This window comes from Tetrahymena thermophila (genome assembly GCF_000189635.1).
Source record: "Tetrahymena thermophila SB210 genomic scaffold scf_8254650, whole genome shotgun sequence".
NCBI classification, from domain to species: domain Eukaryota; phylum Ciliophora; class Oligohymenophorea; order Hymenostomatida; family Tetrahymenidae; genus Tetrahymena; species Tetrahymena thermophila.
Window position 1 is genome coordinate 374,864 of NW_002476418.1, and position 276,269 is coordinate 651,132.

The 276,269-nt window shown below is 23.0% G+C and overlaps 65 protein-coding genes across 65 annotated transcripts; 36 read left to right on the plus strand and 29 right to left on the minus strand. All coding sequences in view use genetic code 6, as the record gives it.

The window, feature by feature from the left end:
* Positions 1–2,415: 2,415 nt before the first annotated feature.
* On the plus strand, positions 2,416–9,786 carry TTHERM_000077009 (transmembrane protein, putative; the record flags this gene model as incomplete). Its single annotated transcript, XM_012797560.1, has 12 exons — positions 2,416–2,494; positions 2,547–2,778; positions 2,832–3,047; positions 3,128–3,192; positions 3,520–4,059; positions 4,326–5,004; positions 5,208–5,572; positions 5,636–5,984; positions 6,038–6,327; positions 6,383–7,018; positions 7,303–7,745; positions 7,798–9,786. The coding sequence occupies exons 1-12, from the start codon at positions 2,449–2,451 to the stop codon at positions 9,784–9,786; spliced, it is 5,850 nt and encodes a 1,949-aa protein (XP_012653014.1). The 5' UTR covers positions 2,416–2,448.
* A 1,784-nt stretch (positions 9,787–11,570) lies between these two features.
* TTHERM_00077010 (transmembrane protein, putative) lies at positions 11,571–20,016 on the plus strand (the record flags this gene model as incomplete). The annotated part of the gene is made up of 12 exons (XM_001015642.3): positions 11,571–11,691; positions 11,746–11,968; positions 12,032–12,244; positions 12,311–12,375; positions 12,509–13,042; positions 13,586–14,264; positions 14,411–14,772; positions 15,226–15,574; positions 15,633–15,922; positions 16,304–16,939; positions 16,997–17,436; positions 17,497–20,016. The coding sequence occupies exons 1-12, from the start codon at positions 11,643–11,645 to the stop codon at positions 20,014–20,016; spliced, it is 6,360 nt and encodes a 2,119-aa protein (XP_001015642.3). The 5' UTR covers positions 11,571–11,642.
* A 602-nt stretch (positions 20,017–20,618) lies between these two features.
* On the plus strand, positions 20,619–22,458 carry TTHERM_000077019 (hypothetical protein; the record flags this gene model as incomplete). Its single annotated transcript, XM_012797561.1, has 11 exons — positions 20,619–21,000; positions 21,054–21,082; positions 21,145–21,296; positions 21,360–21,449; positions 21,504–21,593; positions 21,651–21,740; positions 21,794–21,883; positions 21,945–22,037; positions 22,096–22,185; positions 22,251–22,339; positions 22,454–22,458. 11 exons carry the CDS (start codon positions 20,619–20,621, stop codon positions 22,456–22,458), a joined length of 1,200 nt encoding a protein of 399 aa, XP_012653015.1.
* Positions 22,459–23,614: 1,156 nt separating this feature from the next.
* On the plus strand, positions 23,615–31,502 carry TTHERM_00077020 (hypothetical protein; the record flags this gene model as incomplete). The annotated part of the gene is made up of 12 exons (XM_001015643.3): positions 23,615–23,729; positions 23,894–24,134; positions 24,196–24,444; positions 24,529–24,596; positions 24,661–25,302; positions 25,621–26,317; positions 26,379–26,746; positions 26,799–27,141; positions 27,193–27,473; positions 27,921–28,598; positions 28,658–29,082; positions 29,142–31,502. The coding sequence occupies 12 exons, from the start codon at positions 23,615–23,617 to the stop codon at positions 31,500–31,502; spliced, it is 6,468 nt and encodes a 2,155-aa protein (XP_001015643.3).
* Positions 31,503–34,044: 2,542 nt separating this feature from the next.
* Positions 34,045–38,102, minus strand: TTHERM_00077050 (small GTP-binding domain protein). Its single transcript, XM_001015646.3, has 11 exons — positions 37,756–38,102; positions 37,636–37,705; positions 37,331–37,579; positions 36,866–37,116; positions 36,212–36,743; positions 36,015–36,124; positions 35,602–35,678; positions 35,394–35,551; positions 35,119–35,342; positions 34,893–35,056; positions 34,045–34,800 (listed from the first exon to the last, which is right to left on the minus strand). Exons 1-11 carry the CDS (start codon positions 38,061–38,063, stop codon positions 34,691–34,693), a joined length of 2,253 nt encoding a protein of 750 aa, XP_001015646.2. The 5' UTR covers positions 38,064–38,102; the 3' UTR covers positions 34,045–34,690.
* On the plus strand, positions 34,123–34,512 carry TTHERM_00077040 (hypothetical protein; the record flags this gene model as incomplete). The annotated part of the gene is made up of 1 exon (XM_001015645.1): positions 34,123–34,512. The coding sequence occupies one exon, from the start codon at positions 34,123–34,125 to the stop codon at positions 34,510–34,512; it is 390 nt and encodes a 129-aa protein (XP_001015645.1).
* A 460-nt stretch (positions 38,103–38,562) lies between the features above and the next one.
* Positions 38,563–40,145, minus strand: TTHERM_00077060 (hypothetical protein; the record flags this gene model as incomplete). Its single annotated transcript, XM_001015647.1, has 4 exons — positions 38,563–38,586; positions 38,642–38,742; positions 38,799–39,664; positions 39,979–40,145. 4 exons carry the CDS (start codon positions 40,143–40,145, stop codon positions 38,563–38,565), a joined length of 1,158 nt encoding a protein of 385 aa, XP_001015647.1.
* A 435-nt stretch (positions 40,146–40,580) lies between these two features.
* On the minus strand, positions 40,581–44,707 carry TTHERM_00077070 (cyclic nucleotide-binding domain protein; the record flags this gene model as incomplete). Its single annotated transcript, XM_001015648.2, has 7 exons — positions 40,581–41,017; positions 41,115–42,779; positions 42,828–42,996; positions 43,066–43,368; positions 43,588–43,944; positions 44,009–44,452; positions 44,519–44,707. The coding sequence occupies 7 exons, from the start codon at positions 44,705–44,707 to the stop codon at positions 40,581–40,583; spliced, it is 3,564 nt and encodes a 1,187-aa protein (XP_001015648.2).
* A 4,866-nt stretch (positions 44,708–49,573) lies between these two features.
* Positions 49,574–52,160, plus strand: TTHERM_00077080 (carrier protein; the record flags this gene model as incomplete). The annotated part of the gene is made up of 7 exons (XM_001015649.3): positions 49,574–49,658; positions 49,802–49,860; positions 49,919–50,180; positions 50,422–50,531; positions 50,649–50,766; positions 51,177–51,252; positions 51,818–52,160. The coding sequence occupies 7 exons, from the start codon at positions 49,574–49,576 to the stop codon at positions 52,158–52,160; spliced, it is 1,053 nt and encodes a 350-aa protein (XP_001015649.2).
* Positions 52,161–53,516: 1,356 nt separating this feature from the next.
* On the minus strand, positions 53,517–54,212 carry TTHERM_00077090 (poly polymerase and DNA-ligase Zn-finger region family protein; the record flags this gene model as incomplete). The annotated part of the gene is made up of 1 exon (XM_001015650.1): positions 53,517–54,212. One exon carries the CDS (start codon positions 54,210–54,212, stop codon positions 53,517–53,519), a length of 696 nt encoding a protein of 231 aa, XP_001015650.1.
* Positions 54,213–55,626: 1,414 nt separating this feature from the next.
* On the minus strand, positions 55,627–59,438 carry TTHERM_00077100 (kelch motif protein; the record flags this gene model as incomplete). Its single annotated transcript, XM_001015651.2, has 4 exons — positions 55,627–57,285; positions 58,308–59,106; positions 59,217–59,335; positions 59,403–59,438. The coding sequence occupies 4 exons, from the start codon at positions 59,436–59,438 to the stop codon at positions 55,627–55,629; spliced, it is 2,613 nt and encodes an 870-aa protein (XP_001015651.2).
* A 2,039-nt stretch (positions 59,439–61,477) lies between these two features.
* Positions 61,478–64,934, plus strand: TTHERM_00077110 (tetratricopeptide repeat protein; the record flags this gene model as incomplete). The annotated part of the gene is made up of 6 exons (XM_001015652.2): positions 61,478–62,374; positions 62,660–63,109; positions 63,163–63,537; positions 63,595–64,202; positions 64,374–64,706; positions 64,775–64,934. The coding sequence occupies 6 exons, from the start codon at positions 61,478–61,480 to the stop codon at positions 64,932–64,934; spliced, it is 2,823 nt and encodes a 940-aa protein (XP_001015652.2).
* A 2,254-nt stretch (positions 64,935–67,188) lies between these two features.
* Positions 67,189–68,331, plus strand: TTHERM_00077120 (pyrimidine 5'-nucleotidase; the record flags this gene model as incomplete). The annotated part of the gene is made up of 1 exon (XM_001015653.1): positions 67,189–68,331. One exon carries the CDS (start codon positions 67,189–67,191, stop codon positions 68,329–68,331), a length of 1,143 nt encoding a protein of 380 aa, XP_001015653.1.
* Positions 68,332–69,267: 936 nt separating this feature from the next.
* TTHERM_00077130 (DnaJ domain protein) lies at positions 69,268–70,404 on the minus strand (the record flags this gene model as incomplete). The annotated part of the gene is made up of 1 exon (XM_001015654.2): positions 69,268–70,404. Exon 1 carries the CDS (start codon positions 70,291–70,293, stop codon positions 69,268–69,270), a length of 1,026 nt encoding a protein of 341 aa, XP_001015654.1. The 5' UTR covers positions 70,294–70,404.
* A 1,674-nt stretch (positions 70,405–72,078) lies between these two features.
* Positions 72,079–74,306, plus strand: TTHERM_00077140 (hypothetical protein; the record flags this gene model as incomplete). The annotated part of the gene is made up of 9 exons (XM_001015655.3): positions 72,079–72,175; positions 72,230–72,411; positions 72,548–72,625; positions 72,833–73,362; positions 73,431–73,524; positions 73,627–73,701; positions 73,755–73,895; positions 74,063–74,124; positions 74,186–74,306. 9 exons carry the CDS (start codon positions 72,079–72,081, stop codon positions 74,304–74,306), a joined length of 1,380 nt encoding a protein of 459 aa, XP_001015655.2.
* Positions 74,307–76,130: 1,824 nt separating this feature from the next.
* Positions 76,131–80,388, plus strand: TTHERM_00077150 (hypothetical protein; the record flags this gene model as incomplete). Its single annotated transcript, XM_001015656.2, has 7 exons — positions 76,131–76,474; positions 76,629–78,984; positions 79,235–79,441; positions 79,557–79,733; positions 79,786–79,896; positions 79,955–80,242; positions 80,329–80,388. The coding sequence occupies exons 1-7, from the start codon at positions 76,230–76,232 to the stop codon at positions 80,386–80,388; spliced, it is 3,444 nt and encodes a 1,147-aa protein (XP_001015656.2). The 5' UTR covers positions 76,131–76,229.
* A 1,355-nt stretch (positions 80,389–81,743) lies between these two features.
* Positions 81,744–88,715, plus strand: TTHERM_00077160 (endo-1,4-beta-xylanase xylA, putative; the record flags this gene model as incomplete). The annotated part of the gene is made up of 2 exons (XM_001015657.2): positions 81,744–82,180; positions 82,385–88,715. The coding sequence occupies 2 exons, from the start codon at positions 81,744–81,746 to the stop codon at positions 88,713–88,715; spliced, it is 6,768 nt and encodes a 2,255-aa protein (XP_001015657.2).
* Positions 88,716–90,453: 1,738 nt separating this feature from the next.
* On the plus strand, positions 90,454–93,390 carry TTHERM_00077170 (Ulp1 protease family, carboxy-terminal domain protein; the record flags this gene model as incomplete). The annotated part of the gene is made up of 8 exons (XM_001015658.3): positions 90,454–90,464; positions 90,520–91,058; positions 91,160–91,523; positions 91,756–91,924; positions 92,149–92,456; positions 92,508–92,601; positions 92,900–93,001; positions 93,061–93,390. 8 exons carry the CDS (start codon positions 90,454–90,456, stop codon positions 93,388–93,390), a joined length of 1,917 nt encoding a protein of 638 aa, XP_001015658.3.
* Positions 93,391–95,596: 2,206 nt separating this feature from the next.
* On the plus strand, positions 95,597–99,643 carry TTHERM_00077200 (Serine/Threonine kinase domain protein; the record flags this gene model as incomplete). The annotated part of the gene is made up of 5 exons (XM_001015661.2): positions 95,597–96,334; positions 97,519–97,617; positions 97,704–97,924; positions 98,294–98,828; positions 99,188–99,643. 5 exons carry the CDS (start codon positions 95,597–95,599, stop codon positions 99,641–99,643), a joined length of 2,049 nt encoding a protein of 682 aa, XP_001015661.2.
* Positions 99,644–101,229: 1,586 nt separating this feature from the next.
* On the minus strand, positions 101,230–102,755 carry TTHERM_00077210 (alpha/beta hydrolase family protein; the record flags this gene model as incomplete). The annotated part of the gene is made up of 8 exons (XM_001015662.3): positions 101,230–101,331; positions 101,414–101,653; positions 101,720–101,891; positions 101,991–102,069; positions 102,126–102,193; positions 102,264–102,320; positions 102,448–102,511; positions 102,632–102,755. 8 exons carry the CDS (start codon positions 102,753–102,755, stop codon positions 101,230–101,232), a joined length of 906 nt encoding a protein of 301 aa, XP_001015662.2.
* Positions 102,756–103,711: 956 nt separating this feature from the next.
* Positions 103,712–105,532, minus strand: TTHERM_00077220 (ribosome biogenesis protein WDR12, putative; the record flags this gene model as incomplete). Its single annotated transcript, XM_001015663.2, has 7 exons — positions 103,712–103,779; positions 103,859–104,067; positions 104,121–104,395; positions 104,519–104,783; positions 104,845–105,227; positions 105,297–105,446; positions 105,530–105,532. The coding sequence occupies 7 exons, from the start codon at positions 105,530–105,532 to the stop codon at positions 103,712–103,714; spliced, it is 1,353 nt and encodes a 450-aa protein (XP_001015663.2).
* A 1,839-nt stretch (positions 105,533–107,371) lies between these two features.
* Positions 107,372–112,232, plus strand: TTHERM_00077230 (DNA-directed RNA polymerase II protein; the record flags this gene model as incomplete). The annotated part of the gene is made up of 8 exons (XM_001015664.3): positions 107,372–107,747; positions 108,071–108,450; positions 108,737–109,174; positions 109,367–110,127; positions 110,246–110,625; positions 110,716–111,087; positions 111,192–111,899; positions 111,967–112,232. 8 exons carry the CDS (start codon positions 107,372–107,374, stop codon positions 112,230–112,232), a joined length of 3,681 nt encoding a protein of 1,226 aa, XP_001015664.1.
* Positions 112,233–113,760: 1,528 nt separating this feature from the next.
* On the minus strand, positions 113,761–114,906 carry TTHERM_00077240 (polyubiquitin; the record flags this gene model as incomplete). The annotated part of the gene is made up of 1 exon (XM_001015665.3): positions 113,761–114,906. The coding sequence occupies one exon, from the start codon at positions 114,904–114,906 to the stop codon at positions 113,761–113,763; it is 1,146 nt and encodes a 381-aa protein (XP_001015665.1).
* Positions 114,907–118,554: 3,648 nt separating this feature from the next.
* On the minus strand, positions 118,555–118,914 carry TTHERM_000077259 (hypothetical protein; the record flags this gene model as incomplete). The annotated part of the gene is made up of 1 exon (XM_012797562.1): positions 118,555–118,914. One exon carries the CDS (start codon positions 118,912–118,914, stop codon positions 118,555–118,557), a length of 360 nt encoding a protein of 119 aa, XP_012653016.1.
* Positions 118,915–121,776: 2,862 nt separating this feature from the next.
* Positions 121,777–124,070, minus strand: TTHERM_00077260 (transmembrane protein, putative; the record flags this gene model as incomplete). Its single annotated transcript, XM_001015667.3, has 3 exons — positions 121,777–122,018; positions 122,468–122,723; positions 123,432–124,070. The coding sequence occupies 3 exons, from the start codon at positions 124,068–124,070 to the stop codon at positions 121,777–121,779; spliced, it is 1,137 nt and encodes a 378-aa protein (XP_001015667.1).
* Positions 124,071–126,504: 2,434 nt separating this feature from the next.
* Positions 126,505–127,467, minus strand: TTHERM_00077270 (hypothetical protein; the record flags this gene model as incomplete). The annotated part of the gene is made up of 1 exon (XM_001015668.1): positions 126,505–127,467. One exon carries the CDS (start codon positions 127,465–127,467, stop codon positions 126,505–126,507), a length of 963 nt encoding a protein of 320 aa, XP_001015668.1.
* A 1,674-nt stretch (positions 127,468–129,141) lies between these two features.
* On the minus strand, positions 129,142–131,178 carry TTHERM_00077280 (kinase domain protein, putative; the record flags this gene model as incomplete). The annotated part of the gene is made up of 11 exons (XM_001015669.2): positions 131,009–131,178; positions 130,868–130,960; positions 130,729–130,818; positions 130,568–130,669; positions 130,315–130,407; positions 130,039–130,122; positions 129,833–129,922; positions 129,652–129,774; positions 129,477–129,569; positions 129,328–129,420; positions 129,142–129,265 (listed from the first exon to the last, which is right to left on the minus strand). Exons 1-11 carry the CDS (start codon positions 131,089–131,091, stop codon positions 129,142–129,144), a joined length of 1,068 nt encoding a protein of 355 aa, XP_001015669.2. The 5' UTR covers positions 131,092–131,178.
* Positions 131,179–132,465: 1,287 nt separating this feature from the next.
* On the plus strand, positions 132,466–134,434 carry TTHERM_00077290 (tubulin-tyrosine ligase family protein; the record flags this gene model as incomplete). Its single annotated transcript, XM_001015670.1, has 4 exons — positions 132,466–132,658; positions 132,713–133,452; positions 133,570–133,836; positions 133,895–134,434. 4 exons carry the CDS (start codon positions 132,466–132,468, stop codon positions 134,432–134,434), a joined length of 1,740 nt encoding a protein of 579 aa, XP_001015670.1.
* A 1,152-nt stretch (positions 134,435–135,586) lies between these two features.
* On the minus strand, positions 135,587–136,813 carry TTHERM_00077300 (cell surface immobilization antigen; the record flags this gene model as incomplete). The annotated part of the gene is made up of 1 exon (XM_001015671.1): positions 135,587–136,813. One exon carries the CDS (start codon positions 136,811–136,813, stop codon positions 135,587–135,589), a length of 1,227 nt encoding a protein of 408 aa, XP_001015671.1.
* Positions 136,814–138,832: 2,019 nt separating this feature from the next.
* Positions 138,833–141,040, plus strand: TTHERM_00077320 (AMP-binding enzyme family protein; the record flags this gene model as incomplete). The annotated part of the gene is made up of 3 exons (XM_001015673.1): positions 138,833–140,517; positions 140,576–140,823; positions 140,877–141,040. 3 exons carry the CDS (start codon positions 138,833–138,835, stop codon positions 141,038–141,040), a joined length of 2,097 nt encoding a protein of 698 aa, XP_001015673.1.
* A 915-nt stretch (positions 141,041–141,955) lies between these two features.
* Positions 141,956–144,147, plus strand: TTHERM_00077330 (transmembrane protein, putative; the record flags this gene model as incomplete). The annotated part of the gene is made up of 3 exons (XM_001015674.2): positions 141,956–143,628; positions 143,682–143,929; positions 143,984–144,147. The coding sequence occupies 3 exons, from the start codon at positions 141,956–141,958 to the stop codon at positions 144,145–144,147; spliced, it is 2,085 nt and encodes a 694-aa protein (XP_001015674.2).
* Positions 144,148–145,812: 1,665 nt separating this feature from the next.
* Positions 145,813–147,606, minus strand: TTHERM_00077340 (kinase domain protein; the record flags this gene model as incomplete). Its single annotated transcript, XM_001015675.2, has 1 exon — positions 145,813–147,606. One exon carries the CDS (start codon positions 147,604–147,606, stop codon positions 145,813–145,815), a length of 1,794 nt encoding a protein of 597 aa, XP_001015675.2.
* Positions 147,607–148,612: 1,006 nt separating this feature from the next.
* Positions 148,613–150,655, minus strand: TTHERM_00077350 (MORN repeat protein; the record flags this gene model as incomplete). The annotated part of the gene is made up of 5 exons (XM_001015676.1): positions 148,613–148,646; positions 148,704–148,818; positions 148,882–149,334; positions 149,952–150,380; positions 150,547–150,655. The coding sequence occupies 5 exons, from the start codon at positions 150,653–150,655 to the stop codon at positions 148,613–148,615; spliced, it is 1,140 nt and encodes a 379-aa protein (XP_001015676.1).
* A 2,692-nt stretch (positions 150,656–153,347) lies between these two features.
* On the plus strand, positions 153,348–158,774 carry TTHERM_00077360 (hypothetical protein; the record flags this gene model as incomplete). The annotated part of the gene is made up of 1 exon (XM_001015677.1): positions 153,348–158,774. One exon carries the CDS (start codon positions 153,348–153,350, stop codon positions 158,772–158,774), a length of 5,427 nt encoding a protein of 1,808 aa, XP_001015677.1.
* A 982-nt stretch (positions 158,775–159,756) lies between these two features.
* Positions 159,757–160,180, plus strand: TTHERM_000077369 (transmembrane protein, putative; the record flags this gene model as incomplete). The annotated part of the gene is made up of 2 exons (XM_012797563.1): positions 159,757–160,022; positions 160,078–160,180. The coding sequence occupies 2 exons, from the start codon at positions 159,757–159,759 to the stop codon at positions 160,178–160,180; spliced, it is 369 nt and encodes a 122-aa protein (XP_012653017.1).
* A 1,089-nt stretch (positions 160,181–161,269) lies between these two features.
* On the plus strand, positions 161,270–165,725 carry TTHERM_00077370 (ubiquitin carboxyl-terminal hydrolase; the record flags this gene model as incomplete). Its single annotated transcript, XM_001015678.2, has 7 exons — positions 161,270–161,725; positions 161,910–162,854; positions 163,329–163,782; positions 163,834–163,946; positions 163,999–164,598; positions 164,672–164,742; positions 164,834–165,725. 7 exons carry the CDS (start codon positions 161,270–161,272, stop codon positions 165,723–165,725), a joined length of 3,531 nt encoding a protein of 1,176 aa, XP_001015678.2.
* A 710-nt stretch (positions 165,726–166,435) lies between these two features.
* On the minus strand, positions 166,436–170,682 carry TTHERM_00077380 (hypothetical protein; the record flags this gene model as incomplete). Its single annotated transcript, XM_001015679.2, has 2 exons — positions 167,313–170,682; positions 166,436–167,163 (listed from the first exon to the last, which is right to left on the minus strand). Exons 1-2 carry the CDS (start codon positions 170,443–170,445, stop codon positions 166,436–166,438), a joined length of 3,861 nt encoding a protein of 1,286 aa, XP_001015679.1. The 5' UTR covers positions 170,446–170,682.
* An 875-nt stretch (positions 170,683–171,557) lies between these two features.
* Positions 171,558–177,592, minus strand: TTHERM_00077390 (trehalose-6-phosphate synthase, putative; the record flags this gene model as incomplete). The annotated part of the gene is made up of 9 exons (XM_001015680.1): positions 171,558–171,686; positions 171,739–171,888; positions 171,974–172,442; positions 172,509–173,194; positions 173,251–173,887; positions 174,578–174,717; positions 174,777–176,644; positions 176,944–177,132; positions 177,406–177,592. 9 exons carry the CDS (start codon positions 177,590–177,592, stop codon positions 171,558–171,560), a joined length of 4,455 nt encoding a protein of 1,484 aa, XP_001015680.1.
* Positions 177,593–178,877: 1,285 nt separating this feature from the next.
* Positions 178,878–182,548, minus strand: TTHERM_00077400 (transmembrane protein, putative; the record flags this gene model as incomplete). Its single annotated transcript, XM_001015681.3, has 6 exons — positions 178,878–179,278; positions 179,393–179,622; positions 179,682–179,791; positions 179,847–180,542; positions 180,764–182,038; positions 182,186–182,548. The coding sequence occupies 6 exons, from the start codon at positions 182,546–182,548 to the stop codon at positions 178,878–178,880; spliced, it is 3,075 nt and encodes a 1,024-aa protein (XP_001015681.1).
* A 1,696-nt stretch (positions 182,549–184,244) lies between these two features.
* Positions 184,245–185,681, minus strand: TTHERM_00077410 (hypothetical protein). Its single transcript, XM_001015682.3, has 4 exons — positions 185,496–185,681; positions 185,219–185,328; positions 184,933–184,951; positions 184,245–184,801 (listed from the first exon to the last, which is right to left on the minus strand). Exons 1-4 carry the CDS (start codon positions 185,612–185,614, stop codon positions 184,795–184,797), a joined length of 255 nt encoding a protein of 84 aa, XP_001015682.2. The 5' UTR covers positions 185,615–185,681; the 3' UTR covers positions 184,245–184,794.
* Positions 185,682–187,850: 2,169 nt separating this feature from the next.
* TTHERM_00077420 (C-Myc-binding protein, putative) lies at positions 187,851–188,405 on the plus strand (the record flags this gene model as incomplete). The annotated part of the gene is made up of 4 exons (XM_001015683.2): positions 187,851–187,862; positions 187,921–188,042; positions 188,163–188,286; positions 188,376–188,405. 4 exons carry the CDS (start codon positions 187,851–187,853, stop codon positions 188,403–188,405), a joined length of 288 nt encoding a protein of 95 aa, XP_001015683.2.
* Positions 188,406–189,139: 734 nt separating this feature from the next.
* On the plus strand, positions 189,140–190,672 carry TTHERM_00077429 (zinc finger, C3HC4 type (RING finger) protein). Its single transcript, XM_001471291.2, has one exon. The coding sequence runs from the start codon at positions 189,419–189,421 to the stop codon at positions 189,986–189,988; it is 570 nt and encodes a 189-aa protein (XP_001471341.2). The 5' UTR covers positions 189,140–189,418; the 3' UTR covers positions 189,989–190,672.
* Positions 190,673–191,054: 382 nt separating this feature from the next.
* TTHERM_00077430 (EGF-like domain protein) lies at positions 191,055–197,561 on the minus strand (the record flags this gene model as incomplete). The annotated part of the gene is made up of 6 exons (XM_001015684.2): positions 191,055–192,571; positions 192,878–194,233; positions 194,300–194,750; positions 195,666–195,794; positions 195,850–196,892; positions 197,084–197,561. 6 exons carry the CDS (start codon positions 197,559–197,561, stop codon positions 191,055–191,057), a joined length of 4,974 nt encoding a protein of 1,657 aa, XP_001015684.2.
* Positions 197,562–199,784: 2,223 nt separating this feature from the next.
* Positions 199,785–201,955, minus strand: TTHERM_00077440 (tetratricopeptide repeat protein; the record flags this gene model as incomplete). Its single annotated transcript, XM_001015685.3, has 2 exons — positions 199,785–201,376; positions 201,442–201,955. 2 exons carry the CDS (start codon positions 201,953–201,955, stop codon positions 199,785–199,787), a joined length of 2,106 nt encoding a protein of 701 aa, XP_001015685.2.
* Positions 201,956–202,834: 879 nt separating this feature from the next.
* TTHERM_00077450 (glycoprotein) lies at positions 202,835–204,066 on the minus strand (the record flags this gene model as incomplete). Its single annotated transcript, XM_001015686.3, has 5 exons — positions 202,835–202,978; positions 203,044–203,157; positions 203,335–203,616; positions 203,739–203,821; positions 203,940–204,066. 5 exons carry the CDS (start codon positions 204,064–204,066, stop codon positions 202,835–202,837), a joined length of 750 nt encoding a protein of 249 aa, XP_001015686.1.
* Positions 204,067–205,516: 1,450 nt separating this feature from the next.
* On the plus strand, positions 205,517–207,541 carry TTHERM_00077460 (hypothetical protein; the record flags this gene model as incomplete). The annotated part of the gene is made up of 9 exons (XM_001015687.3): positions 205,517–205,598; positions 205,707–205,784; positions 205,917–206,200; positions 206,281–206,495; positions 206,565–206,712; positions 206,767–207,065; positions 207,122–207,299; positions 207,363–207,424; positions 207,490–207,541. 9 exons carry the CDS (start codon positions 205,517–205,519, stop codon positions 207,539–207,541), a joined length of 1,398 nt encoding a protein of 465 aa, XP_001015687.3.
* A 1,437-nt stretch (positions 207,542–208,978) lies between these two features.
* TTHERM_00077470 (cyclic nucleotide-binding domain protein) lies at positions 208,979–212,595 on the plus strand (the record flags this gene model as incomplete). The annotated part of the gene is made up of 7 exons (XM_001015688.3): positions 208,979–209,648; positions 209,886–210,513; positions 210,641–210,942; positions 211,275–211,509; positions 211,612–212,041; positions 212,095–212,279; positions 212,331–212,595. The coding sequence occupies 7 exons, from the start codon at positions 208,979–208,981 to the stop codon at positions 212,593–212,595; spliced, it is 2,715 nt and encodes a 904-aa protein (XP_001015688.3).
* Positions 212,596–213,819: 1,224 nt separating this feature from the next.
* TTHERM_000077478 (cyclic nucleotide-binding domain protein) lies at positions 213,820–217,452 on the plus strand (the record flags this gene model as incomplete). Its single annotated transcript, XM_012797564.1, has 6 exons — positions 213,820–214,396; positions 214,518–214,544; positions 214,634–215,261; positions 215,484–215,785; positions 216,124–216,893; positions 216,952–217,452. The coding sequence occupies 6 exons, from the start codon at positions 213,820–213,822 to the stop codon at positions 217,450–217,452; spliced, it is 2,805 nt and encodes a 934-aa protein (XP_012653018.1).
* Positions 217,453–218,357: 905 nt separating this feature from the next.
* TTHERM_000077479 (cyclic nucleotide-binding domain protein) lies at positions 218,358–221,907 on the plus strand (the record flags this gene model as incomplete). Its single annotated transcript, XM_012797565.1, has 4 exons — positions 218,358–219,931; positions 220,180–220,481; positions 220,535–221,268; positions 221,338–221,907. The coding sequence occupies 4 exons, from the start codon at positions 218,358–218,360 to the stop codon at positions 221,905–221,907; spliced, it is 3,180 nt and encodes a 1,059-aa protein (XP_012653019.1).
* Positions 221,908–222,440: 533 nt separating this feature from the next.
* On the plus strand, positions 222,441–226,536 carry TTHERM_00077480 (cyclic nucleotide-binding domain protein; the record flags this gene model as incomplete). Its single annotated transcript, XM_001015689.2, has 7 exons — positions 222,441–223,138; positions 223,201–223,209; positions 223,443–223,478; positions 223,703–223,981; positions 224,407–224,708; positions 224,767–225,533; positions 225,979–226,536. 7 exons carry the CDS (start codon positions 222,441–222,443, stop codon positions 226,534–226,536), a joined length of 2,649 nt encoding a protein of 882 aa, XP_001015689.2.
* A 205-nt stretch (positions 226,537–226,741) lies between these two features.
* On the plus strand, positions 226,742–230,278 carry TTHERM_00077500 (cyclic nucleotide-binding domain protein; the record flags this gene model as incomplete). The annotated part of the gene is made up of 6 exons (XM_001015691.2): positions 226,742–227,098; positions 227,154–227,531; positions 227,814–228,352; positions 228,594–228,895; positions 228,959–229,713; positions 229,760–230,278. Exons 1-6 carry the CDS (start codon positions 226,835–226,837, stop codon positions 230,276–230,278), a joined length of 2,757 nt encoding a protein of 918 aa, XP_001015691.2. The 5' UTR covers positions 226,742–226,834.
* Positions 230,279–230,898: 620 nt separating this feature from the next.
* Positions 230,899–234,346, plus strand: TTHERM_00077510 (cation channel family transporter; the record flags this gene model as incomplete). Its single annotated transcript, XM_001015692.2, has 6 exons — positions 230,899–231,571; positions 231,599–232,397; positions 232,454–232,755; positions 232,928–233,070; positions 233,146–233,682; positions 233,801–234,346. The coding sequence occupies 6 exons, from the start codon at positions 230,899–230,901 to the stop codon at positions 234,344–234,346; spliced, it is 3,000 nt and encodes a 999-aa protein (XP_001015692.2).
* Positions 234,347–236,543: 2,197 nt separating this feature from the next.
* On the plus strand, positions 236,544–238,876 carry TTHERM_00077520 (cyclic nucleotide-binding domain protein; the record flags this gene model as incomplete). The annotated part of the gene is made up of 4 exons (XM_001015693.2): positions 236,544–236,992; positions 237,241–237,539; positions 237,598–238,415; positions 238,472–238,876. 4 exons carry the CDS (start codon positions 236,544–236,546, stop codon positions 238,874–238,876), a joined length of 1,971 nt encoding a protein of 656 aa, XP_001015693.2.
* An 802-nt stretch (positions 238,877–239,678) lies between these two features.
* On the plus strand, positions 239,679–240,389 carry TTHERM_00077530 (glutathione S-transferase, amine-terminal domain protein; the record flags this gene model as incomplete). Its single annotated transcript, XM_001015694.1, has 1 exon — positions 239,679–240,389. The coding sequence occupies one exon, from the start codon at positions 239,679–239,681 to the stop codon at positions 240,387–240,389; it is 711 nt and encodes a 236-aa protein (XP_001015694.1).
* A 1,629-nt stretch (positions 240,390–242,018) lies between these two features.
* TTHERM_00077550 (glutathione S-transferase, amine-terminal domain protein) lies at positions 242,019–242,723 on the plus strand (the record flags this gene model as incomplete). Its single annotated transcript, XM_001015696.3, has 1 exon — positions 242,019–242,723. One exon carries the CDS (start codon positions 242,019–242,021, stop codon positions 242,721–242,723), a length of 705 nt encoding a protein of 234 aa, XP_001015696.1.
* Positions 242,724–243,313: 590 nt separating this feature from the next.
* On the plus strand, positions 243,314–244,018 carry TTHERM_00077560 (glutathione S-transferase, amine-terminal domain protein; the record flags this gene model as incomplete). The annotated part of the gene is made up of 1 exon (XM_001015697.2): positions 243,314–244,018. The coding sequence occupies one exon, from the start codon at positions 243,314–243,316 to the stop codon at positions 244,016–244,018; it is 705 nt and encodes a 234-aa protein (XP_001015697.2).
* A 1,138-nt stretch (positions 244,019–245,156) lies between these two features.
* TTHERM_00077570 (hypothetical protein) lies at positions 245,157–245,642 on the plus strand (the record flags this gene model as incomplete). Its single annotated transcript, XM_001015698.2, has 1 exon — positions 245,157–245,642. One exon carries the CDS (start codon positions 245,157–245,159, stop codon positions 245,640–245,642), a length of 486 nt encoding a protein of 161 aa, XP_001015698.2.
* A 186-nt stretch (positions 245,643–245,828) lies between these two features.
* TTHERM_00077579 (hypothetical protein) lies at positions 245,829–248,448 on the plus strand (the record flags this gene model as incomplete). Its single annotated transcript, XM_001471292.2, has 3 exons — positions 245,829–245,955; positions 246,005–246,961; positions 247,028–248,448. The coding sequence occupies 3 exons, from the start codon at positions 245,829–245,831 to the stop codon at positions 248,446–248,448; spliced, it is 2,505 nt and encodes an 834-aa protein (XP_001471342.2).
* A 1,333-nt stretch (positions 248,449–249,781) lies between these two features.
* On the minus strand, positions 249,782–250,324 carry TTHERM_00077590 (hypothetical protein; the record flags this gene model as incomplete). The annotated part of the gene is made up of 3 exons (XM_001015700.3): positions 249,782–249,921; positions 249,987–250,029; positions 250,097–250,324. The coding sequence occupies 3 exons, from the start codon at positions 250,322–250,324 to the stop codon at positions 249,782–249,784; spliced, it is 411 nt and encodes a 136-aa protein (XP_001015700.1).
* A 1,300-nt stretch (positions 250,325–251,624) lies between these two features.
* Positions 251,625–252,722, minus strand: TTHERM_00077599 (zinc-binding alcohol dehydrogenase family protein; the record flags this gene model as incomplete). The annotated part of the gene is made up of 1 exon (XM_001471293.2): positions 251,625–252,722. The coding sequence occupies one exon, from the start codon at positions 252,720–252,722 to the stop codon at positions 251,625–251,627; it is 1,098 nt and encodes a 365-aa protein (XP_001471343.1).
* Positions 252,723–254,174: 1,452 nt separating this feature from the next.
* TTHERM_00077600 (zinc-binding dehydrogenase family oxidoreductase) lies at positions 254,175–257,722 on the minus strand (the record flags this gene model as incomplete). The annotated part of the gene is made up of 7 exons (XM_001015701.3): positions 254,175–255,105; positions 255,161–255,628; positions 255,680–255,838; positions 255,906–256,215; positions 256,268–256,661; positions 256,873–257,585; positions 257,638–257,722. 7 exons carry the CDS (start codon positions 257,720–257,722, stop codon positions 254,175–254,177), a joined length of 3,060 nt encoding a protein of 1,019 aa, XP_001015701.3.
* A 2,629-nt stretch (positions 257,723–260,351) lies between these two features.
* On the minus strand, positions 260,352–263,337 carry TTHERM_00077610 (Serine/Threonine kinase domain protein; the record flags this gene model as incomplete). The annotated part of the gene is made up of 10 exons (XM_001015702.2): positions 260,352–260,945; positions 261,431–261,562; positions 261,615–261,737; positions 261,805–261,893; positions 261,995–262,081; positions 262,259–262,360; positions 262,415–262,545; positions 262,758–262,891; positions 263,043–263,098; positions 263,289–263,337. 10 exons carry the CDS (start codon positions 263,335–263,337, stop codon positions 260,352–260,354), a joined length of 1,497 nt encoding a protein of 498 aa, XP_001015702.2.
* A 1,637-nt stretch (positions 263,338–264,974) lies between these two features.
* On the minus strand, positions 264,975–267,049 carry TTHERM_00077620 (transmembrane protein, putative; the record flags this gene model as incomplete). Its single annotated transcript, XM_001015703.3, has 5 exons — positions 264,975–265,473; positions 265,523–265,642; positions 265,694–266,454; positions 266,722–266,761; positions 266,820–267,049. 5 exons carry the CDS (start codon positions 267,047–267,049, stop codon positions 264,975–264,977), a joined length of 1,650 nt encoding a protein of 549 aa, XP_001015703.1.
* A 650-nt stretch (positions 267,050–267,699) lies between these two features.
* On the minus strand, positions 267,700–269,415 carry TTHERM_00077630 (hypothetical protein; the record flags this gene model as incomplete). The annotated part of the gene is made up of 1 exon (XM_001015704.3): positions 267,700–269,415. The coding sequence occupies one exon, from the start codon at positions 269,413–269,415 to the stop codon at positions 267,700–267,702; it is 1,716 nt and encodes a 571-aa protein (XP_001015704.1).
* A 3,116-nt stretch (positions 269,416–272,531) lies between these two features.
* TTHERM_00077640 (kinase domain protein) lies at positions 272,532–274,663 on the plus strand (the record flags this gene model as incomplete). Its single annotated transcript, XM_001015705.2, has 4 exons — positions 272,532–272,592; positions 272,649–272,984; positions 273,253–273,605; positions 274,067–274,663. 4 exons carry the CDS (start codon positions 272,532–272,534, stop codon positions 274,661–274,663), a joined length of 1,347 nt encoding a protein of 448 aa, XP_001015705.2.
* Positions 274,664–276,269: the final 1,606 nt, after the last annotated feature.

Here is a 276,269-nt window from a genome sequence, read left to right on the forward strand (position 1 = left end):
TTGAAACATGTTAATTAATTTCAAAAGAATTAATTTTGAAATTGAAAAATATTTAAGCAAATTGCTATGTATGATCTTAAAAGTTGTTTGTCAATAAATTAAATTTTCAAAAATTTATCAAATACATCAAAAGTAAAAAATATATATTAATTGATTTTAATAATTATCTATTGATTAATTTAAAACCCATAAAAAATAAAATTACTATTAACTATTTAATTTAGAAAGTTTTCGCATAACGAAAGACTTTACTTACCTGGCTGGAGTTAGCTATCGATCATGAAGGGTAGCGGCTTAGGGTGGAGCAGGTCATTGCACAAAAGATGTCTGTAATACCTTATTGTTCCCCGTGCGGGGAACCGAAACAGCACAATTTCTGCTAGGGGAGACGTGCACTTAGTGCTGTCTCCGCTCACACACCCCTTAATTAATCAAACAAAAAAAACTCTTTTCTTCTTTTAGATTAAATCTTCTTTTCAAATTAAATAAAGTAGAATTAAAAAATATTTTTCAAAATTTAATAAGGCATTATAAAACCAACACAAAAAAATTAATTTATTCTAATTATAAAATATAATAAGCAATAAGAAAAAAAATAGCTTCAAAAATAAATAAATCAAACGAAAAAAAATCATAAGAAAAGTATTTATTTATGTCAAGGAAATATATTGTTCTTCTTCTTTTAATTCTAGACGTACTTTTTTTAATTACTAGTTATCTTACTTTTTATTTTTCTTTACTTCTATCATAATTTTTAATTAATTAATTAATTAATTTTTAAAATCTGAAATAATAATCAAATTAAAGCAAACCCATAAAATAATAAATCTTAATTAATTATATAAGCAAAAGGTCTTTGCCAAACGAAAGACTTTACTTACCTGGCTGGAGTTAGCTATCGATCATGAAGGGTAGCGGCTTAGGGTGGAGCAGGTCATTGCACAAAAGATGTCTGTAATACCTTATTGTTCCCCGTGCGGGGAACCGAAACAGCACAATTTCTGCTAGGGGAGACGTGCACTTAGTGCTGTCTCCGCTCACACACCCCTTAATTAATCAAACAAAAACCATCTCTTTTCTTATTAAATATTTAATTTTTAAAAATAATTATTTTAAATAAAACAAACAACAAAAAAAAAACAAAACAAAAAACAATATTTCAATAAAGACTTTAATTTTTCCATTCAATAAAATTTTAAAACAAGAATTAGTTTGTTTTTTAAAAAATAATCAGTATTTTTTCAATGTACATTTCTTTATACATTACTAACTAAATTTAGTAAATATATTAATTAAAATAGAATATTAAGAAATACATTTAATATATGAATATTATTATTTGTTTGAACTTAAATTATTATTTTTACTTCTAAACCTAATTTGCGTTTAAAAAATCTAAATCATAAACTAAAAAAGCAATTCAATAAATATTATTAGAGCTGAGATAAAAGATTTACTTCATTAAATAGCTAATTATTAATTGAAATTTAATTGTTAATTTGTAAATCTAATAAGTTTTTAAATATAATGAAAGTATTATGAAAAATAATAAAAAGAAATATTTAAAAGTTTATTTAATAAATAAAATATTTTATTTCCATAAATTAATTAAGATTTATTTTTAAATAATTAGAATTAATATATTCATTAAATAGCATTAACAATTAATAAATGAAGATGCTGCATTTTATTTTATTATTTTAATTAGTCACAAATATAAATTTTATTATAGATAATTACATAAATGTTTTTCCTTTTTATCAAGCAAATTATTCTTAGCCACCAATCAATTTTTTTTCTTCATTTAGAATTGCTTTGATTTTTTAGATTTTTTTGTTTAGATTTACTTTGTGATATGCCTTATTACTATAATCAATTAGTTTGTTTACTTTATTAATAAGATACGTGATATTTCTTTTTATTTTTTAAACATTTATATAAAAAAAGAAAAAAGACATAAGCTTTATAAATAAAATTTAAATTTATTTTATTTTATTATTAAAATTTTTTTCTTTTTTTTTTTCACCTGATTACTTTTTAAACTCACGCATTTTTTTAGTTGAAAAAATGTGTAAATTGATAGAAGAAAAATTTTATCTCAATTTATTATCAAAAATTTAATTAAATCTAACAAATTAATTGAATTTTATGTAAATTCCAAAAAATAAAGTTATCATGCAAAAAAGTCGATATATAAAATATATTGAATGGTATTCTGTAATCTAATGTTAATGTCATTTAATAAATTTGTCTTATTAAATATTGTTCACGAATCTAATTGTTTTGAAAAAATAATTAAATTCTGTATTGAAAATGAAAAATTTTTCATTTGGAATCGAGTAACTCCTCTGGCTGATTAATTTAAAGGCATGACATTAATTAAAAAAATAATAATTATTATTAAAACAAGATTTAACACAACAAAAATTTAAGTTTACAAAGCATACAATGTATTTTTTAGCTCTAATATTACTTCAAATAAAGTTTCTAACAGGCAAGACTAATAAATTATGAATTAACATAACTAAAACTTAATTTAAAAAAAGGTACTTGGCTCATAAGTCAAAAAAATTTAGCACCTGGGTTTGCGGGGACTGATGGGTGGAATATTGCAGGATATGATCCTTCTCTTTGTCCAAATGGTAGAAGCATCTGTGCAGGAACAATAATTTTAGGAGGCTATGGGTGCTTTGGTGTTGGAGCTACAGCTACTTAAACATTCTTAATTGCTCATCATTGGCAAGTTAAAGTTGATATAAAATTTTGGATGATCGATTCGTAAGCTTTTATTTAAAAAGCTTAAAGGTTAAGAGCATTTAAACATAATTTAGGTGGGATTGGGAATATCTCGTAGTTGATTTAGGAGATCTTCATACTTCGCAATAGAGGTAGTTATCATCAGGTACTTAAATATGTGGAGCTTCTTGGAATGATGAAATAAGAGATGTGAGCGTTACTAAATAGAATCACTATGAAAGAAATATTTAAGTAGTATTTAGCTCTACACTTGATTAAGATCCTACAGATGAAAGTTGGGGAATAACTGAGTAATATTTATTTATTAATTCATATTTCGTACTAAACATTATCCACGACAATTAATACTCACTTTTTACTATCAATTTAGTTTTACTATTTCTGTTGAGCCTTGCAATCCTACTTGTAATCGCTGTTAAGGGCAAGATGCTTTCTGTAATTATAATTTATTTTTAGAAAAAAGTGATTTATCAATTATTCTATCTATCAAATCATACGATTTGGGTTTATAAATGCAAAATTTCAAAAATTATAAGAAAAACTAATTAGTTAATTAATTAATTAATTAATTAATTAATATACTTGATCATATTTTATCTATTTGATAAAAGGAAATCCAAGGTTTATTAAAATCTTTCCAAAACCAAAAAATTAAAAATTTAATGTAAAAGTTTATACTTGTTTTAAAGAATGAGAAGTATGGTTCATTAATAAATTATTCACAAATTTAAGAAGATATTTAGAAAATATTTATTAAAATAGTATGTATTGATTGCTGGCCTAATGCTCAATTTATAGCATACCAGAATGGATTAGGATTTTGTTAATGCATAGATGGATTTTATACTGTTTCTAAAAATGTTCCGTGCTTAGATCCTATTTGTTCTCAATGCCTTCCTTGTAATGGTACTTGTGAAAGTTGCTCTGCTGGAGATTAATATTCTTGTATAAAATGTAAACCTAATTTATACAAATAATACTATGGGGCATATGAAGTAAATAATAATTTTAGTGATCCTAGATATTAGAAAACATTATGCTAAAGCGATTGTTTTGCTTAAAATTACTTCAAAGATACAGTATCTAGATAGTGTTTGAAATGTTTTTCTACATGTTAAACATGTAATGGCTAATTGGAATATGATTGTACTTCATGTATAAATGGCCTTTACTTGGATGGTGCTACCACTGGGCAATGTGTATCTAATTGTAGTACTTCATATTATAAAGATGATACAGATAAAAAGTGTAAAAAATGTGATTCTAACTGCCTACAATGTTTGGATAATTAACCAACCTTTTGTAAGTTTTTAGATTATTTAATTTAATTTTTAGCAAGATCATTAATAAAAACAATAATAAGATCAAATAAAAAACCTATGAAAGCAACATTTTTTAAATGTATAAAAATTTAAATAACAGTAACAAATTAAAATTTAAAATAAATCTTTAAAATTATTTATTTGTATTTTTTTATACTCTAAAAATTAATTGCTTATTCATACAATTAAATAGTTAAATTTAACTTTTAAAAACTAAAAAAATAAAAATCAATTATTGAAAATCAGGTTCTAAATGTGTAAATGGAAGTTTTTTGACAATAAATACTGGTAAGTGTGTGGCAGATTGTGGAATTGGTTAATGGGGAAGAAGTAATGATTGGTCTTGTTAACTTTGTGATAATACATGCTATACGTGTGTAAATAACGCTCAGAATTGCACTTCTTGTACTGGGATTTATTATTTTTACAATAATTAATGCATAATTACATGTCCAGGTGGGTATTACAAAGGTAGTAATAACACTTGCTAAAAATGTGATTAGTCTTGCAAAACTTGTGACAATGGTTCAAACATGGATTGTTTGAGCTGTTCTCCTTCTTATGGATATTTGAAGGATAGACAGTGTATTTCATGTCCACCTTAATTTTATGGTGATTCTTAAGACTAAACCTGTAAGCCTTGTAATTCCAGTTGTTACACTTGTGATGCCGGGAATAATACAGATTGTTTATCTTGTGTGACAAATTACTTAGAAGACAGGTAGTGTAAAGTTATGTGTAAAGATGGATATTGGGGAAACAGTGCAACTCACACATGTGATAAATGTGATAATAATTGTCTTACCTGCAGTCCATACGGTCCTGCTATAGACTGCTAAAGCTGCTCATCTCCTCTTTTCTTAAAAAATAAAAGATGTGTAAAATCTTGCGATCCCATAGGAGAATATGGTGATTAAAATACAAGGTATTTTTAATAGTTCTCAACTTTATTATTTATTAATTTCTTGATTTATTGATAATAATTCTATTAAATTTTAAAAGGATGATTAAAAATTTATTTTTTAAATGAAAAGAAATCATTATTTTATAAATCATTTTGTAAATAAATTTTCATCCTTTAATTTTCAATAAACTAATTTAATAATCTATAAATAAATAAATGTAAAGGTAATGTACTGCATGTGATACAACTTGCTATACTTGCATTTAAAAAACAAATACTGATTGTACTTCTTGTACAGGCTCACGATATTTTTATATTAATTAATGTTTGACCACTTGTCCTGGTCCTTCTCAATATGGTCTTAATAACAAATGTACTAACTCATGTCCTAGTAACATGTATGGAGATGATGGCACTAGATTATGCACGCTATGTAACCCAATTTGTCCCACTTGCTTTGGATCTTAGACAAGTCAATGCAAATCATGTGCTGTGCCTTATTATTTAGAGGGTAGCACATGCGGACTAACTTGTCCTTCGAATAAATATTAAAATAACAATAATAGAGAATGTAGTCCTTGTAATTCAGGTTAAAAAAATTATTATTATTTAGTATTTTTTATTAAACATATTTTAATCATTAATTTATTAGAGTGCTTAGAGTGTAACGGAGGAACAAACAGCGATTGTACTAAGTGTGATCCTGTTAAATATTTTGGATCTAATAAATGCTTTACTTCTTGTCCTCCTCCATATTTTAGTAGTACAACTACTATGGAATGTGTTCTAAAATGCCCAAAAGGTTACTGGGGAGACACAAATGATCCTTAAAGATTATGCTAACTGTGCCACCCTTAATGTGAAGAGTGCTTTGGTGGAACATTTGATAAATGCACTAAATGCAAGGTTAATTTTTATTTGTTCCAAACTACATGTGATAGTTGTCCTATCAACTATTTCCCTAATACATAGACAAGAACTTGTGATTAGTGTTTTACTACGTAAAATAAATTATTCTAATTTATTTTATTAATTAACTAATTAATTTTAATAGTTGCAAGAGTTGTGATGGCCCTTCATCATCGAATTGCTTAAGTTGTAATTCAGATAGATACTATTTGGCAAGTAAAAAAGAATGTTACGATATTTGTCCAAGCCCTTACTTTTCTCATTTTACAAAGCCAGACTGCCTACTTACTTGTCCTGCTGATTTTACAAATTATTTATTTGGTAATCCTATAACAAGAAAATGTGAAAATTGCAATGAAGCATGTATCTAGTGTACTGGCCCAAGCAATCTTGATTGTGTTAAATGTGCAGCAAAATATTATTATTATTAACAAAGTAAGTATTAAATTTTAAAGAGTTTTAAATAGCTAATTTATGTATAAAAATATAGATAATAGCTGTTTGTTAACTTGTCCTGATAATACATATGCGGATTCAATTAGCATGAAATGTTTATCTTGCGATAAAAGTTGTGCTACTTGTAATGGAGGTACCCAATTTAATTGTACTTCATGTTTGCTACCATCAGTTCTATACAGTAATTAATGCATTTAAAATTGTCCAAACCCACTTTATAAAGATGAAGATTTAAAGTAATGTGTAGTAGATTGCACTTCTAAATTTCCAAATAAATATGCAGATACTAAAAATATGATCTGCAAATATTGTCATAAGTACTGTAACAAATGCACAGGACCTTCAAATACATAATGTTAAAAGTGTAAAAGCTCATATTTTAAATACAATAATAGTTGTATTGAATAATGTTAGCCTGGAACATATCAAGAAACAAAAAAATAGAGTGAAAATGATGATGATTGTAAAAATTGTAGTAGTGATTGTCAAACATGTTATGGGCCTTCTAATTAAAATTGTTTAACATGTAATTCATCTTTATACTCTTTAAAGAAAAACGATATCCTATTTTGCTTATCAGATTGCCCTGACTTGTATGTTAAAAGCATATAAAATAAATCTTGTTAGGTATGCCCATCTTCAACGTATTTCTTTTAAGGATAGTGCAAACGTAATTATTTTTTTATATAATTAAATTATTTGGAAAATAATAAGCTGAAATTATTTGATTATGAAATAAAATTTACTGATTTTATAAAAAAATAAAAATATAATAAAATGAAAATAAATTAAAAAGATTTTTATTAATTTTTATCATAATAGTTATTTCTAAATTTGGAATTTTATAAAAAACTGTTTTAAATTTTGAGGATTTACATTCTATCATTTGTGTTAAATAAATAATCAAATTTATGATGAATTATATAATAAATTTTTTATAATTATAATATTTAGAGTGTCATTATACTTGTGAAACTTGCTCAGGTTCTTTTTAAAATTAGTGTTTAAGTTGTGCAGAAACAAGAGGGTAAAACTCTTAGAAAACTCCTTATTAGGGAGTATGTTCTTGCTAGTCTGGTTACATAGAAACATTTGAAAAACTATGCTAATAAACTCCATCTTAAGTCTAAGGTCTTACGGTTACAACTTATGTGTCTTCAGTAACTGGAACAGTAGGATCGTTTTTAATAGGAGTTATTGGTAGAAATATGTTTTTTATATATAATATTTTGGAAATAGCTTAATTCACTAGCTATTTTAGATATATCAATTTTAATTATCCTGTAAATCTGGGAAATATTTTTGATCATTTTTATATATCCCAAATATCAACAGTGTTTGACTTAAATTCTCAACCTACAGCAAGTGCAGGCTAAAACGATTAAAATAAATAAAGTGTATGATATTTTTATTTTATTTATTTTTAATTCAAACTTTATTTTATCAAAGGGGAATACTAGAATTCTTGAAAATACTAGTTTTGATGATTACAGCTTCTTATTTTAATTGAAAGGTAAAGTCTTTCCTTTGTGGAAGAGTTTCTTCTTTTTAATAATATTAAATATATTTTCTTGGGTATTTGTATTTGGATTAAACCTTCTTGCAACACATTGGAAAATAAAATACAATTAAAGTCACTTTTTAGAAAAATTAAGAACATGGACAAGCTATGGATTACCTATTTAAATGTTTTTAAGAACATAAATGGAAGCTACATTATATTTTGTTTTAGTATTTAAATATCCTGGTGAAGCTGGAGTTTTAGATTGGATATTTTCTGTATATTTCTTAGTCTTATTATTAGCTATTGTTTTTGTTATGATCAATTAAAATAGAAAATAAATTAACTTAGATGATTCTGGTGAGCCTGTCATTTATTACAAAAAAATTGTAAAAAGTAAAATAGCGAATGGTTAAATATTAAAGTAAGAAGATTCTCAAACGTATCCTCATCCTTTTAGAACTCTTTGGCAGTTTACCAAAAAAGATAAAATTTCAAGAAATTATTTCTTGTTTAACTTAATTTTTAAATTAGTATTAGTAGTATTAGTTGTAGAGCTTATTTAAAGTCCTGATAAATAAATATTATCATTTGCTATTATAAAAACAATATTCTTCATTTTAATTGTATCAATTAGACCTATGATTAGCATTTGGTATAATGCAGTTATTATTTTTAATGAATTTTTCTAAGCAATATGCTGTTATTTGATTTATATTTGCATTAAAATATAACCAAACAGCTAAAATTCTTTAGGATATTCAATTCTAGTAATATTGTTTTTATTATTCCTTGTAAACCTGATAGGGACATTAATTAGTCTAATTTTTATATTGAAATTGTTGATTGATTCAATTGTTAAGAAAAAATCTTCTACCACAACTACAACTTAAGTTTAAATCAAAAAATAGACAAGGGTAGAAGCCTTAAATAAAAGCTAAAAGTTAGATTTATTTGAGTATGAGACAAATAGAAAAGCAAAAAAAGAATCCTCAAGAATATTAGATAATTCTTCAACAGTTTAAATGCAAAAAGATAATAATTAGGATGATTTTGATCTATCAAGAGTTAACTAAAATGATTCGTTTTACTAGTATGATGTTGACAATCCTTTCTAGTTTTTATAAGTGTAACAATCTCAAATTTAATAAATAAGAAAGCATAAAAAAGCAAAAAAATTTGCAGATAATTCAGAGATTTAAAATAATAAAAAGTAAAATTAAGAAGATGAGTATTATCAAAGTTAACAAAATTCAAATGGTAGTATCTAGAAGCAAAATATAAAAGACAAAAACATAGATTAGCAAAATGATATTATAGATGTTACTAAATAAATTAAGGAGATAAATGAAAAAGAGAAAAAGTAGTCTAGTCCAGATAATAAAATTAAAGAGTTTACAGATGATTTTTAAATTATAAATGATTATTCACAAACAAACAAATAAAATCTAAGATAAAATTAAGATATTAAACACTAAACTGATTTTAAAGGCAATTAAATGCCTAATTCTGAAACACCAGCAACTTAGTTTATACCCAACACTCCTTCTCCTTTACCTTTTACTTATAAAATGTAAATAGAAGAGAGTAAATAATTCATTACTCCTACTCCAGACAGTTTTGCTATTTCAAATAATTGTTCTCCTTAACTATTAAATGAGTAATTAGGAGATTTAGAAATAAATAAGGAAACAAAAGATGGCCAGTAAAACTAAAAATAGATAAAATTAAATCCTAATATTTAGAAAAACTCATAACTATTAGTAAAATTTAATAAAGTTGAAGAGCAATAGGATTTTAATTAATAAGAATAAGAAATAAGTGATAAAACTTAATAAGAATAAACTAATTTAAATATTATTTCATTTTTAACCGAAATAACTGGATCTAAGAAAAAGAATAAAAAAGCAAATCAAAAATAAGTTTTAAAATTGTGAAATAAATAAAAATAATTATTGTAAATAAAATAAATTATTGACTCACTCATTTATTTTTGTGTATCTGTTAATTTAATTTTGTATTTAACATTTTTTCAATTTCAATTCTAAGTTTTAGTTTGTAAAATTGTATTAAAAATTCTTTATTTTATATTTTTCTAAAGTAAAAATTTTAAAATCTAAATTAATTGATAAAACCTAAATAAAATTAATGCCAAATTTTAAAAATAAAATTATTGATACTAAAATCTAGGTCAAAAAAAATGTGGGAGACCTTATATTGAGAAATTAGAGATAAATTATTTTTTATCAGAAGTTGTAAAGTATGAAAATTTTCTTTTAAATTTAAAAATAAATGTTTTGATACATTTTTAAAATATTTTGAAATTTTAGAACTATTTATGACAAACATCAATTAATACTAGTATCTTATTTTATTAAAGATTTCATACATAGAATGAGTAAAAATAATGTACTCTTTTAGTTTTAAGAAGTAATATAAATAAATATTTTTATTAATTTTTGAATACTTTATATTTAAAATAAAATGTAGCTAACTCTATTTCACCTTTTTTCTCAAAAATTTGCAAAGAAGAGAATAAAATATTAATTACACTTACACCAGATAGTTTTATCAATTCTTAAAATTGTTCTCCTTTACTATTAAATGATTGATAAGTAGATTAAAAAACAAAAGAAGAAAAGTAAAACTAAATGCAAATAAAATAAAATCTTAATACCTAGAAAAATTCCTAATTTTTAAATAAATTTAACAAAATTGAATAACAGTAAGATTTTAATTAATAACAAAAATAAGATGTAAATAATAAAGTTTAGTAAGTAAAAAATAATATAAATATTATTTCATTTTTAGCTAAAATAACTGGTTCTAAGCATACCAATAAAAAAGCAAATAAAAAATAAGTGTTATAATTTTTAATTAAATAAAATAATATTGAAATGCTTATTAAAATGACTGATTTATCTTTGTTTCACTTTCTACATTAATTTATTTAATATTTGTTATTTTACAAGTTTAGTTTTTTCTTAAATAAATTCAGAAATTAAGTTTTTTTTTAAATTATTTTTTTTTAATTAATTTTCAATAAAACTTTTTTTTAATTCAAAATCATTATCAATAATAAAATTCAACTTTAAAAAAATTTTTATTATATTAAATAAATTAAAATGTAAAATCTTATTATTAAATGAAAATTTTTAATAAACAAACAGTAGAGCAATATATTTTATTAATCTAGTTTGATTTGTCTAATTTAAATAAAATTTGGATTTTAATTTTTAAATTACCTTAATTAATTAATATAAAAATGAAATAATTTATAGATACGTTAGAAACTAAAATTACACTTTTTTACATTTAATGATTTGAGTAAATATAATAAATAATGCTATTTATTTTCTTAATATTTCTTTTACAAAAAATTATATATATTTTTTTAATAATTTTGAAGTATAATCCTTTTTGTGAATCATTTCACTTCTTTTTAAGGGGAAAAATGTATTTTTTCTATAAGGTTGTTGTTAAAAAATATTGAGGTGATTTTTGATTTGTTTTTATATTACTTTAATGATATTACACTAAAAATCAAAAGAAAATAATATAAATATTAATTTTAACCACTTTTGATTAAGAAAACTCTAATAATTAGTGGTATTTGATTTCTGAAAATATTAATACTACTGATTGATTGATAAATAAATGAAATTCCTAAAAAGTAAATAAACAAATTGATAATTAATTCAAGTAAAAAATAACAAATTAATTAAATAGAACAAAAAGAGGATTAATTAATTAGCTACAAATTGTAAAAAAAATAAAGCCAAAGAGATTTGAAATGAAATTTGTTTTTATAATTGTGATTTTTTTACTGAAAACTTTCAACTGTAAGATATATTGTTAGTTATTATTTTAATCATTTCATTATTAATTAAATTTAGGCCAGTATTGGTATTTGTTTGCTTAAAATTTGGGGAATGGTTTTTCTCAAACAGACGGTTGGTCAACAACAAATTCTTAATGCGATACTTCTTCGTGCAATAATTCAAATCTTTTAGGTGGTTCTAGTTGTTTTTAAGATCAAACAAAAGCTTTTAAAACTTTTAATAATCTACCCTAGCATTACTAAGTTAAAATTGATTTCACTTTATGGTTTCTTGGCCTGTAAATTGGTTTAATTTTTTATTATTCCTTCTCATAGATTAAATTTGTTTTTATAATTTTTAGTTATGATGGTGATTAAGTTACAGCAACAGTAGGAGGCACTTCTAAGTCTTACTAAGCATATTATGATTTTAATAACTATTATTTATGTGTTGATGGTTAAGACTAAACAAAGTAAGGATCAGTAGTCACTTCAGATTCTAATTTATCAATAAGCGTAACTTTTGAAGGGCAAATTAATTATTAATATTTCTCTTAAGGCTGGGGAGTAAGCGAGTAAATTAAATAGATACAAAAAAACTATTATTAATAAATCTTAATATTATAAAATATATAAATTAGCTTTAGTCTTTCTGTTTAGCTTTGTAATCCTACTTGCAATTAATGTAATGGAGTTGAAGCCTATTGTAAATTACTATTTTATTTGATCTATACAAATATCCTATAAAATAAATTAAAAAAATACCTTGAATTTAATTATGAAATTATTAATAATTACTATTTAGATAATAAATTATTATTACTATAATAATAAATTAGCTTGTATTTCTTGTTGGCCCAATTCTACTTTAGTCAATTATTAAGGTAATTCAGGATTTTGCCATTGTAACCCTGGTTATTATGCAGTAACTAAAGATATACCGTGTTTTAATCCTCCTTGTTTTTAGTGCAATTAATGTGATAGTTCATGTGCTACTTGTACAGCAGGAGATTAGTACTCGTGTGTAATCTGCGCTGCTAATAACTATAAGCAATATTATGGATCTGATTTAGTTAGTAATTCTGATCCAAGATACCAGAAATCTCTATGTTAACCTGCATGCTTTGCAGCAAATTATTACATAGACTAAGATAGTCAATCTTGTTTGAAGTGTGCAGATTCATGCTTAACTTGTAATGGATAGTTAGATTCTAATTGTTTAACTTGTCCTCCTAATTTTTATTTAGATGGATAAAGCTTTGGTTATTGCGTTTCAACTTGCAGTAGCTCATACTACAAAGATGACTCCACTATGAAATGCTTAAAATGTAACTCTAACTGCTTAGAATGCACTTAAAATCAACCTGATTTCTGTAAAAATTAAAAAAATATTATGGAATAAATAAATAATTAAATTAATCCCTTTATCAATCAATTTATTTGATTTGATTCTTAAATTAAGAGATGAAAATAATCAGTAAAAAATTAACATCAAATCATAAATTGAAAAATACTACAAGTATTATTTAAAACAACAATCAAATAAGCACAAATATTTCAAGTATAATACTTTAAATCATTAGAATTTTACCCCATTAATATTCAAAAAATCATTGTTTAGAAAAAAAAATTTAACCAATATGAGGGAGAAAAAGAAATTTCTGCAAAAATAGGAAAATTAATAAAAGATACCTTATATTTAATCCACTAAAAAAAAATTGTGATAATGCAATTTTTCTGAAATTATTTTAGAAGTTTAATTGGATTTTTATTTACTATTAATTTTAATTTATTATTGCACATAAACAAATTTGAATCAAATTTAATAGCTTTTATAAATCAATTAATTAAAATTGTTAGTTAGTTAGTTTCAAATCTTTTTTTAGGAATTTAGCTTATTATTTTGTTAAAAATAGGTTCTAAATGTACAAATGGTAATTATTTGACTATAGGTACTGGATTATGTGTGTCAGATTGTGGTTAAGGATAATGGGGCAGAAATACAGACTGGTCATGCTAGTATTGTAACTCTTCTTGCTATACTTGTTCTTAATCTGCAACAAATTGTACTTCTTGCACAGGAGTATTATATTTGTATAATAATTAATGCCTTAATGACTGTCCTGATGGTTATTATAAAGGGATTAATAATACTTGTTAGTAGTGTGATCCAAGTTGCAAGACTTGTGATAATGCAGGCAATACTAGTTGTTTAAGTTGTTCTCCATCTTACGGTTATCTTAAAAATGGAATGTGCATTTAATGTCCAATTTAATTTTATGGTGAAAATAATAATCAAACTTGCCAACCTTGTCATTCTAGTTGTTACTCTTGTGATGCAGGAACTTCATAAGATTGCTTATCGTGTTCAACTAATTTCTTATAAAATAGATAATGTATTCCTGTTTGTAGTGATGGATACTGGGGAAATAGCTCAACTCATACATGTGATTAATGTGATCCTAATTGTTTAACTTGTCAACCTCAAGGTCCAAGCACAAGCTGCTTAAGCTGTTCATCCCCACTTTTTTTAAAAAGTTTTACATGTATTTCTTCCTGCAATCCTATTGGAGAATATGGAGATACAAATACAAGGTAATCCAAATATAAGAAAATTATTATTATTTATTTTGCAAAAACATCAAAATTAATTAATTAATTACTGAAAATTCAGATACCAAATTTCCTTCAACAAATAACTATAAAAATTTATTTAAATATTTTTTAATTAATAACTTAAGAAAATGTACTCCATGTGATAATTCATGCTATACATGCAACTAATAAAATAATAACAACTGTCTTTCATGCACAGGTTTGCTTTAATTTTACTAAAATTAATGCTTAAATACCTGTTCACCTTCTTATTATGGGTATAATAATGTATGCCAAAAACAGTGTCCAAATAACATGTATCCTGATGACTCTACAAATTTATGTTAACCATGCAATCCAATATGTCCAACTTGTTTTGGATCGTAAACAAGCTAGTGCTACTCATGTTAAGATCCTTACTATTTAGATGTACACACTTGTGTTTTGTAATGTCCGTCTAATAAGTATAAGAATATTTAAAACTAAAAATGCGACTTATGCGATTTAAGTAAAAATTTAATTTATTTTTTGAAATTTGATTATAAAAATTAACTTTTAAAATGAATTTAATTTAATTAATTAAAATAATTTTGATTATTTAAATTTGCTAATCAATTCTTGCAGTAATAAAACTCATAAATTCTGAAAAATTTTAATTTTAAATTGGAAAATTAAAAAAAAATAATTAAAACTAATAATTTGAATTGATTTAATTATGAAAAAACTGTATTTTATTGAGCTTTTTACAAATAAAATGTCATTAAATTAAATAAAATATTTAAAAATTAAAAAATATAATTGTAAAAATAGCTTAAAAAACTATTAAATTTTTTTATTCAAATATTTGAGTAATGAGTGAAAAAAAGAATTAAAACAAGAAGAATTTATTTAAAGTAGTTTTTTTTTGTGATGATAAATCATAAGAATTATATAAAAAGTAATAAAATTGATTATTTTATAGGTTGCTTAACATGCGATGGTGGATCAAACTAAAATTGTACTTCTTGTAGTCCAACATTATATTTTGGGAATAATTAATGCTTTAGTTCATGTCTTACTCCTTACTTTAGCTCTACTGTTACTATGTAGTGTGTGCTACAATGCCCTGGAGGGTATTGGGGTGATGTCAATAGTCCTTAGAGATTGTGCTAACCTTGTAATCCCTAATGTGATCTTTGCTATGGCGGGACTTTTGCTTAATGTACTAGATGTTCTGCAAATTATTATTTGTTTTAAAACACTTGTGATAGTTGTCCTATTAATTATTTTCCAAATACAGATACCAGAAAGTGTGATAAATGTTTTCAAACGTATTCTTTAAATTTAATAATAATTTTAATATAATATCCTTTTTAAATAAATAAATAGGTGTTAAAGTTGTAATGGGCCATCTTCATCTAATTGCTTGAGCTGCAATACAGGGTATTTCTATTTGCCTGATACATAAACTTGCTATAGTGTATGTCCAATCCCTTATTTCTCTCATTTTACCTAGCCTAATTGCTTGGTATCTTGCCCAAATAACTACATTAAGCCTCTCTATGGTGATCCGAAAACTAGAGAATGCTTAATTTGTGATATCTCTTGTTAAAAATGCACAGGTCCATCAAACCTTAACTGCATTAATTGTGCATAAGGGTATTACAGTTATAGTTAAAGTAAAAAAATATTTCAAATTTAAATTATTTTCATAATAATATAATATACATTACTGATAAGAAAAGGGAGTGTAAAAAACAAAAAATTTTTAAAATGGCCATAATTTTCTTTTTTTTTAATTTTGTTTAAAAAATAAGCAGAAATATTTTAAATTGAAACAACCGTGCTGATTTTTATTTATTAAATTTTAACTAATTATCAGAGATTTCTTTCTACTAATATCAAGCTAAATAAGCTCAAGTTCAATTAAAAAAATATACCAATTATAACAATAATTAACAAGATTTAACAATATTTTGATATATATTTTATTTAAATCAAAATTAATATAAATTAATAAAAATTATTAATTAATTTTTCAATAAACTTCTTTTTATTAGATAAAAGTTGCGTTCTAACATGTCCTGATGGTACTTATGCAGATGCACAATCAATGTAATGTCTATCTTGTGACTCTTCTTGTGCTACATGCAACTAAGGATCTTCTGGAAGCTGCTTATCGTGTCTTTTACCTAGTGTTCTATATAATGGCTAATGCATTTAAAATTGTCCTAATTCTTTGTATAAAGATTTAGATTTAAAATAATGTGTTTAAGATTGTACTGCAAGATTTCCTAATAAATATCCTAATAAATCTGATATGACTTGCCAATATTGTAATCCTTATTGCTAATAATGCACAGGACCTCTTAGTACCTAATGCATAACTTGCAAAAATCCTTATTTAAAATTTAATACTTCATGCTTGAGTCAGTGCTAATAAGGAACTTACTTCAATAGCTAAAAAGTAAATAGCAATGACAATGACTGTAAATAGTGCAATCCTGCTTGCTTAGATTGCTATGGTCCTGAAAGCAATAATTGTGTTACTTGTAGTCCAACTCTGTATACTTTGACATAAAATGGATCCACTATATGTCTTTCTGATTGCCCAGATTTGTATATTAAAAACTAATAAAAAATGACATGTACTACCTGCCCTTAACTAACATATTTCAATTAAGGATAATGCTAGAGTATTTTTTATTAAAGCTTTACATTTTTTAAAAAATTTAAATATTTTTTAATCATAGAATGCCATTATTCTTGTTAATCTTGTTTTGGTTCTTTTTAAAATTAATGCTTAGCTTGCTAGAACACAAGAGGATCAGATTCTTCTAATAATCCTTTCTAGGGAATATGCTCTTGTTAATCAGGCTATATCGAAACATATTAAAGTGAGTGTGAATTAACACCTTAAAATGTTTCTGCTGCCACAAAGGCAACTTATGCATTTGCAATATCAGGAACAACAACTTCTATTTTAATTGGGATTTTAGGAAGAAATATGTTTTTTATTTATAATATTTTAGAAGCAGCTCAATTTACTAGCTTTTTAAAATATATTAACGTTAATTACCCTCTCAACCTTTAAAGTATTTTTGAGAAACTTTACATATCTTAAATTTCAAGCATAGTTGATTTGAATCCTCAATCTTCTTCTAGTACTAATTAAGCTTAAAGCAATAGCACAGTAATTTAATTTCATTCTTTTAAATTATTTATCATTTTTATAAATATTTATTTCAATTAGACCAAAAATAGGATGCTTGAGTGGAATTCCTATGAAAATAGTAATTTTATATTTGAAGTTTAAGGAAATAATTCTCCTTTGTGGTAGAGTTTCTTCTTTTTGATTCTATTGAATATCCTTTCATGGGTTTTTGTGTTAGGGTTGAATGTGCTTGTAATAAACTGGAAGATAAAATACAACTAAGTATTTCTGATTGAAAAATTAAGATGCTGGACAAGTTACGGATTACCTATTCAGACATTTTTGAGAACATCAATGGAGGCAATTTTGTTTATTGTTTTGTGTTTTAAACAAGCTTAATAATTATCAGCAGTAGACTGGATATTTTGTTTATATTTCTTACTTTTATTAGTTACAATTATTGTAGTAATGATCTATCAAAATATTTAACCTGTAAAGCTAGATTCAGAAAATTAATATGTAATATAGATACTCAAGCTGAAGAAAAACAAAGTTAATGATGAGCAAGCTTAAATTGAAAAAACTAATCAAACATACCCTCATCCTTTCAGAACTTTGTGGCAATTCACTAAGAATGATAAAATTTCTAGAAATTATTTTGTAATAAACTTAGTATCTAAAATATTTATTGTTGTTTTAACAGTTGAATTAGTATCAGATCCTTCTAAATAAATTTTATCAATAGCTATTATTAAGGCAATATATTTCCTGGTTGTTTTATTAATTCGACCAATGGTTAACTTCTTATTTAATTCTTTTATCATTTTTAATGAGCTATTGTTATCAGTAATATGCTTTTTAATTTTTAAGATCTCAGTTAGCTCGAATGAAGATTAAAATAACTATGGATTAGCAGTATTAATTCTGGTTTTAATCTTATTCTTATTGAATCTCTTAGGATCATTAATTAGCTTGATTTTTATACTGAAGAAACTTTTTTATTTATTTAAAAATAAAGAAAAAAATTAAAAACCCATTTAAATTTCTTAAGATGAATCGAGAGTTGATAATTTAAACAAATCCCAGCAAATCGATATGTTTAATTACGATTAGTAGTTAAGATAAAAAAAGGCATCCACAAATATAATAGACAATTCTTCAACAATATAGATACATAGAGACAATTAGGAAGATTTTGATTAGTCTAAAACTATCTAAAACTAAACAGTTTTTTAATATGATTATGAAAATCCATTTCAATTCTTAGAAATTTAATCTTCTGATAGATAAAACAACAAAAATATGAAAAAATCTAAAAAAAATGACTAGCATTAATAAAGTAGCCCTTAAATTAAGAAAAATTAAGAGGATCATATTGAAATAAATAAATTGGGAGATAATAAAATGAATGATTACGATGTACCTAATTAAGATAATACTGAAATAAACTATAGTGAAAATAATTAATAATAAATGTCTATCAAATAGTCGAGTTCAGATTATATTAAAAATAACTCTCATCCCAAATTGATGAAAGAAACTCTTAGCAATAAATAGCTACCAAATAATTATAAACAGTAAAGGTAGCAAAAACATTAAAAAGAATATCAACAATAAAACGAGCGTTTAAAATAATAATAATAAAAAGAGTAGCTTTAGTAATCAGATAAACTAAATTGTTAAATTTCCTAAAATTAATAAGAATTTAGAGAAGGAAGTAATTAGAATGCTGATGATTTATCAGACTATATTTATAAAGCAAATGTTTAATCTTAAACACCTGTGACTTAATTTATTTCATTTACTCCTATTTAGAATAATAATGTAATACAAAATAATGATCTTGAAAATCATTTTGAGTTAGAAAATACCTCAAATAAATAAAAATCTCCCCTTAATTTGTTCCCAATTTAAAAGCCAAAATAAGTTGAATAATTTTTTAAATTAGAAGATTTAGAAAACACAGACTTATCATAAATGAATAAATCTCCTTAGATAAAAAAAGTATCACAAAGATCAGCTGGTAACTTAGGGCATTTATAAGAAATAGATTAGTAATAAATAAAAAAATCTCCAATCACAAAAAATGCATAAAATATTCATACAAAATAGGAGTATTAATTAACTGATAATTTTGATAAAATAGAAGATTTTTAAGATACTGAATTATTATCTATAAATAGATCACCATTTATCTAAAAGATACCATCATAATTTTTGATTAAATAAGATAACTAAATGCTTGATAATTTTTAAAAATCACTATTTATTGAAGACAATCAATTTTAATAATTAAATAGAACTCCTTAAACAAAAAAAGCTTAATAATTGTAAATCAAATATGATAAAAAGCCTGATGAAGGTTATGAGGAAAAAATTGAAAATTTAAATATCAAAGAAGAAGAAATCTCTAAAAATTAATCATCTTTCATAAACAACTTGGCTAGTAAAAAATTAAAAAGAAAGAAAGTCAGAGAAGACATGAAAACATATAAAAAAGAAAATAAAGAGGAAGATGATAGCCAAAATAAGACTTCTTTTATTAATGATATATCCAAACAAAAATTATAAAAGAAAAAAACTATGCAATTAAAAATTAATGAAAATTATGAAAATTGAACTTAATTTAATATTTTTTAAATTAGCATTTGAAACAAGCAAAAAACTTGTTGAAAAAAGTAAATTTGTTTGTTTGAAAATATTATTTGTTTTTATTAAGTCAATTTATATATTAATTTTAAAAATACAAAATAAGAAAAATAAATATTTTTTAAATTTATAAACGTTTCCTAGTTAATTAAATGGTTTTAATAGTTTTTCTTTCTTTCCTTTCTTTTAATTATTTTTTAGAAATTTTACATTAATTTAATTTTTAAAATGAAACTTTTGAAACATTCTTAAATCTAATAAGCATAAATAAAATAAAAAGCATAAAAAAATATATTTTAAATTTTGGATTAGCATTAAAATAGGGATGGAATAAAATTTGTTTACTTTTAGAATATTAACAATTAAATTAAAATTATGTATTCAATTTATTTTTTATAATTCCAATTCACATAATTTATAATATTAATATTGAAGGAAATATTCATTTATTTTACTTAGAATTAAGAAGAATAAAAAACCAACCTAATAAATTAAATAAATTAAAGAATTAATTAATTAATTGTTTGATAAATAATAAATAATTTTTTTTAATAAATAATTTTCACTTTAAAATGATATAAGAATTAGAAAAATAAGAAGACACGATTTAAATGAAAGGATTTTAAAATAAATTTAATTTATAACCTGATAAATTTTATTAAAGAGTATAAGAGTTGCTTAAATAAAAATACAAAGATTTATCTGAACTTAAATTCATTTAAGTCAATGACTATGGAATATTCTTAGAGTATGACTCTTCTATTTTCAGAGTGAACTTATTTATTGACTCGATTACTTCTCCAATCGAAGAGCTAAAAAAGGAGCATTAAAGATTCTTACAAAGCCTAAAGCTAAATAATTTAGATTCTCTTTAGTCCTAATAGTATTTTCTTCCTCAGAATGCTTAATCTGATAATTTCGAATTTTATATTTTAGAAATGAAAGACAAATAAAGTAAATTATATTTTTTAAATTATTATATAAATTTTTTTTAAATTATTAATAAGGAATGGTTTTAAACAGGGTTGAAGGAATGGTAAAACTTTAAGTTTAGATATTTTTAATTAGCTAATTTATTTATTTACTTTTTTGAAAAAGGTTAAGTAAGATCAAAAATGGAAAATAGAGTATTCAGATTTATAAAATGTTTGGAAAAAAGAAAGCAAAGATGAGCTGAATATCATTTATTATGCTTTTAAATAAGCAAAGCAAGATTTTTTGCAAAAAGATAAACTTGAAATCAAGCTAAAGTATTTTAGTTATTTTTTTCATTATTTTTCTTTTAAAAATAGACAAAATAATTTAAAATTAAGGTATTCTTTACTGTCTATTGAGGGAGTAAACTTATTGTTTTATTGCATAACTAAGCTTAGTCCTTTTTCAAGTTTAACTCTGAGATTAAAGTATGAAAATTAAATTTGAAATAATAAATGAATTAATTTTTAATGAATAAAAAGTTAAATTAAATTTACAAATGAAATTTCTTTATGCTTTACTAAGTAAATGGGAGATTTAAATTTCTTAAGTAGACTACATTTAATTTTACAGTAATATAAATTTTATTTAAATTTTATATTTTATTTAATCAATTTGAATTTAAATAGTGATAATGATGTCAAAGATGAGTAGATGTGGCATATTGCATAATCTGCTCAAAAATTAACTCATTTAAGTAATTTAAAGATAGATACATGGTATAAAATGATAATATTATAAACATTCAACTAACTTTATTTTTTATGTAAAGGGGAAATTAAGTTAAGAGTAATGGTTTGTATTATGTTGTTAACTCAGCTGCATAAATAAAAAATTTAGAAAAGTTCAAGTTAAAAATTTAGTAATTATTTTTAATTTTGAAAAAATTTGAAATTAAAAAAGAAATTATTCTAAATAAAAAGCTGGAATTCAGAAATAGATGATTTTGGAACTCAATATTTAAAAGATGTTTTGCCGAATTTTATAAACCTAAAGTATCTTCTCCTAAATTTCTAGTAAAAATTAAAAAACTTTATAAAATTATTTAAAATAAAGTGTTTATTTTAATAAAAGTGATAACTAAATTACTGATGGAGGTTGCATTTTTTTAGCATAAGGATTAAAGAACATGCCTCATTTACACTATTTAATTCTATATCTAGTGTAAGTTACTTTTTAAAATAAAGCCATATATTACTTATTCATTTAATAATAATTGTTTGAATTAGAGACAATCAAATTACTTCAAGTGTTGCAGTTTAATATTTAAAGAACTCTATTTAAAAATCAAGAAGATTATGTTCATTCATTTTAAATTGTAAGAATTTCTTTTTTCAAATATAATTTTTAAATTATAAGTTTATTAAGCAAAATTATTTAATTTTTAAAATATTTATTTTAAAATTTACTCATTATTTTTTTATCTAAAAAGATTGATTATTAATGTAAAACTATTTCTAAGGAAGTAATTTAGATATAGAACAGAGAAAATCAAATAAAAAGATATTTCTTTAGTAAACAAACATATACTTCCAAATTAAAATTCGATTAATTAATTATCTAAAATATTTTTTTCATTTTAATTAGTATACACCTTCAAAGTTTCATTGAGGATTTTTTTCATCAAATTTTTTCAAACCAAAACAATTTTATATATAAAAAATAAAAATATTATTTAGAATGTAGTAGTTTGTTTTTTAGTAAAAATATATTATCCTAATTTAACTAAATTACTTTTTTATTGTAAATTTAATTTAAGAAATCGAAACAAAAAAAATATTATATTTTATTTACATTAAAATTGATAAATCTTTATGTTAAAATCTACTTGAAGATAAATTGAAAATATCCTAATTAATTAGTGTTTATCTGTATAGTATTTCTAGTTATATCAAACAATTAACAAATTTAAACTAAATATACTCATTTTACTTTATTAATTTTATATTAGAAAAAAAAAATATTATTTTAATAATAATTTCTAAAATGAATTTTCATAAAAAATACTGAAATTTCTCTCCATTTTTTATCATAATTTGATTTATTTTTGAATGAATACGAATTAAATAAATTAACTTTTTTTAATGCTGGTTTTTGGATAAAATATTTTTTTTGAAATAAAAAGATTTGAAATTAAGGATGATTAAATAAATACACAGCAAATTGATATTTAATAATGAAAGTAAGTTAAAAATATGTGTTCAAAAAAGAATAATAAATAATGGTGATTTTAACTAATAATTGGATATCTATCTTGCTTGTAAATTGAATTTGAATTTTTTTTGTAAATAAATAAAAAAAAAATTTTAGAATCATCATCATATATATGAAAAAAATGTAAGTAATTGATTAGTAAATTGAGCTTAAAAATTTAGTTCTAATAAAAAGATTTGAATTTAAGGATGATTAAATAAATACACAGCAAATTGATATTTAATAATGAAAGTAAGTTAAAAATATGTGGTAAAAAAAGAATAATAAATAATGGTGATTTTAACTAATAATTGGATATCTATCTTGTTTGTAAATTGAATTTGGAGTAAATAAAGCAAAAAAAAAAAATTTTAGAGTCATCATCATATAAATGAAAAAAATGTAAGTAATTGATTAGTAAATTGAGCTTAAAAATTTAGTTCTAGTTGAAGAAATATTTATTTCTTTATCTATATTATCAAGCAAATAATTGTAAATTGATATTAAATAAAAGCGTAATTTAATTACATTTTAATTAGAAAACTATTTATATTTGCTACAATGAGTCTTCTTAATTTTCATCAATTTTTATTATTTTGTAGCCTTTTTTTCATTGCAAAGCGTAAGCATTTTTTAAAAACTTGAATTTCATATCAATAGAGCATATTTTTTTCATTAGCTGCTTATTATGTTGGCTTTGAGGCATTTATGGGTGATGATTGGGATATAGAAGAAGCTAAATCATGGACAGTTACTAATACTTAATGTCCTAAAACAAAATATTCAGTCACCCGTTGCGGGAAAACATAAATTTTGGGAGGATACAATTGCTTGGCAGAAAACGCATAAATATCAAGGAGTTTTACTTTGCCTCACCACTGGTCTATATATATAAAAGTCACTTTCTGGCTGATTGATTCGTACTTAATTTTTACTAATTTCAAGACTAAAAATAATTAAACTTTAATCATAAAATTATAGATGGGACTCCGAGTATTTAATTATGAAACTTGGTAACATAGAGATCAAAGAATTAAGAGAACATTCTCCTTACGATGACAATTTATGCGGGGCAACAGGTAATTGGGCAGGTTTAAATAAATAAGCATATTTAGATAGAAAATATGATAAAACTCTAGAAAATAATCCTCATTATGAAAGAGCTGTCACTGCAGTTTTTACTTCAAATCTTGATGGTAAAGCAGATGATGAAAGTTTTGGGATTAATAAGTAAAAATTTCATCTTCAAATAATAAAATAAATTTAAATTCAAATTTTTTGTTTTACTTTTAATTGTTTTAATGTAAAAAATAGTTTTTAGCTATTAATTGATCCATGTAATCCTACTTGCAATTAATGTCTTTTGGGACCTGAATCATTTAGTAATTAATTAAATAAATTAAAAATTAATTAATTAAATGAATTAATGAATTTAAAATTAATTAGATTGCTTGAACTGCTGGGACAATGCTACATTCATCAAGTATAAAGAAGATTATATTTTATGCACATGCAGCCCTACAGAGTTTTATTATGCTAAGAAAGGATAAAAGTGCAAAAAAGATTGCCCTATTACAAGTTCTTAATAAGGATTTTGTAAATGCAATTAAGGATATTATACAGTATCTAAGAATGTTCCATGCAATGATCCAATTTGTACTGAATGCAAAAAATGCGATTCTACATGCAAAGATTGCTCTGGTTCAGGTCCCTATAACTGCATTACATGTGCGAATAATCTTTATAAGTAGACTTATGCTGCTCCAGATGTACCTTCAACTCATCCAAACTATGGAAAAACTATTTGTTAAGATAAATGCTTAGACGAAAGCTATTTTATAGATTAAGTTAGAAAAGAATGCATGAAATGTCATCCTTCTTGCAAAACTTGCGTTGGAGATCTATCTTAAGAGTGCTTATCATGCCCAGATGGCTTTTATCTTGATGGAAATGATATTGGAGGTGGAGTTTTTGTAGGTGGTTGTGTTTCTAAGTGCTCTTAAGGGTATTATAAGAATACTTTAAATAAAAAATGCATGAGATGCAATATTAACTGTATTGACTGTAAAGATGATCAACCAGATTATTGTAAAATATTCTACAAATATTAAATGCATTTCTTATTTAATTATTAAAAAATCAATAAAAAATATCTACTGTGTAACAAAAATAAAAAAGTTTTGATTAGGCTAGTTTAAAATCAATTTTATGATATTTTGCTTGACCTACTATTTTCTTTTGCATGCTATATTCATGAGAATAAATTCATTTAAAAAATAAATAAATAAATTCAAAAAACAAAATAAATAAACATTTTTAAATTAAAATGAAATTATAGTGGACAATTATTATTATTAAATATTTTTCTAAAAATAAGTTAATAATATTTGTTTCATTTTATGTTAGGTACCGAATGCAAAATAAAACTTTTATGGAAGGATGGAACATGCTATTAAAATTGCCCAGATGGGTATTGGAATGATACTCCTAACAAAATGTGTAGAAAATGTGATTAAAAATGCAATACTTGCTTAGGAAGTCCTACTTTTTGTACATCTTGTAATGGGGATTATTATTATTTAGAAAAATAAAATGACTGTTTAAAGGATAAATGTCCTGATGGAATGTTTAAATACAAAGACGCTTCCAAAGGGCTTAATTTTTGCCAGAAATGTCACATGAATTGCTTAACTTGTTTCGCTGGAGATATAGATAATTGTTTAAGTTGTGATCCTGCTGTTGGGTTTTTGAAAGGGAATGTTTGTGCTGCATGTAATTCAAATTAATATGGAGACACAAAAGATTAAACATGTAAGCCTTGTAACTTAAATTGTACAACTTGTGAAGGGCCTAATGACGATTAGTGCAGGAGTTGCTCTGGATCGTTATTTTTAAAAGATAAAAAATGTAATCCGACATGTCCAGATTAAACTTATCCAGATATTTCAACTCATGAATGCGCTCCTTGTGATAGTACTTGTTATAAATGTTCATCTGCTGGTCCAAATAGTTGCAAATCATGTCCTTCTGGTAGATTTTTGAAAGGAACTGTTTGTTAAACAACTTGCGATATAGTTGGAGAATATCCTGACACTACCAACAAGTTGATAAAATTATTTTAAATTTAAATCTTTTTACTTATTTTTAAATAAATTTTTTAACAGCGTTTGTGGTACTTGTAATTCAGAATGCTTAAAATGTAAGGATGGTACAAAATTAGGTTGCATAGAGTGTTCTTCAAGTAAATATTTACAGGTAAACTAGTGTGTTGACAGTTGTCTTTCTAATTTGTTTGGGTTAGAGGAAACAAAGTAATGCTTAGAAGAGTGCCCTTAAGGATATTATGGTGATTCAGTTAGCAAAAAATGTCTTAAATGTGAAGCATTTTGCCCTATTTGCAAAGCATCAGGTTTTAGTAATTGTGAGAAATGTGCTGGAGATTTATTCTTATAAGATAGTTAATGCCTAAAATAGTGCAAAGATGGTTTTTATGCAGATAAAACTGACAATATTTGCAAAAAATGTCACGATAGTAAAATTTTAAAAATATTTTTCAATTTATGAACTTTATCAAAAAATAAAAGACTGTCTAGAATGCTAAGCTGGTACTGAAAATGACTGCACAAAGTGTAAGAGTAAGCAGTTTTTAGGATAAAATACATGTTATACTAAATGTCCTAACAAATAATATGGAAATTAAGTTAATATGAACTGTGTTTAGGAATGTCCTCTTGGAACTTATGGAAATTAATATGAAAATTTATGTAGAGCTTGTCATAGTAACTGCTCTCAGTGTTATGGTTCTTCTTATTCTTAATGCTACAAGTGCAATTTAGGACACTACTTGCTTGATAGTACTTGTGATTTATGTCCATCTGGATATTACAAAAATGATCAATAAAGAACTTGTGATCCATGCTTTGATAAGTAAATAAGTAATTAAATTATTTAAATTTTATAATTTCTTTTGTTTTTAAGCTGTACTTAATGTGATGGAGGATCTCCCTCAGATTGCTTGAAATGTGCCTATGGCTATTACCATTTAAAAGAATAAAAAATGTGTGTATCAACATGTCCTGACCCTTACTACTCAGAAGAAAATAATCCTGATTGCATTCTTTCTTGTACTCAGTCTAATTAATATCCCAATAATATTACTAGAAAATGTGAAAATTGCAATATTGCTTGCAAAGAATGTTTTGGATCAGATGAGTCCAGCTGCAAGAAATGTTCAACAAACTACCTATTTTTAGAAAAAAGTAATTAATATTTTATTTTTTTTAATTTTTCAAAAATAAAAATTGTTTGGTTTAAAATTATAAAAAAAATTTAAAAAATATAAAAACAAACTTTATTTAAATAAATTATTTTTTCAAAACAATAATTTTTCTTTCATTAAAATGATTGATTTTTTGAATTAAATTGTATAAAAATTAAGAGTAAAATATGATTTAAAGATAATTTTTAGAGTAAAATTGAAGTTATTTTATTTAATTTAAAAAATTAAGCATTTAAATAAATATTTAATTTATAATAAAACCTAAAAAATTAAAGGAATTTTTTGCTTTAAATTTTATAAAAAAAAATTTTAAATATTTAAATTTATATTTATTATTAAACTTACATGAAAATTTAAAGAATTCTTTCAAAATTATTAAAATTAATTAATTATTTACTCAGGCTTATTCATTAAATTAAATACTTAGGAAATATGTGCACAAAAAAATGTCCTTATGGATATTATGAAAATTATATAACTTTTACCTGTGATCCTTGTGATAAAACGTGTTAAACTTGCTATGGTGGATCCCCAGATTAGTGTATTTCATGCAGAGAACCTAATTTCTTATTTTAAAATTATTGCACTGATACTTGTCCTCAAAATTTATATAAAGACCTTGAAATATTAAAATGTGTTGAAGATTGCACACAATACAAATCAAATAGATTTGCAAATTAATTAACAAGAAATTGCTAGTTTTGCCATTCATCATGCCAAAAATGTACAGGACCAACCAATAAGGAGTGCACTTAATGCACTTCTTCTCACCTTCTTCTTGGAACTAGTTGCTTAGATACTTGTCCATTAGGATATTACGCTGTCTATAAAGACCCAAATTTAAAGAATTCAGATTAAATTAAAGTAACTGATGATTGTTAAAAATGTCATTAAAATTGCGAGGACTGTTATGGACCGTCTGAGAGTGAGTGTAGAACATGCTCAAAAGGTCTTTATACTTATCATGCTCCCTCAATAGAAAATTAAGGAATTGAAAAGAAAACTTGTGTTGCCCAATGTCCAGACCAATATATAGTAAATCACTAAAATATGTCTTGCGAATTATGTCCACCTTACACTTTTTTCGAAAATGGAGTTTGCAAAAGTAAAATTTTATTTATTTATTTATTTTTGTTTATATTTCTTTAACTTTACATTTAAAAGATTGTCATTATTCTTGCATTAAGTGCAAAGGACAAACCTAATTTGATTGCATTAAATGCACTTCTGAAAGATCAATTTATAATGAAGGTGAACCTTTAAATGGATAGTGCAACTGCAAATAAGGTTATATGGAAACATTTTCTCATGAATGCTCATAGCTTCCTATTATAGCTACGTCTATGAGTAAGTCTATTTTTGTTTCTCTTTTGACTTCTTTATCTTGCTCTATCATTACTGGATTACTCAGCACCTCTGCATTTTCTTTCCATCAATTAATAGAAGCTTCATATTACACTGGTTATCTTAAATTTGCTAATGTTACTTATCCTTTAAACTTACATTATTTATTTGAGAGTGTTTCCACAGATTAAAGCAATCAAATCTTCGAAAATAAAAGTTAAACTTCCACATAAATAAAAGACAAAGTAATTTTAATATTTGATAAAAATTAAGAGTTTTTATTAATTTTTTACTTTTAATCTAGTCAAGAATTTTAATAAGTAAGACAGAGTTGTTGCAATCTTAAGAAGTTGGAGAAGCTCCTTAGGTGTGGAAAAAATTCATATTCACTTTAGTTATAAATATATCTTCTTGGTTTATTGTGCTCATACTCAATTTAGCAGTAATTCATATGAAAGTAAAGTATAATTAGCAAAATAAATTAGAAAAAGTAAGGGTACTACTGTAGTATACTCTTCCAATTTAAGCTTTTTTAAGGACATCACAAGAGGCATTTTAGTTTATCTTTCTCAGTGCCTATTTTAGTGCAACTTTGGATGTGTTTGGATGGCTAAATTTTGTATACATATTAATTACTATGCTTGTAGTATTTGGGATTATAATCAAATTATCTTTCCTATAACTTAATGAAAAAAAATCAGATACTTCAGATAAAGGAGCTGGAGAATATTTTATAAGGGTGAAAGTAAAAAAAAATAAAACTATAGATTATCCCCATCCTCTGAGAACGCTTTTATATTTTTTTAAAGACAATAAATTTGCTAGAAATTATTACACCTTAATGCTACTTTTCAAATTTTCAAATGTGTTTGTAATTGTTTTTACTAGCAATATTGTGATTTAAATGGTAATTATGATCATAACAAAATTACTTTTTGTTATTTACTTGATTATTTGCAAGCCATTTAAATAAAAAAATTATAATTACATCAATATTTTTAATGAAATCCTCTCTTGCTCTATTCCTTTAACTATTTTAATCATGGCTAAATCTGAAGAAAATGAAGCTAACTATAATGCTTTTGGCTGGTTAATATTTGTTGAAATGATCATTCTATTTTTGTTTAACTTTATATATGCAGTTTTTGAACTTGTAATGATGCTAAAGATTTATATAACCAAAAAACTTAAATTCTCAAAAAGATTTATAAAAATAAACTCAGAAAAATAATCAGATTCTGCTGATTAATCAGCTGATAACCAGTCTGTTTTGTTTGAAAAAAATGTTTTAAAAAATATTTAAAATGTCCCACTGAGGATAGAAGAAAAAAATGATTTTGATAAGTAAAACTCGCCTGTGAAATAACATACGAAGAATAATCACTTGAAAGTATTGCAAATTGGCTAAACAAATTAGAATCTACAGTCAAGTTGCTAATCAATAGAAGGTCCTTCAATCCAAGCTACAGGTACAAGAAAAAACATTGTTCATCCAGAATGTACAATAGAGATTGATAAATCCTAGTTAGAAAACTAAAATCAATCTTCAGTTTCTAAGTCATACAATTAATAAGAAGGCGATGAAGAAGATTTCAATCTAAATTCATCAAATGTCAAAGCATAGTCTATCCTTAAAGAAGATTATGAGTATGATGAAAACAGTGAAAACATGGGATTCCCACTTTCAATTTATGGTAAATAGCTGGAATAAAATCAAGCAAAATCACCTTTGAAAAGAAAAAAAAGAAATAAAAAAAAAGATGAATAAAAAGTATAATTTGCTTAGGAATAAGAAGACATAACAAACAAAAAGTCTTTGGAGAATCAGACTAATTCGGCAGAAGTTAGCTCTTAAAATAATACAGTAAAATCTAAGTAAGAGGAAGAAGATGAATAGAAGTAGCAGCATATATCTTAAGTTATAGAGAATGTTAATGATAAGTTATTAAAAAGCAACAATGGAAATATTCAACCAAAAAATATTACTGAAAGAACTTCACTTGATCTAATTAAGGTGATTGAGTAAGAATCTAATTCTTGGGGATTAAAGAAAAAACTATCAATAAAATAAAAGCTTTAAAAAATGTAATAAAATCCTTAAAAAGAAGTTATTGAGGATATTGATGAATCTAATGGAGAAAAAGTTATCACATAAGTTATTACTAAGTAAAAGAGTGATAGAAGTAGAACAAGTGATATAGTTTTAAATTCAAGTAAAAGGTAAAAGGAAGATAATTCTTTGAAAATAATAGAATTAAATTAGGACTAGAAATCTAATTAAGCTCAGCAATAATAACAAATTTTTGAAGAAAATGAGATCAAAATTAATTCATAAAAATAAATTTAAAACTAAAACAAAAATTAAAAAAATTAAAATATTAAAAACTCAAGTTTGAAAGATTCAAAATCTAGTAAATTAAATAATGACAGTAAAATATCAAATGAAAATAAAAAAGACAATATAGTTTTTAGAAATGAAGGATTATTTGGAGGCATAAGCGAGTTTAAAATAAAAAGGGTTGTTTAATCTTAAAGTACTAACACTAGTCCTTTGAAAAAAGTAGATTCTAGACTCAAAGAAGATAAAGAAGATGAATCTAAGTCAATACTAGATTTTATTAAACAGAAAGTTATCAAATAAAACTTGTTTAAAGAATCAAAATGAGTTTTCAATTTATATTCGCATGTTAATCTATCAAAAAAGTGGAGTTTACATTTTTTATAAAGTTTTTTTGTTGAAAATTGAAATTATTTATTTAGATCTTGATATTATAATATTTTTATTCTAAATATCAACATGAATTATGATTGTTTTTTTGCAAAACAAAACAGGCTAATCCAAAAATAAAATTTTATTTTTTTAATTTCTGAAAAAATTTATTAAATTTAAATAAATTAATATTACTTTAACCAAATAAAATAATTTTTTACCATAATTTTCTTCAAGTATGAATTCCATATGATCACTTAAATAATTAGCACATTTATCATATTATTTATTTCAAAATAGTTGGAACTCTCTTTTATTTTCAAAACGAACTAAAAAAAACATTTTTACATATCATTTTGGAAAAATAAAATGGTGTTTCTAACATTTTGAAAATCATTCATTATATACAATAAATTAATCAAATTTCTTTGGTATTTTTAAAAGTAGAGAAATTAATTAGATATTTTTGCTTATAAAAATTTTTATTTACCATATTTTTAAATAAAGACATACATACATACATACATACATACATACATACATACATACATACTTTGAACTATGAAAGAAAATTTGGTTTTAATTATTGAAGAACTACATACATTAGCTGGAATAAAATAGAAAAATCTACAAAATAAAAATAATTTTTAAAATTTAAGAACAACTTGAATTTTTTCAACGTGACGTGTGACTAATTAATTACTTTTCTCTATTTCTTACTATATTTTTAAGTACACATTTTAAATAGAATTATTAATATTAAATAATGAATTTTATTTACACTAACTTTTTTGTGATGTCTATCTCTCATTAAAAGCAAGTTTATAAATTCATTTTTATTTATTTGTTCTTTTTATCCACGAAAAATTAATTAAATTTCCAATAATTGCTCTTCAATATTTTTGAGAAAAAAAAATGATATAATTAATTAAAAATTAATATAAATTAGAAGAAGTAATTATTTATTTTTTTATCAATTAGCTTTAAATTTATTTTTGATAATATAAAAAGTTTTTAAACTCTTCTCTTTAATCTCATTAGGTTCTCGAAATTGATCTGAGGTATATTTAATTATAAATATTATTATTATTATTAATACTTTCTAAAGATTTTAACTTACAATTTATTATTATATTATTTTTCCAAAGAAATTATGTACTTGAGTTTTTTCTTTTTCTATCTTTCTTAATTTAACTTATTTGTTAATATTAAATTTTTCTTTTATTATTACTAACTAATTAATTTATCCTATTCTTCTTTCTAACAAATTAATTATATATTTTTTCTTCAATATTTAAAAAGAGAAAATGATATTGGTTATTAAAGTGTATCAGTCTTAAATTTTGCTTTAGCAAATTGCACTAATCTCTATAATTTGACAATTAGTATTGAGTATAAACATTTTTATTTGCTTTAATTATGATATTTTTAGTTATAAAATAGAATTAAAAACAATATAATTAACTCTTTTAATTTGTTTGTTTAATTCCTTTTTTGATTCTTGATTTTCTTTTTTATTTTACTTGTGTTTTATTTTTCAAACTTTTTTAATTTAACTCCTTTTTTAATTCAAATTTTGCTTTTATTATTATTAATTAATATGTTTCTTATTATATTTTTTCTTCATCTTTTCTTTCTAAATTACTAATTAATTTTTTTTATTTTCATCATAATTTAAAAAGTTAGAAATAAATTAGCACAATTTATGCATTAGGCTTGGATTCTGCTTTAGCAAATTGCACTAATCTCTCAAATTTGACTTTTCGTTTTCAGTAAATACATTTTATTTGTTTTGGAATGTGATATTTTTAGTCATAAAAATGAATTTAAATAATTTAACTATTTTAATTTGTTATAATCTTTTTTTATTTTATTTATTTTTCTCTAATTTTTTTTTATTAATTTTAAGTTAAAAATTTTATTCTATTTAATTTTTTTAATTTATAATAAAAGCGAAAACCAAATCAATTTAGAAGAATACTTTGAAATAGAGGAAAAAGTAAAGAGTAAATATCTTAAATTAAAAAAATTAGTAGCCTTAAAATTATAATTTGTTTGGCTGTGATAAACAAGTAGTAAAAAAAGGATGAATAAATATTAAGTATTTTAATAAATTATAATAATATATTTTATTATATATTATTTTTTAATAAGTTAATTTAACCTAAAATATCATGAAAAATTATTTTTAAACCTTTTCATTAATCAAAAGTAAGTATCGACTAACAGTCATTAAATTTAATATTATTTTATTTATTTAAAAATATTTAATAACTTTATTTATTATTTTTTTTAATTTAAAAATATTTTTCTATTAAATTTTTTAAAATTAAAATATTTTTTGATTATTATTTTTATCATAAAACAATTAAACTTACTTTTGATTTAATTTAATTGCTACTTTAATAATCAAAAAACATTTGCCTATATTGATAGAAAAATTTTTAGATTTTACTAATTAATTAATTAAAAATTAACAATTTTTTTGAGTTAATTTCTAAAACGATATAAATATCTTTTTAATAAAAACATAATCAAATTAAATATAAAAAACTCAAATATATATTTTATAAATATGTTAAAGTAAAGAGATTAAGAAAAAGTAGCCAAAATTAGAGAAAACTAAGTGTAGCTGATATCTTCTTTGCAAAAAGCAGAGCAAAGCGCTGAATTAATTTTTAGTAGACTGGTTAATCAGAATATTAAGCAAGCTGAGACTATAAAAAATATAAATTAAGATGTTGTATAAATAGAAAATCAAGTAGAAAAAATGAAAGCAAGGATAGAGAATATCACATCTAAAATATTGAATTTGGTAGAAATAAATGAACAAGTAAATAGGGAAGTGATGAATAGATAAGCTGCAGTAGTAATATAAAAATGTGCCATAGAAATTGAATAATATTAAAATAAAAAACAAAAAGATTTGGAAGATTTAAAATAGAATTTTAGTAAATTAGCATGATGATAAATAAAAATGATAGATTTTTCAAATACAAGCAAATAACAAACAAACTAACAAAAATAAATCCATTTACAAATAAAAACTAGCTTTTTAAAATTAAAAATGTTAAATAAATTGATTGAATACTTATTTGTATTTTTAAATAATTAATCTTTTATTTATTTATTAGTTTTATATTTCAATCCTCTCTTTTATTTTTTAAGAAATTTTAGTCTTCTTTTTCTTTCTATTCTCTCATTCTCTAAAAGTAAGATTCTGATCCTTTTAACCACTCTTTTGGAGGCATTCCTTTTATTTATTTCAACAAATTTATAAATTACTTAAATTCGCAAAATAAATGGATTATATATTTATTAATTTTCCATGATTTTTTTATTTACCTTTTTTATTATCGTTGGTTTCAACTTAAATGTTGAAAGTGTGGCAAAAACGTCTAAATGTTACATCGTCCAGTAAAACTTAGAATTTAACATTTCCATATGGATATTATTTAGTTTATTTATAATCATACATTTCATTTTCAAGTCTAGATATATTTGCATTGCTATATTAAGTAAAATATATATCTTAAATAAATTGTTAGTTAAGTAATCCAATTAAATTTACGCAAACAACCATTTATATCTCTCTTCATGAGTGTTGAGAGGATTAACTATTGTGTAGTATTTTTTATTCATCAAGTGGTTAACTTTCTATTCTAGGATTTAGGTAAGCTTCTTGATGTTTGTATTATATAAAGCAGAAACTGGTACAACTGGGAAATCGGATTTCAAAGCAGATTGGTAATCAACGTTTTCTTCTAAAAGATCCATCTTATTCCATACTTCAATCTAAAATTATAAAATAGCTTTAAAATTACAAATATTTTAAGTAGTAGTTACCATTTTGTTGGTGTAAAACTATTAATCAAATCCAAGCTATTTAAGAACTTTTAAAACAGTCTTCTTTTAGTCTTCAGTATGAGGATGAGAAATGTCTCTAACATGTAAAACTAAATCAGCATGTTCAACTTCCATCAAAGTAGATTGGAAAGAATCGACTAAAAATAATCAAAACACATTAATATTTTACAGTTAATTTTTAATTTACCTAATTCGTGAGGTAAATCTGTGATAAAACCAATAGTATCAAGTATAATTGCCTATTATCCAGAAATTAGTTTAAACCTATTTTATAATTGTTAATAAATAAATTAATGAGTTAATTCTTTTTTAAATTCGACAAAAATCTTAAAAATTTATAGAAAATTACTTATATGAAAATATTTTTTTGAAAACAAAATAATATTTTTATAAATGAATTGCAAAATAGAAACAAAATTAAAACTTTAATGAAGAAAAAAACAATAATTGAAATAAATATTTTTTAATTTTCAAAAAACTATTGCAAATTATATTAAAAAATTCAAATTTGTCTAAAGGAACAAAATAAAGAAAGATGATAAAAAGCTTTTATTTAAGAAAGTGAATCTGAAATTTAAAAGATTTATTATATTTCTTTACTTTCTGGAAGTAGTTGAAAGAGTTTAGAAAAGGTTGTCCTTGCTTTCTACAACATCTTTTTTAATTAAGGCATTCATCAATGCACTTTTACCTGCATTAGTGTACCCAATCTATATTCAGTGAATTAGTTAATATATAGTATTCAATTTCAAATAAATTATTTTAAATCAATTATTTTTTCATAAAAAAATATTTACAAGAGCAATTGTGGGTACATTGTTGTATTGCTTCTTTCTTTTTTCACGCAGGAAATTTTAATTCTCGAGCAAAGATATGAGTTCTTTTTTAAGTTTTGATAATTTGTCATTAACGAGACGTCTTTAAAGCTCGAGCTAAGTTTCACCTTCACCTTGAACTTTACCTTTAGCAGCTCTTGATTTAGCACTGACGACTTCTAAAGAAATTTCTTAAGCAGTCATTAAGTCGCCTTTAAAAATGTTATACATTGCATTAAAAGTGGTTCCTCCTTCTCTTTGAAGCTTTGTTTTCAAATAATTCAAAAAGCAAACTTCGATTTGGTGGCGAGCTATTTGAGTTTATGCTCTCTTTGCAAAGATCTAGAGAATCATTGTGAATCTATCGAATACTCTTATTTTTTTGCCACTGCTATTATCATAGTCCGAAGTTTAGATTGGTTCGTCACCTTCTGCCTCTGTGTCTGAGCTCATCATAGGATTCTTCTTAAAAAATACTTCGTCTTCTCTTCCGTTCACTATTCCAGTCCATAACCTTCACACGCCATTAAATAATAATCCATCATTTATATTTAAATATAAATTGAGTAAATATTAAGAAAATTAATAAAATGAATGAAAAAATTGTTTCAATGGATAATAAGAAAATTACATTACCTTTCCAAGTTTTTATGCTAAGTTGGGGTGAGTTCAGTATTAATAAATACACAGTCGATTGAGTTGTCTTTAATATATATTCCAATATCCATAAGCTTTCCTTTTGTGAAAAATGATTTTCCTATTATCTTTTTCATCTTAATCAATGAACTCTTTGCTATTGACTCTCTTAGAATTTTGTTTCTCCACTCATGAAACATATCACCATCATCTTCTGTATCTGACTGATCATCTACTATTATACCATTTTTCTTTTAAAAGTAAAAACATATTGAATTGCAAGTTCTATGACATTAAATAGTTAACAAATAAAACAACTAACAAACTAAATTTAATTATTTTTGTGTGAATATTCTGATATGATAAATAAGGTAGAGATAATCTCGTTATTAATCAAATAATAAAAGAGGTATGCTGCTTTAAATAAAATCTATCTTCTTTTAATAGTTTAAAATAATTTCTTACATAATAAGTTCCTTTGAAGTAATGAGTGTAAATATAATCCCCATCTTTTATATTTGTTTAATCAAAATACTACCATCCCTCATCTAATTTAGGACGGTTATCTTCTTTGGGGTTTTTTCTTTTTCTTTTATTTTTACTTTCATAATTTGCATCTTCGACATGTTCTATCTACTATTCTTCTTGTTCTTCCTCTTACAATTATATTACTTTTTTGTCATACTCTTCCTTCCAGTAAGGTCCTTTTTAAACCTAAACAATTAATTGTAATAATTAGGCATAGTTTTTTCAACAAATTAATCATATACATTCCAATCTAACGATTTAGCTAAACCCACAGCTTCTTCAGCTAAATATAATTCCATAAGAGGACCTTTGCTTTATATTATTAACAATTTTACTCTTATTTCATGTTAGTATTGTATTACTTAGGAAAAAAAATAGGATGGAGAACCATGCAATTAGTTTCATATCCAATTTATTTCTACTATTATTTATCTTAACTTAAATTTTGTTTCCTGAAGTCGAGCTACTCTTTTTCAGAATATCTGTAAACTTGCTTAAAAACGAACTATTATTTGAGGAATGTTGACCCTCTAAAGAGTAATGATTTAATCATTAGAATAAATGCAAACTTTATTTTGAAGATTATTAGTTGTATCTTTAATCCAATGTTAATATTAATATAGAAATTCTAAAATTTTCTTGAATTATTTATATCAATCAATTATTGCATATAAATTAACTTTTAAGCAAGCAAGTATTTGATTTATTCAACCTAATTTATTTCTATTTTTATCAAAATTTTGTTAAAAAAAAAACTAAATTCAAAATTTTCTTCAAATAAAAATGAATTTATAAACCAGCTTAAAACATTTCTTTTATCTTCAACATAAATTACATACAATATGTTAATCAATCATCTAACAATATTAAAAACATTTATTTGGTCAAAATCTAAAATAATATTAACAGTAAGACTTATTATATTTTTATAATCGATATTAATTTACAAAGCTTTATCAATTTTTTTTGCATGTTTTTTATTTAAACAAATATCTTTTGGTAAATTTAGTACATTTATATAAATAAAATACATATATTTATTGGCTTACAGCTAAGAAAACTTATTTGGTTTCTTTGTTATGTTATATTTTCGTTATTTATTAATTTTTTATCATTCTATTTTACTCAATATTTGTTTAAATCTCATTAATATTTTTTTTAATTTAAAATCATTCATCCTTTGGTAAATATTACTGTTATTTAAAAAAAAGATATTAATTTATTTAATTAATAAAATATTATAATTACATCTAGAGTATTGGGATCGTATCCTTCAGCAGCCATTTTTTATTTAACTGAAACAGCAGGAATTCCAACTTTAACCATTTTTATATATTTTTTCATGTTTTCTTTACATATTTAAATAAATAAATTAAAATTAAATATTATTATCTCAATTAATTACCATCTAATTCTTCTACAGGTTATGCTGTTTCTTAGCCTTATTCTGCTGCCTATGCATCGCTTTGAACTTATGCAGGAGCCATTGGGGGAGGTGGTATAGGAAGACCACCTGGGGCACTTATAGGAGGAGGTGGTAAAGACATATTAGGTGGTGGAGGAGGAGGTAATGATGAACCACCTGGAACTCCTGGAAGACCTAAACTCAAGGGTGGTGGAGGAGGTGCATTTGCATTTACAACAATACCAGGTAATGAAGGAGGTGGAGGAGGAGCATTATTGTTAACAAAAATACCTGGGGCAGTTGGAGCAGGAGGGATGTTCATTGGAGGTGGAGGAGGTATATTCATCATCGGTGGAGGAGGAAAATTTAAAGGAGGTGGTGGAGGAGCACCAGAATTAACTACAATATTAGGTAGTGAAGGAGCTGGGGGAGCATTTGAGCTAACAACTATCCCAGGTAAACCTGGGGGAGGTGGAGGAGCATTTGGATTTACCACTATACCAGGTAAACCTGGGGGTGGTGGAGGAGCACTTGAATTTACAAAAATTCCTGGAGCCAAAGGTGGTGCTGGAGGGGCATTACTGTTAACATATCCATTTTACTATTGTTATTATTACATATATTGCTGATCATACTACTATTATTATTACTACTGCTACTACTATTATTACATTCCTTACTATTAATCAGGTTGGTTAGAAGAGTTAAAATATACAGTCAATTCTGGTTTTGGAATATCAGGTAACACATTGTAGAATTCAGGATTTACTGAATCTAGCTTTTTTTCTAACAAAAGTAGTTTTTGATCTATACCTTCAAGCAACTTTTCAATTGATAGCTAATCATTTTCAAGGCGGAATCCAACTCTATTATTGTTAATAAATTATATATTTTATAATGTCATTTAATAATTTCAACTATCATCAAAATAATTTATCTCAGCTTTAGCAGTTAAATGCTGAGCTTATAAATTTGCCTAATAATGCTCCAGAAAACAAATATTTCTTATGTTAATTCAAGTTATTTACCATTTAATCTTGTTAAGACTTGTATTGATTATTTATTTGTATATGTTTGTATAAGTAAATTGAGTTTATATTTAGTATGTATTAAGAAGAATATGATTTTTTTTTTAAGAAAATGAAAATTAACTTTTATTAAATGAAAATGAGAGATTTACCTATTTATAAAATCTACTGTATTGATTATAAACTCATTAACAACTCCTAAAGAGCATCTGATTGGAATACATTCTAATTAGGATAGATCTATACCTTATTATTCTTACTATTATTAAGCACCGTTTTGGTTACCATCCATAGGTGGATTCGATGCATAATCGCTCATTTAATATAAATCAAGTTTATGATAAAATGTGTAGAAGTATTCGCTCTTATTGCTTTGTTTGTTTCGTCCTTTTTTCCTTAAGCTTTATTTTCAAAATGAACTTTTTGAAGTCCAACTATAATCAATATTTAGTAAATTACTATTAAATATATTAACTATATAAAAGAAAATAGAAATCAGAAAATTTAATTATAAAAAATAATAATTTAAGGATAAATCATTCATTTTAAGGCAAAAAGTATATCTTTCTCAAATCTTATAATCTCAAAAGAAATAAATATCATCAAAATGCATAATTGTATGAAAACATATAAACAAACAAACATACAAAGCTACCTAACCTAATCCTAATCTTATTTTTTGTTTGAAGATATCAAATATTTCCATATGAATAAAAGTTGATCAGGTATGAAAATATAAAAAAGAGTAATCTTTTCACTCAATAAATTTAGTTTGGAAATTTATTAAAATTCCTTGATTTTCAAGTTAAATTTATTTTATTTTTGATATTTTTTAATTAATTTAAAATAATTAATGAAAAAGATAATAATTTAAATAATTAACTAAATATAATTAATTGTATTATAATAAATTTGCATATTAAAAATATGTATAAAAGTTTATTATTTTTATACACTGTTTAAGCTAACCAAGAAGATAAGTAAGTATTTATTCATTTTAATTAGCTGGTTTTAATAAATTATTCAATAACACTTTCTTTTTAGTTTGTTTATAATTTTAACTCTAAAGATTGCTAGAGGTGTTATGGAGATATTTCTAAATCTAGCTTTCTTTTATTCCTAGGTCTTCCTTTCTTAGTTAAATTATAGCTTGCAAGCTTTTTCCTTGGTTTTCTACTAATTTTAATAGATCTTTTTTAATAAATATTAAGATTTTACTTAGACTTATAATTTTCCAATACTAAATTATAATTATTATGTGGTAGAAAACTTTAAAATAGCTTCATACTTTCGAATTAGGGAATCAGAAATAGTGTTTCAAATTTATCATCTTCTTATATATTTTCATCACAATTGCTTTATTCATTTAATGATTCTTTATTTAATTTTTACTAGTAGTTTTGATTTTCCTCATTTTTAGTTTAGCTCATTAAAGAATTTAATTTCGTTTGTAATTTATTACCCTTTTTTGTTTTATTTGATTATGAAAAATTAGAAAATTGCCTTGACATTAACATAGCCAAGCTTTGGAATTAATTATGAGTTTAATTTTAATTTCCAATAAAAGTTTATGATGGTTGCTGACCCTGGAAAACTCCATTTAAAGATTGTTACTATTGGTATTATAAACCTGGTTTATATTATTAAGAGCTACGTTTCGAGTATTATGAAAGTTCTTTTATTTAGCTATTAGAAATACTACTTGAACCTTAATGAGGATTCAACTCATTTAAAACTGAGAGTCTAGACTAATTTTTTTAATTTAAAGATGATGGTAAACTATTAATTGTTGTATTAATATTTTATTATCCCTAAATAACACTAAGAGAGTTTCTTTTTGGAGAAATTTATGGATTTTTAAGATTTAATAAATGGGGATTATTTGTCTAACTTTAAATAGCTTAATTCTGTTAATTTATTTGAGTTTGTTAATTATTTACATTTTTAAGGTGGAATTAAGGACTATTTTTATTTATTTAAACTTTTGGCAATTAGTTCATACTATTTTAGGGCTTACTTTTAATTAATTAATCTTCAAGGAGTGGAGATAAGCACATTGAGTATTATTAGTTTTATATATTTTAGTAAGAAAAAATTCTTTCTGTCTCTACTGTTCCCACATATCCAGTTTAAATTTGCTAATTTGAAGGAATCTAAAATTCAGAAGTCACTTTATGTATCGGTAAACTTTGTTACATGTTCTATTATTATTATTACATATATTGTGTTTTTTAAGAATCTTCGATATTCAAAGTTTGTGTTTATGTTTAAATGCTTAATTTTTTTTCATCACAAAATTCATGTTATTTTTTCTTGACAGTATTATTAGCATAGCTTTTTTGAATATCAGTTTTTGAATAAATTTGATCACCAACTACTTAATCTTACTGATTTATATTTGAATCTTTAATTTCTTGAAAATCTGTGCTATCAATTATAGAGTCTTCTTAATCGTTGAATAGTGAAGTTAAAGATTTGGATTTCAGTTAGCCAAAAGAAGATTTATTAGGCAGCATATTCTATTTATTTTTATTATATTAGTCGTCATATTTATCAAATTCACTGTTTTTGTTATAATTCTTAAAATCAGAGGAAAACGCAAAGTTCAAAATTTTATGTTATTTTTTTTTATTTTGCTATTTTTTAGAGGTTTTTGAACGATTAAATTTTGGCTACTGAGATTTTTTTTATTTGATTTATTCTTCTTATTGCGATTTATTGGAAATAAGTAACCCGTTTCTTCTTTTTATAGCATTTTACTAGCTACTTTAGTTTTCATCAAATAATCCAGAGTTTTCTATATCATCAATCATATCTTGCATTACAGTTTCTTCTTCCTCTTCATCAATAAGATATACTATATCATTTTAGCTTTCACTGAAAATTAATTGTGGTGAACAGGTTATAAAAACTTCATCGTCATCATATTCGAGTAGCTAGTAAAACTAGTTTTCTATTAAGTTAAATATAAAACCAAAATAAATTAAATAATAAAAAATACTCTATTAAATATCTTAGATTTATTCTTCTTCATCATAATTTTGGCTTTAGTAAGCATAGTCTTTTGGCAATCTGAGTCTAAAAAATCTGAGTTGATTGTGCATTTATTTAAAGTTTTTTAAATTTGATCTCTTTTTTTACTATCGGTCAAAGTCTTATCTTTTTTAAGGCTTCATAATATAACAATAAATAAATAAATAATTTAAAAATCAAAATAAATTGAAAAATTAATGAGTTACTATTTCACATATGTAACGTTTTAAAAGCAATTCTTTGTTTACTTCGTAATGCAGTAGTGGGCAATTTAATATACTATGAAATTTATTCTTGCAAGATTGACATTACTTTAACAATGCACATTCATTTTTAAAACGGATAGTGTGAACAAGCATACAATATTATTCATAATCTAATCTATAATTTTATAAGATGTTTTCAAACACTTCTTTTTATATATATGCAATTTGTGTAGTATTCTTTGAGATATACTCATATTTACATGGAGTATTACCAATAAAACTTTCATTATCGAAAGTGTCTCCCTAATTTAATAAGATTACTTGTAAATTAATTAGACTTAAAAAAAATTATCTACTGTGGTTTATCATAAAATAAATGCAGTGCATTTAAACTTTGTTAAATTTCAATTTATCGATATTTTTAGAATTAAAATTAAAAATTTGATATTTAAATGTTTTCTATTTTATGATAACCTACAGTAAGTAAGTAAGTAACAAAAATTTAATTTCAATGATTTTTACCTGTTTTAAAATTGAAACTATGATTTATTTTTATTGTTAGCTATAGGAGTTTTGTTTAAGTTTTATGACTTGTTAGATTTCTCCAGATATAATGAAATATAAATTTTTAGAGGGTTTTCCTTGATTTAGAATACAATCTCCTGGCCCGTAAACTGCTTCGCTAAATTAGGATTAAATTTCTTACCTAATTTTTTCTGAGAAGTAGTTAGTAAAAAGTGGTATTTAGTTGATGACCTTGGCAAAAAACTCGAAATATACTTCGTCTCTAACACTTTTACTCATATTTTAAATGAGTTATTTTCCTTTTTAAGGATTATCATTCTAATTTCTATGTGAATATTCTAAGAATCTAATAACCTATTTTTTAAAACATTGCTTAATTAATTAATTAATTTTTAATATGAAATATAAATTATTTTACTTTATTTTAACTTTATTTGGAAATATTTCTCACCTTCATGTAAGTGAGTACTAAATTCTTGTTAGCTTTAAGCTCTTGAGTATGTGCCTATTTTTCTTTTACAATATTCCCTATTGTATTTATAGCGAAAGCAAATATTCCACAGCTAAAACACGTTTAAAAAATAACATAAACCCTTTCGTATTTATTTATGGGAACAACATCTCCAAAACCCACAGTGATCATTGCAATAATTGCAAAATAAATTGAACTGATATAATTATCTATAAAAGGGGCTTGGTCTAATTGATTTTTAACTATCCAATTGTTGTCTTTGTCTGAATACAACCCAACAAAATGAAATCCACATCCACAAATATGAGCAACAAGTAAAATTTGATAAAGCAGCTGAAACAGTTAAAAATAAATTGGAAATTTTTGACTCAGCATGAAATTTTCATCAATCTTTTTGTATTTATTTTTTAATAATTAAAGAAAATAATATTTGTTAAAGATTATTTTGTATTTTACTTTTTCAAATATTTCTTACATTTAGAATATTCTGACTAGAAAAATCAAAGCATAATATGACTAGCTTTGATTGGCATAAAGAGCACCTGCAGTTATGATGTCGAAAAATAAATAATTTTGAAAATAATGCTTATAGGCAGAGAGTCTGTCGACAACTGCTATTCCTTCGCTATAATATCCTTTATTCATTTTAAAGAAGATCTCACAAATGAAATATATAGGAGGAATTTGTTCAAATATAAGTATAATATATTAATTGCTAATGTTGACATTAAAACAAACTTTTATTGGTAAGAAGAAAAACTGTCCTAAGATTAAAATAAAAGACTAAATCTCTAGACTAACCACTACAAAGTGAGATGGATCTATAACAGGTATTTGATTGAATTTTCTCCAAATACTTTTGATTGACCTTTTGAGTCTATCTTTAAATCTAATATTTTTATTTATTTTAGCAAATTTTACTCCAAAAGACTTGTCATTTATTAACCCAAAATGGTATTCTTGAAGTGTGAATATATTTCTAAAAGAAATAAGCTTATGTAAAAGGAATTTGAATTTAATTATGAAGTATAAGATATTTAGATAGTTTTTAGAATACGCTTTTTGACTAATAACATTTAACGTTTTGTCATTTTCTTCTGATTGCTCTTTGTAAATATTTTACTTTGTGGAAATTGATTCTTAAGATAATCTTTACATACCATAAAAAGGGTTATCCTTTACATCTTCTAATTGCTATTTTTCTGTTTGTACTTCTCCTTCTTCTGAAATTTGGCTACTTTCTTTTAATAAAATTATAATCTTATAAACCCTTCTTTAAGCTTTAAGATTTTTATGTAATTAATAGACTTAATTATTGAATATAGAAAACATTTTACAAATAGAAGACTATGGGGTTTCTATGTCATCGTAATATCTGAGATTTCTTTATTCTATCTTATCATAATTTATAATTTAATCAGCGTTTTATCTAGTACCGATGCCTAATTGTTTAAAAGTATTTCCTAATTCAAAGTTATCAGATTATTTTTACTAACAAAAAGAATAATTAAAGTGATCTTGAATTTTTTTAGTTTCCATTAAACTAGCTACGATAGCTTATTTCCTCTAATTTTAACCATTTATAAGAGCTCTGTCAGTAATATCTGCAACCATACTTTCAATATTTCGAAAAGCAGAACTGCAATCGCAGTTAATTTATTCATAATCATTATCCATTAAAGCTCTAGTAGCAAGTAAAGTTATATAAAAACTTTAAATGAAGCAATTTTAATACTGATTATCTACACTAAATCTATTCTAAAGTTACTACTTTTAAATGATATTTAAGTAGCTTAGTATTTTATAAATAAGCCTTATTTATTATAAAAATTATTTCTAAAATCAAAGCTCCTTTTTTATCTAAAAATATAGTAGAAGTTAGTTAGTTAAAAGCTGAATTCTTTTTCTTAAATAATTAATTAATTAATGCTTTTTTTTCCCTTTTACCTCAATTCATTTTATCATAAACTAATAATTTATAGAAATGGAGAGTAAAAATATTTGAATAAAAAATGGAAACATTTTAATTATTTTCTTATTTCTAAATTAAAAGTTTAAATATAAACTATTTGAGAAGAGAGCTTTTCATTTTAATATGAATATTTGAATTTAAAAAATGTTTGTGTCTAAAATTAAAATAATTAATTAATTAATTGATCAATTAATTCAGAAGCGATAAGCTACTTTTGCAATTTTTATTTTAAAAAGTTTACAGTTATTAATAATTAAAAGCAAATAAATGTATTAAATAATTTGTTAACTTTGAAATTTAAAATTTTTAGATGAAATATAGAAAGCTAAAAAAAATAAACAAATTTTTATTAAATTAAATATAAATAATTAAAATAGAAATAATATAATTTTTTATTTTTAAAAAGAATAAATAAATAAATAGTATCTGAATATTTTTATTTATCTTTAAATTTTGTTTGAATAAAAAATCTTTAATTTAAATTAATAATAGTAATTATAATTTTTGGAGTTATTTAAAAAAAAATAATTTTATCTATCGAACTATAGCAAATTTATTAGGATTATCAATTGTGTATGTCTTATGTATAATAATGTAAACCATTGTTAAAATAATTAGTAAAAAAATTCAAGGAATCTAGTGAAACTGATAAAATATTTTCTAATCTAAATAATAATAATGAAATTGGTATATAATCGTTGTTGCCGATTAGAAACCAAGAATACATAGATAGTATGGGGAAGTCAAATAATCATTAAGCAACAACTTTTTCTTAAAAAAAATAATTTTAACATTGATCTTATATTATCAAAATGAACTTTTTTTAAACATTTTAAATTTATGAGTAAATGAAAAAAAGTGAAGGTTTTGAATAATATATTAAATTTAACAACAATTTGTATTTAGAGATAAAGTTTTAAAACTAAATATTGAATAAAGAGCAAATAATAAATAAATATTTATTGAATTATGTTCAAATAATTATATCATAAATTCACTTTATATTTTTTTTATATTAGACTGTTTGTCTGAATAAAAAACATCTCAAATAAACTAATAATCATAATAATCAATCAATATTAGTATTTTTTAGAGGAAAGTGCAATAATCTTGAAAAATCATTTTTTAAAAAAAATAATTTTAGCTTTGAAATTAATTTTTCTAAATGAATTTATTTATTTTTAAACAGTTTACATAAATAAAAATAAATTAAAATATTAAATAAATAATTTATTAAATTGAATATTTAATATTTGTAGAAAATAAATATATTTTAGTGATAAAATTTAAAAAAATAAATATTGAATGAAAAGTAAGTAAAAAACAAACTAATAAATAAATTTTTATTTGATTTATATAAATAATTATTATTTTAGTAATAATAAGCTAATTTATAAAGGAGTGGAATCATTTTTAATTCTCAAAACTCTACATTTACTATTTGTTTTTATTTATCTTCAATTGTTTATTTCTATAAAAATATCTAAATTAAAACATGAAGTTTCTATTTTTATTGTTAATAAAAATATAGAAAAATAATTAGAAATAGGAAAGGATAATCACTTTACGGGCTTCAAATAAATAATAAGTGGAGATTTTGAAGAGTATAGAATTATGGACAATATTAATTTTTGGAGAAATTCTTAATAATCTCGAAACAACAATTTTTTCTTAACAAATTATTTTAACATAGATTTTATTTAATCTAAATGAAAAAAACGCATTTATTTTATTTGTAAAAAAGTAAGAGTGAGATATTATCTTTTTTTAAATATATGTTAATAATAAAATAATTGATCTTCTCTTTGTAATTGTTTTTTTAGTTATTAAAATGAAAAAGCTAATTATTTAATTAATGCTGGATTCAGATATATTAGGATTTAAATTATTGGTTATGTAATTTCTCAGATAAGATAATTTAATTTTTAAGGAAAGATATATTATTTAAATAGATAAGCAATTTGGTAGTTTATTTTGATTGATTAATTTTTTATTTAAGTACTACTTAAAAATATTTTATTTTAAATGGAAGATGCGTATTTAATTTAGTTAATTATATGTTTTATAGTTATGATCTATTAATAATTTTTGACTTGAGTCTTAATGATATAGCAAGTAATAGCAATTTATTACGATTCATTATATTTAAATAAGTAATTTCTTAAGAAATTTCTCTTTAAAATAAGAAAAAAGTTCTAAATTGCCACAGTTCACAATTTTTTATACTGATTCAAAAAACAATTTATTTATTTATTCATTAAAATAAAAAATACTCATCTTTTTTATGTGGGAAGGCAATCATTATTTTAGATCATATTATAATGTATTTTACAATTGCTCAAGGTGATTTTAATTTTATCCATATATTTATTTACAGAGTATCTTTACTATATTTTGGATAAAAGTACAAAGAAAAATTACAAAGGCTAATTGATATTTATTAACTTATGTGTTAAATATTCTATCTAATAAATTCTGTTGGCTTACAAGTCACATTAATTATCAATAAATGAATAAATAATTATTGTTTCATATTTGTTTTATATGGTTTAAAAAATTACAATCGAGTTATTCTCTTGATAAAATTAATATCTTCTAAGCGCTATTTAAACTCTACTTCTTTATTTTAAAATAGAATTTACTATTTTTTGTAATCAAAAATGTAAGTCAAAAGATAAAAACTTCTGCTGATTTTCCAAAGAAATCATTCTGGAAAGATACAGATTTATTTAAATAAACACAGACATTCGTAATCGTATTATGAATTGTCGACAGAAGTGATATACTAACAATTATTATGACTTTTTAAATCAGAGCGATAATACGTGACAAAATTTAAAATTGTACAAAAAAGAAATACCCTCGATGAAAAAAGTAATAGAGGATGAAATTTTACAATTTGCAAATAGCAATTGAACAGCATTAAAATTTATATAAAACAAGTAAATATTGATATTCTCCCTATTCAAACAAGAATGCCTTCAATTAATATACTTAATCTTAAGATAAATTTAAGAATAAATTAATTTGGGAGGAAGAAATTTAATTAGTGGTAGGGTAGAATACATTCATTCATTCTTTATTGATCAATTAATTGACTTTTTAATATTTTATCTCATTAAAAAAAAGGCAAACGATAAACATTAAAACAAGCTATTTAGCAAGCAAGCAATCAATCAATCAAACAAAAAATAAAGAAGAAAGAAACAAGCAAGCATTTAATATATAAATAAAATTAAGTCTGAGATAAAAAGATATAGATAGATATTGATAATATTTATATATTTGTTTCAATTAATTTCATTGTAAATGTACCAAGAAAACAAATAAGCAAATAATCAAACAAATTAACAGAGCAACTAAAGTAAAAAAGAAAAGTCAAGTTAATAGCATTAAAAATTATTAAAAATAAGAATAATTAAAAAACTATAATTTTAATAATACCATAAAATACCTTAAATTAACTAAATTTAATAATACAAACAAGCAAATAAATAAATAAACAAACAAATATACAAATAAATAAATAAATACTTAGCATGATTAGCGCTGCAGAAGATAAGGAGTTAACATTTGAGTGGGAAGTAAGAGAAAACGATATTCCTTACTCTAAGCATATGATAGGTTAGATATTCTACAATTAAAAATTGTGTTTTTAAGCAATAAACGTCTTGATGATTTCAAGCACTTATGTTTGATTGATTTCAAGAAATTTGTATGTATGTATTTCTGCTTGTTTTAATACTGTTTATTTAATATATATAAAGCTGGTTGCATAGCTGGTATGATCGAACATTCTACCATGTTTCCCTTCGATAATATCAAGGTAAAATCACAAATTAGAATTTAAATTCAACCTTTTATTGAATTATCTTTGACAACAGACCCATTCCCAAGTCACTAAGAATATGAACTTCTTTTAGATTGTACGTTAACTCCATTCTGAAGGAGGTATTCCTGCATTCTACAGAGGTATAGGTTTAGTAGCCTGTGGTTCTATGCCTGCACATGCTGCCTTCTTTTCAATTTATGAGTTAGCAAGAGTCAAGTTTGGAGTTAACGATGAAGAGCATCACCCTTACTTGTTTGCTTTGACAGGTGCATGTGCTTAATTCTTACACGATTTAATTATGACTCCCATTGATGGTAATTAAGTTCTTTTATTCAAATTAACATGATTGAAAATAGCAAATGGAAAATTAGGTTAAATATAAAATGCTATACTATAAAATAAATTACATTCAATTAAACCACTATAATTTTAAGAGTTAAGTTGAAAATTTGTCATAAAATTACAATCTCATAAAGGCCTATTTATTTATTACAGCTATTTTAAACTGCTCAACATAAACTAATTAAGTAATTCTGATTATATAAAAAAATGTAGTCATTAAGCAAAGAAAGTAAATTAGCAATTTGCCAGCCAATGATATCATCAGAAACATGATAAGAACTGAAGGATACACTTCACTCATTAGATCTTTCCCTGTTACTTATGTAAAAAATTCTCTACATAAAGAGTTTTAAAAATCATGAAATATTTTTTTAATAAGCTTTATTAGAGGCTATAAATCTACTTTCTAATCAAATTCAACTTTTTTTCTTAATATAAAGCTTATGAATCTTCCTCTATCAGCAATTTTAGTTGGTGCTAATGAAACACTTAAAGTAGCATTCTAAAAGAGTTACAATCATAATTTCTTGTCCTACTTCACCTGCGCTGGTGTAGCTGGTAATAAATTAGTCTATCAATTAATCATTTATTTATTTAGCTCCTATTGTATTGCTAGAAATCAAATTAATTTAACTAAGTTTATGATTTTTATAAAAATTTCTCTTCTTTTCACATACAAAAGTGACATAGCAAGTAAAAAAAATAGATATTTAAAATAGTCATTCTGCAGCAAATTTTACTGAATTCTAGCATTAAAAAATAATAGCCTCTTTAAAAATAAAGAAATAGAAAATTCTAAATTATTTATATTAATTGCTTTTTGTTTATTATTTAAATTTTGAATGAGCAAATTTGTTTGTTTAATAGTTTGAAGAGAAATGCAATACATTACATTATAAGTGCATATTTACATGCAAGTTCAATTTTATTTTAAATCTATTTAATTTTTTTGTATTTTTATTATTAAGGTGCTATAGCAGCAACTTTGACCACTCCATTTGATGTGATTAAGACAAAACTCCAAACACAAGACATTTACTAAAAGTAATTAATTATATATAAATATATTTTAGAAATGAGAGATTTGATAAAAATAAGGATAAAGTGTCAAAATGTTGAATAAAATTAATACATTTTGGTAATTTATAAAAATTGTTTATTTAAAAAATTGCTTATGGATTGATTAAAAGATAATAGATTTACTTACTAATAAAAACTAAGAATTGTGTCTAAAGAAAATTTAAGAAAAAAAAATATTGCATCATAACTAGTAAAAATTCGAAGATTATTGAGGAGTATTAAATTGTTAATTATTCTATCAAATCTTATCAATAAGCATAAAACACGCATACAAATATAATTAAATCTCATAATACAACAATTATAATCAAAAAAATTATTAGTTGATAGAATTTCACAAGAAATAAGCTCAAAAAATTAAAAACAAAATGACCATTTTAATTTTTATTAAAAAATTTTAACATTAAAAATGAACTCATTTTTACGAACTTATTAAAATAAAAATGATTTAAAATAAATTGTTAATTTGTTAAAGCTTAAAATTAGTAAGTTAAATTATTTTATTGAATTATTTTTTTTACTTAATTAGGTACTGCTCTGCTTGTGATATGACTAATGAAAATAAATAAGTAACTAATAAAAAGGGAAATAATATTAATAATCAATTTAAAAAGTAATAATAAGCTCAAGCTGCCTACAATTTTAGTAGCAAAGTTAACGGTTGTGAAATTAATGAATAAGTTGTATGTAGAAAGGCTAAATATGAAAGCTTCTTATAAACATTTAAGCTTATTTTGCAAGAAGAAGGTGTACGTGGATTATTTAGAGGATTTGGTTCTAGAATTATAATATTTTCACCATCCTCTGCTATCTCTTGGGCAAGTTATGAAACCATGAAAAGATATTTACTTAAAAAGATTCCTACTCATTGAGAGATAGTAGGTTATATTGACTTCCAATTTATTATCTTCTTACCAGCTAACTAATTTAAAATCTCTATCTTTCCATCTATTCATATATTTTTGATTAATTAATGCTTTTGGGCTATATACAGCTAGCTAGCTCTTTCACATTCTTTCTAAAAATCTAATCAAAAAATAAATAAATAAAATAATTCAACAAATAATAAAAGTAGAGCTTTTCAGAAATCAAAAATTCTTAACTATTCTTTATAAATAATAAATATAAATAATTTCCTTAAAGAAAACAAATAAAAAATAAATAAATCTTAATTAAATTATCCTTTATTTTTAAATAGCCATTTGTAAAATGTATATTTACTTAGTTCAATTAAATCATTTTCAAATTAATCAACAAATATTGCATTCCAAACAAAATCTTTATTTTAAAATAAATAAATAAATCCTTTATCACAAATAAATAAAAATGAAAAATATTCAAATAAAAAAAAATAGAAATCTCACTAAAAAAGTATATTTTTAACGTAAAAAATATTAACTTAATTTAAAATTAATTAGAATGATTTGAAAAATATTTAAAAAAGCTTAAATTTATTTTTAAATTTATAAAATAAAATTTTTACTATTCCAAACACTAAAAAAAAACATTCATTCATTTATTATTTTTTATGTAGTTTTTAAACTTTAAATTATTTAATATTTCCTTTGATTTTATTAAAATTCATTAAAATTATTTATTTATCTTTGTTTTGATATTAAGATATTAAATTAAACAATAATTGTTTCTTATCCTTATTTGATCTCTTAATGATTGTCTTATTAATGATATACAATATATAATTTAATATTTCCTTTGATTTTATTAAAATTCATTAAAATCATTTATTTATTTTTATTTTGATATGAAGATATTACATTAAACAATTATTGTTTCTTATCCTTATTTGATCTCATAATGACTGTTTTATTAACAATATACAATATATAAAATACTGAAAATTTTAAAGTAGTAAATTCTATATTTCCATCATAAAGTGATATACAAACTAAATAAATATATTTTATAATATTTAATTTTTGCTTATTTTCAAATACATTATTTTACATTCAAGCATTAAAGATTGATTTTCATATGATTAAATTATGTTGATTTTAGTTTGTTTTTGATCCATTAGATAGATAATGCTTTTTCTTTTAATTAATTAGGTTTTATTTAGAGTTAGAAAGAATTTACTTATTTCATAATAAAAGCTTTAATTTAATTAAGATATATATATATATACTATATAAACAAACTTTAAAATATAATTATGTTTTTAGTGTTTTGAATTTAATAAAATAGTTTATTTATCATATGATATTTTAGATTCAATCAACCCATTTGGTTCTTTCTACTTCATCTAAATCGAACCAGTTTTTACAATTAACCCAATCGGTATCATCAAGATATCCAGGGCAATAATATTAGCCATCAGCAAAGTAGAATCTGAGATTTTACCCACCACAAGAAGGACAATTAGGCTGAATGCCTAATACCTTAGAAAGTGCACATCTATAAACTAGTTATTCCTTAGCTCCACTTACTGAAGCATTATTTTTAGTTAACAATTCTTATAATTGTTTCACTGTTTTTTTCTCGAACAATTTCCTGTATGATTAGTATTCCTTCCATTGAGCCTTTGTTAATGTTTTTTGTTACTCAACTTTTTCTACTGGTCTGTGTTAACGGACAACAACTTTTGGGAGATGCTTTACTCTTTTATTTTTATCACCTTATTATATTTTGAGAGCATCTCTAATTTCCTTATGATATTTTTCATCTAGTTCATCTATGTCCTAAATGTCCCAAACTTTGAGATTTTTGAATTTTTCAGGCAGTGTTAAGCAACTTGGATGGTACCACTTTTTGTTAATATGAGTGTGTTCCTCATCAAAATAAACTGTATGGCCAATTCTCAAAGTTCCTTGATCAATAGTTTTTTAGCATCCTTTGCATTCTGATTTATTGCTCTTAGCTAATTCAGCACAATAGCACTCGTAATAAAAGGACTTAAAATCTGTCATGTTTATTTGTTTATTTATTTATTAATCTAATAGAAATAATTATGTTTTTTTTAATACACTTAATCTTAATTGTTTTTTTTAATAAAAAATATCTTTCTAAGTTAATTACCATCAGTTTTTGATACACAATTCGTATAGACAATATAATTAATTTGTCAGATAATAAAATCTGTTTTCTGTTTATATGGAGGAAGCCCATTCTGATAAATATTAATTTTTCTTTTTTCTTTAAAAAGCGCGGATACTTATTTGTTATACACTTATATATAATAAATACAAATAGTTGTTTGTTTTAAATAATTAATTTCGAGCTGGAATATTCAATATTAAAAAGTTCCTTCTAATAAAATTGAAAGCAAGCAAATTAATATCAAAAGGCAAGATAATCAAAGAGTTTTCATTAAATAAAGATATTTATTTAAAAAGATGTATTAAAAGATAAAGGAAATAAATAATATTGGGCTAAGTCTATAAATTTTAAAAAATATAAAGTTTAAATTATAGTTAATATAATTATGAAAATAATATTTAGCAATAGGATAAATAGGTTTGTTAACTTTAACTAAGCTGGAATATCTTACTCTATAAATACTCCAATTAAATGATTTGTATAATAGATCATTTTTAATAAATTTAGAGTTGTAATAATGTAAAGTCACTTGATCAAAAATAAATATATTTTCATCTAAAATTCAAGATTTAGTAATAATCTGTAAAAAACAACTAAAAAAATAAACAATTTATGTTGCTAAAATTATAGCAATTTTTAATTAAACTTACAATTTTATGATGGCAATTTTAAAGAAGGGAATCTTAATTAATAAAGATTTTATAAAACAAAGTTAAGATGAAATGAAAATAAATTAGAAAGCTTTAGTTTAAATTTTAATTTAGTGTCAAATATTGAATAATTTACTAAAGTAAATCAAAATAATTTGATATCGAAATAAATGAATAATAACATAATTTGTTACAGAAACCCTTCATTTGATTATTGGATTCTTAAGTTAATATTTTCTTCTATAAATTTTTTTATGAATTAAAAAAAAAAATAAAAATTATGCTATAATATGTGATAAAATTTCGTTATTTATTTTAGCATACATTTATATTATAAAAAATATAATATTTAATCAAAAAATATAAACAAATTAATTTATCAAAAATTTTTTAAAAATTTAATCAACTTATTCAAATAAACTAAAAAATATATAATTTATTAACCATTATTAATAAAAAAAAATGAAGGCATCGCGAATAATAAATTAATTAATTAATATAAATTAATTATAAGGTTAGCATATAATTAGCTAACAAAACATATTAAATTTTTCAATAATTTATTTATTTAAGATTTAATCTTTATACAGAAAGTAGCACCTTTATCTTAGTTAATTCAACTTTTATTTTTTTTTCAAGAGTGTATTTGATTTAACTGTGAAATTTGGTATTAATGTTTAAAATCAGATATTCCTAACTCTATTTTTTAGTTTGTTTTTCTGTCTCTTGGAGAAGTTAATTGTCCTTGATAATTATTCAACGCTTTTCTCAGATTGCATTCAAAAATATCATTAAAGGAAAGCTTATGTCTATCTCCACCTAAAATAATTAAAAAGTCATCAATCACAATTGCAGAGTGTCCATCTCTTGGCTGTGGTTTTATGTTTTTAATTCGAGAGTTTTCGATTTTCACTTGCTTGATTTATTAAAGCATTTAACTATTATTAAATTGTATAAATTTTTATTCTAAAAAGTTTTCAGCTCCTTTTGCTTTGCTTTCAGTCATTTGAATAGCCTTTCTCATGGCATCTGTTGTTGGGGACTTTATTCTTGGCAATTGATTCTAAGCACTGCCATCTATGAGCTTTGCCTGATGGTATTATTGTTTGCCATCGTTTTATTCTGTGTTGATGTATTTTTACGAGTTTTACTACGATTGAGACACAGGAGGATTTGCATGATCAGTAGTTGCTCTAATTTTTTTGGTTGTATTTTAATCAACAAATTCTCTCAAAAGTATTTTCTTTCTCAATTCTATTATTTATTAATATTTTTCTTATTTAGAAATTAGTGGATTCATTGACAATCTCTTGATTTTATCGAAAATTGCATTTAAAGATTCCTAAATTTATCCCTTATGCAAGAGCTAAGTTGACTGTGTTTTGAACCTTTTGGCAAAAGATTAAAAGTTTAGTTAATATTCTTATTCTTTACCAACAGCACCTAGCTATTAAATTGAATTATTTATCAGAGATGTATAATTACTCTTTTCATAGCTTTAATCTCTTTCTAGATGCTTTGGTGTTTCCTCTGACTAAACTTTATTGAAAAAAAATTTAGAATCTAATTTAAGTGCTAAAATATTATCGTTCACACTTTAAGAAACAGGAGTGTGACCTTAGCTAATACTTTTGCTAAAGTCATATATGCTATTTTCATTGAATTCAGAATTGTTACTGTATAAATATTGATGATTGAACATTTTTCTTATTTATTGTATTTTATAAAGTCTCTCAGAAGGCAATTAAGAAGGGCTTTTTTTGTATAATTATTTCGATTTCTAAGAATTTTATGAACATTCAAATAGCTCAATATTTTATCTGTTTGTGTTCTCCTCAAACACCTGTTGCTATCTACTGACAGACATACTGTGAGTATTTAATTGTTTTCTATTGAGATAGTGGCTAAATTCATTTTTATCTTCTTTTCTGTTAATTAAATGTTTTTCTGAATACTGCTTTCTTATTTTTGGAGTCTATTAATGGGAGTTCATAGATAAACCAAATTCACCTAAAATGCTAAAGTCTTCATTTAAAATTTGAGCTTTTGTTTTCGGAGTTTGCTTGTTTTATATCATCGTATTGTTGTGGCTGTCCTCAGAACTTAATTAATTCAAGAAATCTTCATGTGCAAAATCACTCCTATCGTATTTGGTCTCATATTCCAAACAAGACCATTCTTACTTTTCTGTAGAAAAGCAAAATAAATCATTTATTTCTCTAGTGATGCCTAATATCCCTCCAAATAAAATAATATTATTTTAATATTTGCACATACTATGACCACTTCTTGGCTATTTAATAAAATAAATTAATTTTTAATTTTAATTTTCTCAAAAACAAACAAACTGTTTAAATATTTTTAGTTTTAATTTCAACTCTATCTAGTAAATACTTTATGGTTTATGTTAATTTTTATTGTTTAAAAAAATATCAATATTTAAAATATTTCAAACTTATTTTTACTTCTTAATTTTCATTTAAATATATTTTAAAAACAAACTTAAACGCTATCTATGGATGAGTTCTTATTAATAAAAACTTTATTAATTATTATCCAATTAAAAAAAATTAAACCAATTACAAATATATTTCTAAAGAAGAAAGTTTAAAAATGTAGATTAAATTTTATGGGATTTAATTAAATTCAATCTCGATATTTTCTTACAGCTCCATCTTTAACTAAAATTAGCAAGATTTGAGTTAAATTAATTGAGATTTTCTGAATTTATAAGAGTTATAGATAAAATAATAACTAATGATATTTTTATTTCTTAATTTGTTATTAAATTTTAAATGAAATAACAATATTTAAGCTAGATAGGTAGGGTATTCATTAAATTTTGAAAAAAAAGCAACTTCTCCTGAAAATAAAAATAACTATTAAATTTTTTTACATAAATTGAAAAAAGATTTAATAATAATACCCTATCATTTATTTATGATAAACATAAAAATAATTATTTAATTTTATTCAAACAACTTTTTTTGCTAATAATTAAGTGAGTGAGTGAGAACTCACAGATTCTTTAAAACTGATTAAAAAATTTTTCATGATATTTAAAAATTTGATCCAAGCAAAAATCAATTTAAAAATTAGTTTTATAAATATGTTTTTTTTCAAAAAAATTTGTTTATTTTATGTGCTCTCAAATATCAGTTTAATTTATTTTTAAAAATCGATCTTTTTCAGTTTATTTATTATATCTTTGGAATTGAAAGAAAGTTCGAAATTAATTATTAAATTTTTATCTAATTTATTAACAATTTTTTCTAATATTATTTAAAAACAATTCAGTAAACAATATTATTTTACTTGAGGTTAATTTGGTGTGATTATTTCGCTCCATGCGTTATTTTATACACTAAAGCACCATAAATCTCCGAATCTTTAATTCAAATTTTATCCTCCAAAAATGTATAAGTTGCCATTGATAAAAGCAGAGCTATGAGAAGAGCGAGAACTAGGTACTTTACCTTATGAACTTTGAATTATTTTCCAGCTATTTTGGTAGATATCAAATTCATACAGCTTATTTAAGTGCCCTTTTTTATGCTCAAATCCTCCGAATATATACATCCTTCCTGTTTTTTCATCTATTGAGCTTGAATGTGACTCTAAATATGGAACTTAATTTATTTCATTTTTGTTAGCATTTTCAACAGTTGGATTCTTTCTTAACCACTTCTCTTCAATAAAATCAAACACACAAATCAAGTTACTGCTTTGCATAGCATTTTACTTTCCTCCATAAATAATTAAATTATCTTTAAACTAATTGGCTGTGTGTCTGCATAGAGGTCCTATTTTTAAAAAATTATTAATTTCTTTTCTAAAAGAACCTTGCTTATAATTTTGAGAGTAGAATTAAGCTTTAAACAAAAAAAGCTAAACTTCTAGAATCTAATATGAATACTCTTTAGAATTATCAAGGGTACTCTTGTTAAAATAATTGATTTTAATTTAAATTTCAAACTATTTAATACCAGGAGAAAGTTATGGATTTTAAGCATTTACTTTCATTGGAGTTCCTAATGTTTCTGAAGAATAATCGAAATATAAGAAATCATCTTTCACTCCAGTATGCAACTCGTATCCGCCATAAATGTAAATTCTAAATAATAAAAAGTAAGTAAAATATAAGCTCAATATAGACTTAGATAAGATAAACTTATTTTGTAAAATGAAACAATATCTTGCTTGCCATTTTGATAAATTACTTACTTATTATGATAATATGAAATGGAATGGTAACTTCTACTATTAAGAGAACCAGATGGAAGCCTTAATTAACTCCAATTATCAGTTTCACTTTACTTTAAGTGGTGCTAAGACAACTAACTCTTTTAATAATAAACAAGTAATTCCATTATAATGTTTGTAAATAGAAAATGTGTAGCTATCAATTACCATGTTTGCTAAACTATATTTGCTAAGTTGTTTCATCTCTTTATATTTGTTTGCTTGCTTAATATTCACTTGTTAACTAACAAATTAACTAATAAATTAATTTATTTATTTACTCGTTGTTATTTTTAAAGCCAATCAAAAATTTATAAATAAATAAATAAATGCTCTCACGAGATAATTAAATAATTTATGTTAAATTAATTTAAGTTAACTTAATTATTTTAAAAACAATCATTCAATCAATCAATAAATAATTATTTATCAATCAATAGTAATATATCTGCAGCTATTAAATTTTCTTTTGATCTCCTACTAATACATCATCTTTTTATGAATGATAACAACTTAAATTATAAAAATATTTATTTTTAGTTGAAAATTTGATAATTTTTTAAAAGCTATTGCATAGCATTTAACTTTTAATAATAAATAAAATAGTTTAAAAATCAAATTTCTCAAAATAATAATGTAAATAAAATGACTAAAACTTCTAATTTTTATTTAAAAAATCAAAGTTTTTATTTCAATTTGAGAATATTGAAATAATCATTTTGCAGGTATTAAAAGTAAAGCTATTAAATAAAATAAAGTTTTAATAACAATCTTAAGAATTCAAATAGATTTCATAATGTTAATGCAGTAATTTTTTCTTAAGGTAGTTAATTAAACTAACTAACTTAATAAATGAATCACTCATTTAGAAAATTTTTTTGCTCTAGAAATTTAATAATAATCTTACTTTGCATTCATATTGATTATTCTTATTTATATAAAAGCTAATCCTTTTATTAACATTTATTTATTAATAACCTATTAAACAGTCAGTTCATTTTAAATAAATAAATAATAGTTTCTTCTATTTTAAAAGGAATTTATTTAAATTATAGTTTGACCAATCAATAGTAAGAAAATATTTCTAAGTAAATTAAAAATTAATCCAATTTATTTTTCATTTTATTAATCTCTTTATTTAAAAATAATATAATTTCTCTGACTCTAATTAAATTACATAATTATACATATTATTTTTAATATTAATTATTTTTTTTTTTTTTTAATAAAAACACATTTAAATAAACAACAATGATGTTAAAGGATTTACAATATCTAGTTACAAAATAAATAAATAAAATTAAAAAAAGTAAAATTTACTTGTATTTTCTTTTAAACTAGTTAATTTATTTAATTTTCATACAGAAAGAAATAAAAATTTTTGATAACATTTTAATATTTTGTTGTTAAGAATAAAAAATATTTAAGTAAATATAAAAGATAATCTATGAAAACTGAAAAAAATTCTTAAATTAGTATAGCACAAATGGTCTATTAATTACATTTAAAATAATATAATCATCATAAAATAATAAATTTATAAAATAAAATGATAAAATATTAAATAAATAAGAAATTGATGAAAAATTGTGTAAATAAATAAATAAATAATAGAATTAAAATAGAATACTATAATTGAATTGGGAAGGGTAGCAATTTATTTTTAATTTGGATACTTGGTAAATATCTAGAAATTCTTATTTTGCTCAATATTATAAATAGAATAGTGGTAGAAGGTTAGGAAAGAAAGTTCAAAAATATTTTCTAATGATTAAATAAGAGCCAAATTTATTATTTTATACCATTTATATATCATTTGGAGGAATTTAGCTTGCTTTAAAAGTTTTAAGGATAGAGAAAAATTCTAGAAGAAAGAATTATTATAAAAAGATTAGTATTTTATCAGTATAAAATTAAATTAAAGATAAATTTAAATGAAAAATATTTGATTTGATTAATATTAATTCTTCCGAATTATTCATACATACATTCATATATAAGTAAATAAATACATAGTCAGATATATAGATAGATATATTAATTACTTTATAGTTTGTTAACGATATAAAAAAAAAACTTAGTATTTATTTTGGCAGAATTCAAAAAGATATATCGAATAATCTTATTAATTAAAATAACAAGAAATTTTTGTTACTTGTAAATTATTATCAAAACTTTAAGATAAATAGGTAGGTATAAAAATAGATATCAATCAATCAATATTAAATCACTTAGTATACAGAATGAGCACCTGCGTTGAATTTTTACAATATTTGAAATAGTATTTAGATCCTCTACTCATTAAGGAAGACATCAGCAAATTCGATAGAAGTATAATCTAAGTCGAGTTGAAGAAGTCCTTTGAAGACATTGATGAAAATGATTAGTCTCAGCTTCTTTTCAATTTACTATTGAAGAAATGCATTCAAATCAGTGATAATTTAGAGCTTAGCGTAGAGGAAGGCAAAAAATAACTTAGGGAACTCCTTGAAGTAGTTAAAGATTAGCAAAAGACAATCTTCTAAGTATTTTATACTCTTCTCACTCTCTTTTTAAAAGAAACTTGGACTGGTCCTTCATTTTTAACTACTGATTCTTTGAGAAAAATGAAATTAGAAAAGAAAACTCAAAACTAACTTTTTCAAAGCAAGAAATATCCTACTTATGATTTTAGCAGCGTTATTGCAAAGCATAATTTAGAAAAGTTTATTCCTGCTGACATCAACACCTACAATTATAAATTCATCAAAACAGCATACTTCTTGAATCGTTTTGATTCTTCAATTATATCCAGTCTCGAAGTCGATTCTGAAAACTGGCCTCGTCTTTTACCTTTATCTCATGTCTTCATTGTATTAGTAGAAATTATTTCCTACTTAAATGAGTTAGATAGCCAAAACCCTTTTTATGTTATTTATCTTGCTCGTGTAAAATTCATTCACTCTTAAATGCTCTTCCTCCCTACTGGTACTTTATATCCTTAAGTCGTTGAGAACTACTCTAAGTTTTTCAATTTGCTCAAGGAATTACAATTTAAGTTACCCCGTTAGACTTTGTCAAATTTATACGTTGAAAACTCTCATGCTCTTTTATTCTTTTACAAGTACAGCTCATCAAAGAAGTCTTTAGCTATTTCACAAGTAATAAATAACTTTAAATAAATTTTTGCATTTTTTTTTGTATTTACCAAATAACTCAAAAAATTTATTGAGAGAATTCTATTAAATTTAGTAGAAATTAGATTTTATATTTTTGGATCAATAATTTGATTGATTGATCTTTCTTTCCAAAAAACAAAAAATGAATAATAAAAATTAATCTGGTGATTATTTTTTAAAAAAATAGATTTTAATTCAAATTTAAAACAATTTTAATGAAATTAAAAAAGAATTTAGTATTTATTTATTTATTTTTTTTTTTAATAGGAATTACTTAAAATTGAATTCAACCTCACAGGTAGAATGGGTAAACGTACCAAATATTAAACTTTCAATACCTGCTAGTTAGTAGTCCAAGCTTTTGAAAAGGAAGAAGGTGAAGAAAGCAAGCCCGAAGTAGTTGATGAAGAAGAAATTAAAATTGATAAGGAAGAATTAAAGATTATTGAAGAAGAATAGAAAGATTCAGTAGACGCTAAGAAATTAATTAATGAAATGCAACTTAACATAGCCCCTTAAAATATTTAACTCGATGAAGAATGTGTTCTTTTGGAAAAGCCAGTGATAGATGATAATGATGATTTCAACAAGAGTGATATAGTCAAAAAAGATGAAAAATCAGAATTAAATATTTTTGAATAAGTGCTTGTTCTTGGTATTATGAAACACCACGAAATAGTTAATCCTCATGATGATTTATATCACGAATACATCTAGGTAAATAAATAAATAATTGTTTTAATTAATATTGATGCTTAATAAAAAAAAAGGCCTATTGCAATTTGCTTATTGACAAGAGTTTGAACTGGATGGTTTTTTCTTGCGGTTTGTTATACAGATCAATTAACGAATATATCAGATTTAAGAAGATGGAAAGAGCTCTCTTACAAATGCAAACTTTAGTTGATTAATATAATGATGCCTTACCCACTTGCTATGAAAGAATTAAGTATCTCTTCTCTTTGAATTATCCTCACTACTTCGACTTGCAAAAAACACTCGCCGAAAAATACATGAAAGTAGGTATTGTTATGTCTGGATGTCAAATTTTCGAAAGACTTGGCATGCATGAAGAATGTGTAGAGTGCTTATAATCAGCTGGCCACAATGATAGAGCTAAAAAACTTGCTGAATAACACTTAAATGCAACTATTTTATTTCAAGATATTTATTTATTTATTAATCATTTTCATTTTTATTAGAATCCCACTCCTAAGTTACTTTGTATATATGGTGAATTGACAAGAGATATCAAATACTTTAAGTAAGCTTGGAAACTTTCTGGTAAAAAGTTTGCTAGAGCTTAGAGGTCATTGGGTAGAGCTTACTTTTACTCAGGATTATTTGACAAATCAATTAAAGCATTCAAGAAGGCCGTCTCTATTAATAGATATAATACAGCTCCTTGGTTCACTATGGGTTGTGCTTACATCAAAATAAATGAATTATAAAATGCTGCTAATTGTTTCAGTACTGTAGTTTCCATCAATGAATCTGATGGTGAATCATGGGCAAATCTTTCATCTTGTTTGATGAAATTAGGTAAAAAGCAAGAGGCCTTAAGCACTCTAGAATAAGCAACCAAATTCTGTGAAAGAAACTGGCGTATATGGGAAAACTTGCTTTATATTTCTCTTTCAAACTAAAAGTTTTACAAATATTTCGAATGTATCGAAAAATTAGCTGCATTAAATCAAAAATCAGTCATAGATGAAGAAACTGTAGCCAAGGTAGTTTAAATCTTTAAATTCTAAATGTCAAAGTACCACACTTCCGACTATAAGTACTAGTTCTTTACTTACAGAAACAGGTAAATTAAAATTCAAACAATATTTTTTTTATCTAAATTTTTTCATTTTAATTATGCTTAATTTATTTTCAACACATATTCATATTTGCTTATCAAATATTTTATTTCATCTTAATCTATTTAAATCGTATTTTTAATCACAATTTTTAAAATATATTTATAAATTTATAGAATTGAAAGGCTATTTAATTTCTTGCAAAAAGAAATTGGTGAGAAGCACTATGTTTGGAAATACTGGGCTGAATTTAAGGAAATAGAAATAGATTTTGAAGAACTTCAAACCCTCTTTTTGATTGAAACAAGAAAGACTAGAAAATCTGAGAAGGAATAAGGAATAGTAAATAGCAAGCACGATAATTCATACTTTGGTGAAGATCCATCATGGGAAGAAAAAGAGTTATAAGAAGATTTCGAAATGAAAAAGATCTAGCTTTTAAATAAAATCGCTGATTTGAGAATGAAAACCTGCTAAGTGATATAAATTGCTGGCTGGTAGGTTGAAAAGTAAAATTTTTAATTAAAAAAAAATTAAGCAAGTATATTAATTTATTTATAATATAAAAAATTAATAGGAAATAATGCGAGCTTTTGTTTGAACACACATAATTACTAGTAGAAGCATATAAAAAAATAAATAACGAAGAAAAAAATAAAGAACTTGATATGTTCATCAAATCTATAAAAAACACAATAGAACAAACATTAGAAAAATAAGTGAAATTTAATAAATGAATGAATGATCAAATTTAACAAATAATTTAATAATAGCTTAAATTAAAAAAATATTATATAATGTATACAATTAATTAATTGGATTAGATGCATGTTGGTTGTTTATATTTTTTAATAATTGATAATATTCCTTTTATAATCTATATTTTAATTTACCTATTCATATGTTTTTACAATAATTAACCAAATTAAATATTTAAACATGCATATATCAGTTTTAAAACCATTATTTCATAAGAAAAGAAATTAATGAAAGTTCATTTTTGCAATAATGAGTAAATTTTAAAAAAATTGACTATAACAAAAGATTAAACTAGTTTACTTTTGGTTACTTGATATTTTAGTAAAAATGTAATAAGAAACAAAAAAAAATAAAATATAATAGAACCATTAATTTTTTGGAATAAAGAGTAAGTTAAAAAATTTATTTACACTCTTAATTATTCATTTGCTTCCTTCTATTAATTAGTAACAATTGTAATGATACTACAAAAATCATTTGAATTTATAAAAAAAGTTTATGCATTTGGATTTCAGAGCAAATAATTTTTAAAGTAAATTCCAATTATTTGCTTCATTCCATTAGTTTAGTAAAAATTGTTTAATTGCTAACAAAAACCAGTTGAGTTTTTTTAAAGAAATTTAGGTATTTGGTAGATAGAGTTTTCCATTCATATATTAAATTGAATTAATTATTAACAATTTTTAACAAAAATCGCTTGAATTTATAAAAGAAATTTAGGAATTTTGATTTTAGAGCAAATATTTTTTAAAGTTAATTGCATTAGTTTGCTTCATTCTATTAATTAGTAACAATTGTTTTAATGCTGAAAAAAAATATTTGAATTTATAAAAGAAATTTAGGTATGGAATGCAGAGCAAATATTTGAATTTATAAAAGATATTTAGGTATGGAATGCAGAGCAAATATTTTTTAAAGTTAATTCTATTCATTTGCTTAATTGAATTAATTTGTAACAATTATTTTTAAACCTAATATAACCAAATAAATTTATAAAAGAAATAAGTTATTCTCCTTATTCTTCGTTTATCATAAATTATAAGATTTAATATACATATTATTCCATTAATACTTTTAAGAAAGGATTAATTGATTAACTGACTGACTTTATATTAATTTAGCTAAATAAGGTATAAATTATTTTGAAAAATGTATCATTTTGTTTTATTTAAATCCTTTGAAATTAATAACTAAAAATAACTTTTTGAATTTTTACTATATCTAATAATATAAAATTCACTTTTTTTGAAAATATTTTATGAGTTTTTGAAAAATGATTTGGTTTTTCTAAGCAGTTAGTTACTTATTTCAAAATTATTAATAAACTTTTCATTTAAATAAATATCGTTGTCTGTTTATTTTGGGGCTAGATACAGGTCTAACGAAATTTATTATCTTTGCAGTAAAAAAGCTAGATATAAAAATGTTAGGTATCATTTACTATATTTATTTTATTTATATTGATTCTAATGTGAAATAATATATATATCTCTTGAACTGCTTCTAAAAAGCTAGGTTAGCTTAAAAAGATATCAAGAAATTTAAGATCATCAAATTAAATTATTCAAAATTGCTATTATATTATTTTAATCCTAGAATTACAAACAAATATTATCTTTTTTTGTTAAAAAAACTGTTTAATAGAGTAATTAATGATCATATATTTCTTCATTTTAAATCTTATTTCTTAAGAAAAAACAAAACAAATAAATAAATAAATCTATCTTGAAATGACATCTTAAAAAATAAACTAAATTTGGAATCAATTCAATAAATAAATATTGCTTAATGTTCTTTTTAAAATAGTAATTAGTTATATATAAGTAGAAACTTTAATAGATAGTACTATCATAAAATAGAAAAATAAATAAGTAAAGCTTCAAAAATATTTCTAGAAAAGTATTTTATGGTTGCACTATCTTTTTAGTAAAATTAAGAAAATGATGGCATTTGAAACTGAATCTGCATGCACTTTAGTCATTTATTAAAATTTATGAAGCTTAAGCAAAAATATAGAGTAGAAGGGGGTATTTATGAATGTACGTATGTATGTAATAGTTAATCTAGTGATTTATTTGATACAGAATATAACAGATTTGTTGGTTTTTTAGCTTGAAAATAAATACGAACAATCTTTTTTTTAAATATAATCAAAATTAATTAAATAAATTATTAAAGATATTAATCAATCAATATAGATTTAGTAGCTAAATTTAAAATTAATAAATATTAATGAATATCAGCAGTAATCACAAAGCCCTCTTAATGGGTCTCCTAGGAGGATCTATTGTTTCCCTTCTTATATGGTCTAAGTATAAAAAGTAATTAAAAGAAATGATGAGATTAAAGAAATACTATCTCCCATTCGAGCCAGTTAACCAACATAAGAAGAGAGTAGTAGAAGGATGTGGAGTTCTGAGTGATATGAAAGAGAAGGACCACGATTCCGAAAATGAAGGAATTTTCATTAGCGATAAAGAGCATTTAAAGAGAAAATTAGCTCACATGAGAAAGGAAGGTCTTCAAGAATTATAAATTCTTAGTGATTACGATCAAACAATTACTGCTTTTGGATGCCCCAATGAATAAGAAATTTCTACTTTTGGAGTAATTGCTAAGTCAAAGAGAGTAAGTTAAAAGTATTTGGATGACATGACTGCATTATATCAACATTACAGCCCTTATGAAAAGGATTCTACCATTGATAAGGAAACACTTGTGAAATATGTTACTGAATGGTATTCAAAAACAGCTGAATGCTTCAGAAACGAACATATGACAAAAGAATTATTATTGGAAGCTATCCATGACTCCGGTGTTGCTTTAAGATATAATTTTAAACAGTTTGTTAATGCTTTGCAACATATAAACTTACCCTTTTACGTTATCTCTGGAGGTGTTTCTCCAATCATCATGTCTTGCTTGGAAAGTGTTGTCTGTACTAAGAAATTCTCAAACTTTTTCTTGTTCTCTCAAGAAGGTTACTTCGATGAAAAGGGAGTTTTAGTTGACTTGTAAATGAATGTTAATACTTGTTCAAAGCACGAAAAAGTTAATAGTAAGGAATTCAACTTAAGAAAAAACACCTTGATTTTTGGAGATTTGCATCATGATATCTATATGAAAAATGAATTAGACGGTGAAAATGTTATCTCAATTCTATTCTTAAGAGATAAGATGAAAGACCAAATACCTAGCTTAAAAGAACACTGGGATATTATCCTTACTGGTAATGGTTCTTTTATCACCCATCAAGCTCTCATCAACTACATTGCAGGTGCTGAATACGAAAACTTAAAAATGGAAGGAGAAGCTAAAGAAATCTATACAAAAAGCAGCTAATACAGTGAACTTAGAGATATTTTAAGTAACTGATTAAAATAAATAAAAGAGATAAATAACTTCACAATTAATTACAAGAAATAAATAAATAAACTAGCTTTATAAAATATATTAAACAAATAAATAAATATATATAAATCAATAATTAATATTTTGTATTTTCTATAAAATAATAATTAATATTTTTCTTTCATTAAAATTAATTTATTTATTTCCTATATTCGATTCACTTCAGTTCAGTTCAGTTCATTTCCTAACCATAGTTTAAATACAATTAATTTATTATATAAAGTAAAATGCCATTTCAATTAAAAATAAGCGAAATTTAATGTTTTGATTTAATTAAGATAATTAAATAGAATTTTAAAATACTTTTCAAAATTGAACCTTAATTAATTAATGAGAATTTACAGTATTTATTTTATAATAAAATTAAACATTTTAATAATACTTTTTGTTATTTTACATTAAATATTTTAATATATAGAATATAAATTTATTATTTAGGAAATTCATTTTTTAAATACGATATTTTTTTGCAGAAAACAATTTTATTTCACTAAGTTACATTAAATATAGATATTTATGTAAACAACTGATATCTGATTGAAATAAATTTAATCAAGCAAGCAAGTAAATATTAGTTAATTAATTTAAAAAACATATTTTTTTTTTGAAAAATATATTTTTAATTTATTAAGAATAAAAATATATTTAATTTGATTTAGCTAAATTACAGAAAATAAAAAATATTTATGTTTTAAGTTGATAGCTAGAGAGAAATAAATTTAATTCGAATATTGGACATTATGTAATTAATTTAAAATATACATTTTATTGCTTTTTATATTTGAAAAAATATAAATTTAATTTAAATTTTAATTAATAATAATTATGATTGATTGATTTATTGATTTATTTATTGATTTCCTAAGTTTTGAAAAATGTTTTTATTTGAATTAGATAGGTTCAAGGTTTTTATTCTTGTTATTTTTATTGTTATGGTTGCTATTCTCCACTTATTTATTAATCTTAAATTTAATCTTTAAACTCGAATTTTAAACGGTTGTGGAAGTCTTGCAAATCTTGGTCTTCTTGCACTCTGAGGAAGAGTTATGACCCTTTATCGATTCTTTTATAAATTTCGTGTCTTCTTTCTAATGCTTATTGAACGATAGGAATACTAATTAAAATGATTGCAGCTAGTGCAATTTTTTCTAATTTCCTTGCTTTCTTTTCTTTTTTTTTCATAACGTAGTCAACAGCTGCATCAGTAGCAGCAGCCTTTTAATTCATAATATCAATATTTTCATTGAGAATATCTTAATATTTATGTTAATGCCCAAATCTAAAATTTATTTCATTTTCATTATTTTTTATAAAAGTAAATTCATGTCTAACTCTTTCATCCATTGACATTTGTCTTTCTACAACATCTTCATATGCAACAACTTCTTCAGGCTAGCGTTCAATTGGCTTTGAAAAGAATTTTTCATACTCTTTATTAAGATCAATTGTATCATCTATTTTCATTCCATCAAAAGAAAATCCTCTTTTTTACTCTTTTTTACCATCAGCTGTGTAATTTTCTTAATTGGCGTCATCTTAATTTTCAGAATTCTAAAACCCTTTGTCATATTTAGTTTGTTTTCCTTCCTTTTCAGCTAATTCTTCGTCATATTATCTTCTGCTTTAAGGTTTTTTTAATACTTGATAAGCTACTTTGATAAATTTAAATCTATCCACATCTGAACCTTTATACACATCAGGGTGATAAGTCTTAGCCAATCTTAAATAATTTTATTTAATTTCTCTTGCAGTTGCATCTTTGCGTACCTCTAGTAATTCATAATAAGACAACTTTTCTAAATGTGATGAATTGAGTTGTGCTTTATTATCACTTGTACTAAACCAATAAGATAAAACTGGCCTATTGCTTTTATAGAAAGTTGATTAAGGTGACTTAAAACCTAAATTAAAGATCTTTCTTATCATATCCTGTTTGATTAAATGCCACTTACTATATTTTTTCTGAGCTAATCCTTGATACAAATAACCAAAACTAAAAAGAAAAGTTTATTTTAATTAATTTTAAGTTAAATTTTTATCAAATACAATGTATTAGCACTATTAAAATTAATAAACAAAATTTGACAAGATTCTTGATATCTATTTGCGTAAAGATTTAGAGTTTCTAGAAAATTAGAATCCTACTTATTTACATAAACTTATAAAATAATCCAAATAACATTTTTCATACAATTTAACTCATTAAAGTTTGTTTGAATTTTTACAAAAATAAAAAAATAATATTTTAGTTTTATACAAACAAACAAACACGTACAAATAAAATAAAATTAACATGTGTTTTTAAATATTTAAATCAAACAGTTTTGCATTAATTTTTCTTTTGGAATTTATTAATTTAATTATAATTATATTAAAATATTAAATTAAAGTATTTTAGCTTATAAATATCTTTTATAGCTAATATTAAAAAAAAAGTATTACTTTTCACATTAAGTAAATATGATAATATCATTTTTTAAAATCAAATATTTAATAGCTTATATCATCAAAATTTAGAATTTTATAAATTCATTTCAAATAAATAGTTATGTTCAAGGCTAATCTCCTTAAATTAAAAATTAAATAAAGCTATTCCTAAAAAAAATAAAACTAATTTCCATTCAAATTATTTTTAATAAAATTTTTTTCTTTTTTCCTAAGTTTGAGTGTCACTATAATGAAATAAAATTTACAAAATTTTGAATTGATTTTATTTAAAAAAATAATTTTCAAAATAATAATCTATCTATCTGACTTAAATAAGTTCTTAATTAAAGTTTTTGATATTTAAAAGAAGATTTAATTTATTGTTTTAATGGAGTAAATAAAAATTTAAATGTATTTAAAATTAAAAGTAATGAAAATTATTTTGTCTGTCTTATTCCATTTAAATATTTCATAATAGAAACTTTATTAAATTGTTTTTAAAATAAATTTTATTTGATGAAATATTTAAAATTAGTTATTGAGGATATTGATTTTTAGAATTAATGAAAATAAACTTGTCTGTTGAAAATCAAATAAATGCCATTTTAGAATAAATTGACTCAATTAGAAAATCATTTAATTTATTGATTAAAATAAAAAACTTTTAATAAACAATAAATAGCTTGCTCTTACCAGTAATTTATTTCAAATTATCTTAAGTATGCTTTAATCTTTCTTTAATCTTTTATATTTATACATTCAGTAATTTGTATATTTAACGTAAAAGAAAAAGGTATTATACTGTCTTTTCATGATGTGGAAATATAATTAGTTAATATGTGTAATTCATAGACTGACTGAACAAATGCTTTAATTCTGCAGGAATTAACAAAATTACTGGTATTAATCAATAAACAAATTAAACAAAGAACTTTTTTATAATTTTGATGATATAGATTAATACACCTATACTAACTAACTAAATACTTATTTTTTCTTCTAAATTTGATAAAAAAATAGAAAAAATTCTGACAACTTAATTATCTTCATATAATCAAATAACTTTGATGTATGATCACTCTCCTTTTAAATTTATAGTAGATTGGTGAATTGAATAATTAATTTGTATTAAGGTGACCTTCACTAATTTGTATTTAATTAAGTGAAGCAAAAAAAAAAAATACTATTTTTTAAAAATATTAAAAATCATTAAATTTCAATAAGAAAAAAAGAAAAGCATTAATAAATAAATATATTATTTAGTTAGCTAGTCAGTATTAAAAGATGAAAAGCAAGGATTCAGATTCTGGTTCTTCATAGTTTGAGTAGATTGATTCAGTGAATATGAATGATATTCCAGACCCATTTAGAGATAGCATTGGTAAAATAAATTATTTTTAATTCAGATTAATATAAAATCATTTAATCAATTTAGCCTATCGTGCTTCAATGGCAGCAAGAATTGGAGATGTAAACGATATCAAGACTTTAAAGCAAAAAATTAAAATACTAAAAGCAGCTGTTCTCAAGGAAAGAGAAACCAAAATGTAAATGGAAAAGAAAATAGAATAATTGAGCGCAAGCTATGTGGATGCCTAAAAGCTGATAGAAAAAAAAGTGCTTTTTTAATTTTAGAAATTACATTAAATTTAGCTAGCTGTTTATAATATTCACTGATCTTTGATAGACTTTTACAGCACAAAAATTTTTAATGACAACCAGTTCATATTTATTTTAAAATAATTTTAAATAGGAGGAGACCATAATTTATTAGGAATAGCAACTCTAACAATTCCGTGAAAAGTTAGTACTACTAGGTCATGAATCTAATGTAATAAATCAATCAAAAAAACAAATAATTTCATTTTAATTTATCGTTTAATATAACATTGATTTATTTTATGATTTTGCAAGTGAAACATGCGAAGATCTCTTAAAATCAATAAATAAAAAAAGAATTTCATTACTATTTTCTTCATTTTTTATTAGTGCTAGCATAATAAATCTAAGGAATTTTGTAATTGATTTTATAAAATAGAAATATTTAGATCTCTACCACAAGACAAAGAATTAGATAATTCAACAAAATGATAGTACAGCAATTAAGCAAGTTGAAGATGGTGATTCGATCATTTCTAGCTTTAAGCAAATTATTGGATTTTCTAGTGGCTCTAGTAGCTAGGGAAGCTAAAATGCTATTGCTGAGATCTAAAGACTTCAAAAAGAAAATTTTATGTTAAAAGAGGAAATTGAAAAGCAAAAAGTTGCTCTAAATAATGCCGAATCAAAGGGGAAGTAAGATGCCATGGACATTAGTAAGAAGCAAATGCAAGAAGTTAATAAAAAAATAGAATAACTCAACAGTTAAATATAAGAATTGAAAGACAAAGTTGTAGATACAACCACATAGCTCTAAAATAAGACCTAAGAACTTTAAGAAAAGGACCAGCTCTTAACTTAGCTGAAACAGGAAACAAATTCTAAAAATTAAATTATAGAAAAAATGAAAAATGAACTTGAGTTCACAAATGATAAGTGCAAAAAGATGGATTCAAAAATAACAAATTAGTATATTTAATTCAATTTTATAAAGAATAAAATATTAATTTAATTTTTTTACACTTGCAATTAAATAGTCTGAGTGAAATAGAATAAAAGACAAATAAGATCACACAAATAGAAGCTTAATATGAACTAATTAAAGTGGATAAGGAAAGCTTATAGCAATAAGTATTTTCTTCATTAAAATTAAAATATTTAATTATACAAATATAAAAATAATTTTAAATTTTCAATGTTAATTTTTGTCTTAATATTTGTTTAATTAAATAGGTTGACTAGATGGATTCTAAAGTTATGCTATTCACTATGAGAAGAATTTAAGGTTTATATGAAGATCCCTGCTAAGTAATATTAAATAATAAAATTTTTATTAATTTTTTAATTCATTTTTTGCATAGATTATTTGCAGAAAGGATTTAGAAGGATAACATATCTTAGATTTTGATACAGTCAAGGAAAAATTCTCATTAAATGCTCTTGATATAAGAGATATATTATGTGAGTTTGAGCCTGAACCAATCCTCACTTTGCAATTAGGAGTAATAAAATGAAATATTCTATTAGAAAAAATAAATAAATTATGAACTTACTTTTTCTTGAAAAAAATATTCTAAAAAATTAACATAACTTAAAAAAAAATAAATTAAAAAATAATTCATTTTTAAACATTAATTAAAATTCTTCTTTATTTAAAAATATTAAATAGAAAAACCAAACTATAATATTCAAAGGTGGATCTGATTTAAGAATAATTGAAAAGAAGTTAAGGTAATTCATTCATTTTTAATTTATTTGGTTAATTTTTAAGACTGTTTATATTAATTATTAGAAATTTCTTAAATGGAGCTCCTGTCAAAAGAACTTTAACAAGATAATAAACAAACAAATAGTAATAAGGACAACAACAATAGGGATTATTAGATAATATGTTTTCATTCTTAAAGTAATGAAAAGCGAAAGTATAAAATAGTAACCATTATTAACAAATTAGTTAGTTAGTAAGATAGATAGATAAATAGATAAATACTAGATAGAAATATTAGTTTTTTGTGGATTTACTTTATTTTAAAAAGTTAATAAGCCAAAAAAATACATTCTAAACATAAATCAATCAATCTATTTATCAATCAATCAATCAGTCAATCAATAAATAAATAAATTAATCATGCATGAATTAATTCATTAAATATAAAATATTCTTAATTAATAAATCTTATAGCTAAATTATCTTATTCCACACTCTCTATTAATTCTATATAATTTTTAAGTAAATAAATCTTAATGTATTCATTATTCTTAATATTCAAATTTCATCTTACCAAAAATATTCCATTAGTTATATTCATTATAATTAATTAATTAATTAATTAACTAAATAAATAAATTGTTCATAAATAAAATTATAAACAACATTTTAGGATATAAAATATTAATTAAAATAAATTATTTCACAGTAAAATTTATTATGAATATCGAATTTATTTAGTTTTTAGAATAATTGTAAACTAATTAATTAATTATTAATTTGTTTTTATAATATTTCTAGTTTGATTTTAGAATAATTGTAAACTAATTAATTAATTATTAATTTGTTTTTATAATATTTCTAGTTTGATTTTAGAATAATTGTAAACTAATTAATTAATTATTAATTTGTTTTAGAATAATTTTAAATTAATATATTTATTTTTAGAATATTTGTAGTATTTAGAATAATAGTAAATTAATTATTAATTATTAATTAGTTATTAAATTAATAAATTAATTTTTTATAAAATTAGTAATTTTATTTGTTCTTAAATTAAACGATTAATCAAAGAAATAAAATAAATTTAATAATCATAATTAGATTTTAAATAATTTGCTTGATATTTTAAATAAATTAAATTTTACAAAAAATATAATAAAAATTAATTAACTTAATTTGAAAACCCTAAATTAATTTATATTTTAATTAAATAAAATCAATAAATTTGTATTCAAAATCACTAATAAAAATTGAAATAAATAAATAAATTATTTGTATTTGTTTAAATCATCATAGTTAATTTTAATTAAATATTTTTATTTTTAATCAATATTTTAATTTTTTACTAAATTATAAATTAAAATATATTTAAATCTTTGATTGAATTGTTTATATTAACGATTTTGCTTCATATAATTTATTGTTTCAATTAAATTTAAAAAAATTTGAATTTATCAATAGAACTAAATTAATTTTATAGAAGAAATAAATATGTTGAATATTCCCAAAATTTTATTTATTTGTGTGATTAATTTTTTTTTTAACAGAGTTTTATAAAAAAAGAGGATAGATAGGTAGTCGATGGACTATTAGTGATTTCAAAATTTAAAAAGGAATGTAATAGAGATTTTTTATTATATTTATTAATAATATGAAGAACAAAAAATAATTTATGAGTAATAAATTGGCTTTAGTAATTACTCTTAAAAATATATGAGTTGAAAAATCTTAATTATTAGATAATGAATGAATGAAGTACTATTTATTTCAACATACTTTTCATATATATGCAAGTGAATATCTACAGGAATTAGAACAAAGATTTGAGTGATTAAATGCATGAATAAATTCTTTTTTTTTGAAATTTTACTTGATCAATTTAGTATTTGGTTTAAAGATTCATATAATTTTCAAGTCAAAGAAAATATGTTAGTTTGTTTGTTTGTTTTTGATACACATAATATTTAATTGATTAATTAATTAACTAATTGCCTTCCTATAGCATAAAGTTTAAATTTCAACTTAAAAAAATAATTACTAATAATTTCATTTATTAATTTATAGATACAAAATAATTAGTGTGCCTCCGCTTTAAATAAATCATCCTAACTAACCATTTTTATTTATGATAAAGCTCAACAGGAAGGCTAGCCAAGGCCATGTTAAAACAATTTCTGCTAACAGTAAGGAAGATTATTTAAAGGAGCGCAATATCTTTTTTAAGGGAAATTGTCCTCAAATCTAAATTGACATATCTAACTCAAACAAGTTTTTATCTTAGCAATTCACAGTGCACTCAACAGCTTCGGCTTCAGTTTCTGGAAATACAACCACGATTGAGTAATCCAGTAATTCCTCACCTACGTCAAAGTACATTTATTCTTAATTATTACTTTCAAGCAGTCTTTACAGGCTTTTGATATCTATAAACAAATCCATAAAATTAATAATTAATCAGTTTACAATTTTAAACAAAATTTAAAATTTGTAATTTATTTAACTTATAAATGATTTTAACTTAAAGAAATGGGAAAAATTCTCACAAAACTCACAGATCAATTGAGATTACTTTAGTGGATGTGCCTTAGAGTTTGAAAGATAAGCAGTAGAGTAGCGGTTTGAACCAAATTTCAAACAGGCAAAGCGCTTCGATTTCTACTACTAGCCAGTAAAACAATACATAAACACCTAACTCCTTCTTAGAAATAAAGTCAATGCTTTCAAACACTTCTAAGATAAATTCGAATATAAATATGCCAAATTAAAATAAAGAGAATTGCATGCCATCTCCTAATTCTTGCGACAAAAATCAGCAATTTAATTCAATAATAGGAAACAATGCTCTAAACACATTAAGCTCTATTCAAGGAAGTTAATTAAATAATAACAATACAAGTATAAGTGCTAATTCTAATAGCAATTACTAAATAAATAACAATAACACGTCTGCAACAAATAATCAAAGTGGGAATAGTGTATTTAGTTTCAATGGAAATAGCAGTGCAGTGGGAACATTCTAAAATAATACTTCAAACAACAGCAATAATACTTCTAATTTTATTAATTTGGCAAGCACAACAACAAACAGCAGCAATCAGCACTTGAATATGCTGAAAGTAAATTGTTCTACTTCGCCTTCAAGTAGAGTTATAAGTACAAGCTTGCTGTAGGCTCCTTAGTCATATAATTCAAATAATACTTAAAAAGCATAAAAATAATCAAGTAATCAATTATCTAATTTTCAATACAAACAAAATTGCTCAGTAACTCAACAGTAAAAAACCTAGATTCTTTGCTATGATGATGAAAATCAACCTGATTGGTAGAATAGAATGCATGGATTTCAATAATAATAACAGCAGTAGCAACAATAACAGTTAAAAAATAGTATTTAGAATATAAATTCAACAAATAACTTTCAACAAAATTAACTCGGAGGAGCTTCAGGTGAAATCAAGTAAATTAAAAAAAAATAACTTGAGTCGTTTAAACCTACATCTAAAGAAAGAGCTATCACATCTCCAATAGGAAACTCAAAATTATTTCAAAATGTTAATAATTTAGGTATACAAAGCTTTAATTTACTACCATCAAATTCTGCATCGAATAACACCTCATTGATAGTAAACGTTGCATAACAAAGTAGCTAAATTAATAATAACATTAATACAAATTCAAATGTACTATTTACAGATTCAAAATCATAACAAAAGAGCAATAATCAATTATAGTCTCAAACTTAATCTCCTTTAGTTAATTAATAGCAGAAATAATCTCTCTTAAATTAAATTTAGCAATAAAATTAATAACAAAATAATTATCAATAAAATACAGTTTAAACTTAACCAAGTGAATCAAAATAAGGTCAAACTTAATTGAATTAGTTCATTCAAGGACATAAAAACATCTCATAATTAATATAATAGCAAATAGAAAATGATCTTAAAACAACTTAATAGTAAAAATAAAATCAATAATAATCTGTGTAAAAGAAAAAGGAATCTTCTTACATATATTCGCCTAACAAGGAAAAAACTCTGAAGACTGACAAATCATAAAAATCAATAACATTAGTTGTTGGAAAAGTAGACTCTAAAATAAGAGCAAGTGAAATTGAAGAATAAAAAGTCAACAAAAAAGGACAAGAGAATGCTGCAAGCACTCAATAAGAGGAATTATTTAGAATAAAGCAAGAAAATGAAAAGTTAATAAAAGAACTATAAATCTACAAAGTAGACCGTGAATTATATGATAAATAGAAAGAATACATGTCAAAAGAAAGAGAATTCTTTTAAAATGAAAAGGATCTCCTAAATAAGCAGATTGAGGAATTGTAAAACTAGCTAAAATCTAAAGAAAATAATGACTTTTCTTCTCAAAAAACAAAAGAGGCAGAATCTTAATTTTTGAAAGAAAGAATTTTCCAATACGAAAAGCGCAACAAAGACCTAGAAAATGAGTACAACATGAATTCTAAAATTTACAAAGAAACAATAACAAAGAATCAAGAAGTTTTTTAAAAATATGAGGAGCTCAAGAACGAATTAGACCAGCTTAATCAAAACTATAAAATTCAATCTACTTAACTCACCTCTAATTAAATAGAACTAGAAAGGTTAAGGTTAAAATCCATAACTATGGAGTAAGAAGAAGAAGACCTCAAGCAAAATTTAAAGAATATGAATGACAAGCTTCTTTAATCTCAACAAGAAGTTATAGAACTTAGAAAAAAAAATAAAGATCTATAAATTGAAATAGATTTATAAATACCTCAGACAACTACAATCTAAAAACTAGAATCTGAAGTAGAGTTATGGAAAATTAAGCACCAAACTCTTGAAAGAGTATTAAACGAAGAGCGTATGCGTTCTTCCTTTTCAGTAAGCTTTTTCTATTTCTAATAAAAATTACTAAAACTGTTTTGTTTCATTCCATCTAACAATATTATTTCTAATTAAAAAATGGCAAATAAGGGAAATATTTTTTTACCATTTTTGTTTAGATGATAAGTGGTATTTTAGTTTGAAAAATATTTAATAAAAAATAAGAATAAAAGAAGTCATAATTAATTAAACAAATTCTAAAATAAAATTTAATTAATTTTTAAGTACAAAATTTATTAATAAATAGTATCAAAATTCTGAACAGACAAGGTAAAGTGTAGCTGGTTTAGAAATTGGATATCTAAGGTAAAATTTGAGTGAAAAAGAGAAAACCATTATGGAACTCAGAATTGAAAATGAAAAAATAGTTTAATAAGTAAAAAACCTAGAAATAGAAATTTAATAGAAACAAAATATAATTGATTCTTAGGCTCAATAATTTTAGTAAAACATGGTAATAATCTTTTGATTTACTTCAAATATTTATAATTGTTTATTTATTTATTTATTTAGTTAATTATTTCATTTATTTATTTACTAATTTTAATTATTTGTATTTTTTAACTTAGGAGCACTAACAACACTTTGAATTTGAGCATTAGAAAAAGAAAATTTTGTAATTGTAAGAAGAGGCTGATTAGTAATTTAACTAATATATTTAGACAAGAAAGGAACTAGAAATGAAAAACAAAGAACTTGAATAACTTAAAAACCACTTGGCTCAGCAAAAGGAGTCTAGTGATCAAGTAAAAATTTTTCTTTATTTTTTTTAAATATTTTATAAATTTATTTGAATAGAATGAGTTGTAGTCTTATAAAAAATTGCTTGAAGACTGTAGAAATGAACTAGGTGATGTTTATTAATTAATGAATTCGAGAAAAAGAGATGCTGATTTAGCTCAGAAATAAGTATTGATTAACTTTGAATTAGTTTATTTATTTAATAATTTTTATCTAATTTTAACAGTTGGCTGAGTAAAAAGAGATAATGGATGAGCTTAAAAATAAAAGTAGAGCATAGGAAACTGAATTGCTTTGCTTAAGGGAAACATATGATAATGTTGTTAGGGAGCTTGAAAAAACAATAAAATAATATGAATAATATAAGAAAGTTTACGAAATGTAAAGTGTGGAATTGCACCATAAAAATAGAGAAATTCTTGAACTCCTGTAAGAAGTGGAAGTACTTAAAATAAAATATGAAGATCTACTTTAATAGTAGTAACCAGCTTCTGAAAACACAAAGCATTCAAGAGTAACTAACTAACTACTTCTTACATAATTTACTTTAAAAAACAAACTTTATATTCTTTTTATATGATTAATTTTTTATAAATTAAGGTAATTACAAAAATGACATTTTCTAGAGCTGAAGAAGAATTTAATGCAGATTTATTCTGAAATGGAAAGATAGATAGATAAATAAATAATAATTAGGAAAATAGATAAATAAAATGAAAGATAAAAATAATTATAAAATTAAGAACTTTAAATTACTAAATTTAATTTATATAAAATTACTATAATATATTCAATATTTACTAATATATTTCTTTGTAATAATTTCAAAGTCAGTATTTGTTAACTAGCTAACTAGCTAGAGATCAAGCTCCTAATAATTTTAAATTTAAATAAAATGCTTGCTTTTTTATAGTTGATTTTTATTAAAATGAAAAAAAATAAAATAAGAATTACTGAAAAAATAAATAAATGTATAAAGATTGAAATGAATTTACGATTAATATAAAGATTCATAAATATAATAAAAACAAATTTTTTATAGAAACTAAATATCTTTAATTAATTTGTTGTTTTAATTATTTAATTAAAATTTTTTATTAATTCTGTTCAACTATCTATCTCAACTGATTTAATAAACTAGACTATGTTTGGCCTATTAAGCTAATTTGCTTTATTTATGGATATTTGAGAAGAAATAAAAAATATAACTTGTTTGTTTGACATTCATTTAACAATGTTATAGACAAAAACTCCTAAAATACTAAGTAAATAAATAAGTGCTAACTATTTTTAGTCTATCTATTATTTTGATAATTATTATAAATGTATTAAAATAGAAAAAATTCCTGATAATGATTACTATTTTTATAATTATAAAGTTTTGTTTTTTGTGTTGAAATGAATAAATTGATCATTTTAAAGTAGAAATAAATGGCAAATAATGAAATTTAAAATAAAGTAAGCAAGTAAAATAATCATATATGTATATGAAATAGATATGAAAAATATAAAACATCTAAAATAATATTTTTGTCAATGTTTCTACTCTACTTTTATCTGTCAATAAATAACCTTAGTTTAATATCATAATACTAAATGGATATAATATATCAGATATTAGATAGCGATGATTTGAGTAATTATTATTATCATGATTTCAATCAATTACTACAATAAAATAGACGAGTTTGTTTGCCTATCTTATTTTGTCAAAGAAAGTTGGAAACAATTTATTTTGAGGTTTTTATGATTTTGAAGATTTAAACTAAAAATTAAAATATTGGTAAATTTGAAAAGTTAATTTATTATTAAATAATTTAAAATCTTCTATATAAACAAACAAGAAATCTATCTCGTACTAAAAGATCAAATTGTTATTGATTTATTGATTGATAGATTGTTTTTTTTATAGGTATCAGTTTTGGAAAAAGAGTTTGGAACAAGCAAACAGAAATTTCAAATAAAGATAAAGCGTTTCATAAACTTCTTAGGAATTAATTGAGATAGGGAAAGAAATGAGACCTTCAAGAACTCGTGAGGAGAGAGCGTAGAATAATTTATATTTAAATGAGTAAGATCTTGTTAAGGAACATCAAAAGTAAGCTGAGGAAAAGAGAAGGATGAAGTAGATGCAAGAACTGCAAGATAAGGAAGAAACACTAAACCATTATAAAAATAATATAGTAGGGAATGGCACCATTGACCCTGAAACATCGGAAATGTTAAAATAGCTTAAATAAGAAGAAGATTTTCTTAATAGATTAAAGGCATAATTAGAAAATTAGGATCCAGATCTATTTATAAAATTGAAAGATGAGCAAATTCAAAAACAAAGAAGAGAAAAAGTTGAATAATATCAAAAAATTTAGTCAGAAAACAATGACCCTAATGAATTTATGTTTGTAAGAGATCCTACATCTGGCCAATAGCTAAGTAAAGGAGAAATAGAAAGGTAAATTTTAAATTTAGATTTGCAATGAATTATTCATAAATAGATGGTTTTAAACTTACATTTTATTGGTGGTGGTTTGAGGCAGGAATTTTAGGTTCAAATTGGATAAGAATTTCATAGGATTTAATTGAAATGTTATAATATAATTAATAGAATTGAATTATTTTATCAAATTGATATTTATTAACTTAAAAATAAACTTAGGTAGAAGAGACTTCAACTTAGGGAGTAGGAGAGATAAAGGAGACTTCTGGGACAAGAAAATAGTGCTTATGATTAATAAAAAAGAGATTAACCACTCTCTCTTCCTTTCTAATTGGAATAGCAGATTAATGGAGCTACTGAAGAGGAAAGAAGATAAAAAAAACTGAATGATTTATTTGATGAACCTACTTAACCAAATATAAACAACTATGCTAACAACAACAATAATAATAACTTTTATGCTAACAATAATAATGTAAGCAGTAACGATGAAGATATCTTTAGATAAACTCAGTCTAATTTCCATCACTTAAATTAAAATGCTGCTTTACAAAATTAGAATTATGATGAATATGAAAATAAAAATAACGAAGTCTATCCCGCATAAAATAGTTAAAATTAAAGAAAGAATTTAATAGAATAATATGAAGAAACTGATATTTTTGGCAATAAGAAAATAAAAAAAGTAATTTAACCTGACTAATAAGTAAATAGACCTATTGAGAATGCATACTAAGGTGCAGATTTGGAAGGAGGTTATTAAAGTCCATAGCAAAATAACATTTATTCTTAAAACACCTAAAAGCTCTAGCAGAATTTTTCTAACAATCGTAGAAGAAGTTTTCATGAAAACTAGTAGGACGATGGTAAACTCCCTTCAATTCAAAGCAATAATAGAAAATCAATCGATCCTGCTAGCAAATAGAATCAGCAGAACTATGGAGGAAATAATAATATATTTGGTATTGGAGGTAACCAGATCGATTCTAAAAAAGAAAAAATGTTGAAGTATCGCTAAGAGTTAGATTAGTAAAAAGAAGTCAAAAATTAAATTGGGTTCTCAATCAAACCTTACAGTGCTCAGTAAGAAAAGAGAAATATTTCTAATTATTAGGGAAGTCCATCAAGTAAATTACCTCCACCTATTCCCAATAATAAAGATGGTTTTTTTGATAAATTTGGCTAGGATCCTCAATTTAAAAAGAATCTTTAAAATTGGGAATAGCAATAAAATAGAAACCTTTACAATGCGCCTGATTAATTTAAACCTTACTCTGCTTAGGCTTCTAGAGATACTAAGAATTTATAGAGCCGTCAATAAAATGATAACTTTTTTGATAAGTTTGGGTAAGATCAGCCTAGTAATAGGAATCAACTTCGCAGGCCACAAAGCTACTAAAATCTGGATGAATAGTAAAACATGAATAAAATGTCCAAACAAGAATATGCAGATTATATCATGAAAGATATTTCAGGAAAAAACAATACACAAAATAACAGAGGGATATCTAATTTGTACGATAACAATAATAACAATTCTTTTAGATAAGGTAACTTAAATAGATCATTAAATAACTTAGAAGATTAAAGAGCTTAAGATAACTACAATAACAGGTATGATAACTATAATGATGTTAGCCCATAATACAACAACGGTAACAACAATTAATAACAGCAGTAAGTTTAAAATAATAAAGCTGTTGGAGGAGGCTTTTTCTTGACAGATGAAGAGGAGTAGAAAAATAGATAGAGAGAGAAAAAAAGAGAACTTTAAAAAGAGTTGGAGGAGTAAATCAGACTCAAAAAGTAATAAAAGGAAGAAGAAAAAAGAAAACAAATTGAATATGACTAAAAGTTTGGATAGGGTTTTGAAAAGCAAAACAATGAAGTTTAAAGAGGAGCTAATTAATAATAATAATAATAATAATAATAGTAACATTAATAGTAACTTAGCTATTAGCCATCAGGAAAAAGCTTAGATTATGAATAATATAATAATAATAATAACTATGATTAGCAAGGCTTCGACTCTAATAATGGGAATTAGAAGGAATAAAATAGATATGATTAACCTTATCAATAAGCTTAATAGTAATAATAGCAGTAAGGAGCTAATTTTGCAAGGAATAAAGTGCTCTCGAATGAAAATATGGACAGAGAGGGTCAGTTAAAAGCTATGGAGGCTAAGAAAAGATATGCTGAAGAATTGAATCTCTAAAAATAAGAAGCTGAATTCAAAAAGTAGCAAGAAAAGAAAAGGAAATAGGAAGAAGACCTTTTAGAAGAGATGAAAATGCAAAAGTAGATCGAAGAAGAAAAAAGAAAGCACCAAGAAGAGGAGTTAAAAAAGAATAGATAGAAATAAGAAGTGGATGATTTCAATAAAAATAAAAAAGTAGAAATAGATGATAAAGCGAAAAATGAAAGAGTCAAAGCTGGGTATCCAGAGTAGACTCCAAACGAATAAATTGCAGGTAATAATCGCAAGCCTAATTATCATCATACTAAAAATACTAATAATCTCCCTGATGACTTTGATAATAGATTTACAGAATAAAATAAACACCTCACTAATGAGAGCACAAAAAGATTAGATATATTTGATAAGAACTTAAGCATATAGCAAAACAATGATATGGCTGCAGCTTAGAACTAGTTTAATTAGGCCAACGATTACAAAAATTTCAATAATTAGTTTAATTAAAATAATTTTTCTTAAAATGATATGAAATCACAACAATTTTAATAGAATTAATATGCTCCCATGCAAAACAATTAATTTTAGTAAAACAATCAATTCTAGTAAAATAACTAGTTCTAGCAAAATAGCTTCAATAACAATTTACAGTTTTCTTAGAATATGAACATGATGAATCCTATGATGCAGTTTTAAAATTAATATGATTATAATAACATGTATAATCCATATTAAATGATGATGTAGCAGCAGTAGCAATAATAATTCTAAAATATGATGCAAATGATGTAGATGGATCACTAGTATTTCAACTAGATGCCTATGGCTCCTCCTAATTTGTAATTCTATCTTTATAATAGAAATGAATTTGAGATTTAAAAGTAAATTATGGAAGAAAAGCTGCGTATCCACTAATTTGCACTGTAAGAATAAAATTTAATTGATGAATACAGATAGCGCCTAGTTAGGGCTAAAGAAGACAAGGACGAGTTCGAGAGGAAGATAAGTCGCATGAAATAAGAGCTTGAGAGCAAATTTGGTGAACATTTCAACATGTAACTGTTTTCACAAGTAATTTTAGATGATTCTTAGAGAAATAAGTAGGTTTCATTTGACTCTTTATAGTAGTCAGTTGCTAACTTTAGAAAGAATACAGAATATATTGACTAGTAAATATAAAAAAAGCAATCAGGTTCTAATTTCTATTTAAACAATTCTTAAAAACCTCCTCTTCCTTTTGACTCTGCTTCACATTAGTTTCCTAATTCTCATTTGAATTAACGAAAGAACACAAATACAGTTGGAATTAATGATTCTAACAATTCCTTGTACAATCAAATAAAGAAGTTAGAAGAACCCAACAATTTATTAATTCCTCCTGCATAGCCTTATTAAAGAATGAGTTAATTAGCTGGGAACCATTCTAATTTTGAAGGAACTCTGAAATGTGATACTAAATTGGAGGAAATAGTCGGATTTGATTTTGATCAGAGTTTCGTACGAGATAAATTGGAATTTGAATAATAGAATCAAGCAAGAAAAGAAATTCAAGATCAATAAAATAACAATAAAGTATTATCTGAGAGTGTCTAAGCTATGCAATAAGGATAAAATAAATAGTTTGAGAATAGCAATATGCTCAAAGTACCTGATTAATTTAAAAATAGCATTAACGATCCATAGATATAATAGTCTTTTATGCAAAAGACTTATTAGTCAGTCAACGCAAGTCTTGCTAATACTAATTTGAACAATAATGCTAATTTAATTAACGGTTAGCAGAGCTAATTCAGCTATCAAAAATCTAATTTTAATCAAAATAGCCAAAATTTAAATGAGAAGGGATCAGTGATAGAAGAGCTCCAAAACGAAGAAATGGATGATAGTTCTAAAAACCACGACAAGTCAGAGTCAAATAATAATTTCTAAATGCAAATATCGTAAAATAAGAATGCTTTGAAAAATGATTAAAACAAATTAAAGTTCCACAAATTAGAGAGATAAAATTTGATGAAAAATGCTAGTGATTTCTACAACGATGAAGAAGAATAAAATTTTTAGTTGAAAAGTAATTAAAAAAACCACGAAGAAGAAGATCAAGATTAATTTTACTCATCAGGATATGCATAGAGTGAAAGCAAAAGAATTGGAAATTCTCAAATTAATAATAACGAGTCACAATAACCATATTAGAGTTAGCTAATTAATTTAGAACTTAAAAAAACTGCTGATTACTACAAAGTGTTCTAAGAGCATTTTGCCTAAGAAGATGGCAAAGAGTCACGTTTTTCTAAATATAATCACACCAATCATGATGAGGATGAAGATGAAAATGAAGATGATGACGGATTTCAAAAATAAAAAAGAAAGAAGAGTGATAAAGAAGATTTCGATGAAATCGGAGAAGATGAAGATGGTTTTGAGCATGATGGGTATCAAGTTAATAAATATTACAATAAGGAACAGATAGTAGAAGAAGATATAGAGGGTACAGGCACAGGCAAAAACATTAATTTTGATGATAAGTTTCATTTTGATAGTGAACAAAAGAATAAATTTAAACTAGCAATTGCTGAAATAAACAGAAATAGCAACGAATTAGGAAATTTAGACAATACAAATAGGCAATCAAAAGAAAACACTATTAATCAAGGAGTTGCTATTAGTTAGAGCAAAGGAAACAACATCAACTCTAAAAAAGATGTGCAATTTAATTAAAACACTAAGCATAATTAAAGGGAAGTTTCTTATCAACAAATATAGCAGCATTTGGATGAATCAGTGAATGTTCCCAAAAAAGAAAAGAAGGAAGATGATGGGCTAGGATAAACTTAAATCAGTGAGATTCACTCCACTCTTAAAGAGACTGATATGGACAAGAAGATTCCTGCAAATGTAATGAAGTTGTTGAGACATCACACAGACATACTGAATAACTCTCAAACATTAAATGAAAACAATTAAATTAAAAACACAGCATAGAAGTAATAACATGATAATTAATAGTTACATGAGAAAAAAGAGTCCAGAACTCCTGCAGTGCCTAAAAATTCAAATATTTTGATTCAGCAAAACCTTGAAGTCAAGAAATCAGCTTAAGAAATAAACTGGGAAATGCAATAGTAACAGCTAATAGATTAAAAATCTTACAAGTTTTAAAGCTAGCATTGGAATTAAGATTTAGAAAATAAAAAGGCATCAGAAAATCAACAGCAATATGATGATGAAATTCCAGAAGTTATCGAATTTAATCACTAATAAGAAATAGAAATGAAAGATCCAGAGTTCAATATTCCAGAAAATTCCCTAGTTCTGCCAGAAGATGAAATTGATAGAGAAAAAATTGGATAATTCATTGAATCAAGCAGTGGCTAGAAAAATTAAACTAAATTATCTGACCCAGAAGATCAATAAACGATGCAAAGTGAAGAATTTGATAACAATGAAGATTTCTAGCGTCACATGTAATTGAACATGCTGAAAAACCTTAATAATTAGATGAAAGAACAGCATATCTAAAATATAAAAAACATGAAAATGAGACCATACAGTGCTAATATGCCACTTGTGCTCAACTCTGCAAGCAGATAAAATTTAAATCCTCATTCCAACAACAATAACAACGTTAATATTAATGTGAATAATTCAAATATAACAGCATATAGCACTAACAATAATTATAATTATAACTCCAATAACAACAATAATAACAATACATATAACTCTAATTACAACAGCATACAAGAAAAAAAGTCAAGTTAAGGGTTTAAAAAGCCTAAGACAATTGATGTGTTTGGCAAAATAACATCACCAAAGAATTAAATTCCTGCCTTAGAGTAGAGTTCCTCTAAAAATAAAATTACTAATACATATTTAGAAGAGTAACAACATCCTAATTAACCAGCAATATTTTAATACAAAAGTAACAACGTAAGCTACGAGCAAAGCTAATTCATAAATAACCTAAATAATAATAATAATCCACCTCACAAGCTAGTATCAATGACTAGAATGGATGATTAAACAGGAATTTACAATAATCTCATAAATCCTTCTTCAATTTTGTATGAAGAGCAATCGTACTAACTTGGAGGATAAAATAGCAGTTAGCCCTCATTTATTCGTCACGATATACAAAGCTAATACAATAGTAATAGCCATTTCAAAGACAATAATATTAATAACCATAATAAACCTGCCTCTTCAACTCAAAGCCTTCCTAAAAAATCCGAAATGATATTAAATAATCTAAACAACTTAATATCTAAACTAGAAAACTCCTAAGAACCTTAAATAGAAGAAAAACAAGAAAATAAAAATAATGCCTTTAGATCTAGTTTTAATAAAAAATGAGATATATATATTATATTATAATATCAACATTAAATCAACAAATCAATATTTTATATATTATGTGAACATCAACTAATTTAATTAACTAACTAACTAAGATTATTTGTGTATTATTTATATTTATTGAGTGATTTTCATGAATTTTAATTCATTTCTCAATCATTTCATTTCATTTTTATTAACCTTTAAGTTTATATTATTAAATCAAGTATTAGCTTTCTCCTTAACAAACTTTTCAAAAACTCTATCTATTTTTTCAAAAAGCTTGTTAACCAAAAATTAATTTTAATTTAGAATAATTAAAATATTGTTGAACATATTAATTGAAAATGTATAGAATAAATATTAATAGTTTTAGTAACATTGTTAGCTTTAAATAATTTTATTTTAAGCATTGAAAAATGTGGTTAAATAATGAAATGATTTAGAGAGAAAAGAATACATTAAACTACTTAATTAAATTATTTATTTATTTTTTATCGTTCAATTTTTTTTAAATATGAAAGAATTTCTATATTAAAAATATAGTTAAATAAAACAAATAAATATAATTAGCATTATTTTATTATCAAAAAATTGATTAGAATTACTATCATATTTTAATTTCTTTCAAGAATAAAGTTATTTCTAAATAGCTATTTAGTTTTTAATTTTTAATATTATCTGCAAAAAATACTCTACATCTTTTTTTTTCATTAAACTTTATTAGAAATTTAATAATCTTAATTGTAAAAAAATTTATTAGAAAACACACATTTGGATTCAAAATAAGTTAATGAAGAAAAAATTTAAATCATTGGGTTTATTTTATTGTATTCAGAAATTTTGCTTATTTTTAAAAATAATTTCAATGAAATTTTTAGGAATATAAAGAAAATTTTTGAAACTTTGATTTAAAAAAAGACATACAACAAAATAAAATATCTTATTATTTTTAAAATAATGAAAGTTTTTTAATTTAAAATAGTTTTGATTTTAATAAATTAATTTTTTTGAAAATTGTTTTTGTTTATTTGTTGTTAAAAATTATTTTCCTTATTTTATTTACATATGCTAAAAAAAATAAATTATTTATAAATTCAGATTAGATTTCAGTGAAGGTTAATAATTTTTGAAAATTAAGGTTTTTAGGCGCCCTAACATATATCTAATTTTAGAAAGCAATCAAAATAAAAATCATTCATTCTATTTAAGAGATGAGTTGGAAGAAATTCTAAATAAAGCTGCAAGCTCTTAGTAAAATAAAATAAATGCTTTTCGTGTTATTTATAATATGATTTTCAAATTGCATTTACTATATAGGTTAAAAAGAAATTGATTGATTGATTGATCAGAGGTAAAATTTTTGAAATAGCATTATATTGAAAGAAAGGAAGAACACTGAGATAATGTGGGAAATAATATAATAATTAATTTATATATTTATTTGATATTTGATTAGCTTGAATAAGTCTATTTTACAATTAATTTTTAAAAACAAGTAAGTGAATTTAAAATAATTATTTTTTGAAAAATATTTTAAATAATTAAAGAGTATTTATTTTTTAAGTGTTTGAAATAGCTAGAGAGGTGAAGTAATAAATAATTTTGCAGTAGAGACTAAAGTATTCATTATTTGAATCATCATCTTTATATAAATAAATAAATTAATAATTATTTAGGCTTTTTATTTGTTTCTTTGTTTGTTTATTAGCTTGTTTATTTGTTTGAGACCCTTCTTTCAATCAGAAATATCATCATGCATAAAGTGTAATACATTTTGATTTACTATTAAAAGTGCAAGAAAAACATATATAGATATCAGTAAATAAAATAGTACTTAGCAGGTTATCAAAAAGAGGAGTTTATCTTAGCTAATACAAATAGTTGAAGAAGAAATTTAGTTTCCAGATAACAACGTCACTGTAATGTCATCAATTCAAAAGCAGATTAAAAAGACTGAAAACTCATTTGTTCCTAGCTCAGGAAAAGACATTGGCTAGCTGCGTAAGCTAGTTTTAAATCACGAATATTATACAAGCATAGATGGCAATATCATTACTGAGAAATATATAAAATTAAAAAGGACTAGGAGAGCCATAAAAAAATAAAAATATCAGCAGCAATTTATGTTCTTGTAAACATAAGCTAATCCTTTCTCATAAACATAAACTGCCTATTTGCAACCTTAATACTTTAATTAACTTTAAATACAAAATATGTATTCTCCAGCTTTAGCGTAGAATTTATAGGGCACCAATTATGATTAACAATTATCTGCTTTTTAGTAAAATTAAATCATGCATCTATAAACTTTACCCTCCTTAGAATAAGCAAACAGCTAAATAATGAAGCAATAGTTGGGTAAATATTCAATTTATTATTTTTCTTTTCAAAATGCTTTAAGAAGCCTTAAATTTATCATTAAAACTCATTCAAATAAAATATTTTTTCAAAAATAAAAGGACAACAATTGCTTGTGCCACAATAAAGTCTTTAAATTCAATAATAACAATCTATGATTTAAATATAAAACCACTCCCAAAATGGAGAGTACTAAGGAATGGTTAACAATTACATGAAAATGGATAGAGTTTAACTAAGCGTTAAGAAAGATGTGTCTAAATTGGATGAAGAAAGTGAAAGCAACTTCTCTGACGATTACGAAGAAAGCAGCGAAAGTGATTAAATGGTTTATGAAAAATTTTCTTATACTTACAGTTATATGTAGAACGACAGAAAAAAAGACATAACAATAGAACACCACGATTTAAAAAAATTGGTGCCTAACCAATACCTCAATGACACAATAGTTAACTTTTTCTTGAAGTAAAAAAAGACTTTACTTAATAAAAAAAGAAAACAATATTTAATAAATAACATTTTTAACAATCTTGCATTTGTTTTAAAATAATAAAATATCTTTAATGAATCTTCTTATTTTTTGTCAATTTTGCTTTAGTACTAATAATAAAATTTGTTATGATTAATAAATTTTATGGAATAACTTACTTTGCTATTTTATAATAGCATTTTCAATTATTTATTTTAAATAAAATAGATTTTTTGAGGTTGAAATCCTAAGCTAGGAAATGAAAGAAAAGGTACTCATATTCAATACATACTTTATGTCTAAATTGGCGCCAAATGACCAAATAGAACAACTATCTTCAAGTAGCTTTGAAGTCATAAATGGCTTGTTTGAAAAAAATTACTAAGCTGTACGCAGAGTAAAAACTAAATAAATAAATACATTAAATTAAAATTATTTTTTACTTTTGTTTAAAATAAAAACGTTAAAAATATTGAAAAATGAATTCACATTTTAAAAGTATTTGCTTTTGAATAATTATTAATTTATTTGAACCAAATTAGCGCTTATTTTTGAATACAAAGTTTTTAATTTTTGCTTAATAATTATACGTTAAATAACGATCAATCTTTTAATTAAAAGTGGATTAAAGAAGATATCTTTGAAAAATAATTCCTAGTATTTCCTCTCAATTTACCTGAGCACTGGTCAGTCATCATAGTCTGCAACCACAAAAACTTATTCGACCAAGACGAAAAAAGCGAAGCTAGACAATAAAATAGCTCAGAAAATCCTACTACCATAGATGAAGACGATGAATAAGACTAAGACAAAGAAATAAAGGACGAAAACTCATCAAATAAACCAAAAAAAGAATATAACAAGCCATGTTTAGTTTACTTTGACAGCTTTGGACTACTTGATCCAAAGTACTCAAACATGATCAGATTGTAAAATTATTTTTTCTTCATATAAATTTATTTTTAACATCTCTTCCTAAGATATCTCAACAAGGAGTATGAAACGAAGAAAAAGAGTACCATATAAAAGAACATAGTTTATAACGAGAGAACATTACCTTCGCATTAACCTCTAGTAAATCTTTACAAAACAATCTAATTCATTTTATCATCTAAAAAGTTGTAAAAACAGTTTTTTCATAAAATCAAAAAATTCAAAATAAATTAAAAATTTTATTTTTTTAGTTTTTAATAGCTTTTTAAAAATGTTTTATTTCAATTAAGAATTTTAAGCTAATTTTTGATTGATTTTAGGCAATTTTTTTAATTGCTTTTGAAAAAAATAATTTAGAATTAACAAATAAGGTTTTTATTAAAATTTTTAATGAATATTGAATTGATTAATTAAAAGTTAATTAAATAATAAAAATTAGATTCCTAGATAAACAAACTACGTAGACTGTGGACTATACTTGTTAGAATATGTAGAGAATTTTTTGAACGACCCTTAATAGATCCTTAGTTTATTCAATAATGTATTAAAATTCACAAACTTAATTGTATTTTTAATTAAATATATAAATAATAAAATTAGACGGAATTTGATGAGTGGATCCATTTAAGATGGTTCCCTAGATGTAACATACATAAAAAAAGGAAGTTCATTAAAGAACTTTTGATAGATTTATCTAAGCTAAGTAAAGAAGAGGCAGCAAAGAATTATTAACAAAAGAGAGCTAATTTATTAGAGCTTAAAAAAGATAATGCTAGCTAATATGATGAAATAGATATGGAAGAATTTGAAGACCATATTGATGAGATAGCTGAGTATGAAGAAGACTATCCTAATACTTAGGAAGAAAAACATAGACAACTCTTAGATTTCTATATGAATCCCAATTTTAACAAATACGATGTGGTTTGAAATTGATTAGTAAAAATATTATTTATTCTATAAGTTAAAAAAAATTGCAAAATGTTAATTAAGTATTTAAAAACCTAATTTTAATGCTAGTAATCTAACTATCTGATTAAGATGGAACACTTCTAATTAAGCTAATTATTTTATTAATATTTAGATGCTATCTATATTAAACTTTTAAATGTACTTAGTTATTTTATTCGTACCTACCCATTTCTGTGTTACAGTTTTATTTATAAATATAATTCATTCATTCATTTTAGTAGAACTACTTTTTCTCGTAATATTTTGTCAATCAGTCTAGCTATTAATTTTAAATGTTAAATTCTCTAAAAATCCTATCCTATAGTCATAAAATTAAGTATTAATCATTCAATCCTTCAAAATGATTGCCATCTATATTTTATTTGGATTCTATGTTAATTTAAATGCAGAAAACTTGATTATTTAACACAAAAATGCCACTCTTTTATTTAATAAATTGCCTTATTTGTAAAATAAAAGATAGATTACTGAGAAATTTATTCAGTTAAAATTTTATTTTAATGTGAAAGCATGTTCATAAATTTTAATTAAAATGACTCTATCTAATTCAATATATTTGATCCATTAATATTAAATTAAATTTAGATAAATAAATAAATAACTTTTTCATATAATAATTAGTATAAGAAAAATGTAGATTTTTATCTATCCGAAGGGTATTTTTTATTAAAAATAAAACTCATCAATTTCTTATTGAAAAAGAAAAATAGTATTCTAGTTATTTTTTAGCTTTTATAAATTCAAATTATATTTAAGAATTATAAGTTACATTATTAGTTAATACTTTTTTTTTATTTAATTTACAAAAATTCTCAATCAACTCCATTTAATTTTTTAGATTGATTTTAAGCTGTTAACAAATAAAAAGAATTTAAGTATCTGTAATAAATTTAAACTATTAAAAAACAGGCATTTTATGAAATGTTTTTTTATTTCTGATATTTTAGAAGCTTTTATTAATATTATTTTTTAGTACCGAATTTCAGTTTAGGATAGGTTTTTTGTATTATAAAATGAAATTCAATTAAAAGAATAAAAAAATATTATTTAAAAAATATATTTGCCATTTTTAAGAAAAATAAAGGAGGATAAATATAGAAAATTTATTTAATAATATTAATCTTTTTAATAAATATATTTTAAGATCAAAAATTCATTTACTGGATATTTTTATTTTGCGAGCTTGCATTTAGAATTATTAGATTACAGCTTTTATTTTTGTATGAAGTTTGACTTTATTTTTTTTTTTGTATTATGTGAATGAAAGTATGCTTGCTTATGAAAAAGTTTCGAAATCTGCAATAAGATTTATTATTGATAAGAGCTATGGCAGGCGAGAGTAAATTATTTGTGATAGTTATAATTAATTAATTAAATTTCTAATTTACTGTTTATTTAATAAAGCGATCTTAACTATAAATTTAAGGCCCAAATTTCTTGTTCTATTTTTCTTATAGTTTTTATTTGATAAAAATACTGTGATAGCATTACCGCATTTATAAATATATGGCAAATTGTTTATTTTCAGGTTGAATTGATTTGGTTTATCTTGACTTATTTTATTTATTTATTTGTTTGTTTTTTGTTTCTTTCTTCTTCCTTTTTTGTTTGATATTATTTTTTGATTGACTTGTTTGTATTTGTTTGTTTGTTTTTTTGTTTGTTTGTTTGTTTGTTTGTTTGTTTGTTTGTTTGTTTGTTATGTTAGAAATAAATGAATGAGTGATGAATTTAACTTTGAGTGAATTATTAATAATTTAATAGTCTTTTAACTTTTTGGTTTTGTGGTTTTACAAACAAAAATAAGAAGAATAAAGAAATAGTAATATACATACTTTGCATAATCTATATAAACATATAGCTATAAACTGATAAATTAAGAAAAACTAGTTTTTAATTCATATAAAATATAGGATTAAGATCGATTAGATTTATTAAGGACTTAGCAATAATTCTTTAAAGAACTTAACTCTAATTTAGTAGGTGTGCGTGTAGTTTGTTAGCACTCAATAATATTCCAAATAATATCAGAATCCTTATCGATACTATCAAAAGAGAGAGCGAGAGAATTGTATATTTGTGAAAGAGAAAAATCGGAGGGAATCTGCTTAATTCAAATTCACATTAATTAATTAATTAACTTTATTGAATTAAAAAAATTTTTATGGCTGAAGACGAAAAGAGAAAATAATAAAGGAGTATAGTATAGTCATAATAGCATCACTCATAACAGTAAACAATGGCGTCTTCACAATAGCAACAACCAAGTCAGGGAATCAATACCTCCCAAAATTAGAATCAATAATAAAATTCGCAGTCTCAGGTTTCAAATAGAGTTGAGAATCCACAAGCATCTGATATAGGAAAGTGGTGGCCAGTTTTTGGCAGAAAAAATAGTGGATCTTCAAGCACATTTTGGTTAAAAAATCCCAAAAAGCTCACATTAGATGAGCTTGATATGGAGTAGGAAGAAAATGTTTTTAGAAGTAAGTTAAATCAGGACGATACAGGTACAGGGGACGAAGTTATTTAAAGTATAAACGATGGTCCTTTGAGTGTGACATTAAATCGTATCAGTAAAAAAACAAAGGTATCTAAAGAATACCTTTATTCCCTCAAGGGAAAATTTTTGGTTTACTACAAGAACAAAAATGACACTCATTTCAAAGGTTTCATTAAATTAGGTTAGGAAATTGTCATTGAAAAGAAGAATTTACAAGGTAAAAACGGTGATATTTATTACATTGAATTCCTCAAAGACGGCAACGTCCGTAAATTATACTCAAAAGAGTAAGATGTTGTCAATAGGCTTTTCTAAGCGATACGTGGCAAGTGTATTATTTAAAATTTCCGTGATAATTATAAAAAGCTAGAGCCATTGGGTTCCGGTTCTTTTGCAAGCGTAAAATTCATTTTCTTCATTTCTTTCAAAGCATATTTGTTGTTAATCCTATATTTTGCTATCTATCTATCTATCCTCAAAGCCAATCTTCCAAGTTCATAATTTCAAATGTGGCTATCAAAAATGAGCCTGAATAAATAATATAGTTAATAGCGATTATAGTTTAAGCTTAACAGTGAACTTTTATGGTAATAAAAATAATTTGCGTTTCTACTAAGTCTTCTATAAAAATACACTTTGAATACTACTTTCTATAGTTAAGTCCATTACATGCAAATAGGAGATTGATAATTAAAGACTATGTAAAAAAGTAATAACACTTATTCAAAATCTAATATAAAAACTCAATTTTCTATTGATTTCTATATTGAGATAAATTATGTAGATAATAGTACAGCTTAAGAGAAATATTTGAATAGTATTTTTAAATTATTTACTAGGACTTTTAAAAAACATATAAGGTCAAATAAATAAAATAACTAAAAATAGCTGGTATTAATCAGAAAGGTTCTATCTAAACAAAAACAAAAACAAAAAGAATGAATAAATAAATTATGTGAAAAGATTCATGTAATTTATTATGAATAGAGGAGAGAAAACATAATAATAGGACTGCTATAAGTTTGTATTAATATTTAGCTAGATAGATAAACATGATATTATATTAAGAAAGAAGTATTCAAATTATAAAAATCCAAGCTTGAAAGCAATGATTCGACATTCATGAGGAGGAAAATAAATTTACATAGTTAAATTTCTTAAATTACTAAAGTGAAACAAACAAACAAGCAAAGAAAGAATTTTTAATTAAAATTAAAAAACTTTTTTATCATAGAAAAAAATAAGAAAAAACACAGAATTTCACTTGTCTGTCTATATTATTTAGTTGTATAGAACAAATCATAAAAATTATTAAGAAGAACTTACACAATTAAATATAAGAAAATGAAATACGATTAATAAATGTTAAAATATTTATTTCCTCTCTTAATTTTTTGCTTTTCTTTATTAAAAGTGTTTGAGTTGTTACAAATGCAAGCAAAAATATGATATAGGAGAGAGAGAACTAACTTGGTTTTGAAGATTTGAGTGAAGGATAAATAGCAACTCTTTTAAAAAAATATGCGCTTATATTTCAAATATTTTTAGCTTATATAAAAAATATTTAATATTACTAAAAAAAGGTATTTAAGGTGCAGAGAATTTAAGATGGAAAAATATTTGCAGCTAAAGTTATTAAAAGAGCGAAGCTTGAAGAAAATAAATACAAAGATAAATTTGTGGTAAAAAATAATATATTTATAATAATTTCATTTATTACCCAGCACAATATTGATTAATTCTGATTTTTTTTTTTTTTGCTCAAAAGGCAATGTTGCTCAATGAGTACAGGGTTCTATCAGAGTCAAAACACAAAAATATTATTTAAATGGAAGAAATATATCAAGACCACGATCAGCTTGTTTACATCATGGAGTTTTTAGTGGGAGGTGAAGTTTATTCCAGGCTTCGTTAAGTAAAGAGATTCTCAGAAGAAGTAGCAGCTGAAATCTTAAAAAATCTGACTGAAGGTCTACTTCATATTCATAAGTAAATTTTAAATATATAATGATATCTATCAAATAAAATTAAACACCAATATTAATTAGCATTAATCAATCATATTGTTTTTTTAATTTTTATTGGCTAGTATTAAAATCAAAATGGATTAAAATTCATATAATCTATTAAATAAAGTTATACTCAAAAACAAATTACATTCTGATTAATCTATCTATGAATTTTAAGCAAATTTATACAAAAACAAAAAAGTAAGGTTTTAAAAATAAAGAATGCAACTTTTGTAATTAAATCAAAATTGAGAAATTAATAACAACAAAATATGATAAAATGAGATGCTTTAAAAAGAAAAAGAAAAAAGTTTAAAAATAATTAAATATTATTAAAACATTTTTTTAGTAAAAAAATAGTGCACAGAGATTTGAAATTAGAAAATATTTTATTTGTGAATAAAACTGATAACGATTGTAAACTTATAGATTTTGGATTTGCTGAAAAAATTAATTACGAAAAACTTGAAAGTAGGGCAGGTACGCCAGGATTTTTACCTCCTGAGCTGTTTAAATTAGGCCCATATACTGAAAAGGGAGACATATTTAGTTTAGGAGTTATACTATATTGTCTTGTTAGTGGTTGCTCTCCTTTTAAGGGTAAGACTTATAAAGATGTGCTTGAAAACAATAGGAGATGTGCTATTTCGTATGACTAACCAGTCTGGAATAAAATTTCAGATGAATGCAAGCACCTGATCCGCAGAATGGTTGAAGTTGATCCTAAAAAGAGATATGCTTGCAATGATATTTTAAAATCCAAATGGATGAATAAATATTTCCCTAATTCTCCATAACATAGTTAAAAATCTTTAACAACAAATAAAACTGGTAAAACAAATAGAAAAAAACACATGAGAGAATCAAGTCTGTCTAAAAACTCAGTAATAAAATTATTTCTTTACAAATAAAATAATTCAAGATTTTTTCAATAAAAAATGAATTTTGGAATGATTAACTTCTCTTTTTTTTTAATCGAAAGATTTTTGGAAAAACAACAAAAAAACTATAAAAAAAAATGCAATTATTTTAATTTAGAATTACATGAAATAGTTAATTAATTTATAATTCATAAATTAATCAATAACAAAAAAAATATATTTAATTATCTAATTAAAAACATCAATAAATTTTAATGAATAAGTCATCTAATTTGATAAAGAGATAGTTGCTTTTTTTATAAAGAGTTTTTTTGTGTTTCTTTTAAATTTTTTAAATAATTTATTATGATTAAACCAAATAGCTGCTTGATGACGATCTAAAAAAATCTATTGGAAGCAAAGCTTCAGGAGAAAGTGTAGAGTTCAATACAAGTACAATAATAAATATGCACAGCGATAATCCAAAGTCGTTTTATAGAAAAAGTATGCGTTCTCTCAAATCAATAAAATCTTTAAAAAGCCATTTCTCACATAAAACTGTCAAGTCTCATAGCTCTTATTCCTCAACTGATAGTCTGGATGCTCCTTCATCGAATTAAGATTTAAATAAAGCCCTCTGCGATAATTACAAAGGTAAAAACTTTGATAATAATGTTGCAAAATTTAAAGAAGATATAAATAACTTTTGTGATATCGACGAAGACGAGTCAAGCAATTTAAATTAAAAAATTTCAAATCTTTTTACGCCCAGTAAGAAATTCATCCATCCACTTACTCTAGCTGCCTCTAAGAAATCAAACTTTTAAAGCATTTAGTGATAATTAATTATCTTCAATTTGATAAGACTTAATTAGCAGCGGGTTAACAAACAAACATAACAAATGCAATCTATAAAAATATCTAAACTATCTTTTAACCAAAAAGAATGAGGATTTTAGCTATAAATCAATCAAAGTATCAACCAAATAATAAATAAATAATCTCCTTGTATATTAGTTCAAATAATAAACAAAGTAAATTTAAAAAAGAATAAATAAGTAAATAAATAAATAAATTATTGAGAGAGAGTAAAATTCTATTGCAATTAAACTTATAAAAATTAAATTATTATAGTAGAGATATACTTAAAAACAATTAACTAACTAACTAAATATTACCTATAAAGCTATGTAACTAACAAAAAAACAATAAAATATAAATAAAATAATAAATAAATCGATAAACTTGACAAGTTGAAGTCAATACTGAAAAAAAAATAGAAGTAATTAGTTATTTTAAATTTCGAATTAAAAATCAACACAAATATAAACAATCAAAGATAGATAAATTTTCTTAATTTTCTTATTTCTTACAATGTACTCATAAATCAAATAATAAATAAATAAGCAAATAATTATTATTTAACATAATAAATAAATAAATGAAAATAATCTTGGAAAACTTTGGCCCTGAAATTATGAAATTAGTTAGATAAATAGCTTACTAACCGTACTTTGTTTACTCGTATATTAAAAAATTAAATGGTTGTCTTAATTAACTAAGTTCATCTTTATAAATCTTATATGCCAAATTTGCCAAAAATGAATCCAAATAAAACGTAACATTTATTCATTTAATAACTCACTCACTCACTGGCTGACTAATAAACTAACTGACTGACTCATTCAATTATTAACAAAAGTGCACTTATTTATTTACTTACTTACTTTATCATCTCAAACTTCTTTTTCTCTGAGAATAAATAATAATACATAATTATAAAAATTACTCACTTAATTAGTTTTAGAAAGTAAAATAATAATTATTACGAATTTATCTTTAAGTATCCCTCTATCTTTATGCTTTAATTTCAAACTTTACTTAGTATAAAAATCCTCTTCTACATTTGTTTTACCTAACTAATTATATTCAATCAAGCAATTATCAAAAAATCCATCATTATATTTATATTACTTTATATAACTAAAATAAGTCAAAGTTTTTTTTATCAAAATTTAAATCAAAAATCAAATTAAAATAAACACATTTTAAGATTAAATTATTTATTGTCTTTAAATGAATATTTTAAATATGTAAAAGAATATCTAAATTAATTTTTAAAGTAGAATTTTTTAAATTCTATATTTTGAATTAAATTTAATCAATAAAAGATTTTCCAATTAAAATGCAGATATTGACTTTAAACTATCGTTCTGTGAATAAAATTTCATTTAATATATATTAAAAAGTAGATTCGTTAAATGCAATTACAAAAAATGAAATTTTGAAAATAAAAAAATCACTAAAATTAATTAATTAATCTTAATTTAACAATAGTTTTGTTTGATTTATGGAAATAAATTAATTTAATAAATATCAAATAAAAATAATATTTTTGCTTGCTTGTTTATTTAATTATTATTAATCACTATTGAAGACATTCTTTAATGAAATTTTAAACTGCATCAAAATAAGAAGTCTAATCTCTAGTCCAACTGTTATTATGATCACCGTCAGGGATTATGTGCTATTTTTATAAATTGATTCGTTTTAAAAAATTAATTCGATTCTAAAAGCTTTCAAAGTTATTTTATAGATTAAATTCTTACTAATTTCTTAAAAGAGACTCTGGTAGCAGCTTGGTAAAGTCTCTACATTTGAACTGGAGGAACCAATTCATCTAATTCAGACTTGATAAATAACATAGGTTATTTGATTTTTGGAATTCTATCTATACTGGGCCAGTAATTTCTTAATACCAAATTTTTCAAAAATTTGACCTTACTGAAAATAACATCAACCATGTCAGAAATAGATGTAAAAGTGTTTTCAACTATAACTCCAGCTAGCTAAATAATAAATAAATAAATTATTTATTTAAGTTAAAAAGAATATATGCTTATTATATATTTTACAGGGAATTTCAAAGTAGAAGCACTGTAAATGGAAACAGCACCTCCCAAAGATCTACCATGTAAAAAGATTTTGTTAGTGTCAATATCAGTTCTACTAAAGACATGAGTTAGTATAGCTTCTGCATCGATCATTAAACCATCTTCGCTGGGTTCACCTTCACTGTTGCTATATCTATATTATTTTTAAATTTTGTTAAATAGTTCATGTTATATTTTCATAAACAATATATTTAAATTAAAACACTCTTAACAAATAAAAAGGAATAATTACCCTCTATATGCAACCAAAACGACATTAACATTAGCTTGATTGTTGTATTCTTTCATATAGAAAATTCTAGTACCAATATCTATTATATAGTTTACCTTTTAAAAAACAAATTAAAATAATTTAATGATTAAATACTTCCTGCATTTTCGTGGAAGTAGACGACGGTGGCAACATTTTTAGAATTAGGTCTTTTTGCAATCCATCTATTAAAGTAAATAATTCATATAAAATGATTAAAATCCTATTATTAAAACTTTAATTTGATATATATACCCATGCAAATTAATGTTATCTTTAGTTTTGATGTTGATGTCTTCATAATCAAGTCCACTTTTATTCAAAAAAAATAAAATTTATTTATTTATTTTTAAATAAATGTTTATTTTGTTAATGGAGTTAATTAAAATAATTAAAAATTAAACATAAAAATAAGAATAAAAAGGAATAAATTGATTACATTTATTATGGATTTTACATTCCCAACTAGTTTTGATCTTAAGATTTAGGAAGACCTTGAATAACTTTGTTTATTTTTATTTTTAATGAGTTTTACTTAAATTTTCAAAAATGGTAGTTTGCAATTTAATTAGCCATGAAATGAAATCTAAATTAAACTGTATTTGTTTATTAATGCAAATTACCAGGAATATATAATAGCTTATTTTGGAATTTATAAAGAAGGAATGCTATGACTACTATGAAAGCTGCAAAAAAAAGCCCAAACTTGAATGTAAAATAAGTGATTCCACTAATATCTGAAGCCATCCTAATTTTAATTTTCTTTCTTTTAAAACTTTTTACTTTGAATTAAAATTTGTTTTTAAGATATTTTTGATTTCAATTAATCAAAAAAACACTGCTCGCTTCTAATTAAAATAGTTAATTAATTATTAAAGTCATAAATAGTCTCCTTTTTTTATTCTTTTTTGATTTATATATCAATGACTGATGTCTTCTGATATTATGGAGATACAAATAAAATAGTAATACAATAAATACTATTTCAAGTAATAAATCAAAAGCAAAATTTGATCTAAAAAATATATTTATTTAACTATTTATTAAATAATTGATTAATTTTAAACTAAAAAAAGTAGAGAATAATCTTTATTAAATTTTAGAATTTAAAGACAAAGATTTAATTAAAAGATTTTTTTACTTTCTCTCTTTCTGTCTTTTCTGATTTGTGAATATTATTTTATTCGTTTTACATTATTAGCAAATCCTTTTATTCATATTTTTTTTAACCTCTATCCTACTTTTAGTATTTATATTTTATCTTACATTGATTGTCTTACCCATTTTTTATTATATAATTAAAATATTTGAGTTTACTTTTAAAATTATTTATTTATTTGTTGTTCTTTTCAAAAAAATATTAATCATTTGTAAAAAATTAATTTAATTGATTGTGTTTATATCTATTTTATTGATTTATATGTTTATTGTATTAAATAGAAATTTTTAATATCAAAGCATAGTCATTTTACTTATTTTTGTTTAAAATTACTTTAAATTTAATTATCATTCTTATTTTATATTGATGATTTAGTGTGTTAAATAGTGAATTTGTGAGATAAATAGGTATGTAAATATGTATGAAGATTAATTAGTAGGATATTTTGCAAGAAAAGAATAAGTTAAGCAACTAAATATGAAGATTTATTTATAAATTTTTACACATTTTTAATAATTAATTAAATTTAGAATATAATAGATTTTCACTCTCCATTGAATAAGTGGGAAACAATTTCGTTGTCTGAACCTCCAGAAATGACACTTGCACTGCCTTTAATTTTAAAATAATTGTTTATATTATATTTTTTTATTTATAAAATGAAACTAAAATTAAAAATTAAATGATTTACTATTCCAAATACCACTTAAAACTTTATCGTGATGAGTTTTTAATGTAAATAGAGGGAATGTGGATCTCATATCCCAAATTTTAACAGTGTGATCATATGAAGTGGTCAAGAATATATTTGAATCTGTTTCTAAACCTTTAATGCTGCTGATCCAGCTTGTATGTGATTTGAATACTTTAGCAGGAGCTTTATCTCTCAAATCCCAAGACCTTTTTTAAAATTTAAAATTGAGTTTTTTCTATTTATAATTTAAATGAATTACTTAATTGTGTTATCTTCATGGCCTGAAAGTATAAAATCTTTAGTGGGGAACATAGCAGTAACAGCTGAATCCTTGCATGTGATATCATTTACTTCAGCTTACTTTGAGGTATCATATAATTTTATATGGTGATCATGAGAGCTACTCAATATTCTATCTGAATCTTTCCAATAAACATTGCTAACTCTATCGTGATGAATAGAAATTTTTGTAATTGGGTCTAATTATTTCTTGCTTAATTTAACTTTTTTTTTGCCAACACCTTCTCCACCAGCCTAAATTTTATTGAATAATTTATTTTTTCTTCATCAAAAAGCATTGAAAATAATTTTTAAAATTTCTTTTTTGAATGCTAACTTTTTATTGAGAAATATATAAAATAATCATAAAAAAATTACTGAAGGAGCTTCTTCCAAATACTTGTTAGTGAGAGAATAAACGAGAATATCACCTTTATAATTACCAGCACAAACGAGATTGTTTTATAAAATATTTAAATCTAAACATTATAATTAGGATTCAGATCCTATGCAATCAGCTATTTCAGTATAACCTATGTTAACTTTGCCTTTTTAAACTTCGTAGCTCAAATTACCAACTCTCATAGTTTCGTCTTCACATGCAGTAAATACTAAATATTCGTTTGCAGAGCCACTTAAATAGCTAAATATATTAAGTAGAAATATCACTTAACTAATAAGTTAAAATATAATTAAGTAATTACTTTTATTAAACACCAATGGCCTTGATGGATGCATCAGTTATTTAATGTCTATAAAGATGCTTTAAATTTTCAGAGTAGACTGAGATGCTTCCATTGTAGAGAGAAGCAATAACAGGTTAACACTTTGAAGGCTCAAAAGGCTTCAAAAGAGTGAGACAGCTAACCCAATCTTCTTCTTCGGCCTTTTTATCTTCTTTAGGAGGCTATAAACTGAAGGTATACCAAATTTCGATAGTTTTTTCGGTCATTAAATCATGCTTCAAAATGTGAGATCTCAAAGTACCTCTAAGGAACTCTGATTTAATCATGAATTCAAAACGCATATTTTAAAATTTTGTTGGTTCTTCATCATCGTGTTAAGCTTGAAGCAATTGAACAAGATTCTGTTTAAATAAAGATTGAAATATAAATTTAATGTTATGAGTTATAATTTCAAAATAAAAATGTGTTACTTCGTTCAAAGCCTTCTCATTAAGACTTGTTGGCAATTCAATAACATCTTCTTCTACTTTGTATTCAGCTGGTAAATGAGTCTTGAAAATACAAAAGATAACACTTTAAATGTTTTCGCTATTTTCAAGATTTTATTTATTTTCGATTTCCTATTTTTCAATACATCAAGAATGAATTAATGCTACGAAGATGTAAGCTATGTAATTTGATATGAATTAGAATAGGAATTTACCATTTCTACTTTTGCTAACTTTTTATAAAAAATTTATTTTATTGGTGCTTCTACTATATATACCTACTTTTAGCTCAGATTAATTTTAAGAATAATTAATTACTAATTTAATTGCTATCAATTCATAATATCTTTAATTAAAAGAATACATTCATTTATTTCTAAAAAAATAATATCAAAAGCAAAGTCATCAATTTTATTATTTTCATTTATCAAACTAACAAATAAATAATTCTCATTTATTTTTACAAATAAGCTTTAAGAAAGCAAGCACAAAAAGGTCTTTCATATAAATAAATAAATAGTTCATCTTAAAAAAAGCATATCTCTCTCATATTCAATACAAAAATCTTTTTAAATATTTTAAATAATTTATCTAATCTCAACTGTTTTAACAAATATTTATAAACAGAAAATATTCTTTTTTATTAAAAGCTTACTAAAATTTTAATAAATTAAATTAATATATTTCTGCAGTTAAAAAAAATAATTTTTATTTTCAAAAAATTGAATTTATTTTAATAATTTTAAAATAAAATAAACAAAAAATTTTACAAAAACATTCAAACTAATTTATTAATAATTAGTTAGATTATAGAGATTTTTAAAAATTAATTTTTTAAAAAAGTTATTTAATAATTTCTTTTTAATATTAAAAATGATTTATTTTGTTAATTTTCCAAATAAAAAATAAAAGTTGATTTGGATTTGTTAAAGAATTCTTTTATAAATAACAAAAAATAGCTAAAAAACAATTTAATAAATTTTTAAATTAAAATTAATTCAATTTCTAAAAAATAATAAAAAACGCTAAACAAATTTTACAAGATAAATTTTTATGTTTTTATAAAATGTATTTAAAAAAAAATTATTAAAATAATTTGAATGTAAAAACAATCCCTAATTTTATTAAATTATTTTTTACTTATTTAATTTTAGAATTGAATACTTAAAATGATTGTTGAATCATAAAAAATCAAAATAAAATGACTAAAAAATATAACATAAAAAATATTTTCAAGAATTTTATTCAGTGGATAACAAACTAACTAATTAACTAACTAACTCAATAGTTTTTCAAATATCAATAAAACTTTTTTAATTTAATTAAAATTTAACTCAAAATATAAATATTGTATTTGAAATTGTTAATGAGAATAATTTCATTTTGTATAAATTTTGAAGCATTTCTTCATTTTTTACTGCATTTGATAAAAGTTATTGTAAAATTTTTTATATGTTTTTTAAATATTTAATTTAGAAATATTTTTGCTTTATACTCTTTAAATAAATGACTATTAATGAAGTATAATTGCGGGAATTTATTTTTATTTAACTTTTTAAATTTTCTTGCAAGGATAGATAGGTAGCTAGCTAGCTAGTTAGTTTTTAGCTGAAAGAACTATTAAATAAAAGACTAAGTTAGATAGATACCTTAAAGAAGGAACTATTATTATGAAGGCGAATAAGTTATTAGATTTGATTCTTGAAGATAATATAAAAGATAAATATTTTATCTGTCTATCAATAAATATAAATAAATGAATATCTTAATTGTACAGTGTAAAATAGCAAGAAAATTTATTTAAAAATAAAGTAATTTCACTTAATTAGGATTGAAGCTATTTATTTTGTAGTAAGAAATTATTAATTTATTAATCAAAAAATAGAATCTTTGATATATTTTGAAAATAAATATAAAAAGAGACACTCCTAATTTATACAACATAGCAGCTTAAAAATAGGGTTGACAGAGGTCTTAGAATAAATAACTTAATAAAAAAAGCTTAGAAAACAAATTTAAGAAACTAAAAAGCAATATAATTAAAACATCTTACTGAAATGGACGAGGAAGAATCATTTTTCGAAGGTGAAAACAGCGCACCTGTTTATGATGATGAATTAAATGAAAATATAGATTAAGATGACTGTTGGAAAATTATTGATGAATATTTCAAGGATAATGGTCTCTGTTCTCATTAAATTAAATCTTACAATCACTTTATTGAATCTCTTCCTTTAATCATGGAAGACTTTAAGATTGAAGTGAGACCTACTGAAAATTATATGAATTCTAATAAAAAGGAATAGCAAATTAGGAGCTAAACTTCATACACTTTAACATTTGACAGGCCTCGTAAACCTTTGCCTCCTTAAAAGTTCCATATGGAAAGAACTTTTGGATGGGGAAGAAGAGGATAGGATGCTTAATCTTCAAGTAAAAATAATTTTATATTCTATGAAATACCTATTTAATCACTCTCTCTAGCTAAAATTGATTGAATTATTACTATTTTAATTTTTACACCATCAAAACGTTGCTTACTAATGAAATAAGACAATAAATTGCAGATAGATTCGAATTTTAATTTACTTAAAAATATTTCTACTTGATGTTAACTTCAAACAAAATATTTTTAAAATGCAAAATGAGTTTATTTGTTTGCTGGAGAGAAAGAGATTGACAGATTATGTTTAAAATGAATGATTTTAAAAATAAAGAATGAAAGTGAAATAAGTTTGTTTTGTATTAAAAAATAGGCCATGCACAAAAGATCTATCCTATGATGGCTCGTATCAGTGATTTGGATTATTTTGTAGAAATTAAAATTCCAGTTTAGTTAGTCAGAACCATCAAACATCCTGATGGCACAGAACAAAAAGAGTTAATCACAAGCAGAGACAAAAACCAAAATTTAATCACACTTTTCAAATTACCCGTCATGGTTCAATCCATGTATTGCAGTCTTGCAGGAGAAAATCTTGAAGGTAGAATCAAACACGGTGAATGTTAATTTGATTAAGGTGGTTATTTCATTATCAAAGGTTCAGAAAAAGTCATCATTGCTCAAGAACGTATGGCCTTCAACTTCGTTTATGTCTTCCAACAAAAAGATCCAAAAATGCCTTGGATAGCAGAAGTAAGATATCATATTCATTTTAAAACAAATCATATAACAGAATGAAATTTCAATAAGAAATATTCGTTTAATCACTTTGAAACTAAATTATAAGCAAAAAATATAATTTAAATCTATTAAAAAAAAATATTTTTTAGAGTTAAAAATATGAATTAATTTAACAAATGAAAGTAAGTAACTTAAAGGATAATCAATAGATAAAGATAAATAGACGCATTAATATTTGATTTTTATTCAAATTTATTTAAACTAAATAAATAATTTGGTTATTTTAAAATGAAAACAGATCAGATCAATCAGAGACAAAACTAATGCTGTTTAATCTAAATTTGCTTTAAAATTAAAACTTAGAGACGGAGAATATCAACTTTATGCAAGATGCAAACTTATTAATGAAGATATCCCTATTTTCGTTTTACTTAAAGCTCTTGGTTGTGTTGAAAGTGATAAGGAAATGATGGAACGTATATTTTATAATTTAAAGGATCCTAAAAATGAATAAATGATGGAAATGCTTCGTTCCTCCCTCTTGCTCGCTCAACATTGTAACAATAAAAGAGAAGCCCTTATTTTCATCGGTTACAGAATTAATGCAACCACAAATTATAGAGGATCTCAAGAAGCCATGCAATCAGCAGAAGATACTCTTAAGCTTTACTTACTCCCTCATATTGGTACCCAAGAATCTGATAATGATAAAAAGCTTTTCTTCATTGGATATATGGTATTATTTATTTATTAATCTATAGTTAATACATTGTTATTTATTACACAGATGTTGATCTGTTTGAAATAAATTATTTATTTATTACACAGAAGTTTTTCTGTTTGTAATTTTTAAAAATATTTTGCTTAAAAATTTCATTTTTTGCTCTTAAATCAAAGCTAAGTTTAATATTTTAAATTAAAAAAAAAGATTTAAAAATTGTTAAATGCTGCTCTTGGCAAGACTCAAGAAGATGATAGAGATCACTATGGTAAAAAGAGATTGGATATGGCTGGTGCACTTATCAGTTAGTTATTCAAGGAAAGACTTAGAATATTCCAAAAGAATGCAAAGAAGAATTTGCAATAAAAAATAAATGACATATCTAGAGATGCTCAAAAATCTCTTAATGTTATTGTAGATATTTTCGATCATAAGTTGATTTCAGATCATATTAGATTGGCTCTAGCCACTGGTAATTGGGGTTAGACAGCAGACGGAGAAGTAGTCAAAACTGGTGTTGCTTAGGTATTAAAAAGAGATACTTCATTATTCGCAACTATGTCTCACATGAGAAGAGTTAATGCTCCTATGAAATCAGCTGCTAAGCTTGCCAGACCTCGTTAATTGCACAATACTCACTACGGTTTAATTTGCCCTGCTGAAACTCCTGAAGGTTAGAAAATTGGTATGGTTAAAAACTTGTCTCTATTGGCTTAAGTTTCCCTAGGTCTAAGTTCTTAGGATAACTTAAAGATTCAAGAATAGTTAGAAGAACAAATTAACTAATTTGATATTCTTAATCTTAAGCTTGAAAAGATTCCTTACTAAACAAAAGTGTTCTTCAATGGTAATTGGATTGGTTTTACCGAAACACCTGAATAAATTATTGATGTCTTTAAGGAAATTAGAAGATTGCAAAAAATCGATGGTTTTTCTATTGTCAGAGATATTATTAACAAAGAAATCAGGTAGATTAATTAATTATTTATGTGCATTTTATCAACATTAATTGCTAGATCATACAAAAACATACATAAATGTCTTTTTTATTTTTTATTTAACGTAATCATTTTTTTTAATTGATAGAATTTACACTGATCAAGGTAGAGGTATGAGACCAGTTTTTACTGTGTAAGAAATCTGTGAAGGAAAAAATAGACTCAAGATTACAAAATCTAAATTATATGCTATCCTCCAGTAATTTGAAGGCAAGGCATTTTAAAAATTAATTGATGAAGGTTTTATTGAACTTTTGGACGTCGAAGAAGAAGAAGGTGCTTTAATTGCTGTAGATATAAATGATTTTTACCACACTGATGATCCAAGAAGAACTAATCTTCCTTTCACTCATTGCGAAATTCACCCTGCTATGATTCTTGGTGTCTGTGCTTCCGTTATTCCTTTTGGACATCACAACTAAGGTCCAAGAAATACTCTTTAATCTGCTATGGGTAAACAGGCTATGGGTAAATTTTTCTATTTGCTAAATACTATTTATTTTATATTAAAATTGATTGATTGATTAATTGATTTAAAATTGCTATAAATTAATTTAGGTTTAAATTCAACTAATTTCCATATGAGACTTGACACTCTTTGCCATATTTTGTACTATCCTCAAATTGCACTTGCTTCAAGTAAATCTCTCTAATACATTACTGCTAAAGATATTCCTATTGGAAGTAATGCAGTTGTAGCTATTGCTTGCTTTACTGGTTACAACCAAGAAGATAGTATTATCATTAATTAGAGTGCCATAGATAGAGGTCTCTTTAGATCTATCCTCTACAGAACTTACAAAACAACAGAAAAGAAAGAACATATGGGTCTTAATCCTGTCATTGAACATATTAGATTCCCCGATGAAAAGAAAACTATCATCCCTGCAAGTTATTCGTTCCTTAAATTGGACTATGATGGAATCATACGTACTTCATTTTATATTTAGAAATTTCAAAATTGAAAGAATTCACTTTACTTAAAACAAGATTTTAAATTTTAAATCAATTAAATTATTTTTGTTAAAATAAAGCACCTGGAACTTAAGTAACTGGTGAAGATGTCTTGATTGGTAAAGTTGTTGAATTACCAAAGACTGAAGGATCTGACAAATAATATAAGGATGTTTCTTTGGGATGCAGAAGATCTGAAATTGGTTATGTTGACACTGTTATTCTCTCAGAAGATAAGGATGGTATGTATATTGTAAAGGTCAAGCTTCGTTCTAATAGAATTCCATAAATTGGTGATAAATTTGCTTCCCGTCATGGTTAAAAAGGTACATGCGGTATGACTATTAGAGGTGAAGATTTGCCATACAACATTGAAGGTATCATTGCTGAATTGGTTATTAATCCACATTGTATTCCCTCTCGTATGACTATTGGTCATATGATTGAAGGTCTTAATTCAAAGCTATCTTCTTTAAAGGGTATTTGGGGTGATGCTACTCCATTCTCTGGCATTAAATTACAAGATATTGCCTCCGAACTTCACACTTATGGATATCAAAGATATGGTAATGAAGTCTTGTACAATCCTTACACAGGTATGAGACTCTCTACTTAAATTTATTATGGTCCTACTTTCTATCAACGTCTTAGACATTTAGTCGATGATAAAATGTATTCTCGTTCTAGAGGTCCAGTTGTAGCAATTGTCAGACAACCTACTCACGGTCGTTCCAGAGGTGGTGGTTTACGTTTTGGTGAAATGGAAAGAGATTGTATCATTGCTCACGGTAAATTTATCTCATAATTCTATTTAAATCTTGTTTTTATTAAATGATATTATTTAAAATTTACTAGGTACCAGTAATTTCTTAAAAGAAAGAACATTTGGCGTTTCTGATCAGTTCAGAACCCATGTTTGCTCAAGATGTGGTTTGTTTGCTAAAGCAGATGTTACAAATCACAAGTATGACTGTACTGGCTGCTCTTAAGGTGATAAGAAGCACTACAAAATCGTCCAAGTGTATCTCCCATATGCAGCTAAGCAACTTATTCAAGAACTTATGGCTATGCATATTGTTCCAAGAATTAAAGTTGATGTCACTAGTAAAAAGTATGTTTGATAAATCTAATCATTTAAAAATATCATTTTTATGGTCTTAGTCCATCTATCCATAATAAATTGATATAAAAAAATTGCTAATAAATATTTTTTAAATTAAGCTTTGTCTGTGTTTCGTATATTAAAATTTAAATTTCTTGGTTTTAGTTGATTTTAGAGTTAATTAAATTTATTTATTTATTTATTAATTAATTGAATTTATTTTGTTTTTGAAAATATTAATTCAAAAATGTTTTTTTTAGAATTGTAATTTTTATGAAACTAAATAATAAAAAGAAAATATATATTTATAAAAAAATTTAAACTACACTAAAGATTTTTAAACTTTAAACTAAAAAGAAAAAATATTACATTAATGTGTTATTAGCTGTTAGTTTATTATAATTAATTAATATTGAAAAGCAGGAAGATTTCAATTATTTTATTTTTAGGTTGTTTAATTGAATTTTATTTTTAAAATGAAAAATTAGTTAAAAATCTATTTTTAAAAAGCAAACTTTAATGATAAAAAAGTTTAATAAAGTTTTAGCAATAATAGTAAAATTCATAGTTTTAATTTCTTAATTTTTAAAAATTTAATATTTAAAAGAAAAAAAAATAATATTCAGCATATTTATTTACTGCTAATTAAAGACTATTAATTATTATTTAGCTTTATTTAGTAATCAGAAGATTTAAAATTAATTCGCTTAGGTTATTTAATTAAATTTGATTTTTACATGAATAACTTGATTAAAAAAATATTTGCTTTATTAGGAAAATAAATTATAAAAAAATTTTTGAAATGATCCTATTTCCTCTAATAATAAATGCATTTATTTTTTTTAAATATTAAATTTAAATTAAAAATGATACTATAAAAATTAATTTAAAGCTGGTTAAAGATAATTTTATTTGATGATGATGATAATATTTAAGATTATTTTTTAAGTTGTTTTATTTGCAAAATAAGATAGTTAGAAAAAATTCATATAGATTTTCCAATTAATAGAGGCAGACCTACTAAATGCAAATAAATTTTTAATTTGAATTAACTTAAAATATGAAAATTAATTCAATCAAACATTTTTTTAAACAAACGGTAATTTATAAATAAAACCATTCTCACTTAAAATTTCTATTTTCATCACTTTTAAAATAGAAAAAATAATTTCTTTTTTTCTGACTAAAAAACAAATAATTATCAGAATTTTATATTTACATATTTCATCAAATAGGTTATGATGATGAATTTCAAAAAAAATTCATAAACAAATTTTTGATGAAATTTTAATGAATATTAATCAATCATTTCTTAGATCACATTTAAGAAAAGAAAAAATTTTATTTGTTTGATTGAAAATTAGTTAATTTTTATTTTTTTCTTTAATTAATTTGAAAGGAAGGAAATTTATTTAATTGAATTTAGAGATGTTAAATTCAAAACAACAAGTATTTATGTATATATATAGAGAGTAACAAATCAATTTTATTCATTTTTAAGTGATGTTTTATTTTAATGTTTGTTTTAAATGCGATTTTCATTCAATTCAGAAACCACCTCTTAATCTGAGGACTAAGTGGAGGGTAGATTCCTTTTGGATGTTGTAGTCAGAAAGGGTTCTGCCGTCTTCTAATTGCTTACCAGCGAAGATAAGTCTTTATTGATCAGGGGGGATACCTTCCTTGTCTTGGATCTTAGCCTTGACGTTTTCAATAGTGTCAGAGGCTTCAACGTCAAGAGTGATGGTCTTACCAGTCAAGGTCTTGACGAAAATTTGCATACCACCTCTTAATCTTAAAACCAAGTGGAGGGTTGATTCCTTTTGAATGTTGTAGTCAGAAAGGGTTCTGCCGTCTTCTAATTGCTTACCAGCGAAGATAAGTCTTTATTGATCAGGGGGGATACCTTCCTTGTCTTGGATCTTAGCCTTGACGTTTTCAATGGTGTCAGAAGCTTCGACATCAAGAGTGATGGTCTTGCCAGTTAAGGTCTTGACGAAGATTTACATACCACCTCTCAATCTAAGGACTAAGTGGAGAGTAGATTCCTTTTGGATGTTGTAGTCAGAAAGGGTTCTGCCGTCTTCTAATTGCTTACCAGCGAAGATAAGTCTTTATTGATCAGGGGGGATACCTTCCTTGTCTTAGATCTTAGCCTTGACATTTTCAATGGTGTCGGAGGCTTCAACATCAAGAGTGATGGTCTTGCCAGTTAAGGTCTTGACGAAGATTTACATACCACCTCTTAATCTGAGGACTAAGTGGAGGGTAGATTCCTTTTGGATGTTGTAGTCAGAAAGGGTTCTGCCGTCTTCTAATTGCTTACCAGCGAAGATAAGTCTTTATTGATCAGGGGGGATACCTTCCTTGTCTTGGATCTTAGCCTTGACGTTTTCAATAGTGTCAGAGGCTTCAACGTCAAGAGTGATGGTCTTACCAGTCAAGGTCTTGACGAAAATTTGCATACCACCTCTTAATCTTAAAACCAAGTGGAGGGTTGATTCCTTTTGAATGTTGTAGTCAGAAAGGGTTCTGCCGTCTTCTAATTGCTTACCAGCGAAGATAAGTCTTTATTGATCAGGAGGGATACCTTCCTTGTCTTGAATCTTAGCCTTGACGTTTTCAATAGTGTCGGAGGCTTCAACGTCTAAAGTAATGGTTTTACCAGTAAGGGTCTTAACGAAGATTTGCATTTTTAGTTTTTTGCTTTTTTTTGGAGGTTTTTGTTTAATAAGAATTTAATTCTTTTTGAATTGTTTTCTTTTTTTTTTGAAGGTAGCAAACGCAATTTTATAGGAAAGAAAGAGAGTCGATCTGTTCAAGTCTGAATGGTTTTCTCTATGAAAAAAGCTTTTATCTTTTTTTTAATTAATTAATTTGAATGAAAAGAGTTTTATTGAATGAAATAGATAAGAAAAAAACTGATTTAATTGATAGCTTCTAGAAGAGTTTATTCTAATGCATCAAAATTCTTTTTTATAAAATAAATAACAAATAATTTCTCGAATGAATGAATGAATAAATTAATTAATTTATGTATGAATGAATGAATAAATGCGAGACACTTTTTTAAACAAATTTGTTAATTAGACAAGCGATCAAATAAACAAAAAAAAAATTTTTATTCTATTTCAATTGAAAGTCTTTTCAGAGATTTCTGAGCAGAAACTTCATAAATATATTTAAATCATAAGTTAGTTTAATCATTTGCAAAAATTGATAATTTATTAGGTTGACAAATACTCTATCTTTTGTAGGCAAGTCAATATATTAGTAAGTAGTTTACTAAAATTTCTTCTAATAAATTAACTAACTAACATCAGATAAGCTTCTTATAAAAATTGCTTGTTTTCAAATGAATAAAAAATTCTTTCAAAATCTTGATCGATAATTGTTATCATATACTAACAACTCAATCAATCAATCAATCAATATTCTTTTATTTAATTTTTTGTATATAGCTTGTAATTGAAAATTATTAATTCCTTCACTAATTTAAATAAATTTATTTGGCGTAATTCTTAATTCCTGTTTAATATTTATTTAGCTTTAAGGACTACTAGCTTCTTTCTATTATTCATTCATAATTGATGAGGTCATTAAAATCACTATTTCATTTCGAGTGATCTTCAAGACAAACTACATCATAAAATTACAATTTTTCATTCCAAAAACACACGTTAAAAAAAAGTATGTATTTTTTTATAAAATTGTTTTAAAAATACAATTAGCTATCAAAGTTATAAAATTGAAATACTCCACTTAGAGATTTATTTAAGAACTTTAATAGTCAAGTTTTAGAAAGCATCCAGGCAGATTATTGATAATCAGCGCATTTTTTTATTTTGGCAATCACCATATTTTAAACAAAAATTTGTATGATAAATAATGAAGTTTCTGCTGTTTAGTATAAAAGTATTTTATTTCAAATAAATAAGTATTTAGTAAATTCAAAGCGTAAAATGGTACAAAAAATTATTTTATTGCGAATCTATTAACAAAAAAAAAGCTTTTACAACAGTAGGATCATTTAGTTTATTATTAAATTTGCATCATATATTAACTTAGTTAGTTTCTCAATAAATAATCAAAACCTTTATCTTCAAATGCAGTTTTTGTTGAACTGTCAGTATTATTTTTTATTTGAATATTTAAGACAAACAAATAATGAAAACAAAATAAACAATATCACCAATATAATAGATAAAACAAATGAGTAAAATAAAATGTCTTTTAAATTTTAAATAAATATGAAAATGTTAAATGCTCTTTATGGATAGAAGCGTTAAAAATAATAGAAAAATATATTTTTGATGATAATTGGTACATTAATTAATAAAGGAAAATTTAAAATCGATTTACTAGAAACAAACCACTTAAACAAACAATCTTAATCTATTTGATAAATTTGAATAAAAAATAAATAGATCTATCACAATTACGGAATTGCATTGTTTCTTACTATTTCTTTTTTAAGAGGTAGGAAGATAGAGTAAATATAAAATTTTCTGATTTTACTGATTTGTTTTAATTATAGAATATCAATTTATTTTAATTGTGAAATGTCTTTACTTTTTTATTCGATTGTTTTCCATTTTTAAATTGGGCAATTTTTTAAATTTATTGGAGAAGATTAGCAAATCAGCGTTTGATTTAAATATTCCGAAAAAAGTATCTGATAAGAAATTTAAATATTCTCACAAATCAGACAAATAAGCTATTAAAGTTTGATTGCTTTGTCTTACAAATTTTTAGGAAAAACTATAAAAAAAGTTTTTAAAAATATTATGAAAGTTATAATCGAATTTAGCAAAAGGATTAAAGTACCAGTTAATATTTTTAATATCAAATAATAATGAATAGTTGTAGTCATTAAATTCAAAAGAATTTCGCATTTTTAGCAAACTAACATTTGTTTTCTGATGATGATGGAATTTATTTTTAATAAATGTAATTAATTGTTGTAGTTATCAAAATAAAACTATTTCTATTGAGATTTTAGACTAAAAATGTTCATAGAAAGGCAAAAAATGTTGTTTTTTTAAGAAAAATTATCATTTTATACATTTCATAAAAAGGTTTTCCAAGTTTAATATTTAAAAACCACCTAATATAAAATATTATAAATAAGATTTAGCATTAAATTTTTCAAAAAAAAGTATGGATTTGCAGAATAAGATATTTATGAAAACTCTTTTTATTAACAAAATGCTAATTTTAAAAAATATTGACACTTAAAAACCTTAGAAATCAAATGAGGAATACTTTCATTATATTTTCTTATTATCATACAATAGATTATATTAAAAGAAATATATTTTAGACTAATAAAAGGAAAATAATAAATTATAAGTGGTAAAATTTAAATAATATGTTTTTATTTTAACACAAAACAAAGAATTTTATTATTTCTGCTATTTAAAAACCTTAGAAATAAAACTATGAATATGTTTTACTCATAATAAAAGGATAATCATAGTAAAAGTAATATTTAAGTTTATAAAAAAAAAACAAAGAAAGAAAGAAATTATTTATGTTTTATAAGTAAAATTGAAATAGAATATTTTAATAATGCATATTTATTTTTTAATAATTTTTGAAGATAAAAATTAAAATCATTAACAATAAAATGTCTAGGATGAAAAAATTACTTTGATAGTTTTTGATAAATTTATTTTTTAAAATTCTTAGTAGATTGAATAGTAAATAAGAATAGTTTGGCAAATAAATAAACAATTTAATAGAAATTTAAATTAATAAATTATAATGCTTATTTAAAATTTGAAAGAGAGAAATATTAAATATTCTTATTTCAAAGGAGCACAAAGACTAAAAATATAATTTATCACTTTTTAAAAATAATATAAATTTCATTTTAAAATATGGTATGAAATCATTTTCTAAATTGATTATTTAAAATAAACAAATAAATAAATAATTTATTTAGATTTTTTTAGATTAAAAAAATATTCAATACAAATAAAAAAATAATTGTTTTAATTCTAAAATATAAATATTATTTACTTAAATGAATCGAATAAGAGCAAATTAGATATTGAGTGAGTATATTTTATATTGTTTCTTGTTAAATGAATTAAACTTTGTAAAATTAAAAATAATTAATTTATTTTTATTTTGGACTTAGAAATTTGTAAGTTTAAAGTTAATAGTTTTTCTAATCATTCAGCTAATTAGAAGATCATGATGAGAAGAGTGTGGCTTATATATAATTTCTGGTTAAATTAGTTTGTTATAAACTATATTTTGTAAGAGTTAAGCTTATTTTCTTAATATTAAATCAAAAGAGAAATACTTATAATATGTATAATGTCTTTAACGAGTCAAGCAACCATATTTGAAAAAGGTTAAATAATTTGCCTCAAAAAAAATATTGGGATCTAAGTTTTAAGCTACTTATTTTTCCTATGGATTACTTTATGTAATTACGAGACACTGAAGAGAAGGTAGATCTAAAAACAATTATTTTAGAAATTATGTTTACATTGTCTAAACATGTATGGTTAAGGAATACAATTTAGTTAATTTTTTAACTATTTTACTAACAAGATCGTTGCTTAAATATCCTTTGTCTTTGTCACATTTTAAAGTTAGGCTTTCTATGTGACTAGCATTATGTAATTTTAGACTTTCAAATAGTTTTAATTCTACTTTATTATTAGCATAGCCATCAAATTAAACATGAATAGATTTTAAATTTGTAAATTTTTGAAGTTGTTCTTCCTAAAATGTGTTTTGATTAGGATAATATAATTCAATTTTAGATTTCTAGGTGTTTAATAACATCATTTAATTTATTAAAACAAAAAAATTTTAATTTTGCTCATAAAAACTAACTTATGTATTCTCATCACTCCATATATTATTTATATCACATTCACTCTTGCAAGTTCCTTCTCCTTCTTTACAAATTGTTAAATATTGTAAATTTTTTAATTCAAAAAGAGCTTCAGTTAGAATGCTATAATGCTCAAAGCTAAAGTTATCATTAAACTCTAATTATAAAGAAATAATTTTGTTATTTATGTTTTTAAATATTTAAACTAAGCCTTAGCAAGTCATAGATGGATTTTTGTTGTTTCTCTAATTTAGTATCACTAAATATAGGGAACGTAAATTAATCAGAGATTTTATATGCTTAGCAAAGTAACTATAATCTTCTTCGCTCATATTGCTATTTGGAAAATTTAAATTTAGCTTCTCTAATTGAGAAAATTCATCAAAAAGGGAAAAAAATTTCTTTCCTGTATTTTAGCTAGACACTACTCCTTATAAATAGAGTTCTCTTAGATTGGTAAATCTCTTCATTGATTAAATAAAATTATCAATATACTATGCATTTATTTTTTAAGAATCTATATAAACCAAGCTTTGCAAGTTGCTTGCTATAGTTGAAAGCTATTAAATGCATTTTATGGTATTATTTGTACTCAATTAATTACTACTTATGTTCAAACAAAGCTTTTTTAGTTAATTCATTTTTGAAATACTTTAAAATAGTATCTAAAAAAACTTGTAATCTAAACCTAAATTATTAAAGTCAATAGAGAGACCTTCGATCACATTTAAATTTGTTAATTTTTTAGATATATTTATAAGGATTTCCTTTTATTTGAAACTCTTCTCATCATATTACAATTAAATGTTTAGCGATTTAAAATTTAGCTTTAATTCACTTTATCTTTAAATACTAAAAAGAGCATTATTTAGAACTTACAAACAATTTATTTCCATTTCTCCATAACCAGTTTTTAATTAAAAGGAAATTAAATCTATATTTTCTAATTATTTTAATATTTAAATCATGTACTTTAGGGACAAATCTAATGGTTAGGAGTCTTCTCCACAAATAAAAAACTCAAAGAAAGTGAATTATTTCAAGGTAGTTTTATGTCTTGGAATTATTGTATTAAGCAAAAATAAAAATACTTCATTCACTTATTTATTTGATTAATTGTAATTTATATTGAATTATATCTCATTAATTTCATTTATTTAGTTAAAAATTAACACAAATTTATCAAAATCCTAAACAGGCCCATTTTCAAGACATATACTCAATGTTTTTATATTCTCTATATTCTTTTTTTCAGCCTCATACTAAAAAAATGAATATTTATTACTATAATCAATGCGATAATCTGTTTCTTTAATTGTGAAAATATTTATCATTTGTTAATCATAAGAAATTTTAGTTATATTTAATTACTTCTACTTTTTGATTTCTTAAAAATTTAGATTTTTTTGTTTTTATCTTGATAAGTAAAAAAATATCGACTAACAAAAATTTAATTAAATAAAAATCAAACTTAATATCTAAATAGCCTCCATTAATTCATCTTACCTTTTTAAACAAAAAAATTTCAATTAAAACTAAAACTATCTTTTATCTTGCAGATCCTACTATTTAGTAAGATAATTTACTTTTTTTATTATTATTAAATATCCTTAAATTTTTTAATCCTAGTCTGCTTAATTTAATTTTTATCTAATAAATTTTAAATAAAGCATAAAGAATTTAATTTTAATGTTATTGAAAATTATTGATATAAATTTTCAAACTTTATAAAATAAAATGATAAATAAAATAATATTTAGCACCTATTAGATAAGCTAATGAATATAGTAATTAAAGAGATTCAATATTATATTTTAGATAAAATAACATTTATTAAAATTAATTCTTTAGTTTGGAATTAGCTATCAAATTTATTCAAAAAATACAGTATTCTTGCTGTTTGTTTTTACAAATTACTAATTCTAAGCTATAATGATAATTATTTGTATTTATTATCTCATTTCGTCTAAATTTTTTTTATCAAGGAGGTATGTTTTTTATCTAAATGTTTTAAATATTTTTTTTGCTAATTAGTTTTTTATAAAGAGTAAGTTTATTTTTCTTTGTAAATTCCAAATAGTTTTTATTTTAGCCTATATTTAGCTGCTAAAATTAAAAATTTTTTCCAAGTGAACATGCTATAAATACTCTTTCTAACTTTAAAAATCTTGCAATTGTTATTTTCGCAAATTTTTTCAACTTTCATACTCCATAGATTAAAATAAATTGTTCATATTAGTGATGCAATTAAATTATAATTTATTCTTAAAATAAATTCATAAAATATTTATTTTTTTCGGACTAAATTGACTACAACTAACTAATTTAATTGAACTAGAATTATTTAAAATTAGAAAATAAAACAACAATGCTACAAAGAAATAACTTATATTAAAATTAATATATAAACAGTTTTTATAAAGAAGTATTTATTTAGTTGTATTTAACTCGATCTATAAATAGAAAGAAAATAAGTAAGTTAAGTTTGATTAGAAAAATACAATTATAAATTAATTTTTGTATCTATCTTTCTATGTTTTTATCTTTAAAATTAAATAAAAACAATTTAAGAATTTCAATAATTTTATGTTAAAATATTATTTTTTTTAGTTTATTTATTATAAATATAATATATTAGTGTTTTGTTTTTGCAATTAAAGTTCAAATATCAAGAGTTATTTAGTAGTCATTTAGGTAAGTAAATTTATCATTTTTTAAGTAGTGATTTAGTAGGATTGTGCATTGACCTAAATGCCTTTCTAACTGACTTCATTTTATCTATTTATTCTTTCTTTGTTTCTTACTTTTCTAAGAATTAGGATTAATTAAAATTTGAAGTAGTTTCAGAGGGTGTTGCGGCATGTTGATAATTCGTCCTCATATATTACATATTATTTTTGTTATTTGAGTCATTAGATCTTTGTTAATCACTAATTGATATCACATCATCTATTTATAATAATTAAAGTTATATTTACAAATTATTAATATAAAATTTTCTAAATAAATATTTTAAGTAAGCTAAAAATATTAAAATTGTTTGCTTTTTATTGTTTGAAATTTTATTTAAAATGACCTTTATCTTAAAAAATTATATTTCTAGTTTGATCTATTGTTTTAAGATAATTAATTAAATAGCTTCTTTTAGTTTTTATGTAACATATTTTACATTATTTGAAATTTAATATAAATAAATTGTATGTATTTAACTAATATTTATTCTAGATAATTTTAAAATGAAATCAAAATTGTTGAATAAAATTTCATCTTTTTTAATTAATTTTCCTCATTCATTTTAAATTAAATTAATGTAATAAATTAATTTTTTAAAAGCCTATTTATTTGCATACTTAAAAGTCAAGGAATAATAACTAATTTTAATTAATTTATTTATTTACGTGCACGCCAATCGAAGTCGTTATTACTTGCACCAATGATACTCACACTATTTACTGATTCATAAAACAACAAGCCATTTTCACTCAGGATTTCTTTGATCTTTATTTTCCTTAATCTTATTGAAGCAAAAAACGAGAATATCATAAAAAACAATAAGATTATATTAACTGAAAGGAAAGCAGCTCTCATTTTATCGAATTCTTATTGTACTTATTTAAAACATCCATTCTAGTTAGTAGGAATCCCTTTTGAAGTCTATTTATTTAATACATATTTTAATAAATAGAATAAATATGCTAATAAAAATTAAAAATAAGAAAGTAATTATTTATTTATAAATAGAATCATCATTAATTCATTCATTCATTACTTAATTAATAAATAATATTCTCATTAATATAGAATTTAATTGAATCATCTAAATTTGTATTTATGATTGCGAATTATTTATTTTAGATGTTAAAAATTTGTCTTTTTAACAAAAATATTGTTCCAAAATAAACTTCATCTATCTTATTTTAACTTATTATTTTTATTTATTTTTTACTTACTTTTCTAAATGAATAAGTTCAAAAAATAATTATCATTTTTGTTGTTTTTTCTAAAAATAAAGATGCTAAAAATGTGTATTAGGAATTATTAAAGGTATTCATAAGTAGATATTAAATATGTTTTTTCTATGAATTTATTTCTTTTAAATACATTTCCATAACAAAATTCATAGCTTATGTAGTATTTTTGGTCTATTAATTTTATTGTTTGCTTTCTACTTGAATGGCAAGCTACTTTGATTAAATCTTTTATAAATTAATTCCTTTTATGCTTTACAACAAAGCCTTATTTCTAATCTTAATAATTCGAAAGAATGATTATTAATCATGGAAATATTAAAGTAACAATAAGTCTATTTATGTAGTATTAATCTACAAATGCTTAAATTTATTGAAAATATATTATTTATACTCCAGCAAATGTGAAGGCAGGATTATTATTACAAAATCCAGCACAAGAATAAGTCCTTTCCATCTGTTTAAGCTTTTCGAAGGTACTTGTTTCTAACTTACCCTCTTCAGGCCTACAGAGTGAAATATCTTCAGCCCCAGTTACAGTAGAGTAGTTCATAGAATACAAAACAGATTTAGGATAGTATTATAAATCACTTTAACTAATTTTACACTAACAAGAATGACAAAAATTATTATACGCTTATAATCCTTCATCATAAACTTCCTTTCCCCAAAGATTGTATAATCTGCTTACTTTGCAGGTAGACTAATTAGAACTCGAAGTAAACTAGTGAATCGTAATTCCACCCATTAGTGTAACTATTAAATACAATAAGGCTCCAAATAGCAATGCTCTTATCGAGCTTTATGAGCCATCGTAGTTTTTATTAAAGCCAAGTGTGTATGAAACTCTAGTTAGAATTATTATGCAAAATAATCCTGCAAGAATCATAAAAATAAAACTGAACATTATAAGTTGAGGTAGCTATCCACCCCAACTATCACCTCCTTATATTAAGTATAATATTGCAATAATTAAAGGAACTATATTAGAAAATAGAGCCATAAACAACAATGCTTGCAATTAAGTTTTCATTTTTAAAGCAATTGTCTTAAAAAGCTATTAATACCTAAAAATTAGACTTCTTTTTATTTTTTTGTAATTAAATAGCTAAACAGCAATTAAACAGACTTATTTTTCTCAGAATTACCCAAATGATAATCAATTTGAAAACTTTTTTCTATTAAAGATGCTTATAGGAAATAATTTGATTCTAATCAAAAATCTTTGAAAAAAAAAGTAAATTATGCTATATCCATCATAAATACATATTTACTATTAGTACTAACTATCAAATATAATGCAAATTTTAATCAATGTTATGTATATATGTATGTGACTGGCTGGATATAAATAAACTAATTCTCAAATAAAAACATTCATTTCAAGTAGAAATTAATCAAGTATTTAATGTTAAGTAATATTTTTCTTTTATTTATCAATTAGTTAGTTTTATTGGCATCTATTTACTTATTTATCTATCTATTTAAAATTGTTATTCCTATTTGCTTAACTTTGAAATCAATCTTTACTGTAAAAAAAGTAATTTATTTACTTATTTATTTTTTCATATTTTTAGAATACTATTTTTAGCAATTAAAAATCAAATTTTATAGTTTCATAATATTTTACAAATATTTATTTTTATAAACTATAATTCATACAATTATTAATAGTTTAAATAATTAATATTTATTTAATTACATGCAATTAAATATAATTTTTCTAATTAATCTGTATTAATAAATATCTTGTTTACTTCAACTACTTCAAAAACATATTTTTTCTAAAAGTTTTTTTTACATGTTTAAAAAAACAATTTATATTATTAAATTAAATTTATTCATAATTATAATAAAATAGTTTGCAATGCTTATTTTTTATAAACTATATTAAAAAGAATTTTAATAAAGATATTAAGTAAATAAATCTTATTTACTTAATCTGGATTTTTGAATAATAAGTTTTTTTTTGACTTAACGGTCATTTATATCATAATTTTGCAAAAAAAAGTTTTTAGATCTTACTTTAAAGGATTTAAATAGATGAAAATATACCAACTTAGATTTTAAAATTGTAACTTATTTTTATTATGTAGTGAAAAAATAATATTTTTGTTAAATTTATTTAAAATATTGTTAAAAAATTAAATTAAATAAGAAATAAAAAAATAAAGGATAATAATGAATTATTTTTAATGATCAACTTACTATTTTATTTAAAATAATTGATATGCTTCATGTTCATATTTTAAAAAATAATTTCTTAAAGAAGGTGAATGCTAATTTGAGAGTATGTGTAGCTTTTAATATTTAAAGAATAAAATATATTTCTCAATTTTGCCTTATAATTTGGGTAATTTTATGTATGTTTAAAGATTATTTTTTCATAAATATATTTTTAAATAAATTTATTATAAAAACTTATTTATGGACAATTATCTTTAAAAAACTTAAAATTTAATGGACAGAAAATAAAATAATAATTATGATTTAATGTTTTTATACATACTAATTCTAAAAATCAGCTAAGAAATATGCTTTTTTCAATAATATTTGAGTAAAATAAATTTTAATAACTTAAAAATTTTTAAATGCTGTTTGAATGTAAAATAATTATCGTTTTTTAGTTGCACAATTGTTTTATGATCATTTTGCTGCAATAAAACTAATGCATCTGAAAGTATTTCAAATATATATTCCATCTTTAATTTTATTCTAGAATAGATTGCAAATTTAAAGAAATTAGATCACAAAGATTTTTTTGAATTTAATTTAAAGTAATTAATTTTTTAAAATGAGGTGGATTTTAATCTAAATGAATGTAAGAAACCTTTTAATCTATAATCTAATTAATATATCTATATAATAAAAATCTAAAATTTGATTTTTAGATATTAAAGTGATTGATGTATTTTGATTTGTTTAATAATTAACTGAATAGAATTAAATAAATATATGCCATATAAAAAATGAATAATAATAAAAAATATTAAGTATATTATAAAGGTTTAATTGTAAACTCTTGAAAGTATGATAATAACTATAGAGAGTACTATAAAATACACTACTGAGCTAAATATTGGTTCTTTTTCAAATAATATTTGTTCTGCATAGTTATAAATACGAACAAACTAAAACGATTTAATTACAAAAATAGGAAATTAATTAATATAGATAAATTATTTAGAACATAAAAATTATTTAAATTAATAAAACCTAAATTTGTAATTCAGGTTATAATTTAAGTGAAATAATTGATATATCAATAGCCAACGCATAATTAATTAATTTATTTATTTATTGATTTACTTATTTGAAGGAGTTAGTTTTTTATTAGTATGACATTAAGTTTCAAATACACATATTAAGATACTAAATTTAATATTATTATACATAATGAGAGTACTATAGATTAATAGAAAGATAGATAGATAGATCTATATGTTTTTATAAATAAATAACAAATATCAAAAGTCGAAAGAGACATCAGCTCCTTCACCTTTAAGTACGTTTTTCATTTTTTAGGTAAAATATAAAAGAGTTTCTAAGAGGACAAAAGCATTTATATTGCCACCTCCTTAGTTAATATTAATGTCTACTTCTCTGAAGGTACCAATACTATCAGCTTTATATTTGGCATTTCCGATTTCGACACCATCACCATTGACTATTGTGAATTCTGCTCTATTAGTGCAGCATTTATAAGCAAGTAAATAAAGAACAGGACAGCAACAGCAGCAAAGAAAACTAAATTAACGATTTTAGAAAATAGCAACTCTGTTACCATTTTACTCTGCAGCAACTTAGAAGGAGCCACAGCTTCCTCTGTTTAAAGCTACTGTTCCAAACATATCTCTTTGTCCAGTTTACAAGTTATATATTTAGGCAGATGTGTTTTTAACTTGAATAACACCAAAAGGATCATGGAAATCTACAACTTCGATAGTAGCTTCCCCTTTGGAGTTAGCAAATCCGTAAGCGAAAGGAGCTGATTTCTCTCTGCCATAAATACCAAATTTGTGACCTCCTTCTGGGCGGAAATTAGGTTCCATATATCTTACAGTAAAGTTATTACTACTTTTGACAGCATTTAAGAGAGCATCAATTTAAGGGAAAGGAGGAGATCCTGGAGTATGCATTTAGCCTTGATTAGGTAGCATCATTTGATTTGCAACGGGTAATGGTTGAGCAATTTAAAGGACAGGCTAAACAGGCTATGCAATCATAACTTAAGGTTAGACCATAACCTATGGTTGCATCATCATTTAAGGCTATTGCTGATAAACAGGTTGCTACTGGTAAACTGGTTGTTATTATTATTGGTACATTTATTGTTAAGGTGGATACATTGGTTGGCCTTGCATAGGCTGCATTTATACAACTTAGGGTTGTTAATAGTATCCTGGTTGTTATTGTTATTATACGTACATTTAACCTATATTGTTTATTTGAATTATATGTAGTTTATCTTTTTATTAAATAAGAGATGCGCTTTATTAATTTGTTATTTTAATAATTTTTTGTTCATAAAAAATTTATTTGCGCAACATATAAACTCCTCCTCTAATTATATTTATGAATTACATTAAACAAAGCAAGAGAGGTGGAGCCTTTTTGCTTTGTTAATTTTTGGCATGAGCATAATTTACATAGATTACTTTTTAATTTAATATGAGGGAATTATTGATCATAAGTAGTTAATCATTGTTTATTTTTTCAAGGCATTTAATTATTTTTTTAAATTCGAGAAAACAAATTTAGCAAGTAAATTTAGATAGGTATGTAGGTAGGTAGTTAATACAAATCTCATCGAATTAAATGTAAAAACAAGTGCAAAAATGTAAAAAATACCAATCTCATTATTCTACTCAAAATCTGCTATAAAATAATGTTAAGGATATTATTTTATCCCAAAACATTATCATGCTTATGATTTTATTCTTTTTCATTCAAAGATGCTTCTTAAAATTGTAAAAAATACAAATCTATTAAGAAAACAACCACTTATTTAGCAATAGAATAAATATATTTATATTAAAATCTCGATACTCAGAAGTAAATAATAAAACCTTTTTATAGTATTTTATTTACTTTAAGTATTTTATAAATAAATAGCAAGTTAATTAGGGTAAATTAATTAATATTATAAACTAGATCATACTTTTTAACTAAAAAATAATACCAAAGTATATTTAATGGATGGATATCAAGCAAAATGCTTCAATTATTTAATCAAGAAATAAATACATTATTTATTTATATTTATCAAAAAAAAAACAATTAATTCACATTAAACAAATTGCAATAATTGAGATAAAGCTCTTTCCTTTGTCCTTCCTTAATTCTTTCCATCCTTTTTTTCTTTTTTCTTTCCTTTTTTATAGATTCAAAATAAATCTATCAATTGAATTTCAAAATTTTCTTTTTAAAAAATTTAATGAATTAAAGTCCACAATTTTATTGAAACAAAAATAATTAATAATTAATTAATTAATTATTTAATACATTTTTGAAATTCGAGTAAGAATAAAAAATATGTGAAATTAAATTTGTTTGTTTTTATTCATTCATTTATTCATTTTTCTGTATAATTATTTTTTAAACGCCCAATATAAATTTTAAATACTGAGTTTTTATTATTGAATTTATGACTTATTTCTTAAAGAAAATTTTTTTCTGGCTTAGAATTTTTTATTAATAATAAATACTTCATTAATTTTAAAATAATTGTTAAAAATAGAAAAAAAGATATTTTAAATTTTTACAAATAATTCAAGTAATACACCAATAGCAAACTATATATAAATAAACAAAAAAATGATTAGCAAAAAAAATAAGTTATTTTATTTAAATAATCCATAGAATTAATTATTGCAATTAGAGTTATTTAAAGACAAAAAATATTTTTTTTAAATAAAAAAAAAATGTTTAGAAATGTTTTCATATATTGATATTTTTAAATATTTTTTTATAAAGAGCTAAACAATTTAAAATAAAAAATGAAAATACTAATAATTATTTACATTAAAAATAATAATTAGTTTAAATTTTATAGAATAAAAAATAAGTGGCAGTTTTATTTGTTATATTTATACCATATATATTCACTAAAGAGTTGTCTAAACTTACTAATATTATATGTGACTAAGATATTATTTATAATTTACTAATCTTAAGCCATGCAATAGCTAGTTTTTTACTTTTTTGTTACTGTAGCTAGCATGAAATCTATATAAATTAAAAAAATTAATTTATTATTTCATATAAAATCAGATTATCAATTAATTAACTTATCAATAAAAATATTTAATTTAATCAAGCGAGAACATCTGCTTATTCCTCTGATTAAGTCTCTCATTCCTTACTATCCTGCATTCAAAAAACTAAATATAAAAAATTATTAATTTTATTATTTTTAAAATATTAAATAAAAGCTAACTCAAAAATAACCAAAGTCAAAGATTTTAGTTTAGTCTGTTCTGATAAGATCACTCCTAACAATTATGAATCTTCTTAATTCACTTTATAGCCTCTTTTAAAGCAAATAAACAATATAAAAATAAATAAAAAATCAAGGAGTTTAATAAAAGAAGTAAAATTAAATTTTAATATACTATGGTATTTCTAGTTCTAAATTTGTTATTAGAGGCAATTTGCTTAATAATTCACATATAGGCTTAACACCATTAATATTTACTCCTTTTTTTTACTATTTGTTATCTATATGCATAGAAGTTCTACAAATTTTATTTGAAGTTTGTTTATTTAATAGTTTTATTTGTTAAATATAAATACTGAAGACTTAGCTATAATTTTTATAATCCTTGCATAGACTAAAGCTGACTAAAAAAATTTTAGATTCCTTTCAGAGAAACAGATGATGATCTTATATTAAAAAAGTACTTAACAAATAGATTTATTAAAAATTTATTTAAATATCATTAGTTAACTCATAATAAGCATTGATTACTTAAACAATTTTCTAATAAAAATAAAATTACTTTGTCATAAACTGCAAATAATTTACTTATTTAAGTTCTTTGATCCCTTCAACTACAAATTAAAGTCCTCCATTTCCAAATGAACTTTTTTATAATAAATTTAAAATAATATATAAATAAATAAATACACAATGGCTAGTTATTCTACAAAAAAATTTGTAAGAATTTTGCTAAAATAAAAATATTTGATTAAAATAATTTAATAATTTTAAAAGGGATCTGTAAAGAGTGATCTTTATTTTATATTTATAAATTTATTAATTATTTATTTATTACTCATAATATCTGATCTTCAGAGTTTGTAGATTCCCCTATTTTTTTAGAAAGTCTCTTATATATTTTCCACTCAACTCAGTGTGATTATAACCACTTAAATTACACAAAAAAGATAAATAAATAAATAATTAATTTATTTTTTCATGCAAAAAACTTATTTATTCTATCTTATTATCATTTTATTTATTTTTCCTTTCTTTGAACTTTTACTTCTACTTAGTATATAAAAAAATATATATATATATTATTTTACCCATTGTCTTCTTATATTTCTAATTCAAATTAAAGCAGACTTTTAGTAGTATTTAATTGCTAAAAAAACTCCTTTACTGCTTAATCGTCCAGTCCTATTTCCCTTGTTTTATTAAAAATAATAAATAATCTTACTCTGTTTTTATATTTATTTTATTTTACGATGCGAATATCAATTACAACTCTTAAAATTCGTAAACGCTTAATGCTTTTCCAAGAATTTAAAATCCTTATATTCCTAGTTTATTATATCTATAGAAGTAACTAAATAAAAATATAAACTGAATATATAGATAAATACTCTCTTATTTCCAGACTCAACTTTTTTAAATTTTGAACGTTTTTTAAAGCTTCAGATATTCCAAAACATCCTTCAACTCCTAAATTAGAATTTCTAAAAATGTATATATAAATATAAACTTTATCTAACAAGAAATTATACGCTGGTATAAAAATTGATAAAGCTTAAGATGCTGGTTTACAATTTTTTTAAATAGTCTTTTTCCAATGATCTAATTTATTCATGATTAGTTAGTTAACAAAATTTCTTTTTTAAAAGTAAAAATTTATTTATCTTTTAATAATTAAGATAGAACATTAAAATAAATTCGTAAGGAGACTCTTTAATCAAATCTATTTTTATGTGAAGGAAAACCAACTAATTCTTAAATTCAATATAAATTAATTCTTTTTAGATATCTCACTTACACATAGATATATCTTTTTATTTAGATTTATATGTAATAGGTTTTGTTATATCATCATAAAAGATATGTTAAAAATAGTCTAATTGAACTAAAAGCTGCTACTATAATTGAAATTTACTTTATTTTTACATAGTTTAATTAATTTTATTATCTTCATTAAATTCATAACTCTTCTAATATAAAAAGGAATAGATTATGGCTTTAATTCTAAGTATTTGCATTTATATATTTTTTAATCAAAAAAATTTGTTTTCTATATTAAAAACTTATTTGGCGTTCCTTAAAAATCTAATTTTTTGAATTCAATTATTACTGTTTAAAGCTTTAAAATAATAATTAAAAGATTATATTCTTATTTTAAATTAATTTCATTTAATAATAAATATTATTAAATTACAAAATAAATTTTATTTTGTTAATATTTTATTTGTTTTATTGTTTGTTTGCAGATAATTTAATTATCTGCCAAATAATTAAAATTTTAGATAATTATTACTTTAAATATCTCACTTTAAAAAACGTTTAAATAAAATAAAAAAATTAAATTAAATTAGTTATTTAAAAAACAATGTGAAAAATAGCTATTAACCCAGTTTTCATCTTTTATTGTATTCAAAAATTAAATAAAATATTCAAAAAATTAAAACTTATTTACAGAGCAAAATGTTATTGAATTAGAAGCGTTGGTTTCATATAAATAACAGAACAGATCTTTATCCAGATTAATAAACTAAAAAAATTCAATAATCAATCTATTTTATTTACTTGGATACTAAATCTTTAAGTTAGTATATGAGAATTTTTTTCAAAATCTTTTTTAGTAATAAAAAATAAATAAATAATGATTTAAACAACATTTTTTATGAACATAAAAATATCTTTAAAATTATTTATAATTGAATTAAAATTTAATAAATATTTAAAACAAGAACTAACTTGATAAAACTTTTATTAATACTTACTTTTTTAAAGTAACATTTCCATTTTTTATATTTCATTTAAGAGTATAGAAAAGTGTTTATTTGTTCTACTTTTATTATATAGAAAAATAGTTATTAATATTTTATTAGTTTATTATAATTTAAAAGCTTTGCAATTTATTATTGAAATTTATAGTTAATTTATTCATCTCTACTTCAAATAATTTAAGTAACAATAAATCTAATCATAGATAAATAAATAAGTCAATAAAATGGACTTATCTGTTTAACCCTGGGCAACAAATAAGAAAGATTAATTTCCTGAATTTAATGGATTTGGCTCTGATGACTCTGTTGATTACTCTGAATAAAATAAATAGCCATTAAAAAACTACAATTTATTAAATAAAGACATTGATGAAGATAGTAAAGATGACTATGATGATGAAGATCTAAAATCTTTAGGTAAAATAATTAATGAAAAATTTTATTAAAATATCAGAATATTTAATAAAATAGGGCAGAATACTGAATAAAGTGTTTCTTAAGCATCATCAAGTTCGTCTTAAAATTAGAGAAAGAAAAAGAAAATAGTTATAAAAGTTAATACTTCAAAAAGCAGATCTGAATTAAAGTTATTGAGAATTTTAATTGATAAGAATGGATGGAAGGAAACATTTGGATATGAAGGTAAAATATTATGGTCTGGACTATCAATGAATGGAGAATAACTAGCTTATGATGAAATATGCGTTAACAGATATCCTTAAATGGAGGAACTGGCTCACAAAAAGACAACTGGATATTTTTTGAATTTATTTAGAGAATACTTTCCAGAGCACTTTGATTTCTTTCCTAAGACTTTTCTCATACCTGAATAAATGGATGAGTTAAAATAAGAGTACAAGAAAAACTCTAAAAAATTATGTATAGCGAAACCAAGTTCTGGTTGCTAAGGTGATGGCATTAAATTAATTGAAGGAATAAAAGATTTACCTATCTCTTCATATACACCTCATGCCAATTAATTAGTTGTTTAAGAATATATTAATAATCCCATGCTAATTTAAGGCAAAAAGTTTGATCTAAGGTTGTATGTACTTATCAGTTCTCTTGATCCTCTTATTGTTTATTTACATGATGAAGGTCTCGCTAGGTTCTGTACTGAGCCCTATGAGAAACCATCAAAAACAAATATAAATAACTCGTATATGCACTTAACAAATTACTCATTGAATAAAAATAATCCAAATTTCAAGGTATCAATTCATCAATCAATTTTTTGAATTTGATAAATAAACATTAGAAATATAACTTTTAATGCATTTTATCAATCTTCAGTCTGATTTAATTTATTTATTTATTGTTAAAAAAAGCTACCAACTGAAGAAGATTTATATTAAGATAATGATGCCTCTAAAAGAACTATGTAGGTGACCTGGGAACAAATAGTGAAAGCTGGCTATGATAAAGAAGAGATCTTAGGAAATATTGAAGATTTGATATGTAAATTCTTAGCTAGTATGCACCCATACTTGCTTTATAATTATTAATGTGTCTTTAATAAGAAGTAAGCTAAAAGATTTCATGTGTTAGGATTTGATATACTTCTTGATGATAAAGGAAAACCATGGTTTTTAGAAGTAAAATGTTAAATATTTTTAACTAAATAATTACAAATTTATATTATAATTAATTTAGGTAAACGCTAATCCCAGTTTTAATATTGAGCATGAAGTATATCAGCCTGATGGTAAAAAGAAAGTAGAGTAAAGTCCTTTGGACAAGTATGTAAAGTGCAGAGTGGTTGAAGATGCCATTTTTATTGTTAACAAAAAGATAGAAAAATAATTAGAAATAGGAAGAGATAATCACTTCAGGGGTTTCAAATAAATAATAAGTGGAGATTTTGAAGAGTATAAAATTATGGATATGTTCTCTGATATTCTTAAAATATATGGCAAATTAAGCGGATTTAAATTTAATTCTGCTCTTACCTCCTCTAAATTTTCAAAATTAGCTGCATACTAAGGAATGTAAAATGATAAAGTTATCAAAAACGATTATGATTTAATATTCAAAAAAGTTTTATAAAATTCTTAAGAATAAGCTATGAGCTTTTACGATTTCATAAGATCAATTGAAATTCTAGCTTAGAGATTAAACCCATAGAATTTTGATCCAAAAAATAAATTACCTTCTGTATCATAATTAGTTAATAATTTAATTAGATAATTATGAAAAATATTTCATAGGCAAATAATTAAACAACCAAATAAACAAACAAACAAATAAATAAATAATTAATAAAATAAATAATTAAAATTAAAATTATATAAAATAAATTTTTATTAAAAAAAAATCCATAACTAATTATTTAAATGAAAATATAATTTTTGAAAAATATTTAACAAAAAGTGTTTATGCAAATATAAATCTTTTTATAATCAGTATTTTTTATTTTCTTAAATACTAAATTAGTCATAACTAAAATACTCAGCAAATAAAACATTTCCAGGAATTAAATTCTTTTGAACGCTGAGATACAAGAACTTAATTCATGAATTAGATATAAAATAGATTAAAAAAAATAATAAAAATTTATCAAATTTAGGCATTTAAGCCATTTTTTATATTTATTTTAAATAAAATTTATAATTATATTTATTTACCGAATAACTTTTTTAGTTCTTTTTCTCATTATTGATTTATACTTTTTATAAAAATATATTTTTTTTAAAAGCAATCAAACATTTGAAAAATTATTTTTTTATCTTAAAATTTTATTTTCAAAGAAAGTGTTTTTTAATAAAAGTATAAAAAAATTCAGATTGAAAAATGCTTTACAATTCAACTAAAGTTTGCAAAAAATAAAAATTAAATACATATTTTATTTTTTTATATAGAATACATAAAAGCGTTATCAATATATTTATTTAATTTTATCAAAAAATCAAGAAAATTATAAATAATAATAAGATTAATACAAACTTTAAGTTAGTTTTATGTGCAACACATCCTTTTTTATCTGAATTAGCTACATAACCTTAATTTACACAATCGCTACATTTTATTATTTTAATTAATAAAAGTAAAAGAACTTTGGATTTTTTATGGTTTAATTATGAGTTTATTTATGATAATTTGTATCATTAAAAAATTATTTAAGTAACTCATAAAATTAATAATTTAATACTTTTAGATTAAATTATCATCTGTTTCTACAGAATTTAAATCCATTTAGAAAGAAACAAAAACATTTATAAAATAACTTTTTCAAATACCATTTTCTTGTTAATTATGAAGTTTAACAAAAAATATTGCATACAATCAAACATACAATTACTTTTATTGATATATTATTTGAGTACTTTTCTAATCTATATTAACCCCTCATAAAGTTAGTATAACATATAATCCAAATAAGATGGATATAAACTGTAAATGGATTTTATGTGATTATAATTAAATAATACCTCCACAACCATTAAAATCTGAATTTACACTACTGCTTTAGCAATCGTTGCACCATTAGCTTGTATATTAACCTTACTTAGGATTAATAGAGCAGTTGCTTATAATACAACCACTTTTGTTTGAATTTGGATATGCACCAACCTATGAGCAAACTTAACACCAGCTTGCAGTATAAGATCCTGAGGCTATAGCGCTGCTACAATTTAAAAGTACACAATTAGATTTATCAGAATCAGCATATGGAGTAAAAGGTTAGCAGTCACTGCACCATTAGTTTGTAAATTTTCCTTAGCTTGGCATAGATTAACAGTTACTAACAACACAAGAATTTGAGTCTGAACTAGCATATTATCCACTTGAAGAGCAGGCTGAGCACCAGTTGCTTGTTACTTTACCAAAGCCAGGATAAGCTTAGCAATTTTAATCAATACAAGCTGTATTGAGTTAATTAGCAAACGGTGTTGATAGCTGACAATCGCTACACCATTAATTTGAAAATGATCCAGAACTAGGTGCTTTAGAGCAATTGCTAACAACACAAGAGTTTTTATCAGTACTTACATTTTTTTTGGTAGAATTACAATCACTGCACCACTAATTAGAAAATGCTCCTGCGCCTGGCGTTAATGAACAGTTGCTAACCACACAAGAGTCGTTATTAGGACTTGCATATTAAACAGATGAAGAACAACTAGAGCACCATTCATTTGTGTATTAACCTGATGTTGGGGTAGTTGAACAGTTTTAGGCATTGCAGCCTGTATTATCTTTATTTGCATAGGGAGTTGATGCATCAGAACAATCTGTGCACCACTAATTTGAGTAACTACCTGAGATTGGAGTTGAACTACAATCTGACCATATGCATTTAGTTCCCGTTTTGTTAGGGAAAGGATTATAAGGAATACACGAAGTGCACCAGTCTAAGGTATATATATTAGGAACTATTGTGCAATCCTAGACTTAACATGTGTTATAATCTCCAGATATATACTTTCCACTATAACCTGGACTTTGTGGCTAGCAATTTACACAATTTCCAGCAGAATTTTAGCATGTCATCCAAGAACCAGAAAAAACACCTTAGATGGTAGTAATCATCATCATCAACAATAAAATCACTGAGAGAATTTCTTTTTTCATTTTCCTTGATATTAAAATTTTGAAATTTATTTGATTGGCAATATATTTATTATATACTATTGTTTAGGTTTTTAGCTGGTACACTTTTGATATTACTTACAAATAAATTAAGATATTTGATTTAAATATTTATTTACTCATTTTGCTTTCAAAAAGAAATTTTAAACAAACTATTTGCTGATTATTATCAAAATCAATTTTTAATTAACTTTTCATAAAGTAACTCAAACATTCTATATTTGATCAGGTTTCTTATTATTTAAATTAAATTAAAAAGAAACTGTTTATAAATATGATTTAATATATATACTCCATAGTTTTCATTTATTTTATTTGATCCCCATTAATAAAAAATTTAAGTTTTTAACCTGTCATTTGGTAAATAAAAGCTTATTCTATCAATTTTCTTAACAAAATTAAACAGTATTTAATTTACCACAATTTTTTTATTGTTTTTTATATTAATTAAATTTACTGCCTATTATCTATCAGAATTCTCTCGAATTATTTTCTCTGACAATCACAATTAAGTAACCTTATTAAATCAATTGATAATTTCAGATTATTTGTTTCTCAAATCTATTTTCTTTTAGCTATTTCTCTCTCTCTCTAATAATCTCAAAATGATTAATTTGTAAATTATAACTAAAATTCTTGAAAGTTAATCATAATTGTTTACTTGATTAAATTTATGAGATAATGCTAATCCAATATTTCCTAAAACAAAATTTAACAAATTATTTCATTTTAGAATTTTATGTATTTTAAATAAAAAAAACATATTTAAAAATAAAATCTACTTTTTTTATTTATTTTGTCAAAACAAAAGTAGCTTTTCTCATTAAAAATAAGTATAGGTAGGATCAAATAACTTAAAAAATAGATATTTCCTCTTTACATTTTCTTTTTCATAACAAAATTAGTAGGGTTATCCCAGAATATTTATAAATTTTAATCCTTCTTATCTAAACAGTTATTTGTCTTCTCTCTTACTCACTATCATAATCACTACAACTATCTTCTGGATTATAGTTGTCTTATTTGATGTTGATTAATGCTTTACTTATCTCCTCTTTTAAAAACTAACAAACAAATTCTATTTTTTATATATTTATTTTCTATGTTTTTCAAATAATACCAAATAAATGGCATAAAATTCAAACTTCGTTCTTATTATTAATTCAATTTACTAATAGTAAAAAACATATTTAAATAATTAGCTTTTAAAACAAAAAGTAAAATATAATTTTGATCAATTTAGTTTCGGTTCGACTCAGTTAGGTTTAAAAAATGGTTTGGTTTGAGAGGTGTGAAACTCTATTAATTAATACAAAAAAAATTGTTAATTAAATAAAGATAAAATTTTTTTAAAGTGTTATTTTCAATGTTATTTTTCTAATTTACTGCTTTTTAAGTTTCATTACATTATGAAGAAGAATAGCATAATTATTCAATTTATATTGGATTATCTAATATTTTTTTTTACTTCTGAAATTATTATTAAATTATGAATTAACCAAGCTTAGATTCTTAAGAAAAATTACTTGAAATTAAAATATATTAATAATTATGAAAAATATTTCATTTTATTTTTAAAAATTATTTCTATTTAATTTGGCTTGAGAGAAGAAAAAGTTTTATCATTTTAATTTAAATTAAAAACATTTGCTTTGCTGAAATTAAATTAAGCTAAAAAAAATTATAAAAAATGGTGGCCTTAAATAAATTTCAGAAATTGTGAATAAATAAAATTTACTTTATTTGTTAATATATTATTTAAATATCAATAAATTAATGAAGATTAATTAAATAATTACTTATTTTAACTTTTTAATAAACATGATTTACTCATTATATGTATTAAATGTAAAAAGCTAATAAATTTCAAAGGATATTTATTTATTATTTGATTATAGTTCTACCAATAATTAGTAACAAAAATCAATAATTTGTCTAATTAATTAAATCAAACAAGTTTTATAAAAATAATAATAAGATCTAAAAATTGAACTGATAAAAATGAGAAACTGTATGTTCGATTTGTTTTCATCTCATTTTTTTTTTAAAGTTAATGGAAAATCTATAAAGCAAGGAACATCTTTAGGTTCATTTGTCTCTTTTGTCATTATTACATTGGGAATTAGTTATTTATGCTACCTCTTGAATTAGTACTTCAATAATTAAATAGATCCAAATTATAGAGCATAAAATTTTACTAATAACTAGTCAATTGATTTAGATTTATCAGATGACTTAATATCCTTCAGATTCGAATACGATTATAACTTAAGCGTTGATGTTTTGTAGGCTTAGACAAATAAAACTTATGTAGTTTACATGGCTTATTTTATTTAACTTCAATAATCTGGTTATTAGATGATCCCAATTAATATAGTAAAATGTAAAAATCCTAAATTACTAGGATATAACTGCATAGATTATTCTACAATTTCTAACTCAACTTTGCTGTAAGATAGCATTGAAAACATTCAGACGCAGATTTAAATATTTGTTTATGGATGTCTAGATTAAGATTTTCAGAAAACAACAATTCCTAATAATTGTGCTCAGTAATCAGAAATTAATGATGTAATTAATGGAATTAATGCTTTCTTCAAGCTATAAATAAAGACTTCTTAGTATAATGTCAAGTCAAAGCAATTTCAAACAGCCTACAGGAGTTCACAAATTTTTACTCTAACCAGCTAGTATATACAAAGTACTTTGAAAATTTAAAAGTAAATAACTACTGTGAAAGAAGGATTCTTTTTTTAATCTGAATTAACTTAAGAATCTCCTTAATAATATGATTTAGAAGTATAAACACTAGATAGATAATCAGCTATTTAGTTGATGAATCTATAGTGCTACTGTTAATCAGGTGTAATTGTAGATTAATTATACCAGCAAGTTCAAATTTAATATCCAACAATCCCATCTATTCTAGCACTAGCAAATAGTGTTTTTTCAATTCTAATGCTACTAGGATTCATAGGTAGAAGATTTTCTCTTAAATTAATAGATAAAAAATTTTTTATGATTTTATTTCAAAACATATTCCAATAATCCTATATTTAAGTTCTTAGCTTAAATAACTTGCTAGAGAAAAAAATGGAAAAAAACTAGTAAAATAATTTATAAAATGAGCAAATTTAAAGAAAAACAGATGAATCAGAAGAAATTAATATTTAGAAAGAGAACGAAAGTGCCATTGATAAGTCTAACAGCTTATCTCCCCCGCTTTATTTTAAACCAATGAAATTATTGAACATGCGAAATTCTGTGAATAATAAAGATGAACACAATTCATCTGGAAAAATAGACTTTTAGCCTTCCCAAAAACATATTTCTGAATTAAATATTCCTAATATTTTAACTTTTTAAGATTAAAAAGAATCATTAGAAGAAACTTGTAATTAATCAAAAGAATTCCTTTAAACTAAAAATAAATTTTAAGAGAAATTATTTTAAAACGAAAGATCATTTTACTCATAAAATGAGTAGAAAATTAACAGGATTAAAGTAACGAGCATTTCACTTTTCGAATAGAGATAAAAGAGTAATAGCAAGTATTTGAAAACAAAGAAGTTAATTTATGAGAAAAAGTAATTTTAAGAAGATTTCAGCAAATACAACCAAATAATCAAATCTCTTCAAAGCAGAAAGGCTTAGATTGAACTCTAAAAAATTTTAAACAAATCTAGGTATATTTTTTACATATAACTAATTAGCTAAATAAATATATAAATAATTTATAAAAAGAATTCTTTCAAGAAACAGCAAGGAAACTAAATCAAAAAACTTGAATGACATTCAAAAATAAAATATTTAGAATTTACTAGATAGAGAACTTGATATTTATTAGTTTTATGAAGATATTTTGTTTCTCAAAAAGGCTGTAATGATTTTGCTGAGCTAAGATTAGTTGGCTGCTTTGAAACTAGTAGGATGCTCTTCCTAATTTCTTGAACTTAATTTAAAAGAGCTAGAAGAGAGCTAACTTTAGTTGTGTAATTATAAAATAAAAATAATTCTTAAAGCTTATTTGATTATTTAAAATTAGAAAAAAACTTGAGCCATTTTGAAGAATAATTTGCAATTTAGTTATCAAATGAATTAAAAATAGAAAACATTAAAAAATTCTTACAAAAATGCTAAAACAAAAACAACTTATCAGACATAGATCTTAGAATAATTTCTTCAATTTCTAGCAGTTTAAATCTTTGAAAAAATTATATTATTACTTTTTAATAAATATTTTAATTATCCTTAAATAATTCCTTTATAATTATAATCAATTTACTTACTAAATATAGCTAGCTAGTCCGTCCTGAATTTAAAATATCATTTTTATGTTTTTAAATTAATTTTGTTTATTCTAAATCAAACTGTATTATTTTATTTTTCTAAAAGTTTAATTATTTTTGTCAAATTTCAATTGAATGTAAAAAATTATTATTTACGAAAATTATAAAAACCTTAAAAAAATTAAAAAAACAAGAGAATGAGGTAAAGAAAATGAAATAAAAAAAATAATAATTTAAAATGTAAAATTAATAAATTAAATTAAGATTTTTAATAAAAGTAAAATTTATTTTAATTTTAATTACATATTTTTAAAAAATTTTAATTAAAAATAAATAACATTTTCAGTAATAAAATTTCTTTTTTATTGGCTCTTTATAGCCTTCTAAGTCATTTTATGTTAAAGAATACTGATCAGTTACTACTTTAAAAAAAAAAACAAATATTATAATGAAAATTAAATAATTAAAGCATATTTTCATTATCGTTCTTTCTGATATATTATTTGATGATAAATAATTTATGATTAAATATTAAATATATAAAAGATTTAAAATAATAATAAAATATATAACACAGACGATATATTGTTAGATCTAATTATCACCTCAAAAAATACAAAAAAATTTCTATTCTTACTTTATTTAACTTTACATTTGCACATAGTAATCAATAAAAATTATAATCTATTAATATAAAAATAAATTGGTACTATCTTGAATCAATAGCAAGTACTATACTTCTACTATTGATAAATAATAATTAGAAAAAAGCAGCTAAGTATTAATTAAACTAATTATTAAGTAATTAATAATAATAAATACATAATAATCGCAAATGAACCAATACAAATTTGATTTATTTTCATCTCATTTCTTTTTTAAAGTTAATGGCAAATCTATAAAATAAGGAACATCTATTGGATCCTGTCTATCCTTCCTAACTTTCTCCTTTTTTCTGATCTATTTATTGTATCTCTTGATTCAGTATTTCACTAATTAAATAGATCCAACTTATAGAGCACAAAATTTCACTAACAATGATTCTGTGCATTTAGAGTTAGAAAATGATTTAATATCATTTAGATACGAATCTGACTATAATTTAAGTATTGATGTCTTGTAAGCTTAGACAAACAAAACTTACATTGTATACAAAGCTTATTTTTTATACACTAACTAAACTAATTACGAAATGATTCCAATTAATATTATCAAATGCAATAATCCTAGCTTGGAGGGATTTTACTGCTTGGATTATTCTATGCTTTCTAACTCTACTTTAGTTTAAAATAACATTGAAAAAATTCAGTCGCAAATTTAAATATTTGTTTATGGGTGCCTTGATATAGATTTCCAAAAAACAACTATCCCAGATAATTGTGCAAGTTAATAAGAGATAGATAATCTATTTAATGCTATTAATTCTGCACTTAAAGTATAAATAAAAACTACTTAGTATAATGTCAAGTTAAAATAATTTTAAACAGCCTTCAGATATTCTCAACTTTTTACTTTATCCAATTAATACTTATAAGGAACACTAAAAGTTTAATAACAAAAAACTACTGTCAAATAAGGTCTATTTTTTTAATCTGAAACAAACAAAGCATCTCCTCTCCAGTATGATTATGAAGTATAAACACTAGATAGAAGTTCAGCGATTTAGTTGATGAATCTATCCTGCTATTGTTAATCTAGTATTGTTATAGATTAATTATACTAACAGGTTTATATCCAATATCCAACAATCCCTGCAATTCTTGCAATAGCAAATAGTATGCTTTCAATTATGTTGCTACTAGGATTTATTGGTAGACGTTTTTCCCTAAAAATAATTGATTAAAAATTTTTCATGATACTGTTCTAAAATTTATTTCAATAATCCTATCTTTAAATTCTCACCTAAAATAAATTAATTGAAAAGTATCAGGACTAAATTTAATAACCCAATAAATAATAATAAAGTCAACCTATGCTAGACAAAACTAGTGAATCAGAGGAAAGAAGTGGCTAGTTTGAAAATGAGAGCGTCATAGATAAGTCAAATAGTCTATCTCCTTGTATATATTTTAAACCAATGAAAATGTTGAATGTGCAGAATTAAATAAGGAACAAAGATGAAACCTTTCAATCTATTTTAATGGAAAATTAGGCTTAGCAAAAAGATGAAAGAATTTTATCTTTTTAAAGTTAAAAAGAACCAGCTGCAGTTGAGAGCTGCAATTAATCTAAAGAGATTCATAAAAAGGAAAATAAATTTTAAGAGAAATAATTTAAAAACAAAAGTTGTTTTTAAAAGTAAGTGTTAGAAAAAAATAATAATATCAAAAATAATAATTAGGATATACATGTGTAAAAAAAGTAAAATCCTTGCAAGAACTAATAAAATAAAACTTTGATTTAAAATAAAAATTAATAATAAGATAATAACAAATATAATTTGATAATAAAATCTCTTTAATGTAATAAAATTGAGTAACAACTCAAAAAAATTCTAAATTAATCTAGGTATTTTTTCTTTTAAAAAATGAAATTTATTATTAAATATTTTTATAAATAAGCTGCTGTTCAAAAAACAAAGTAGAAGATAAATAAAAAAAATTGAATGATTTACAGAAATAAAATATTTAGGATTTGTTAGATAAAGAACTAGACATTTATCATTTCTACTAAGATATTTTATTTCTCAAAAAAGCAGTAATGATTCTCTTCAGCTAAGACTAGCTAGCAGCTTTACAATTAGTAGGATGTTCTTCTTAATTTCTTGAGTAAGATTTCAAGAAGCTTAAAAAAGGTTAACTTAAAACATGTAAATAAATTAAAAATAAATTTCTTAAATTAATAAAATTTTTTTTAATTTTAGAAAAAAGTTTGAGTCATTATGAAGAGTAATTTGCAATTTAGTTATCTGATGAATTAAAATTACAAAATACAATAAAATTTATAAGGAAGTGTTAAGACAATAAAAATTTAACAAATATAGATTTGAGAATTCTTTAATCAATTTAAAACAGTATAGATTCATGAATAATATGTTAATTAATTAGTATCTTAATTTAAGTGTTAATTAATAAAATTATTTATTTACTTTGTTTTATAATAAGAAGTTAAAAAAAAATTTGTTAGTTATTTTATCTAAGCCATACTTTTTTTTATTGCAAATTCAAATTAATTTTTTATTAATTACTTTCAAGATAAAAATCAAATACTGTAAGCTCTTATTAATTAACACCCACCCCATTTTAAAATTTTGTGTGATATTTTGGGTGTAATTTTTGGCAATTTAAAATAAATAAATAAATAAATAAAGTGAATTTAAAGTGAAGATGTGAGGTGAATACAATTCACACTCTCAATTTTTATAAAAAATATTTTTTGTTAATTTAACAGTATATTACGAATGAGGATAAATATAATTCAATAAATTATAACATTGCCTTTCCCTTGTATGACTAATTAAAATCTTTTTGGCATTGAATTTAAACAATTATATATAAATTTGAATGAGATATTATCCCAAGTTTTTATTAAAGCATTTCTAATTCTTCTTTGTTATCAATTTATTTATTTGATAATTCTTTTTTCACAAGAACCCATCCCATATATTTTTAAATGGGATTCAATTCAGGAGAAACTGACACCAACAGTCAATCATCAATTAAATTAAAATTCAAATCTGTTAGTTTTTGTTAAGCTATTCTACAATATGTGTAGGATCATTATCCTAAAGTAAAATCCATTTTTTTTTTCAATAAATAAATTTTGAATCAGGAAAGATAACAACTTGAATAATTTTTTACATAGATTTCTCCAGACATATTCTCTTGGATAGATATAATCTAGCAATAACATCTTTAGTTATTCCTGGAAGTATGTTGATTATTTATGAATAATTAGGAATTTAAAATGCAGAAACATTATCCTTTTCCCACCATATTTTTTTTCTAAGTTTAAAGAGTCCAAAATGTTGGTTGACTCATAACAGAATAAGACAGTATACCAATTTTAATTATTACATTTTTCAACAAATTAAACTCTGTTAATTTTATGTTATTCAGTTAATAATGGTTAAACTTTTGTGTATAAATAATAAATATAAAATTTATTTAAAATTTGTCGAATCTTAGTTAAGATGATCTACATGTGTATATATTTTCTCTAATATAATTACATATTTTAGTTTTCATCAATAATAGTATTTTCTCTTTCATTGGATTTTATAAGCAATTTTCTCGCATACTTAATGAAATATTTGAAATTATTGTAAATAGGAGCTTTTCATAACATAACCTATGAGTGCCAAAATCCTTGCTTCTAAATTCAAGTTATTAGGATCTTCCTCGTCCAACTGTAAATATGATGATAGTTTCAAAAATCAAACAAAACTTATTTTTTTTTGAAGATAAATTAAAAAATTCTACATAAAATCTAAGTAAAAAATATACACACCTCCATTTTAATGAGTTAATTTATAAAAAAATGGAATATATTTTTTTTCTTAAATACTAAAATAAAATTTTTTATGTAAACACAACTTTATTTATTGGTTATTAAATATATTTAAAATAAATATGGAGTTAACCTTTATGAGTAAAACTATATTCAATTCAGATAATTAAATCTTTTTTACCATTATGCTTAAAATATATTCATTTAGCTAGCATCTATCTTTCGTTAAGTAATTTTATTTTATCAAATTTAAATAAGCAACCTGCACAATCTTAAGTTATTCTTTCTTATTTTAGTGAGAATTTTTTTGTACTTCTATATGTTATCAAAATAACCTTTAACTTAGAAATTTAGAAGTATTAGAGTTTTGATGTTTTAAATAATTAGTAAAAATTATGTTGCTCCTGAGATATTAACATCATGTTAACAAAAAATCACTTTGAGATATTTAATTTAAGGTAATTTTACTATTGAGTTAGCAAAATATTCAGCACCTGCATGCCCAATTTCAGAATTTTTTATTGTCAAATTAAGATGAGTTAGTTCTAAAAGATGCGAAATGCCTTATGATAAGAAAGAAGCTCCTTGAACACTTATATTATTATGAAAATCAATATTTAAATTCAATTTTTCTAAGTTAACAAGATTCTTAATTCCATCACCTAAGGCAGAAGCTCCTTGGCTATCAAAGCCATTGAAAATGTTGATGCTTATGTTCAACTCTTTTAGATTTTATAAGGATCCCAAAGATGATCCAAATCTTTAAATTCCACTTTAAAGTCTCAAATTAGGGCCTATTTCAAAAGAAAGGACCTTTAATTGGTTTAGAAATTTTATGCTTTCTCCTAATTCTGCAGCTCCTTATTCAGGAATATTATTTTCGCTCCATATTGAGAATGAAAGCTCCTTTAAGTTTTTCAAACTCTTTACCCCTTCAGCTAATCCTATTGCACCTTCTTTAGAAACATTATTTCCTTCAAAAATCATATACGATAATTTGTTAAGATTTTACAATTTTTTCAAACTCATTCCTAAGGCATATGCACCTTCTTCGTTTATATAATTGTTCTCATAAATAACAAATGAAAGATCTTTTAAATTTTTTAAGAAGCTTAATCCATTTGCTATTCCTATCATTCCATTAGCTCCAATTTGATTACAGCCTCCTATGTTAAATGAAAGACTCTAAAGCTAGGCAATATTTTAAAAATAGCTAGCTAAAGATGAAGCTCCCTCCGGTCCTATATCATTTTAGTCAATTTATATCCTTAAATCTTTAAGATTCTTAAGATAAGAAAGACCTTTTCCAATATACTATGCACCTTAAGAATTGATTGAATTACTTCCTATTTCTAAAGTTAAACCTTCTAAATTGGTAAGTTTTGAAAGACATTACTCAAGATGGTACAAACCTTGAATTTAAATTTAATTAGACTCTTCAATTTTAAGAGTGAGATAAATCAAATTTGTTAGTTTTGAAATTCCTTGAAATACTTATTCTGCTCCTTCTATTCCTATTTAATTTCTAGGAATGCACAAATAAAGAGACTCCAGAGTAGTAAGTTATGAAATGGCTTTACCTAAATTTTCAGATCCAAAATAGCCAATATAATTATTTCCAAATTCTATTTGCAAATTTTTTAGCTGAGTTAATAGATTTAAGTTCTAAACTAATATTTTAATGCTTTAATTATTGAAGTTAGAATTATTTTTTAATATTAAAACAAAATCTTTAAGCTAAAGAAGATTTTCAAATAAATTGTTGATTCTTAGGCATTCTTCCTCACCCAATTTTATATTATGATTTATTTTAATTTTGAGAAAAGTTAAATTTTTTAAGTTTTTTAAGCTATCAAATATTTCAAAAAAAGCTTCTTATTACAATTTATTCAAGTTTAATTCAACTTTGGATAATCTGTCTTCGAATTTGAAGAATCTACAAATTGATTCATAATTATTGGAATTTATGGTGAAATAAGTTATTTAATCTTTGTATATGTTGCTGAAGACCTATTTAATCTAGTTTTATTTCAACATTTTTTTTTTTCTTTCTTTTCTTGTAAAATAAGTGTTTTTCTTTATATCTTAGATTAATTTTCATAATTTAATTTATTCAGATTATTGAAATTGTCTATGAGAATTTAAATAATATTCTTACAAATCTCAAACAGAAAAATTCTCAATTTATTTTAATGTAAATGAAATCTTTGTTTGTTTATCCATTTAATTTTATTTGATTAACAAAATTATTAATATTTAACCTATTTTATTTATTTATTTGAAACAAAAAAAATTCTCAAATTAAAGAAAAAAAAATTAAATTTAAAGTAAAATCTAAATAAATAGATAAATTCAATTTCATAACTTTTAACTAAAAATAAATTCAATTCCATCAAGTGACTATCCTTAATCTCTTAAAATATATCTAATTGATATGTTAAAAATTCTTTTAAAGATTATATTTATATTAAAAATTACTTAAAAAATTAATTATAAAATGATAAAATAAAAAATAGACAAATAAATAAACAAATGAAAGGAAAGAAAAGAAAAGAAAAGAAGTAAGGAAGGAAGGAAAAGCTGAAAATGCAAAGTTTGAGGTGTAGCAGACAAACATAATATAGGGATATATAACAAGTAATAACAAGAGTAAGATTATTTACTTTTTAATTTAATTTTAGTATAAATGTTTAATTTGAGGCTAATTTAATCGATTAGTTTTATTTGTGCTAGCTAGATATTTTATAATATAAGCTTGTATGTATGTATGATTTATGTAAGGAAATACTAAAAAATAACTGCAGCATATTTTATATTTATTTATTTATTAATTAAAAATCGATATTTTAAATTATTACCAACAAAATAGATAGATTTATTGATTGATTGATTCTTAGATAAATTGAATGTAAATTTAGAATTAACTTTGCTGAATTAGTTTGTTATTAAATTTGATTTATATTATATATATGCTATTTATTTGTTTATTTATTTATCTATCTCTGATTTATAGTCTTTATTATTTACAAAACTTATTTCAATTTCACTCAGGACCAGTTTCTTCATTCTTTTTAATCCTATATTAAATATTAATAAAAAATTCAATACTAATTACTTAAAATTTATTAAATTACCATTTAACTCTTTTACCATCACACCATTCTCCTTCCTTTTCTATACCTTGAGATCCAATATAAATACCTTTTCCATGTTGGCGTCCATTAGCCCAATAACCTTTGTAAGTTCTATCTGTAATAATAGAAATAAAAATAAAAATGAGATATTATCAAGTATTTAATTTAAAATAATTACTGTCAGGCCATTCGAAGACACCATAACCGTGCTTTTTATCATCTTTATATTCTCCTTCGTATTTACGTCCATCAGACCAGGTGAAAACACCGTTTCCTTCCATTTTATTATTTTTCCATTCTCCGTTATATTTTCTGCCATCTGACCAGTCGTAGCAGCCTTTACCATGAATATTATTTTTATAAAATTCTCCTACGTAAGTAGATCCATCAGCCCAATGGAATTTGCCCTAGCCATGCTTTTTACCATCAACGTAATCTCCTTCGTAACGAGCACCATCAGGCCACTCTTCAATTCCTTTTCCATGTTATTTATCATCCATCCAATCTCCTTCATAGACTGCTCCATCCATGTGAAGATATTTACCTTTTCCATTTGCTTTATCTTCCTTCCATCTACCAATGAAAACATCACCATCGCTGTGAATCAATCTACCTTTGCCTTATGCCATGTCTAAATAAATAAATAAACAAATAAATAAAAAATAAATTAATAATCAAATAAATAAAAAAATAAATAAATAAAGTAGTTTATTATGATAAATAATATAACGCAAAAGTTATTTATCTATTTATTTAATCATGTTAAAATTTTATCAAACAAAAAGCCACCCAAATTGAATATTTTTTTAAATTAACTTTTCAAAAGAAAATCATAAAAATTTATCATTCTGCCTGAAATTCAATTAAATTTTTGGAGTCTTCTTCAAATAAAAAATCTTAATACTGAATTGTTTGATTATATCGATTGATTAATATCTTTAATATATAGCTAATTTGTATTAGACATTTATAATATTTTTCTATTCAAAAGCTATTTTACATCAGTAATTACTTTTAAGCAAATATCAGCTCCTATTTCAAAATAAGTGAATAGGCTAACTACATAATTACTATAGAAAGTGAGTTTTATTTGCAGTAGATTTTAATTTTTTAGATGAATTCCTTTATTTAGTTTAATTTTTTTTGATTGGCTCTCATTTTCATTTTAAGATTTTAAACGAAAGTTGTTTGTTCGTTTGTTTATTTATTTATTTATGGTAACTAAATAAAAATAAAATAATTATTTACTATTTCTCCAATATCCTTCATACACTGAACCGTCTGACCAGTATTGAACTCCTCTGCCGTGTCTTTAACCATTTTTCCATTAACCTTCATAAACAGAACCATTATCAAATTAGTAAGGACCAAGTTTAGGTAAATCTTAATCTCCTGCCTCATCTTCATCATAGATAAAGTCACCTTACTCTTGTAGAGTTTTTCTGCCTTTTTCATTCAAGAAGTTGGGAATTTCTTTAATTGGCCATGCTACTTAAGAAGGAGGAGCATGTGGGTTAACATTTTCTTGTCCAGTTGTGGCTGGCTAAGTTACATCAGATGGACTAGGTTTATACTCTTCTTATACACTTTTTTCAGTGGGCACTCTGTTTGTTTCGCGTTAGTTATCAAAAGCCTTTGCATGAACATTCACAGCATAGTTTTCTCTAGCTTTTTACTCTATTTTACAAAATAAAATGGAAAATTGTAACTTAAAATAGCTATAATAAATGCTATAAGTTCAAGTAATTATAAAACTTATGTTTTATTATCAAATATGAATTCTTTTTTGCATGCCTACGAAAAATTAGCTATTGAAAGAAATAAACAAAGTGTATAAATTTACCATTAGCTCCCATTTCAGCATCTTATTCCTATTCCTCAACTGGCTATGGGTTGTTTGTAATCTATTCTGTTTTATCCTATCCAGGTTAGTTGCTACAGCAATTACCCATTTTTATAAATTAATTAGCTGATTCTTAATAATAATAATAATTGATTGTTATTAATTATATGAAATTTGATGAATAATAAGAATTAATTTGTTTTCCTTTAGTTCTTTACTAATTTATTTAATAACTAATCTTTTACAGTTAATTTTTTAAGACTATATTAGCACAGCTTTTTCTTCTTATTTTTTAAAAACTCTTCTTCCAAGTATCATCAAACAAAAATAGCATTCAAAACCCTTTTTAATACTTCGAAAAATTATTGACAAAAAAATAAACAAATAAATGAGTGAGTGAGAGAATGAATGAATGAATAAAGAAATAAAAGCTTGCTTGATATTTGTTTTTCTCTTTCAAACTAATTCCATTTGTTAACTTTCATTCATTCATTAACTTTCATATCAAGTTTTTTATTTATTAAATATGCAAATACTCATTCATGTAATTATAATAATAATTCGTTAAAAAATGTCCTGATTATTTAGCGAAAAATATTATTTTTACTACTGAATCAAATTTTTGCTAAAATATTTGTAAATATTTACTATATTGTTTTAAGCAGACAAAATATTCCAGTATTGAAAAATAATTCGAATTCGCTCTTATTTTTTGATACTATTTTTAAAGATAGAAAATAATTTAAATAGATCTAATTCGAATTACATTCATACATAGCAAAACCAACGGAATCTATATCTATTAATACATTAATTACTATTCATAAAAAAAGATATAGAAAAAAAATTAATTGCAAGATTTATATTAATTGTAATCCTATCAATAATACCAAAAATCACTTAATAATTAAAACATTTTTTAGAATATTTCAATTAAAAAAGTAATAAAAAATATTACTTTGTAAAAATAAATGTTTAATTTCTAAGTCCAATAAAAACCAGTAATATTTGCATTTTTTACCTTATATTAGACATTTTGAACAAAAATGAATGTATTTATTTTACAAAAATAAAATAATGTTAATAAAGTAATCACTTAATTAAAATCAAACAAACAGACAGACAGTCAGACATTCAGACAAATAAAAATGATACTTTTTATTTAAAAAAAAAGATAATATTTTTGTATTTTTTATAATTTACCAAAATAAATAAAACCTAAAATATTTTATTTTCATTAAATAATATCATGTAAATAAATTTTCTTAAATAATTTTTCGATTTAAATTTGGAAATCTAAATACTTTATTTTATTTTCAACTTTTGATGATATTACAATAATTGGATTACTTAAATATTTACTAAAAGTAAATAAATATCATAGCTTTGGTTAATAATATTGTTTTTTTAATTTATAATACCAATTAATACTCTATTAAAAGGTTTTTTTATCACTAAATAAATAGAATTGATTAAATGAAAAAAATTTTTTTTGTATGTTAAATTAAATCGTTTTTATTTAAAAAGATTTTAAAGAATTTATTTTTAATATATTAAATTTTAAGAACCTTTCAAAAATATTTAATTAATAAATAGAGGAAATATATTTATTACCATATGGCTTCTTTAATTAAAGATGTCCTTTAATTTAAAACAATTATTTAATCAGGTTGAATTTTTTTAAAATATTATTTTATCATTCATTTTATCCTAAAATCTGAGAAAAAGTTTTTTATTGTGAAATCACTCACTTAATGTCAATAAATTTTAACTTAATGATAGTATATTTTTAAATTTATCTATTTATTTTTTCAATTCAAATATTTGAATCGCTTTATTTCAAAATAAAATAAATTATTAAATTTTATATGTTTTTAAAGTTATAAATAAAGTATATAATATAGATTAAATTAATATTTTTGAGGTGTAAATTTTCCCTTTAATTATGTATGGTCCAGTACAAAAAAATATAGAATCAACAAAGTTAGCTTAATATCATAAAAATTAATGAATTATATCATATGTATATACACAATTAGCTAGCTATATTATAATTTTAGAATTAGTAATATTAGAGTTGTTTGATATTTTTATTTAATAACAATTGATATTTAGAAATTTTAGTTATTATTTACTAAAAATGAATGAAAAAATAAAAATAAAAATCTATCTTAATCATATCGAAGTTCAATATATCAGTACTACTTTTGTAAATATTCTCTTTCAAGAATAAAATAAATAAGTTAAATGCATCTTTTAATCAATTAAATTTTCTATAAGTAATTATTTAATATAATTATTTATTTATTTTCTAAAAGTAAAATTAATTTTATAAGACTATTTTTTATTATTTAAAGATAACTTTAAATAAATTTTATCATTTTTTTATTTAATTTGAATGATATATTTTTCTTTAAAGAAATAATTTTAATGAAAATAGTAATCAAATTTTTTATATTTATCATTAAAATTAATGGTAGAAGAAAGATCTATTAAATGAAAATTAAACTTTTATGTTAATTTATTTGTATGTGAAATATTCTTAGATTCTTTTAGATTAACTTTAAGGAGATTTTTAAAGATTAATTTGTTTTTCTTAACTTAAATTAAATTATATGAAAAGGCAACCATATAAATAAGCATTTATTATTATCTCAGTCTTTTTAATTAATTAATAATTAGTATTTTTTATATCATTGAAAGTAAAATTTATCACAAAAATTTAATTAAATTTTTAGAACAGTTTTTAAATTCTACTTTGGGTTTCAGTAAGTAAAAAACTTCTATTTACCATCTAAAAGATGAAATAATTAAAATTAGGGAGAAACTTAAGCTAGCCTCAGTTGCTATCTTAAAGTGAATGCTTTTCTATAACAGCAAAGACAATGAATCTTGAACAATTTCAAAATCCTCCACTTTTAGCATCGCACCCATAATTTTAGTAGAAATATTTTTAATAAGTACTTGATAAAAATATATTCAACTAGACTTTAAGAAAAAATGAAAGTTTAGAGAATAACAAGGACAGTAGCCTTTAAAGAGGCATTGGGACTAGTCAAAATGAATAGGCTATTAAAAATTCCCAAGATAGTATTATTAGATATCAATAAAAAGGTATTTCGTTTTCAGATTATATTGAAGATAAATATCAAAAATTGAGTACTAAATAAATAAAAATGATTCCAGCGTCTTTTCTTAAAACTTTTAATCTCATAAAAGAAGATTTTGTAGTCCAATAATAGGTCATTAAATCTCCTAAAAAGTAGAAGACTGATCTTTAGCTAATTAATGTATAGCAAAATATATTTTAAAACATGAAAAATAAATCGATCCCTCAAATCTAAATGTTTGATCCCTAAGATGATTAAGTTATTTAGACATTAAGTGAATAGTTTGTCACTAGCAAGCAAAATACCTTAATAGACGTAAATGGACATTAGAAAAAATAAAAAAGTAGAATAGAACTAAATAGATAGGTCCTTTTGATGAAAGAAAGCAGAAAAGTTATTAAACTTGATCAATTAGCAAAGGTAAAAGATTAATAAAGTAAAGAAATAATTTAAAGCAGCACCCATAGCAAAAACTATAAAAATGAAGTGCAATAAATAAATAGCTCAAACAATAGAGAATATACTAATAAACCAAGCTCTTAGAATAATATTTAAAGAAATAATCAATTTAAGAGCATAAGTATCTAGCAAAATTAATAAATTGATGATTTAAACTATTAAATTTAGAGAGCAGATAATAAAAGTAGAGATTATAAACAAATTGAAGAAAAGAGTAATTAAAACAAATTCAAACAAATATGCTAATACTGCTGCTTTTCGAATGAGAAAGGTGATCAAGTTGATTATCCCTAAAACTGTGTTTGCCTTTCAAAGTTAAATTTAACTAAAAAAAACCAACTGCTAACTGAAAAAAAGGTGAATAGTTCGGAGTAAGAAGAAATCAATCTTGATTTCTTAAAGCTCAGAAATTCTTAGTCTTATTTTCCTTAATTCAATTCCGAATATCCATAAAAGCAAAGTGGTGCTAATTAAAAACAATAGCAAAATATCTCCTAAGAAAGCAAAAATAAAAGATAATTTTTTTCTTTAGAAAAAATAGGGAGTAAAAACGACTAATACATAAAAAAATTAGAACTCTTTGAAGAAAAGCTTTAAAGCCTTAAAAATGAAGAAATTTAGGCAAAGCAAAAGACTTTGATGGAGTAATTCGAGAGATAGTTTTAAAAAAAGTCTCCTGTGAATAATTATCTCAACTTTAAGAAATAAATTCACAAGAGCAAGGATTTATATGATAATTCAGATAAAAACTCCTAAAAGGGCACTATTTTACAAAGTTAATTAGATGGAGTTAGGCAATAAGAAATACACAAAAGACTCTAATTGGTTGGTGAAGATGAAGTTAACGAGTCTGAAGATGGAAATTATGCTAGTAAAAGCTCATAAACAAAAAAATTGCAGTCTACTCCATAATCTCCGTTTCAAAGTTTTAGAAATAAAAATAATACAAATTAAAAACATCCAAATTAGATTATTTCTACTACTTTAAAAAAAATTCTTTAATAATAAAGAGAAATTGATGAATATGAAACAAAACCAATGATCGATTATGCCGAAATAGAGTAAACTCTTAACAAAAGATAAAGTAAACTTGATTCACCATTATCTAGTCCAAAATAAAACAAATAAAGTTAATTTTCATCAAGCAAAGACTCCTTTTACAACAATTCCTAAGATTTTGTAGTAGATTTTAGCAGAAATAACTCAGTCAATTCTCCAAAATCTGTGTACAGCAGTTAATCTCCCATAGCTAAAATTGAAAACTTTTCTTTAAACATGTAAATTAGCCAAATACAATCAGATGCAAGGATAAGATCATTTAGCTAAAAAGTTAATAGCAATTAAACAAATGAACAAGCGTAGAGATTAGATTTAGTAAGCAAATACTCTGACTAAAAAGCACCTGATTCAAAATATATTAAAAGTAAGTTTTAAGAGACTAAAGAATTTATGACACCTTAAAATAAGTCATAAATAAATAACACTATTTGGGGTTTGAACTCTCCTTAAAATACACCAGATTAAATTGAAAATCTCAATTAGGCAACTGGAAAGTTTTTTAATAGCAATGAAGAATTATTTAACAAAATAGGAAGTGACGGAAAAAGACTTTATATTCCATCTAGAATTAGAGGAATTAGTGAAATTTTTAAAAAGTAAAGCGAACAACAACTATAATTAAATTCTGATTCAAGAGATCATTCTATTTCTTTTAAGACAGGCTCTTTTGAATAATAAGATCCAGCTAAAAATCATGTGCAGAATATTGCTGGCTTTTAATCTTAAGAAAATTCTCTCTCAATTTTTAGTCGACTTGATGACATTAAAAAAGAAAGAAAGATAGAATCCTCTACTCCAACAAATAAAGCTAATAATTATTAAAGAGCAGATTCTTTTTCTTCATAAAATAAGCAGTAAAATGCTCAAAGAGAAAGCTTAAAAAACTCTATCTATGATGAAATAGTTAAAAAGAGAAAAGAAAGAACTATTTAACATTAAGAACTGCAAATAAAAAACAAGTAGCAGATGATAGAAGCTTTTGATCAGAAAATGAGGGAACAGTAAAAATTAGAAATAAACAGCAAGTTAGCCAAATTGAGATTGAAACATTAAGGCTCTATTTAGCTTCATTAGTAAAAATTAACTAATCAAAACTCTGGTCAAGATAGGGAGAGTGACTTAGCCTCTTTGCATTAAATTGAAGGATTAATAAAGAACGAATCATAAATTTTTGGTGTAAAAGATAATCAGATAAAATCATCTGAAAGTATCTCATTAAATTAGATTACCTTGAATAACAGAGATAGTGATTAGCTAAATTGCGAAAATATTAAAAAAGATGAAGAAACTTAAAATGAGTAGAGGCACGCTGAGAAGTAGCATATAGACTAGAAAGAAAAACCATAAGATTGCTAATCAGAATAAAAAATATCAAGAATTTTATCAAAAAGAAACAATATTCAGATTTCAATTAATACCTAGAATTTCAAGGAGGCAGAATAAGATTCTTAAAGTGATTTAAGCAAAAGTAGATAAGAAAATGAGAAATAAAGTCACTCACCTCTTCCTTAAATACATATGATGATTAATAATGATATGATGGTCAGTTCTTTAAATTAAAAGAGTCCATCTCGTCTTTCTATGATTGGATCGAGAAGAGTTTCTATATTTTAAAATATAACTTAAAAGGAGTTAGAAAAATAGCAAAAGTGTTTAAAAACTCTTTACGATGATACAAATAAAATAGTACAGCAATTTATTGATAAAATTTACTGTGGTGAATAAGAAATCAATGATGATGAGGATGAGGAAGAAAAGAACACAGGCTAAACTCAACAAATAAATTACTATTCAAGTATAAACAAAAAATATATAAAAGAATCATAAACTAAATATGATATCATTTAGCAGTACACTAAAAAGTTAAGAAAAATATTTAAAAGAGAAATTATTTATGCATCAGAATTGTAAAACATCCTCAAAAGCTATTTCGAAACATGTTTTATTGAAAATTGTGTACCAAAAAGTGAGATTTTTGTTTAATTCAAGCTTCAGAAAAAAACTCTTGAAATCATTTTTTCAGTTTTTATGTTCATTCTGGAAGATAATGAGTATCCTATTGATGTGATTGCCTAAGCAGAAATAAATTTGAAAAAGAATTATAAGTTAATAGCATTTTTGCCTGCTCTGCATGACGAGTTAGGGGGATCTAACTATATGAACAAAATTAATTTATAATACTCTGCAGTGCTGATGAAGAGATTGCTGGATTTGTATAAAAATGTAGAATAAGACAATTTTCCGAATTAAAACACAACAAATTAGGATATTGATCCTTCTACCAATAACATTAAATCAAAGCAAGAAATAAACCTAACTACTAACTAGTAGCCACCTATGACTATAAACATTTATCCCAGCGAATAATAAAATAACAAAAAAATAGCTTATTCTATAATTGAATCAAATATAGAAGAACACTTTGAGCAAGTATTTCTGAGAACAAGCATGAAAAGGATCAGTGCAATGAATTTAGAAAGCTAAAATATATTTTCAAATAATTCTGAGGCAGCTATCGAATCATAGCAGGATAAGAACATAAAGTACAAGTATACAACAGAGCAGATAGAATGCCTCCATTAATAGATATTGAATCTTTTAAGGTTTATTTATCACAATAATAGCTATTCTTAGTTGGATATGAGCAATATGGTTGATAAGTCGAGTATTAAAGAAATTTGCAAGGTCTTTGAGGTAAATTAGATTTGCTTTTTTGAAATAAAAGAGTCAATGTGGAATACGTTGTAAGATTTTAAAGTATATATAACAACTATTCTCAGACTTTAAGAGTAACTTGAAAGATACAGATATATAATAACCCTTGTCCCTCTTGTTGATCACCTTCTGTCTGACTCATCTCTCTATGAGTCGATAACTAGAGAAATGGAGTGGAGAGTTCAAAGCAACGATTCAACAGTTCATGGAATCTTTGAGAACCAGCAAACTTTCAAGGCATTCTGCCACACGCTAATCTCGGAAATCGTTTTGAAGATTAAAAGCAGCTACAACTTAGATATTTTCTTCAGATATCTAAATTTAAATGTTTAACAATTTGATTTTATTTCATCAATATTCATTAAATCTATTTCTCATGTTGGCTTTGATCATAGTTTTTGTAAAGATGCAGAAATAAAATTTAAAAAAATTAAGTATAAGCTTGATTTGCAAATATCTCCTATCAAACTGATAGGTGGCCAAGCTGGCTTAAGAAAAATTATTGATTAAGCCCATTAAATGATTTTAAATCCAGCATACGAAAATGAGTATACAGAGTATGTTAAAAAGTTTCCAGAAGACTTACATAACCTTCTTTACGAAATTCCACCTAACCATATTTCCAGTAAATATAATCGTAGACCTGGACTAAAATTTTTAGAATATATCATGCTTTCTCTGTTTTCACACGAAGATTGTTATAGTATTTAAGATCTAAGAGCAGGAGTGTAAACTTATAACATAGCAAAAACTACTCCTATTCATTGGAAATCTCTTTTAGAATATTCAATGAATAATCTTAAATATTCATAATCCACTATTAAAACTATCATTCAAGAAATTAATACTTAGCTCTTAATAGTTTTTATTGATTTGAGCGAATGAAGAAAGTTTAATTGATTGAAATGTTAAATAAAAAAGAACATTAAAATAAAAAATATTAAAACCTATAAATTTTATATTCATGTCTTATTATTTTTCCAACTGAATGTAATTTTTTCTTATAAATCCCTTTTTAAGATCAAAATCATATTTAAATAAATGCGAATTTTAAAGTATTTTTAAAACAAAAATAAAGTGTTTTTCTTATTTTGATCATATTTATAATTTTTTATTTTAAATAAGTTAAAATTTATTTTAATTTTTTTTAAATAAAGAAAATTTGATAATAAAAAAATAATGATAAATAATAAGTAATATATTTATCTATCTTCTTATTATTTATTTCTAAACTATAATTGACATCTTTGAATCTAATATGATATTGAAAATTTTAGAAATGAAAACGGTTAAGCAAGAAATTTATAAGTTTAAAAGTATTTGTAATTTTAAAAAAAGTTATATTAGATGTATCAAAAATACAAGTCAGTTAATTACTCTAAAACTATTTCATCTAATATTAATAGATTAATTAAAATTAAATTTAAAAAATAGAATAAATGGATAATGTATACTAATGTTTATTTTTGTAAACAGATAGAAGAAAAAAAAAATAGTTTTATAAATTTAAAATAACAAGTTAAAATAATAATAAAAATTACTTTGTATTGCAATATGTACAAAATTTTTAATTCATTCATTTTAAAAAGAAAGTTAAAAAAAAAATAAAAAATCCTACAATCCCATTTATTTATTATATGCCTATAAAATTTTTAAGAGTCAAAAGAAGATGATGATTAATTAAATTTTCTTTGATTATAATTGCAACAAATTTAAAAGTCAAATTAATTGGCAATTTTATTTTTTTTTATTTGATGTAGAATCTTTCTTATCAAATAAATATAATAATTAATATCAAAAAATATTTATTAATTTTTAATGATATTAAATAAATTAAAAATTCCTTTTATTAGGGAATCATAATATTATGAATATTTTTAGAAGGATAAAATTTATTAATTGTGGGAAAGTAGTAAATTTCTCATTTACTTAGTAGAAAATAAATTCATTGATGTATCAGAAAAAACTATACTTGATTTCAGCTGTGGTATTGGCTTATTAAGCGTTTATTGCTTAGCAAATAACTGTAAAAAAGCCATATTAACAGATATTTAAGATAGCCAGCTTTAGGAAATTACTGAATAAAACTTTTCCTTAAATTAAGATTTAATTAATTAAAAACACGCAGACAAAGTTATAAAATAATTTAATTTATCAAATAAATTTATTTATTTAAATAAAATGTTAGACATAATAAAATTGGTACTTTACTAGTATTGACTGGATAGATTTAGTTTAAGAACCTTTAAAATACAAGTCTTTATTAGACTAATCTGATGTTATATTTATGAGCGATCTATTCTATGATGAATCATGTAATTTATTTTTTGTTTATTTCTACAAATAAATTAAATAAAATTAACCAAAAATTTTAATTTTTGTAAAGTTTATGAAATCTTATTCACAATAATACTTGAACTTTTCTAGAAAAAAACAATATTTATATCATACTAAGAAAGAGGCAACACAGACTTAATTTATTGTTATGCTGATAAATTTAAAATCTAATTAAATTTGATGGCTCATACTCAAAATATACAGCACATCAATTTTTAATGTAGTAAAGAGATTTATGTTTTTTAAATTAATTTATGATTGATTTTTAATATTTGAAAATAGTTAAACAATAACTAACTAACTGTATGTAATTTAATATTTCTATGTTTATTATTTACATATAAATGAATGAAACAATCTTTTATATAAAAATATGATGAATTAAATATTGTGGAATCTCAGAAGCAATAATTTATTTCCTAAGTTGCTAAAAATAAGTTTTACAAAAATTTCAAAAGTTTAAAAATATTTGTTAAAGCAAAAATAATTTTTAAAAAAATAGAATATATGTTATTAACTAATTTTAATTTTAAATGTTGAATAATACTTTTTAATTTTGTAGATCTATCAGTTGGATTACTACTATTTAGAATATTTTTTTAAGTTATTATTTAATGTAAATAAATTTTTATTAGCAATGTGAGGAAGTTTGAATAAATAACACATTTATTTATTTGTTTTACTTTTGAAAATTGATAAAAGCTAAATTGATGAATTAATGAATGAATGAATGAATTAAAATAATGAAAGATTGAAAATAAATAATAAAATTTAAAAGTTACTTGAGCTTAACAATCAAATTACTCTATTTGATAAAAAGGATAAAAACAAAATTTCAGAAAAAATTATATTATTATTGTATTGAAAATCAAATTATACTAATATAATTGATTGAGTCTTGTTAGTTTGTGTTGAATTGCTTTAAAAATTAGAACAGATTGATTGATTGAGTAAACGATCTAATTTAAAATAAAAGATATCAGAAATAGGTACAGATAGTTAGTTAGTTTGTGATAATAAATAAATATTATAGACTAAGAGGCATGAATAGCACTGAATATACTCAAAGCAAATATAAAAGCAATGATGAATTAGGAATTCTTTCTCATGAAGCTGAGATGATTGTTGGAAAAGATAATCAGTAGGCATTTTAGCTGCTTCAAAAAGCTCTTAAAATTAATGAAAAAGATCCAAAAGTAAACAAAGTTATGGCCTACTACTATCATTACTAAAGAATGTTTAAGCAATCCATTTAGCATGCATCTCGCTCTTTGCATTATTTAAAGGACTTTAGCAGAGAGTATAATCCAAAGAAGATTTTTGCAGATGATCTCTTTTTTATAGGCGATTCTTATTTCTATGAAGGCTAATACAATTCGGCAGAAAAAGCATTTTAATAATTAATAAGTACGAATACTCAATCAACAGATTTATTTACAATAGAGCAAGTAAAGGCAAAGCTATAGCAGATAGAATAAATAAAGAATTTATCAATAAGGGTAATTAATTACATTTTTTAAAATTAGAATTTAGGTTTTTAGTTTGAAAAGCATTTAATTTCAATAAAATATAAATGATTATTAACAAACCTAGATTGAAACAGTTAAATAGCAGTGATGCAAGCATTTTCAATATAAAAATTAAAATTTTTAAAGACTTACATGTAAATAATAAATAATTTAGGAGTCAAATAGCTCACAGAATTATAATGATAACAAAGTAGCTCAGGAATTCATATAAAAAATGAAAGAATGCGAAAAAAATTAATATATGAGAATGCATGGAATGCCTGTTTTATTAATACCAAATAGATGGTTTGAACTTTGGAAAAAATATGTTAGCTATTAATAAGTTTAAGAATAGCTAGATGAAAGTCATGCTTAATCTAAATCAAGCAGTAAGAAGAGTAGTGAACAAGAAAAAAAAAGTAGAAAAGGAAGTAACACAAGTAATTAAAAACAAAGCGATGAAGAAAATAGCAACAGCAAACTTAGCGATTAGTAAAAATCCAATTCAAAGCAATCAAATAGCATAAAAAACGATTTCGAATGTGAAGAAATAGATTATCAGTATGTTTATCCAGGATCAATAGAGTGTGGGGAAATTCTTGAAACATATCCTATTTTAAATGCAAATTTAGGTGTTGACCCTGACAAAGTTAAGCAATTTTGCAACTTAGTAATAAAGAAAGACGCCTAGGAGAATAGCGATTTTGTCATATTTCCTGCTCCAGTAGGGAAAGTATTGTTAGATAAATATGGTGGAGTTAGAGTTAAGCGCTTATTATTATCAATCTAAGATGATACTCAAATCACCTAAGTAGAAATCTACCCTATGAGAATAGATTTTATTGTTATTCCTCATTTTTCTTCTAATCTGAATGACCAAATAGTTTACAAGACTTACATAAATAAAAAAGAAACTGTTTAAAATTTAAAATAAAAGATTTTTAGGATTCTTTCTGCAAAAAATGGAAACACAAATATAATTTCTCCCACCGTTTGTAAATTGTGGCGATGTGATAACTAAGTCAACTATAAGCAGCTTATTAAAAGCTACGAAAGTAGAGAAAATAGTTAAGTTTACATTAATGCCAAGCTAATTGATAATTCCAGCTGTCCCTTAGATGTAAGAATAAGTTTATCCTTAATTATGCTAAATATTTTAAAATTATAAGAAAGATTTTAAATAAAAAATGAATTTTTTATCTCTTCACAATATTCATTTTAAAGTAGAGATTTATTTAAATAAGCTTCCTAATCATCAAATTTGCTCAAAATTATAAAGATATTGTCTTTTAGTTCATCTAAAAAAGATAAATAATTTATTCAAATAGATCATTAAAAATACTTTATCCTACTTATCAAAGCTTTAAATATTTTTATAATATCCTTAACTAAAGAAAGAAGAAGTTAATTGTTTATTAATCTTAAACCATAATTATAAATGAAATATCTCAATACTAAAATTTATACGATTGTTCTATTCATTTTGATTTTTTAAAAGAGAACTAAATGATGAGATTAACATAAATTAAATAAATTTTTTACTTTTTGAAAGATATTTTCTGAAAATAAATATTTAATTTAATATTAATTAAAGGAAGCAGAAATAGCTGAATTTGATCTACTTATCGTGGAATATAGAGGATAAGATGGTGAATGGGTATTTTAGAATGAAAGCGAAAGATTGGTTGTAAATGTGTGTGGATTCTGTGGTAGAAAGGATGATGATTTATATTACTGTGAATGCTAATTAATTAGATATTGTAATTATGAGTGCTAAAAAAAACATAGAGTCAAACATAGGAATTTATGCTAGTAAACTAAAGATGAATAAAGACAAAAAAAGGAGATCTTGGATAAATTCAAAATAAAAACTAATAGAAAATAATCTGATAGAGTGGCAAATGGTGTTTGTGGTTTGTAAAATTTAGGAAATACTTGCTTTATGAACTCGGCTTTATAATGCCTAAGTAATGTTCAAGATTTAAGTGAGTTCATGATTTAGGATAAATTTATTCATGACTTAAATAAAGATAATCCTTTGGGAACCGGTAAACATTTCATTAATCTACTTAATTTAACTTTTATTTGTTAAAATATAGGTGGATATTTAGCTGCTTCATATGCAGAACTCATTAAGGATATGTGGAGAGGATCTGACAGCTATTCTTCACCATGGGATCTTAAAAAGATTATTGGGAGATTTGCTCCTTAAGTAGAATTATTAACAGTTTCTAGCAATTATAAAAAATAATTTTAATATCTAGTTTAGTGGATACAGTCAACAAGATTCTCATGAGCTACTATCTTATTTATTGGATGGAATTCATGAAGATTTAAATAGAGTTAAAAAGAAACCACTTGTTAATTAAATTGAATCAGATGGATAGAACGACCTAGAGGTAGCATTGAAAAGTTGGGAAAATTATTAGAAAAGAAATCGCTCAATTATAGTTGATTTAATGGTTGGACAATTTAAATCAACTATTAACTGCCCAACATGTAATAAGATATCAGTTACTTTTGATCCTTATATGGCCATTTCAGTCCCTGTTCCTTCTATAGCTTTTCTTTCAATAAATGTTTATATTCAATTTAAAGATGAAGTCTCACTCATTCAAACTAATTACAATATGAGAGGTTAAGATAGTATGAATGATCTCAAACTATTGATAGCCAGAGAATTCAAAAAAGATCCTGACACCTTAGAAATGGCAGTTTAAGACAAGAATTTGTCTGACTTTAAATTACTGAGTGGTAGAGAGAGTGTAGAGACAATTAATAGTCAAAAAGATTTATTATTGTTCTGTCATGAAAGATATTGTGCTAAATATGACAAAGATATACCTGCTGAAGAAAATAAAAGAGTAAAATTTTACTTACATAACAAAATCAAGTAACGATTCAATTAATCAAAACATATTTAAAATTAATTAATAGATAGTACTCAAAATAGGTATTTATACAATAAATAAAAGAGATAAATAGCCTGAAGTAAATACATATCAAAGGTAAATATAAAAATTAGTTTTATCTATTTAGAATGGAAACAATATAAATAAATAAATAAATGAGCATAAATAATATTTTAATAATAAAAAGAATTATTTATATTGGTCAGAACACAAGTTATGAGCTGATTCATGTCAAAGTATGGCAGATCTATAGATTTTAGATAGCTAAATTTGTTAACGATAACTAAGAGATAAAGTTTAAAGTTAATCTTGAAAAAGATAGTATGGAATATTTACTTGAAGAATATAAAAAATTTTTGAAATTTAGTTCAAACAATTCATTGTAGTATCAAATTAAAATCAATGAAGAAATTACTATTGATTTTGATTCCTCAAAATCACTTTTTTCGGAATTTGAGTAAATTGCCAAACAAGAAAGATTAATAGAAATAAATATTGGACTCTATACCTAGTTGAATGAAATTGAAAATATAAATGCCGTTACTGATAAGACCAAGTCTAAAGCGGAATACAATTTATATGATTGTTTAGATTTGTTCACATAAAAAGAAGTCTTGGATAAAGGAAACGAGTGGTACTGTAATGTTTGCAAATAACACAAATAAGCATCAAAGAGAATGGAAATATTTGATACTCCCAAAATATTAATTATCCACATTAAGAGATTCCGTACAAGCAGAGTCTCTTCGATTGGTAATTTCTACTTCCAAAGTGGAGGATAGAAATTAGATGATTTTATAAATTTCCCAATAAATGGTCTGAATTTGAGCAAGTACGTATTATCGCATTAATACAAATAAACAAACGAACCTCTTTTATATGATCTTTTCGCTGTTTCCAACCACTATGGAAGCATGTCAGGAGGTCATTATACTGCCTATGCAAAAAACCCTATTTACAATAAATGGTTTGACTTTAATGACTCCTCTGTTTCAGAATCCTCAACAAAAGAAATTGTATCAAAAGCAGCCTATGTCTTATTTTATAAGAGAAGGGAAAAATCTGTTACAAACTATTGATTGATTTATTGATTTGATAAACATTTTTTATAATACAATATTAAAATAATTAATTTAAAAAATATCAATCTTAATTCGTTCATTCATTCATAAATTCATTTTCGAAATATTTCCAAATTAGTTAAAATAAATTAAGAGTTAAATTAAATCAAGTTAGTTTTATCATTCAAATATCATATTTCTAACTACCAATTCTATTTATTTAAAAACCTAATAAAAAATTTTAATCATTTTTATATAGCTTAGATTTGCAATAACTTTTTAAATGTTCATTTTTATTGTTACCTAAACATATAAAATAAAATTAAAAGTGCAAACGAATAATAAAATAGTGTATTATGAAACCTCATTAATTTAGGTACAAACTTTTTTTCCAAAAATTTAATTTACAAATAAGATTTATAGATTAAATTTGAGAATTTGAAAATATTTAAAAAAGTCAATTTTAACTTAATTTAAGGTTTATTACATGAGTTTTAAAATATAATTTGAATGTAAAAAATGACTAAAATAAAATATTTAGTAGAAAATGTACATTGATTGTAATTATATTAATAATAGGATTAGAAAATTTATCAATTTTATTTTTATAATTTTTATTTACAATTTATTTATATATTTTTTATTTGTGTTATCAAGAGAAAATTTCACTTTTTTTGTCATTATTCCTTCATATATTTGTTTATTTATTTATTCGTGTATTTACTCACTCACTACTCATAGAATTGTGTGTAAGTTTTTTTCCAAGAATCTACCTCTTTGCACTTTTAATCAAATATCTTTTATAGGTGCTCGATTTCTGATTAAAGGACAGAGTAGCTTTGGTACTGAGATTAGTTAGATTGATTGCTTTAGTGTTGTTATTATTAGAATTACTACTTTTATGAAGATGAGAGTTGTTGTTCAGGTTATTTTGAATTTGATAAAGATCCTCTTTGCTATTGTTAATACTGTTATTCAACTTGCGATCTGATTGGCTATGGAGAAACAAAACTGTTTTAATTTTATGCTTGTCTAGATAATGGAGATTCGTAATTTCTATTCATGAGGACTTGATCATTTGTTTCGAGATAAAGCTAACCCTTTCCACCAGAAGTTGTTGACAGTTTACCCAATTAGCTAAATTGGGCTTACGATTTCATATAATAAGCAGGATTAGTCTTAAGTTCAATAATTTCTTATTCTTTAAGAAGCAATTATTTCTTGAGATTTTCGTTTTATCTCACAAGTTCCTCAAGCATACACATATCACAATCATCACAGTTTTCTTCTTCAATATTTTGTTGTGGTTCACCTGAATCCATTTAATTGTATCCATGAATAGGATCTTCTTATTGTTCATTTTAAACACTATCTAACTATTACTCATTTTATTACTGATAGTTCTTTCCTCCCTGACTCTCCTTCATAAATCTTGCACTACTATGAGCAGATGAATCTTTTTTTAATAGAAATTTAATTAATTTAAAAATATTAAAAATTAATTAACAAATAATGAGATAGAAAATCTGAAAGTAAAATTTAAATATTAATTTGATAAATTATATTTGTAAATAAATGCATAAAAAAATTAATTTAATTTTGTACAGCGATGAGAGTGCTTTGATGATACAGAATTATTTATATCATTTTAGTTTTGATGGTGAGATCTCTTTCTGTTATTATCGTCTTGTTATAACTCTTCTTCGTCTTAGATGTTGAGCTCTTTTTTGAGTTCTTGAATACTTTGCTGGATCTCGTCATGCTCTTCATCACCTGGACCTTTTTGCACTAAAATTGATTTTAGCTCTTGAGTTTCTCTTTTTAACTGTTCATGTTAATTTTTGCTGAGGCTGAAGTTGTGCTGAACTACTTGCAAATTATTTTCCATTTCTGTAAGACTCTTAAGTAATTCATCGTATTCAGCTTAGATTAAATCTCTTTGTTAGTTTAATCTCTCAATTTCTTAGTTCTTTTACTCAAGAAGCTCTTGTAACTCAGTTATGTGCTTGATTGCATCTTCTTTAATTTCAAGATTTTAGTTACGGGTTTCTTCAAGCTGATCTATTCTCTCCTTAAGTTCATTATTTTCTAAGATTAAATTGTCTTTCTTCATTTCTATTTCAATGTATCTTTGCTTTATCTGCTAAACTTCTTATTCCAAATAAGCTATCTAATCTGCTTATTCCCTAGCCTAATTCTAAACTCTTATCAAATCTTATTCAAGCTCTACATTTTTGGATACTAAACCTTCATTTTGCTATTCGTTAAATTCAATAAGTTATTTTTCACGGGTTTCATATTCTTCTTTGATGTTTTAAATTTATTTTTATAGTTCCTCTATTTATTTTTCCTATTCATTAACAGTGGCAGCTAAGGAATCTTGCATGTCCTTAGAAAACATATTCTTAATTTGTTCATTTTCAAGTAATTCATCATAATGACGAACTAATTTATTAGTCTTTTCCTAATTGAATCTACTAACATATTCAATATGCTAAGCTTGATAGAAACCTAGCTCATCTTTGACAGATTTTAGCAATTTGTTTAATCTTGCTATTTCATCTTGATAACTGACACTTCTCTCCTTTTATTCTTATTCCAATTCGCTTAGTCTTTTTGAGTAGTACTATTGCTTTTGCTGCATCTCAAGTAGCTCAGAGTCTCTTCTGACTTAATCTTATATTTATTCTTTGGGTTTATTTGAATCATAATTGCTTCCTTCGACTGAAGAATAGGCTTCTAAGCCTTATTAATTAACTTAGTCTAAATTATTGTTTTATCTCTATTGCTACATTTCTATAGCTTCTCTTTCTATATTATGCAGACGAGTTTTTAGTATTTCATTTTCTTCAAGGAGGAACTTGTTTTGATCTTTTTCCGAAGTGATATTTTAGATAAGAATTTGTAAATCTCCCTCCTTCTCTCTTAAGGCTTCTTGTAATTCTTAAATAATCTAGCTTTCAGGCTGATCTTTATTAATTGTGATAGGTTGTTGCTATGTGATGCTAGATCTCGAACCTCTAGACATTAAGCTAGAATATAAATCTTTAGTTTCTGCAGAAATCAATGGCTTCTTAATAAATTAAGCGTCAGCTATATTTTTCTTGAGACATTCATTTTCATCAAGGAGCTCTTTAATCTGCTTTTCATACAAATAAAGTTGCTATTCTAACTAACTTTTTTCTCCTTAAGAAGCTGAATTAGGAGCCTTATAGATACTGTTGATTAATTGCATACTTGTTTAGATGGATTGCTCTAGTTTCTGCTAAGCTGGAGATGGTTATTGATAAGATTAATAATTTGACTGATTAAGCTATTATTAAGGATTTGATTAGTAAAGTTATTGTAAAGAGGCAGGTTTTTTCTAAGAAGCTTTCAGGGAGTAAGATCCAGTTAATTAAGCTTGTGAGGAGCTGTTTTAATTTTCTTATTGATTCTAAAGCGAGTGTTAAGAAGATACAAATTGGGGCTAAGCTTTTTATGAATAGTTGCTCTAGTTACTGTAGTAGAGCTACTAATCATTTTTATCATAAACAACATTTTAAGGGTTTAAAGATGAAACAATGTCTTTGTCCATTTACTAAGAGCGATTAAGCACTCCTGACCTTTATAAATCCTTTTGGATGTCACTCTTTTTAGATTAGCTAATAGAGTTTTATAAAGACTATCTTTATGATTAATTGTTAGAGTTTCTTCCTTACTGATCAGCATCAAAAGGAATTTCGCCTTAACCACTCTGCAACTGGCGTTCTGTATTATTAGGATTGTTTTATTGATAGAAATTTTACTCTTATGTTGAAGCCATAAGAGAAGTAGGGTTATTAAGAATATCTTATTAATTTAATAAATTAGGATCATTTAAAAATACTTATTACTATCCTGTACTTTTATTGCTTCTTATTGACTATTACAACGGATTTTCTCTTTGAGAAGCGACCATATTCTGAGCATTACTACCAGATTTCAAACTGCTTTAGAGTGATCCTTGTTAATTTTATTTAATTTATCCACTTCTTTACAAATTAGTGTTATCTTCAGCTTGCTAATTATTGTCATTTGGAAGAATTTGCTAGTTTGGTTAAATTTCAGATTGACCTACTGAATTATATAAAAAAGGATTTTAGTAAATTTGAGGAGCATGCTCAGATTTTTCATTTGGAATAGAAGCCCTCTTTACTTTATCCTCAGATGCTTGCAAATTCTAGCTAAAACTCAAATTTTGAATATCTTCATTGATGCTTTAATAATCAGATTTCAACTTTTCAATTTCTTCTATTTTTTATTAGTCAATGTTAACATTACGATCTTGATCAAGATTTTTAATTAAGTCTATTAAATAATCCATCTATGCTAGGAGCTTTAATTCGTGTTCTCTAGCTGCAATTTCCTATCTCAGCTTCATTTAGTCGATATCTTGAGGACGAAGGGGAACGCCTTCTGTTGAGACGTAATTCTAGAAATGAAAAGGGGCTGATGGTGTTTGCATTTAGGCAAGCTTCTAGTGTAATAATGGCGATAAGTCTGCATGTGTTGATTCTGTTTGCTATCCTCTCTAGTGATAAGGTACTCTTTTTTATGTATTATCGCTAAAAGGAGAAGTGTAATCAATCTTTATGTTTATGCTAGCTGGCTCTTTGCTCTGAGAAGAAGATAAAATTGGCTATTGCTTCTGAGAGCTGCTAGTATTTTTATATCTGATAGGTGACTAAGAGTGTTTGTTGCAATAATGGTGACTCATTTCTTGCTAAAGGAAGCTATTTTAATAAATACGAATATAAATAAATATCTTTAAATATTATTTAGAGGTGTCTGCCTTTTTAGTATTTATTAACTTGTTTTTAATAAAATTAAGTCGATTCCTTGATTGAATAGGATTTTGAGAGTATTTATTTTTTTGCTTTTAATTCCTTCTTTATATTGTTATCTAAACGAATATATATTGTTTGATTGATTGTTTGTTTGTTTGGTTAATAAATTAATTGCTAATATTAAAAAATATTTATAAGTATGCAAATTAATTTTTATTATTCTTATTGTTTTTCTTTTGACAAATATGTCAAATTCAAATTTCAGCCATTCATTAAAACTTTTCTTTTCTCGATCTTAAATAATTATTATTCTAATTGATTTATTAATTTTTATTTTTGATATTTCTTTCATTGGTTGCTTACTTTCCACTTCTTTTGGCGAGTCATCTCTTCATTTTTCAATCTCAATTAGATATCTTTAGATTTTATAAATGAAATAATAAATAAATAAATTTAGATATTTTTAATTTGTTTTTATTTTTAGCAAAGCAATGCTTATTAAATTTTTAATTAATGTTTTGTTTTTTAAGAAAATTAAAATCCTTACTTTTATTTAATTACAAAATTATTTTTAATTTCAAATCGTTTAATGATGTAACATTTTAAAGTAATAAATTAGCTATAAAATTTCTAATTTCTTCCAAAAAATTAACAAATACAGGTGTTCTTAATTTTGTAAAAATATCACTATGAAAAGGGTAAGATTTATTATGTTATTAATTTATGTTTATAATTTAAATAAAATATATTTTTATGGAATCTATTCTCAAATTTTTTACATTAAAATCTTATAAAATATCTTTAACATATTTAATTGTTAATAAAAATTTTTGAAGTGAAAAGTAAATTTTTTTTAAATTATAATCTAAATGACATAAATATTTATATATAAATATGTTTGACAGTATAATATTTTTTAGATTTTAAGTGGTTTAATTATAATTTTAAGTTAGTTTAATTTGAAAAATATTTAAATTAATTTTATTTGAAAAGTTGTTAATTTATTTTTTATTTTATTGTCCAATTTTGTAGTTTTTTAAGATCAAAAGAAAGATGCAAAAGACTCTGATAATACTAATAATTCTATCACTTTTTCTACCTCTTCAAATGCTATGTAATAGTAAGCATTTGATGGCTTTATTCCAATAGTCACATAAAGAGGTTTCATTTTCTACATTAAATAAAGTAAGGCTTTAATTTTATTTTTAATAAAAATTATTTACTTCTTAAAATTCTTTATTATGATTTCTGTAAAACATTTGGCAAGCACAGAACATATCTTCGTCAGTCATGCTGCTTCCCAATATTAAAATGTAATCTATTTTGCCACACTCTATGATTTTCCTTTCTATTAGCAGCTCTGCAACTATTCCCTGTTTTTACAACACAAAAAAAACATATTAATAAAATAAATATGTTTTGTAAATGTAAAATATAATTAATTAATTAATTAATTACTTTATTTAGATTGCAAGGCCTAACTTCTACACTTTCGTTATGGTGTGATATTTCTAAGTATTTTAGCTAAGAAATATTAGATTCTAATTGTAGGAATAGTTATTCTGCTTACTTGGCCCCAAAATCTATGTTAACTTTGTTATATTTCCATATTACACTACTTTCTTTTACTTCTACAGAAGAACCTTGAGTTCTAATAGCATAGCTTTCCATGATTCTATAAACTGGCTCTTTCCAGCTCATATCCAAATCAATTAACCTAACCCACTCTGTATTTGGTTTTCCTCCTTCTTAGATCACTTTGTGGAAGTAACCGTTTTCACATATTAATCCCAAACCTTTTACATCTGAAAACCATTCATCCATGAAATCTATTGATAGTTCTGTTACTATATAAACCATATTCCTTTTATCAGCACATAGCTTTTTTAAATTCTCAATCATCTTTTCAGAAGGTTTTTAGTGATGTCTAATTAAATAAAATTAAAATGTTTAAATTCAATTTTTAGTATAATTTATTTATTTATTTATTTACCTTCTTAATTAATACTCTTCAGCTTGAATATACATGTATTTATCTAATGGAACAAGAGTGCCAACGTATCCAAATATTATTAATCTTCTCACACTTTTTCTATAAAACTCTGTTGCTTCTTTGATGTTTAGCTATTTAAAATATGCAGAATGAGCAACTTTTTTAAAGTTAATTCCTTTGTTTGACCCTGTCATGTTGGCTTGAGACATAAACTTTGCATTCTTTTTTAGTTCTCCAATATGCTTTTCAATCCATGTGTTAGTGTTGAATTGCTACAAAATTTCAACATCTTTGGAAAGTACTTTTTCCTTTAAGGACAACGAAAGAGATTAAATATCGAGTATATTTTTCTCAAATTCATAGTAACTGTTTGGATTGAAAGCTATACAACTTCTGATTTATTTGTAATTGTAAGATCCAAATTTATTAATCAATATAAATCCACTTTATTGGTTGGCTAACACATACTCCAAAGGATATATTTCATTTTCTTAGAAAACACTAGTTTTCAAAAATATATCAGCAAGTTTCATATAAGCCAGTCTTTCTTTGAGAGTCATGTTTTGATAAATAACCAGAAGCGGATTTCTGCTCCTAAAATTTTTTTGAATTTCATTAGCAATCCTGTTAATGCTTTTCATGAGTTCTTTATTACTATAATTTCCTTGAGTAGAATAATTCTTTTACTTTTAATTAAAATGATAAAAATATTAGATAAATGAAATCAAAAATATTTTGATACTTCAGGAAGTATGATTTAAATCAATTAAACTTTGAGATCAGGATGATTACACAAAAATCTCTCATATAGTTTAAATTTCAATTCAATTTTATTGTTTTCGTGCAAGGTATCCACAGAGAGCATCAGTAATTGATTATCTTGGTTTAATTAATTCACTCTTATTTTTGTCACATATTCTTCATAATATTGTTAATGCTTTATGTAATTAATTGCTTTTATATTTACTCCAGGGTTTCTAATGTGGATAATTATTTGGTTTCCCATATAAATTAGTCTTAAATTACCACGAATTGACTCATAAGGAAGTTTCAACTTCACTCTTATAAACTTCAAAAAATTTTATGCAGCTTCAAAATTCATAAATGAGACCATATTAGAGCATAGAATGGCATTAATGAGCTTTTCTCCAAAAGGAAGTATCATTAACTTATCAATATCAGGGAACTACGAATCATGAAAATAAGCTATACTCAGTTTATTTGCTCTACACTATGAAATATAAATGATAGAAAAGATTATCCTGTAATCAGCAATCATAATGTTTGTATCAACATCTATAATCTTACTTATTTACTAAGCAAATATAAAGCTTATTTTTTTGACTTCTTCAAATATCTTTGAATTATACTCTATAAATCTATATAAATAAATATTAATAAATTAATACTATTATGTTGGTTGATCTACAAAAATAATTTATCACAAATTCACAGAGTAATTTTAAATAAATGTTTCACAAATAATTTTTCAAGTAATTTTATTATTCTTTAAAGCAATTTTTCATTAAATATTTTTACTATTAATTTTAAGTCTATTTTTCACAAATAATTTTTCTATTAATTTTAAATCTATTCTAAGTAAATTAATTTACGAATTCTTTTAAAGCAATCTTTTATTCATTTATTGTTTTTACAATTAATTTTAAATCTTTTTTTTATAAATTAATTTTTCTATTAATTTTAAATCTATTTTTCGTGAATTCATTTTAAAATTCTTTTAAAGCAATCTTTCATTAAGTAATTTTAAATCATTTTTTTCATATCTTTCAATTTATTTTAAAGTTAATTTTTCAGAAATACTAAAATCAATTTTTCAAAAAATCTTTTTATTGAAATTATTGAAAATTGAAAAAAAAAATTATATTCAAATTAAATAAAAAATTTTTTTTATTTTCAATTTAATAAATCAGCATTTTGCATTTTGAAAAATAGTAAATTATTATTATTATTATTATATATAATATTAAAAAATAAAATTTTAGTTGAAAATGAAAATAAATTAAAAATAATTTTTAAATAAAATTTGTTTAATTAGTGATAAAACTTACCTGAAATGTTAGAGATCAAATTGATTTGTCATAATGTTATCATACATGTTGAAACAAAAGTTGTTTAGAAAAGAATCAATCATTTCATTCTCCATAAAAACAGGATAAAATCTGTATTTGTACATAAGATAGTTAGCTAACTATAAGAAAAAATGAGATTTAACTAGAGGTATTTTAAATTATAAATGAATAAATTTACTTTTTCATGCAAATTAGATGGAATTTAATAGTAATTTGGCAAAACACCTACCCATCTCAGGCTTGTATATGAGTTGTAAAAGTGAAAATAAAGTGAAGACTCTTAGATTTCTTCTTTGAAGGTATCGGTAGCTTGGTCATATGTAACTATAATAGGCAGGAAAAATGTAGCAAGACAAAGCTCATCTTTTTCAGACATGTTAACAAGAAATTCTTCACTTGCTTCAAAAACAATATCATTTTCTGAAGTTATAAATGAGTATTTTTAATTTATAATGCTTTTTTCATGAATTTTTTTCATTTTTTCTTAGAAGAGGGTTTGCAAGGTATGACCGGAAGACTAGAATAGTTTTTCTGCAAAAATGGATTCTTATTAAGTAGGTTGTCTTCTTCCTTTTCTAATTTTACTTTTTAGGCTTTATTCACTTTATATAAGACCACATTCATCAGACTTGTTTGAAAGTGTTCCGCTAACTTTATTCAGGCTTGCCAATTTTTTTTGGCTTTTTTATGATGATAAACCTGATTAATCGCTTTCTTAATCTTTATTATTTCTTAAATTATTTTCTTCAAAATCATCCTCCTCTTCCACTCCAGGAGAGTCTTGATCTATCATTTTTTATTTTCGAATTAATTTTTTATGCAGCTCAGGATCTCCTAAGCTTTAATTATCTGTTTCTTGATCAGTGTCTTTAATTTCCGAAGTTAATCCTGTAAATTGTAAGTTTTTGCGAGGTAAAAGCTTGTTTTTCCTCATATTAGAATTGAGATCGCTCATTCTATCTAAATTGCTCTCCGATCTTTCTTAATCACTCAAGCTGTCAACATTTAATATGTCTCCATTTTCTCCAATTTTTTAGATATTTACTTTCTTGCCAAACAGTTGTTTCTTTTACGCTCCAGAGGCTTCAATCAGGGAATGATCTTGTGTGCCCATAACCTATACTGTTTGCATAGAATCAGTATTTTTGAAATTAGATGGATTTAAAAGAGAAGAATTATTAATCTGATTGCCTCTTTAGAGAGCTTTTGTAGTGTTGCTGCTAGCAGCGCTATTAATAGTGACATTCATTTCATCAAATTCATTCTAAATACTCGCATTTTCATCAAATTCAGATGCAGGTTTGCTACTTGGTTTTATTTATTACTTGCCAAATATTTCATATTCTTTAAATTAAGTATTGAATATTGGATTTTTAATGTTCTTTTATAATAATTTTGGAAGTGACTAATCATGACTCAGATTAACGCCTTAACTTTAAACTTATTGTTGCTCACCTTTTGATACCTTTTTGATATCTTCATTATCTTAAATATGATTAATTTAGTGGCTTTTTAGAAGCAAAGCATTTGTTTTGATTTATTCGTCTGTACCAAATTACTTTTAGTGGTTTGCATTATATAAAAATTATTAACAATTGAGCAAGTGCTGCTAATTATTATAGCTGATGTGATAATTATTTTATTGACTACTGGGTTATTTCTAATGGTTGTGGGATGGAACCTAAGAAACAGGACTAGCTTGTTCTTTATTTTAGTTTGCGCTTTTATCATCTTTCAAGTTGAGTACTTAAACCTATTCCTACTCAAAATTGTTATTTTATTGCATCAAGGGTAGTGGAGGTTAAGGAAGTCTTTGTAATTTTTTCTTTACTATTTAAGTTGAATTATCACTATCATTATTTGTAGCAGGATTATTGTTATTATTATTTTCTTTAAAATTATTTTATTTGTTAAAGTCTATATTTTCATCATGCTCTTCTATTTTCTTTGCTGCTCCGAAATCAGAATCGTTCGAGGAATCTGTTCCTGCTTGCTCATAAGGAACGAATACTCCCGATATTTTAAATTTATGCACCTTTATTTCATCTATATTTAGATATTTAATATTATATATACATTTAAAAATGACAACATCAATAAAAAAAATGTGATTAAACTGGCTTATAATTTTTATTTAAAACATATGAGAGTAGTCAAAAAGAGTTAATTTCTTGTAAAATTAAATAATTTTATTCTAAAATATTAGTTTGTTTTGCTAATAAATTGATAGATAGCAAATTAGGTAAATTATAAAGTTTCAATAATAGTGTAGTAATGTTATAAATTAATTATGCAAAATATCAAATTCAGAATAATTTTATTCTAATTTCAATAAATAAATATACTGTTTGAAAAGACATTAGAGCTGGCATATTTTTTATTTGGAATTTCTCTTCCTGAAAAGTCATTCCACACTGCTTTCAGCGTTACTGATTGATACCTGGTTCTGTATTTTCTATTCAAATTATTGGGAAAAACCTCCCATTCTTAGTTGCCTTGTCTTAGCTTTACAAATTTAAATTGAAATTTGGATCCTATTATTTAATTGATTTATTTATTTATTCTAAAAAATACTTTTTATTCTTATTTTGTTGCATTTTTTCTAATTCATTTGCTTGGAGACAAATTTAAATTTAAAAATATCCAACTTATTAAATGATGAACCTTTGCTTAACTAGATAATTGACAACAAATTATATCGTCTCCATGTTTATATTGTCTGCTAACATAGTTAATTTTGCTTATTGGTCTTCATTTAATACGCTTGACTATTTTATCTTTTATTTATTAATGTAAAAGTGGTTTACCTTTTTGCAACATCAAAGGATTTTCAGTGTACCAATTTGGGTAATTATCATCATCTGTTTTCATTACTATTCCTTTGTATGGATTCCAATTACCTAACTGGGGAGTATTGCCTACGATAATAAGCTATTCCCCAAACGCTGTTTTGCATATAATTTCGAACTTAACTTCGCAATCTGCTATGATCATAATCGCTAAAAAAAAAATTTTTACAAGTAATCTTTGATAGCAGATTTATTTTCCTTATACTTATTTCTATTTCTTAATATATTCTGCTTGCTTGTTTGTTTGCTTAAACAAATTAATGATAATCTATTAATTTCACAGAGATTTTCATTTACAAAAGATGAAGTAACAAATTCATTCATCATTGAACATAAGAATATTTTAAAAGCTTACATATTAATAAACTAAAACAGAATTTTAATTAAATATCTTCCAAAAAAAATATTGATTTTTCATTCATAAATCGAAATTGAGCAATTATTGAAGACGCAAAATATATCACTTAAAACCCTTTTAAATTCTAATAATAGCTCCTAAGTATTCAACTTTATTTTTTTGATTTATTTTCTTTCAGGTTTTTTTTGATCTTATCCAAAGCAAAGACTACTAAAAAATTAGTTTTATTATTTGTAAAAAATGATTTGAATTTTATTTTAAAAAGTTTGAAAATAATTATTTTATAAATTGATGGAATATTAAAAATATTACAGAAAATTATGTTGATTCAAATAAATATATCTTGTTTAATAATAATTTCATTTTTATTTCAAGATAATTAGTGAGAAAAATAAAAACATACTTTGAAATAATATTCATAAGATGTTTTTATTTTAGTAAATGCTAAAAATATTAATGAAAATTTTAGTTTTTTAGAGAAATTTTATTAAAATTGTTTTGCATTTATAAAAAATAGTAAAAATGATATTTTTGATCTCTTTTTTTGAAATTATAGTTTATAAGATTGAAATTATTTAGATTGCAAACTTAAATTAAATAAATTTTTGAATTTAGTTTTAATAGACATAATAAAATTCTGAAATCAAGCTTTTAGAATGATCTCATATTAAATTAAAAAATTAATAAAGAATCCAAGAAATTTTAAATGATAATTAAAATTATTTGATTTTTATACCTTATAATTGAAATATTAAGATATAAATATAAATCCACATCCAGTAAATTATAAAAAATTAATAAGTTTTTGATATTATTTTAATGAATGATATGAGATAAAAAGCTTTGAAAATAAATGCTATTTTTTTATATAGAATTCTTTTAGTTAGTTTGTACTTAAAAAAATAAATTAAACCTAATAAAAAATAGTTTATAAAAAAATAATTTTTAAAATAAATATTTTTTTTCAAACTAAAACAAAAAAAAACTCAAATTTTACAAATTATAAGCAAATTTTTGTATTTGATAAAAAATTTTGATTTAAAAAAACAATAAAAAAGAAAACAGTGATTTTTCAATCTTATTTTTTAGAAGACTCCTGCTTTTACTATGTTGCATTCTCATAAATTTCTGAAGAGTAGAAGTATGTAACATTGCTAGGATCTTAATTTTTAATATAGTTGTATCTATCATTAATTGTTTCATAAGCAAAGCTCTTTACTTAAGAGCTACTAATAAATGGAAAGAGAATTTATTTCTTAAATTTTTAAAATCTTTGTTAAATTCTTGCTTGGAAGTTCTTTAGTGAGCCCTCTCCTTTAATAGCATTAGAAATAGAGTTAAATTACTACTTTTTGACAGTTTAAATTTCTATTCTCTTGTCCAACTCATTTATAGGATAAAGAATGTTAGGGTCATTAAATATTGCTATTAAAAACTTCTCTGTAATAGATTTGAAATCATTTTCTTCAATGTCTTATTATATAAATAAATAAATGTAATTAAATTAATAATATATTTTTTTTAGATAAAATTAAATTGTTAAAAATAAAAATTTAATATTTTAAATTTTGAAATAGAAAGATTTACCATATTTTTTAAATACCCAGCTCATTTTTCTTTATTCGATAAACTATCTTGACATACTCTCACACTCATAGAAAACTGCAGATAATTCTTCTTAAGTGAATTTTATATTACAGTTTGGAGGATTAGGATATTTCTTTTTCCTATCCTAGATTTGTTTTGACAAGATGCTTTGCAACTTAGCTATGTTTTAACTAATGAATTAACTGGAGCCTTATTGTAAGTCATAATTTCTTTATAAAAATAAATCAAAAATTAGATTTTTTTTGAAAAATATAAAAGTAAGTTTTACTTAAAAAGACTCCTAGAGAACTCTTCATATTCACTTTAAGGACCTTAAATTCTTTATCTTAGTCTCTCATTATATTCTTCTAACTCTGTGGATTCTAAGTGCGATCTCATCTGTTTATAAATTTAATAATAAATTAATTGTTTCTTGTATATAAAATATAATTACCAAAAATTTAACATCCTCAATATCCATGGAGTAGGAATACTATCTTGTAACTCCAGATCCTCTTACTTTCCAAGCAATGAAGGTGTCTATCTCGGGCTAACGTCCAATTTTTTTGGTTACAAAGAACATAATCTCATCACTTATTGAAGTCAAAATTTTTCTTAAGTAAGCAAAAATTACACTCAGAACTGCAATTAAAGGATGAATAAAAATCATGCTTATAATACTAACTATAATCTCAAATAGGCCAACAATTAAATCAAAAGAAGCTTTAACAATAGGTAGTCTTTCAAATGTCTGATATCTCAAATAATCATATGGGTAATAGATTTAGCTGTGTCTAGTAGGAGAATCAAAATCCCACACAAAAATGTGATACAGCCATCTAAAAACCAAAGTGATAGGTATCCAAAGCCAGCTTGTTATTGCTAAAGCAAAACTAAATAAGCAATTGAGTATTATTACAATAGGCATCAAAATGCCTACTAAGAATATAGCAACAAACAATAATCTAAATACATAGCACTCAATGTATTTCACACCTCTAGCAAAATTTTTGCCAAATAAACCTCTATCTGGTAATGCTTCAAAATCTTCCATTGTCTTTTTTATTCCATTTAACGTTGTTTTTAAAATATAAACATATGGATGAAAGTATCCATAGTTCTTTTCCTCTCCAGTCCTATACTCAACATACTAATTTTTGATATAAATTTATTTAATATTTTTGCAATTTAATTTCAAATAATAATTTAACATCAATAAAATTTTTTATTAAAAATCCAATATAAAAAAAAAAATTTATTTTATTTTAATCAAATTTTTTTATTTATTAATTTTCCTCTTTAATTAATCAGAAAAATAGAGAGATACTTCAAGAATAGAAAAATGTATTTTAAAAACATAAAATAAATTACTGTTCCTCTAGAAAAAGGCTAAGTATAGAATAGACTCTTGAGACCGAATTAGCCATTAATTAGATTTTAAGTTAGATTGATGAAGACATTGATTGTCCAAACTTTATATCTTAATACTTGCAAAACTACTCTCCAACCAAAAAAGTCAGTGTTTGTTTTGTACTCTTTACCATTTTCGTATTGATAAAAAGTTACTCCATTGTAATCTTTAGATTGAATGATTTTGTAGGGAGGCATATATTTTTAGAAAGTGCTAAAAACTCTGCAAGGAGTAGTGCTTTATTGTTGTATTCTTTTGTAGTTGTCATTGTAAATCTGCTTGAAGGCCTACTAAAATTCAGTGAAGCGAACAAATAGTATCACTTCGCTTTTTAAGTTGGCTTAAGTTAAATCTTTTAGTATTTTTTAATTGCAGTCAACTACTAATTTTTCAATAATTGGTTGCATTTATTCTTTTACCACTCTTGATTTCCAAAGTTCTACTCTTGACTTAATAGGGTGTTTTTCCTTAATCTCTTTAATTTTCTCAGCTTCCTTTTCGTTAATTTACTTGTTTAGTTCATAGTATTAGCGATTTGTAATCTAAGTTGCCTAAATCAAGTTAATTAAGTGCTACTAGACATCCTTTTCTTTGACATATGTGCCACTTTAAATCAAATTGAAAAGATAATTTTACTTTTCTTAAAATATCTCCATTAAGGCTTCATCCTCACTTTTATCTGATTTCTCTAATTCCTTTATTTTTTCGGTTTCGTATTTACTAGCCCACTTATCAAAATCTACGCTTAGCTAGTTAAAATCAGCAACTGCGTTTTAAAATTATTTAATTTCTTTTTCATCTAATTCAAACTTGGACTTATCTCTATAATACTAAGACTTAAATACGAACTCAAAGAAAGAAACACGCATTTGCTAATGGTGCTGCTTAAGAGTGGCTTTCATTCTCTCCTTAAGAATCTCACTGATGACTTGCTGCTTTGAGTAAATTTAAACTTTCTTTATACCAAAAGTTAGATTCAAAGCCTTTGAGAAGAGAGACAAAATTGTCTAGAACCCATCAACTAGATTTGGGTTTAAGATTTGTGATTTTAAAAAGTAATTTCTAGCAAATTTAGGAGTAATTCTGCATTGTATTTGCAATAATTAATGCCATGCCACACTAAGAGCCTACTAAAAGCTTTTTGTAATTTACTCCTCTCCTCTTATAATCCAATCATTTATTTTCCAAGTAGTGACCTGGTCTTCAGTTTGACCTTGCACTTAGAATTCACCTTTCTTAATTAAATTGAAAAAAATTGTATATTAAGTTAAAATTTCTGATAATTAATCAATATATTTTAATAATTATTATTGTATATCATTTTAGAATTTTTATTACCAAATTTAGATAGAATTATTAATAAAGTTATTAAAATAAATTACTTGCTTAATCTACAAGCATTGATCAGGAGTTAATTTTTTCATTTCGCTTGTTCCAATCTCCTACTTAGGTTAAAAGAACTGAATGGGAGCTTCATTTCCAGTAAACATAGTGGAAGGTAAGTTGAACTGCCAATTATTCACATTGTCCCATGTATAAAGGTGAGTTTCAAGTACTTTATCTATTTATTCAACAAGATTTTGGATATCTTTATTGCTTTTTTCAAGTTCTTTTCTGCTTGAGTGGTAAAGCTAAGAAGGCTTCACTTATGACTTAGTTGGTAGATTATAAACATTTTCGTCATCTAAACTGAAAGGAGCAATGTTGCTATCGCTTTATCTAATTAGATTTTTTTCCTCTTGCATTTATATTTTAGATGTATCTTCCTTTCTATTAATATTTTTTATGTTTATTATTAATTATAAGTAATTAAGATATAAAAACACAAATTTAATAAAATTTTGCGAAGTTTGTTTTAATAAAAAGAAAATATCGATTGAATGAATATATTTTTTCTATCAATGTTTAATATGTAAGATAAATCCTGAATTGGTGATGCAAACATAAAAACTGATTTTAGAAAAATCAACTATTTTTTTTAATATAAATTAATTAGATAATCACGCTTTCAAAACACTTAGCAATATCCTATTTATCTTTGGGGATATTTTACACTTTGAGATATGAATAACGATAATATTAACTTCATTATATACTAATTAATTAAAATAGAGCAAAATTAATTTGAAATATGACATGCATGCGTCATGATAAATAATGTGAATCTTTCTATATCTTCAACTTTTAAGACTTTATAAATTCTGGTTTGAGAAATTTCATAAAAAAAGAAAAATTAAAATTTTAGGTCAAAGATTAACAATTTATATTAAGATTATTCAATATCTATTTTGGTAGATGCATCTAATTGCATTTACTGTAAACTAAGTATTTTCACATTAACTTGCAAATAAAGTTTGATTTTTTAGCAATAGAAAATATCTTAATTACTAAAATTATCCTTAAGAAAATATTTCTAGATCTTTATTTTTTTAAAAACTTTAAATTCATTCAGTAGATACGTGATTTAAGTGACATTTTGAGAAAAGTAAAAATTAAAAATTATTTGACAAAATCTTGTAAAAATATTATTTAAATTGAGCCTAATTCTTTTAATTTACACTTGATGTTAGTAAAACTTAAATATTACTTTAGAAAAGTTTAATTTATAATAAGATAAAATAAAAAGAAAAATGGTATTTTAAGCTGATGATACAAAACTTATTTATTATTTTTTAATCAACATCTACTTATTTTTATTAATTACATTTTTGAATCAGGATAGTATGTTTGAAAAGATAAATCTAAAATATCTCAAAAACTCAAGAGAATCAAAAATAAGAAATAGTTTATAAAATTTGATTCTCAAAAATACTTCAAAGAATTCAAATATTTAATCAGCTAGATTATTGATAAAAATAAAATTTTATATCAATTAAATAGTATATTTTATATGAATTAATTCTAAACTTGATGAGAAAATAACTATTTTATTCAGTTTTAGTATATCTTGATCTATTAAAAAAATCAAAAGGAAATTGAAAATATTTTAAATATTTAAAAAATATGATAAATAATATAAGATTAATATTTGTTTGTCATAAAATAATCCATTAAAATTTGACGTTAAAATTGAAAATAGAAAGCTATTTATTTTTCATAATTTTGCCTTTCAGAAACCACAGCTAACAAAATTATTAGTAAATCCTTTTTTAGAATTTAACTTATAATAAAAAACTATGTAAATAGTACAAAAAAATTTTGTTCCAAAAGATATAAAAATCAAATAAAAGATAAATTTTATTAAATGATCAAATTAAATAATGTGCTTACTCTTTCAATAATTATCTAAATTAAATTTTATTTTTAATAAATTTTTATCAATATGATAAAAGAAGATTTTTTAATCGAAATAAAATAATTTTTTATATTCAAATAATTTAAATTAGATGATAATTTTGATATAAATAAAAGTAATTTGTTAGAACATTTAATTTTTTTATGTAAAAGAAGCTTTTTAAGTTAATAATTAGAATGATTTACGATGACAAATGAAGACCAAGTAATAAACAGAGAATGTATATAATGAATTAAAATTATTGAGATTTAATCTAAAATTTAAATAATAAAAAGTTGAGTTGATAACAATTTCATCCAATATAATTGAATTTATTTTCTTAGTAAATAACTAACTAAATAAGATTCTCCTTTTGTATCATAAATTTAATTGATAAGATAGCTTGATACTTAGATATATTGTATCCTGTAATTTACCGATAGAACATAAATTAGTGAAGCACACACTTGTCAATGTATTCAATCTTAATATTAGTGAAAGTATAATTTCAATGTTTGTTTATAAGCTTGGAAGTCAGCTTAGTATTATAGTTAGGATTTAAGAATGCTTTATAGATAGTTAGATTGGTTGGTTGATAGATAGATAGATTTATAGATTGTTTAGTTGATAGATTGATTTGTTGCTTCATGTCATATACTAAATTAAAAAATATATAATAATATATTAGAGATGAGTGATTGATAGATTTTTATAATGTCAAATACTATTTTATTATTAAAAAAATTTATTAAATTCTTTCACTTATCCTTAACTTTTAAATATTTAATAGCTCTTGTTTGTTTTTTTATTTATTTATTCACATAATTTTTTATTAAAATAAATTAAAAATCTTACACATCGTCATCACAGCCAGCTAATTTGATATAAAAAAAATAGTTAATATAAAAGTGATTAAATAAATAATAGAATTGTGGATTAAAATAATGTTATGTATAAAGAAAGATTATAATTTGAGTAGAAAATTCTTGAAAGATATGTATTAAAATTGAATGATTTTTACATTAAAAGGCAATACATATCAAATTAATTAAAAATCCAGAAAAGAAAAGAAATAAACGAATAGATTTATCATTCTATCTATTAACTAGTTAGTTAATTAATTAAATAAATAAATAATTACCAATGCATTCAAGTTATTCAAGCATAAAACTATTAGAGAAGAATACAAATTCAGGATTTGCTTTGCTTAAAGTAGATAGCTGAGTTTATTTCATTGACATTTCGAAATTTCTATTAATTTAATGCAGGAAAATTAATTTTATACAATTGGAAATATCTTTAAAGTTTAAGAGAAATTAAGATGCATGCATCATAAATAAACATATTCAATTATAAATTTAATGCTTATAATTGCAATCAAAATGTTAAATTTAATAAAAAATGATGTTGTTTCTCACATGTTTAAAGTGCTTATGCTATATTTAGGCATAGAATATGCTAAGTTAACGCTTTTATTAAAATTTTGGCTCTTTTAAAAGGCTCTACATGAATTTGCTAAGCGGAATATCCCTCTCATTATTCTTACTATATATACTTTTCTTAGTTTATCTTAAATTATTTTTGACAAATTATTTATTTCTAAGATATTCTCAAAAATACCATTCAATTTATCATCAAATTAAAACTCTCAATTTTCAAATTTCATCTTTTTGAAATTCTTTATTTTATAAAGAAAATGCTAATTTGATTTACAAACAATTAATTTTTGCACATAAAATGTTAAAAATAAAATTATTTTTATTATAAATTACTCAAATATTTTCTATTATTAACCTATTATTTCCAAATAAACTTAATTTTAAAACTAATAAAGCATTTATTGAACTTAAGAAATTAAATTAATAGGTAAAAAATACTAAAATTGAGATTAAAATTTATTTTAGTGTATTTCTTTTTTTTTTAGTAACTAAAAATGTTTAAGACTTAATCGTTTTTAAATAAACTTTGAATTAGAATCGATTATATTAATTCTTTAATTACTTTATAAAATTTTTACTTTAAACTATTCTTAAAAAGTTATATTGCAATAAGATAAATATTTATATTAATAAAAATAAATACTAGATAATAGACTTAGCAAATGTTAATAAATAATTAAAAAATATATTATTTTAAAGCTAAATTCTTAACGATTTTTTTTTGATACAAAAATATGTAAATTTAATATCAATTAAAATTTGCTATTAAATTTATGATAATGACTAATGAGTTTTTATATATATTTTAGAAAATTGTAGTGACCACTAAAATCTAACAAAAAAAAAAATTAATTTATTAAATAAGTAAAAAATATTTAATTTATTACTTTAAATTTTGCCTTAAAATTTTTAAAAAGTGTTATTTTTCATTCATTTAATTTATCAAGCTTATAGATATAAAAATAATTAATAATTGTAATTAAATTTGTGAATAATTTGTATCATTTTTAAGCTCTTTCTTTAAACCACATTAAATTAAGTAATAATACTTGACTTAGTAGAAAAAGATTAATTTCTTTATCATTTAAATTTATTATTCTTAACATAAATAAATAAAAATGTTTCATAAGTTGATATATTTATTATTTCATTTATTGATTGGTTATCTTTAATAGTTCTTATGAAGGAAAAAAAATGAATCCATCATAAAATGAGTTCAAATTAAAATAAGAAAATATAAGTTTTCTCTTTAATTTAATTGAAAATATTATGAAGGTAGAATAAATATTTATAAAAAACTATTTTTTTATTTTCAAATCTATTTGAATATAAAATCAATTGAGATCAAATCTTAAGGAAATGTTATTAAAATTTAGTAATTAATTGAATATATATCAGATATTTCAAAATAAAATATTATTTGAAATAATATATTCGTTTTTTTTATTATTTTATCCCAAAATGTCTAAAAAATATATCTCAGAGAATGCTTTTTCAGTAAAAATAAAATCTAAAACGAAAAAAAGAATCAATTAAATTAATTTTAAAATATTTTATAATCAAATAAAAAATATTTCAGAAGGAAACTTCATTTTTATATTAAAGATAAATTAAAGACTCTATTGACCATTATTCACATAAATAACTATGAAAATTATAATATGATTGAATTGAATAGAATTCAATTATAAAGAATATTTTTTTCAGTAGATTCAGAATTTAATAGACTTCTGATCTTATCTCTATTTATTTTGATATAGACTTAATAAAAAATAATAGTAAGCTTTTTAATGGTGAAATTAATATAGTAAACTAAATACCAATTTTTCTGAAAGCTTAATAAAATAATTAATTTAACATTTTAAAGATATTTGAATATTTAAAAGGAAAGTAGAAATGATTATTTTTATAAATTTAAAACTGTTATGTTATTAATTAATTGAAAGATAAAAAGGGTTTTGCAAAAAAAAAGATAGATATAAAGAAATTAATTTACAACAATTATATATAATTATTATTATATGAAATAAAATAATCATTTGGAATAAATAAAAATTTTTTGTAATTTTAATTTATTTGATTTTTATATTAGAGATTGTTAATTGCATAAAAAAATAAATGCATTCATTCATTTAATCATTAATTTTTTAATTAATTAAGTGAGAGTTTATTAATATTTTGATGTATTGATAGATAGATAGATGCAAATTCTTTGAGTTTTGGAGTTTGATTTTTATTAGATTTTACTTGATTTTGAATATAATTTAATTGCAAATAAATACATTAATTAGAAAAAATAAATTACAAAAAGAAAAAGTACAAAATTTCATAAAAATGAGCTTCTAGGTAAAATAAATGATTTGATTTTTTAAATAGCAATTTCATAATTACAAAAAAAATAAAGACCACTGACTCTAAAAAGGAAGAATTCAGAAAATATTTAGAAAAGGCTGGCGTTGTTGACCAATTAACTAGAGTTTTAGTAGGATTATACGAAGAGCCCAATAAGCCTAATAATGCAGTTGAGTAAGATTTGAAAAATTTAAATTTAAAATGGAACTATTTCAGTTTACAATAAACTTCATTTTTAATCTACTTTTATGCAAATGGTGAAAATGGTTATTAATTTAATTATTTAACAAAAAGTTACATCAAGAAATATTTAGGTTCTCCAACCGACATAGATGTTGAAAGATTGTAAGTTGAATATGAAAAGCTTAAAGACGAAAATTTAAGATTAAAAAAGACAGTAGAAGAACTCAAAAAAGAAGTAAACATTTTTCAATTTCAGTTTTAAATAAGCTACAAGCAGTGCTTTTTCTAAAACTTTATTCTAATTTCATTTTTATATTAAAAAAGCTTGAATAATTGAAGCCTGAAGACAATTGAGAAGCATTCGAATAGTATAAATTACAGCATCAAAATAAAAATATATAACTTATAGCAAGGATCATTAACTTTAAAACTACACATCAAGCAACAAAGCAACCAATCAATAAATCCAATGCAATAGCTATGTCTATAAGAAACTCTCTTAAAAATGCATTTATATTGCACAAAGCTAATTAAATAAATAAGCAGAGTTCAGTATAAATGTTGTTAATTAGTTAGTTAGTTTGTTATTAAGAATTAGATTAATAAAAATTTCAAAATATATTAAATGAGTATTTTTTTGTTTCATCAAAAGCCTTGTATGTATCTGCTATGACCTTGTTATAATTATTTTAATTGCTTCTATCTTTAACCAAATTTCAAATTTTTTTCAATATTTTAATAAAAACACTAAGTTGAGAAAATATTTCAAGTCTGTCTTTAAAAATTTTCAAAATATTTAAAGTTTTTTCAAATTTATTTGGATTGAATGATGGATAATTTTTAAGATTCAATTCACCATATTTGTTAATATGCAAATAAATTATTAAAATTAAATTAAATATTTTTCTTCCATATCGAATAGTTTTTTAATGAAGTTTATACAGCAAGCATATAAACATAAACGAAATACATTTTCGTTTGTTAATTAATTTATTTAAAATCTATGAAATAAATTTTTAATCAAATATGGTAGGTAATTAATTGGGCTGAATTTTGCTAATTAAGTATTTTAAGATTATCTAAATAAATCCTTGTATATATGTCTAAATAAAAGAAACAGTATAAAAGTAGTCACAATTAAATATTACTATAATTTAAATCTTTAATTAACCATATTAATTAAAATTGCAATTTTAGAAAAAGTCTAGAAGAAAAAGGAAAGGAAAAGTAAAAAGAATTTTAGATTTAAAAAAATTGTTGCAATCTTTTTTCATAGAATAGCAGCAAGTTTAAAGAATCACTTTGGCATTAATTTATAGAAATTAGGGGAATAGTCAACATAAAAATCACATTATTTTATTATATAAATGATACTAGTGTTTCTTGCTATTTATATTATTCATGCATTGCTATTGATATTGCTAATATAGTACTTTTTAACTGATGCGATTATGTATTTATGCACTATGCTTTTCTACTCTACAGAGTTTTTGATTTAATTAATTTTACAGCTTTAGTAATGGATTGCCGGGGATCATATTATCCTCTAGCATTTACTCATATTTCCTAAAGATTATTTAAATTGGTATCTATCACCAGTCGATTTCATTAAGAGCAATTTTATAGGAAAGTATATCATAAAATTAGAGCATACGTACATCATGGTTACTCTTATTTTAGTCATATGCTTCCTTATCGATAATATTAGATCCTATAGAAAGTTATGCGAATTAGCAAAACATTTGGAGGATTTTGAATAAAGTTGTCCTATTTGTCTCGAAGATCTAATTACCCCAAATGAAGAGGCTGAAAGAATTAAGTGTGGTCACTTCTTTCACAACTCATGTCTAAGTAAATGGTTTATGAGACAAGAAGAATTTACTGTGAACCAAAATTACACCTACACTTGCCCTTGCTGTAGACATCCGCTTTCATGAGAGACGTCTATTACTAATTAATAATTTTTTGCAAATAATATATACTAATAAATTTACTATCAATCTAAATAACTAACTAACCAACCAACTAAGTACGTAAATATATAGCTAATATATAATTAGAGGACTATGATATATAAATATGCTTTTAAAATAGCTTTAGTTGCTTATTTTCAATCTCTCCATTATAAACTATAATCAACTTCTTTGTAAATCAAATGAAGAAACAAGCAAACAAACAAAAAATAATTGTACTCAATTTAATTTAAAAAAAGAATGAATAAATAAATAAAACAGCTTAAAAATGTCTATTGATAATATTTATCTTATCAATTATTAATTAATAAAGAACAAATAATTTAAAGATTTCCTTCTTAAATTAGTATGAAAAAATGTTTAAAACAAATCAAAAAAAAACAATCAAACATAAAAAATAAAAATATTTTGTATAATTAATTTATAAGTTATGCTCATTTTTTAATTTTTATTTGTTTTTTTAACAAATAATTAAAAAATTAAAATTACTTTTATAAAATTTTAATAGTATCTTGGTTAAATCTCTTAAATGTTAATGTTCATTTATTTCTGTAAAATAATTTACTCAATAAAAATCACTCTACTTATGTTAATATCAAAAATATAGCAAGCAAAATCTGTTTTTTGTAACTAAAATGTTTGGTTTTAAATAAATAAATTATTTTGAATTTGCTTTAGAAGAATAAACAAACTATCTAAGCTTTTGCGATATTTCTAAAAAATTTAGTTAAAATATAATTGTATTCAATAAAATTAATTATTTTGTTTACTAATATTATAAGCTATTAAAAAGTTTTTGAATTTTAAACTAAACAAATTTTAGTTTCCTTTTTATTATATTTTGAAATATTTGCTCTAAAATTAATTTAAAAATTTTAAATTTAATTAATTTGGTTTCATGAAAGTTTCAATTTACTTAAAATAAACCTAAATAGATTAGTTAAACATTTAGTGAGTAATTTTTTACAAATATTTATTATTTTTGAAGAATTAAGATTTATTTATTTAATTTTGTTTTAAATAAGTTATTTCATTATTTTATGGTAATACTTTCTCTTGATGATTATTTTGGAGAGATAAATTTTGATGAGTTATTATAAATAAGTGTTGGACTTTTTATTTAATCTGTATTGTCTTAATGAATTATATGTTGAATAGTTTCATCCTTTTTATCATTACTAATGATATTCAGTTCTTCAATTGGTTTTAAGTCTTTTTTAACTTTTACTATTGAATTTCTATACAGACACTTCATTAGCTGTAAATAGAATAGCTTTACTAATATGAAAACTGAATAAACAAAAAATAATATAAAGACACTTATTGTTGTAGAGAGGATCAATAGCGACATAAGCTTTTAAAGGAATTCATTATCTGAGTACGATACCATAATTATGTACATAATGTGCAATATTGAGATAATTGAATCTATTATACACATTGAGAGCATCTGTTATGGATATTTAAGAGGTTTTGCTACAAGCAAGTAAATGCAGTAAACCACATAGCTAAAAAGTTGCAAACTCAGTTATGCTATCGGATTTTCTGTAATTACAACACAAGAAATCGAAATGATTAATTTACGTAAAACAGTTATTTAAACAAAGTGACGAGTCATTACGTTATCTTACTTAACGTATTTATAAATTAAATATAATCTTAATTTATAATAAGGAATTTGATTATTCTGTATAGATTAAGTTTTAAACTTTGAAAACACTGACTTTTCTTCTGATGTTTCATTGTAAGATGATTAATTTTTTGCCAAATCTAATTGAGATGGTCTTTGATAAACTATTTTTTAATTTGAGAAATCAGCCCTAGAAGGTGCTCCATAGCTAGACGAATTGTGATTCTAATCCGTTTTACCTTTCTTGTAAGAAGATTGTTCGTTCCTAATAGATTTGTTATTTTCTACATCTGAATAATATTTTTTAGCAGATTTCACTTTGATGTTTCGTTGAAGCTAGTAAGTTAAATAGAGCGACATTACAAAAATATAAACTATTGAAGCCAATGCAAAAGATAAGTTAATGATGTTTTATGTTGTATCATACTAAGGAGATTTCAATTGCAAAAAAACCAACAAGCTATATTCCTGGCTACTAAGTAAAAATATGACAACAGGAGCAGAAATACAAAAAATTCTTCTTGCCTTTGAAAGAAAGTTACTGTATCGCTTAATCTTAACCAAAGAAAAAATTCCAGCTAAAAGCCAAATTATAAAATTTACTACCACAATCAAAAATGAATTTTCTAAGAAAGATGTGCTTTTATCATTCAGCTAGAATTTAACACTATTATCATCTGGAGAGCTTTGGCTTGGCTAGACTTCCTAAGGACTATCAAGTAGCCTCTTATTACTCTCATTATCCGAGCCAAATATATTATTAAATATTTTTACTTTTGAGAGATTTATTAATGAAACTGAATTTAAAACGCTATCCAATCCCATAGCTGGTTTGTAATTAACGTAAGATAAATAGCTAACACTCTAGCAAAATTCCATCATCATAATAAAAGGGATAGGATTTGAATTTATTACAGCTAAATTTTTAAAAAAAAAATATTTTTAATCACAAACAAGAATTCAATTTGAAATATAATAAAAATATTAATGAATGTTGGAAAAAAATATTAATTATTAACCACCCTGTTAATCTTATAAAATTAGTTAACCAATGGAAAATATTTGAAATTTTTTATTAGATAGGGTCTTAACAAATACTAAAATAATGTTTTTCAAAACATCGAATTTTTGTTAATATTTAAGAAATGATTGGTATAAATTTTTAAAGATTTAAACCCTTTTTTATGTTTAGAAAGATATTTAAAATATATAATTTGACTTACATGCAATAGATATTATTGATGTAGAGACTGAGAAAGAAAGTTAAGAAGTTTTAGCAACTATTTCTTGCACATTACTAAACTCGCACTTTTCACCTCCGTTGTCTGTGGTTTCTTTAGGGCAATCACAAATTCCTGTTTAATATTCAGTATTTAAAATTTTTAACTCTCTGTTGGAAGAGCAAGCCATGCATCCTTGATAAGATGTATTGGTGCAAGATTTGCATGTTAAATGGCATTTTATTGTATTAGTGCAATTATTGTTACTGTCTAAAGTATATCCTTACACGCATGAATTACAAATTTAATTTGAAGAGCAAGATAAACACCCCATAGGACATTAAAGACACTCCTAATTTTACTCAGAAAAATAATATCCCTATTAACATTAAATACATGAATGATTTGATGTCAAATCGTATGATGGAAAACATAGCTCACATGCTTAAGGGTTATTAGGCAAGAAGCATGTTTTACACGTAGAATCGCATTTAACACATTCTCCTAAACTATTTAATTAAAAGCCATCTTAACATTCCAAACATTATAATTATGAGCTACTTTATAAGATATCACATTTCAAGCAATTAATAGAGCATTGTATACATTACCCTTTTACTGGTACTTAAGAGTTTTATTTAAAATAAAATCCTGTTTAGCATGTTAAGCAACTATTTTTATCATTTAGCTGCAAACATGTTAAACATGACTAATCACACTCAGAAACACATTGATTATTTTATAATTAATAATTTTAAATGCATGAAGTACATTTTGTACTTGAATCTACACAATTCTGGCAAGGAGATTAACATTCTAAGCATTTTGATCCTTATAGAAAATATTTATCAGAACAAGAACTGCATGCATTGCTATTATTAGGCTGTGTACAAGTCTAACAAGATTGATGACAAATCATTTAGCACTAATTACCTATTAAATTATACCCTGCATCACAGTTAAGACACTATCCGAATTATTAGCAAGAAATACAAGGATAAATGCATTTAGTGCAAGTATAAGGAGGTGCTGTTTATTATGAAAAATAATTTGCTGAACATTAAACGCATTAAGTTGGGTCGTTTGGAGCTAAACATTTTTAACATGCTTAATCACAAATCAATTCACAAACATTTGTTTAAGAATTTAATTAATAATTTGGAATGCATGAAATACACTGGGATTATGAATTACTACATTCTAAGCATGGAGACTAACATTTTTAGCAGGAGGAGTCTTGAGTGTTTAAGAAATATCCAGGGTTGCAAGATGTACAAGAATTAGGAGAATTAGCTTATAAACAAGTAAGACACGAGCTATCACAAGTAGTGACACAATTAGAGCCAAATCGAATAAAACCTGTATATTAAAATAATATTTTGATCATATAATTTTATAATCTTGATGAATAAATAAATTAATAACCTTATGAGCAATTTATACAAGATGTAGGTGATTAAGGTTAAGTGCAAGTTTTACAAGATTTATCGCAAGTGGAAATGCATGTTTTGTATTTCTAACTGTAAGTATAAAATACATTTGGAGTGTTTGAACATAAGGTACATTAACTTTTAGTGCTCTAACACTCTAGACATTAAGGACTGCATTATTAGCAAGTATTATTTTGATCTAAATAGAATCCTTTAAAGCATTTAAGACAATTATTTGCTTCTAATCCAAAGCAAGTTGCACAACTTGAATCACATTTTCTATCAGTACAAGTAGATGCACCAGCATTATATATATAGGGAAAGTTACAATTTTAGCATTCCTATTAAGAAGGACCAGTACAAGCAGAACAAAACGGATGACAAATTTAGCACTTTTAGGTAACTGCATCAGCATAAAATCCTTAAGGACATCCAACATTACAAGTCTAAATATAATATTAATTAAAATTTATTTATTTTTTTGTTTTTTTATTAAAATATGTTGGGTATTTAAGTAAATAATTTTATCAAAATAATGATAGTTATTATTTTTAAAGATTTATATAAGTATATTAAGTGATTTTGTAAATTCTTTAAAAATTTACTTGCTAAGAACTATGCTTTTGGCTGTATTTTCATTTCATTTTAAAAAAAAGATTGTAAGTAAAATAAAAAATGATTAAGATTGTAAAAAATTTAATTAACTAATCTCACTCATAATTTTTATTACTTTTATTCTAAAATTCTGATAAAAGAAATATTTTTAAAAATTATTTGCATCTTAATAAAGAGCAAATTATATTGAATTCCATTAAATAATGAAATCAAAATATTTATAAATTAATAAAAAATAAATACGCGCTTGCTGCTTATGTTTTTTGAATGTATTTTTTATAATAATTTCAGTTTATTTTTTTTGAATCATCTACAGTAAATTCTCAATAGTTAAGGTGGATTTAATTAAGATATAAAATTCAAATTTTTAGAAAAATAAATATTTTAAGCATAGTTTTTGTAATGATTATTAATTTTTTTTGAATCCACGCGCTATTTAAAATCTAAATAAATAATCATTAATTATAGTTATTATTATTTATAATTTTATTATAAATTTAAAGAAAAAATATATGGAATTCAAAAATAAAAAGCAAAGTAAAATAAATAACTCATAAATTTTATTTAAAAAAGTTTTTTAATTTAAAAATAGTTTATTTATGTATTTGCTTGTTTGTTTTAGTTTAAAATGCTTTAGCTATAATAAAGTAAACTTATTTTAAGGATTTATCAATAAATTGCTTTATAAAGAATACCAATACTGTATTTTAGTGTGGGAGTAATGAAATAATTAATCAAAATATTACATTATTAGGATTTTAGTATTTTCCAGATCCACACTTTTAAACACATTAGTTGTTATCAAGGACATAATTTTATGGACATATAGCAGAGCAATCTGCTCCTACAAAACCATTCTAGCAGAAGCAAATACCCTATTTATTAAATATAAATTTCAATTTTGAGTTAATTTTTTAATAAAATCTCAACCTTATTGCAAAATCCATTATTACTGCAATTTCTAAGACAAGTTTCTATTATAAATGTACTACAGAATATTTTAAAATTTGAAGGACAAGTAAGTTATCCAGAAGTTCCCATTCCATTTTTCGAAAGTTAAATGACTTCGTTTGCATATGTGCAAGTGACTGTTTCAGTTCCCCATATCGTGACTTAAATTGTTGAGAATGAAGCATCACATGTAGATTTAAAGCATTTTACGTTTGTCGTAATAGAACCTCCTTATGTTTAGTAGGCATTTGACTTAAAGCATCTGGAGTTGACTCCAGTATTCATTCTATTAATCTAATCAGGTGGTGTTTAACTTGAATTTTAACACAAATTAACAATTTCGATTTAAGGCATGTTGCATTATGAGTTTGTTGGAATTGAAGGAGTTGAAAACCCTTATTAGAAAAAATCACAGGCTTAGTCAGCACCCTTATTGAATTCCAAAAAATTTTAAGCTGTTGACCTACAACTTTTCCAAATGAATTCGCAAGTTTCAGATTTTCCCCACCAATTTTCTGACACATTAAGCATATTTTCATTAATTGTATCATAGAATCCTGTATCTCTTAATAGAAATACTGTCATTTAAGTCAATTAAGATAATAGGTATAAAAAAGTATTTTCAGTCATTAAGTCATTTCCAACCAAATCAAATTCAAAATGAGAAACTTAATTATTTACAATTGGTTAATTTTCTAATATCATACCCTCTGAGTTAGAGCAGTCATAATAATTGTTAACAAAATATTTTAAGTTGAAAGATTAAATAATATGAGAGTTAATATTTCCAAAAGAATATGTAGATAAAAGTTAGCTAATATTATTCCCATAAGGAAGTTTACTTTTATTGTCAATCCAAAATGGAAAAAGTGTATGAGAAAATCCTAAGACATGAATGAATTAATGAATTAAGCTTTTAAAAATATTTGTTGTAACATACTCTGACGGGTAATAAAATTTTATCACTGAATAATTGACCTAAAAGACTGCAGCGACCGGATTAGGATCTACTTCACACCACCCTATTTATTAAATAGATTGTTTGTTTTTTTTTAAATATTTAAGTTTAAAATTAATAAATTATTTTATAGAATTTGTATGAATGAATATTTATTTGTTTATCTAAAATAATAAATTAATGCTCAAAGTTAATATTAAGTAGTACTATCTAAATAACAATTGTAAATGTAAAATAACTAAATTTTAAAGTTACAAGCTTATACTGGAGAAGCATTAGGGAAATTAGAGTCTATATAAGTTATGAATAAATGAAAGTCAGAGTTCTGAATACCATTAGTTATAAAAGAAGAAGGATATGTGTAGTTATTACAGCCTAATCTCTGAGAAGCATTTTTTATTGGGGAAGATCTAGGGACAACCTTTATGAAATATTACATGTAGAGTACTAAATTTTCTAACTAAGCTTGAATGAAAGAGCTAGGAATAGATTAATATTAATCAGGAATTAAACTAAAATCATAAGTAACCCTAATTGGCTATGCGTTAACACTTTAAAACTATTGATTTGGGTAATTATTACTATATTATGCAAAGAAATTTTATGGTAATATGGTGGAATAATCAATTGTATCGTGAGAACATTAGTGTGAGCTAATATTGGAAACACAAAATACGCAGGAATAGAGTAAGATTACAAAGAATTTAAGCTTTACTAAGTTAACAAAAGACATTTGTATTTTTTTTTTTAGTTTTCTATCTATGCTTGTTGTATATAGGAATGAATGAGCTGCTTTTTATTTAATATATCACTTACTTGCAATACTTTAATCAATATTTGATGGTTCTTTTTATTTAATTTTTTACTGTATTAATAATAAGTTTACTTATTATTAAAATCAAAATATAAGCAAATAATCTCCTTTTTTCTTATTTAATAAATAACTATTACTTGCCAGCTATTTCTACTTAGCCTATCAAAAAAATAACAAAAAATAAAGCCATTAATGAAATAAAAATATTAAGCCTTTTAAAGAATAAGAAGCGCAAATTTTTAGAGACATAAATTTAATAATTAAATATTATCTTAATCACTTTGTAAACTAGAATGTCTTTCTAAAAAAATGTATTTATTTTTAAATGTTTTTTTATTAAATAAATAATAAGAAATATTTGTAAATAAAATGTAAGTAAGAAATAAAATATTTTTTGTATGTTATTAAGTGAAAATTTTAATATAATATTAATTTGCATTTGCTTTGTCCTATCAGCTTTAACTAGGAAAATATAACAATAGTTTTGTGGGTATTTAATAATATTTTTATAATTCGACTCTCAAGTGAATTGAGTTTTATAGATTTGAAAATATTGTGTAATATTTAGGAAAGATCTTTTAACAATTATTACAGTATTTGAGTTATTATTAGAAACAATTAAAAGTAATTATTCTAAAAAAAAGTATGTAAATCAATGTAATTAATTATTAAAAATCAATTAAAATGACTAAAGATCTTTAAGAAAAATAATTATAACTGAGCAAAAATTTTTTCTTCTTATTTGGCTCCACCAAATAATATCTTCTAGTACTTATAATTTAATAATTAATTCTTATAGATATTACAAATCTAAATTAATAACCTATTTTTATATTTGTAAAATTTAGTAGAGAAACTATAAATTTGATATGTTTTGCTACTTAATTTTCTCTCTTGAAAAATTTTATGACATTCCATTTTTATTCCTAATTTACAAAGATTATAAATGTCTATTATTTTTTCAACTAGGTTTAGAAAAACAAGGTAGTACGTACATATTAAAATAAGAAAAAATATAGTAATAGTTCAACAATTTAGAAAAATATTATGCTTAATAGAGTATTAAATTAAGAAAAAGTTATAACTTGATTATTTTATCAATGAATTAGTAGTTTATTTTTTAATTTATGTGATATTTATATTTGTTACTCACTTTAAAAAATCTGGTACAATTAAATATTTATTACAGATTTTTAATTTTTTCCTTTTTAATAAGAAAAAATTTTAAGCATTCAAAAGGAAAAAATTCAAGCATTCAAAAGGAAAATATTATCAAGCAAATAAATTGCTTTAACACAAAATTAAATTTATTCAATAAAAATATTTTATAATTAAAATTTTAATTTAAAATTTAACAAAAGTAAAATCGATTTTTAAGTTTTATTTAATTTTTTAGAGTATTAAATATTTAATAGTGAATTAAATTATCTCAAACAAATAAAATTTTTGTGGAATTTAATCTAATAATTCAAATTTTAGAGGAATATATTTTATCTTAAAACTGTAAATCAATAAGTGTAGGTAGGTAGGGAGGATAAACTGCTTTAATAGTTATTTAATGACTAAATTTTAATAAAGTAATTAACTTTTATTTCTTCAACTGTTTTAATTACGTTATTAACTAAATAAGGTATTAACTGAGATGAGTTGAGGTTTCAAAAAGTAATTTTTTTGAAAAATTAATTTAAAATAGAAAATTTTTTAATTTAAAGATTTTTTAGAACTTTTAAAGTCTGAGAAAACTGTTATTAAGAAAAGTAATTAAAAAAAATTATTTAAAGGTAATTCATTAGGTATATATGTATGTATGTATGTATGTATTTATTTATGTATGTATGAATTATTTAACTTAGAATTTTATATTATTTTCATAGAACAAATTATTTAAATATTTATTTATTTATTAACTAATAAAAAAAATATAATTATTATAAAAATATAACTATTAAAGTAATTTAAATTAACATTATTAAATTATTTTTTTAATTTTTAAGAATTGAGTTTTATATAAAAATAAATTATTAATTTTAATTAATTAATTAATCAATTTTTATTTAATTTACTATTAAAAAAAATTATAATCAAATTCTTAAAAATATTTTTGAAGAGCCATAGATTTATTAAAATGATATTGCTTTTCCCTCATTTTATAAAACCATTATCTATTTATACTACTTATCCTGAATCATCGCTACTCTCACTATCAGTATCACTAACTTCTTCTTCTTGTTGTACTTCTTCTACTTCAACATCCATACCATTTTCTCCGACATCATCATATAAAATATTTATCAAATTGTTATATTCATCTAAATCTTAACACAATTTAGAATAAATGTGAGCATTTATTTCAGCTTCTTCCATGTCTTCATTTTGTTAATACAAAACGGAGAGTGAAAAGAATGCCTCTTTTTCTTTGTTTTTTGTAAATTAATTATATTTTTTATAGTTCCAAATGGAAGCTGAAAAATTACAATTATTGTATTCCCTATATGCAATTAAACCATATGCATCAGGATTTCTAGGATTAATTTAAATAGATTTTTTCCAGTGTACTACAGCTTAGGAATGTTTTTACTGTTATTCATAGCAAACCCCTAAATTAAGATAAGCTTAGTAATTATTTGGATCTATTTCTATCACTTTTAACAGACATTCTTCTTATTTCTCTCTATTTTGCAATCTGCTATAATTATTTTCTTAATTTAAATAGGCATTTATATAATTCGAGTCTATTTCTATGCATTTATTATAGTAATAAATAGATTTTTCAATCTCATTCTTTTCAGAGTAATTGTATCCAATATTAAAATACAAATCGGCAGCAAAGGGATCGACTTCTAAACTCTTTTCATACCATTTTTGAGAATCTGAACTATTTAAATCGTCTTCAATATAGCCCTTCCTGAAAAAAACTATAGGAAATCTCAGCTTATTTAGACTAAGAGCTTTGTCAATAAGCTCTAAAGCAAGTTTATTTTGCTTCAAGCATAAATGAAGAATGGCGTCTAAAGAAATTACACAAGGGTCTTAGCTATTCAAATTTTTGGTCTTGTATAAAAACTCTTAGCATTTCTTATACTTACAGTCTCTATCATATAGCCATGAAATGTAATAAAAAATTTTCCAATAATCTTAAATTAAGTAATTGACTGACAACAAAGAGAGCCTAATGATAGAATAAAAATCTGAGCTTCTTTTTTAGATAGATATCAAAATGAAGGCAAGCAGTATTTCAATTTCATAAGGATTTTGGACTAGGGCCTTATTTAAAAATTCTATAGACTTAGAATAATTACGATAGTATCTTGAATAAATATTGGCAAGTATTAATAAGTTTTATAACACATCAGTGTTTTATTCAATATTTAGAAAACACATCTTTTCTTCGTTTTTTACATTTTAAAAATCAAATTCTACCTATGCTGAAATGCTGAAAGAAATTACATTCTATTGTTCAAACTAAATAAATGCTTATTCATAGCTGTTTTCAAGTTTTGTTGAAGAAAGCAAGCTTAAGACAATTATTTCATACAATTTTCTCTTTATTTGCTATAGACTATTCAATTTATTTTATAAAATAGACTAAGCCAAAAGGATTAACTGCTTTATAATAAATGTATTGATTTCATTTCTTTCCAGATAAATCATGCAGTTCTCCAATAAACTACAAATAAACATAGCAAAATCATCAATGCATTATTTCAACTTCATCTATTCTTCACACTAAACTTCTTCATATTAAATAAAAATATTATTTTTTTAAAGATTTTATTCAATAAATAAAATATTTTCATACTTGCTATATTTTGTTAGTTTAGAACAATTATTTATTGCTAGCTGTTTACGCATAGATTATTAAATTTCAAGTTCACTTGATGCCTTTAGGATTCCCATAACTTTTAAACTACTGAAAATATCTATGAAATGCAACATATTATTTTATATAAGCCACTCTTTTTTTAAAACATTTAAACTCTCCATTAATTTATTTCCTATAAAGGGAAAGTAGATTATTTATACTCGTAATCTAAGCTTTGAAATAAATGCTTCACTTCAAGAGTATTATCCTAAAGTATTTAAATTATTTAAGACTAATCACAATCCCTACTATCAATACTTTGCTAGAAATTTATGCACTCAACATAATAAGCTTTGAACTATCTTAAGCAGTTATCTTAACGTAAAGGCAGATATTGTTTCAATATAATAGAGTTAGGAAGCTACACAATTGAATCAACTTAAATACCTAACTTTTGTTTTAGCTCAAATATAATCTTTTCTATGTTAAAAGAGAATCCCAAATTATTCATATTTATTTTAATAAATTAATTTAAATACTCTTAATAAAGAACAAAAAGAAAATCAATCTAAAAAGTACAAAATTTATATTATCTTTTTTGTCAAATAACATAAAAAAGCAAGCTAAATACTCGCTTAAAAATTTGAAGAAAAATAAATATAGATGTTATAATATCAAAAACGAAGTCATCAGATTAATTAAAAGAAAAAAATTATATATTCTAATAATTAAGTCTATTTTTAAAAAACACAAATAAATATATAAAAAATTCATCAATTAGCAAAAGTAAATAAATAAGTGAAAGGTTAATATATGTTTTAAATAATAATATATTAATTTCTTTAAAATTACTAAAATTGCTTATTCTTTTAACTGAAGATATTTAGATTTTAATTTTTAATAAATCTAAACTTTTAAATTTTTATATCCCATACATTTTCATTAATCTTATAAAAATAATATTTATTTTTAAATAGCTATATATTAAAAAATTACTATATTTATTAGATTTAAACGTACCTAGATTTAATAGTTAATTTATGAGAATTTACAGCAATTTTTTAGTTATATCTTTGATATTATTGTGCTGGAATTTTCTGTAAAGCTAATATTTTAATTAGTTTATTACATTTTATTTATCATCTAAAGGCATAAATAGTAACAAATATAATATGAGAATAATTTAATAAATATTACACAGAAGAATGTCATTAAAATGATAATTACTGTATATACATTTTCTGCTATAAAGAATACATTCTTATGTTAATTTATTTATCTTAATTTGTTTTCAATTTATTATTAAATTAGTCAGTTAGCTTGCTTAAAGGAGATAACTTTTGTTTACTCATATAAGTAGCTTTTGAAAGAAAAAGAAATGCTTATTTGCTCATTATAAGAAAGTGTGGACGTTCTTTAACCATTTCATGTAGAGTCTTTATTCCTTGTCAAGAGAGTAGTGTTCAATGAAAGCGGCAACATCTTCATTTACACCAACAGACTTCAAGTATTCAACGAGGGCAGTTTGTAATCTCTGATTATTTTTTTTAATTGAAATTTTAAAATTATTTTATATTTTGATTTAAATTATTTATTTACTTCATCTAAGTTGTGGAAATCAGGACCATTGTAGGAGTTAGCAAGTCTGTCGTATCTGTTAGATTGCTTGTGAGATTCAACATCATCAACCAAAGTGATACCGTTAACTTGGATCTTTATTTTAAGTAGATTTAATTAATAAACGATTAATCATGACAAATAACATCCACATTATTGTTTATTTATAATTATAAATTTATGTATTTAAAAAGCTTCAAATTTTAATATCTGGAATGTTCTAAGTAGAATAAAGCTTAAACTTATTTAAAAAATGCAAATAATTAATATTACTTCAGAGTCGAAAGAGCTGCAGTCGTAAGCAATAGCCTTGCCATTGGGCTTAACAATGTAGACGATGAAATCGCAGTAGTCTTGCATATTTTATTATTCTTCTTCACCTTCTTATTATTATTGTTATTCTTGACCTTCTTCTTCTCCTTGGTAGTCATCAGTTTGGGGAGATCTGGATTAGAAAAGGATTTGGACCTTGTTTTCACCAGCATCCTTGTGCAATTCAATAAAAATAGAGTTTTCGTCTTCCTTTAAGATTAACTTGTTTTCTTCTAAGAATTCCTGTTATTTTTAAAGATTTTTTTTAACATTTGTTTTTTTTTTTCAAATTTCAAATCGTTTTAGTATTTCATCTATTTGTTTGTGTATTCCTTTTTAAAGAAAAGCAAAAATTTATATTTTACCTTGAGGGAGGGATCAGTGGCATCGTAGTTTTCTTCTTCGTACTTGAGTTCCTTTTCAACAGCCTTAAGGAGTCTAGATTAAGCTTAAAAAAAGGGTTTAAAAATGTGAATTTATACTTTTCTAAATTAAATGGTGTGTGCAATTCAATAGTTTTATTGATTGATGTGAATGTTAAAAATAAAATTTTGTTAATTATCTACCCTTGTTGACCTTTTCTAATGAAGAGAAGTTGAAAGCAGCAAGAGCTCTAGCACCGTTGAAGGTTTAAGCAACAGCCTTGGATCTTAAGAAAATGTTGGAAGCAGACTTGGCAATCTTAGAAATCATTTTGATTGAAAACTTTGTTTTTTTGTTTTTAAAAAATTCAATTAATTTAATGTTAGATATTTATTTAATGATTTTTATATAAGATCAATATTTAAGTATATTTATAATCAATATAAATTAGATTTATATCAAATATCTTCTATCTTCGGTTAAGTTTCTAAATAAATTATAATCAATTAAGGTGGGCTAAATTTCTTTCTAATCTTTTCTTTATCTTTCTTTTATTTTTTATGCTTAAAACACTCATATAATTTAAATAAAATTTATTTAATTGGTGTTATTCAAAGCTTATTTTTAAAATAATTATTAAACAATAAAGTAATTTACTAAAAAAAAACTATTTTTTAATATATTTTTCTAATAACTAAATCATTTACCATTATTAAGATTACATTTTCTTAAATAAGTTCAAAATAATAAGTAAGTTTGTATTTATCACTGTTCATATAAAATAATACTTAAAATTTAATTAATATTTTTAATAATAGAAAAAATAAATAGAATTTTCTTAAGATGTATTATTAAATGGATACTTCAGGTTGTTCTTTAAAAAATATCAACTTGAAATGTTTAATCATAATTAATTCCAATTTTAAATAAATAAATAAGTGAAATTTTGTTATTTAAGCTTTAAACTTATTTATATAAAAAATTTAATTTAACTTTTTTAATTTATAATTTAATTTATTTAATCAATAAAATAAATTAAAAAATTGGCTTTGATTTTTATTTATTACTATTTTAACATTTAAGTAAATTTAAAAAAGCTTTTTATGCATTCACAAGTAATTTATTAATCTTATTTTATTTGATTTAATAATTGATAATAAAATATTCTTAATATTTTTTAGTGAGAGTTAATTATTTCATTTATTTTTTTCTATTTTATATTTAAAACTCTATTTTTGTAAAACAAAAATTAATTTTTTATTTATTCGGAAAAACTCTATAAATTATTTTAATAATTATTACTAGATTCTAAAATATATTTGAATTTGCAATGAAAAATAAACTAAAAACTATTATATAAGATATAAGAAAAGATAAAAATTTAATAAATTAATTAATGTTCAAGTAATAATTTAAATGAATTAGATCTATCAATCTATCGCTTTGAAAAAGGATTCATTAAATCTAATGATTTATGTAAAATGAATTTAGTTATTTAGTTATGAATGAAATCAAATGAGTCAGCAAAATTTGACTATAATCGCAAAAAGAAAGTTACAAGAAGATTAATAATTAATCTGTAATAATAATTAATCGATTGATTTAACTATATTAATCAAATCAAATATATTACTTTATTATTGAATTAATTAATTGACATATAGCATTTAGGATATTAAGAAGAAAAATACTATTATTCTAAACTTAAAAGCCATATATATAGCCAACAAACTCAAGTTATCGTTTAAAAAAATCAGATACTAATTAAATTAGAAAATAAATGAATTTTGAAGAAATAGTTGCCGATCCCTACAATTGGCCTTTCCCTAAAAGATAAAATTTAATGAGCTTGCAAACAATAAGTACGATATACATTCTTAATCAATAATTATCATTGGTTTATTTAAAAAATAAATATGTGAAAAATCATTTATTGCTTCAAGTGAATTTAACTATTTTAAAAAAAATAGATTAGAGAGACGTTGGTTTTCCTAAATATGAGTTGAAGGAAGTTAGATAAAGAAATTTTGATTTGAGCGACATTAGAGGTAATAAATCTGATAAATTTGTATTTCAAAATAATAAAGATAATTTATCAACTAAATATTATGTATGAGCTAGTATTTATTAAGATAAATTTGATAAATAGAAAATTAATAATGCTAATTTATATTAAATAGGAGCTAGTCCAGAAATGAGGGGATATAAATATAACAACAAAGAAACATTTGTGAATAGAAACGATGATATTGATGGATCATCTCCTAAATAACTAATTAAATGCCTTTCTAAACCAGATTTTTAGCTGAACAATAAAGACATTAAAGGTGCTTAGCCTTAAATCAACAAATTTTAAACTACTCGTTAGCCTTTTAATCCTCTTCAACCTTAATATCAGCTTCCAAAGGCTGAAGTAAGAGTTTCAACTCCTCCAAAATTCATAAGAGATAATATTAACATTGATGTAATTTAAACATATAAATATATTAATAAATAAATAATTAAATACGATTTTAAGTTTTACATTGCTAAATTTTAATAAAGGACATAGAAGGTACAAAGCCTAACCCTAAATTCTTCAAAACTAGAAATGTGGACATTTACACTGAAATAGAAGGATCCAAGCCAAAAAATTTATTCATTCCAAGAGATCACATTGATATTCTAGATGTTAAAGACATTAACGAATTTCTTTAATTTAAAACAACAAGACACACAAATCCACTCAACCCTACTTACATAGGTTAAAACGAATAAGGGTAATTATTCAATTAATTAATCAACTACTTACATAAAATTAATCTTATTTTTTTCAACAATTATTTTAGAGAAAAAATTTAGTATGGACATATTGATGGTTCACTCAGCAGAAGACTTCATCCAGAAGAATCGAAAAAAGTTAACTTTAATTTGACTACTAATGATATCAAAGGAGCTTGGCATGGTACTCACACTGAAAAATTTTTAAAAAGAGATGTAAATAATTAATAAAAATGAATAATAGTTAAAACTGTTTTTACTTACTTATAGACTAGAAAGGACTTTAGAGTTACAAACATAACAAAGGATTTACCTGAAGCTTAAGTTGGCTCACTCAAAAAAGGTATTATAACCAACAGACATGTTAACCCATTAGTGCCAAAGTATTAGCTTTTAGGAGAGAAGGAAGGATTAAGGAACTTTGATGGATACACTAATCCAATGAAAGAATAATCAATTGTGAATGCATCTAAGACTATGTATGCAACTTCCAAAAATTAAAATATGTAGCAAAGTATTGCAGATACTATAGTATCATAAAATGATAGCAGATTCTAGAAAAAGGAAAAGTAATAATTTAGTTTTATTAAATGAAATAATCATTTAAAAATATTCAAATATTTAGTAATTTTGTTGCACCCACAACTAACTTACCAAGGTGTTAGTCTTCGTAATCTGTAGTTAGTGGAAAAAGAAGCTCTATTTAATCAACTAAGAGCATCCAATAAGATAATATTTAAAAACCACCTACTCCTCAATAATAAACTCAATAAGTCTAATTTCCAAAATTAGAGCATATGGACGTAATTATATACAATTTTTTATCTTTTATAGATTTTAATCAAATAGTTTTATTGTAAAAATAGGGAGACAAATTTGAAGGTAGAACACTTAGCAGAGGCAGCAATGCTTACAACATAACTTAACAGTAATCATCAAACCTTAAACAAATAATTTATTGATTTATATTTAAAATAATAAATAAAAAAATAGTGTTGGATATCCCTTAACAAATGCCTAGAAGTTAGACAAGTTTATTTGTTGAAATTAAAAGTTCATTCTTGACAATAAATTTAAATTCATTTTTGTTTAAAAATAATAAAATTTATATTAGTATTTATTATAATTTTTAAATAAAAAGCTACTAAAATTAATTTTATAATTAATAAATAAATAAAGTATTTTGTTTGAAATTAGGTAATTTGTTTTATACTAGTATAAAATACAAATTAATCAATAAACACGATTATCCATCCTTTTATTATTTGTAATCAAAATTAAAAAAATAACAATAAAACAAACATAAAATAATTAAACGTAAAATTAGTGAATGAGTAAATTAATAAGAGTGAATTAGCTTTTTTATTAAGTGCTATAAAATCAATAAAATTATTTATCTATATTCTTTGAGCTTTCAAAACTTTAGTTAATATTTGTAATTGATTGATAAAAAATTTAGTAACAAAAGAAAATTGAAACTATTTTTTAAACATGTTTTTCAAAATAAAATTGAATAAGTTTTCTATTGGCAGATATGCCAAATAAAATAAATAAAGATATTAATTCACATAAATTATGCTTTGCTTTAAACATAGGAGATTTATAAAAATTTCTAAATTAATTTTTTATGCACTCTGATAATAAAAAAGAAAGTTGATAGATAAAAAATTAATCACTAAAAATAAAATAATATAAATTATCAAGTTAAATTGATTCGGCTATTTTTTTTCTGAATTAGAATATTTATTAACAATTATACAATTAAAGCTAACATTAACTTAGGTTATGCATAAAGATTTATGAAGTATGTATATTTTGGGTTAAATTTAAAACATTATTTTGATATTTTAATAATAATTATTGTAAATTAATTTATAAATTGTATCCCTAATATTTTAAATATTAAATGTTTGATCAATAGATTACAAACCAAATAAAAAATTTAAAGAAATTACATCATTTTTGTGGATGGATTTAATCAAATAAATTTTGTTAAAAGTTCTAAGATATTCTAAACTATTTTATTTTAATTGTATTTTAAATTTGATAATACAAAAATTAGTTAATTGATATATAAAATTAGAAAAATTATCAAGTCAAATGGTGTTATTTATTTTTATTTCCTATTCACATGATTTTAAAAAAATTCAATCAACCCTAATCATATCATAATTAATAGTATTAAATGTATGTAGATTATTTTGAATAAAATTTAAAGCATAATATGGATAAATTCTTAATAAATACTAAATTAACAATTCTTTATTTTGCGAAAGTAAAGCATAAAATTTTTTTGCAGTTTAGTTTTTTTAATAACAAAAATTAACTCAAGAAAAATTAATAATAGCGCTTTTATTTTTATTTCTCCCTATAAATCAAAAAAACAATAAAAAAAGTGCTACAATTAAAGATTAATTAAGCTATATTGTATTTGTTTTTAATTATATAAGTAAAATTGTAAATAGGAAAGTAGAGTAATAAAATGTTTGAAGAAGAAAGTAAATCAAATATCCACAGAAAGCAAAGATACTTTATAGATTAATAAAATAGTATTTAAGGTTAAACGCTCAAGGCGATGTGCTTTAAAAACGATGAATTTGACTTTTTAGAGTATGAAAGAAATAATGAAATTTAGTTATATAATAAAGAATGCTATCTTAATCAACCAGAAAATCAACTTAAATAACTTGAATTATAATAAATAGGAGAATATAAAGAGGAAATTGATTTTCCAAGCATAGGTAACATCGTATCTCCAAATATTGATTAGGATTTGACAAAATTTCAAAACTGCAATGAAGAAACAATTGAATACATAAAAAAAAACTCAAATCCATTAAATTTAAGAGATAAAAGATTGAGCTAATCTAAATAGTACACAAAGAGTGGAAAGAGTTTTTGTTAAGACAGAGAGCTAAATAGATAATACACTACAAAGTCTATTATTAAGCCAATTAGATCTTTTAGCTCGTTGAACTAGATTTCATTCAATTGTTTGGAAAGTTAAAATAGGAAATTCTATGAAAAATTACGTAATAAAATGAAATTCTTCTACTTAAATGCTACTTTAAGTGGTAGAACAAAGTTAATTAACTTAATAATAAAAAATCAAATTAACGATTTAAGCGATTTTATTCCTGAGAAATTGAATAGTAATATTTTTTAAATTATTGAAAGGTATATACAATTTTACTTGGGAAACGCTAAGATACCAGTTATAAATCCACAAAGCTACTTTGGATTCTTCATTAAAATTATATTTACAATCATTAGTTGCCTCTTTTTATTCTTTTTCTCTCTGTAAATAGTGTATTAACTAAATTATGATACTTTAATCAATTTTATCATTTTTTTCTGGAGCATTGAGATTCTAATAAAATTCAATACAGCACAAGTTTAAAACTATGAAATAGTTGGCAATAGAAAAGGAATTATTTAGATATATTTAAGATACTCTGTTTTTTTTGATATTTTTCCTATCCTCTTTCTTTTTTTTAACCTAGAAGATAGAGTGCCAACTCTCAAAATAATATTTCAGATAGCTGTTTTTTTGAAAATAAAAAACATCCTTTAAGATATTTCTTACATTTAGAGTTAATTTTGCATGATGCTTAAGAGATATTATATTATTTAGGTTGTTAATCTTGTATTGAAGCTCTTCCTTATTGGTCATACAATAGCTTGTTTCTGGTATATTCTGTGCAAACTAGAATACGAAAATTATTAAAAAGAAAATTGTTGGATTAACAACTAAATGCTTTAAGATAAAGAATGGTGGTAATTTTATATCTTTAGCTTGTATTGGGCTTTAACCTTAATGACAACAGGTTCAAGCATAGCAAGCACAACCTTTGAAACTTGCTACACAGTTTTTATTATGCTTTTTATCACTATAATTTTTGGTTATATACTAAACGTTATTGGATAGATCTTGTCCGAAATAGAAGAAAAAGACTAAAATCGCAGAAGAGATGTTAACATCCTAAATGACTATATGAGAAAAAAAAATATTTCTAAGTAAATTCATTTTTTAAAAATAATCTAATCAAATGCTAAAAACAATAAATATAACATTGATTTTAAAAATATTCTTCTATATTGAAGAAAAAAATTTAATTTTAAAAAAACTTGTTTTTTTTGTTAGACTATTGCAGTCGAAGGTGAATCTGAACCTAGAGTATTATTATCAGCAAGACTTTAAATAGCTCCAAGAAAATTATGAGTAGGTTTTAGGAAAAATATCCTTAGACCTAAAAAATAGCTTGCTGAAGGAGTATAATAAATAAATAATAAATAAAATTGAAGTGATTGCTAAAAAGTTCAGTTAAAATGCTTTAGATCAATTATCAATCACGCTTTAGGAGGAATATTATTTCCCTAATCAAGCTATATTCAATTAGCATGATCTCTTAAGTAACTGTATTATTTACGTTGTTTCTGGTTAGGGTAAATAAATTTTCTATTTCAATAAAAACATTTTTTATTTTTAAGTTAATTAAAGATTTTTTATCAAAAATTAACTATAATTAATTAATTTTTTAGTACACAAACAATCATCATTAATTAAAATACCTCCCCATTCATTCAAATAATTTTATTCGCTTTACATCCTTGGGTTGAGCCTTAGTTAATTAGAATTTAAAAGTATATAATAAATTAATTAATTATTTATTTATTTATGGAAAGCAAATAAAAAAGACAATTTGTTTAATTATTAAAATAATAATATAATTTAAAAAACTAAATTTTAAACAATTTTTAAAAATAAATATAATAAGTGGAAATTAGTGCTTCTAATAATACTTGTAAGTAGACAAAGATATTGCTTAACAGTGGCTAATTTTATGGATTAATTGAATTTTTTACAGGAGTTTCTAACAATTTACATGTATACTCCAAGTAGTTCTCTTAAGTCGTTTTCATAAATAGAAATAAATTTATAGAAATTATTAAGCAAAATGAGAAGGATTTTTAAGAGTTTCATTAATTAAAAGATTAAATATTCTTGTATGGGTAGTTTGATAAAGTCAAATTAAAATGTAGTGTTTGTAACATGAAGACTCACGAAAAATAAGCTTGTCATTTAGTTCATTTTAATAAATCTTTATTTTATAGGAAGCTTGGTTATCCAATAAGTTAGAAATAGGATAGAGCTATTTTTAATAGAAAAAAAGAGTGTAAATAATAGTTTTTTGCAATTAAATCATAGTAACAGAAGGATGAATTTTTTAAATATGCTTAGACTTTTAAAAACTTGGATGAGTCTTATAACAGCAGTCATAGTTTGGGATACAGCTATTTGACGCAGAGCTAATAAGAAAATGAGGAATCTTCTGTCATTTAAAATAATAATTCAGTCTTTTTTGGAAGTACTGAAGGTCGTAATAACACTTTTAAATCTTAAAATCCTATTTCTGAATAAAAAATAAAAAAACCGCTATCATAAACTTGCCTTTCCAAAATCGAAATAGATTTAAATCCATAACTTGCTGAAGAAAGGAAAAAAAAATCAATTCTTTCATTTAAAATTAATTCTGAAATTAATGTACATACAATTTTAAAACATTTTTTTTATTAAATTTACAAACTTTAAATTAGGATAGTCATATGGATAAAAATTATTTAAAAAGAGAACCTTCAGATTAAGATATAACAAAATAAGAGGCACAACGAAAAAGTAGATAATCTTTAGATTCTTAGCAAAATTAGTAAATATTAGATCTTGGAAAAAATTACATATATGATAATGATATTGGTTTTTCGAATGATTAAAGAGTTAGGGCGTATAATTTTCAAAAAACGATATTAATTAATAGTAGTAAATTATTATAAAGTTACTTTGAAGATTTGAACAGATTCCTATTTTAGAGAGGCAGATACTTAAAGTAAGCTAAACCTGTTTTTGAAGTGAGTTAGATGTAAAACAATTTTTATGAACAAGAGGATAATCCTTGGCTGTTTGAATCTTTAGAAAATTTCAAATACTATTTTACTAAAGGAAATTCATTCAATGTGCTTAAAAAATTGATGAAACAAAGAAAGAAATCTAGAACTATTTATAAAAAAAATTTAAAGAGTGAAAATAAATTGAATAAATGAAGAAATAAATATTGATTGAGTGAATATAAAATTCTTAGATTATTTTATTTCTAAATTTTTGATATTTAAATTAAAACTCAATGAAAATTTAGCAAAAAATTGTGATTTTATAAATCAATTGTAAATTAAAAAATAATCCATCTAATTTATTTGTTGCTATAATCAATGTTCACTTTAGAAGCTACCCATTTTTATATTATTTCTTATTATGCTAGAAACAAACAAGATTTAAAAACAGATTTTTAAAAATTATATAATTATAGCAATTACATTTATTAAATTGTTAAGGATGTGTAAAATTAAGAATTTAATTCATGGGTTTACTTACTACCAAGTATATTAATTAATTTTATTTTACTTTTGATTATAAAATATTTGTTTTATAATTTTTTAATATAAATATATAATTTAAGAAATTTTATTTTTAATTAATAATAGATTTTATAATACTCTATTTCCTCATTTATTAATTAAGATACCACACCCCCTATATGCACTTTTTACCTATGGTTTGAATGTCTTAATCAAAAATTTTTATAATTTAATAAAATTTTCACCTTAATTAAATGAAAAATTTACTACCTTAATTATTGAGGTATTTTTTAGGTGTGGTTTTGTATTTATCTAGGAATGAAATATTTTTAGATTCTATTAATTTAAACATTAAATTTTTGATTGATAGATTGATTATACACCAAATAAAAAAGATAAAATAGTTTAGAATATCTTTGAAATTTTAACAAAATTTATTTGATTAAATCCATTCACAAAAATGATTTAGTGTCTTTGTATTTTAAAAAAAAAAGTTAGTTAATTAATATATAAAATGTATGAAAACTATTTTGGATAAAATTTAAAACAATATATGGATAAAATCTTAATAAATACTTATTTTTAATTAATAACTCTTTAATTGAAGAAAATAAAATATGAAAACTTTTGCAATTTAGTTTCTATAATAATTGAAGTTAACTCTAGAAAGTCAATAAACGAGGCGATTTTATTTCTATTTCTCCCTATAAATCAAAAAATCAATAAAATAAGTGTTACAATTAAACAATATATATAATCTCTATTGTATTCCTTTTTAATTAAATTAATAAATTGTAAATAGGAAAGTAGAATAATAAAATGTTTGAAGAAGAAAGTAAATCAAATATTCATAGAAAGTAAAGATACTTTATAGATTAATAAAATAGTATTTAAGGTTAAACGCTCAAGGCAATGTGCTTTAAAAACGATGAATTTGACTTTTCAGAGTATGAAAAAAATAATGAAGTTTAGTTATATAACAAAGAATGCTATTTTAATCAGCCAGAAAATCAACTTAAATAACCTGATTTGCAGTAAATAGAAGAATCCCAATAAGAAATTGATTTAAGAAGCTTAAATAGTATGGTATCTCCAAAGATTAATTAGGATTTAACAAAATTTTAAAACTGCAATGAAGAAACAATTGAATACATTAAAAAAAATTCAATTCCATTAAATTTAAGAGATAGAAGATTGAGTTAATCAAAATTATATGCAAAGAGTGTAAAGAGTTCTTGTATTGACAAAGAATTTAACAGATAGTACACTACAAAGTCTATTATTAAACCAATGAGGTCTTTTAGCTCACTGAACTAGATTTCATTCAATTATTTGGAAAGTTAAAATAGGAAATTCTATGAAAAAATACGAAATAAAATAAAATACTTCTACTTAAATGCTACTTTAAGTGGTAGAACAAAATTAATTAACTTAAAAATAAGAAACTAAATTAATGATTTAAGCGATTTTATTCCTGAAAATTTGAATAGTAATATTTTTAAAATGATTGAAAGGTATATACAATTTTACTTGGGAAACGCTAAGATACCAGTAATAAATCCACAAAGCTATTTTGGATTCTTCATTAAAATTATATTTACAATCATTAGTTGCCTCTTTTTATTCTTTTTCTCGCTGTAAATAGTGTATTAACTAAATTATGATACTTTAATCAATTTTATCATTATTTTCTGGAGCGTTGAGATTCTAATAAAATTTAACACAGCACAAGTTTAAAACTATGAAATAGTTGGCAACAGAAAAGGAATTATTTAGATATATTTAAGATACTCTGTTTTTTTTGATATTTTTCCTATCCTCTTCCTTTTTTTTAACCAAGAAGACACAGTGTCAACTCTCAAAATAATATTTCAGATTGCTGTTTTTTTGAAAATAAAAAACATTCTTTAAGATATTTCTTACATTTAGAGTTAATTTTGCATGATGCTTAAGAGATATTATATTATATAAGTTGTTAATCTCGTATTAAAGCTCTTCCTTATTGGTCATACAATTGCTTGTTTCTGGTACATTCTGTGTAAAGTAGAATACGAAAATTATTAAAAGGAAAGTGGTTGGATTAACAATTAAATGCTTTAAGATAAAGAATGGTGGCAATTTTATATCTTTAGCTTGTATTGGGCTTTAACCTTAATGACAACAGGTTCAAGCATAGCAAGCACAACCTTTGAAACTTGCTACACAGTTTTTATTATGCTTTTTATCACTATTATTTTTGGTTATATACTAAATGTTATTGGATAGATCTTGTCTGAAATAGAAGAAAAAGACTAAAATCGCAGAAGAGATGTTAACATCCTAAATGACTATATGAGAAAAAAAAATATTTCTAAGTAAATTCATTTATTTTTATTTAAATATTTAATTAAATGTTTATCTTACTTTCATAAATTCATCATTTTATTTTCAAATAGAAAAATAGAAAGATTATTAAAAATCAAATATAAATTTCAATGTTAAAATTTAAAAAGTAATAAAAACAACTTTGATTTAAAAAAATATCTAAAAATATTTAAGAAATTATTTTAATTTTTATGAAACTTATTTTTTGTTAGACTATTGCAGTCGAAGGTGAATCTGAACTTAGAGTACTATTATTAATAAGATTTTAAGTAGCTCTAAGAAAACTATGAATAAGTTTTAGGAAAAATATCCTTAGACCTAAAAAATAGCTTGCTGAAGGAGTATAATAAATAAATTATAAACAAAATTGAAGTACTTGCTAAAAAGTTCAGTTAAAATTCTTTAGATAAATTATCAATCACACTTTAGGAGGAATATTATTTTCCTAATCAAGCTATATTCAATTAGCATGATCTCTCAAGTAACTGTATTATTTACGTTGTTTCTGGTTAGGGTAAATAAATTCTCTATTTCAATAAAAAAATATTTTAATTTTAAGTTTGTTAAATATTTTTTAACAAACATTAATTAAATTTAAGTAATTTTAGAATATACAATAAATCTTCATTAATTAATGAATGACTCCCCATTCATCCAAAGACTAATAAAATTGTATTAAATTTCTATCTTCAATAAAAATTTTCAAAATTGAGCCTTAATTAATGAGAATTTAAAAGTATATTAATTAATAATTGAAAACAGATAAAAAGACAACTAATCTATTTAACATATAAAAGAGAAAATAATTTTAAAACTAAATTTTAAACAATTTTTGAAAATAAATATAATAAGTGGAAATTAGTTCTTCCAATAATACTTCTGAGTAGACAAAAGTATTGCTTAATAGTGGCTAATTTTATGGATTAATTGAATTTTTTACAGGAGTTTCTAACAATTTACACATATACTCCAAGTAGTTCTCTTAAGTTATTTTTATAGATAGAAACAAATTTATAGAAATTATTAAGCAAAATGAAAAGGATTTTTAAGAGTTTCACTAATTAAAAGATTAAATACTATTATATGGGTAATTTGATAAAGTTAAATTAATATGCAGTGTTTGCAAAATGAAGACACACTTAAAATAAGCTTGTCATTTAGTTCATTTTAATAAATCTTTATTTTATAGGAAGCTCGGTTATCCAATAGGTTAGAAATAGGATAGAGCTATTTTTAATAGAAAAAAGGAGTATAAATAATAATTTTTTGCCCTTAAATCATAGCAACAGAAGGAGGAATTTTTTAAATATGCTAAGACTTTTAAAAACTTAGATGAGTCATATAACAGCAGCCATAATTTTGAATACAGCTTTTTGACGTAGAGCTAACAAGAAAATGAGGAGTCTTCTACAATTTAAAATAATAATTCAGTATTTTTTGGAAATAATGAAGGTCGTAACAACACTTTTAAATCTTAAAATCATGTTTCTGATTAAAAAACAAAGAAAACAATATCATCATCAACTTGCCTTTCCAAAATCGAAAATGATTTAAATCCATAAATTATTGAAGAAAGGAATAAAAAATAAAAGCTTTCATTGAAAATCATCACTGAATTGAATGTACATAATTAATTTTTTAAAACATTTTTCTTTTTTAAATTTACAAACTTTAAATTAGGATAATCATATGGATAAAAATCATTTAAAAAGAGAATCTTCAGATTAAGATATAACAAAACAAGAGGTACAACGAATAAGTAGATAATCTTTAGATTCTTAGCATAATTAGTAAATATTAGATCTTGGAAAAAATTACATATATGATAATGATATTGGTTTTTCAAATGATTAAAGAATTAGGGCTCTTAATATTCAAAAAACCATTTTAATTAATAGTAGTAAATATATTTAAAGTTACCTTGAAGATTTGAATAAATTCCTATTTTAAAGAGGCAGATCTTTAAAGTAAGTTAAACCAGTTTTAGAAGAAAGCTAGCTGTAAAACAACTTATTTGAACAAGAGAATAATCCTTGGTTGTTTGAGTCTTTAGAAAATTTCAAATACTATTTTACTAAAGGAAATTCCTACAATGTGCTTAAAAAAGTGATGAAATAAAGAAGGAAATCTAGGATTTTATATAAAAGAAATTTAAAAAGCGAAAATAAATTGATTAAATGATTATAAATCTAAATTGATTGAATTACAAATTGTATTGTGAGTGAATATAAAATTCTTAGATTATTTTATTTCTAAAATTTTTAATTATTTAAATTAAAAGTTAATGCAAATTTAAGTTAAAAATTCTTATTTAATAAATCAGCTGTAAATCAAAAAAATAATTCATCTAATTTATTTATTTATTACTAAAATCAATATTCACTTTAGAAACAAAAAACCTATTTCTACTTTATTTCTTTTATTTTAGAAACAAAGAAGATTTAAAAACATGTCTTTCTTTTTAAATTATATAAATATTTACTCCATAACTGATCTAATGAAAAATTTTTTAATTTATTATGATATTTGACATTCATTAAAAATAATCTCTTTAAAACAAATAATTTTTTTTGACTTCTAACAATTTAACATGAAAACTTTTAGTATAACATAATTAACTATTAATCCTCATTTTTTTCCACTTCAAAATTTTTTCTTAGTAAAATAAAAATTTAAACCAAAAAGAGTCACATAGCCCTTCTAAGTAAAGTTTTTGTGGTGTAAATAAATGAGGTTATATAATACATAGAAATGAGATTTTAAATTTTCTATTGTTAATTATTGATATGTAAAATTAAACCTTTAATTCTTAAATTTTTTATGTATTACCTTTTGATAATATTAATTGCTATGATTTACTATATTTTTTAAATAATTTGATTCTCTGTATTATTTAAAATTAACATTTTTACTTTTATTCATGAAAAACAGAGTAAAATAAATAATAACATTCTTTCTTTCTTCTTTAGTTAAATTAATAGGCATAAAACAATCAAACTTTTTTCAGTTTAATATTAATTAATTATTTTTTTCTGAAATAAAAAAAAATAAAAATTGATAAGGCAAAATAAGAATAGTTTAAATTAATGTAAGATTATCTATCAAATAAAATAAGTCCAAAAGTAGAAGATGATAACGATTTGTTTCATAAAAATCAGTTGAAGTTAATGAAATATCAATAAACATCTTGTGAAAATAGAGAAATAAAAGATTTAATAAAGTAGGAAGACGTTTCTTGTTGGAGCGAAACATAAAAATCAATAGCCTTTGAGTAAGATTAATGTAAGGAGAAAGAATTATCTGTTATTCACACTGAAAAAGTTTAAGATAACTCAAGTGTTTAAATGGATATGCTCTTAAACTTAGAAAAAATTAACACATCGTGTATCAACTAGAAAGTGCAATAGGATGTTTCTAATTCTTAAGTAATGCACTAGCAAAATGCATGTATTTCAAAGTAGTCTATTTCTTCACTGTTAAGCAATCGCCTAAGAAATAATAGCTTTCCTAATGGTATCGAAACCACTTATAGAATTTACAAAGACCATCACTTGCAGGGCTAATAATAAAATTGTTAAAAAGCCAAAATAAATTTATGTGAAAAATCAATTGTCCTTTAAAAAAAGATTTTGTAGCAAGGACAAAATTTAAGTTTAATAAAACATATGTTTTGGGTTAAAAAGAGATTTTCTTATTTCTTTAATGGTTTTACTGACTTAGGTCGTAAAAAATAAATAAATAATCATATCAAAATGTTTATTAATGATAAAAGCGACTATATAATAGAGCAGAATGTTATATTGGCTTTTATTTCTTCTTTCATTCCAACTTACCATTTTGAAAATTTTGCAAAAGCGATCAATTTAGGAATAATTGATAGTCAAGGAAACAAAAGTAAAGTTATTTCTTTTGTCTTGATACTTTATAACAGCTTTTTCTATTTATTTTTGTCGCTCTCGATGGTTTTTGGAGGGTTTACTACTTACATTTATAGAGTTTTTTTACTTACTTTTATAGTGTGGGTTATAGAAAGTTTAGTATAAATGAATAGTACTCTATTTATTAAAACAAAATTAATTACTCAAAGGTCAGAGATTATAGCTTTTTATGTTAAAAAAAGACTTATTTTTGATTTGATTCCTATGATAGTAATAACTTTAGATAATAAGAATCATATCATATTGTCTTTAGCCTTTTTGAAATTGGTTAATTTGATTTCAAATCTCAAGGATTTTTAAAGATACTTATGTATGACAGTGAGAAAGTATTATATTGTGATCCTAATTAACCTTATCATTAAAATGTTTATATTTGCACACATTATCTCATGCCTATGGTATATGATTTCTTACATAGAAACACACTTTTTTGATTCTCATGGATGGGTAGAAGAAAAATTTGATAATTCTCAAGATTGGTGGTTGCTTTATTTTTAAGCTATCTATTGGGCTTTAACCTTGATGACTACTGGCTCAAATATAGCTTCGACAACTATAGAGATTATTTTTACTTCTTTTATTATGATATTCACTACAATCGCCTTTGGTTATCTTTTAAGTGTGGTAGGGTTTATACTAGAACAAGTAGATTAGCAAAGTGAATAAAAGAGAGCCGATATTAATGTTATTAATGAGTACATGAGATAAAAGAATATATCAAAGTAATCAATTATTCATTCATATTTCAAATTAATCAAAGAATTTATAATTTTTAAAACAAATTTTTTCTTGAAAGGTCTTTGTAAAAGCAGAGTTTGAAAACTTATTTTTAAAATTAAATAATTTTGTTCTTTATAATCAAACAAATTGCAAGATTATCAATTTAAAAAACCAGGAAAAAAATTTTTGTGATTTTTTTAGTTAATTTTTTCTATAACTTAATTAAGTTTTTCTTTAATATAATTTAAAGGGCACTATAGCAGAAAATAAATCTTAGTTTGGAGTACTACTATAACAGTAACAAAAGCAAAATTCATTAAGAAAGTTTTATGATCCTAGACAAGATTTCCCAAGATTTAAAGAGTTAGCTGACTAAAGAATTTAATAGAAAAATTATTAACAAAATATCCATTTTAAAGTCAAATTTTACAGAATAAACACTAGAAAGATTGTCATCAGTGGCTAAAGAGGAGTACTATTTACCTAATTAAGTTATTCATAGCTAGAACTAAAAATAAGAAGCTTCTCTCATTTTTGTTATTAGTGGATTAGGTTTTAATTTATTTTTTAACCTGTTTCTTTATTAAATTTTTTTAATTAAAAAGTTGAAATAGAAAGTTATTAACTTTATAATCTTGATTTTTAGAAGAAAACCAGCCTAGAAATTAAAAAAGGAGAGATTGTCGGATAAATTGATTTATTTACAGGGATTAGTTAATTTAGCTTGATTAAATCATCAGATTATACATAAATTCTGAGAATTACAAATTCTGATATGGTAAACTCAATAAGAGAACAGGGTAAAGATTTTGAAAAATTTTGTTAAATTAAAGATAAAATTTTGATGTATGAGTAATACTCTTAAGTAGAAATAAAATGTCAAGTCTGTGAATAATCCACCCATTTAATTTAAGGATGCCCATTTGTACATATTTAAAAGCACTCTGTGAATACAAAAATAGGATTGATAAAATCGAAGGATTAGGAGAGAGTGGCGAGAGCAAGAAAAAAACCTAAAACAAGCTTTTTTGTTTTGGAAAAGAATGCTTAGATTTTTAATTTGCTTTTTGATCAATTGCAAATTGAAGAATATTTGCTAAAAGTATAATAAATAAAAATAAAATAATTAAATAGAGATCTTTCATATTCTGAATATGATGATTCTGAGTGCCAAAGTTTTTAAAAAGGCAATGATGATTTAGAAACAATACAAGAGGAAATCAACAGTGAATAAGCAAGAAAGAAAGAAACCAGCTAAATTCAGCATAATAGTTCTAAAAATTTATAAGTTGGGAAGGATAAAAGATGTTCCATAAACTATCAAATAGAAGAAAATGAGGTAATTGATTGATATTTATTTATTTATTTACTTTAATTAATTTTAACTTTTTATTTTTATTGAAAATAGGAAAACTCATCTGATCATAGAGTATTAAACTCAGAAATAAATATCAGATAGAAGGAAAAGTACAAGCAGCAAGTTAATTTTAGCAATAGAAAAATAGATTAAACGTTTGAAACATAAAAATCTGACATAAATTTAAAAACATTTTCTCCAGATTCAAATAAATTAATAAGCAACAAAAAATTATCTCCTGTTAAAGAATAAATTATAAATGCATAAAATTTTTAAGATTTCTTTAATTTTGAATAGGATGAGTCATAGAAAAAAATGATAAAAAAATAAGAAGTGTCTAAATACAGAAATAGTAAATAGTTTAATGTAAGAGCCTCTTAAATTATTAAGCTACATTAGTTGACTTACTAAACAGCGCTTGATGACTAAGATTTATTTAATCCTTGGAATTTTGAAAAGCTTTAAGATTATAAATTCTATTTTAAAAATGGTAATTCAGGATTAAAAATACAAAAATATTCTAAATACTAAAGCAAATAGTTAAAAAAGCATAAAAAAAATTTAATTAGTAAACAAGATAATCAATCTACGTAGTAGACTAAAATGCAAAAAGAATGTTGAAATACTCTGAAAATCTTTAATCTTATAATTAGAAATTTAAATAATTTTGATTCTAACATATCAAATCAAATAAATTATTATTTTGTTTACTAATTTTAAAAATATATATTTCTATTATCTATTAACTTTTTAAACAAACAATAAATCTTTAATAAAAAATACATTTTAAAAGTACTTGGATGGAGGACTAAATTTTAAAAATTTTTATTTATTTTTTACAAAATTTTTAACTTAAAATATGAGAATTTATTTAGAGTATTTTTAATTTTATTTTTCAATCAGAATACATTAAATATTTAATTATTGAAAGAATTATTATTTAATAAATATTTATATTACTGAAATCTAAATATATAACATTCAAGTTATTTATATAATTATAAATTCTAGCAAAAAATTTGCTATTTTTAGTAAAATTTTATACATAAATATAAAAAGTGTTAAGTATTGAATTAAAAGAACATTAAAAAAAACTAATTTTAGGTTTTGAGATTTAAAGATTAAATAAAAAGTAAATTAAATATAAATAAATAATGGATATATAAATAGATCTAGAAGAAGACTCTTTACATAAAAATCAGTAATAAATACTTCAATAGTAGTAAAATTTTAGTCACCACCTTGAGTTAAAGAACTTAAATAAGTCAGAGGAAATATCGTGTTGGAGCGAAACATAAAATTCTTTATTTAATCGTTAACATGATCATTCTTAAATTGAAAGCTTTACGAACAATGTGACGTTTAAAACAAAAGAGAACTAAATTACTTTTACTGAAGACATGTCTGATTTAAAGCAGACGAAAAATGAAGAAATTAGTTTGAATGTAGAGCCATATTATTCAACTCATAATAAGGATGAGGGGTAAAAGAAGAAAAGTTTGATATTAAAAGTTAGTAATCTAAGATCAAATAGTCTTAACTCTTAAAATTAAATTAGAAATAACTAGGTCGATAAGAGTTAAAATTGCAATAAAGACATTTCTCATTCACTTCAAAATATAGAGTTAATAAAGCAGAATTTTAGGTTACCTGTGAATAATAACAATAACAACAGTAAAGCCACTCTTATGAATTTAGGGTTGATGCTTAAAATTAAACTGAGATTTTAGTATTTCTTTAGAGCCTATACTTTAATAGGTAGAAATAAATCAATTAAAAATAAGATAAAGAAATATATAAATGATAAAAGCTGTTTTTTTGAGAACAATGATTAAATCAACAGTCGATAAATGTAATTTTTACCACTTAGTGTAATAGATAGTTTCTTTAGACTTATTAATTTAAAATTGATAGATGGATAAGGTAATTTAGGAATGTTCTTAACGTTTTTTTTTATTCTTTACAATAGTTCGTTTCTATTTGTTTTATCTCTACATATTATATTTCAAGCATGTGCTTCTTAAATTAATTAAATATTTTCTTTGACGAGCATTGTATGGGTAATAGAGTTTGTAATAAAAATAAATAGCACACTCTTTATTGATTATCATTTGATAACAGAAAGATAACAAATTATTAAACATTATTTAAAAAAGAGGCTTGCTTTTGATTTTGTTCCTTTAGCAATCGCAGTTAGTTCATAAAATAATCTGATTTAAATTTTTATTTTCTTAAAATTAATAAATATAATGTCTGAATTAAATTCTTTTTAAAAATACTTATGCTTATTGATCAGAAAGTATTACATTGTATAGCTGATCAACTTATTTTTCAAAATATTTATATTTGCGCACATTATTTGTTGCATGTGGTTTTTAATTGCTATGATAGAAATTAATATTTTACACAGATAAAGCTGGATAGAAGAAGGAACAGATATAAAGTAAGATTGGTGGCTTGTTTACTTTTAATCTTTATATTGGGCTTTGACATTGATGACAACAGGATCTAATGTTGCTACAACGACTCTATAAATAATTTTTACTACCTCAACAATGATTTTCACTACCATAGCTTTCGGTTATCTATTAAATGTCGTTGGGTTTATCCTTGAAACAATTGATAAACAAAGCGAACAAAAAAGAAGTGACATAAATATTTTGAATGAATACATGAGAAAAAAGAACATATCGAAGTAAATTTAAATTAGTTTTTTTATTAGCTAAAATTTTGATTATATTTTGGAGTACAAAAAATAGTAATTTAAATGAATTAATTGATTATTTTCTTATTAAATTTGTAAAAATCATTATTTTCTTTTAGTTCTTTTGTGATTGAATTTAAAAGATCAAACATAATAATCTATATAATACAGAATTATAAAAATTTCTAATTTAAAATAGAATTTACAATTTTAATCATTTATCTTTTTATTATTATACGCTATTACCTATAATAAAGTATAAATTTAATGCTTATTTCGATAATTATTTTAATAAAATATTCAATTTAAAGTGCTTTATTGAATAAAAGAAATATCAACAAAAATGATTAATTAATCTGAATTCACTGTTCGTTCTAAAATTTTAATTAACTATTTTGTTATTATATATAATATAGAAGTCTCTAGTAGTAGATAAATTTAAATTTAGAGTACTATTACAATAGAAATATAAAGTAAATCCATCAAGATAGTCTAAGTATTTTAGATAAAATACCCTCTGACTTAAAATCTGCTTTAAATAAAGAATTTAATTATAAGATAATTAGCAAAATATCTGTGATAAAAGATAATTTCAGTTAAAAAACTATTGATCAATTATGCTAAGTTGCGAAAGAAGAATATTATTTACCGAATTAAATTATATGTGATGGGTATTAAACTTTAGAAAATTCGTTAATTTGCATTGTCTCTGGATAAGGTAAAAGTTAATTGCTTTTTAATAAAATTTTTAATTGATTTATTAAATTAATTATTAGTTGAGGTTAATAAAATTAATATCAACATCAACAAGGAAATTTATGGCAATAAAATAATTAGTTCATAAATTTAAAAAGGAAATACTTGCTGTGAAATAGATTTCTTTACTGGAGTAAATTAAAACAATTTTATAAAATCAACTGAATATACTCAAATACTAAGGATATCAAGAAGTGATTTCATCAGCATAGTTAGAGAAAACACAAAAGAATTTTAAATTTTTTGTTAGATTAGAGATAGAATACAAATTTATGAGCAGTATTCTTCTTTAGATATTAAATGCGAAATATGCAGTTACAATACTCATTTAATGTTAGATTGTCCTATGGCTCATTTCTAAAAAAATTTTGTAATCACTAAAATTGGATTTACGAAATCATAGAATTAAATTAGAAAAAAAAGTGATCGAAAGAATGCTATCAAAAGAAAATTTTAAGTAGTAAATTAAAATGATATTTAATATTCTATATTTTAAGAAAAAGCTGAAATAGAGGATTATTAATTAAAAGTATTATCTAATTATCTGAGCCAGCAGAATAAAGAAAACTCTAATTCAGAATCAGAATAATCTTAGGATTCTTTAAAATAAAAAACTAATGATTATATTTTTATATACTCCATACTTGAAGAAGATTAAAAAGAATTAGAACCTTAAAAAAGAAAGAAATCAAACAGCATGACTTCTTACAACAACACAACATCTAAGATATAAGAAAAAAATAAAAGGAAAAGATGTTCTATCACTTCATAACTAGAAGAAAGCTAGGTAAACAATAATATATTTATTAGTAGCAATTTAATGGTCAAAGTCTAAAAGAAGATTTTAAATTTTTAATTTTGTGAGTTAGCTTGAAAAAAAAAAATTTTTAAACCAAAACTCATTAAAAAAACACATATTTAGCAATTTAATATAATCCTCCCTACCAATTACCAAGACTATTTGTAAAATCAATAACTAAATAAAAGTTAAAATAAAGTATAAAAAATAATATTTTAAAAATTTTACTCTATATAAATTTATTTTTTATAATTAAGTGGAGAGTTAATATTTAATAAATATAACTAAAAATATAACAAAATTCATATTTTTCTTGATTTTGAAAAGAAAAAACCATTTAATTAAATAAATAATTTATGAATAGAACATTTTTAATTTATTATCAAATAAAAATCAATGTGATAAAGGAATTAATAAAAATTTTGTAAAATAGGCTGAAGATTCACTTGAGATAATATAATCTGATTCAGATAAATATATTCAATTTAGAGATAAAAATAAATAATTTCAATATGTGGCAAGAAGGAGAACAGAAATTAGTTAAGAAGATCCCAAATCAGAGCAAAATTTAAAATTAATTGAAACAGAAAAGCCTATCAATTAAAGAAATTATAAAAAATCATACACCAATTAATTGAGCTCTCAAAGCAATTTTTAGTAACTTGTTTAAATAGACTCAGAGGAATTAGCCTAGAGGAATCAAAAAAAACATGAAATAACTTTAAAGCAATATTCTCATGATCTGACTTATAAACAAATTTCAAGCCTATAATCAAATTTCAAAAATTCTTAAAATTATAAATCTTAATAAATATCTTATCATAAAATGATGACTGAAAGAGATCAGTAGTATTATTGGAATTTTGATAAATTGTAAGATTATAATAATTACTTTAAAAATGGAAATTCTGGTTTGAGAATATAAAAGTACTAGAGATTTCAAATGAAAATGCTGAAAAAGACTAAAAAAACTAATAACAAATATAGCTGATTTAAGCTAGATATAATATATAAATAAAATTTATAATTAACTTAAATTATTCAATAGCTATTAAAATATATATTCTATATGTTTAGTCAATTAAATAGAAATAAAACCTATATAAACTAATTAATTATTATCTTAATTTTCATTATGCAATAATTCCTATTAAATCTATTAAAGGAATTAATTAAAATTTTTTTAGAACAAATAATTAAAATTGTTGTTAATTTCCTTGAGAAATTTATAAGTAGAATAATCAATCAATCAATTAATCAATCTTTCATTAAATTAGTATAAAGTAAGAATGGAAACGCATGATTAAGACAATTTATATAACACCCAAAGACTCTTTTAATCATTTTAGAAATAAAACTTAGATTAGGAATATAAAGATTTGAATTTGTTATAGGATGTGTCTTGCTGGAGTGAAACGCAAAATTCTAAAATATCATGTATTTAATCTTAGACTGAAAATATTCGAACCGTCAATAGCGCAGAATCAAGGGTCTAAGGTTTATAAAATAACAAAAAAGAAGATGAAAAAATTGAAACATCAATAAAAAATCAAGTAAACTATTTTCAGATACTGAAATAAAATAAAATATTTATTATTTTAAATTAAGTAAACTTAAGATGAACAAATTATTGTTCAAATATAGTAGATATCTAATCGTAATATTAAAAGCAAAACATTTAGTGGTGCTCAAGATCGTTAGAAGGAAAGTGACAAAAATAAATTGAGTTCTTTATCTTATGGATAATATAAAACAATCGCTATGCAGAAGGGTATGAATTCAAATTTCAAAAATAAAAACATTACTGATAGTATTTCATTTATGATGAAACTAAAACAAAAAATAACTTACTATTAAAGAGTTTTAACCTTATCTGGTAGAAGTAAATATATCACTGAAGCAATTAGGTAATATATAAATGATAAAAGTGATAGTTCTCATAATAAAGCCTAAAACTGGCTATTTAAGTACGATATTACTTAAAATGTGTATACTTATTTACAGTCATTGAATTTACCCTTAATAGACTGTTAAAGCAGCACAGGAATAGCATTATCTTTTTTTTTCATTGCATATAATTGCATTTTTCTTTTTTTGTTTTCTCTCTCAATTATATTTAATGGATTTAAGACTTAAATTGATAATATGTAATACCTCACTTTTTTCTTATGGCTGATTGAATTGCTAATTAAACTAAATACATCCTTCTTTTTCAAATAGAAGTTAATCAATCAGAGACAAGATATACTGTTACATTACTTATAAAAGAGAATTTGCATCGACTTAATCCCAATCATCATAGTATACAACTAGAGTAGTAAGATGGTTTAAATACTGATATTCATAAAAGCGATAAATGTATTATCAGATATAGCTTAATTCTAGAAGTATCTTTGCATGGTTGTTCGAAAGTACTACTTTGTAATTTTGGTGAATTTAGTATTTAAAATATTTATATTTGCCCATATTATTTCATGCATGTGGTATATTATTGCATTGATAGAAATTAACTACATGAATATCAAAAGCTGGATTGAAGATAATGTTGATATGGAAGAAGATTGGTGGAAATTATACATCTAATCTTTGTATTGGGCACTAACTTTAATGACAACAGGTTCTAATATAGCAACAACTACTTTATAGCTTTTTTTTACAGCATTTATTATGATATTTACCACTATTGCATTTGGTTATTTACTAAACATAGTTGGTTTTGTCCTAGAAACTATAGATAAGCAGGATGAACAAAAGAGAAGTGATATAAATATCATAAACGAGTACATGAGACAAAAAAAAATTTCATAGTAAGAATTTAATTAAAATCATAATTTTCTAAAATGTTTAATCTAAATAAATATTTTTTATAAATTAACCTTTCTTCAAATAAATTTTTAAAATAAATGGACTAATTTTAAAATAGTAAAAATTAATAAATAGTTTTTTAATAAGATGGATGATACATCTTTTAATTTAACTATGTATCATTACTATTATTAAAAATGTTTAATATAATGATAATAATAATTATTTATAATTAAAAAAAAGAAACTTATAATCAAAGATAAATATTAGTTTAGAATACTACTACAGTTAGAATACTAGTAAGCTCCATTAATAAAGTGAAGAGATATTAGATAAATTGTCTTTAGACTTGAAGGTATCACTTGCTAAAGAATTTATTAAAAGGATTCTCAATAAAATAGAAATACTTAATAAAAATTTTAGCAATTCTGCTTTGGATTTATTATGCTTTTCTTCTTTAGAGGAATTTTATTTACCAAATCAAATCATATTCAGCGAGAGTCATAATACAGAGCCTTCATTAATATATGTTATTTCTGGATAAGGTAATTTTATTTTACTAAACAGCCATTTATTTTTATGAGCTTAATTTAAAAAAATTAAAATAGTTGAGGTAGTTTACTTTGATTAAATGGAACAAGGTGTTCCAGTCTAATACATCAATTCTTAGATTAAAGAAGGTTAAATTTGTGGATAAATTGAGTTTTTTACAGGAATTTCTCAGTAAAGGTATTTTAGATCCACTGAATATTCTTAGATACTTAGGATAACTAATAAAGATTTAATTGACATTGTAAAAAGAGACTAAAAAGATTTTGAAAGGTTCTGCTAAATTAGAGATAATATTTTGATGTATGAATAGTATTCTTCCCTTTAATTGACATGTAGTATATGTAATTATTCCACTCATTAAGTAGTAAATTGCCCAATGATACATTTATAAAAATATTTCCTTTTATCAAAAATTGGAATTAGCTAGAAGTAGTAATAAAATAGGTAAAGTCATGACCGAAGGTTAAAATTTAAAAGAAAAAAAAAGCTAACAGAAAATAATGTTATGCATGGACAATTTATCTAGGAGAACCTTTAAAAGTAGCAAGTTCATTCTAATAGCGATGTTGAATATGTATCTAGCGAAGAAACAGATGAACAAACAAATGAATTAGAAAGTAAAACTAATACACAATAAACAGATGCAGAAGAACATTTTAAGATACAAAGAGTTTCTGATGATAATTAAGAAACTGAAATAAAAACAGATAAAAGAAAATCTATACATATTTTATAGCTTAACATACCTCAATAAAAAATGCAATCAGGCAATTATCGTTAATCCATTCTCTAATAAGTAGAAGAAATCAGTGTAAAATAATTTCAAAAAAAATAAAATATAATTAATTTCATTAAAGTCAAAAGGAGAATTAATAGACTTAGCAAATTTAGCAGATCTTAACTTAAAAAATATGGCTAAACGTAAATAATCAGTATTAAATAAAAAAATGGAATTTACTTTTGAAATCTAACAATATGCTGATACTAATCATAAAGTAAGAGCTAGTGATTGTGATTTTTCAAGTGTTTTATCTCCATAAAAAAAGCAAAGTGCTATGTTCTATTAAAATAATGCATCTTAACTAAACAATTCATAAGATTTAGAAGATAGGTCATAGCCAATTAGAAAAAAGGATCGTAATAAAACCTTTACAAGAAATACGAATAGTCATCTTACACAGGTAGTCAGAATGTAGTAATTTTAAAATTTAAACAAATAATAAGACGATGAGCTTGAAAATCCTTGGACCTTTGAGAAGCTCTAAGATTATAAATTTTATTTTAGTAAAGGAAACTCCAAAAATTATTTATAAAGATACAATAAATTTTATAATAAAAAATTCAAAGATTTTTTGAAAAAATCTATGAAAAAATGATTTTATATTTTGTAATTTATTTAGTAGAAAATTCAAATTAAAACACATTAAAGTTTATTTTTTTGATTAATTTTAATTATTTTTTATTTAAATTAATTAAAAATACTTTATTATTAACTAAAAGAGTTATTAATTAATTTAGCATTCTTAAATTTTCTTCAAAGCACCTGATTGATATGTGCAAAAGAGAAGTTATTTTAAAATATTGTATTTTACTTAAATTAAAATAAGCAAATAAATATAAGTCTTAACACTATTTTATTTAATAAAATTAAACTCATAAATTATGAACAAATATATTTAACCATAATTTTGTTTGCCATTTTATCAAAAGAAGATAAAAGCGCAAAAAAAGTTTAGAAAAATTATCTATTTCGTTTAATTTAATATATTACTTTTAGTAATCCTAAACAAAAAAATTTTTAATAAAGTAAAATAACCTATTTCAGTTTTTAGTTTATTTTTGTTTGAATCTAAGTTTTTAGTACATGAATTTATTTACTTTTTAATATGACTAGCTCGCAATTTGATAAGCAGATAAATAAATAAATAACAAACATTAAATAATTTAAAAATAAATCAAATATAGAAAAAATCAAAATAAAGCTATTTAATTAAAAATGAATGAGACATCGGAAAACAAAAACCATCTACATACAAACCAACAGCTATTTCTCAAAGAGAGAGAAACAGATGATGCCTTTAAATTAAGATAAAAAAATATGTCAGACGATATTTCGATTTGGACTGATTCATCAAAAAACTCAGCCAACTATAATGCAGATTTTTAAAACAGCTAAGAATATAGCAAAAGTATCAATATATTAAAATTAAAACAAAATTCACAGTCAATACAACAAGAAAATTCTATTTTCTTTAATGAAGAAGATATTACCTAATATAAGGAATAGAAGTTTAATAATGATATAACTGCTCTATCTAAGAAAAACAACATTAGTACAATAAAATCAGTTTATAAATAAAACCTTATGAGTCCTTCTAAGAACTGCAATATTAATGAAAGCAAGATGGAAATATCTCAAAGTACAATGAACAACAAACATCAGACTTTAAAAAATTGCAGATAATATACTACTAAAGTTTTGAGCAATCACATCAAATTAACGATCAAATTAAAATAAAAATTCAGCTATTTTTTCAAAGCCTTCACTATGGCAGGTAGAAGTTAAGCTCTTAATAGTACTATAAGAAGTTTCATTAATGACAAAAGTGATAGGCTTGGCTAAAACTCAAAGATTTCTGCTTATTTAAGAAGCATTTTCTGGATTCAAAGTATATTAAGAGCAATCAGAAAGCTAGGCATAAAAATCATAGACTGTTAAAGCAATATTGGCATTATTATTTCCTTTTTCTTTATCGCTTTTAATTGTTTGTTTCTTTTTTAGTAATCTTTCTATATAGTTTTCTAAGGCTTTCTTTAATTTCACGCTATTTTTTGCAAGATTTCTTCTTTTTTATGGGTAATTGAAATAGTTATCAAATTAAACACATCTATTTACATCAACTCTAGGTAAGTAGTAGAAAGATAGGAAATTATATTTTGTTATGTAAAAAGTAAACTTATTTTTGATCTTTTACCCTTGATTATTGTAATAAATGCTTCGTAGAATACTCTTATAAATATTATTATATTTTTGAAGATCGTTAATATTATTTCTGAACTTAATTAATTCTACAAGTTTCTCTTCAGAGTCGTTCGACAATACTATCTAATCGCTTTGATTAATTTAATTATTAAAATGTTCTTAATTGCTCATATTTTAGCATGCTTGTGGTATTTGCTAGCACTCTATGAATACGATCAAAATCTTGAATCAGAAAGTTGGATTAAGAAGCTGGAAATAGAAGGTGTGTGGTGGAAATTATATTTTCAAGCTCTCTACTGGGCACTAACTTTGATGACAACAGGATCTAACGAAGCAACTACGAATCTTTAAAGGATTTTCACTTCAATAATAATGATTTTTACCGCAATAGTATTTGGCTATTTATTAAATGTAGTTGGGTTTATACTTGAGGCTATAGACGAAAAAAATGAAAAGAAGAGAAGAGACATAAATATCCTAAATGAGTTCATGAGGTCAAAGCACATTTCTTAGTAAAATTGCAAAAAATAAATTATTCATTTAATGTTTTATTACATAAAATAAATAGAAGTCTTTAAGCTAGAATAAATTTGAATTTAGAAAACTATTATGACATGAATTTCAACAAAGCTCATAAAAAGAGTCAGTAAGTTTTAGATAAAATATCCATAGAGCTTAAAAATTCTCTGATGAAAGAATTTAATAGGAAATTAATCAATAAAATAACATTTCTAACAAAAAATTTTAGCTAAGAAACACTAGATAAGTTAAGTCTAGTAGCAAAAGAAGAATGCTATTTACCCAGCTAAGTTATATGCAATTTAAGTAAAAATCATGATTCTGCTCTAATTTATGTCATTTCGGGTTAAGGTAGAATATTTCTTTCTTTCTTTCTTTATTAATTAATTTATTTATTTATTTATTTATTTATTTATTTATTTATTTATTTATTTATTTATTTATTTATTTCTTTCATTCATTCATTCTTTCTTTCTTTCTTTCATTTTTCATTTGCTCATTTGTTAATAATATTTAATTTTAGCTGAAATATAAAGGACTAATAAAGATTAAAGTTATGTAGACATATCAAATTTAAAGGTAAATTAAGGAGAGATTATTGATCCTACAAATCTATTTACTGGTCTATCTTAACCTTTCCAAGCTATTTCTACACAATTCACTCAGGTATTAAAGATCTCAACATATGATATGATATAAATTATAAAAGAAAATGAAAAGGATTTTTAAATTTTTCATTAGATTAAAGACTAAATTCAATATTATTAATTAAATTCTGTTATAGGACTCAAATGTAAATTCTGCTGCTAAAGCACTCATTATATATATGATTGTCCTTTCTTACATTTTGGAAAGCAAATGATTTATTCCAAAATAGGATTAAAGTAAAAGTAGGAACAAAATCGTTAGCATTTTGAAAGAAGGACTAAATATATGAGGACTTTACTAATATAAAATACAGACCCTACTCTCTTACAATTTTAAGAAGATCATTAATTTAGTAAAAATAAAGAAACCCTAACTTCGATTGGAGTTACAATCCTATTAAATGATGATGTAGCAACAAATTCAGAGTATGATGATAAATAAAATGAAGAAATCTTACAATAAAGAATAGAATTTACAGTAATAGAAGAAGATGATGAAAAATAAATTGATTATTCTCCAAGCATTAGAGAACTAAATCATCAATAATAATCTCCGATTTTAACAAATAATTTACTAAATTCATTGAAAACATAGAGAATTAATACTTTCACTTAGTATCTGGAAGATTAAGTAATAATGATATTTATTTATTGATTTGTTTATTTTTTTATTTAAAAAATAAACTAAGTTTTTATTTTATCTTTTTTTAACTAATTAATTAAAAATAATTCGTATTTTTTTTAAATAGGAATTAGCTTCGCCAGTAAAAATCTAATTAAGTGAAACGCAAGCAAAAAGTAGTAGAGAAAGCTATAAACAATTAAAAGTGAATACTCATAAAAGATTTAACTCCTTGCAAGATAATTCAAAAGATACAAAAAATCCTGAATAAGAGGTTAATTATTATTATTAGAAAAAGAGTCTATTCTCATAAATAAATTCAGATATTTTGAATAGATAATAAAGCACTTAGAGTATTAACGAATCAGAAGATTCAAAGTAAAAAAATCAAAAGAAAAGGGAGGTAATGAAATATCCTATCCCTTTAAATAGAAAACTGTTAGCCCCTTTATTATAATAATTCATTAATTAATAGTATGACTAACATAAAAGTAATGAATAGGAATATGTATAATTTAATCCATGGGAATTTGATTAATTAAAAGATTGGAATTATTACTTCAAATATGGAAATTCAAAGTATGTTTTACTTAAGCACAACAAATATTAACAAATGAAAGCTAAGTAAATCTTAAGAAAATCCCCATATAAACGAGTGAAAAACGATGATTGATTTTTTTCCTAAAAGCCAGTAAATATTTAATACACACATAAAAATATCAGATAAATTTAACACTGATTTATTCAATTAATATGCTTCCTAAGTCATTGAAATTCTTCTAAGAACTCTTTATAACTATGTTATTATCTGTCTATATTATAATTTATGAATTTTTATTGTATTTTTAATATTTATTGAGACCATAGAAATAAATCTGTGTTTAAATAAACAAATTTTAGTTTTCAAAGCATATATATATTTATCTCTATATCAAATAAAGAGAGAATTCTAATCAAAGTAAAAAATATACCTTTAATTAATTATTAATAAAACATAAAGGATTATATATAATCAATAAATTGATGGAAAGTATAGTAACTCTAATTAGAGAAACAAAAAGTATTATAAAAATAAAATAATTCATAAAATTTAAGGATTAATGTAGGATAAAAAAATATTTTTAGTTTTTTGAATAAAAAATTTTCTTAATTAGAAATATGAAATTTCAAACAAGAATTTATTTTAAAAGTAATCATTAGCCATTTAAATCTAATAAACCACATACTCCTTGAAACCACTTTCTTTGCTATCTTGGCTATAAGAGGATCACTCTCCATCACTTTTCATTAAAAAAAAATAAAGTTAAATTAATCAAAATATTAGATAATAAGTGTTTATTTCTAAAATAATTTTAGTTTTACTTATAAAATTAAATAAAACATAAAATTCAAGTTTAATGATTAAAAAATTTAATATATGAATTTTATTTTTTTTTGTAACAAATGTTACTAGATCAAATTATTAAGCATAGAAACAAAAAATTAATGAATTTCTCTAACTTCTATCTTACATTCAATCAATTTTAATTAAAAATGAAGTTGAAATTAAAAAATTATTTGAATATATCTAATTTATTATATCCCAACAAACAAATAAATAGCTTTAGGTCATTTAAAAACAAATTGAAGTATTAGTTGTGAAAAAAATTATAAATGACCTATTATAATTTATATTAATTATTGAATAATTGATTATTGAGCAAGTAATTAAAAACTTTTCAAAAATATAAAAAATACATAATTTAGTGACTTCTCAACAGATTACATATATATATATAGCTTTGTTTATGAGTATTAATGATTTTATAAATGACCATAGCCAACAAGGTATTCTATTAAAGCTTTAATATACAGAAGACTCTAAACAGCTTAAATTTAGGAATGAAGTCCTCAGTGATAGGATTATTTGGGAGCTACCTGCTCATCAAGAGTAAGTAGCATAGAGTTAAACAAATAGAGATATTGATTTATCAAAATAGGAATCTCAAAATACATGTAATTAAAACTAAGAATAATAGAAGAGTAGATAGGAGTGCGATGATATAAATAAAACTTATTTATTTAAAAAAATAAACATTAACCAAAACATTCTAAATCTCACAGACTAAATTGAGGGTTTATCTGAAATGAGTCCTTCTTGTAATGAATGCTAAACATATTTTGGTTAGTAGAACTAAAAAGATTTTCATAACAAGTCGTAGTATAATTACATTAAAAAGGAAAAGCTTAGGCGATAAACTCAAATTGATATATAAAACAACAATAAGAGAAGCTTTCATGAGAATTTGATTTTTTGGACAAAGATTAAAAAATTGGCTTTGAAATTCTTTCATCACTATACAATATCTGGTAGGACTATTTATTTAACTAATTAAATTCGCTAAAGAATTAATGACAAGTGTGATTTTATATAATAAGGAAAAGAACAATTCACTATAACTAATTTTATAGCAAAATAAATTAACGCAATTCTTTAAAAATGCCCTTCAATAAATGTACCGTTAATTAACCCCTAAAGCAATTTTGGTTTCATGATATAAATATATTTTATAACATTTAACTGGATTTTCTTTTATTTGTTTTCTTTAGGAGTAATTTTTAATTAAGGCATAATGACATACTTAAATCTCTACATGATTGGAATTGCAGTTTGGTTAATTGAAATATTACTTAAAATAAATACTCTTATCTATAATTATACTCAAAAAGTATAAAAAAGAAAGCATATCATATTGATTTACTTAAGAAAGAAATCAATTTATGACTTTATACCAATCCTATTTCTTTATATTCTCTACGTTTATAAAGACTCACTTAACTTAATTTTAAATATCATTTTAATTATTCTAATTTGTTTAAAATTCAAAAATATGTCTTAAGATATGAATTAAATCTAAAATTAGTTCTGCAAAAGAATCAAAAGATATTATCTCATTTAGATTTTCAACTTAATCTTTAAAATGTTTATGATTGCCCACACCATCGGATGTCTATGGTATTTAATAGGCTTGTATGAATAAAAAGTTCTAAATGTCTAAACATGGTTTGATCAAATGTTTGAACCAACAAACGTTTGGTGGTAGCTATATATTTATTCTTTTTATTGGTCCTTGTAACTTATGATAATGGGATCAAACACTGCTAATTCTATAATATAGATTAGTTTTACTATATTTGTAACATTTATTACAGCAATCACTTTTGGATATATTCTAAACGTGATAGGTATGATCCTCGAGGAACTAGATAGTAATGAAATTAGTAAAAGACATGACATAAATGTAATAAATGAGTATATGAGACAAAAAAATATATCCATGTAATTTACTATAGTATTTAATTATATCTTGAATTAAAAATTTAGCTCAAATCAAACTTATTTGGATTTTAAAATCCACTTTTTTAAATAAATTATAAAATAATGTAAAACCTTATTTTAGATGGGATAACGGATGATGAGGGTGATCATTATTTTAAAAAATTATTTTTTTAAAAAAATATCTTTCAAAAAAAATTTAATTATTTTATTTTAAGTAAAATCAGTTAATATTTTTATTTATTAATTAGGGATTTATAAACTCAAATAAATCTAGATCTGAACTATTTTTATGAAAAAAACATTAAATAAAATTAGTAAGATGTCGAAAATGCTGTGAGTAATTTGTCTTCTGAAATTAGAATGAAGCTAAAATTAGAATAAAATCTTTAAGTATTAAAAAAAATTTCATTTTTTGAGAAGAATTTCTCTAAGGAATCGCTCTTAGAGTACGCTTCTACGTTAGAAGAGATAACTTATTATCCCAACTAGACTATTTTATTGAAAGATAAATCTGAAGATTCAATTATTTACATAGACTCTGGTAAAGGTAAAACATAAATCAAATTAATAAGTAAGTACATTTAATTATTATTTTTAAATATAAGTTGAAGTTACAAAATATTGTAAAAACAACTAAAATGATAGTCATTATTCATAAATATTTTTAGAAGGATAGTATTTTGGTCAATAAAATTTCTTCACAGGAAATACAAATGAATTTCACTGTATTTCTTAAGGTTTTACTAAAATTGTCAAGCTAAACAGGTAGACATTTGTTAATATAATTTAAAATGAAGAAAGGGACTATGAAATATTTTGTCAAATAAGAGACAATATTCAATTCTACGACAATTTAAAAGAACTTGGAGATAAATGTACTAACTGTTCTAGCAGGTGCCATAGTGCTTTAAAATGCCCAAGAGTTTATTTTGATAGGTTCTCTGTATTTTAAAAATGTGGTATACTTGAGTCAAAATTACAAAGTAGAAGTAGTAAAAAAAGAAGAAAATATAAACTAAATAGCTTAAATATAAATATTCACATAAACTATGTTGCTCTTGAATATATAAATGGCTTATAATCTAAATATTTAGAGAGTATATTAAAAACAGAAACTAAAATTGGTGAAGAAGAAATTTCATTCAGACTACTATCTGATTAAAATTCTCAGAATACTGGAAATATTCTGAAAGGGGAATAAAAAAACAACGAAGATATTATACAAACAGATTAAATCAAGCAAAGCTATTTTTAAAAAATTAAGCTCTATACATAATAATCAATGGATGGCTCTAATTTTTTATCTTAGCATAGCTATGATAAATATTTAGATGAATAAATTTAATCGTCAAAAATGTAATATTTATCAAAAATTACAAAATAACTTTCAAGGCAAAGCAATAATGAACCTGAATAAAATAGTGTAATTAATTAAAAAAAATTAATTTTATATTTTCTAAAATGTATTTTTTTGAATAGGTTATTGAAATAGACAGTTCAAATTAATAGAGTGAGGAAGGAATTTGTAAATTAGAAGAGGATTATAATGAAGAATAAAATCTAAATAAAAATAAGGAGTAGTTTAATTAAAAATAATTAGCTTTAAAATTTAAAAAGAAAATTACATCCTAATCTCTTGACTAAAAATTTGTTTCATTTTTTGATTAAAATGGAAATTCGTATGAATAGAAAGACACTAATGTACTAAGTCCTTATCAATTGTTTCAAAGTAGTTTAAGTAATAACTTTCCTTGGAATTTCGAAATGCAAAAAGACTATAAATTTTATTTCGTCTATGGAAACTTAAAATATCAACTAATCAGGATTTAGAAAGCTTAAATAAAAAACTTAAAACGCAAAATGAAGAAAAAAAAAATATTATGAAAAAGATTTATTTTTATTTGGAAATCAATTAGCTTTAAATATTATTTTTCATTTTGTTCTATTGAAATTCAAAACTTTTATGAATCAATATATCTTTTGTTAATTTATAATCTTAAATACAGTTAAAATTCTAAAAATTAAATGCTATTACACTATAATTCTTTTATTTAATTCAAAAGATATTTTCAGTATTTATTTTTTAACTTTATTTATATTTTTGAATAATTAAATATTTTTTATTTATTCAATTAAATTTTAATTCTTTCATTACTTTTAAATTCTTTTATATTAAATATATTTAAACTATTGAATAAAATGTTCCTTTTTAGTTAATTATTTATTTATTTATTTAAGTACAAATATAAAATTTCAGAAGTATCTCTTATATTAAATATAAAATTATTTTATTTTTCTTAAAAACAAAAATTTAAATACTATAAATCATCTTATATATATAATCATCCACCTCTAGCTAGCCCAAATTCAGCTCAAATAAAAAAGGTATCTTACCTCATTATTTGAAATTAGTAAAATTTAATGATTGAGGTATTATGGTAATTCAATAAATACCTGTTTTATTAATCTTTATTACTTTTATTAGTCTTTTACAATTTTATTTGTTACTCTCTGAAATTCAAATAAAAATTTGATTAAAATTAGATTTATCTTAACATGAGAGAAAGACAGACAGAGAGACAGACACTACATAATCAAAAACAGTTTGGTCAATAAATTGAAAAATAAATAAATTAAATAATAATACAAAATTAATTTTAAAATTTTGGATAAATACTTTTTAAAAATGACATCAAAATTAATTTTTGGATATTGGAACGGTAGAGGAAGAGGTTAATAAATTAGGTTCTTACTTGAATATGTAGAGGCCGATTATGAAGAAAAGACTTATATTTTCTCTGAGCCTGAATAGGACGAGTGGTTTAAGAAGGATAAAAAAGCTTTAAAACCATTCCCAAACCTACCTTACATTATAGATGGTGATTTTTATTTAAGTGAGCATGATGTTGTAATCAAGTATATAGTCAAGAAGCATCCTAAATATCACGAATTAATTGGTATAGGCAAAGGACCAAATGACGAATTTATTGTAGATTAGCTTGTTTCTGTTATAAACGATATAAGAGCAACTATTAAAGATCTATGCTTTAATCCTAAAGTCCAAGAAGTCAAAAAGGAAGTACTAGCAACTACTCACACAAAGTTCAATTAACTAATCGAATTTAAAAAAACAAATACCTTCCTTCTTCCATACTTAACAATAGCTGATTTTAAACTTATTGAAGTCCTTCTCTACTATAAAGCTCTTGACGCAGATTAATTCGATGCAAATTTAAATGTTTTCAATCCTTACATCTATCATTTCCATTCCCTGCCTAGAATTTCAGAATATTTAAAGACTGACAGGTACAAATCCAACACTGTATTTTTCCCAATTCAAAAAAGTAGCTTTACTGGGTATGAATTTATAGAAGAATTTAATAAATAGTTTGTATGAAGCCATGAATATAATAAAAATATTGTATTTTCTTTCTTTCTTGATACTTTCTTCTAAATCACAAATTCTACTATTACAACTAATAAAAAAAAGTTAATTATTAGTTTCTTGATTATGAACCAATTTTTTAACATATAATTTAATCTAAAATTAAAATTTTTTCATACATATTAAATACACAATTTATAAATTTTGTAGAAAATTCTGAATTAAAAAGTTAAATTTTATAATAAAGTTGTTATATTCTTTTTAAGTATTTCCAAAATAATTTAAAACAAAAACAAAGTTCATTCATTTTTATTAATGACTGATAATAAGCATAGCATACCAAATGCCATGCCGATCAAAATCAAGCTTTGTAACTAAGTTGAAAAAAATATTGTAGTTAGCATTATTTCTTTTACTTATAGTAGTTAGTACTTTTTATATTTAAATGTATTTACTAATTTCTCTTTATTTTTACACTATTTGAGTAAAATACTAAAATGACGAAATAATATGATTAAGTAATTTAAAATATTTACAAGCAGAGCTAATTATTAATATGAAATATTCAAATAAAATATAGAATTTTAATATTTTGAATAGTTTCAAATAGAACTTTATTTGTTACTAAATTAATACTGAATTTACATATTTTTTGATTAGATTTTATAAGTACTTTTTTTAAAATTTTACTTTGATTTTTCTTTTATCTTTAACAATACCTAAATATTATTATGAAAAACTAAAACTTTTGGATCAAGTTATTCAATCAAATATTTATATAAGCTTATCAAGCACAGATGAAAATCACTTTTTAATAAATTTAGTTTTATGTCAGATGTATTTTTGGTAGATGGCTAAGGATAGCATCAACAAAATAATAAATTGCATGCTAATATTTTTTATATAATAAGCACAAAATATACTTAAAAATAACTAAATATTTATTTTTACTTTTTTAATTAACTTTGTAAAAGAAGCTCAGTAAGTAATCTTTAAAAAGTATTTTAACAGAAAATTTTCTCTAAAAATTGTATGCATGCATTCTTTTGGCATTTATTCTAATCTATCCTATTTCCTTTATAAAATAATTCAAGTTTATAAAAAAATGAATACCTCAGCTACACCCATATCTTTGAATAAAATATTTCTTATAGCTCAAATAACTAATTTTGAGAGCAGCTTTCTGATTTATTTATTTATTATTTTAAAGCTAATTCATTAGTTTTTATTTATTAGAAAGATACTCATTCTTTCTTTAAGCAATTTTTTACTCTCAAATTTTTCCAGAAATTTGCTATTTTTAATTCTGGTTGCTTATGTTTATAATATGGGAACTTGTCTTTTCTACTCATATCTTTGAATATAGTATAAAATTTATAAAAAATAATTTATTTTGAAAAAAGCTTACTGTTTTTTGATATTTATTATGGAAGAAATTAATTAGTTTTATCTAATAGAAAGATATTCATTCGCTCATTAGGTAATTTTTTATTCTCAAATAATTCCAGAAATTTTGATTTTAATTTCTGATTGCATAAAAATATATTTATCTGGAAACTTATCTGATTGTTTATAATAATAAATATAAATAAAAAATTAACTATAGCTATAAAATACTCTATTTAAAGATTTTGAAAGAAAATGGCATCAAAATTAGTTTACGGATACTGGAACACCAGAGGAAGAGGTCAATAAATTAGATTCTTACTTGAATATGTAGAAGCCAGCTACGAAGAAAAGATTTACCACTTCAATAACCCTGACGAGTGGTTTTAAAAAGACAAAAAAACTTTGAAGCCTTTCCCCAATCTACCTTACATTATTGATGGGGATTTCTATTTGAGTGAGCATGATAGCGTCATTAAGTACATAGTTAAAAAACACCCCAAATATCAAGAGTTAATTGGAGTTGGCAAGGGTCCTAATGATGAATTTGTTATTGATTAGCTAATTTCTGTTATTAATGATCTCAGATAAACTATTCGTGATTTCTATTTCAATCCTAAAATCTTAGAAATCAGAAAGGATGTTCTTCCTAATACTCATCCAAAATTCAATTAGCTTATTGAATTCAAAGGTAAAAACACCTTCCTTCTCCCTTACTTAACTATTGCTGATTTCAAGCTTGTCGAAGTCCTTTTGTACTACAAGTGTCTTGATGAAGAACTTTTCAACACTCATTTGAGCGTATTTGAACCTTACATCCAAAGCTTCTACTCTCTCCCAAGAATTTCAGAATATGTCAAAACCGATACATACAGATCTTACTCTGAATTCTTCCCTATCTAAAAAACTACCGTAACAGGCTAAGAATTTTTAGAAAAGTTTAATAAATAATTTGTATGATTATTGATCAATCTATAATTAATTTATTTATAAATGCATGCATTCGTTTTTGTAAATCTAATTAAGACTTTTGAAATAATCAAAAATATCTAAAATTTTGCAATCAATTTATTAATTAATTATTTGATTTCAAAAATTGAAAGTACAAATAAGAGATTATAAAAAACAAACTTTTATTATATTACCATATAAACCTTTTCCATTAGTAATTTAAGTAAAATAAAACTTTCCATAAGCCACACACACAATTAAATAAAAAAGATATTTTAGATTAAGATTTTCAATTCCCAAATTTATAATAAAAGAAATTATAAATTTCATTACTAATTTAGATATACAAATCTTAATAAAATTTCTACCTGCCTGTTCATATTTATTAATAAATTTATTATATAAATAATATCTGCTTTATTTATTTTGGAAATACTTAAATCCATCCTTTTATTGTGAAAAGTAAATCTTATTTAAAAATATTTCATTTGAATAATTTATTATAATATCTATTTTTATTATAGAACTACATAAAATTCTAGTTTGCTTGATTTCGATTTAATATCTAAAAAAAAATAGTAAAAATAACAATTTTTAAAATGAAATCATAACTTTTATTTGGGTCCTGGATTTAAAGAGGAAATGCTATGCCTATAAGATTTCTTTTAGAATATACCTAAACCAATTATAATGAAAAAATATATTATTCAGAAAATGAGAGTGAGTGGTTTTAAAAAGATTAAAAATAATTCAAACAATTTGCAAATTTGCCCTACATTATAGATGGAGATTTAAAATTAACAGATGTACAAACTATTATGAGATATATAGCAAAACGTAATTCTAATTATATCTAATTGCTTGGTTAAGGACATGGAAACGATGAAGACAGAATTAACTAGATTAATCTTGTAATATCTGAAATAGGACTTTATGTTAAAGAACAATTTTTTAATCCAAAGGTTCATGAAGAAAAAAGAGATTTTCTAAACAGATGCTAAAAAAAATTTGGAAGTTTTGTTAACATAAGAGGTAAAAATAAATTTATTTTTCCTTATGTAACCACAGCTGATTTTAATTTAGTTGAGCTTCTTTTGCATTATAAATGTTTAGACAATGAACTTTTTGAAAAAAATCTTCCCAGTTTAAATGAATATATATAGCATTTTTACAATTTACCGGCAATTAAAGATTACACAATAACAGAAAGATATTAGATGCATACTGAATTCTTTCCATAGAATAAAGCTATTATTTCGGGAAAAGATTTTATAACTAAATTTAATTCTTAATTTAAAAAATGATAAAAAACCTGAAAAAAATAAAATATGCCTTGCCATTCTTTACTTTGCTTTTGTAATACTAAATTATATATTAATTATTTATGATAAAGTCTTATAAAATGTTTAATTAAATATTTGTAACCATAAATTTTTATTAGAATCCAATAAAAAATAAACATAGTTTTATGATATCTTTTTTTTGCACATAAAATGATATTTTTTTATGGCTACTAAAACAATTTTTATTGTTTTTTTACTTTATTTATTTTAAAATTTAAATAACTAATTTAGATAGGGTTTTAGATAGATTTCTCTCATACACTTAACAAAAATTATTTAGTAGAATAAGAATAAAGATTCTACTTTAAGTTATTAAATTGTATTATCTTTTATTTTGACTGTATTCTATTAATTATTTCAAGCAGTCAAGTTTATTAGTTTTTATATTAATAATTGTAAAAACAAATGAAAATAATTTTAAGATATCTTTTTGGAATTAATAAAATTTCTTTTTTTATGGTTAAATGAATTATTTTTAATTGTTTTTTTAATTTTTTTGATCTAGCTTATGCACTAAAAATTGATTATTTTTTATATCTGGAATAAATTTATTTCTTTTGGATCTAAATAATAATATTTTAATAAGATTATAGCTTTATCTTATGCTTTAAGTAAGCATTATAATAAGTATAAAGACTCTACTTTTATTAATTAATTACTAATTTCATAAATCTTATCTCTATTAATAGATTAATTAATTAAATAAATAAATTATTTAAATATTTATTCAACTTTAAAATAAATTTCATGTTTTAAATTTTCTTGAAATTTTATATAAATTTACATAAAATAATTTATTTTAACAAAATGCTTCAGTTTTGATTGTTTTATGGGTTTAGTTTTTCTAAAGTCGGTTTATATTCAGCTATTATTTATTGTTTTTATAAATAGAAATTTATTAAAAAACAAATGAAAAAACCAGCAAACATTTCAATTAAAAAATACTTAATTAATTACATTTGATATATCATTTTTTTTAACTAAATTTCATATTATTTATTACTCATTAATTTTTAGAAAGTAACTTACTTAGTTTTTAGTTCTTTAAATCAAAAAAGTAGTATATTTTTTGACAAATTACTGACCGAAATCGATTAAAATGATAAAGGGAAAGCTACCCTCAATAAAAAGGTTCTTCGATTAAGATCCCAGCCTTGTTTCTATATCTATCCCTATTACTTATAACGATAAAAGGTTGATTGCATATAGAAATAAATATTGCAAAAAGCCTGAATGCATTTATGATAAATTACAAATTTTAGATAAGCAGAAAAAAGCAACTTAAACATAAACCCAAATTCCAGAAATAGATGATATGACATTTTGGTGTAACATATGCTTAAATACAATCGATCCAAAGGAGTTTTTACCAGATGAAGAACTATAAAGGATTATTGATAATACTTGGAATCAAATTGATGAGTTAAATAAGAACCCAAACACAAAAATAAATTGCAAAAGAGTTTAATTGTTTAGAGATGGTTCGTGGGAACCTATTTTTGTATAAAATAGAGAAGGGAGAATAGTACGCAAAAATCAAACTGTAATAAACAAGGCAATAGTGTTACCATAATTAGAAAACTGAAGCAGTGAAGAGTTTAAATTTCTCTATGAAACATACCTTAATGAAGCAGCAATCAAGTAACCAGATTATGATGAATTAGTTAGTTTCTCTCTCTTTCCTCATCCCATTCGACCTGATCAAGGGTTAAGAGAACTTAATGCTTATTTTAAACTGAGCACAATTCATTCTCTTACAAAGCAATACAAAATGGAGATTTATCATGGAGTAAATAATATAGTGAAAATAGGAAAAGACCTTATGAGAACATACTTAAAATATCTAGAAAATTAAAGCTACGTAACTTCAAAAACTGGAAGAAGATATTATGTCATAGGTAATTAAAATAAAATACTTTATGTATTTATTTCTGATAAAAAACGTAGGGTGTGAAGTGATGATAAATGAAAATAAATCGAAGGTTGAAAAATATAAGTACTTCTTTTTTGATAAAGGAGAAGTTATTCAGTAGTACAGATTGAAAGACTATGACGATTTGATCTTGCTTTTTAAGTTTGATAATTAGTGGTTTGTTACTCTATGGAAAATACATGAAAATGAAATCTACTTAATAGATTATAAAACAAATTCAGAGGATAAATTTGGAAATGTAATTCAGATTGTTAAAGATTTTCACAAGAAATTTTTTGATTTTTAAATCCCTGGGAAAGGTATCATTATTTTGCCTGATAACTTTAGCTATAAAGTGCAGGAATCAAAGAATGACGATTGTGGAGATTTGTGTATGGCTTTTCTCTATTTTTATATTATAGGTAGTCTTATTATTGAAATCAAACTCACTCCTCCTAAGAGAGCTAATTTTGCTATTTCTTTTGGATGGCTTCTGCTCAAAATATATCACGAGTAAGAGTACAATTTCAAAAAAAACATTAATAAACCTCAAACGATGCTGCTTTAAATTAGTAAACACGCTCCTTCTTCTTAGAGCAACTTAGAAGAGGAAATTTAATAAAGAGACTTGCAAGAACTGTAAGAAGGATTCGGATTTAGGGAGATATTTATGGGAGATGGAATAAATAAACTTCCTAAAAATGAAATAGGTAATACGGAAAATAAGGTAATAAGAAAAACTCCTATTCCGAACATAGAAGATTATCCTGTTTCTGAGGAAACTTTAGAGATGAATGATCAATCAGAAGAAGAATTTAGAAAAAAAATTATTTTTGTAGCATCATAGAAAGATCGTGAGGAGTTGGATGAGAATTATAAAAGACAAAGTGCAAAAAATTATTAAACAAAATAAATTCTTAATTCGTTCGAAATAGAGCCATATAAATTCAACAATAGGAGTACTGCTTAAGATTAAATTATTTAAGAAAAGCGTATTTAAATTTATTTTTTTAATTTAGTTGAATGAAAATCAATAATTTTGTAATATTATTTAAAAGCTGCTTTTAACTAACAAGAAAGGAGATCTGCAAACAATAAATTAAACTAAGATTCCTTTTAGCTTAAACCTGAAAGTATTTGGTAACACCTTTCGTCTTAGCCTGATCAGTTAGAATAATCCTCAATTAGGAAAAAGGTAGAAAATAAAAGTTAGCTGCAAAAAGCAGGAGACTAAATTTTAAGCTAGTCTAGCTATTTAAGCAGTAACTAAATGTCTTAGCAATAGGTAAGTCCGATAATGAAATAAGTTTAATAGCAAAATCAGTAATCTAAAAAAATTGCTTAACTTTCTAAGCAAGAGTTTGAAAAACAAAAAAAAGAACTTGAAGATAAATTAGTGTAAATAAACAATCAATTCATCAAAAAGCAAGACATCATTGATATTTTAGATGATATTAGAAAAGATGTCAATTTCGAAATGAAAATAGAAATGAGGAAGCTTGCAGAGGACATCAAGCTAGAATAAGAAAAAAAGGCTATTGAAGATGAGCTAAGAAAGAAACACTTCGAAGATTATTTTAAGTTTTTGTTAGCTTATTATTATGAAAATGATATTTAATAATATTATTAATTACTAGAAGAATACAATAATCGTTTAAGATAGTTTGCTGTTTCAAATTTACCAGACAATTTATTTCTATAATAAGTTAATTAGCCTTAAATGAATAATAACTCTTCTTTGTCAACTGCAGGATAAACACTTCCTTTTGGTAGTAATATTAATTCTTAACATACGCCTTAGAAGGGTTACAAATCTAGTGAACAGCTTTACGAAGGTTATTTCAATAGAGGATCTATGAAGTATGCTTCTAATCTAGGTAATAAGCCTCAAGCTTGGAGCATAGAACCCAAGTACTTAGATAATGATAATAATTTTAATAATGGTAATATAAAAGTTCCAAAAAATGCTGAATTTAGAAGCCCTGGATTTAATGGATTTGCAATTTCGCCAGAGAAGTCTGAAAAATACAAAAATAGAATTCAAAAATATCTATTTGACGACTTGTAATTTGGATAAGCAAGAGCAGACTATCTCAAAGAAATAAGAAAAAAATAAGAGCAGAAAGAAAGAATCTAGCATGAACAAATTGAAGATTTAACCAGGATAAACGATAGAGGATTAAAATTATTTGGTGGCGATTATTACAAACAATAAAAAATATAAAATTAAATAGAACAAGAACGTAAATATTAGCAATTACTACTTAACCCAGGTGGATAGCAATAAAATTAAAGAAAAAGTTAATTATTTTCAAAATACAACTCTTAAACTAACCTTTAAGATTTATATAATATGAACTAAGATTTATATACATCTAAAACTAACAATAATGTTAATACGGTCAGTTCTGGATATAAAACTTTTGTGCCTACATCTAACTCTATTAAAATTACTAACAACTCATACTAAAATTTTTGAAATTTAACTTAAATTCATAATTTTAAGATTATTGATAAACTTAAATTAATTTGCTCAAATTATGCTTAACCGAACGCTCTTACTTTCAATTACTTGTAGGGTAATTTTTATTAGTTTTCTTGAAGGTAGTCATCTCAAATCTGAAAACTTTTAAATCTAAAATTAATTTTAAAAAGATAATAAATCTGAAATCTAAAAACTGGACAAAAAATAAATAACATTGATTGAGTCTGTTTGGCAAGTTTGAAAAGATTAACATATATATTGTGATTTAGGGTAGAATTTTAACTCTTGTTCTGATGCCTAAAAAGCGATTGATTTAGTTACTTTAAGATACTCTATTAATTAGCAAGGAGTTTAAATAATACCTTTATAACTAACTCTTTTAATATAATAATCAAGGCGAAGTAATAAATTATTGATAATTTATTTATTTGTATTTTCCACTTATATTGATTATTTTCAATATAATTTATGATTGTTATATAATGAAACATTATATTCCTTCATTTATTTTTTAACATTTCAAAAATAGAATTCATTGTCTTTTTGGATATTTTAAAGATATTAATACAAATTTATTTAATAATAAAATTAAAAGTAGGTTCAAATAGATAAACAAATAAAATACAAATTCCCTTTTGTTTAATTATTTTAAAACTTCATTTTGTTTGTTTGTTTGTTTTCAATTATAATTTTTTACAAAATTTAATTTGTATTTTGTAATTAAATACTAAATTTTTAAATACAATATTTTATGTAACTGATAAATTATCATGTCTAAATAAGATTTAATTTCAAATCATGCATTATTTTACATAATACAATCATTTTTTATAGTTTTAAAATAAAAATTAATTTATACAATCAATCATAATTTTTTATTTTATTAATCTAATTTTTATTTCCAAAATGTAATTAATAAGAATTTATTTTGTCAAGCTTTGAATTAAATGAATTCATTTTAATTTTTTAGTATTTACTTTTTAAAAATAAATAATTAGGATTTCTTTTAGGAAAAGTTATTAATTTCTAGGTTATTAAAATGTGTTAAAATTGAAAAATATTTTTTTTTTGTTGCATTAATCTGATTTAAATTTAAAAAGAAATATATCTTGAAGAAATAAATTAGCATTGAGTGATTAATTGAGTTATTTGGTTCTTGTGATAGATAGCAAACAAAAAATATATCTTAAGGGTTTAGTAATTAGAAAGATTCCATGATAATAAATATAAAATTACGCATAACTCACACAGAAAATAAAGTTGCTTAAAATATATTTTGCTTATAAAATTAATTTATATTTAATTGATTAAATGAATGTGTTTTTATTCATGGATATTCATTGTCTTCAGATATTTCTTCATAACCAGCATACTCATTTTAGAAATCATTTTCGTTGTAATTTTGCTTATTTTAATCCTGATGATCATACTTTTAATTAGATTCATAGCCTTCATAATGGTCATCTCCTAATTTTTGAAATAAGTAAGTAAATTATACTTAAAACATTCTTTTTAAATAAAAAATGAAATACCTAAATTAAGTTGTTGTTGGATTCTATGAACAAGAAGAGCTACCTATTTATATTTATGTTAATATTAATATGAGCACAATGAATAAATTCATTCCAATTATTTAATTTACTTATTAAATTGATACAACATTTTTATTGAGGTAAAGTGGATGTTCTAAGAACAATCTTTTTGCAACCTTTTCACAGTCAGGGTTCATAACTAAATCATTCAAATCTATGATATAAAGTCTCTTTTTTTTATCTTTTTCATTTAATTTATATACAAGTCCAATTTATGCAGGATTGTATTTTACAACCCATTTCAAAGGAACTAACTTAGTAGGTAAACCAGTTTACATTTTATTTTATATGCTAATATGTTATTTTATTTTTTAAATGTTGCTTCTTCTTCTTCTTGTAATAAGATTTAGCTGCTGTTCACTTAAACGTTTCTTCTACCTTTAAATATATTATCTAATAAAGTTATGGTCTTATAATTATTTATTATAAAAATTAGCTTGATCTTTGTTATATTTTTTGAATTGGCGTTGAAAAATTTCAAATTAATTTTAAAAATTGCATCAAAAAGACCATATAAATATAGAAAGGTAGTCAAAAAATATTTATCTAATCTCCCAAGCACATATAAATTAATAAATAAATAAATATCTAACTCTATTTTATTTTTTTATTTATAGAGTGAAATAATTATCATCATATATGACATGGAGTTATTTGTAACATAAGGATTGAAATTTAAAAATAAAGCTAAAGAAAATAAAAATCTGGATTTAATTTTTAAAAATTTAAAAATTAATGAATATTTGACTCAATAAATCATCCAATTAAAAGATTATTTTTTTTGAAAATTTACAAAAATAATTAATTAATAAAATATTTAGCTTGCTTTGTCTTTCATAAATAATTTTTCATTTTTTGGAACTTTTTAATAAAGAAACAGTTTTTCTACTTGAATGAATAAATGAATTATCATATCATATTATTATAGTTATTTTAAAATCTAATTCTTTAACAATTATTTAAACATATATTCCATAAATAAATATAAATAATTTCAATTTGAAATTTCATCAAAACCATATCTTTAGTTAGAATTTCGAAAAAGATAAATAAATTATTTACAAAAATTAATTCTATTAATTGATTAAAGAATTATTATTTAAAAATTTAGCTAATCAAAATTAATTCAATTAGCATTTAAAATTTTAAAATTAGAAGTATGTATCTATCAAATATGGTAGGATGACCAATTTTAATATTTTTGTAAATTATTTAAGTATGTATGTATATCTTTTATATATATAAATAAAATATTCCAACTTGAAAATTACATTAAAGGTGTATCATTTTTTCTTCTTCTAACTTTTGAAATAAGATAATTAATTAATCTATACAGTGCATATAATACTAATTTCATTTTTAACTATGGTATTTTAACTTTATCTATGTTTTAAATAAATGTTTGATAAAGAATTTTTAAGATTTAAAAATAAAAAATCATTACAATTTTATTTTTAATTTAACATTTATTTGTTTACAAAAAACTAACAAAACTAAAAAATAAAATATATTTATTTATTTATATAAAATTGATTGATTATTATTGATTATTTAATCTATTAAAACAATTCATTTAAATCAAGCTTAAAATACTATTTTTCCTCTAGTATGTCTGTTTTTCATTTCTAAGAGGTAGTGCTTTAATTCTTCAAGTTTTATAACTTTTTTCTCTATGGTGATTTTCTTATTTCTATATAAATCAAGGAATATATCTCCATAATATTTAAGATCTGATTTATGAGCAGATGAACCATATAGATATGCCAAACCAAGGGTAACATTATGGACAGATTTGCTAAGACCAAAAAGACGATTAGTATAATCAGTATTTTCTACTGCTACAACAAGTTCACCTCTAAAGCCAAGAGTTTAAAGACCTTCTTCAGTTGTTTTGCTATCAACCAAGTCAATCCAAACATCAAGTTGATTATCTCCAAGGATTTCTTTAACCCTTTTGCCTACATTTTCAGTATTGTAATCAATTGCGTGAGTAGCTCCTAAAGAGAGAACAAAATCGAAATTGCTCTTAGAACATGTTGAAATAATTCTTATGTTCTTCTATTCTTCTTCATCGAAATTGTTTTCTTTCCATAATTTGAGAAGCTACAAAGTAAAATATCCAACACCACCAGCTCCTGCAGTAACTACAATATTTCTAATATACCTATTAGAAATGCTATTAGGATCTTTATAAATAGGTAATCTTAATTTAATCATAACAATTTAAAGAGCAGTGTATCCTGCACAAGGAATAGTTGCTAAATCAGTATAAATTGACTCTCCAACTTATTAAATCAAATCTTAGGGAACGATTGCAGCAGTTCTAATGTCTTGTACTTTGTATTCTCCAAAAGCTCCGTATTTACTTTTAAGGCTTCCATGAGCCAATAAAACTGTCTCATTCACCTTGTATACGTTAGAATCTACTTTAGGGCCTAACTTAACTACAACACCGATATGGTCTATACCAACAGTTCTTGGGAACTAGAAATCAAAAGGACCACCTTCATTATCACAGCATTTATAGTCAACAGGATTGAGAGCTGCAGATTTAACTTTAACAAGTACCTCATATTCCTCCAATTCAGTAGGGAGAGGCTTTTCGACTAATTGAATACTTTCAACACCCTTTTGAGGGCATTCCCAAACTCTGTATACTTAAGGAAGATCAGTCATTTATTAGATAGGTATTTATTTATTTTGCGTTTTGCTAATAATACAATTTATTTTATTCAAGTATCTTTGTTTATTTATTAAATTATTACTAAATATTGATATTCTTGGTTCTCAAATTTATATTGATATTAGAATGGATATCTTTTTATATAAAAATAGATAATCTATCATCAATAGAATAATTCTCGAAGTTTTGTAATACTTAATCCAAATATAATATTTTTAAAAGGTTACTGTTTAAAATTATAATAAATTTAAATATGAAGAAAATGCATTAAAATAAAATAAATTTGTTGAAAATATAATAAAATAAAATAGATTTGTTAAATTTAATCCATATAAAATAATTTTTATTATTGATATTAATAATAAAAATAAACTAATACAAAAAGCTGTAATTTGTGTTGTCTGCCATTCATTCATCATTTAGTCATTGTTAATTTTGCATCTAAATCTTTAAAAGTAATTTATAATTTGCAAAGAGTGAATTAATTAGTTCTATTTATTCGTCTCTAAATTAATGCATTTAATTAATAAAAACATTCTTTTAGAAAATTTAAAGAAAAATTAATCAAAGATTCTGATAAAATAAAAATGTAAATAAATTTATCTTCAAGTAATTAATGTTTTTTTCTTATTTTAATTAATAACTAATACTCTGACTAGTAATAAGCTAATCATCATATTTACAGATTTAAAATTTATCAAAATTGTTATTTTAGGATACTTTATTTTTAGAAGACTATTACTGTTAGTTATATTTAGCAAAAGTAAGCTATTTCCTTCAAAGTTCTTAGAAGAAATTTGATCAAGTTAATGAATCACATTTATATCTAAATATTATCATTGAAAATTATTGAACTGCTAAGTTCTTAATTCAATTTATTTAAAGATAGTTAGATTATAGATAAAAAATATTTTTTTAATCCATTAAATTATGAATGCTTAAATATCTGTTTTTAATCAAACAAAAATATATTAAATACAAATAAAATAGCTCATTTTTTAAGACAAGTTTTTAAGTTGATGCTTTGTTTATAAAATGGGTTATTTAACAAAAAGGTTTTGCCTTTAAAAATTATTTTTTAAATAAAATAAAAATTTTTTTAGAAACATTTTCTGTCATTAATTATGAAAATATGAAAAATAATATATAAAAGCTTAATTAAAATTTACTATTAATATTGCTAAATACATTTATTGGTAAGCCAACCTTTTTAAAAACAAATTTAATGTTTGTAAATTGATGCATTCAAAAAAATACATTAAAATTTTTAATATTCAAAGAAAGTTTTGTTTTGAAAAATTTGAAAAATATTTTTTAATATAATCAAAATATAAATGAAAAAAACATATTTTATAAATATATTTTTTATTTATTTTATCATTTGCCTGTCTTTGAAAAAAATAAACAATCAATAATATTTTTAATTATTTAGTATGATTAAAAAATCATAATTTTCTATATATGAGTTGGCATTATCGAATAGTTTTCATTATTTTATCCTCATAAAATGTAAAATAATCATTGTCTATATATTCACTAAGCTTGTTATAAGCCAAAACATATTTTTTTTCATCATCTCTATCTAAGCAATCTCCAACTTTTATAGCATGAAGAACAAGATTTGGATTGTCGTATTTCATTATTTTTATTGTTTTGCAGAATGCAGGGATGCAGAAATTAGCATCTTTGATATGCTCAGAAAGATGGTTTAGTTTTTTAAGGTAGAAGGGGCATTCTGGACAAAGACAGAACTTCTTAGCTAAATTTGAAACATTATTGAAAGTTATTTTGACTTCTTTTTATCTTAGCAACATAAAAAGCTGATTATGGCTGACTGGTTTGATATTTATATGGAGTGGAGCCATTTTTTCTTTGTACACAGCCTATAACTTTTACTGACAAATTTGCATGACCTTTTCAAACTTAACATTCATAATTTTATTGATTTTTTATGCCTTAAAAGTTCTGTAAACTTTTTTAATGTCAGTCATCAAAGGTGTGGAATTTCTTACATAACTATTATTATGTCTCTAGATATGATAGAGCCAGAACCATAAAATCTCTCCTTTGAACTTTTCACCACTCAGGAAGTATTCACAAATATTCTTAAGACTTACAAAGAAATTATACTTTCCAAAATTCAAATATTCGAATTTCTTTTTATTCAAGCGTAATCTATATGATTTATCAACAGAAAATACCTCATCAATTCTTGAAGTACTCTCAACTTCCATCATCATTTGTCTCACTGTAGGGAATTCAAGGACTCTATCAATATACTTGTTGACTGTTTTTCTACCAAAATCTTTTAACTTTTCTACATCGAATCCATTAACTTCGAAATAAGAAGTCATCTTTGCTGGATTTTTAATTCCTCTAAAATTGTATAAAAAATATAATTTAAATAGTTATTTTTGACATTTTTTGTTACCTTGCAACTATTTCTTGCATGATAGCCTCAAGAATTTCTTTGATTAGAACTCTATCGGTAAGTTCACCTTTTTTAACAAGGTAAAAAAGGACTAACAAACCTTTTGAAGGTCCTTGACACTAAGTTGGATGACCTTCATGATATGTTACCATACTTAATCTTGGATTGGTAACAAGCATCTTGCAGAATTCGACGAAAAATTTGCTTTCACTGTAAACAATACAGACAGAATGATAGATTTTATCAAGAAGATCAGTAATAAAATCTGATTTTTCTTCATTCAACAAATAAATGAGAGTATTTGCTAATAGTGCAAAATAGGCCTCTTAGAAAATGGTGTCAACATTGTTCATCACATTAAAAGTATTCAATACATGGAAAAACTTGGATTAGAGTAAAGGCTTTAAATCATAATCCTTTGGTCCAAATAATGGAACAACTGCATCAATAGTTTCTTTGATTTGGGTGCTTTTTATTAATAATTAATTCAAAATATTTAGCTTTTATAATAAAATTTACTTGTAGTCGTCTTAGTCTGTCTCATATCCTGCATTTAAAATAAGCTTTTTATCAGGAGTATTTTGAATAGAGATGGTATCTACATACTAGTTGATTCTAGCAATATCTATCACCTTAACAAGATAAGGGTTAATCATTGATCCATTTGTGCGCTATAGTCTTTTGATAAATATAAAAACATATAAATAAACACATATTAGAAATATATTTAATAAATATTTTTTACTTTACTCCAAGACCAACTAAAGGAAAAGAGGAAATAAGGTTGTATTGATTTTAAATAAGTCCAATAGCATCAAAAATGTCCTCTTGTAAGATTATGTCCTTAAAATTTTCAAGAGTGATTATAGATCTTACTTCATCACTATCAGGATTAATTTCTTTCTAAACTTACCTTAGTTTAGCAGCAAAATTCTCTTTAATTTTAAGAAACTCTTAAACATCAAGGCCCTGCATTTAAATAGCTCTCTAATGGAACTTGCCTACAATAGTACCAATTTTTTATCTTTCTTTTAGCTACTCATCACTTAATTAATCTGAAAAAAAAAATAATTAGAGCTTAAATGAATTTGAAAAAGTTAAAATTACCTAAAAGATTGTTTTCTCCTGATAAATCTTTTAAGGATTTAATTAGTAATTGAACCTAGAATTTAATTTAATTTCTTTGTTTAGAGAGAAATCTTTACTTAACAGTTAATTTTTAGCCGACTGTGATTTCTTCTTAGTTTTAATTTAAGGCTTCATTCATTTGATATTTTAAAAAATTTTCCAAATAATTCTAGATTTCCTAAATTTCCTCTTGACCAACAGCATCTATCTAAGTGAGTTAAACGATTTCATTCACCCAAGTTGTAAAAATATTTACTAAAGACTCTATATCAAGGTTGTTTAGTCTTTCGATTCTGTGGTTTTAAAAATCACTCTTCGCCAAAAACCACTCGCCTTGATATTGATGAGAAACTGCGACACTTCCGCTATTTAACTTAGTATTTTAAAAATTAAATTTTTAAATTTAAGTTTAATGAAATTTATTTAAACTGAGATTATTTTTTAATTCTAAGTAATTCAAATAGGAATTTTTTTTGAAAGAAATTAAATGAAAAGAAATAATTCATTTTTTAGAGTTAAAAGTTTAAGATTTTTTCTTTAAAATTATTATTTAAAAAAACAATTTAAATTTGATAGATTTTTACCAGCTTTGAAGGTTTTGACCAAGGAAATTACTAAAGCTCTTTTTCAGCATTTAGTTTGATAGTAAATTTTAGTTGTTAAACTATTTTTTGAGAAATTAATTCCAAAAACTATAAAAAGCTTTCGTCTGTTTTTGGCTTATTTTTTGGCATAATTTGTTCGTAAATAAATGCTTATGAAGGATCAGAAGGGAATTTATTGAAAAGGTCCGAAACAAATGCTTGCTTTTTTAAAAAATCTAAATCTCCTGTGTCAATAAATAGAATTTTAGACTTTTCTAATTTGTGAGGATAAAAATTTTTTGTCAAATCTCTGATACCGATACACTCTATGGATTTCATCATCAAAACAACAATTAAATTTGATGTCTATGACAACTAAATAGTTTTTTCAAGGATTTTTTCTAAGATAGAGTTTAGGACAAAATACTTAAATTAGGATGCCTTTTCTTGGTTTATTTGTTAAAGCTTGTCCTTTTTACAGTAAAGGGAAAATTGCTGAGCAAAGTATTCTTTTGTTTTATCTGAACATTATAAGTTATAACCCTCAAATAGCTATCTGTTCTATACCTTTCTCCAATCTTGAATACTAAATTGAGACATCGAGTCCTAAAACCCCATAGTGATCAATTCGAAAAATTCAGTATCTTGTTTTATGAAATCGTATAAAGAATTTTCAATCAACTTAGTATAAGTGTCTTCATTGTCGTACACAACTAATATATTTTAAAATTTAGATTAAAATTTATTTTATTGTTAAAAAATTACAAAAAACTTTAGTTTTAGTTTTATTTTCTTAAATCTAAGGAATCTTATAGAATTAAAGCTCCTTGATTTTTTCTGCTTCTTCCATATTTTCGTTATTTTATTTATTTATTAATTTAATAATAAATATTCATTTGAGCTAAACGAAAATGTTCTATTATAAAGAGCCTCCTAAGCATAGAAAATTATTATTTGTATATTTTATTCGTTCTTATAAATATAAAAAGAGTCTATTAAAATTCATGTTAATATTTATAGAGTCTATTCAAATTCATGTTAGTATTTAAAGAGTCTATTAAAAAATCTTTTATTTTTGAAATAATCTAAGGAAAAGAATTACTTCTAATTTATTTATATTTGATCAGAAATATAATAATAAATTTATAAAGTGGATATCATCAATTAATTATTCATATCTTCATTTTACTTAATAAAAGAAATACAGAAATATTACTTTCATTTGAGCAAAATTATTTTGCAAATATTTTATTTAAAAGTATTTAGAATAAATAGCTTAAAATTGAGAAAGAGGAAAAAATAAAAAAATATCTAGTGGTATAGATGCCACTCCATTATCAATAGACATGTTTAGTAGATATTTATTAAATATATGCTAAATTATATAGTTAAATTTTCTTTTATAAAGTTTAGTATATCCTTCTTTGAAATTTGAATGAAAATTTTGTAGCTCACTCTAAAATTTAATTTTAAATAAATAAAAATATTTAATAGGTTTTTATTTACATTGATTATTATAGTTAAGAGACCAAAAAATGCTGGCTCTTATTCACTAAAAATGGATGATAAGTATTTCAACTTACAAAAATATATTATTTGATTTACTAAATATATATTTTTACCTACATAAATGAAGAAAAATTTAAGAATAAATAAATGAATTAGATTGCTAATACATTATTTTTCAATATTTTACTTAACTTTTCATTTTTAAATTAAAATAAATACAGTAGATTATTGTTAATTAAGAACTTTTTGAGTGGTATTTGTATTTCAAAAATGTCTATAATATTGATTTTACGTTTTATTTTTATCAAATTTTTAGGTTTTTAGAAAAAAAGGAAACTGGGTGTATGCAAAATAATGATTTTTTATTAATAATTACGAAAACGAAAATGCCTTTACAAATTATAAATACAAAATATAAAATAAATAAAATTAACATTTTATAAAATTCAAAATAATCATATGAAATAGTAATAATTACTAAAATACCTTAAAAATAAATTTATAAATTAATAAATATAATAAAAATTAATTTTAAGATGTATTATGAGTGCATTTATATGTGCGAGTATTTCTATTCTATTCTATTCTATCACCAATTTAATTCACACTTTTTAAATATTAAAGAAAAAACATATCATTAAATAGTTAATTAGAAGGAAAAAAAAAAAAATAATAATAAGATTAATTAATAATAAAATCAAAAGTTGAAAATAAAATGAGTAGTTAAATTAACAAGAAAGAACAAAAAAAAGCAAGTACAATAATAAGAAAATGAAAAAGAAAAAAGAGCTTTATTGTTTTAATTAGTTTTTATAATTAAAAATATCACAATCCAAAACAAATAAACTGTTTTTACCCAAGGTTAAGTGCCAAATAGAGAGGTTAGTACAATTTGCTAAACCAGAACCTAAGCCTGATGCACCTTTATAACCAATTTATGATTTGAAACAATAAATAAATCATTTGATTTGAAACAATAAATAGAAAAAGGTTATTAAATTACCAAATTTCTTTGGATTTTTTGAGAAAAAGAGGAAACTGGGTGTAAGTTAAATAATCAAAAATTAGATATTGATTGAATTTATAAATATAATAAAAATTAATTTTAAGATGTATTCTGAGTGCATTTATATGTGCGAGTTATTCTATTCTATCACCAATTTAATTGTTACTTTTTAAATATTGAAGAAAAAAAATATATTGATCTTTGAGGATTCTTTTTAAAACTTTTGTTAAATTAAACTATGTAATTTAATTCATTAAATAAAACAATATTTTTATCGCAAAAGAAAAGTACTAAAGACATTATTAGATATTATGAGAAGATATTTGCATATTCAAGGGAAAAATTTTTTTCAAAAAACTTAAATAATGAGAGTATAAAATATACTATTTCTTAAAAATAATTAATTACATTTATTTTTATGAAGAAAATTAGTTGACCGTATAATAAATATTATTAGAATAAGAGATATTAGGAACATTTAGAAATAAAATTTAAAAAATCATTTTCAAACAAATTTATTCTTTATGTAAAATTCAAATGATTTAAAAATAAATTTAAATAATTTTAAATGTCAAAAAACAAATAAATAGATTGAAAAATAATTTATTAATTATAGAGAAAAAACAAATAGATAGATATTGATTACTTTTTAAATGTAAAGAAAGATACTAAATATAATATTATTTAATTAATTATAGTAGTTAGTTAGTTAGTTGTGATCATTTTATTTAAGGGAGAAATAAATATTAAGAAAAGTTGCTTTATTTTCAATCAAGCTGATTGATTTTTAGTATAATGAATTTTTTTAGTAGATAGATAGATAAGTAAATAGGTGGTAAGTAGGTAGGTAGGTTGATTATTTGATTTTTATTTGGAAAAACTAGAATTTTAAGAGTTTCATTTGTTAAAAATTTACATTCAGGAAAATTCTTAAGGATAAATTACTTAGTTACCGAATTTATATTCAAGCATGCTACTACTGCTGCTGCTACTAAAATTACAAAGCAGCATTTGATTCTATTCGCATTCCTGCACTTTGATTCCTTTGATTTCGGGAATCTTCATTATTTTCATTTACACTCTTTTTAGAAATATCATGCTAAGTTTCAAGCTTTTTAGATAACTTTTCTGTAAACACATTTTCTGTTAATTAATTTATTTAAGATGAATGCCCTTACTACAAAGTAGGAGCTTTTGTGTAGGCTGTAAATATTTGTGATTGAGACTACTATGCATAATTAAGTTAGTTTAAGCATTAAGAATTTCCCCCAATAGAAGCCTGTATGTGCTGTAACTAGATTATTTCGTTTTTTTAATTCTTATTTCCTGTTTTATTTTATGTAGACATTGAAAAGCTAGAGTTTCCACTAGTAAAAGGAGTTCCACTGAGTGAAAACTAAAAGTTGTTGTTAGTAACTTTGACTGTCTTGCTTGAATCGCATTCATATCCCTTAAATAGCTGTTATACTTCATCTTTTCTAAGCAAAATAGCATTTTGTTTGTCAATTTCTGTTTGCTCACTAGCTATCTTTCCTGCAAAATTATAAACACAACCCTTCTGTTTATTTAAATCAAAAATAATTTAATTTAAGCTAGAAATAAAAAAATTAGCCAATAATTCATATTGAAATAAGCAAAATAATTAATATTCCACTATTTAATTTCAAAATAATGTATGATTGATTGATTGATAATTATTTACTCCAACTAAAAATAATTTATTATAGATAACTATTTATTTTTAGAGTTTAAATTCTTTTAAGTTTAAGAAACCAAATTTATGATTTTTAAAAACAAAATAGTTAGTTTACTATCTTAAAAAAATTATTTATTTTTTTAGATATTCATTAATTATTCTCTATGCCTATAAATATTATCAATAGTTAATTTATTATTTAAAATAAATTATTCTTTTTTGACTTAGAATTAATATTCATTTTCTTTTTTTTTTTCATTCAATTTAGAAGGAAATTTAATGTTAAAAAAATACTTTAATTTTTTCAAAATAAATTCAAAAGAAAATCTTTTAATATTTTTTAATACAGGCGGTTTATATGGTGCTTCTATTTCATTGTTATTCAGCTTTTACCAAGGAAAACTTTTAATCCAAACATGATCTTTGACTTCTTGTGGCCCATTTACACCTAAACGATTTGAAGGCTTTCTTTAGATTAACTAAAAAGAAGATTTAATACTACTGTTTATTTATTCAAAATTAGTTTTTTACTCTGTTGATAAAGTCAATAGCTTCTAGCGACCATCCTTTGGGAATTTCTTCTCTCTTTATTTGAACTTACTTAGCCAAAATTTATTCCCTCAACTCCTTTCTATCTTTAGCTTTGTAAGGCCTCTGTTAATAATTAAACATAATTTATATATTTTTAGTTAGTAAGTAAATATGTAACATATTTATTTACTTTTCCCATTGCCATTTCATACATAATAATACCAAGTGCATAGTAGTCTACAGCGACTCCATAATTTTATCTCATTAATATTTCAGGAGCTGATTTATTTCAAATATTTTAATAAATTAAATTAATTTTAACTAAATTATATATTTATTTTAAATATGATCAAATAACTATTGAAGTAAGTTTGTTTTACCAATATAACCTGGAGTTCCACTTGTTTCGTTTGAGTTATCTGGTTTCCAAATGCGAGAAATGCCAAAATCAGTTACTTTTAGATAGCCTATTTATTTTGAATGTAATTTTTTAGAAACTAAAGTCAAAATTAATTGTTTGTTTTTTGCAATTAAAATGATGAACTTTTACATAAATTACTTGCTATTTTTCATTATGAAAAGTTCAATAAAAATAAATTCAATTCATCAGCTAGACTCAAATATAAAATAAAAATATTTTTTACCACTTTCATCGAATATCAAATTTTCTGGTTTTATATCTCTATGAAGAATGTTTTATGAGTGAATATATTCAAGAGCACTGACTATGCAGCAAGCAATGAATTCTTTTTTTAATTTACAAATTTTATTTAAATATATAAATTTCGATGTTTATTTACGTGCTTGAGTTTCACTAAAGGGCTCTGTTTAGTGAATTAAATGATATCTGAGATCTCCGCCTCCTATAAAATCCATAGTGAGGTACAAGTTTTCTCTGTCTTAAAAAGAATTGTGCATATTAACAATTAGCCTTTTAAAATAAAATTATTATTGAATATTAAAGATATTTCACATTTAACTTTATTTTAGTTAGCATCTCTATTTAATCAAACATGCATTTTACGTCTTTTAAGATTTGTATTTTCATATTTAAATAAATCATTTTGTTTTTATTTTAAAAATATAGCCAAGTAGGAATAAAGTTTTGAAATTAGTTATTTCACTAGCACATAAAATTTTTACGGATGATTAAGATGACTTAGGATTTTTCTTTCGTTTAGAACAGAATTTACACTCTTTTTGCTGAGTATTTTAACCTTTGACATGATTTTCATGGCTAATACTTCTTTGTTCTTGCGCTTTTGTACGTTCCAAACCTTATTATTGAAAAAAATATTTATATGATGTTAATTAACAGTGAGCCAATAGCTATTTTTAAATTTCTACTTTAAAAATTCATAAAAATTATGTCAGATTAAATAGAAATCTTATCAAATATTGAACTGAAATTAAAAACTTATTAATTACTTTTCCAAAGCCGCCCTTCCCGATTACTTGATTAAATATGTAGCCTTGCACATTATCTAAAATATTTTTAAGTTAAAAAACATAAAATAAATAAATAAACAAATCAGAGGTAATTGAATGAATATTCTCCAAGCAAATTATTAAGTTAAAAAGTGAATAAATAGGTTAGTTAATTAATTAGTTAAGACGCACAGCGTATTTTATAACTCTCATTCTTATTACAAAATGAAATTAATTAAAAAAAACCTGATGAATTCTTCTTTGCATTCTCAGATGAAGAAGTGCAATTACCCATCGCTTATTTCTTAGATTTTTTGTTTTTTTATTTATATAAAATTAATGTTTTATATCTAATTAGACTTTATCTATCAGCCTTTATTATTATTATTATATATATTTTTTTAATACAAAATAGTATACATTACACTCATATATAAACAAACATACATTTAGACAGAAAGAAAGACAGACAGACAGACATACATACATAATCTACTAAATTTTTTTATATAGCATAATAATCAATCACTTTTGGCAGTTTTTATCATTTAATTCTTAAATTTTCACATATTTAAATTGAAAAAAAAAAAAATTAATCCATTCAAACGAGGAAGAGGTTATTTTTAAAATCAATGTTTTTTCATTATAACTGGCTTTTTAACCTTTTAAGTATAAAATTATCATAGCTTTTAAGATAAAATTTGATTTCTAATTCCTCTAATTATTGTAGGCCTGTCACTCTACACCTATTTAATTTATATTACTATAATATAATAGACCTCTCCTTTTTTGCAAATTAAATAATACTAACTTTTCAAAGAGCTTCTTAAACTTTATCATATTTATATACAAAATAAACCCACACAATACAAAAATAATTTTTTACTGTTTTTATTTATATCTATGTTAAGAAAAAATATCTTATTCAGCTTTATTTACATTTTTTATATTACTAATTATAATTTATTATTTGTAGTCAAAAAGTAATCGCAATATTAATCACTAAAAATATGTAAACAAAAAATTTTTAAGAGGAAACATTCAATGAAAAAAAAACCATTTAAATTAAAAATATTTGTAAAATTTAATTAGAAATACTCTTTGATAAAAAAAATGAAAAAAATTGAAAATATTTGTAAAAATTATTCAAAAATAAACCTATTGTTAATATTTTTTATTCATTTATTAAGAATAGCAAGGAAAGGATATGTACTTCATAATAATTTTTTAATTTTAAATATTTATTTATATCAATTCAATAATAATTATTGATCAAGTTTAAAATATAATTTATTTAAAGATATTAAAATAGTTCTTTAAGTTAATAAAGTATTTATTTTGTCTTTTTAGTATTTTATTGAAAAAGATCTTGAAAAAAATTCTTGTTATTAATTACCATAATAACTTGTTATAAGTGTTTAAACGAATCAGTGATGCTTTGTATATATTTTAAAAATTATTCACTCTTGTTATTTAAAATGCATACCCAAAATAAAGGATGAGTGAATGAAGTATTATGGTAACAAATATATAAAAAATAATAAAGTTTCTCGAAGAATAAAAAAATCATACATTTTTTAAAAGTAAAATTAGATTAAAAAAATTAGTTTTAGTTAGCACTTTTAAAAAAGTATTTAACATTTTACTTATTTTTCAAAATTTATGAAGAGTAAAAGCTATTTATTTGTTTCTTTCTTTATTTATTTATTTTTTTATTTAATTATTAATGAATTTAAATTAAATTATCTTGAAGGCTTTTGACTGCAAAGAAAATTATAAAATCAAAACTTACAGGCAAGCTGTTTAAAATTATTATTTAAAAATAAACAAACTTGATAAAATATATACATATTTTCTTATTGCCTACAGAATTGGCATTAACATTGTTAATACTTATTATTTCAAAGTTCAAATAATCATTCATTCATTCATTCATTCATCTTAAGCTCCTGCTTTGAGCTCTTCAAATTTACTCTTGTGCTTAGTTAGTCCTTTAGTTAAATAGTAATAGTAAAATCCCCAAATTATTACAAAAATAGTTCCAATAATTAAGTCTAAATAAATGTATATGTAAATTAAGAAATCGAAATTATCTAAATAATCTTTGTAGCATTTTGAAAGAAGTTTTAAGAGATAGCTGTTATGCAACTTAATATTATAAAGAGATGATTCAGGGAATTTTGAGTATTGTTTATTCATGAATTCAATTGTCTTTTAATATTTGCTTAATGACTACTAATCTTATGAATCATTTACTAAGACAGCGCTCCATTCATCTCTTATTTATTTTATCAATTGTTTTAAAGCTTTAATCTAGTTTTAGATTCCCTATTATCCATTTTCATTCTATGGTAGAGCGCAGAGGAATTTGCCTGACTCTCTAAAGCTCTAATAATTCTCTACTGAAGGTGTATCTATGGGTTACTTTTAGCTATAAAAGTAAAATTTAGAAAATATAATCAATACAATAAAGAAGTTACTTGTTGTAAAACACCAAATTGGTTTCACAGAATTCTGCACAATCTTCCAATTTAAATTGGTAATCAAAATACTAGTTGCACTTATAGCTATTCTATAAAACCGACAACTCATCATAAAACCTGCATAAATATTTTATTGAAACATTAATAAACTTGATTTAAAAAAATTACGGTTGAAAGTGCTTGGATAGAGTATTTACAGAACCTTTTGTAGTTTTATATATTCTATCATCGTTTTATTCTACTTTTGATAGAATATTCTAAATAATTTCATTATAATCATATATTTTTACTGAACCTAGCATAATAGATTCAAATATATAGTCAGATGCAAATTAAATATCAGTGTATCTATTTATCAGAGAAGTTGAAAGAGAGGTAGCACTGCTAGTGTTGTGACTGAATTCATTAAAAAATTTTACTTGCAAAACTGAACTCACTATCATGACAACAAACAATAAAAATAGAAGAAACCCTCTCTTAGACATGGAGTACTCCTCAAACGATATCAAAACTTTATTCAAAATACTTATTGCAGAGTACATTCTGAAAATTAAGATAAAAAAAAGGAAGAGTTTAAAGCCTACAAAAATATAGTATATCAAAAAGTATTCTTCCAAAGAAGAGTTGTAGTGATCATTCATATGACTGATAAAGCTTTCAAGTTCTTTTCTGTAATATGTAAAAATATATTGCTGTTCTTCCTCAAATTCGTTTTATTAGTTTTTTAAAGCAATTGATTGTCTTCCTGCAGTGAAGATTAAGTTCATCAGATTCTATGCCAATCCAAGTCCATTCTAAGAGATGTTTCTTGAATTTAGCATATCAATATTAGGTATTCCAACTTTCTTCTTTTTGCCTTAGTTCATCCTTATGCTCAGCATGAAAAATTCCTGAGAATCTTTATTGAAAGTTGTCTTTGTGTAATTTAGCTATTTTCAATAAAATATTTTTTATTAATTTATTATTTTTAAAAAATTGTTGAATCTCATTGAAAAAAAAAAACATTTCTTATTCTTCTTTATTTGATTGTTTATTTTAAAACTTTTAGCTTTTCAATTTGAATGAATTTTTCAAATGCAAAAGCAAAAAAACATAAAAATTAAAAATGGAAATCTATAAAGCATCTAACAATTCTGTAAATAATTGAAAACAGCTTCAATAATGGCCAATAAATTTAATTGTTTTTAATCAATTACCTAATCTAAATGGTGATACAAAGCTGTAGTGTTCTGAATCCTGTTTATTTAAATTAATTTTTTGATTATTTATTTAATTATTTGAAATAAAAATTTACTATTGATCAACATTGATTTGCCTAACTTTAAATCCAACATACGGAATAAAACTAGATACTTCATTCGTTGTGATATAATCATAAGGCAATTCTGTAGTTATAGCTCTCGCTTAAAAAGCATATCTATGAACTGCAAATGTTGCCATAGCTAAAAATACTATAAAAATTCCTGATGTATTACAAACCATCACATTTGCTTTTTGCAAAAAGAACTTTCTTCCTTTGGCCATTTTTTCTTTTATCTTTAACCTACTTATTATAACAAACCTACTCTCTTTTATATTGCTTTTGAGTTCTTTGTACTATTTTTTTGAGTTAGTTGTGTGTGTGTGTTGTTCTGCTTATTATTTTATTATTCAATTATATTTAAATATTAATTATCGCTTTTAAATATTGCAAATTTTGATCAAAACAATTTAAAAATAAATTATGTGAATGAACAAATAAATAAATATATGAATCTATTCATATATCAAAGATTTATTTTGCATAAATAAATTATTCATTCATAAATGCGTTTGAAATTTCAAATAGAAGGTAGAATCAAATTAATTAATTAATCCTTTTATTTATTTATTCTTAGTAATTAAAGAAAAAACAAATATCTACTAATAAACATATAGATAGACAAGCATATAATGCATAAATTAATCTGTTTATAAATAAATACAAATGGATTGATTGATATTATATTTGATAAATTTTATCATAATTAGTTAATTATATTAATTAAACTTTGATTTATGTTATTAAATTAAATTTATTCAGTTTAATATATTTTATTTATTTATTTATTTGTTTTATATTATTATTAAATTGAGGTTTTATAAAGGAAAACTATTAAATTCAAATTTATTTTAGAATTTCTCTATGAGCATATTCAAAAAGAGTCATCTGATAAATCATTTGAAGACTCGTTTAGTTAGTTGTTGAAAGAACGTTTTGTAGCTTGAGTTGTAGCATTTGATTGCTTTCTATTTAGAGAATTGCTTATATAATATTTTCCATTTATTTAACAAGGATTTGTGTTGAGTCTTGAGGAAAGATTATTACTATTATGTGAAATACTAGATTTTCTAGAATTAAGAGGAGGTTTAAACTGAATTGGAACCTCTCGACTGATGCTAGCTGAATACAAATCATTATTTTTTGCTTGCTTAGGTAATAAATTGAGCTGCTGACCTGTAGAATGGAATGAATTACTAAACTTTCTTTTGTTGTTACTTGAATTATTTACAAAGTTAAAATTATCTATCAGAGAATTTGAATAGCTTGTATTTAAGGAATTCTATGCATTACATGCTGTAGACTGTGCTTATTGTGGAATAAATTAAAACTATGTGGTATTTTATTATCCGTTTGGAGTTTAGGAGGTAGACAAAGTTGGGTCTTCTTAATAGGAAAGTTTTCTAGAAATAGTGAAATTCTTTTCTAATTAATCTAATTTGACATTATCTTATTATTAAAATTCCAAAGCCATCTGCTACTAATTTAAAGTCTATTACTATTCATAAGATTAGTTTATTTTTTTATATTTTTTTATCATTTGGAATATTTCTTTGTTGTTCATTTTGTAGTTTGACTCAATCAATTTATGAATAGGATGATTTGAAGAAAGCTATTTGCAATTACTTTTGCTTTCTCTTTTTTTAAATTTATTATCCTCCAAATCACTACTGCTGCTCACACTGCTGTTACTTCGGCTTCTTTGCTGTTTATGAGACTAGCCTTTTCTATTAAAATTGCTGTAATCTTATTGGTTAATAGCATTTGATTTATTTGAATAATCTCTGTAATTATTTGTAGTGGCTTAACGCTCACTTTTAATAGAACCACATTTTATTGCAGTATCTTCTTAGTTAGTATAAAAGTTTGTTTGTCCGAAAAGAATTTAAGGCTTTATTTGAGAAACATGAGTTATTTTCTGGCTATAGTAAAAGTCATCTAAACTAGATTCATCTTGGTATTTCTATTAAGTTAGTTGCAAATTAGTCCCCTATTTTATCTAACTTTCCAAATTTTTAACTTGCAATTAAATTGAATTTTGAGTTCTCTCCTTTTCTTTTTAAATGTCCTTTTCCATGTCTTCTTTATACTTTTAAACCTTTTACTCATACTCCTCTTTTGCTCTTGAACAGCACTCTTCAAACCTTTCATTTATTTTTCTAAGCTTTTCTTAGAGATTAATGTTTTCATCCTTCTCAATATCGCGCATTTTAATCATTAGTTGCTCCATTTAATTTTGTGCCTGAATAATTTCCTATTTCTTTTTATCAATAAAATTCTACTTTATTGACTACATTTTTTCTTCAAGACTGATAATTTAATGGTCGTATTTTTATGACTAATATTGCTTTTCTTAGCATTTATTACTAGAAAAATTTCTCTAATTACTTTTAAAGTTTTTTTCTCCACTGTTGGTTGTTTAATTAAGTAAATTCCAATTATTTTCTTTATCATCTTATGTAAAATTATCTCTTTCTCTCAACTTTGAAGTTCCAATAAGAGAAATATTAGGATGCTACTTCATCAAGTCCATTTCTTGCTTTAGTTGCTTTATGCTTCTCTAATAATCTTTGATACCACTTTTATTCATTTCTTAATATCAATCTCAAATAAATAAATAAATCTTTGTTTGTTTGTTTGTAGTTAATTAATTCAAAAATCTTATAAATAATACAAATCAAACTTTTTGAATCAATTACTTACTTACTATTAAACTAATATTTCAAAAATTCTAAATTAATTAATAAGTTAAAAATTAATTAAAATGTTCCTCTTCTCACATTCAATTTTCAAAAGTAAATTATATTTGAAATACAAACCATATTTTTTATTCGTTAAAATCCATTCTACTTTAAAAAAAAACAAAAGATTATTTTTATCATTCATTATTTATTTTATTTGATCTTTGGTTTCCATTTTTATTTGAAGATTTTTATTGTTTAAAATTGAATAAAGAAGCAACTATAAATTAAAAATTAATAAAATTTAAAATTATTATTTTTACTAATTCAAATACCTATCAATAAATACAATTTAAATATTTAATTGAGATAATTTATTAATCAATTTAATAATAAATATTTATAAATTATATTCATGCTAATAAAAAAATTAAGGTCTTCAAAATGTTTGTTATTTAAAAAAATCTAAGTATTCTGATGTTACTTACTAGTTTATAATTAGTAAGAATCTTTCTATAAATAATAATAATTTAATTTTCCCCAAACCCATAGAAAATTCTCCAACTCAATTTATTTATTTTTTTTTCCATTCATAAAAAGCATTTTTTTATAAAAGAGATTTAATTTTAAAAAAGCATTAAATTATTGTTTTAGTTTTTAATATAATTTTAATTCTCTTATAGATTTATTAGATTGGAAACATTTTCTATTTTTACATTTTTTAATTTTGAAAAAAGAACTTTATTTAAGAAAAATATAATCAAAATAAGATAAAAATATCTTTCTCAAAATTATAATTTATTTGACAGTGATTGAGATAATCTAAAAAAAATCTGATCTTACTAGCTTACAATTAATTAGAATCTGTGTATAAATTAATAAATAAAAATAATTTATTTTTCCCCAAAAAAAGTTTGTCATTTCAATTTATTTTTTTAAATTTTACATTCATAAAGCATTTTTTAAAAAAGCATTAAGTTGTTGTTTTAGTTTTTGATATAACTTTAATTCTCTTATACATTTATTAGACAGACAGACTGGATTAATATTCTATCTTTACATCTATAAATTTAGAAAAAATAATGTTTATTTAGTTTCATAATATAATCAAAATAATATATATAAATATCATCTCTAAAATGAAAATTTATTTGGTAGAGATTGAGGTAATTTAAAAAAAATCTGATGTTGCTATCTTAAAATTGATTACAACCTGTGTATAAATAAAATAATTAAGATATTTACAAAAAAAAAGTATCCACTACATTTTTTTAATTTATTTTTCCATTCATTTTTTTAATTTTATTTAATATAAGATATTAATTATTAAAATGCATCAAATTATTTATTGTTTTATTTTTTAAATAATTTTAACTTTCATATACATTTATTTGAGAGACTAGATAATAAAATAATTTAGTTTTTTAAGCAGCTTTTTTTTCAAATCTAAGAAATATAAAAATCTGATGTTGCTAGCTTACATTGATTAGAATCTGTGTATAAATAAAATAGTTAAGTTATATACAAAGAAAAGTCTCTAACTTAATTTATTTTTTATCTTTTGATTAAATAAAAATATTTTATTTTTAGAAGATATTTCATTTTTAAAAAATACATTGAATTATTTTATGTTTTAGTTTTTAATATAATTTTAATTCTCATATATATTTATTAGACTGGATAAATATTCTATTTTTAAATCTATAAATTTTGAAAAAATAATGATTTATAAGCATAAAATAATCTTTAAAAGTTACGAGGTTTTGATAATTTGATATTTTATCTTTCATATAAATTATTAATTGTAATTGTTAAGTTTTTAAAAATCTGTAAGGGTAATTTATTCATTTAACAAATTTTTTTAAATTTTTAAAAACTTGTTCGTTTCTCCCGAATAACGAGGGACGAGGTCTGGATCATTACGGTATTAATATAAAAAAAATTCAAGCATAAACATAATAAATTTAAAAAAGAAAGAAGACTTTTTATTTAAATTTATTGATATTAATTGTTATTTGTTCTTCTGATTTTTTCAAACCATATTGAAATAATTTAGATTTCTAAATTTATACTATATAATTACTTTTTCTAACTTTTGATGTATTGGTATAAATAAAATAATTTGAAGAAGTAGTTTTTTAATTCTTTTAGATACTTTACAGTTGATCATAAGAAAGATTGTAATTAGGGATTTCTATCTTGACCAAATTTCATAATTACACTTATTTTTAGATATTAGAAATTCAATATTTATTATAATTTGAAGAAATATTGTTCTTTATTTAATAAATTTAAAAATTTTTAAATTAGCTCTGCGAATACTTTAATAAACTTACTTACACTTATTTTTTAGAATTTCTAAATTTCCTTTTCTTTTTCATGATTACTTAAATAACAATTAGTGCATGAAAGTTAAATGATTAAGGATATTTCATTTTTGTATTTGACTTTATTATTTAATTTTAAAGTGCTGTAAAGCATATAAAAGAATTAAGAAGGGGGTTGTTTACATTTATTTTAGTTGCTTTTATCCTAAAACATATTAAGATACTTTAGACTACATACATCATTTGACTAAACTCTCTTTGTTTATAATTCTTTTTTAGTATTGAAGATAAATAAAATAATTTAAAAAAGGTTAATATTTAAGTTATTTCTCATTAATTATAGTGCTTTCCTAAAGTAAAATACTTTTAATTATACTATGTGACTTTACTTTATCATAATAACTTAAATGATTAAAGTATAAATTGACTATTTTAATAAATAAATTATTCAGGTTTACTATCTGATTTTCTTTTAATTTGAATTAGAGATATCAAAGTCTGTCTTTAGAAAATAACAATTTAATTTTTCTATTAAAGAAGGATGTATTTAAAAATTGCATCGAAAATCTATAAATCAAATAATTACAAAATAATCAAAAAACTTATTAGAAAAAAGATAAACTACAAACGCAGCATAAAAAAAAGTAAATAATAAATATCTGGATTAATAAATAAAAAAAAAAAAGACTTACTGCAAAATGGGTATGACTCCTTCCTCCAAATTAGTTTAGCACATTTAAAACTAGCAGCGCGAAAAATGTAAATTTTAATGTTGAAGGAAAAACCCCTCATTAACTTTATTTTTTAATCTTTAGAATTGAAATTTTTAGAAAAATTATCATAGTCTTTAAATAAGACACCTTAAGAGGCAGAATAAATAACTTGGATGATGCAAAATAAGCAATACGAAATTGACTTTTTAATTCTTGGAACAGGTGGTAATGGTGTTGTAATCAGGGGTTATGATAAACAAGAAAATAAGCCTATTGCTATAAAAATAATGAAATTTAAAACAAACGACTAGTGCGAGCGCCTCCTCAATGAATTTAAATTACTTTAGCAATGTTAAGGAACTTAAATCTTAAGAGTAAAAGAAATTTACATAAGCTATAAAATGAAGCTCTAATTTATGATTATGGAATACTGCCCATGTAATTTAATAAAAACATATATAAATTCTTTCAATGAGCATTTATGCAATTACTTTTGGTTTAAACAAATTAATTTGTGAGCATAAAATTAGATTGTTTATAATACTCCTACATAGATAATTAATTAATAAATACATAAATTAATTCATCTATTTATTGATTTATTTGCTTATCCATCACTAATTCATTCATTGATTCATTAATTATTTCTTTCATTTTCTAATTGATCTTATTTAATTTTTTATTAACTCTTTTTTAATATTTACAGTTGACCTTAAGACGTATTTGAAGAGAATTGAAGAAAAAAGAAGCAATATTAAAATAGCTTATGTACTTTAAATTTGCTAAGAGTTAGTGTCAGGCTTAAAATAAATACATGAAAATGGAATTATTCACTTAGACATCAAACCCGCAAATATTTTATTTAGTCCAAATTCAATCTGGAAATACTCTGATTTCGGACTTTCTCGCAAGTTCAAACATGTAGTAAACAACAATACTAAGAAATAGACAGATAACACAAATGATAATTAGGGCTAAAATGGATCAGACTCACCAACTTCTCCTAATTCGAGCGAAACAATTGAAGAGAATATGATTAAATTCATTAAAATAATTCCAGTAATATTTTAGTATTTCATATTTCAAAATAAATAAATGAAAAAGGATAACTAGACCTAAAAATAAATTACAAACTTTGATTTATTCATAGTACTTTTTCCAACGCGAATATCCTAAATTGCATAACAAAAATAGAAAAAAACTTCGATACTAAATTCCCACTTTGTGTAATAAAGTTATCATTTAAAATCCTTAAATATTTTTCATGATAAATTTTAAGGAATTCGCGCTTGTTACTATTATTACTAGATTGATTTATAAGAAAAATATTCAGTCTTGTTTATCGCCTGAATTTTTTTTAAAAAAATTCATAAAACTGGGAAGTCTACAACTCAATTAATTTTTCTTACTGATTCACTAACTGGCTTAATGCCCACTAAAATTATAAAATTCTATTTCATTTATTCATTAACTTATGTTCTGAATGTAAATTTATAACATTTTTTTTAAAAATTAAATAGGAAGGTTATACACCATAGTATGCATCTCCAGAATAATACCAGATTGTTAACAACAAGGATTTCACTAAAAACGTCACAGATAAAAGTGATATTTACAGCTTGGGTATTGTCTTTTTGGAGCTAACAGGCGTTAAAATTTCGAATGAAATTATCTAAAAAATGAAAACAGACGCTAATATAGATCCATCTTCTTAGTTCAACCCATAGTATCAGATGTTTAATGAAACTGTACTTAAGAGAATGCTCTCTTTTGATCCTTAAATGAGACCAACTCTAGAAGAAGTTTAACATCAAATTTAAAAAATCCTAATTAAAAATAGAGATAGAGGAATTAGTTCAATAACTAACTCACCTATGAATGTTGTAAGAGGAGAAACTTAGAAAAAATAAAATTAAGTCGATATAGATTTCACTAAGCTTGCCTGCGTTGATGAAAATGAATTCTCTAATGATTACCAAAAGCCTGAAATATTTTATATTAATCAAGGCGGAATAGATTTAACTTAATAAGATATCACAGAAATAGTTGCTTCAACAACTAAAAAGATCGATATAAACGTCAATTAGCAAAATATAGACTTCATCAAGATCAGATGATGAAAGGATAAATGATATCAAGCATACATTTCTTAAATATTAAGAATTAAATCTAAAATTAACGAAACCTATCTATACAAAACAATTCTTTAACATATATAATGTAGAGGTGAAAAGCATTTCTCTTAAATCAATAGCAATTAATTTACACAAAAAATATCTATCTATCTATCTCATAATAATTAATAAATTATATAATTAAAAAAATACTTATTTATTTTTGCGCATTCTGTAATTATCAGCCACAAGAATGAAATTATCTACAAATCTTACTAATAACTAATATTAATCATTTTAAAATCACAAAATCCCTCTAAATAAATGATACAAATAAATATTATAGAAGAGTATTGGGTATTAGGGAAAAAACTAGATTATATCTATCAAAGGCGCTAATCAAATTGATAAAATTAAGAAAATAAATAGTCAGTCAGTGAGTCAGTTGTCTGCCTGTCTATATTCCCATAGCACTCAAAAATATTTGAAAACAATAGCATTAATAAAAAGAATAAATAAATTAATAATTAATGAAGCAAAAATGCTAATAAATGAACCAATCAATCAAATCAAATACTCTTTGTTTTAAAATGCTCTAACTTCTTTTTTCTATATTATTTTTATCTATCTATTTATAAACAATCAAATAAATGAAAGAATAAATAAATAGATAAATCTTAATCTTCATCTTCATCTTATTACTTAAAAACCAAATTTAAATTATATTCAATTATATCAAACAATTTACTTTACAAAACCTCTTAATATGCATAAAAATCTCATATTACTATTGATGTGTTTTATATTAATTTGTATTAATTTTAATCATTTTTAACATTAATATATAGACATTTATATAATTATAATTTTAAATAAATCTTTACACTTTAACTATTTTATATCTATTAGTGTTATGAAATAATATTTAGAGGACTTAGTTACAGATTTCTATATATATATTTATTAAATTGGGATAGAAAATAATTAAGAAGAATTTAGTTAATTTGTCTCTGATGATTATGATTAGAAAAAAACAAATAATAAAATCAATAATTAGTTAATTAATAGATGCATAGAAGATAATATAAGTGAAGATTCTTATCATAATTATAATAATTAACATTAGTATTCCCTCAATAATACTAAAAAGAAAAAAATTCTCAAATATCAATTTAATTTTATATACTCGAAAAATAAATTAATAATGATACAGCTGCGATATTAAAATTAAATTCATGTGTCACTTTCATAAAAGCTGGGCTTATTTAAAAATAAAATTTTCTAATCAGTAATACTAAATTGTATTAAGTTGTTAATATTTTTTCACCAAAAAATAATTCAATCTAAATTATCGCATTTTAAAAAGCTTGAATAATAATTAAATGAATAAACCTTTATTAATTTCCTCCTTTACAAAACACCATTACATATTTTATAAAAAAATCTAATTATTTGTAACCAAATTAGCACATTTATTACCTTAAAATACAATCGAAAAAAGGGAAAGACTCTGAATACTCAAATTATTTTGAAATATTTACCAAAAAACATAAGGTTATTATTTTCATTAAGAATTTAAGTTAATTTATTTTTTCTTAACCAAAAATTT